This window comes from Alligator mississippiensis, chromosome 13 (genome assembly GCF_030867095.1).
Source record: "Alligator mississippiensis isolate rAllMis1 chromosome 13, rAllMis1, whole genome shotgun sequence".
Taxonomy (NCBI): Eukaryota; Metazoa; Chordata; order Crocodylia; family Alligatoridae; genus Alligator; species Alligator mississippiensis.
This window is the reverse complement of record NC_081836.1, coordinates 45761200-45968391: the sequence shown is the minus strand read 5'-3', so window position 1 is coordinate 45968391 and position 207192 is coordinate 45761200. Positions and strand designations below refer to the sequence as shown.

Below are 207192 nucleotides of genomic sequence, written 5' to 3'. Positions count from 1 at the left end.
TCTGCATGTGAGTGGCATATGTAGCAGCTGTACTTTCAATAACACTTAGAGAGAAGGAAGGCTGTCAGTCACAAAATTCTCTACTTGCTTACCCCTGTGTTTCCCTTGGTAAACTATTGACTAATTTTCAATACAATGGCAGATGAGTTGATCAGCCGATTCATAAATCCTTCGTAAAATTGCCAAAGTGCTTAAGTTCCACTTTCAAAACTGGCTTAGGTCCAGAATCTGGAAGGAATTTAGGCACCTAATTCCCCTCCTATGGAACACTTGAATAGAGAAATATTCAGTGTAGGAAGGACTGAAACTTGGGTCTTTGCCTTCTAAATAGAGTGCCCTAACCACAAAGTTATATGCCAGGGGTAGGCAACATTTTTTGGCCAGAGTGCCGAAAAAACCCACAATATCTACCTTGGAAGGTGCTGGAGTGTCAACATGCCAGAGCTCGAAGCAGCTGTTTGCAGCCTCCCGGCTGCAGCTGGCCCATGGAGCCCGGTCTGAGCCTCCTAGCTGCCTGCTGGGAGCATCCTGGGCTCTGTGGCTGGCAGCAGCTGCTTAGAGCCTGGGCTGGCCGTGGTGTGCTGAGCCAAATGGCCTTGCGTGTCATGCTCAGCATACGTGCCGGGGGTTGCTGACCCCTGTTATATGCTATAGAATAGTGGTCACTTTTTCTCTCTTGGTTTCCCTTGAATCAATATACATAATACTATAGAAAGTTACAATGATGTATATTTCATACATATAATATATTCATATATTTAGCTATATTCATATTCTTGTATGATTGTATAAAAAGTGGGGTATGTCCCGTCCTTGTCCTCTTCCTCCGGCTGGGTTTTGCGCGGGGTCCAAACCATCACACATGTTCAGGGAACTCTCACTGGATTAAGCCTTACCAGGTACATAGATAGAAGAAAGCCTAATTTGTGAATCCTAACAGGGCTTGGGCACGAGATAGGCGCTGAGCTTCTCAGCATTAATATTAAGGTTCTTCAGAAGCAGACCTTTAACTGCCGCAGGAACTTACTACTGGAAACTTATGTAGATCGAATGCATAACTCCAGGATGTGGTTGATGCTAAGCGAGGCTATGGCTGTGTCCCCTCAGTATGTTGATAGTGGGTGTTGCGCCAAGGCACATGACACCCACGCTGCACATGCTGCCTCCCAAAACACAAGTAGTATGGCTGTGAGCATGCATCAATACTTTTTTATAACAGGCAGAGTATCTTGGAGAGTGCTCTGTGCTGTTTCAATGATGATGACACTTTCAGTTGAGGAGCTAATGTGTACAGAGCAGGCCTGGCATGCCTCAAGATAGTGCCAGGAAGTGCCGTACTACTGAGGTACAGATATAGCTATAGGTATAGCCCCTTACATGTTACTCAAATGGTACTCCCTAGCACTTTTGGCAGCATCATGTAAATCAGTGCAAGTAACACCCACACCAAAACCCAACTCTCCCTATCCTCTAATGGCGCTTCATAGAGCCTGCACTAACTTAACAAACCTGTTCTGGAACACGTCATGCTAATAGTTGACTCTGCTCTCACTTGAACTGGTATAAATCAGGGGTAATTAGTGGAGCCAGTGCAACTACCTTGGTCTTAAACTGGTGTAAGGGAGAGGAGACCCTGAGTGCATCTACACGACTTGCTATGTTACCTTAGCAACAAGCTACAGTGACGTAGCTCATCACTATAGCGACATAACATCTGTGGGCACTCACCATGACACTGCCACTACTGTGAAGAAGCACCAAGTAACTGCTGCTACTGCACAGTAGGGTTGGAAACAATCTGTGCGCCGCTGGGACTGCACAGTGAGGGCGCATGTGTAGACGCACCCACTGTTCACTTATTTGCCTGGTACTTTCTGTTGGTTCTGCTTCCACTCCTCACATTACTCAGACAAGCTTTGATGCCTAGTTTGGTTAATTATGTTTGAGCACTTCTGTTAAGATGCACAGAGGCCCTAGGGCATAGTCATCAAAGAATTTCAAATGTATTAGATGATGATGATCCTGTGATTCAATTCATGCTTGGGAAAATATATTGTGTGACGATTGGCCCTCTGAACTAAAAGCGCTTGCAGCTGCCTGAATTCGGAGATGACATACTAGGATTCAGGGGGAGCTGCTCTCCAGAGGATTGCTCAAGGCAGTTAAGTTTGAGTGGAGATTTGGGGTCAGAAGTTGAGAAACTTCTCCTGGAACTGCGTGCTCTTGTATTACATGGTTATGCTCTTCTGTCCTCACCCTGCTTCAGAACAGCACTCTGTTGTTAGTGCTCTCCCCTGTTGCTTAGTATAATGTACCTGGGAAGTGGTTTCTGAGTTGTGCAGAACACAAACACAGGTGCCACTTGTGTTAACAATTAAAAATGAGATAGCGAGATACGCTTCTTTTCCTTCTGGTGTCGGGCATTATCAGAAATGCCTCGCCCCTGCTTCTGTTATCAAAATCAGCTCAGAACAGTTGAAAATGAGCAATCATTTCTGCCCTCAGCCCTGCCCTCTGCTGTTCAGGTTAGATTTGTGATCATTTTTAGGGGTTTTCATGAATGACCATAGACAATATCCAGTGTGAATTCACTGTGGGAATACACAACCCAATACAACTACAACTTTTTGGAAATGTTATTTAGCATGCATAAAGTGAGGTAAAAGTGTTAGATGCTGTACAAACATAGAGGAGAAACAGAGGGTGCCTCTCTCAAAGAGTTTCTAATTTAAAACCAAAACCAGGGTCTATGTCAAACTGGTGCTGGACTCAGTGCTCTGTAGCAGATATTGTTAGCAATATTAGGTACATATGAACAAAACCTACAGATCAATGCTTTCCTAGGGGTGATAATGAAACACAGAGGGTTTTTTTTTTTTTAATTTATTCATTAAAACACAATTACTTGGTCCTTTGAAAAGCTCCTGTAGAGATGTTAACAAATCATCAAGGATAGATCATGCGCTTGAAGCTTCCCAATCTATCATTTTTGTTGCGTACATGAAATACAGCATGTGCAGATAACCAGCAGGCCAGGCTGTTTGTACTTTATCTGGGGATTATGTGATGACCCAAAGGACTTATTAATAAAGAAAGACTTATTTCCTTTCCAGATTTGGCATTCACAAAACCTTCTCACCCTCTCTTCTGTAACAAATGGAAGGATTAAAGAATCTAAAGTTCGGGAGTTTCTTCTTCACTGGGGGGAGGAGGGGGTCTTCTTCTGAAGCCAATATTAAAACTTCCGCTGGCTTCAGTTATGTAGGAACAGGCCTTGGGATTTCCACTTACGTGATCTACACAGACTTAGCAAGGGAAAAACAGAGCTTTGTATTCCACCTCTGGTAATTAAGTGCTTAGTTGTTGTAAGGCAACGTGATATACATTTCAAAGCCTGGGGGGTGCAGGTGATGAGATACACCTGCAGAAAGCCTCTTGGCACAGGTCCTTCTGGGACTGCTGGTTGTTTGCCAGTTATTAGCTCAACAGCTTGACCATACAATACTTTTGCTGTTTTCCCAGCTGGAGCAGTAACAGATGTGCTCCTGAGTGCCACATCACGGGTTTGGAGCAAAACCAGGAATTCTGAGCTAAAATTCTCTTCTCCTTCTTGCTGGCTTACAAATGCTTCTGTAGTTCTACTGCATGCAACACACTTTCCTCATAATGCTCAGTTATTTCTCATGTCCCATTAAAACAACAGTAAAACAACACGGGGGTCACCTCAACAGTGATAATCTCTGGGTTTATTATGACAGTGTCCACCTGTCATAATAGGACTTTCACTGGGCAGAGCACTTTTTATTCTCATAAGTGGTAGCAGAGTAAAGGCAGCAAAATAAAAAGCCCAAGAGGATGCCATGATTACATATAATACTCACCAGCTACTGCATAACAACGTAGCTGTTCAGCAAGCATGCACACCCACGGACTTGATTCTAATAAGTGACAAAAAAACACCTTGTGCACAGAGCGTGAGTTCTGATTTTGATATTAATAAGCAAGATGCTCATAAGCAGTGGAAAATGTCTGTAGTACAATACTTTTGGCATTTGGTTTGAGGGTGTTGATGCTAATATGTGGCTGATTCTATTAAGAGAGAGTCTAACAACTGGCAGATATTGTGTACACTATTGCACAACACTAGCACCAGATAGGGTGGCCATCATAGAGGACAGTCCGGTTGTCCTCTGTCCTCTATTGATATGAAACCGGACACCTTTATGTCCTCTATTTTGCTCTTGAAGAGAAAGTGTCTGGTGTCAGGTTTCATATCAATAGAGGGCAGAGGACAAGAGGACAGAGTAGCAGAAAACCAGAATGTCTTCTATGATGGTCACCCTAGCATCAGAACATATCCCTACGGAGACAGGGCTGCTTCATGCTGCTCATTCACAAGGCTCATGCTGCTGCCCAGTCTGCAGCTGCTGATCACTAATGACCTCTCTCCAGTCCTGCCGTTTGGACCAGTGCCCAGTTTGCCCACAGGACAGGCTGGCCCTGCACAGAGTGCAAGTACCAATGACTTCAAAGTGAACTATTTGTACTATGTCAGGAAAGCAGCCAGGCTGGATGCTGCAGAGAAGCACTTAACTACCATGGGGAAGTAATAGGAAAGAGCTGATAGCATAGTTACAAGTGCTGGGACCATGCTCTTGCTGATGGCCAGCCAGCGAGGGCTCTAAGGGATATCATCGTTGAATGCTGCAGAAGAAAAATGAGCTGTTACTTTTTTTGACCTAAAGAGACATTTTTTGACCTAAAGCAATCATATAGCCCAGGAAATCTCTTTTAATTATTTAAGCTAATAGGCACAAAAAGATCGCTCAGAGAACAGAAATTAGCAGTAATTATCTCTTCCCAGTGTAAGGTGGTGTTTTAAATAGCTAATTTGGGATTCTGACTATTAGAAATAATTAAACAATATCTCTGCAAAACTATTTATTTGCAGGGAGAGTGAATTCTCAGTGTAACATTCAGGCATGAAGGATAATGCACAGATGGAAAATCAACAAAGAGGAAAGACAAAGGAGGGTCTTGGGTCTAATGCTTCTCTCACACATCATTGACTTTAGTGAAGTTTCTCCATTGAAAATGAAATGACCAAACAAACTGACTTTGTTTTATAACAGTGCCAACAAAGCATAATTTACCAAAGCATGTAACTGATGGTGGCAAGTAGTACAGCGCTCCTATACAGTATATCACAAATAGCATACAGCTCCTTCCAGTGTCACCAGCAGGTCACCGGCCAAAGACATGATGCATGGATTCACTCAAAGTTAAATTCTCCCCCACTCTTTATTTCTCAGTTGCTTCCTTTGGATTTTACCAGAGACTGTCTTTGGTAAATGCTCAACAAATTCCACCTTGAATAAATGCAAAAATAACAGAAAAAATTAGCTGAGATTTGAAGCTCCATTTCCTCTCTGTGACAATCTGTTTAAATATTGATGCTTCCTTTATGGTAAATCATAAAATAATGAGTTACTTGTAAGAGAAACGGTACCAGTCAGTCATTGACACAACTTTTTCAGGGACCAGTCCTGTCCTTTTGAATTTAAGGGGATTTTTGCAGCTGACTTCAATGGGAGGAGTGGCTCTGTAATCTGGTGAGGTTTCTTTTCAGAACACCGCATGAGACAGCACAAGCCAGAGAGCTGTTAGCCTAGAGAAGCCCAGTTCCTGCAATATTTCCTTGTATTTTATGTCTATTTGGACTTCTCTGGTGCTTTGTGCCTTCAGCGGGAGTCAATTAGAGTTAAACAAAGGCCTACTGAGAATCTACCAAAGCTGTGACTACCCCTCAAACATCAAATAGCAAATCATGGCCCTGCAGTTGCAAACCATGAGCTTGATTCACTACTTGTTTTTTCATTACTATGCTGGTCTAGCTGGTGACTGCAGTATAGGACTGGAGCAATGAAGTGGTGAATCAGGCCCTATGTTCAGATTGAGAAGTCCCAGATGGTAAATGAAAGCAAACTGCTTTGGGCCAAATATTCAACAGATTTAAATTACTATAGAAGCCAGCAGAGTTATGCCAAGATGAGAGCCAGTCCAATTTAGTTTAAATGAAATGTAACCATAGGCAGACCTTTCCTAAGCAGTGCCTGGAATCCATTTCAGGATTACATTTTAAGATTGCTTTTAAATTGATTATTTTACAAAGACTAATTAGATTATATTAGAATCTTCTTACTTACACAGAATAGTTGGATTACATTAACAATTTGATTACTTCATATCGCAGAAAGTAGGTGGATTAGGTTGCCAAAAAATGAATGGCTTATGTTAGAAATCTGAGTCCATTTTAAAAAGAATCAGACATTGAAACTGCTCAAACTACAGTCTAAAAATGCAAACTTTTCTAAAAATGCAAACTTTTTCTGGTTACGATTTGAAATCTGATACTGTTTACAGTTATTTCTCCCCCCAAATTGGATTATGTTTAAAAGCTCCAGTTCATTTGCTTTTCTTTCAGGCTAGATTTCGGGATAGTCTCTCTAGTAAAAAAACCCGCAACTCGGCTAAAAATTGAAATGTAATTCAAAGGAGTCTGGACAGCACACTGTTAGAGTTTGTGGTATATGATAATCATAAATACTGTTCTGAAAGTGAGGGGAACCAAGGAGAACTCAAGTTCTCCTCTACTCAGAAGACTTGCCTACACAGGGGTTATTCCAGAAAAGCTCGTTTTGATGAACTATTTCTGATTAACTTGATATGTGAATGCTTTTATTGCAGAACTAGAATATCTTATTCTGAATTAATGTAATCCTCTTTGACTGACTCCTCTTTGGCTACAAGCACACATCATATTTATCCAGGGATAAACTATTTTATCCTGCAATGAAGTACAACTGTGCAGTTGTCCATGTCCATTGTTTTGGGATAAAGCCTAAAAAGTTTCCTGGATAAGAAGTAGTAAAGGTTTATCCTGGAATATTGTGGATAAACAGTTATCCTGGATTTCATCATTGAATCAAAAGTAAAAGTAATGCTGCATTCAGCTGCTTACTAAGCCCTGATTAGAAGGGTGATATATGTACAAGTCAATCCCAGGATATTTTTCTTCCAGGAAAAACAAAGGCACAATTTATCCAGGGATAAAAGCAATATCTGTTAGGCCTCTGTGAAAATATCACCTTAGGTACGTGGATGGCTGATTTACAACCCAAAGCCTATTTATAAACTTGATCTGTGCAAATTCAGCGTATATCAATAGTAATTAAGAGCTTGTATTCTCCTTGTGATGCTCTATTGTACACAGTAGACTCATTGGCCTTGATGATACTCAGCTGGTGAAAGTGAGTACAGTTCTACTGAATCCAGTGCAAATCACTAGCTGAGGATGTGGCCTACCAATTACAGTATTAGGTCACTCCATTATCCTAACCTTCTTTTCTCTGTTTGTTGAGGTATAAAAAAACATTTCTAGAAATAATTTTAATGCACTTATAATTTGGATTTATATTTAATCTGTAAAATCACAGTATTCTGCTAAAAATAATCAGATTAAATTTACATTAATATATACATCTTAATTAGGAGTTGAACTTTTATCACAAATTCAGTAACCACCACTCCTCCATCAGGCTCTCTTGAATACTCCAACACCAACATTTCCTTTTTATACAATATGATCAATATCCAGAATGGTAAAATTCAAACCATCGTATATAAGAAACCCATGGGCCAACATACCTATCTACATAGAACCAGAAATCACCCTAAACACAAGCTGTAATATACAGCCAAGCCCTCTGATACCACTGAAGAGACTACATCGCAAACCTCAAAAGGGCTTTCACCCAACGAGGACACTCCTCCCGAGAGATAGATCTTATTTGTGAAAGAGCCACTTGGATACCATGTGAAGAATTGTTGCAGTACAAAAGAAAATCCCGAGGAATCACACACCACTGGTTATGACATACCATCCTTCCCTCGAACATATATGGATAATCCTCAAACAATTGCAACCCATACTAGAAGAAGACGCAATTCTTAAAGAGATTTCCAGAACCATCCACCTTAGCCTTTAAAAAAGCACCGAATCTCGCCAACCTCATAGATTCATAGATATTACGGGCTGGAAGGGATCTCACAAGATCATCACGTCCAGCTCCCTGCACTAGGCAGGAAAGACAACTGGGGTTAGGTGACATCAGCAAGGTGACCGTCCAGTCTTTTCATTACCAGAAGCAAATTTCCTATGGCCCAAAGCACACCAAATGGATCCAGACCATGCTGGGATAAGAAATGTAAAACCTGCCAACACATCTCCACCACTCCCACAATAACTACACCCCACAACAGAGCCATCACCATTCCTGTATCCTAGACCTGCACCTCCACAAATGTAATACAGGAGATCCTCGCTGTTCATGGGGGATATGTTCTTAAGATCCCTGTGAATGGCGAAATCTGTGAATAAGGCACTGCGCTCATGAATACTGTCTGCATTCATGAACACAGTGTCCCCGGCAGCTGGGGGTCGGGGCATGACTGTGCTGGCGATGGCAGGAGTGTGGTGGCAGTGGGAGCGCAGCGGCAGTGGTGGGAGCCCAGTGATGGCGGCAGGAGCCCGGTGGTGGTAAGCACGGAGCTCCCAAGGAGCTCCTGTAAGTGTATTTAAGGTGTGAGTTCGGCATTCGTGAATATTTGAAACTGCAAATGCTGAACCTGTGAATAACAAGGGTTTCCTGTATCTCTCATCTGGTGCACTAAATGCCCAGATAGAAAATACATAGGGGAAACCAAACTACTGCATACCAGAATGACCACACACCATAAATCTATCAAAGACAAGAATACCCAATTACTGTGGATGCACACTTTTCACAAGATAACCACTCTTTCTCCAGTCTCTCAGTTCTAATCCTCAAAGGAAATTTACAGAACACCTTTCATAGACAAGCCTATGAACTTCACTTCATAAATCTATTAGATAAAAAAATTCATAAACTAAATAGGCATTGGATTTATGGTACATTACAACCTGCCTGCCATCTGATAACACCAGGTAACTTGTCCACATTTTACCAGCTACATTTGATCTGAGCCTTCAAAAGTCCAAGAAGCGATCTATCACCAGTTCAACATTCCCCCTACCTCCCCCACTTTCTGTCTCACACCTATTATCTTCCACCCTTCCGATCCTCACTTCCAGGCTTCTATTCTACCCAGGACAGCACACAATTCACCAGCAGACTCTCCATATGCTTGAAGAAGGGTGCTTGTGCCCAAAAGCTTACAAAGAACATTTTTTTCAACTATTTAGTTGGTCTAATAAAAGATATCACATTTACCCAAAGAACCCTGTCTGCCTTAGGAGAAGAATGGAGTTCAGTTCCATCTCCCCTCCCCACAAGAGCAGTTCCCTCAAAACCTGAGAAGGATTTCCCTCTGTGGAGATAGCAGACTTGATCTTCACCTGGGATAAATCAATACAATTCCATTAAGTTCCGCAGAGCAATGTTGATTTATGCCAGCTAAAGATCTAGTCACCTGATTCAAAATTACATTTAAAACTCAATTAGAAGTTAGTGGGGTAACAGGAGAGAAAGAGAATATTTTCTGTTTTTCTAAAAGATAACCAGGTTGTATTCTTGACCTCTAGTTTTGATCAGAGCATATTTAATTTCAGAAGGCAAGCTTCTTAATTTTTTTAATGAAAAAATGAAACATTTTGTTTTTTGGATCATGTAGTTACTCTTAGGTTCAACACTAGGAGGTACTTGCCTTTCGTGGATACTTGTAGGGAGCAGTAACTTTTTTAACATGCTCTTGCAGCTCAAGAGTTAATTTTTCTGGATCATGGGATGTATAATTAGGAGACAGAACAATAAAAGCTTTTACCACCTGCAAGACAGAATCAGATTTAAGAAACAACTAATATTCATTAACATGTACTATGTTTAAAATGTAATTTTCCATATATTAATGTTTCTTCCAAGCCAGAAAGTGTGGGATTATTGGGCTAGGTCACATATACAGATGTGAGGCATGTTTTTCAAAATGAGGGAAGGCCACTTTTGTAAAATATCCTATTAGAGTCAATGGGTCAAAGTCTGCTCTTTTATACTGTGAAACTCACTGGGATTCACTAAAATCACTGTGGTTACCCAGTTCATATGAGGACATTGTTAATGTACTTATTTGTAAAAAGCAGAAAACATAAAACCAGTCACTTTCCCCAGTACTAAGGATCTGACACCCAAAGAACTTCACAGGCTTAGAACCTAACTCCATTTGAAGTCAATGAAATAGGTGCCTGACTTGCTTGGACGTTTTTGAAGATCCCAGTAGATATCTATCTGCATGTTTATGTGCCTAAACATCTCTGCAGTCCTGACTTATAGTGTTCCTAGGTTTCCTTGATGACTATAGTTTATTTCTAAATTAGCATACACACTAGATGTTTTTGGATAACCACTAATATTAATCTTATTACCTCTCCTCTGATAGGATCTGGGCTGCTGACAACAGCTGATTCTGCCACTGCTGGGTGCTCCATCAGTGCATGTTCGACTTCAAATGGTCCAATACGGTACCTAGAAGAGTAAATAAGAGCTTGGTATTTACAACAGAGGCAGGTGAAAAACACATAGTTTGGTTTTGTTGCCAAATCAGAAGATAGGGGGGAAAAATTCAATTCCAGTTGCAACTCAATAGAGTTTTTTTATTTTTGGGGGGAGGGAGGAGGGCAGACTTTGAACATTTCATATGATCCAAAAAACAAAATGTTTAATTTTTTATTGGATCAAATGCCATTTATTGTTTTCAGGCAATTTAACCCTTTTAAACTATTTTTCCTTTTTCTTAAACTGTGTTTAAGTTGAAGCCTCCAGGGCAATGAAAAATGCCATTTGATAGTGAAAAATCAAAACTTCTAATTTCTTAAATGCCGACATAAAATGCTTACCTTGGCAAAGGTTGACTCAAAACACTTGTCCTTTCAAGTGATTATTTTCCTCATTTTTTCTCACCCAAATTCATGAATTATTTGAATCCTCCTGATGCTGATGTTTTTGATGAATTTACTGTTACCAGCCCTAGTTACCAAGTTATCAATGCATGACCTAATTATCAATGCATGACAGCTTAGCTTTACCATTTACAATGCAAGGGCAGCCTATAATTTTAACAGAAATATAGACCACCACCTACAGCCTCTCCCACGGCAGAGATGAGGGCATTTACCTGGTATTCCTGTGGTCTTTCTAAGCCCCAAATTATCTGGAACTGCTCAAACCTTTGGCTCCAGCAAGGCCAGCTGCCTGCATTCCCCCAGTCCAGTGGTTCTCAACCTCTTTTGTACCAGGACCCATTTGTAAACACCAATGGCCAGTCCTGACCCAGTGCCCTTCACTCCTGACCCACTGCTCACCACCCACAGGCCACAGTCCTCCAGTGTGTGGGGCAGGAGGGGTATGTGTAGGGCATGGGGGGCATGTGGGAGGCATGGGGGGCCCCAAGCAGCCTGCAAGGGAAAACCCACCATTTCCCACAATTTTCTCCTTCAAAGGAGAATACATTTTTAAAGTTTGTCGATCCATTTTTAAAGTTTGTTCACAACTTTTTCATGTGTTCTTGTGACCATAGGCAGAGGGAGAAAAAAATATTTTGGGGGGCTGAGCACGTGCCTCCCCCCCCCCCCCAGTATGTAAGTCTGTGGGGGAAAGGGTGCGGGGAGGTGAAAGAGCCATGGGGTGGGAGCAGATCGAGGCTCCAGCGGTGAGGGAGGAAGTGGTGCACAGGCAGGGGCTGGGGTGAATGGGGTCCTGGCCGGGCCGGGTCATGGGACAATTGGAGCCTGGGTGGCTCATCCAGGGGTGCAGGGGGGGTCCTGATGCTGTGCACACCCCGGTGGAGGCCCAGGGGTCACATCCCCCTTGATCTGTGCACGGGGCAGAGACGACTGCCACTGCACGCTGGGCTTTGCTCCTTGCTGCCGCTGCTGCTGCCTCGAGAGCTGCGCGATGCCGAGTGCGTCCCACCACTGGGCAGGCAGGAAGTGTGGCACAGCCCAGCATCAGCATGCACATGGCATAGCACAGCTCTCAAGGCGGCAGCAGCAGCAGCAGCAGCAGCAGCAGCAGGGAGCAAAGCCCAGCATGCAGCAGCAGCTGCCTCTGCCCTGCACACAGATCATAGGGGCACGTGCCCTCCGGACCTCTGCCAGGGAGCCCCTGGTGGCCCTGGATGAGCCACCCAGGCTCCGACTGTCCCACCACCTGCCCCAGCCAGGGCCCTGTTCACCCCAGCCCCTGCCCATGCCCCTGCCCCTGCTCCTACCTGTGCCCCACTCCCTCCCCCAATGCTGGGGCCTTGATCTGCCCCCTCCCAGCCCCTTCCCCTTCACAGAATAGACTGATACTTGCCTGTGGTGCTTTGCAGCCAGTGATCCACAACCAGGGCTATGATCCTGGCTGCGTATGCGCCCCTCCCCACCCCTGCTGCAGCTGCCCAGAGCCTGCAGCCAGGTTCCTGCTGATCTGCATTTGGGGGAGCTGAGCCCCCTTAGCCCTGGCCTTCTGCCACCTATGCTTGTGACTCACATTTGGGTTGTGACCCACAGGTTGAGGATCGCTGCCCTAGTCAGCTTCTATAGCAAAGCCATCTGTGTTATGGCCTCCATGGCTGGCCTGGGCCTTTAGCCTGCCTCCTCCTTGCTGTACTACACACAATCTCTCCTTGGCCCTGTCTGCATTCTGGCAATTAGAGGCTTCTCTTTCTCTCCCTCTTTCTCTTCTTTTTCCTAGATAGAGGGATCAGTCCCACTGCTGACACCATGTGGTATAACGGAGACAGACACACAGTCACAGTGTTGGTTGTAATCTTGCTCCTTTCCACGGACTGCCCAAACTTATTACAAGCCCCTTAGTACAGCCTGTCTAGTGGGTGTGGAGGACCAGGATTTTGTGATGACTCCACTCAGGACAGCTTAGCATTACTACTTACATAGCATAGCAGAGGTGGCCTATAATTTTAATAGAAATATGCAAATCCCATAAGGTACTTACCCAGAAGACAGGATGATATCATCAGCTCTTCCAACAAACCAGATGTAGCCATCTTCATCCTTAAAGCCCCTGTCCCCAGTGATATAGAAATCCCCACGCTCTGTGGCAGCAGTTTTCTCTGGATCACCCTGATGATATCAAAGCAATAGCTTTCAAATGGCAATAAACCTTTAAAATGCAACCAGATGTTGTTGAAGTCAATGGAAAAACCCACAAGGCACTTCAGTGGTGGATAGAAAAGGCCTTCAGTACAGTACAATTTGAAGCTGCTGCTTTACCAGAGAAGGGCTCTCCTAGGATGCAGCCAGGAAAGATTTCATGAGGACTCATTCACCTCTCAGGTGTTTTACACTTTTTAAAAGTTGTTCTATCTGTTCTTATTCTGACCCTTTTCAAGTCTAGCACAATCTGCCTCGTGAATGCATCCTTCTTTTTCTGAGCTCTGTTGCCTCTGCCTGTGCAAATGATTGACCTTGAACTGCAAATGTACTGGCACTCACTCCTAGCATGTGTCCAAGCTGGGGCTGTGAACCAGAGTGATTTTGTCTTTGCCATCTGCCCACAGCAGCCTTTTGCAAGCTCCTTTTTTGCTCCAGCTGGGCACCCACAGGCCTTTATAGGCTGCTGTTTATAGTCTATTCCATTTCAGGCCTTGCTCTTTCAGAAAGGTTACATGAGGCAAGTCAGGAGAGGGATGTCTCATAGACAAAAACACCAGCTTCTCACAGCCCAAGCTATATCTTTGTACACTTCCTACACTTTTTCTCACTTTCAGCAGGTGAAATATGGCATGTATATTTTTGTGGACACACCTACTGTCTGCACCTTTGAAAAGTTATTGTGTAAATCAACCTACTTGGATAGCATATTGAGCAAGTCAAATTGGAAGATTGGGGGCGAATGAGAAGATGGAGAGAGAGACCTATTTGCTTCATGAAACCTTTCAAATTATAATGTACCATTAAAAGTACTTAACTATGGACCAGAGTCAGTGTTACTGGGTGCATCTACATGAGACATTTACTGCAGAACAGACTAATTAGCTGCATGGTAAACATTGCGCATCTACATGTGCGCCCGTTAGGCTGGAGTAAACTAACTTACTCCACAGCAGGATAGTATTTGTAAATACAAGTGCTATTCCACTGCAGAGTAAAAAACTCCACAGCAGCGCATGTGTAGACACTGCCCCACAGTGTTCCCTCTAAGCTGCGTGGCGTACATGGCCATGCAGGTGCACCTGGCAGTGTGGCATGACTGTACCTGCATGGCTGTGCATGCTACACAACTTACAGGGAGCACTGCTGCCCTGGCTGGCTGGGCATGAGGATGTTTCAGTGCAGGAGCTGCCTGCCAGCTAACTTCACACTGAAGCATGCTTGTTCCCCAGCCAGCCCCTCTGTGGCACTAAACTGGGGCGAGCAGCCCCAGGCTGGTAGGCTGACCCCTGGGGCTCCCTGCCAGCTGGGGCTGCTCTGATCTGGCTCAATGTGCCATGATCCCAGGTGCATATGCAAATGTGCACCCAGGAACAATAAGCTCCAGTGCAATAAGCACAGGAATTTATTGCAACAAATTAATATGCACATGTAGACAATGCCTGCTGACACCTGTTTTAGTTAGTACCCCCTGATCCCTCAGCCCGTATTTATCTCAGGAAGGACAGGTGATGTATAACTTCAATCTGATTTATAACGTTCCTTAAGGTATCTCAGGGATGAAGAAGGCCTTACTCCTATGGAGCCCTTTGAGTTGAGGCTGCAGTAAGGATGAGCTGAATCAGTGCATCCCTGATCAGAACACCAGCATAGGGTTCTGTCTGTGCTTTTACTTGCTCCTTCCTAACTTGGGAGGAATGGCAGATTATTGCGGCTAAACTGGTTCTGGGATCTAAACTAGGTTACCTAATGACTTTTGATACTTTCTGGCATTGCTTCTCCCATGGGTATACTTTTTATTGCAGACAGCAGCAGAAAGCTTGTGGCATGAGATATTTTCCATGGAAGGACTAAGACTGGAAGGGACCTCCTGGGTCATTGGCCCCAGACCCCTACAATAACAGACACCCATGTCATAAATTCCATCATATCTGCTTCAAACTTTATCGTAAAAGTAGCAGGTTTTTGGCTTCACTAGTCCCATGTTTCAAAACCTCTTTCCTGTAATAGTTGAAGATCTTCTCCTAGCTTCCAGCTTACACTTACTGGTCACCAGTTTATACCCAGTTGTTCTTGGGCTAACCTTAGCTAAAAGGGCTCTTATCTCTTTCTGGTATGTATGTCTTGTTATATTTATAGATAGCAATAATCTGTCTGTCAGTGAACCCACCTCCTTTATTCTCTTTCCTATAGTGGTCTCTCTGTTCCCCTGATTGTCCTGGTTGCCCTTCTCTGCACTTATTCCAGTTTGAGATATAGACCCTTATACACATATAACTTTAAAAGTGATCAACGTATTTAAGATGTTGCCTCAAAATGTGATAAATAGGATGCTCACCACATATCTAGAGAAAAGACAAAACGGCCTTGTAGGTTTGATTCTGAGAGCAATGTCTCCTTCTTCCCCAGGCGGTAGAGAGTTGCAGTTTTCATCTATTATCTAGAATGAAAGAAAACCTTCCCTGGATGATTCTGTGTCATTCTGTTAAGCTGAGCTGGTTCAGAATGACATTTTGGAAACAATCTAGAGCTGTATGACAACTTTATCTAGTTTCAGATTGGAAGCGTTAAGAAGTGTTTCTCAATTGATGAAGATACCTGAACATCATAAGGTGGAACTGGCTTTCCTATAGCGCCAGGTTTAATTTTCACCCCTCTGCCACTGCAACATACCAGGACCTGTAAAATACAATGGTGGTTGTGTGAGCAATAAGAGTGCCCAGTGTGTAATTTAGCTTTACTAGTGATATTTTTGCAGAAATATTAATTTAATGTGTGTGATTTTTCTCACCATGGGCCTGCTCTTCTGTTGGGGGTATATTAGTGTGTTGCAAAGTCAAAGGAATTGCACTGACATTCATCAGCTGAGGAGCTGGCTCAGTGGAATGGATCCCAATTAAAGCCATTGATTGACCCTGATTTACACTTTGCATGAGTTTAGCTCCATTGGCTTCAAAGATGCTTTATAGCAGGGCAACAAAAGAATGTCCTCCATGGCTGATCTTTACACTTGGCTACATTATAATCTCTACATAGGATTGATGAGGCCACAAGCTTGGAATCAGGGGGCTTGGGTCTCTCTTCATTCACACCTGAGAAAACCCTGAAGTGACTTCTCTGATGCGTTGGGGGGGGGGGGGGGGGCGGAGTCCCATTTGGTCCTTCCAAAAGGTCAAGAGGAGCACAGTACAATACTGCACAGCATTGCAATAAGGAGAAATCTAATGCAGTGATTCAGCTAGAGCATGGCTGAGTTGGAATGGTTAGCAAACCGGCAGAGTAAAAAAGCAGGAGCAAGTTCAGAACTAGGCCCCTGGAACCGCCACCTACCTGATCTGAGAGGTAGGGTTTTTTCCCACAGAAAACTGGCTGGGGCTTAATTCAAATTTAAGGCCAAATAATTCAGATTTGGGCACCTAAATCCATACGTTGATAAACAGTTCCCCATTTGCAGAGATGCTGAGTATCCATAGCTCCAAATGAAGTCATTTTGAAAAGCAGGAGCTCAGTACCTTTGAAAAACAGGCCACCTCTGTATACAAGTGCCTAAATATGAAGGTATTCAGTCATGCTAGGTATCTCTATCTTAAAATCTGGAGTCTGGTCTCTGGAAAAACCAAGGTACCTACCACAGGGTTTGTATAGCTTCCCTTATCAATTGGAAGTAACATTAAGTTTGTTTTGTGTGTGAACATACTGTTTCAGTCTGGCCATATCCTTCATAGATGTCCAGTCCTGTTTTGCTTTTCCACTGCTCCATCACTTCAGGGTTGTTTGGCTCCCCTGCACTCACGCAGTGCTCCAGGCTCATGAATTTGTAGCTTAGGAAGTATTTAAAAATGGTATTAGAATCACTAGAATTCATTACTAAAAAACAGGAGTGGAGTTTGAGTCTGGACTTCACTTATTGCAATTGTAACAGATCAAGCGTTTAATGGGTTTCAACTAGGGCTGTGCGAAGCTTTGGGTGGTGATTTGATTTGGAGGAGATTCGGGCCGATTTCGGTGGCTGAATCTCTGAATCCAAATCAAATCAGGGGACCAATTTAAAGATCTGAATCAATTCAAAGCTCTCCCAATCTTCAGAAAAGATTGGGAGATCTTTGATTATTCGGGCAGTCCCGGGTGGCTGCAGCAGGGAGCTACAGCTGACTCTGAGCTGGTAAGTACTAGGGGCAGGAGTGGGAGCTGGGGGAGGGGAACATGGGGGGATCCCAAATCGAATCGGGACAGTGATTCGAATCACCAGATCAAATCACTATGCCCTGAATCGGACAAATCCAAAGCGAATACTAGCTGCTTCGCACAGGCTTAGTTTCAACTACAATTCCATCCTTTGAAACAGTCCCATTTGGTCCTTCCAAAAGGTCAAGAGGAGCACAGTACAATACTGCACAGCATTGCAATAAGGAGAAATCTAATGCAGTGATTCAGCTAGAGCATGGCTGAGTTGGAATGGTTAGCAAACCGGTCAGAAATACCTTGCCAAATCATGCTGTATCAGCATGCGGTAGAGAGTTGGTGTGCCGCACAAAGTGGTTATAGGAAATCTTGAAAGACTCTAAGGGCATAAACAAAGAAGAGTTACTTACCCCTTAACATCTTAGGGCAGAGGTCATCTTTTTGTTATGTCTAGACAGTGCCTTGTGTAGCAGGTCCCTATTTTATGACCAGGGCCTACACTCCAGCACAATAATACCATATTTACTCAAATCTAAAACAAGGCTTTTTTTCCTAAATCAGCATGGGGGGAAAGCCCCTCATCTCAGATTTGCATACAAGGGGGGAGAGGGGAGTGGCTGCCATGGCTCTGACTGGTCCTGAGCTTGGGTTGAGGCCAGAGTGAACTCCACAGTAGCTTCCTGCCCCCCCACTCTGCTTGCCCTCTGCACTTCTGCCCCACCCCACCCCCTTCCCTCTCTTACTCTCAGGTGCAGCTCAGCTCTGGCTTGGGCTAGATTCCCTCCTGGGTATGGAGCACATGGAGACTCCTTCCCCTGCCTGGCCAATCAGCAGTGCAGACATTTCTGCATGGCTGGGCAAGGGATGAGTTTCCTCCTGCTGTGCTCTGAGAGGGAAAAGAGTCCAGCAGCATCTGATAGTAAGTTGGGGGCCAGGGAGGAGGAGGGAAAAGGCAGAGGCAGAGACTGGGGAGCCAGGGGAGGAAGAGGTAGTAGGAGAGGGAGCAGAGCCCAGGGAGAGTGAGAGGGAGGGAAGGGAAGAGGCTGTGGGGAGCTAGAGGTGGAGGGCGCAGGTGGCAGGGGGAGCAGGAAGGCTGCAAGAGGAAGAAGTGGGGACAAGGAAGCCACTTGATTTCCCCAGCTACTGCAGTGGGGGAGGGGGCAAACTCAAGAAACACCCGATACTTAGATTCTATACCTGGAAAACCATCACAACTTTTCTCTATATATAATCTAATTATTGGAAGGGGGTCATCTTAAATTCAGGGTCATCTTAAATTTGAGTACATATGGCAAATAAATTAATGAATAAAAAAACAACTTCATTAAAGAAGGGAAGATGCAGGGTAGAATGACGCCAATGTCCGGTTTTATGTGGCCAATTAGAGCTCCCTGACTGTTTCCCCTGTGTCTCATAATTATTTAAGCAGATTCTATCCTATAGAGACAATAAAAAAGAATAACGTTTAGCATTTATATATGGCACTATGCCCTCTTTCTCATGATCTGAGTAAAAAGTGTCATTAGTCTCATTATACAGAGAGCAAAACTCTGGTGAAGTGACTTGCAGAAGATTGCACATCAGGTCACTAGCAGAGCTGCTGATCGCAAGTCTACTGCCCTTTCAGCAAGACAATACTGCCTCCTGTTCAGTGATATGTAGATTTTATTCTATTCTACATGTTACTATCTGCTTTGCATAAGTTAGTTTGATTAAAAATACATTATGGTATTTGATTCTTACGTTCAAGATACTTTTTGCTTCAAACTGCAGCATGCCATGTGCAAAGACACAGGATCCCTGAATCCATGGGGAAAAGAAAGCGCTATAGGCACATTTTGCCCAACCTGTATCAGACAGACCCCATATTACACTGGAGGGACTTGCACACAGCCAATGCCTGGTAATAATGAGAGAAAAAAACTCATAGTATAGCAAAGTAAATTCAGAAGTGCAATTAAGTGGGGCTGATCAAATAATTTAATGCACATTAACATAATACTCTTTTTCTATTTATGATAGAGTTGTGTCCATCATTAACTGTTCACTGAGTAACTTATACTAACATTTTGCAGCCTGTGGTAGATTTGCTCTCTATTCAAATGACCTACTCACATTTTTAATATATATGTTATGGGATGTGACCTAAATCACATGGTTTTGTTTTTGCTTGTTCATTGGAGGACAAATACTGTATTTACTGGATTTGGAGATTTGGTCCCCCCCATTCAACATGGAAAAGAAAAAGGCCCTTGTCTTAGATTTGAGTATGGGGGGATAATGTCTGGGCTGCCCCTAAGCCTGGGGTTGGAGTCAGAGCTGTATTTGCTGCACCCACCACCTGCCCCCACAGCCTCTGCTTCCCTGTTATTGCCCCTTGCCCCCCACACCAACATTTATTTTCTCTCTGCAGCTCCAGTTTTGGCTGAGGTCTTGCTTTGACCCAGGGTAGGGAGCAGAGATGACCATGGCAGGGTGCAGTGCCTAGGGCGAATCAGCCTGTGCGGGGCTTGGACACGGCAGTAGCAGCGGTGGCAGCAGTGAGGGGGAACAAGGGGTGGCATGTAGCTGGGCTTGAAGCTGGCCCGGTTCTGCGGTTCCCCCAAAGTGTGGGGCCTGGGGCAGTTGTCCCGATTCGCCTCCCCCAGGGATGGCCATGGTAGGGAGCATGGAGCACAAAGCACGTGTTGCTTCCAGCCCCAGCCTGGCCATGCAGCAGCGTGTTCTGTGCTCCCTGCCCCAGGCCAGGGCAGGGTCCCAGCTGGAGCCAGAGCTGGAGGGGGAAGGTAAGTGACTGTAGGGGGAGGAGAAGTGGTAGCAGGGAAGCAGCAGTTGAGTGGGGCAGGTGGCAGAGGGTAGGCAGCTGCCAGGGGGTGTAGGCACCATGGGGAGTAGCAGGTGAGAGGAGGGCAAGTGGCAGAGGGGGAAGGTGGGTGAGGTGCAAGTTGTGGGGCAGGTGGCAGGGAGAGCAAGTATCAAGGGCCAGGTGGCAGGGGGTCCAGGCATCATGAGGACAGACATGGGATATACAGGCACCAGAGTGGGGGATAAGCATCAGGGGTGGATAGACAGCAAGGGGCAGGGGTCAGGCCACTTGACTCCCTTGGTATCTGCCCCCCCCCCCCCCCAACCTGCCACTATGCCTGTGCGAAGCAGCTAGTATTCACTTTGGATTCAGCCGATTCAGGGGACAGTGATTCGATTCATGATTTGAATCACCGTTCTGAACCTCCAAATCACCCAGACCCATCCCCTGCCTGCTCTCCCAGCCTGGCAATGGCTGCCCCACCTGGCCCATCTCCCGGCACTCTGAAAAAAAAAAGCCCGGACTCAGCAGGTGCTGCTGGGTGGGGGGGCGATCCCCGCTGCCCCCCACTGCCCCCCACTTCATGGGGGGCTCTGCATGAGCCCCCACCCCCCACTGTCCCAGCCTCACCATGGCTGTCCCGCCCACCTCAGCTCCAGCCCTTTAAGAACCCCCCCCCAAGAAAACCCCCTGGACTCACCATTCCTGCCAGTGCGGGGGGGAGGGATCCCTGTGGCCCCCTGCTGCCCCATGCCACTTGAGGGGCTCTATACAAGTCCTCTGAAGCCCCAAGGCCACTGCAGGAGCTGGTGAGTCCCAGGGCTTTTCTTATTTTGTTTTTTTTCTTAAGGGGCCAGAGCTGGGGTGGGCGGGGCAGCCATGAGGGAATGTGAGGGCCCCAGAGCTGCAGCTTCCATGTGGCCTCCAGCTGGCCTAGGCATTAGGAGAGATTAATGTTGACTTGATGTTACACAGCTTGATTTGGTAATCTCGAAATATTTTTTTTTCAACTGAAGTTGTCAAAATGAAACATGTCGATATTTCCAAACTGAAATTTTGCAAAACTCCATTCCACAAGAACTTTATTTATCTTAACTTTCCAGTCTATTTCAAGATAAGGACAAACATGACGATACTAGACTTTCACATGGGAAAGAAATGCTATTGTTTTATCAGCTCTACAAATAACCCATCTCTGATATGAATTTTTAAATAAATGATAATTTATTCAGTGCCTTGCACACATTCATTTTGTGGCTAGGGCTTACAAGAGCAAAAAAGACTTAGAAGTAATTACCTTCCAACTGTTGTCAGTCCAATACCAAAACTGCTGTAGGAATGTTCTACCATTTTGGGGTAGCCAGTAGTTCCACTAGTAAAGTAGATAATCATAGGTTCATGATGCTTTGTTTTAACAGGGGCATGATCCTCAGGAGCAGCTCTTCAAAATAAAGAAGACAAGATGTTCATTCGAGAGTGGCTAAAGTTGTTCAAGAAAGGAAGCATCAATCCTTCACTCTCTGGTGCAGGCATTCCATCTTTGTCTCTTCCCAAATTAAGCTGCCTACTGTCTTACTCTTACAGGCTAGTGGCAACTAAGATTTCCGGCCTTGGAAACGCACAAACCTCCCTTTATGATAGGTGGGTCTGCAACATGGCTGACTGAAATTAGTGGAAAACACCAGTTGGTTTGAGTAGGCCCTGGGCGTGTATCTAAATGGAGAATTCGGGTCATTGTCTTACTTTCAGGTGAATTGTCCTGGGTTGGAACCATCACTGTTTCTTCCTCACTTTCTGCGTATTTAAAGCTGCACCATTTTTAAACACTTCTTTCCCAACCTCATGAATCTTTTATACTTGTATTTAATTGCATCCAGAGCAGCTGAATTGTCGGGAAAGAGCTGGTTCCAAAGAACATCTGCATTCCGTGAGGCAAGTGGAGTCTGAAAGTGCTTGCTGCACAAGATCTTTGCCATTCACTCTCAATTATATCAGGATTTTCCATATTATGTATAACTAAGGAGGGGGAGGTCCAGCTGATATATAACATCTGAATTTGCATTTGGATTATTGGCATTGCTCACCTGAATAGGTCATTGAAGTTCAGCCACCCATCGCTGTTGCCTTCAGAGACTAATACCTTGGTTTTCAGAAATTGGCACTTGGACACAACCGAGTCCACTGCAGGTGCCAACATATCATTGGTAATGATGCATTTTGCCTCAGAAGACTGAAGCCTATAGAAGATGTCATTAGCTCTTAGCTGGATTGTTGCTGGAATAAATACAATTCCTGGAGGTGCAACAAATGGAAATTTACAATTAGCTGGACATTTAAAAATGTTGCCCAGATTCTATCCAGTGGAAGTCCAGTGACTTCAATAGGGTGATGCCAATTGACATTAGCTGGAATTGGCCTTTCAGACTCCCACCCTTCTCTGCTATTGCATATCTCAGTCTTTAAGAATCAACCCATATGCCACAGCCTCTTCAAGTCTATTACTAGGGTACCTTCTCCCCTTAATTAAAGGAACGTTAAATCAGTCTAACATGAAGCATCATTCTGAAACATAAATCCCAACACACACCTTCACCCTAGACTCTTCCCTTTTTACCTTTGCAAAAAAATCTCCTGATAGGCACACTGGTTTGTTGTTGCCACCACTAAGGTGACCCTTCCTGTCTGACAACCCCTCCCATGGCCCCATGCAACTTGTATGTCATTTAGCTGGTCTGTGCCTCAACTTCTTCCTATGTGGGATGGACTTCACCTTTTTCTGCTCACCTGGACCAAACCTGGTAATAGGACAGTGATGCCATTTTGAAGGTACCCCCATCAATGTTCTTGAGACCTCTCTATCTTGTGGGCTTGAAAATGCAAGGGGTGAGGGGTAGGGTCTCCTTGAGAATAGCCAGAGATAAGGTGTAGATGTACCCAGATAGGATTCAGATGATCTAGGTCCAATTCAGATCTCTGCTATCCTCCTATGTGATCTTGGGCAGGTATAGATTCTCAAAGGCATTTAGAGGGTGGTTTATCAATGGCCTTAGGAGTTGCAGTATATAACTCAAAGATGCACAGGCACCAAGTGACATTCACAGCCCAACGCTGGGTGCAGAGGTTCCCTGAACAAGGCATGGGGAGGGTTATGTATCTAAGGATGGGATTGACCAAAGCCAGCACACTGAGCAGGGAAATAAGCTAGCCAATAAGAAAGGCTCGGGGGGAAGTGTCAAGTTCTGTCTGTGTCTAGGAGGTGTCTTAGCACAGCGTGTAAAGCTAAATATGTGCATAAGTCTTTGAAGTCTCAAGGTAATAGACTGCAATCTCCTCACACTACCACATATTGTGCAGTGTTTAATTTCATGAGGCCATAAACTTGTCTGGATCCCTGATGTTATTCCTGCAATATAAATAATGAAGTCAGCTCTTTATTACTAAATATACTGACCGGTTCTTATACAGCCCACAGTTATCAACCACCATTCCGGTATCCGGGGCAAAATCACTATAAGTCTATCTCCCTTTTTCAGACCACATGCAGCAGAGAGTACATTGGCTGTTTTCCTGGACAGGAGTCCCAGCTCCTCGAAGCTCCATTTTACCTCATCTCCTTTCCCACTTACCCACCATAGGGCTGGGTTGAAGGAAGATCTTCTGCCATCCTGGTGAACACAGGACATGAAGTAAAGCTCTAAATACTACAACAAGTAACAGCAATACAAATACACATGTGCTTATCTTAAAACCCAGGAGCAGTCTCATTAATACACTGTGCCAGGTTGTGCACAGTGATGCCATGTTGCCCTAGGAAATGTGCAGCTTCATGCCAGCTTGTATGGCAGGGTTCTGTCTCTGTCTCATTTTGCCACAGATCACAATCCTGCCTATGGGGAAAGATCAGTGGAACACATAAGTACAGTAACTGCTTTCTTTAAACATAGCCTAGAACATATGATAAAGATAATGGGTTGGAGGATTATAATTTTACTACAATAGTGCTTGGAGCTTCAGTACTTGGCACAGCTATGGAATGAGCCTAAACTTCTCTTATTACTAAACACAAATTGATCAACATGTAAAACATTGTTTCAGATGCTGAAAATTTAATGAAGAATATAATTATTCTTTGAACCACTGACCAGTATGACCAATATGAATAGATGAAGATGTAGAGAGGGCCCAATCATGAGCTCCCTATGATAAGACCATTGAAGTCTGTATAATTAGGTTCAGTAAGAGTACAAATAAGTTCTAACCACAAATTCCATGCTGTTATCCCCACTTTTATCTAAAAATGGCTCTCATTCATTCATTCATTCATTCATTCATTTTAACTCTTTGCTATTAAACATTTTCAAACCTGTGTATGAAGAGCTATACACAAACACACATATATATATGCAGAAGTTTATACATACACACATAGCTATTTAGAAATATGTGGTTGTGTATATATCTGTAGCTATGTACATAAACTCATGCACACATCATTGGTTGGCACCTTATGGCAGCAAATGCTCTTAATGTCTTGATTACTCACTGAAATTCTTGAAACTACAAATCAGTAATTATGGAAGTATCAACCCTTAGGGAAGATGATCATATTTTTAGCTCAGTATCTCTGAAATGATATACACAGGAGACAAAAAGGAAAGCATCTCAGAACAGAGGAGACAAAGTGGCTTACCTTTTCTAGTTGGGTCCATTTGTCTAGAACATCATGTGCAAAGTTAAAGTACTCTGGCACTTCGTAGACATCGAGGAGTTCAGGATCTGAGACATTTAGAGGAGCACATCTTCTATAGTGTTTGCTGAAGAGTCTGCAGGATGCCTTGGGCATCCAAACAAACTTAAAATTTGGGAATTTAAGTAAAAGCCTCATGGCACAAAAAGATGTCTTTGCATTAGTTGAGATAGACAATTCAATAGATATTCTTTGTAAGGCCTTTCACCTGCAATGACATTAGTTAAACATTACGCTAAATGTTTGGGAGATAAAGAAATATGAATAGATCTAGGTATAAAAAGCAGGTATAAAATCTATGTTCGCATCCTGATCTTTGCTTCTCTTGAGCTCATAATAAAACTAGGAGCAGAACTGGCTTCAGCATCTATACTACTTATCACCAGGGATCCTAGTTTTCTCTGATTTAAAACAAATCCCCAATTTTTGTTTTTAAAAAAGTAGCCCAAAATCCAAATTTTTCCATGATTAAAATGAAACACCACCATATTGGTGGTGTTTCATTTTAATCATGGAAAAATGTGGATTGCGGGTTACTTTTTTTAAACTGAAAATTGGGGATTTTTTTTAAATCAGAGAAAACCTGGATCCCTGCTTATCACACAACCAAATCTGACCCTGGAAAACAGCCTGGCCGAGCAGGCTGGATGAGCCAGTGGAGAACCCCTTATCACTGTTCCATATTCGGGGTTGGTTTTGCTCTGTGATATCTGTGCCTTTCCTATGTGAATACAATGATGGATGCATTTGTATAAGGAAGGGTGATTCAAAGGGCCACCAATGAAGCTGCTCTGGAGCATCAGTGCTCAGAGAGATCTTACAGAACAGGGCACCACGGTGCAGAGAAGTGAGTATCCCAGAACCTTTCCCTGTAGACTAGAACTGTACCAAGTTCCTTCTTCTCCAGGCAGTTTCTTAACAACCGGACAGGCAGGGGCAAGATATGTCCAAAAAATGTACAAATTGTTATGGAAAACAAGCACATGAAACAAACCATCTTGCTTACTCAGGGGATTTAGTTTTAAAAAGCATGCCATTGTATACAACATGATGCCTGGATGCTCGACTTTCCTCTGCAGTCAGAATTGGCTGTGAGGGAAGGAGCTTAGATACTGAGCTCAGTTCTGCTCCTAGTTTTTGTATGGACTCTAATGAGATAGGATCAGGACATAAACCTGGATTTTATATTTGGTTTAAACCCCTCTCCTTGCCTTATATTCAAACAGTCCCTCATCTGAAGGTTATTCTCTCTCTTTTTCCAGGAGTACAAGGAATCAATCAAAGAACTGGTGTTCTGCTGCTGTCAAAAGAAATTCAACCCCAGTCTAAGTCTGGAACCAGAGTTTACATGTGAGTTCTACACTGGACAAACCAGCTTCTTTTCCAAACTGTAGCTTCTCTAAATGACCCTTGCAACCCACCTCTTATAGATTATTTTTTATAGATAATTTTATAGATAATAGATTATTTTTTATAGATTTCCCATTTGGTAAAATGGAATTGCCATTTGAAAAAAAAATGCATTGAAATGATTTAGGCTCCAGGGAGGTATTAGTACAATAACCTGTTTTAATGTCTCACAGTTACCCTTAGTAATTTTAAAAGTCTTCTAAAGAAATAGAAACAGAAACAGTTAACTCACCTAATGGCTCCTCCAGTTTTAGTCTGACTTTATTCTAAGTGGAATTGGCAAGTCACTCGTCACATTCCCCTGGCTGGATCGTAACTCACCGTGGAGAAGGGAAAGTCAGTAAAAGAGCCACTTGCAGACTTACAGGACCAAATACAAACTTAAACTATAAGAATGAAGGAGTTCAGTACGTACAAGTAAATATTAACTTCCAAGCTGATAGGTACATCCATTTTACATGCCAGAATACAGTTTGTTATAACTACTGTTTTAAATAGGTAAGCCAACACTTTTAGCAGTGGCTCTAAAAGAGACGATAATTTTTTTCCATATATTTTGTGCTTCCCTACTTATGTGGGTGCCAAACCCTGAGAATTACCCTTGGTAATACTGGTAGCATGTTTAGAATTAAGCGTGGACTTTTGAGGTTTGGTCTGGTGGTAGGGATTCTATGAGCCAAACCTAAAGTGGCTTTGGCTTCATTGACCTCAAGTGGGTTGTACTATCGCAGCACGTTATTCTGTATGATTGCCTATTTCTATTTCTAAATGGTTTTCACTCAGTACAAAAGCTAAGCCTTAATCCCATGGATTCCATATCACAAACATTACATCAAAGATGTTTTTTGTGCACATTAATACTCCTCTATAAATGTACAAAACAATTGCTTAAAAACATCTCTGCTTGATTTTGTCACTGGGAATAATCTTCTTTGCCTGTCCTTGAAGGGGGAAACCTGACCTGCAGTGCTTTTAGCCCACTATCAAAGAAGAGGGTATTGAATCTCACCAGCAGTAGCAGAAATAGGGAGGGCAGCAGGGCAGCAGCCCTGGGTGCTGAATGAGAGGGGGTACCGGTAGCATTCTGCAGCATTTCCCCTACTGCATGACACAGCCTGATAGCATCTCTGTCCAGGGCAATGATATTGCTAGTTCCACCTCTGCTCATCAATAAACCCAGTCTCCTTTTTTCACTCAGTTGGGAACAGTACAAGTTTCAACCATTTGTGCTGACAAGGTTATTTGGGTGAATCTGATATCTTTTATTAGACCAACTTAAATAGTTGGAAAAAAAAATGTAAGCAAGCTTTCGGGTTTAAAAACCCTTTGTCAGGCTGAGGAAGTTTCAGCAGTTGGTGTGTGCTCTTCCCGGATGGAATGAAAAGTAAAGAAGCCAGGCTGGGCTGGTATGCATATAAGATAGGTAGTCAGTGAAGATGTAAATTGAGTCGTCAGTGGGTGAGAGAATTTTTTTTTCCAACTATTTAATTTGGTTTAATAAAAGATATCAGATTCGCCCGAAGAACCTTGTCTGCCTATGTCCTTAGACCAACATGGCTACAATCTACACCCCTGAATCATTTGTGGTGTCCCTTATCCCAGCGATGCATGAAGTTCTCCAGGTGAAGAAGGAAATTCAGCCACCTTCCACATCTGAGAAAGAAGCCAAAGAGAGTGGTTATTGTGTGGATATCTTTAAGAGTGTTATCTCTAAGTTGTTACATTGGCCTGGGTATTGCAGGAGGGAACAGCAGAACTGTAGGCAGGGTACTGCTCCCAAATAATCAAGCTTTATCATTCTATAAACTTAACTCCTTAATCTTTTGAGAACAACAGAATAATTTCAAGACACAATTTCAGGTTAATATATTTTTAAAAAACGTTCATTTTTAAAATCCTGTTTTGGTAGAGGACTCTAAATATATATTTTTCCTAACCAGAAGTATAATTAACTATGGTATTAAGGATTATGTAATAATACAGTCAAATGCCTTATAAAAGACAACCACACATATTATGAATCTATCCTATCCCAAACCAAAAAGTCTCCAAGAAGTTTGGTTTCTCCCCAAAGTGTTCAGGGCATCTATTCTAACCTGATTTGTATATAATACAGAGAAAATGGGATAATTACTGTCTGAACCTATGTTTTAAAGCCTCGGAGAGTTGCCTTTCTCCCCTCAACTGTCTTTGCATGATATGCTGATAGGATTCACATCTCAGAGACACATGGAAAAAAACAGTGCAATCTTTCTATGAAGGTTAGTGCATCCCTGCAATAGTCATGAGGAATGTTCTTTTGTTTTTAGAAACAATCCCATTCACACTCAGTGGTTTTGGTTCAGACTATTGATTCACAGTAAATAATATTTAAAGAAAAACTACACGTGAAACAAGTATTTTCATTTATTACCTTATTCTATTTAAACTTGTGCCAAATTTGGGGCTGCTTGATCCCAGCTGACTTCCCACCTATGGCGGGGGGGCTGGACCCAATGATCTCACGAGGTCCTTTCCAGCCCCTAATGTCTATGAAACCTATGAAATTAAAGGCCAGACGGGAGGAAAGTGGATACAGGTCCGTACTGTATGAGAACATTTTATTTTTTTCAGAAGGAAAAATTCACTCTCATTCTCATGATTCTGAAAGAAAGTTGAGTTGCCTTTGGTGGATGGATAGCCCTTGATTCTACCTGCTTGTAGGTGTTATTGTGTATTACTGATGTGATCCCAAAGGGAACTGATGGGACTCAGCAGTGAGACTTTGACCTAAGGTTCTTTTTTAACTCCTGAATTAACGACCCATACAGCCTTGAATGTTTGGGACAAGAGTTGTTTTAAACATTAACACTGGACAAAAGGTGCAGTGCAATGCAGTTCATAGAAGGGCAAGTGACCAGGAAGGAGGCTCCTGTGCTCTAATGAGGAACAAATTAGACATGTTACTTGACTTTGTACCTTCAGCCCAGTCATCTGAAAAACTGGGTGAGAGAGCAAGAGCAAAATGGAAAACCAGATGCTGCCTCCTCTGTGGTAAGTTGGACAAGCAGTAAGGGCTGAGGAATTTCTTTCAAGCTTGGAGAAATAAAAAAGGCTTATATTAACAATCTAGATTCGAGTTAGAGAACCAAATGAATGTAGTTGTGATTGTGCAATCTCCCTTCCGTCACTGGAAGTTTTCAAGTATGTGTTGGAAAAACATTCATCTAGGATAGTTTGGACAAGGACACTCCTGCCATGAGCAGGGCGTAGGGCTGGATGACCTCCTGAAGGCCTGTCCAATTTCAATGAGTCTGTGAATCCTGATCCCAAGGAAACAATGCCTCCAATGGAGTAAAATACCACATTAAAGTTTTTGCTTACTTACACCTGGATTTTAGTTCTTAATTTTAGGCAACAAAACTGGAAAAAAGAAGGCTATACAGCAGCTGAACTGAAGAAGCAGGAATAAAACCACAAGAGTTCTGAATGTCACTTCTTCAATTATTTGACAGCGCTCTTTTGTAGAAGCATGGCTAAGTGCATGATGTCGAAAATGGCTTAAAAAGATAAGTGATTGCATTTGGTATCCAAAATGTTCTATCACTAAGAGGAGCCATTTCTGATTTTACATTATTCCAGTTCTCTCTGGTGCCAATACTGAATGATTAGATAACTGGAGAAATGCGAAAGTGGAGGGATAAGTAAATGATAGAATAAAATATTAGGCGGGAACCAGCTTAGTTCAGGAATTGAAGTTTCACCTTCCCAGCTCTGGAAGGAGTTAGGAGGACATAAGTTATTTAAGAAAATAATCTTTACGTTTTGAATATATGCCCTGATTAAGCAAACTAATCTTCAGGAGCACTTTGACATGAGGTAGAGGAGAATGTATCCTGCCATCCTGCAATTAATACATTATCCCTCTGGGAATAAGGTTGTTCTAAAAATTATCTGTCAGAAGGCAAGGTGGTCTGTTAGAGGATCCATGAACAAGTGGTACCTTGGGTTTTAATTGGAGATGTGTGAACCCTTCAGGGTTTGGTGCATGGAAGGAGCCTCTGTGGGTTTGCTTGGAAGCGTTTACTATGGACAGCCGCTTTCACAGGAACCTGTCACCCTCATCCTAGTGCTGAGAACTTATCCAGATCAAACTCTTGATGCAATTTCATAGGTATATAGATGTATTAATACAAGTTTCCCTCACTTGATGTGGGTTCTGTACGTGCAAATTTGCTCTTACGCAATGACCCTTTTTATACCAAAAATTCATTATATGCAAAGTAAATTTACTCTTATGCTATTGGTGTGGTGGAAGCTTGCAGTCAGCTGCTTTGTGCGGTGATTGTGGGAGTATCACGCACCAAAATATAGTCTCCTGTGTGGATCTGTGCTCCTCACTCTTTGTCTGCAACACGTGTTTCTGTAGTTGCCATCCCCATTATGGCATCTAAGTGTCCTGCTAGCTCAGGGGCAGGCAATTATTTTGGGCAGAGGGCTGCTTACTGAGTTTCGGCAGCCATCAAGGGCCACATGACAGGCAGCCCAGGACAGATTAATATTAATTTTCTAAATTTTTTAGGGGTCCCGCAGGCTGGATAGAATGGTGTGGCGGGCTGCATCTGGCCCCCGGGCCGCGTTTTGCCCACCCCCATGCTAGCTTATGTCTTACCCTTCTCTTCTATTGGTAAATATCAAAATTATCTTGTAAAAGTGGTAGAAATGGGTCTGGGGGTCAGTACAATCGAGGTCTTGGAACGTATCCCTATTTGCTACATTATGCAAATTTGAGTTATGCGCTGTTTTCCAGGAACACATGTACAGCATAAAGCAAGGGAAACCTGTATATTCATAGCATCAAAGGGGTGTTGCATTACATTCTAGCCACTTGCTCCTGCATTGGCCCTACAAGCTCATGTTTGAATAAACCATAATTTATGTTTAGCCAAAACATATCTTTTAGAAAGGCCCGCAAACTGGGGTTGAAAGCATTAAATGTTGGGGAACGAACCAGTTCCTTTGCTAGTGTGTGATGTCAGTTAATCGCCCTCTTTATTAAAATATTGTGTCTATATTCTCATTTGAATTTGTAGAGCTTCAGCTTCCAGATTTCGTCTTTGTCGAAGCAGCTTAGTAGCTGATACTACCTTGCTGTGAAGGCATTGATACGCTGCAATCAAGTAACTTTTTAATTTCCTTTATGATAAACTAAGTGCACTGAGCATATTATGTCTCTTATTGAAAAATAGTGAGAGGTCTCAAATAATTTATGTGGTTGCAGCTTATTATGGCTGCTTCAGTGGGCAAGGGACAGCTCTGAGTATGCAGGCACAAAGGGTGGGCTTTTCAGAGACCCTAGGAATTGAAAAAGCAATGGCCATTTCTGACTGTTGTAGCAGTTAGCTAATAAGGGGGAGTCATCAACTATCAGTGCAGGTGACATCAGCCAGGAAGGTTGTATAAAACAAGAGTACAGAGATTTACAAGATGCTGAACAAGGTGGAGGAAATGAGAGAAGGTGGAATAATTCAAAAAGGAGACTTTGGAGTGGTAGGAAGAGAAAGGGAAGCAAGAATCCAGGAAGGAATGATTGGTTATGTTGAGCGTGGCAGACAGATCAAGGAGAATAAGAGCCCTTAAATGTGACCAAAGGGACATGACTTAACCTCAGAAACTGGATTAAGAAACTGGATTTCCAGCTGGGTACAAAAAGGAGTTTGAAGCATTGGGCACAGGAAATGCATCCAGTGATCTCAGGGGCCAAAAAGGTGGCCATTTTGGAGGAATAATATGTTTGACAGAAAATCCTTCAGATCCAGATAACTGAACAGCATCTGAGACATTGAAATACATTTGAAAATCAAGGCACTGCCATAAAGAGGTAGAAAGTAAACACTTTATTAAACTTTTTTCATTCTTTTCAGTACAAAACTTTATTTAATTTGCGTAGAAAAGTGTTTAGTCTCAGCAAATATTTATTTCTCATTGGTTGAAATAGTCACATTCCAAATCTCTTTTCATAATCACAATCAAAGTGACACTCCTGGGTGAGAGAGAGACACCTGCAGAAGCTTTTCTTTCAGCTCCAGAGAAGCTAGTGTCCCTCCACAATGTCTTGCTATTTAACAAGCAGATGAGGACAGCTGATTGCTAGAGACATTGTGTGAATTAATGAAAGTCATGTGCCAGGAAATTAAACTTCTTGAGTGGTCTGAATAAAATAGCTGATGATAGAGTTAAGGACTGGTACAACATGCTTGGGACTTGGCATATAGCACATGCTACTGTAATATCCTGCACACTAAAACCCCTTTATAGAAGCCCGTGGCCAGTAATTAATTGGAGCTGGAGCCACAGTCACTCAGGTGCAAGAAGGAGTTTGTAAGACTCTCCCAGGTAAGTGTGTGTGGGTGGGGAGCATGGTGTGGGAGGGACAGGTGGAAGGGGGCAGACACAGGCATGGCGGGGAGGCAAAGCATAGGGATTAAGGAGGGGGGTCTGATTGTCTCTAAAAGAGACTCTGATTGTGCAGTAGCCCATGACTACTGTACAGTAGTGTCACATGGCAGAAAGCACGATGTGATGCTACTGTGCAGTAGTCTTGGGCTACTGTGCAGTCAGCGTCATGAAGCGATGTTACTGCACAGTCGTTTAGTACTTGTTCATACAAGTACTAAATGACTGCACAGTAATGACTATGCAGTAGTGTCTCATGGTACAAGAAGGAGTTTGTAAGGGTCTCCCAGGTAAGTGTGTGTGGGCGGGGAGCACGGTGTGGGAGGGACAGATGGAAGGGGCAGACACAGGCATGGGGTGGAGGCAAAGCGTAGGGGTTAAGGAAGGGGTTTAAGGAGGACATGGCCTCTGTGTTGGGTAATTGTTGGAACAGCTGGATCAGGTGGCTTGACTCCGCAGCTACGTAAACATTAAAGATGATGATGTATTGGTGCCAACAGAGTAAGACCATTCCAGTTTCAGGGAATGGGAGTAGGCTGACACAAGAGCTCCACTGTAATGTCAGTTTATAACTTGGATAAGATAAAATATGTTGTCTTCTAAAGTACATCTCCTTTTCTGCAACCTGCAAGCAGGCAGCAAATATTAACAATGATTTCTCTATCAGTCTCTACTGTCCAGAATCAAAATAGGCAAAGCCAAATCCTGGATTTGAGCCAGATAAACTGTGGGAAGGCTGGCTCTGGAACAGAACTTTGCAACTGTTTCCTCTCCTTATAGGGCTTCAGAGTAATAAAACCACAGAATGAGATACCCTTAAGCAACCAGGCCTGAACCTTGCATTTGGGTTCTGTAATCTTCAATGCTCATAACATCAGAAAAACTTATTAAAAAAACAGAAATTGTAACAGAGAGGCTTGCTGGTGTCAATTGAATGAGAGAGGCTGCATTACACTCCACACCAACATTACATCTGTCTCCACTCATTATTTCTTAATTCATTCCTCTTGATTTTCCCAGTGATTGTCTTTGGCAGCTGTTTGACAAATTCCATCTAATAAAAAACACCAAACAAGTTAGTATGCCCTCCCCTATTTGAATTTTTGCAAACAGTAGCTCTGCCACATGTGGAAGAAGTAGAGGACACTTTGCCTAAAAACTCCCAAGATCAGGCACTAATTAAAGGAGTGCTAATACCTTTTACTCAAAGTCTTGGGGAAAACTTGAGGTGGGTTGTCTTTAACTTGTGGAGTTGCCTTTAACTGGTTTACTACAATCAGGCAAACATCCTCTGATGCTTGAGTGAATAAAGGATAAAATCTAAGTTCAGGATTTGGGTTTAAGATACAAGAGGGCACATCTACACATACAGATAATCTGGGAGCAGTTTACCTTCAAGTAAACTACTCAAGAGTAAACTCTCCCAGGCACGTATCACATGCAGGGACGCAGGAGCAGATTTGTTGCTCCTAGCAGCAGACTGCTCCCATTCCCTGCAGCCTTGCAACTGGGCTCTGCAGCAGCCAGGGGCAGCTCTAGGCTCCCTTGAGTGCTAGCTGAGGGGCCAGGAGACAGCTCTCTTCTGGTGGGGGCTGGGACATTGCTCCCTGCTCCTGGGAGCTGCCTGCTGCTGGTGTGGGCTCCTCCGCTGGAGCCTGGGCAGGGACAATGTCCCCCTGCCCACGCAGCAGGGAGCTCCCAGCCCCTGCTCTGTGATCATGGGGCTGGGGCTGGGAGATCCTTATCTCTCAGTGCCAGCTCCATGGTTGTAGGGCCAGTGCTTGGAAATCCTTATCTTAAATCCTTAAATCCTTATCTCTTAGCCGAACCCCACAGTTATTTCCCAGTGTCAGCTCTGCAGTCACAGGACCAGCACTGGGAGATCCTTATCTCCTAGCTCAAGTCCCATGGTTGTTGGGCCTGGGCTGGGAGATCTTTATTCTTACCCCTTTACCCTTACAAGGATCTCCCAGCCAGGGTCCTGTGACTGTGGAGCAAGGGCTGGGAGCTCCCTGCTGCTGGGCCAACACCCGCCTTTGCTACTGGAGCAATCTCCCACCCGTGGCTGCGCAGTTGACCGGGAGCACATTTGTTCCTGGTCAGATGTCTCCACGTGTGCTACTGCGCAGTTACCAATCATGAGTAAATTTGCTACTTGCATTTGCAGATAGCAAATTTACTCATGATTAGAGCCAATTACTGCGCAGTAAGCATCTGCACATGTAGATGCGGATGCTTACTGCACAGTAATTAGCTCTACTTTGCAGTGAAGTGTTTCGTATAGATGCACCCAGCGAGGATCTAGCAAGAATGTTTCACTGGGCCAAAAAATATTTTTAAAGGTACAAATATACATTGGTGCAAAGTTTTATTAAAACCAAAAAACAAGCAAAAAAACAAACCCCAAACAAGAAGACTCTAAAGTAAATGAGATTTAGGAAAAAGTTTCCCTCAATTAGTGGCCTCTCTATATTTTTATCTCCCTCTCTTTGATGGGGGAAGAACTCTTTGGGCTGCTAAGGAATTTTCAGGGAAATTTCAGCAGGCTTTCAGTAGGAGAGGGGGCCCTGGTATGTAAGTTATTACTTAGGACTACTTGCCTTTCTGGGATATTTGTATGGAGCAGTTACTTTCTTGACATGCTCCTGCAACTCAAAGGTTAAGCTTTCCAGATCACATGATGTAAATGCTGGTGACAAGACCACAAAAGCTTTCACTACCTACAAGGTTAAAAAAAAAAAAAGAAAAAAGAAAAGTAGAACAAAACTCACATCGTCCATTAGGGTTTTGTTACATTTATGTTCCCAATCAGCAGTGTCACTATGGGCACATTTACATGTTCCTTAATAAAGTACTAACTAAATGTGCAGTAACTACAGTTACTGTGCAGTAGCTCTGGTGCATGATTTTTTTGTGTGATGGTTACTGTACTGTAGCCTAATAACACTGTGCAGTAGCTTATTAGCATGGTTTTTGACCAGCATGCTACTGTGTAGTATTATTAGGCTACCACACAGTAAACGCCTTGTGTAGATGCACCTTGCCAGTACATGCATTGACAGTGGCATGGAGAAACTCAGAGATTTCTGAAATGGAGTTCCAGCTTGTGCCCACCTTTTCTACTGGTGGGTAAGGTGGTGGGAGGAGCAAGGCATGTCTCCTCTGCCTTTCACTGCAGTGAAGGATTCAGAAGGGTACCACTACTGTTAGGGTGTTTGCAAGGTGTCCTTTGGCTTGGGCTACACCCAGTTTCTGTATTGGTATAACTGTGCATTATTATTGTACCAGTATTACCCCCTTCTGCAGGCACAGCTGCATTGCCATTGACACCCGTTTAACTCCTTCTCTATACAAGAACAGCTATGGCAGTATAAGCACATTCTGCTCTTAACACTGTGCCCACATGAAAGGGGTTGTACCACTTCAACTGCACTAATCTAGCAAGAGCAGTACAATTTGTGCATATGAATGAGGACTTAAGAGCATGAAAGTCTGTTGAGGAGATGCCAGATGTTGCCCTTTGGGAGAGGGTCTGGGAAAGGATTAAAAATAAGATTAAAGGGATGTCCTCAGTAAAGGAACACTCTCTTTGATGCAATATTCATATGATAGCTGCAGTTTTTTACAATCAATTGCAGTTGCTATAGATGTGGATTTCTCCTGCTGTTATGAACCTCATTACCTCTCCTCTGAGGGGATCTGGGCTGCTGACAACAGCTGATTCTGCCACTGCTGGGTGCTCTATTAGTGCACTTTCAACTTCGAATGGTCCAATCCGATACCTAGGAGAGGAAAATTAAGTGTTTAATGTTATACGTTTGGAAACTAACCTGACACTAAAATGACCTTTAACTGCTTTTTATCTTACCATCTCTGTTATAGCTGTCTAATGACTCCTCTGGATATAAGAGCCATGTTATGCTATATGCTGTACAGTCTCAAAACATCTTGTTTCAGTATGTTTAAAACAAAAAGTCTCATATTTTCTATTTGAAATGACTTTTTGGTTAGGATTTTACGCTACTTTTATTGGAAGAGAGAGTTCCCAGGTGGAGGAGCTCAAAACCTAAATAGACAGGAGAAAGAACAGGGAGGGAACAATGATGTGCCCCAGCAAGTGAGTAGAAGAGTTGAGACTAGAACTTGGATTCCCTGTCCAAGGGTCTATCCAGAGAGCCCTCCTGCCAGAATGAAATGATTACATTAATCTGAAGAGAGCTGTTTTTTAAATAAACCTCCATCCCTTAAGAAACTCATCATGATTTCTTCCGTTATAGTTTGACAGAATTAGAAAGGAAACTTGCACACCCAGGAAAAAAAAAAACCAACCCTGAAGAAATGATGACATCATCCTTTCTTCCAATAAACCAAAAATATCCATCTTTATCCATAGTTCCTCTGTCCCCGGTGATGTAAAAACTCCCACGTTCTGTTGCAGCAGTTTTCTCTGGGTTGTCCTGATAACATTTCACAAATCGCAGTTAAAAATCTCAATGGTATTTTTACTGTAGATATTGTGATTGTGCATGCAGTATTAAAATGGTTGAAATGTTTTTGCCATTTCATTGAAAATTACTTTTCAGTGGCTGTGTCTGCATGAGACTCTGACTGCTCAGTAGCCTGTGACTATTGAGCAGTAGTGTTGCATGGTAGAAACTGTGACACAATGCTACTAGTAGTCTTGGGCTACTGCACAGTCAGCATCACAAAAATGCCACTTGTCTGCACTACTGCGCAGTAATGCGGTTATTTCGTAGTTATTTAGTACTTGTTTATACAGGCGACCCTTGCCATTTGTGGGGAATACGTTCTTATATCCCCTGTGAATGGCAAAACCCAGGAATAAGGCACTGCATTCATGAATGCCATCTGCGTTCATAAATGTAGTGCCCCCAGCAGCTGGGGAAGGAGGGGGGGCATGGCTGCTCTGGCTGCGGTGGGAGCATGGCGGTGGTGGCAGGAGCGTGGCGGCAGCAGTGAGAGCCCAGTGGCAGCAAATGTGGAGCTCCCAGGGAGCTCCTTTAAGTGTATTTAAGATGCGGGTTCGGCATTTGTGAATATTTGAAACTGTGCATGCCGAACCTGCGAACAGTGAGGGTTTCTTGTACAAGTACTAAATGACTGTGTAGTAATGACTGAGCAGTCAACATCTTGTATAGACATGGCCATTAAGAAATAGCCTTCAGTTTTATTTATTTTTTAATTAAAAGCTCAAATTTGAGACAAAACATGTTTTTTGACCCCAAAAGATTTGTTTTTTACTTTTCAAAGGGAACGCTGACATGTGCAATTAATGCAAAGCAATAAACTCCTGCACATATAGGGCCCCAAAGGAAAAAAACAGTCAGTTATTCATACACCTTTATCTCAGACTTGTTGATCCTCTGGTTTGACCTGTAGATTTATATCAGAATGGAGATTTATTATGACTCAACTAATGCACACTACATCTGGTGTACACAATATTAGAAGGATCCTCAGTGCAGATTTGAGATCCCGGTTTTAAGATGTCCTGAACCAAAGACCTCCAAATCTTGGGATGATTAAAATCTGTATCTAGATTTTTTAACTTGATTTCAGTCTCTAATTTGTAGAGAGACCTTTCAGGTTCTTTTTACCTGGACAGACTGTTAGTACAGTACATGATGCAGAGCAAACACAAAAGCTGAGGAAATTGTGGCACCTTTGTGTCAGCTGTGGAATGATAAAGCTATGGGGAAAAAATGGATTCCTTACTATATATTTAGAGAAAAGACCAAGTGGCCTTGTGGGTTTGATTCTGATGGCAATTTCTCCTTCTTGTCCTGGAGGCATAATAAGACCATTTTCATCTATGATCTAGAATAAGAACATATATTTTAGTCCAGAAACAATATCAATGACAAGAATATCCTATAACTTAAACTGACAGAAGGCAGTAAATTATCTTAACAAACCTGAACATCAAAAAGGGGTGCTGCCTTTCCCATTGATCCAGCTTTAATCTTCATCCCTTTGGAAACTGAACAGATTACTCCCTGTTAAAAACAAACAAGCAAATAAACAAGCTCCTAAAGCCAAGATCATTATGTAAAAACGAGCTTTGGATCAGGCCTTAAATGAATTTTCCAATTCAATTCCAGAGGCAAGCAAAACACCTGTTGATAAGGGAAGAATTTTACAATTGGGAAATGGGGAGCAAGACCTATCTGTAAGGTCATATACAACATTTGTGATATAACCTATAAAAGAATCCAGGTATCCAGATTGCCAGTCCTGTGCTTTAACACAAGACAGATTTCCTTGCCTATCATTTTCTGTTAGGTGATATTTAAGGAAACATTAAAGCACAAAGAACTCAACCTTTTCATGGGCACTCCAAGAAGGCTAGCTGTTTTTAAATCATCAACTTATAGAGATCACTGCATTTTAAAAGATATATCATGAAAGAACAGACAACTTTTTTGACAAAGCATAGGAAAGCAATTAAAAACATTAAAAGTAGTTAACCAACTATTAATTGGGTTAAACGTACTGTTTCTGTCTGTCCGTATATTTCATGGATATTCAGACCCGTCTTGCTTTTCCACTGTTCCATCACTTCTGGGTTGAGCGGCTCCCCTCCACTCAGACAGTGTGTCAGACTCATGAACTTGTAACTTAACAGGTATTTGAAAAACATGAGAGTCACTTAAAGGCCATGGAAGCCAAGGGGACAGGGATTAGCTTCCTGTGGTCACTGGTGATAAGCACAGCAATTACATATCTTGCAAGCATTAATATACAATGCTGGAGAGCTCTTTACGCTTCCTTGGAGTATAGAAATCAAAGGAAGAAATTTTCATCATGTTGGCCCTAACAATGGAAGGGTGTATGCCTTTGCTAAGCTTTGTGAACATCAGAAGTCTCAGTGAAATTAATGGGATTTAAGCATGCACCTAAAGTTAAAGAATGGCTTTGTGGAACACAGATTGGATTACACAAAAGTACACAGTTAAACATTTAACACTTTGCTGAATTGAGTTCATGGCCTGCAGAATCTCAGCAGCAGTCAAATATAGAGGAGACATAACTTTCACAAAAAGACATGGACAGGTGATTGAACACCTTGATTTTGTACATTGATTTTTTTAGGAATAATTCTCCATTATTGAGTGATGTTACCCTAGTTTGTAGAGTTTCATTGTCTGCCAGTTTTTTCACTGGTGTATTGCTGATTATACTGTTGCAAATATGTTGTTTATTCAGACCCTAAATTAGCTTTAGATCAAGCTGATATAATTTACAAGGCAATGGAGGAGAAAAAAATGCTTGGTAGCACAAGTAGCAACTATTTAGAATGTGAGAAAGCAAGATAAAATTGGTGTGGGGTTGGTAAGTTGGGCTCCTGAGGCAAGCGTATACACACACTTAGTTACACTAACATTACCATTCCATGATAAAAGTACATTTCTAAGGTATGAGAAATGAAACCCATTAGTAACTGAGGGCACCTGTACACACCATGGGGTTTAATCCTCATTAAATTAAATAGGTTTATAAAATTTAAACTTGTTTATTTTGGAGCATCACATCAGTGTTTGCATACACTAGGTTTTCAACCAAATTAAGCTTTGGAACGTTGCACCAGTGTTTGCACACAGTTGGTTTTCAAATGAATTAAGCCTGGTGCTTGGCCGGCACCACAGGAGAGTGGGAAGGTCCAGCACTGCCCCCTTGGCCCAGGGCCCCTCACCTGTTCCCTGACACACAGCTGTGGGAACTCAGAGCCAGCAAATAGCACAAGTTTACTTATGGCCCTTACTAGTATTTCTAGCAGTATTAGCAGCATTGGGTTGCATTTTCAGGAGTTTTCAGAAGCTTGCCTATATCACCATTGAATCTGGATGTATGTCTATGGACTCACATACACATTTTCTTTACTTTACTCCACCTTACACCCTCTTAGTCTTCATGTCTTCATGTTTTGTAATGAAGCTGTACAAATCCCACATTACTTATTACTGTCTTTTCATTAGTGGTGGCTTGAACAGCTAAAACTTGAGCATTTTGTGCCAAGTAGTAAGAGCTCTACTTACATTAATAACTCATTGGGTAAATATAGCTGGTAAATCAATTAACAATGTACCTGGAAAGATCATGCTGCACCAGCATGCGGAACAAAGTTGGAGCACCAAAGAAAGTGGTAATGGGAAATCTGGAGATAGTCTAGTGGATTAAAACAACAAGACAAACCATGTGACCTTCAGAAAAAAATACATTGTGCACTGAGCTCAAAGAAAGTGCAAAGTGTAATTCTTCCTTCTCTTAGAAAAAGTCATCCTCTCTCTCCTTAGGTGAGCAGTGCTCTTCAAACCTCACATTGGCCAGTATGGAGAAAGTTCTCTCTCTTGTTCCAATTTACCTAAACTACTGATATTATCTCATGCAGCCTTTAAATCAACAGGGCCATACTTAGCCAGAAGGACACCAGTCAATATTGCTTTTGGAAAGCAATTTTGTATTCATGCAATGGCCAGCTGTGACGAGATAAATAATGACATCAGGACTGGTTCTTAGTACGTAGGGTAAAGGATTTCAGTTTAGGCACTAGAAAATGAATGTGAAAGTCCTACAGCATCTCAAACACAATGAATTACATATACCTAACAGGATCTGAGTGTTTAATTAAGGACTGGATATGTGATCTATTTCATGCATGGGGAAACCATTTTTCCTTACATTTAGGATAGTTGTTGGTTCAATCTGTGGGAGACTGTGTGCAAAGACACATGATCCCAATGCCCATGGATCAAGAACAGACCCCAGTGTAGCCACTATCCAACCTGTATCTGCTGTGCACCATATTAGGTCTGATGGAGTTGTATCCAGCCAGTATCTGAGATGACAGAGAAAGAGCAATTATGATAAAATTGTATTTTATAGACAAAGGCAATAGAAAGCAATAATTTTAACTAAAGCATAGCCGTAGACACTGGGAATTAATAAAGAGACTGCCTTGTAGTGAACTTGTTTAGTTAATCATCTCAGGTTTAAAATACATTTACATCCTGAGTTTTTTTGTAGGAATAACTAACATAGGATTAGGATGGCAGGTGAGAGGAGGCACGGGTTCTATGGAAGAGGCCATCTGTTAAATTCCCAAGGGCTGAGGTCAGAGGCAACCCTGTGGAGCTCATTTTCCCTGGCTCAGTCCTAAGGATCTCTGCAGCCCCAAATAGCATGGCAAGTATAGGAACTGTGCTGCTAGAGTGCTCCCAGTTGCTGGCTGTCATCAGAGCCCCTCTAAAGAAAGGTTAGAAACTATTAATTAATTAAAGTTGTAGAGTGGGACCAAGACTGAAGCTGAACTTTGTTCATACCTAACACTTCTTACCTATTATGTATCTCAGTTCCATTGGTCACCCAGGCTCATGCTTTACACTTCACTTTCACCTCTTGTTTGGCCCCGTGTTATAAAGCCACCAGAGTTACCATCCATACCTTTCACTGATAACAGGTCTGAAACCAAGACTGCCCTGGGTATGTTCGGTCATCTTTGGAGAACCTGTGGTTCCACTGGTGAAGAAGATCATCATTGGATCTTGCATCTTTGTCTTAACACAGATGTGGTCAGCAGGTTGTGTCCTTCAAAATACAGAATATAATAGTGAATTAAATGGTTACGGTTACAATCTACTGAGGTTCTAAAAATGTAAATGCGGATTACGTGTTGCAAGTGCCCTCTTCCACATCCCAAATAAAGTTGGTTGGATAGAATTTCTTAATAAATGGGGAAATAATGATTTTTCTTTCAGATGGTTTGGCTCCTAGTGATCTAATTTCTCATCCGGAATGATATTCTTCTACCAAAGGAGGAAGAACAAGAGGATATCATGGATGTTTCCCTTAGGAACCAAGAATGAATGAATGGATCAATGGATGGATGGATTTATTTCACCATTCAAAACTTAATCTAAATTGAAAGCAGACATTCACTGAGATATAAATATTAGGTCATCTTTTTAAAAAGATCTTTTGTGGATTTCTTGGGCTCATTTAGGAATATAAATACCAAGCTACTTTGAAAAACACGCTTGTTATAGTATATTTGATCAAATGAAAATTTGAAAGTGCATATTTCAAGAAATTCTACCATACAATTTTCAATTTAGCTTCCAAAAGGAAGAGGTCTGGATACATTCAGAGGAGTCAGCAATGGGCAATTACTCTATAGAAACCTTTAACCAAATTCACCAAAAAATAACAAAGGGTTACACCCTGCTTTTATTGCATGTGCAAAACTCCCATTAAGTAAGGATAGGATGGGACCCACCTGAAAAGAGACCAGCATCATAAGTTGATTTGCAAACTTCCACCAAAAAGTTGCCAAACACTCTGTGTCTAATGGATATAAGGTACTTGGCAGAAGAAAGCTTCATTTCATGTCCTATTACCACACTAGAGCTAATGCAGACTCACTTGTACAATTCATTGAAGTTCACCCATCCATTCCTGCTGCCTTCTGATACTATTAACTTAGTTTTCAGAAACTGGCACTCGGGTGCCACAGAGTCCACTGCAGGTGCCACTTTGTCACTGGTAATGATGCACTTGGCTTTAGATGCCTGCAGTCTATATAAAATGTCTCTGGCTGTTAATTGGGATGTCCCTGGTATAAGGACGATTCCTGGAAAAGCAATAATGTTAGCTTTTAAGAGGAAATGTTTAATTTGATCTTTTTCTACTTAAAAACACAGTCAATTATTTTAAAACTTAGATCGGGAGTGAATTTAGCCAAACATTTCTGGGCAAAACAGTACAGTAGTTCATTAGTTGATATATTAAAAGAGGTTTATTGACCTGTTCGTATACAAGCCACATTTACCAGCCACCATTCTGGTATCCGGGGCAAAATCACTATAAGTCTGTCTCCCTTTTGCAGACCACACACTTCCATGAGCATATTGGCCACTTTCCTGGATCGGAATCCCAGCTCCTCAAAGCTCCACCTCTCTTCGCCCCCTCTTCCATTTATCCACCAGAAAGCTGGGTTTGAAACTGGTCTCTTTCCATCCTACAGAACAACATAAGGGTTTAAACATTGATGCATATGAATCTGTGAGCTGCATAGCTGAGATGTATCACCAGAGCTTGGGTGACCGTATGGGAGAATGGGAAATCTGGGATGCTCCCCTCCCCCTTCCTGAGTCAAGAGTACTGCTGCAGGCAGAGGTGGGGATGGGGTGGCATGGTGCGCCAGGCAGGTGGGCAGCAGCAGTCCCTGCCTGGTGTGCTATGCTACTCTACAGCACTCTGATTCCCCGTCAGACAGTGCCTTGCACCTCTATATTTCCAGGATGTTCATTTTAATTCTCACAAGCCTGCTGGGACTGGGTTTCAACATCCAGGACTGTTCTGGTTAAACTGGGACATATGGTAACCCTATCCAGATCCCCTGAGGTCACTGGAAAGAGTCTTGTTGCAGATTTCTCATGCTTTCAATTTGGCATTTTTATTTCTGCTACTTTTCTTTTTTTGAGCCCTAGACATTTAATAGCTCGGCCGTAGTCTCAAGGTTTGTTTGGACCCTCTTTCACTTGGGCTCAACATTAATACCTTCACATGGTCTTGCCTAACTTTCCAGTGTAAATTGTCTTTGGCAACTGATTTTAAAAAAAAATGAATAGCAAACATTTATTCAAAAAGGAAGAAGAAATCTAATTTGCACAACAGAAGGGATTCTACCTTTTCCATCTGAGACCATTTGTCCAGCACATCACTTGCAAAATTAAAGTATTCCGGTGCTTCCTGTTCATGTCTCTTGCTAGGTTCATAATGTGAAAATATCTCTGAGGCAAGCAGCTTGTGGTCTTTATGGAAAGGTCTACAATATGATTTGGGAATCCATAAAGCTTTGTGCGTTCGTAATTTCAGCAAAATCTTCATGGCAGAAGAGGATTTAGCAAAATGTTTTAACTCACCAAAGAAAATCAGTGGAATCCTGCAACACAGATAATAAAGAGGATAGTTGTTATTCTGAAAGTCGCCTGACAACCAAGAGAGAAAAAGATCCAATTTTGAACTGGTGTATTATTAGGGTGACCATTTAAGAGAATGGGGAATCTGGGATCATGCCACCACCTGCTCCTTCCCCTCTCCCCCTGTAAGTCAGTGGTGCTGCAGGCAGATGTGGGAGTGGGGCAGGGTGGCGTGGTGTGCCAGGCAAGTGGATAGTAGCAGTGTGTGCCTGGTGCCCCGGGCCTCTCTTCGCTGTGCCACCTCCCTGTTGGACTGCACCTGGTGTTCCTGCATTTCCAGAACACTCATTTTAATTCTCACCAGCTGGCCAGGACTGACTTTCCTAGAAAAGGACTGCAGTCTCTTGGTTCAGATAACTTTACATCAGGGGTTGGCAATTATTTGGCCCCATGGGCCACATACGCAGTTCTGGGGACCTGCTGCAGGCCAGTCAGCAGCCCCTCCCTTACCCCTCCGCAACAGCCTGGGGCCCGCATGCCACCATCAACAGCATATAGCTCCAACCTCAAGCCTGCCCTGCCCTGCCCTTTAGACAGCCCAGGTGGCGGCGGTGGCTCCTACCAACAGGGATCTTTGCACACAGCCCTCACCCCACCCCACCCCATGCCCACTCTGGACTTGGCCCAGTGGAGCAGACCAGCTCTGGACCAGCCAAAACCTACACGCGCAGCCCCAACTCACCCTGCCCTGCCCTGCTCCAGACTGACCACCCATGCTAAGCAGTGGCAGCAGCTAAGCAGAAGCTGCTGCTGGTTCCAGGGGAAAAGCACCCCCGCCACCCCACTGCTGAGCCTGCGCCTGGGCTGCCCTGTTGCTCCTCTCTGCCACCATTGCTGCTGCCTCTGGTCTGCCCAGCGGGGCAGTGATGGCAGCGCAGAGGAACTGCAGGGCAGCTCAGGTGTGGGCTCTGGGAGGCTGCAGCAAGACGGGCCCAACAGCAGTGAAGGGGGCTTCTTTCCCCCCGTGTTGTGCAGAAGCTTCTGCATAGCTGCTGCTGCTGCTGCTGCCACTGCTCAGTGTGGGCAGGTGAGTCTGGAGCAGGCACAAGGTGGGCCATGTCGGGGCTGTGTGTGCAGGTCCCTGCCAGTACCACCAGGCTGGGGCCAGTGGTGGTAGTACCTGGAAGGAGCCACTGCCATCTGGGTTGCCTACAAAGGCAATCCAGCTGTGGAGCTGCCCCAGCCCCACTGCATGCCAGGGGGTGGCAGGATTTGCCATAGGCTAGATGGTGCCTAGGCCAGGCAGGAGCAAGGGACCTGGCACAGGCCAGACAAAGTGCTTGTGGGCTATATTTTGTCCACCCCTGCTTAACTTCCTTGTGGGCACCAAAAATACTGCCAGGGGTGACCCTGAGCAGATCATGAATAACTACAGGGTTCTGGGTATAAGGGTGAAGGGGACAGGGGAAGGTGGGGCACAGGTTGTGTTCTCTTCAATCTTTCCAGTCAAGGGGAAGGGCCCCGGCAGGAGTGGCTGCATCTGGCAGATAGATGCATAGCTGCGCAGCTGATTCGGCTTCTTCAACCATAGGATGTTGTTCCTAGAAGGATTGCTAGCAAGAGACGGGATCCACCTGATGAAGAGAAGGAAGAGCATCTTTGCAGATAGGCTTCCTAACTTAGTGAGGAGGGCTTTAAACTAGGTTCACTGGGGGACAAAGCCCTGGGGTAAGTGGGGAAGTGGGTGACCTGAACGAAGCAGAAGCAGGAGGAAGCCTCATTTTTCCTGAGAAAGTAGGGTAATTGGCCAGTCACCTCAGGTGTCTGTACACAAATGCACGGAGCCTGGGAAACAAGCAGGAAGAATTGGAAGTCCTCACATAGTTAAGGAACTATGATGTGATTGGAATAACAGAGATTTGTGGGATAGCTTTCATGACTGGAGCACTGTCATGGATGGGTACAAACTGTTCAGGAAGGACGGGCAGGGGAGAAGAGGAGGAGGGGTTTTGGTGTATGTAAAAGAGCTGTATGATTGCTCAGAGCTCCAGTATGACACCGGAGATAGGCCTTGACAGTCTCTGGGTTAAGGTTTGAACGGAGAGCAAAAAAATGTGATGCACATTTGATGTTGTGGTGGGTGTCTGCTATAAACCACCAGAACAGGAGGATGAAGTGGATGAGTCTTTCTTTAGACAAGTAGCAGAAGTTTCCAGATCACTTGCCCTGGTTCTTGTGGGGGACTTGAATCACCCTGACATCTTCTGGGAGGACAATGCAGCAGTATACAGGCAAGCCAGGATGTTTCTGGAGAGTGTTGGGGACAACTCCCTGGTGCAAGTGCTGGAGCGGCCAACTAGGGGTGTTGCTCTTCTTGATCTGTTGTTCATAAACAGGAAAGTATTGGTGGGGGATGTAGAAGTAGATGGCAACTTGGGCAGCAGTGACCACGAGATGGTCAAGTTCAGGATCCTGATAAAAGGAAGAAAGGTGAGCAGCAGAGTATGGACCCTGGACTTCAGAAAAGCAGACTTTGACTCCCTCAGCGAACTGATGGGCAGAATCCCCTGGGAGACCAGTCTGAGGGGGAAAGGAGCCCAGGAGAGTTGGTTGTATTTTAAAGAAACCTTACTGAGGGCACAGGAACAAACTATCCCGATATGCAGGAAGAATAGCAAATGTGGCAAGCGGACAGCTTGGCTTAGCAGCGAACCCTTCAGTGAGCTTAAACACAAAAAGGAAGCTTAGAAGAAGTGGACGCTTGGACAAACAACTTGGGAGGAGTACAAAAATATTGCTCGGGCATGCAGGGATGAAGTCAGGAAGGCCAAAGTGCAATTGGAGTTGCAGGTAGCAAGGGACATGAAAGGTAACAAGAAGTGTTTCTACAAGTATGTTAGCAACAAAAAGAAGGTCAGAGACAGTGTGGGTCCCTTACTGAATGGGGGAGGCAACCTAGTGACAGGTGATGAGAAAAGGCTGAAGTACTCAATGCCTTTTTGACCTCTCTCTTCACAGGCAAGGTCAGTTCTCAGAGTACTGCACTGAGCAGCTTTCAGTGGTGAAAGAGCAGGTTAGATACTATTTAGAGAAGCTGGACATGTACAAGTCCATGGGACCAGATGCAATCCAACTGAGGGTGCTGAGTGGGTTGGCTGATGTGATTGCAGAGCCACTGGCCATTATCTCTGAAAACTTGTGGTGACTGGGGAAGGTTTCGGATGATTGGGAAAGGGCAAATACAGTGTCCTTTTTTAAGAAAGGGAAGAAGGAGGATCCAGGAAACTACAGACCAGTCAGCCTCTCCTGAGTCCCTGGAAAAATAACGGAGCAAGTCCTCAAAGAATCAATTTCTAAGCACTTGGAGAATTAGGAACAGTCAGCATGGATTCACCATGGGCAAGGTATGCCTGACCAACATGATTGCCTTCTATGAAGATAACTGGCTCTGCGGACGTGGGGAAAGTAGCAGATCTGATATACCTTGACTTTAGCAAGGCTTTTGATACGGTCTCCCACAGCATTCTTGCAAGCAAGCTAAGGAAGTATGCACTGGATGAATGGACTGTAAGGTGAATAAAAAGCTGGCTGGATTGTTGGACTCAACAGGTAGTAATCAATGGCTCAATATCTATCTGGCAGCCAGTATCAAGTGGAGTGCCCCAGGGGTCTGTCCTGGGGTTGGTTTTGTTCAACATCTTCATTAACAATCTGGAAATTGGAATGGATTGCACCCTAAACAAGTCCACAGATAACACCAAGCTTGGGGGAGGGGGAGATATAGTAGGTACACTGGAGAGAAGGTCTAGGATTCAGACTGATCTAGAAAAATTGGTGGATTGGGCCAAAAGAAATCTCATGAGATTCAGTAAAGACAAGTGCAAAATCCTGCACTCAGAATGGAAGAATCCCATGCACTGCTACAGCCCAGAGACTGACTGCCTAAGCAGAAGTTCTGCAAAAAAGGACCTAGGATTTACAGTGGACAGTAAGGTGGATATGAGTCAGCAGTGTGCCCTCGTTGCCAAGAAGGCTAACGGCATAGTGGGTTGCTTTGGTAGGAGTGTTGTCAGCAGATCGAAGGACATAAGTATTCCCCTCTATTCAGCACTGGTGAGGCTACATCTGGAGTAGTGTGTCTGGTTTTGGGCCCCCCACTATAGAAAGGATATGGACAAGTTGGAGGGAGTCCAGCGGAGAGCAATGAAAATGGTTCGGGGACTGGGGCACATGACTTATGAGGATAGGCTGAGGAACTGGGTTTATTTAATCTGCAGAAGAGAAGACTGAGAGGGGATTTGATAGCAGCCTTTAACTACTTGAAGCGGGGTTCCAGAGAAGATGGAGCTAGACTGTTCTCAGTGGTGACAGATGACAGAACAAGGAGCAATGGGCTCAAGTTGCACCAAGGGAAGTTTAGCTTGGATATGAGGAAAAACTTTGTCACCTGGAGGGTGGTGAGGACTGGAACAGGTTACCTAGAGAGGAGGTGGAATCTCCATCCTTGGAGGTTTTTAAGGCCTGGCTTAAAGGCCTGGGCTAATTTTCTATGATTCTACATTTCTTTTTCATTCAACTCGCTTTCCCATCTACACACACCATGTGAAATCCGTTGGAGTCCATTTAAACTCTTCCTTGCCATCTGTGATGTCTCTCTTTTTTTAGTATTACCAGAAACATGGAGATTCTGTTTTCCTAGATTTTGTCTATTTATTTGCTCTCATTGAGTGTTTAGAGAGTGCTGCAAATGTACATGGAGTATCAGCAGGCACAACAGAATAAAACACGGTCCCTGTGCTGAAGACTTGACAGTCAGAACAGAAGTGAATAGAGATCCATTAGAATCCTAAAAGTGTCGCTTAGGACTGTTGGTTTATTATCCTTTTTCATCCTCCTAGGAGCTACGCTTTAGCCAGACACAGTTATCTGGTTCAGCACAGTGGTAACTGTGTGACATTCTAGGGTTTGTGACATATATGAGGTTAAACTCAATGACCTAATGGTCCATTTTGGAATTGTCTACAAATTAAATGTATAGCTATGTTCCTTAACAAGTTTGTTCCATGGGTAACTTCACTGAAGTCTGCCCTTTATCCCTTGTTCTTTACCAGTTTTCTAATTAGCTCCACATTTACCCCTTTCCCTCTTTCTTAGGTTAATTTAACTCTTTATCAAATGTCTGATGTAAAAAAGTCTAAAACCCTCTAATATCTTACTATCAGATATGCTAGGAATTTCTCCTGCCATAGTAGTTATATTTTCAAAGTACACCAGTTAGGTGATTGAGTTGGGCACTGCACTGCCCAACTCTGTGCCAGTTTCTTTTTGGCAAAACCAAGTCATATTCAGTCATTATCCTTAAGATACTTTCCAAGAGTTCCTCCAAATGAATGAAGCTTTCCACAGTGCCTTGTAGTTTCTAGTCCCTTGAGGCCTTCAAGAATTTACCTACAATCTTGCAGCTCTCAAGAATCTCACTTGAATTAAATTGATGGTGTGGGATTCACCACTTTTCTCTTAAAACTCCTGCATGTTTATTAGACCTGGGCTGTTTGTACACGCCACAGAGGTTTAGTTCAGTTTAATTCTCCCTAAATGGAAGCAGTGGGTTGTTAAAAACCCCGCTTCAATTTAAACTGAAGTAAACCCCTGTGGTGTGTACACAAGGGTTGGGCCTGATTCTTATCTGCCTCTCTGGCAGTCAGGGGGAGGGGAGGGGGAGCTGCCACCAGGCTGAGTGGTCCCTGAGCTGTGCAGGGGGCTGGTGCTTCTCTCTGTGGCGGTGGCAGCGCCCCCCAGGTGGCACCTGCCTGCAGTCACCTAGCCTGGTCGGTCCTGGGCAGCACCGCAGCAACAGAGGGAAGCGCCAGCCACCCTCACAGCCATGGAGGAAAGCACTGTCCCACCCACCCAGCTCGGGCAGGCAGCCAGGCTTCAGGGACAAAAATAAAAAGATCAGTCTCACTGTTTTTTTTTCTTCAGTGGAGCCTGCCTTCACGGGCTGCCTGCACAGCCCATGAGCTACATGGGGCCCCGTGCTTCCCTTTGCACCTGCACGGTATCAAACGAAAACACCTTGGACATGTTTTATTTTGCTGTGTCCTGAAGTCATTTCATGTGCAATATACTGCTGACAGTGTAAGCAGCAGCGCTGTTCACGCACAATACGCTGCTGACAGTGGAAACAGCAATGCCATTAAAGCAGTGCAAAAGGGCATTTAAGCCACTTTAAAGGCCAATTTTGTGCTGTGTACAAGTAGCCCTGATGCTTTGTTCCACACCATCTCCTCCTTTTATAACAGATACTGCTCTCCATACACTATTTTCTCTAGGACCCCCTGAAAGATTCAACTCAGGTTTGTCAGACCTTTATTCTCAAAGGCAAAATAACTAATTTAACAGCTGGGTTCTTTCCTTATTCCCCAGTAGGATCTATCTCAACGATATTAAAACGGTGTATCAGGAGACTGCAGTTAAAGTTCCTAAGCCTCTAACACATTAATCTGTCCAGTGATGCTTGACAGCAGGGAAGAAATCTTGTGAGCCTGACTCAAGATAGACCTTCACCCCATTAGACTTAATTAACTTTTAAGAAGGCAATGAGATCTAGTCAGAAGTATTACTATCATTCCCAATAAATAAATATTGACATTTTCAGGGAATAAATCAGTTGTTTTACCCTTGATTTGCACAGCAGAGTGGTTCTCACTCGACTCGAGGGAGGCCCCTCCATAACATTTGTAAATTGAGTCAGGGGTGTACATGGTAGGCGTGTTGGTCTGAGACAAAAAGACATACAAAAAACTAGAACTCTTGGTTCCAAAATGATACCTTTTATTAGACCAATTGGAAAATGGCAAGAAAATTGCCCTTTTCTGCAAGCTTTTGGGAATCAAAGTCCCTTTGTCAGGCTCTGGGAAAAGTGTAGATGGTACAAGATGGTAAAAAGTCCCCATAGGTCAGAAATAAACTTCATTTTTGCACAGAGGGAGCTGAAGATAGAAGTCTGTCCCTCTGGGTCCATGAGAGTGCCTTTGTGAGCTGTGTTGAGTAGCTTTTTGATGTGTTGATCAAGTAGAATCCCTTCCCTGAAGGTGTCAGATGGTAGGTAGGGAGGTAAAAAAACTTCCTTGTTGTTCTGCAGTAAAGTTTAAAATCCAAAATCGGCTGAAATTTGGCATCTTCCATATTTCAGGGGTGTACTTGGTAGCCGTGTTGGTCTGAGACAAAAAGACATACAAAAACCTAGAAATCTTGGTTCCAAAATGATACCTTTTATTAGACCAACTGGAAAATGGCAAGAAAATTGTCCTTTTCCGATTTTGAATTTTAAACTTCATTGCAGAACAACAAGGAAGTTTTTTTGCCTCCCTACCTACCATCTGACACCTTCAGGGAAGGGATTCTACTTGATCAACAAATCAAAGAGCTACTCAACACAGCTCACAAAGACCCTGTCATGGACCCAGAGGGACAGACTTCCATCTTCAGCTCCCTCTGTGCAAAAATGAAGTTTATTTCTGACCTATGGGGACTTTTTACCATCTTGTACCATCTACACTTTTCCCAGAGCCTGACAAAGGGACTTTGATTCCCAAAAGCTTGCAGAAAAGGGCAATTTTCTTGTCATTTTCCAGTTGGTCTAATAAAAGGTATCATTTTGGAACCAAGAGTTCTAGTTTTTTGTATGTCTTTTTGAAAACTGAGTGGCATCTAATTTATAGATTACAGTGCTTATTTCCTAGTAGGGGGGGCTGGGCAGTGGGGAGATGGGATTGGTCAGGCATTAATACGACTGAGCCTGCTTTTATCTGCTTATCTCCTGACATCCAGCTTATCTCCTCACACCTCTTGACCCTTCAAAGGATCTGGCAGCACCCAGGGTGCCACAGCACTTCAGTAAAGAATCACTAGTACAGAATTTGCGTGGCCCCTCTTGGCATTGATATAATACAAGCAGATATAATGGTAATGAATGATTGTCATCTTCAGCATCAGGAGGAATGAATGTAGTACACCTCCACAAGAAATAAAACTTGGCTAATTGTCCAAAAACTTGTTGCTTTTGTAGCATTAATGTGGCTGCTTTACAGGGACCAAAACTCCAGTTTCATGTCTGGATCCAGAAGTTGTTCCCTGATGTATTCCTTCCCCAAATCAATGCTGATACACAGTATAAAACTTATTGATATGTACCTGGACTCAGTAGCACTGAGTCAAAGAAAATACATGTTGAGAAGTAGCAGGAGGAGGAAAAGGCAGATTTTGGGGTTGCAAATGTTCTCTTGCCCTTTGGGAGGGGCAAAGCTACTTGAATTTCATTTTTCCCCTAACAGTTGACTCATTCCCATGTGTGTTACTCTTATGTAATGTCAAAAACCCAGAGCAAAAATTAACATACTGGGAACTTTTCATTGCTTAGACTAAATATTTTTTGGTACTTATTTAACTACACTTGTTTAAACCTTATTTTTTATCTGAGAAATCTATCTTAAAATTAATAGTCAGGCATATAGTTTACTGAATCCAATTCCTGCTAATTGATAGTGGGACAGGACTAGTCTATGCTTTGTGCTCCTGTACCAATGATAGGATGATGATGCTATTAGCATCTCTATATAGATAGGACTGTACAAAGTTTCTCAGCATTCTAAACTTTGATTTTGATCCTTTCTCCAATTATACTTCCCAGAGTCTGTTTATGACCAGAGCTGCAAATAGCAGTTTTGGTGAGCCGTCAAGGGCCTCACATAAAATCTTTCAGAAGATCTCATTTTAATTATAATTTATAATTATTTTATCTATAATTTAAATTATCAATAAAAAAATCATATACTGAAAATCAAACATCAACTATAACACATTTTAATTTTATTTCAAAAAATATTTTCATCCTGATTTATGTTTTTTTGAGTAGTGTATATAAAGAGACTGCACAATAGCTCAAAATAGAGTCCTATTCTTGTATATTGTGTGCATTGGGAGGTAAGAGGAGGGATCTAGGTCCCAGAAGCCAATGCAGGTGTGGGGAGGGAGGGAAAGGGGGGGCAGGGGGCACGTGCAGCAGAGCTCTCCCAGGAGGTGTGCTGCTGTGCAGGTGTGTTCTGGCCCATGGCACTCCGCATGGGGCCAAGCCCTGCCCACTGCCACCTGGGGCCTGTGCCATACTCCCACATGTACCTGCCCCATGCCCACCGTCAGCACCGCCCCAGCCCCAGCCGGCATGCACAGCTTCTGAGCAGGGATGTTCTTGTTGCTGCTGCAGCTGCCCAAGTACCGTTTGGCTCTCCCTACCTCCAGCAGCTGCTCCTTCTGCCCCTGTTGTGCTGCTCCAGGAAGCAGGGGAACTGAAGCCAGGTGGCTCCTGACCCAGTTTGTGGGGCTCCAGCTCTGGCTCCTCATTGCCTTCCACCCACTCAGCTGCCTGTAGGTGGCTGCTCATCACTCTGAGTGGGTAAAGTGGATGGAAAGTAGCTAGGAGTTGGAGCTGGAGCCCAGTTCACTGGGGCAGGAGCTGTCTGGCTGCAGCTTCCCCACACCTGGAGCAGCATAACGGGGGCAGGAGGAGTTGCCGCTGGAGGCAGAAGGAGCTGAGCAGCAGCAGGAGCAGTCCTACCAGGAAGCTGTGTGTGCTGGCCAAGGCTGGGGCCAGGGCTGGGGCAGTGCCATTAGTAGGTTGGGTGCAGACAGGACCGTGGTACAGGCTGCCCCAAGTAGGAGCAGGTGGGTGTTGGTCCCATGCACGGGGCAGCCGTGGGCTGGATACAATCAATTGGTGGGTTCATATTTTGCTCACCCGTGCCTTATACACTAATTCAGAGATGCATCTCCCAATGTTTATTGATCATAATTGGCACTAGTTATTTCTTTATTAAGGGAAAATCCATTTTCCATGAAATCCACATATTTTTCAATTAATGATGATTTCAGAGAAATTTTTCATTATCAAAACTATTTATAGAATATGACAGAAAAAATAAAATGCAAAATGTATCCATTTTCAACTCAACACAACAGAGAACTTCAGAAATGTATTTTTTTCAATATGTGTCTCATTTTTGACATACTGCAACTATATGTTAGTAGCTACTTTCTAATCTATAGGTAGAGATATCTATATAAACTATGTATTGCGATGGTGAAAAACGCACAAATTACTGAAGAGAAGAAAAGATACTGAAAAGAATTTCCTAGAAAAATATGTCAAAGTATTGGAATTTGGAATTTCGCAGGTGAACCAAATTTTTCTCTAATTAAATTATAGCAGAAAATAAAGTTAATAAAACAACCCAAGTTCAAGGAAAAGAAATATCTCACTCAGTAATGTGTGATGCTTTGAAGCGCTGGATAAGCCAATTCCCTTTTTGTTAAGAGTGAAGTTGAGGACACAGGCAAACAAGCATGTTTCACCGACCTGTGTTTTGTGATGGCCAACAGGCTGGACAGTGAAGCTCTGAGAGAACACTGAAGAGCTGCACACGGTAGATCTTCTTTGGTTTTTTCAGCTTTCAGGGTGTCTATGTCCACAGAAATGGTCCTGTTGCTCTTAGCTTTTATTTGACGCTATATATACATATATATGCTATGCCACTCACTGTTTTAGTCAGTATAGTTTACTCTGATGCGACATAGTGTAGAATAAAGGAGGCAATGCAACATTTATCTCCTGTGCAGGGGTTTATATTTTGTAATTATTTACACCGGGACTTTGCACTTTAACCTCCAGCACTGTGTCTCTTCCCCATTTCTGCAAATTAAAGACTTCACAATCTAATGAATTTAACAAGGGCTATAAAGTTCACAGGACACAGTGCTATTTCTGCCTAATAACATGCCCACCCAGTGTTGCAACAAGAGTGGGGGGGCAAGCGGAGCGACTGCCCCGGGCACTGAAGCAAAGGAGCACCAATAGGTGCTGTCCAGCCAGGGCAAGGTGTGGGACGGAGCCGCAAGCAGTTCGTTTGCAGGGGTGCAGGGATGGGGGAAGGGTGGCTCCCACCACTGCATGCACTCTCAGGCAAGCATGGCAGGGGGGTTTGCCCCCCAGATCTGTGCACAGGGCAAGGGCAGGCTGCCGCTGTGAGCTTTGCCCCGGATGCCAGACTTCATTGCTACAGCACTGTGCCCACCAGCACAGCTGGTTGGGATTTTTTGGACCAAACTTATTTTGTTAAAAAAAAGCCAATTAATCAAACTTAGCCATTTGCCAAATGAAAACAAATCTGCTTTTGGTTCAAAATGCCTTCTGAAATTTAAATTAGTTATAATAAAAGAATAAAAAACCATTAAAAATGAAAGAGAAACATTCTGAACATGTGTCAACGGAACCAGACCAACATTTTTCTTCAGATTGTTGGTCTGTGAATATTTTTGAGCTATTGAATCTGTATTTCTACTTGGGTCAGAAAACCTTAAAATGTTCTCAGGAAAGGAAATGTATTTAGTACATATTTTGTACTCACAGGTCTTCCTGTACACGCTTGAAATTCTCCTTTATTTCCCCCTCATACATTCCTAAACCCAGCTTTCCTTTTCTTAGTCATATCCTCTCTTTTCCAAAATGTTTTGATCCAAAGCCATCTAAATCAATGGCCTCCTGTTTTTACAACCTTGGGTGAACTATCACACAGTCAATATGCAAGTACCATAAAATTTTATTTTCTCTTCCACTGGTAGCTAACAGTCTCATCCATTCTATTAACAGTTTTTGTTCATGATGGAGAGCAAAACATGGCTTGATTGATGATGATGGATGTGAAAGAAGCAGTTGCTCTTGAACATCCAGACCATGCTATGCTCTTCCCCACTCTTTGTTTCTCAGTACCTTCCTCTGGATTTTCCCAGCAACAGTCTTTGGCAGCTCTTGAACAAACTCCACCTAAGTAGTGACAATTAGCACATTTAGGGTGTGTCTACACATTGCTTTATGGCAACATTGCTATGGCACCATGTTTTAGTACTTCCTCTTGGAAGTACTAAAGCATAGTGCAGTACAGGTGGTTACTGCACCGCACAAATGGTTCACAGGTAGATTTTGCTGCTATGTTGCTGCAGTGGTGCAGTATACCTAGGGAGCACACCCCTATGGCAACATAGCTGGCGATCACGTTTAGTATGCCATATGGTGACTTAACATGTCACCATGTCACTGTAGGGTGATGTATAGATGCACCCTAAGGGTAGATCCTTTGTAAGTTATGGATACAGCTTCCTGTAGAACCAGGTGGGAAATACAATGCCAACTTAAGACGTCTTGTAGTTAGTAAAGGATGCAGAACTGTGGTGAGTGCACAACCCCCAGTTAACTTGGGAATGAGAATTTCTGTTGAGTTACTCTACAATACTGAGCCTAAATCCTTCTGACACTGAAGTCAATAGGTGTTTGCCACTGACTTGGGCTGGGAATTTGAATGCGGACCAATGGAGCGGGCATCCAAATACCGTTAGAAGTTAATGGGAGTAGAGTGCCTAACTGTCAGTGTTCAATGACTTCAGGACTGGGCCCTGTGTAATGAACTGTGTTTACCATTCATTCCCTTTGGTCCTTGCTGAGGGAAATCTGTATGTAGGATCACCCAGGTGGGGCCTGCCAGCTGGTCATTTTACTGAAATGTGTTCAGAGCCTTCTGAAGACATTAGTGTCAGGAAAGGAATTGGTGCAATTAGCCCTAGATATGGCCTAATTCCTGAAAAACTTAGAAAAGCTATATGGTTCTGTGCTTTGAATGTACCTCTTTTATCAAGTGGAGATTGTGGGAGGAAGAGTGCACTTGCCTTTCTGGGATACTTGTAGGGAGCAGTAACCTTTTTCACATGCTCCTGTAGTTCATGAACTAATTTTTCTGGGTCATGAGATAAAAAAGCAGGCGCCAGGACAATGAAGGCTTTTACCACCTGTGTAATAAAAGTTAGGAGACTGTTAGCTTGCAAACACTGGAAGCAATGTCCTTATTTGACATTCATCAATCAATCCTAGTGTCAAGGCTGAAAACAGGGATATAAGAAAGCCCAAACCCAAATATTCTTCATGAAATTAAACATCAAAGTCTACAGTAATACAATTAACTAAATGGTCTAATTTTCAGAGGTTCAGAGTTCCCAGTGGCTGTAGTTACTCCTGTTTTAAGCAATTTGTTTTGAAAAGGAAAAAAGAAAATGTGAATTCCAATTTAAAAAACAAAATTACACAACCCCCCAACCCTAAATTTGTTCCATTTGAACTCTGCAAAATGGAATTATTTTGAAATTCTAGTTTTTAAAAAAAATGAAATTGTTCTTTCTGTTTTCTAACCTGCTTTAATAGCAGCATCTGCAAAGCTATTCCAAGATTCTTCTCAACATCTGCAACTCATCCCAAATATCCCTACTGTGTACAACAGGAACTCAGTGTTCAGACAGGAGTGTAAATAGTTCTTAATCTACTCTTTACCTCTCCTCTGATGGGATCTGGGCTGCTGACAACAGCTGATTCTGAGACTGCTGGGTGTTCTATCAGGGCACTTTCTACTTCAAATGGTCCAATACGATACCTAGGGGAAGGTAGGCATGGAAGTACTCAGGAAATCTATATCTATTCAGAAATTTTATAAAATTGCATTTTGTGATAATATAGAAGGGATCTGTAAGGGAACCTGCAAACCCAATAGCTATGGACCTACCCAGAAGAATTAATGATATCATCGGACCTTCCAACAAACCAAAAGTATCCTTCTTCATCCATAATCCCTCTGTCCCCAGTGATATAATAGTTCCCTCGTACTGTAGAGGCAGTTTTCTCTGGGTTATCCTGACAACAATAAAACAATATTTCACAAACCATAGCTGATCTTTAATGAAGCATAATAATGCATCTATCTTGCTCCAGTGCAGACATAAAAAATGATCAGGCTGTTACTTTTATATATTTCCAAGACCAGTGTACCCCACACACTATTATAGCTCTATTTCTTTTTAAAACCATACTTATTAGGGGGGAAAAATGTGTGTGGATATATATGTATATTAGAGAATAAAAATATGCAAACACTACCACACCCCTGATCATTGCAAATTATGAAAAGCTACATTATTTACTAATGCAGACTTCCAACGTGGCTTTGTGACAGCTAAGGCCACAGCAATGACCTCTACCACTAGACCCAAAGAAATCATCCCATTAGGCACATCTACCTGTGATAGATAACCCTTGGAGTAGGATAATGACACAGACTTGACAAGCCTGTTACTTTACTAGCCTACAAAGTATTCACATTTGTATGGTAACATGTATGCCACAACCTTTCAAAAGACTACATGATTATATACAATTGATGTCTCTACTGTTATTTTTATAATATTATTCAGCTATAACGAAGTCACACACACACACTTCTCAGGTGGCATGACCTACTGTGCAGAGGGCTGCAGAAAGACAAAAAGACACACATAGGCAGTGCCTATCTGCAACATATAACCTATATTCTTCAACACACCATAGATTTCATAGATTTCATAGACATTAGGGCTGGAAGGGACCTCGGAAGATCATCGAGTCCAGCCCCCTGCCCAAAGGACAGGAAGTCAGCTGGGGTCATAGGATCCCAGCAAGATAAGCATCCAGTTTCATCTTGAAGGTGTTCAATGTAGGCACTTGAACCACCTCCGGTGGCAGGCTGTTCCAGACCTTGGGGGCTCGGACAGTAAAGAAATTCTTCCTTTTGTCCAGCCTGAAACGATCTTGAAGTAGTCTCTGACCATTTGACCTCGTTATCCCTTGGGGCGCTCTGGTGAACAAATGTTCCCCCAGATACTGGCGGTCACCCCTGATAAACTTGTAGGTGGCCATCAGATCACTCCTGAGCCTGCGTTTTTCCAGGCTAAAGAGCCCCAGGGCTCTCAGCCTGTCATCGTAGGGTCTGCTTCCCCGACCTCTGATCATGCGCGTGGCTCTTCTCTGGACTCTCTCAAGCTTCTCCACATCCTTTTTGAATCGTGGAGCCCAAAACTGGACGCAGTACTCCAGCTGCGGCCTCACTAAGGCCGAGTACAGGGGGAGAATGACGTCCTGGGATTTGCTTGAGAAGCATCTATGGATGCAAGCCAGCATTTTGGTCGCTTTACTAGCCGCCGCATCGCATTGCAGGCTCATGTTCATCTTGTGGTCAATGATGACCCCCAAGTCTCTTTCTTGCATAGTGCTAGCCAACATAGCACTGCCGAGCCTATAAAGATGCTGCGGGTTTTTCTTCCCAAGGTGGAGAACCTTGCATTTATCGGCGTGGAACACCATCAGATTCTCGTCCGCCCACTTGCTGAGCCTGTCCAGGTCAGCCTGGATCACCCGCCTGTCTTCTGGTGTGGATGTTTTGCCCCAAAGTTTGGTGTCATCGGCGAACTTGGTCAGTCCGCTTCTGACTCCAGTGTCCACATCATTAATGAAGATGTTGAACAGTATGGGTCCAAGGACAGAGCCCTGGGGGACCTCACTGGTCACAGGACACCACGATGAGTGACTTCCATCAATTACTACCCTCTGGGTCCGACCCCAGAGCCAATTTTCCAGCCAGTGGATCGTGGAGGACCCAAGGCGACAATTGGCCAGTTTCTCCAAGAGGCGATCATGGGACACCAGATCGAAGGCTTTTTTGAAGTCAAGATATATGACATCAATCTCCTCTCCCTTGTCCAGGTGATAGGTCACCTGGTCGTAGAAGGAAATGAGATTGGTCAAGCAAGACCTACCCGCAACAAACCCATGCTGGCTATCCCTTAAGATGTTGGTGTCGGCCAGTCCATTAAGGATGGCCTCTTTAATAAACTTTTCTAAGATCTTCCCCGGGATAGAAGTCAGGCTGATGGGCCTATAGTTAGCCGGATCCACTTTCCTCCCTTTCTTGAAGATAGGCACCACATTGGCCTTCTTCCAGTCTTCGGGCACTACACCAGAGCACCAAGAGTTTTCAAAGATCCATGCTAGAGGCTGGGCTATGATGCTCGCCAGCTCCTTGAGTACCCTGGGGTGAAGATTGTCAGAGCCGGCTGACTTGAAGGTATCCAACTTCTCAAGATGTTCCTTCAGAAAGTCAGCATTTATGGAGGGCAGGGGATCAGCCTCACCCAGACTTCCTGGACTTCCTAGCCCTGTAGCGGGCATGGGCATCCCATGGGGCTGATGAAAGACCGACGCAAAGTACCTATTTAATAGGTTGGCTTTTTCCTGGGCGTCAGTTGTCAGTTGCCCCATCTGGTTCAGCAGGGGTCCAATGTTGCCCCTGCTTTTCCTCCGGCTCCCCACATATCTGAAAAAGGACTTTTTATTGTCCTTGATGCTCAAAGCTAGCTGGAGTTCAGTTGCAGCCTTGGCTTTCCTGGTCTGCTCCCTACAGGACCGGACCAGTGCAGAATAATCCTCCTTGGAGGTGACTCCCATCCTCCATCCTTTGTAGGCCTTTCTTTTTAGCCTCAGGAGGTCTGCTAGGTCCCTGGAGAGCCAGGGGGGCTGCTGTGCCCTCTTGCTGCCTTTCCTCTGAGATGGAATAGACTTAGTTTGTGCATTGAGGATTGCTCCCTTGAGGAGCAACCACTCTTCTTGAACTCCCCTCTCCCTGTGGTCACAGTCCCTTAGGGCCTCACTGACAAGCCTCCTGAGCTTGTCAAAGTCGGCTTTCCTGAAGTCAAGGACTTCTGAGTTGCTGACTTACTTGCCAGCTTTTCGGCGGATGGTGAAGGTGATCAGCTCGTGGTTGCTGTCACCCAGCTTCCCATCGATCACTAGGTTGCCGACTAGGTCATCCCCAGTAGCCAGTACCAGGTCGAGCACCGCTTTGCCTCTCGCTGGCCTATAGACTTCTTGAGTCAGGTAGAGGTCATCCACGCATGAGAGGAAGCTCTGCGACTGCTCAGATTTTGCTGAGCGATCCTCCCACGAGATGTCCGGGTAATTGAAGTCACCCATGACAACCATGGTCCTGGAGCAAGCTGCCTCAGCTAGTTCCTGGGCAAACTCCTGGTCAAGCTCAGGACTTTGGGTGGGAGGTCTGTAGTAGACTCCCACCATTGTGTCCCCTGTGCCGTGTTCCCCACGGATTTTAACCCAGAGGGTCTCCAGTCGTCCACCCTGGTCGCCAATATCGGCTTGCTGGGACGTGTAGCTTTCCTTAACTTAGAGAGCTACACCCCCGCCCCTTTTCTCTACACAATCCCTCAGGGTACAGGGTATAGCCATCTATACCCACGGTCCAGTCATGGGTGGAGTGCCACCAGGTCTCCGTGATCCCTATGACATCGTAATTGTTTGCACTGAGCAGGAGAAAGAGTTCCTCCTGCTTATTCCCCAAGCTCCTGGCATTAGTGTACAGGCAGGAAAGTGCCCCCTGGGGGGCTCCTTCCTTGCCCACAGATTTTACCAGGGCTGGGGCTGGGGTGGGCTCCCTTGAGTGCCGTGATCCGCTGGCTTTGCAAGGATTGCTCAGCGGGCCAGCAGTGGCGGTAGTCCCCCCGTCCCCCAACGGGCTTAGTTTAAAGCCCGGTGGAGCAGGTCAGCCAGTCTGGCTGAGAAGAGCCTCCTCCCTAGGGGAGAGAGGTGGAGGCCATCTCTTCCCAGCAGCTCGCTGCCTCTCTCGCCAAAGAGCGGGCTGTGGTCATGAAAGCCAAAGTCTTCCCGATGACACCAGCGCTGCAGTCTTTGGTTGACCACATAGATCTTCCTGTCCCTCCTCGGCCCATAGCCTGAGACTGGGAGGATCGATGAGAACACCACCTGTGCCCCCAGACCCTTAAGCCCCGCTCCCAAATCCCTGTAGCGCCTCATGACCTGGCTGGGAGTGCTCCGAGCAGTGTCATTGGTGCCCACATGAATAAGGAGCATGGGATAGTGGTCTGTGGGTTTAAGGAGCTTTGGGATCCTCTCCGCAATGTCCCGGATGCGGGCCCCTGGGAAGCAGCAGACTTGCCGGGCTAAGGGGTTGGGGTGGCAGACTGGCCCCTCAGTCCCCCTCAGGAGGGAGTCTCCCACAACAAACACCTTACATTTTGTAAGCCATGTAGACTTGTTAAGGGTCACATCATGACTTTCCACATGAGTCTCCCACCATGCCCTTCCCTTGGGAAGACTAGCCTTGTGTAGTAACTAGCCATGACTAGTCATGTGAAACTATATACAGCAGAAAACCCTTCATGGCACTGCTTCCCATGGAGGGTGGAACAAGTGGGATGGGGCAAAGCACTGAACATGAAGACTGACATAGTTGAGGAAGGTATGATGAAGCAGGAGCAGATCTGGCTCCATCCTTAGCTGGATTTCACTAATGAACTGCTCCATGTGTACAAATTGTCTCAAACCTTAGTATGCAAAAAAGCCTTCTTACTAAGTACTGAGAGAAAAGACAAAAGGGCCTTGTCGGTTTGATGCGGATGGCAATATCACCTTCTTCTCCTGGAGGCAGAACTTCACCCTGCTCATCTACAATCTGTTGGAAGAAAAAATGTGTATTGTTTTGACTGACTCAATGTAATTTCTTTAAAAGTCACAAGCATGATATTAGAGTGTAACAACACTACATAACATTTCTTTACTCTTTTACTTTCATATTTTAATGTGAACCCAGCCTTGAAAGTATATCAACGTACCTGAACATCGTAAGGTGGAGATGCCTGTCCCATAGAGCCAGATTTAATTTTCATTCCTTTCTTATTGGCACATATTGTTACCTGTGTAATACATTGTCAAACATTACATCAGTATGATACACTATGATACATTATCTTTTATTAGTGCTTTTATTAGTGTTTTGGTAGGTATTACTCTAGCTGCCAATGTTCAGAGGTGATGAGGTTTGGTGGCCAAATTTAAATCCCCTCTTCTTTTTATTGGTATGAAGAGAAAACAAGGTTGCCAATTGAGATACAATTATTGTGCTTCCCTACAGCCAGAGTAGGGAGGAGAGAGTGAGTTAAGTATCAAGAAGCATTACCCAATGCCCTCACATTTCAGTGTACCTCTCTTGGTTTCCCCTACTGATTATGCTTCTCTCCTGGCTGTCTCTATGTATGGCTCTGTGTATGTCTTCTTTATCAATCCCTTGCTGTCGAGGATGATTGTCTTCCAAGATTGTCTTATATGTGTGTCCGAAGATGGCTGATGAGGCCTATTTAGGAATGACAGACTCTACTGCAGCTCGAACATGTGTTTTTATGTGGGGTGGGTGGCACTGGATTCTCAATTTGGTTCCTGAAATGCTGTTTCTGCCACTCCTGCTTTTTCATCTGCTGTTGTTGCCATGAGGTTTAAAGTATTGAGATCCCTGAAACAGACTCTTCCGCTATTTGGGGTGGTGATGGTCTCCCAGGAGTTGACATCAATGTTGCATTTTTTACAGTTGTCCTTGAGGTCGTCCCTGAAGTGCTTTTTTCCACCCTCCTCTTGAGTGTACACCTTGGCTGAGCTGGGAGAATAAAAGTTGCTTTGGGGGTCTGGAGTTGGACATCCAGATGACATGGCTGGCCCAACAAAGTTGATGTTGGATGTTTATTGCCTCAATACTTGTGGTGTTTGCTTGCAGGAGGACACTAGCATTGGTGCATCTGACTTCCCACTTGATTCAGAGGATCTTCCACAGGAAACGTTGATGGTACTTCTCCAACAACTTTAGACGTCTCCTGTACATGATCTATGCCTCAGCTCCATACAGCAAGGTGAGCATCATGACCACTTGATAAACCATGAGCTTGGTTTTGGATCTGATGTTATGGTCTTTGAATACTCATTTCTTCAGGTGTCCAATGGCTGTACTTGAACACTGGAAGCACTGTTGGTTTTCTTTGTCAATGTCAGCCATCTGTGAGAGCCTTTTGTGGATCTGGATTACCGGAGCTGGGGACTATTCATTAGGAGCTTGGTGGTGGAGGACCTTAACCTTCTGCATATTAAGCATCAGTCCCATTTTCTTGTATGCCTTGGTAAAGATGTCAATGATTGCCTGAAGGTCTGCTTTCAAATGAGTGCACACTACAGCATTATCAGCGTACTGGAGTTCAATGATTGAGGTTGGGGTGATCTTGGTTTTGGGTTGGAGTCAGCTGAGGTTAAACAGCTTACCACTCATTCAGTAGTTTATCTCCACTTCAGCTGGAAACTTGTTGGTGGTCAGATGTAACATCACAGCAAGGAATATTAAGAAAAGTTGGAGTGATGATGCATCTTTGCTTAACTCCCATTTTAACCTCAAAGGGATCTGTGATAGATCCATTACTGAGAATCACCACTCACATGCTGTCATGGACAGACAGAGAATGGTTACAAATTTCAGTGGGCATCTGTACTTCAGAAGGATCCTCCACAACGCTTCTCAGCTGACAGAGTCAAAAGCTTTTGTGAGATCAAAGAAGGCCATGTGGAGAGGCTTATGTGGTTCCCAGCATTTCTCCTGCAGCTGGCGAGCTGTGAAGATCATGTCAGTTGTGGCTCTTGATGCCCTAAACTCACACTGATATTCCAGGAGGAGCTCTTCAGCAAGTGGAAGGAGACGGTTCAGGATGGTTCTTGCAATGATCTTTCCTGTGGTGGACAGCAAGATGGTCCCTCTGTAGTTTCCAGAGTCAGATTTGTCTCCTTCCTTGAAGATTATCACAATCATGGTATCCCTGAGATTGTCTGGGATTTTCTTATTGATCCAGATCCTTAAAATGAGGGTATGAAGCTGTGATGTAAGCTCCTTTTCCCCTTGCTTGAAGATTTCCACAGTGATTACATCCACTTCAGACTGTGTGGCATGTGTGGCTGTGTGGGTGTGCCTAGCAGCATGGCATGAGTGTGCCTGTGTGGCCGTGCATGCCACTCAGCTTAGAGGGAATGCTGCTTCTTGTTCTTAATCTGCTTGTTGGCTTTCCTTACCTAATCAAGGTTTGAAGTGATTCTGAGATCATCTGTGACTGGGTGTTGCGGGATGGAGTTGAGAACACTCTTGTCAACAACAGTGCCTCGATTGAGAAAGTCTTCAAAATGCTCCTGCCAATGGGCATTGATGGCTCCTCTTTCTTTGATCAGGTCTTTTCCAACCTTAGGTCTCAAAGGGGTTGGTCCCTGAGTGCTTGGACTGTAGATGGCTTCTGTGGCACTGAAGAAACTGTGCATGGATGTCAGCGAGATGTTGAATTTCCTTAGCCTTATCTTCCCACCATTTGTTCTTCATATCACAGGTCCTTCTTTGGACCTCTGCCTTGACCTGTTGGAGATTCAATTTCTTTTGCTTGGAGCTGATGTCATTTTGCCAAGCACAAAAGGCTTTGTACTTGATCAATCAAATATTGGATCTCCTGGTCATTCTCGTCAAACCAGTCTTGATGTTTTCTGGTAGAGAATCCAAATATCTTTTCACAGGCACTGATGATGGTGGCACTGAGGGCACTCCACATACTGTTGACATTCTTCCATTATTCTTGAGTTCTTCAACATTGATCTTCTGTCAGCATTGCTTCTGCTGTAGCCATTGTTTGAGAGCCAGTTTGAGTGCCATAACCAAGATGAGTTGGTGATCAGTCCAGCAATCATCAGCTCCTAGCATAGCTTGGGTGATGCAGACATCTTTGCAATCCTGGGCATGGACAATGACATAGTTAATTAGATGCCAATGCTTAGATTGTGGGTACTGCCATGATGTCTTGTACCTGTTTTTCTGGTAGACCAGGATGTTGGTGATGGTGAATTCATGTTCTGTGCATTTGGTCAAGAGGAGGATGTTACTGGAGTTGACCTTTCCTACTCCTTCCTTGCAAATGGTTTTGTTCCAGAAGTTAGAGTTCCTTTCAACTCTGGTGTTGAAATCAATAAGAAAAAGTCTGTCTCTCTCCAGAACATTAGAAAGGACTTGGTCAAGGTTGGCGTAGAGTTCCTGCTTGGTTTCAGCGGTGGTGTCAAGAGTTGGGGCATATGTGCTAACAGTGGCATACTGTCTCCCTGCCAGTTTAAGGTGGAGAGTTGTGAGGTGCTCATTAATTCCAATAGGAAACTTACTGAGTTGGTTTATGAGTTCACTCTTAATGGCAAAACCAACTCTGTGAAGTGGTGTTTTCCTTCCTGTTTACCCTTCCAGAAGAAGTTATAGCTGCCTCCATGTTCCTTGAGCTGCCCATCTCCCGCTCACTGGGTCTCACTCAGCACAGCTACATCAATGTTGTGTTACCTGGCTTCTCAGGCCATGATTGCAGTAGGGTACTCTGGATGTTCGCTGTTAGGATTGTTCTTGAAGGTCCTGATGTTCCAGGGCCTGAAAATGATGTGCATCTTTGCTGCTATTTTTGACTGCAGTAAAGGTGATGCTACTGGACAAGGCTATCCAGTCAGGAAGAAATACAGAGTACTGTATTAGACAGGCTATGTTAAAAGCACCTTTTCTAGCCCCCTCCCCATGTGGGGTGGGCAGAGCAGATCCTGAAGAGGGCTGCTCTGTCACAGTTACAGCTGCTGAATTGCACTCCTCTTTTGCTAGATCACCTTCTTGTAACTGCCACCTTTGTGCCAGTTCATGACTAGGAGCTTCCAGACCTCACAATCCTTCTGCCACTTCCATTAGCTGGTTGCCAAAGGACTTGAGGAATGTGCTTGAAAACCTGTTTTCATGGAAGACACCTGTACATTACTTCTTTTATTGTGGAGAAACTGCTGCACATCAACTTCCACATGGCTCTTGGCAGAACGGGATCTTGATCCAATGGCAAGGAGACCAAGACAACTGGGGATCTTGTTCCACTGCCGCCATCATTCACCTTTGCAGCCACTGAGATTCTATTTTTCTTCCGCCTGCTCTGTAATTGAAGACTTGTAGACCCATGCCTGGGAGTTGGGCAGGCCCCCCAAACTGGATGTGATGTGTCATTGATTTCACTGAATTATTTTGTGCACATTCTGAAAGTGAAATTTAAAGAAGGCCTGAATCTGTCCTTGGTATTTTTATTATATTCAGTCACAAATATTTATACAGACATCTTAGGAGGGAGCTGGTTTTATGTTTTCCCTCGCAATCCTAGCATGGCAAAAGCACTTTCATAAGTATGTATTGGTACTTTCTCTTTCTAGAAGAGATGATCTAGTTCAACCACAAGTTATTTGATTTGAGGGAAGAATCATTAGGTAACATTCTCTTGCATGCATTATGCAGAAAGTCAGACTTTATAATCACAAGAGCTCCCTTAGGTCTTAAAAATGTATTAATCTAGTTGTTATAAGGATCATATAAAAAGAATACCTAATCAATTTGTAGCTTCCTTAAAAATCTTGACCAAAATGAATTGTCACCTTTGCCATTGGTTTGCCAAGTGCATTGTGCCCTGTTTATGCCTTCATCCTGCTACACTTGAGAGGTTACCATGACTGCTGCGTGATGAAAGAATGAGAACAAACATACTGTTTCAGTCTGGCCATAACCTTCATAGATATCCAGGCCTGTTTGAGTTTTCCACTGCTCCATCACTTCTGGGTTGAGTGGCTCTCCTCCGGACACACAGTGTTTCAGACTCTTGAACTTGTAACTTGAGAAGCACAGAAAATAATCAGAATCAATAACCAGTTTCACAGAATTGGCAATTGTGTTGAGTTAGGAAACTCCTTGGACTTTCCAGGGGTCCCATGTGTCTAAAAACCTCCTTTACTCATTGAAAATGTAAATAATTGTTCTGCTGCACAAAACCGCAGTTAGGCTCCTAAATCAACCTTAAGTCCTAACCACATTTCCAGTGGAGGCAAGGTGAAGTATCTACTTGCATCAGTGAGAGTAGGAGGAGGATTTCCAGTAAGAAAAATGTTTATGGAACTACAGAAGAGGAGCAGCAGGTGTTTTCTTGGAAGAGCTAAATCAAGACCATTGAAGAGGTCTCAGCCACCTTTTGTCACTCAACAAGTGGGGGAGGGTTTTATGGCTGTGCCCACTAATACCAATATCTCATGCCTTTATGTGATGTATTATATACCAAACCACATGTGGCATCCAGACATGATAATATGAATGTGATAGAAACAAAGGGGAAATTTATGGAGGCTGCCAGTGGAAATGCAGAGCCTGAATTCACTTTCAAGATGGGAGTGAATTTGGCAGGACTAAAAACATACGTAAGACTCTTTTTTCCTCTTACAAGATTTCAAGATACCAGAATCTGATCTGAGCAAATCCTGGACCCCTCTGTGCCAGATACTCACGCAGAACACATCCTTGGAGATGAACGTTCCTAGAAAACAACAGGACACTGGGTGCTGCTTGCAAGTGAATATCAGTTTGTGAGTGGTTCATTTAACTGCTCACTTTACTTTGATGAATTATGGGATCAGCTCTGCTTCATACCCGGTTTACTCTCTAGGCTGCCTAAAATTTGGCCTTGCCTTGCCCAGAGCTACCCCTAGGCCTTGAAACTCTTTCCCAAACTGGCTTGGTTCATCCTTACTGTCTTTACAAAGATTCACACCCTGAAAGCCTCTTAAATAGGGGTTTTCACTGGTTCTAGGGTTGCAGGCACATTTTTTTCTTGTTAGACCATTCCATTAACAGGATTTCAATTAAAATAGCATATTACAATACAACAACACAAAAAGGCAAACAACTAGGCTGGATGGATCACTGAAACCGCACCTCCCTGTGTCACTGTTAGTAATAAGCAAATACATGATACCTGGTAAGGCCATGCTGCACAAGCATGCGGTAGGCAGTTGGAGCTGTGCAGAAGGTGGTGATGGGATATCTCGAAAGAGTCTAGAAAAATGGAAATTGAAACGTTATGATGTTGAATGGCAGGTGTGACTTGGGGCCTGCTCCTGAGAATGTGTGAGGGAGTAATATTTAAGTGCTTGCAGGGCCTGGCCTTTAGAGAACTCTGCTTTAGTCACGTTCTTCCAGGGGCCATTCAGGGTTTTGCATTGAGCCCATCATTGCAGTGCCCAAAACGTAAAGCCAGTGAAGTATATTCACACTGGTGCCAGTGACTCCAATAAACAGGATGAATTTGGCCCATTTATTTCCGGAAGGAAAGATATTGATTCATCATCGGCTGTATTGGACAGTTCTGTTCCCCACACAAATTGCAAGCATCTGCCCTCACATAATCACGTGGAAATTAATGGTCACACTGAATACCTAGTGTTTTTTACTGTTAAAGCTACTTTTTATTTCCCAGGGCTATTCTGTTTCAGAGTCAAATATAAGTGGCAGGAGCAAGTCAGGAGAAGCCCGGCACTGGGGAAGACTGATGAATTAGATCAATTACCTGGTTCTCTGTTACAAGAGGAGAGAAATGAGCCTGTCAGCCTCTGACTGACGACTCAGGGTGACTGAGCACATCCCCATGCCAGACTGGGAGGAGAATGGGATTGTTGGACACTGGCTAGCCATAGGAGGCACTTAAGAGGGGGTTTAGTTATTTTGAGGGGGTGGAAAGTGCTGTGCCTATTGCCACGGACAAAGGAGAGGGTCAGTTTGTACCAGATTCTGTTTGTCTGGGTCTATTTTGCTTACAGAAAATAGAAATAAAATCCACAGTGTGGACTTATTCTTACATCTGCAACAGTTGATGGTTCAAATTGTGGCATGTTGTGTATAAAGACACACGATCCATTTGCCCATGGAGCAAAAACACTGCCCCAGGCTGCCTTTACCCAGGCTGTATCTGAGGTGTTCCAGAATATGTCAGAGGGGGTCAGATTCATCCAGCACCTGATAATGCAAAAACCAAAAACACAGACTGTCACATACATCAGGAGAGCCTGGAATGCACGTTAGAGGGTAATAAGGAGAAGGGCTGGAGCCTTGCCCTGAAGATGAGGTATCACCAGGCAGATCTCATTAAAAAGCACAAAGTCCATGAGGATGAAACTGAATTGTAAAGATCCCTCTTCTTCTTGTGGTCCGTTCCTTTTTGTTTTCTCTCTCTCAAACATCTGGGATTCTGAAGAACTCTACTTATAATAGTGACCTTCAGACACAACATTTAGATCCAGAGCTGAACGTACGACATGAGGATATTCCTTCCTCCCTCCCTCCCTCCCTCCCTTCCCTGTCAAATCATAGTCATAGAGAAGTAGGGCTGGAAGGGACCTTGGGGGGTTATTTAGTTCAACCCCCTGCCTGAGGCAGGTTCACCCCTATCAAAACCATCCCATACAAATCTACAATCATTGTCTAAACCATTACTAAAGCTACACAATCAACACTATCACACATTCTTTCTCTAGGAAACCAAAGGAACTATTGTGTGATTATCAGGCAGGTTGAAATGCAAAATACACTGGGAAACCTCTAATCCAAAGCCTACTGAAGTTGGTAGAAGTCTTTCTATTAATATTTGGATCAGGGTCCAGCACACAACATTCACATCAAGGTGTCATAGGTCCATTATCAGCTATGTCTGATACCAAGTCCATTTGAGATTCAACCCCAGTGTTTCTGCTCAGCTGCTTTATAATTTCCCCATGCTTGATCTTCATCACGAATATCCATTCTTTTAGGTCACAGATAGAGCCTGGTTTTCAGAGGTGCTGAGCACTGCCAGATTTCATTGACTTCATTCGGACTTGAGCACATGCCACATTTCTGAAAATGGTATCACAGCACATAATCATGATTTCTTTTTGGATCATCCAGTGTGCGTGTCATCTTTAATTCCAATTAAAAAGGATCCCCGGTAATGCAGTAATTATATGCAGAGAAGGATGAAATAATGGGGCCAAACAGTCAGCTTTGTTCCATCTGCTACTTAGCTCTGCTGTGTCTGCTTCTCTCTCAGAGGCCTGAGGGAGGGTACGGTGATACCAGAAAGGTTGCCTATATCTATCCCAAACATGGACTTGGGCCAATAAATGATATTACCCACAAGAACTCTTGCTTCTCCATGAGCAGAGGTGCCATTTTGCACCCACATTTTTTTGTTTTTGCTTTTATTTTTAAAGAAATGTCTCCCTCGTTTTGAAGCTAAACTCAAGGGGAAAGATCTTTAACTACATGAGGAGTAGTTAATAAGGAGAATGGAGCTACACTGTTCTCAGCGGTGACAGATGACAGTACAAGGAACAATAGGTTTCAAGTTGAAGCAAGACAAGTTTAGGTTGGAAATTAGGTAAAAGTTTCTCACTAGGAAGGTGGTGAAGCACTGCTAAGGGTTACATAAAGAGGTGATGGAATCTCCATCCTTGGAGGTTTTTATGGCCCAGGTCGACAAAGCCCTGGCTGGAATGATCTAGTAGGGGATGGTCCTGCTTTGAGTGTGGGGTTGGACTAGGTGACCTCCTAAGGTCCCTTCCAATCCTAATTTTCTATGATTCTATGATTCTATTGTCAGTTGGTATAAGCCATAGCAGATCTTCAACTGAGCTACAACAATTCACTATAGAGGAAGCTCTGGCTCAGGAAGCTTTATGTGGTATTGAAAAACTGAGCTTCATCCTGTTTTTCTCTAAGTAAACTAGTTTGATTACCCTTCTTTGTGGGTGACCAGCCATAATGCTGCTGATGGGAATTACAATCTGCTACAACAAAAGGCTTTTAATAACCACAATTTTAAAGTAGTAAAAAATATATTCTACACCACTAAAATATCTAAGGCTTTTATTGCCGTGGCCCCCTTTGCATTCAGCCAGTGACCTTGACACTGACCTAGAATATTAGGAGCTGTGATGAGTTTTACCTGCCACTGGCTGCAAATCCTATGCCATAACTGCTGTGGGAGTGTTCGGCCATTTTTGGAGCTCCTGTGCTTCCACTTGTAAAGTAGATGAACATGGGGTCTTGACTCTTCGTCTTGACACAGTTATGGTCAGCAGATGCCACCCTTCAGAGCACAGAATATATAACAATGACTATATGCATTTTTCCCCATGCAGGCAAACTATATTTCCTAAAATTCAATGCACAAGAGAGAAACACGGTGTTTAAATTAACCGTTCACACAACAAAACAGTGGCACAAGTTACTCCATAGAAGGGTCTTAGAATTCCCTGGTTGCACAAGATAAACGGTGGCACCAGGTATTGTATAAAACTCTTAGACTAACAAGACAGATAAACCTCAGGATTCTGGTATTCACTGGAGCTCTGTCTCACCAGGCATGAATTCATGCAATCAAAGATGTGAACTGCTGCCCCGCATCTTAGTTATTTTTCTATAATTATTTACTAAGAGCTGTCCAGTTTTTAACTGCAGAACAAAAGCAAAAACAAATGGCAGCTCCGCAGAATTTGTATTCTATGACTCGAATCCAAAGTCCAAGGAAATCAATGGGTATCTTTCCTTTGACTTCAGTGGGTGTTACATTGGGCCGTAAATGACAGTCTCAACAAGGTTATGAGGCATTTCAGTTGACTTATAATCATGGTGAGAAACTCCTGCTCAGCAGTCACCACTGAAGGAATAATGCCCTTTTAGGAGGTGGTGACCTGATCAGTCAGAAGAATCAGAGGAGGGTTTGGTCTATATGAGCCAGGAGAAAGGTGTTTGGGAAGGGATAAGAGAGGGAAATTAGTGGAGCACAGAAGTTAATTTTGTTGATAAAATAGGATTGTACAGTAATGGTCAAAGAGGCAATGATAGACATATAGGCCAGGAGAGAGCTCTTCAGAGACGTGAAGGCATGCCAAGGAATTAATGGTTTTGCCATGACTCTCAGGAGGTAGTGAAGAAATGCAAAACTCAAGTACATCTCCATGTTGGAATTAGATTTTAAAATGAAGGCTTTCCCCATTAGTTTAGAAACAGGGTGTCATTGACACATCTTGTTCTTTTTTCCTCTATTGCTAAAGCAGCTGATACCCACTTGAGGAGTTCTTTGAAGTTCAGCCACCCATCCCTGCAGGCTCTGGACACAATTAGCTTGGTTTTCAGAAACTGGCAGTTAGATATGATAGAATCCACTGCAGCTCCCAGCATATCGCTGGTAATGATGCACTTGGCTTGAGAAGCCTTGAGTCTATAGAAAATGTCTTTGGCTGTTAATTGGGATGCCCCTGGAATAAAGACAATTCCTAGAAAAGAGCAACAAGGTTATTTTTTTAAAATTATAGATGAATGTTTAAAATGTTTATGAGACATGGCCAGGCTTCAGAGTCCAGAGACCTTCTCTCAAGAAGCACAAGCAAACATCATATTTAAGGTAGGCACAGCCCCCATTAAGAGTAAATACACCATTTTAGGTTAGAGAGTTAGATGAGTCCAAAATGAGAATTCTCACTCAGGATCTCAAGTATCCCAACACATTCTATGCTTGGCCCAGAGGTTCAGTTTAGCCCGTTTTTAAATACCTGGACCAGTCACGAGATCTGTATCTGCAATGTTCAGCATCTTCTGCAGTCAATGGTAAGGCCATCATTGATTTATTTGGGCTTCTGAATCAGCTCCTTGTTTGAGTAAGTTTCACATTCATTTAAGTGAAGAACTAATATATTTGCCTTGTGATTATAAGTCTAAGGGCAAATACTGTAACATCCCTCCCATTTACTTTAACTTAGTTTGGCTTATCTTAGCTCAGTTTACACGTCCACCATGATCTGCAAGACTCCTTGAACTAACACATATTGAATTCTGTACTAATTTCATAATGCAAACAAATGCGGGTTCACAAAGCATACACAGTGGGTGCATCTACATGTGCATTAATGCACCTTTTCTAGTGTGCATTAAATTTAGTACCTCCAATACGAGGCAGTAGATTAACGTGCATTAGGTTGCGCTAATGCACAGTAGTTCATTTGCACATTTTTAATGATGCTTAATGCACACCAGATGTTTTTATTGTGCATTAGCATAATGTCACCGTTTTTTACATGATGCCTTAATGCACAGTAAAATAGTCTACTGCACATTAAAGTGCACATGTAGACAAGCCCAGTGAGATCTGAATCAAGGTGGCTAGAAGAGGAAAGATAGTTTATTACATTTCCTTACCGCTTTCAACCTGAGGAGCATAATGTGCTTGACCTACATTAATAAATTAAGCCCTACTGCACCTAATACATGGCATACATAAAAGCACCCTCAGACCACCTACATCCCAGTGCCATTTGTAGCTCACAAAAATCTTAGACATTAGACTGACTTGATCATGCCCCTGTTAATGCTGAATTATTGCTTACTTGATATTTTTGAGTAAACACTGTGTCTAGCCTAAGTTCACCAAAACTATAAAAGGACAAATTCTTCCTTCAGAATTTGCAATGCTGTGGGAGCATAACAGTGGCATACTATACTAAACTATTAAACTAGCTGGACATATGATACATTAGTATATTATATAATGAATTATAATGTAATTGGCCAAGTCTGTCCTGTAATGAATTCAATGCAGTTTCATGGTTGTAGCTCAGGACATTATATTGTATTTTCTCACATAGAGCATGCCCCCAAATCAAATATAAACCTTGTTTTTGAAAAGCAGAATGAAGAAAAAAAGATCTTTCTTGAAAATACTGGTAAGTAGCAGTAAGGACTTGAGGAGCAGCATAGCGGAGGATGTCCACAGCCAGCAGCTAGGGAGCCCCAGGTACAGCACCACACCATTATTTTTACTTTCCCTGGCAAAGGCAGAAAGGTATGACCGTATTTCTTGTTTACAATGCACACCCCAATTTCCAGTAGCTGAATTTTGGGAAAAGGTGTGGTATATACAAGAAAATACGGCATTTTGTTTTCTATTTGTACAGCATCTAGTAACTATGGGTCTTGGTCAACAACTGGGTTGCTCAGTGTTACTGTAATATAAACGAATACATAATTAAGCAGAGATGCTCAGCAACTCTTTCATTTACACATTGCATTCAGGTTAATGTTGTGATTTTTCATGTATCTTTAATTTATTTTCCTTCCTGCACCAAATTTAGTAGCATTTTACCACTTTTTTACCAACCTGTTCGCATACAAGCCACGTTCAGCAGCCACCACTCAGGTATCCGAGGTAGAATCATCAGAACCCTGTCTCCTTTCTTCAAACCACATGGGCCAATGAGCACATTTGCTGCTTTCCTGGACAAAAATCCTAGCTCCTCAAAGCTCCACTTCACCTCCTCTCCGTCGTCATTTATCCACCAAAATGCTGCATTTGCTGGTTTCCTCCCATCCTAGTAGACAACTCAAGAAGTTAAAAGAAGGCTGATACTAAATGGTTTATTGTAACACAAAGGTCCAATTCTGACCACTTTAGGCATACCTAGGAATATGTTAGGGAGAGTTAGTCTAATCCCTGGGAGCATATGATCTGCTTGGTATTCTGTTTCAGGAGCTTTATGGCATTTTATTGGTCTCAGATAAATGTACCTTCACTTCCCCGTTATATCTAATGTAAGGTAAGGCTACTAGACTGTACCAGCAGTAGTTAGGAGACAATCTAGGTGAAATCAGCTCTTTCTGCTGCTCTGACTCAGAGTGGGGGACCAGCCCTAAGCAGAATGGATGATTTCTATACTACCTTGGTACACACCTTATCCTGAGCTGTGTGCATTTCAACCAGACCCCAGCATCAGGTCCTTGTTGCTAAACAACTGAAGGTTTGTCTATACCACAACATTAATGTTCTGGGAAGCATGATGCTGAACATGCTTCATCTATGTAGGTCCATTAACACACGCCAGAGCAGGAAGTTCACAATGGTTCTGCCTTGAGTTTGTCTGCACTGTCTGTTCTTAAGCCCGTAGTCTACAGTAAGCAGGCCTGAAAGCAGGAGCTGGGGATTAGCCTTCAGAAGCTGCATCAGTGAGCTTCTGGCTCTGGAGCCACTCAATAGACTTGGGAGATACATAGCTCATACTGTACAGAATACAAAGATTTCTGAGAAAGAGAGAAACATATTAACAGGTTCTTCAGCTGGTGCAAACAAGTACTGTTTCACTGAAGTCGATTTTAACCTTCTTGGCATGGGGTTCAATATCTATGGGGTGGCAGAAATGTACCTTTTCCATTTGAGACCATTTGTCCAGGATATCACTTGGAAAGTTGAAGTATTCTGGCAGCTCCTTTTCGCACCGGTTTATAGCTTCATAGTGTGCAATAATCTGAGATGCAAGAAGCTGGTGATGGTTATGGAATAATCTATAAGGCTGTTTGACAGCCCACAGGGACTGGAGCAATCGCAATTTAGATAAATGATTCATGATGCTGGTTTACAGGACGGTATGAAAACTTATGGTGACCACTCATCTGCAATACAAGAATATAAATGAAAAAAAAAATAAATACAAAAAAGTCAAATATTGCAATTGTCTAATAGACGCTGTTGAATAAGTTTCTGCAACTTCGTAATATAAACTACAGACAATCTGTACTCTACTTGCCTTTTTATTGTTAAACCAAAACATTTTATCTTAAATGTTATGCAACTGTAAATAGTTACTGTAGCTTTTTTCATTACCATCTTTAATCATCACCATTTTCAGTTAGGGAGTTTATCTCAAATGTATAACCAAAAATATTACTTTCAAGTCCATCTCAGTGGATCTGATTCTCTATTCTCATGAGTTTTATACTAATGTAAATTCATTGATTTCAGTGCAGGAGAGGCAAATCAGACCTAATCTCACTAATTTTAGTTAAGATTTAGTTTATGGAAATGTGCTATTAACTTTCTACAGGCCGATCACCTGGAAAGTGTATTAACAAAACTAAAAATTGACACCACGTTGGCCTAAAATGGTCGTTAGAACATTGCTGTGTCCTAAACGTGCACTAGATGGCGATTGACCACCAGGCTCTGACAAGAATACTGATGGATCGTTTTATCCTTTTGGTTGAATTATATTTTTTGTTAGTGGCTAAAGAGCTGATATCTCATTCCACTTCAGAACTCACTGTAACAGGAATATAAAAAGGCTTTTGTAGTGCCTTTTTAAAGTTTACCCATTATTTCCTTTTAAGGCTTTTTCAGATGCCTTTATTTTTCACACAGGTAAGACACTACATGCCATAAAGAGGTACACAGCATGAATGAAACAATCAAAGACAGAAAATGCAATTCCAAAGACATCCACTCTCCTTTCAGCTCAGACACAGTGTAAAACTTCACAAAGGTACAAACTGTCAGGTGTATTTTATATAACATTATTTTTAAAGTCATTTAAGTCACCCTTTCTATCTCCATCTCTTTTGATCAAGATGAGTAAGGCACAGGAACAGACCAGATAGACAGAATGGATGATGATGTGTTTTTTAAACTTGGGCTGTGTTGTACATGGCAAATTTGCCATGCTCCAAAGTCCTCAAGTATATTGTGCTACTCCAGACAGCTTGCTTCCTAAATCATGTCACATTTGCATGGTATAGTACATGTACTAATTAGCATGGGGCAGGCTAATTGGCATGACTGCATCTAGATAAGACGCTAGCTGCACAGTAGTCTAATAACACTGCGCAGTAGTGTGCTGGGCAAAAAATGTGCTAATACGCTACTGGGCAGTAGCATTAGGCTACTGTGCAGTTAACTTCCCAAAAAACCTGTGTACCAGCGCTACTGCATATTAGCACGAGTTACTGTGCATTGATTTAGTACTTGGTTATCGAACTACTTAACTTAATGCGCGGTAGTTACAACGCATTAATGAACGTGTAGACGCACCCAGTGTCACTCAGCAGCACTTATTTATCTTCAGGGAATGACTCATGGACACTCACCCATGACCAGTTTTTAGTCACTGGATCTCATGCTGATAGTGCTCTTTTACTTGGATACCTCTTCTCCCTTCCTCAGCCTGCAAATGTAATTATAAAAAGGTGATTGGATCCCTTCGCCACCTCTGGTTAAGCTGCATGTGCCACGCTCTTTTATTCTCCTCCCACGAGATATGGCTTCCATTTTCCATTAAAAGGAATTTCTTAAATATCAACATACATGGGGCAATGGAGGGAAATGGAAAGAGTTTGTCCACAAATGTCTGAGCTCACATCCCCCTAAGATTACTAGGACATGAACAGCCATTGGGAAAAAGGCTGAACAATTACATATACCTCAAATTAACTCACAGCTAATGTTTGAGGTCTGCAGAAATCGGTATTTCCATGCTACTCCAAAGATGTAAAGCTATCACTGAGTCTAATTCATTCTAATTAGGAATGTGCAGAAGCAGTGACCTGCTTTGTTGATTGTACAAACTGATGCTTACACCTCTAACATTTCAGTTTTCTGTATACATCATCAAGGAGACTCTTCTCTGTATGTGCCTCAGTAGCCCTGTGTCCCAAACTATTCCTTTAAAGCTAACTTCCTCCTCTGACTTGGAGGTCAACAGCCCTTTCTAATATACTGTACATTCAGTGATAAGGGGTCTCCGTGAAGGATTCAAGTTGAATATTATTTGTTTCAGCAGCAGACAGGGAAAAAAACCAACTGTTTGAACAAATGACCTTGTCATCCTAGCTTTATTACCCAGGGAGCTCAAGCTGCATTTTGAGATAAGTGTTGAAAGGACACGTTCATCTCAGATAGCCCTTGCTGGTCCTTTCCAATTCTTCTGAACATGCAGTTTCCCCTTCCCAGGGTATCACCACTAAGGGAACTTTAGAAAGGAGATGATTGCAAGGAGAAGGACAACCCTGACCCAACCAAAATCAAAACACCTCCTGTCTTTCTAGCTTTTGCCAAATACTCTGACAAAAAACGTACTGCACTTGGTTTTGTGATGGTATTTTATAGGGTCATATCCTGGCAACAGATTGAACACACAACTTCCAATAATTTCATTATGAGCCCTGTGTGCAAAGTTAGAAAATGTAGTCCATGATGTATTATGAGTCTGATCCAAAGTTCACTGAAATCAGAAAGATTGCATTGACTTCAGTGGCCTTCAAATTAGAGCCTATTACAATAATGCATAAAAAAAGATTACAATGTATAATCTAATACATTACAATGTGTAATCTAACCCATGGAGTATACAGAAAACCCAAGCACATCTGTTGCAGCATTTATAGGTAAATTATAGTCTTTTTCTTTGTAGATGGGTAATTGCCTTTTGCTTCCTATCTTTTAACCAGCTCTCAGTCCAGAGAAGAACCTTCCCTTTAATCCCATGGCAGTGCAGTTTTTAAAAAAAAGCCTCTATTGAAGGACCATGTTGAAAGCTTTTTGAAAGGCCAAACATATTATGTGCTTGTTAAGACCCTCGAAGAACTCCAGCAGGCTGGTGAGGCAGGCTTTCCCTTTACAAAACCCATGTTGATTCTTCCTCAGCAGATCATATTTTGTCCATGTGACAGCTGATTTTATTCTTTATTATAGATTGTACCAACTTGCCAGGGATGAAGGTGAAACTTACTGGTCTTTAGTTCCTAGGATCACTTCTGGAGCTCCTTTTTAAGATGGGTGTTATGTTGGCAACCTGCCAGTCCTCTGGCATGGAGGCTATTTGGAATGATAGGTTATCTACTATTGCCAACAGTTCTGCAATTGCACTTTTGAGTTCCTTCAGAACTCGTGGGTGAATGCCATCCAGTCCTGGTGACCGATTAGTATTTAATTTTATCAGAGTAAAGGCCAATGAACAAAAAAAAAGGTTCAGTGGGATAGCAACCTTCCCCCGCCCCTGCCCCTGCCCCTGCCCCCTGAAATACATAGTGCCTGCTTGGTCCCTTCTGCAGAAGTTGTACCAGTGGACTCCATGTCCATGACAAAGAATTCTACTCAATACTGTTTAAGGGAAAGATGCAAGGATTGTGCAAAGATCTTTACTCTAAAGTCACAGATTAGCCAATGTTTAAGGAACTAACCTATTTGTTAGTCCTGCAATGTTGCATGGCCTGCAAACTTGAACAGCAACAGCTTGATCTTTCTCTAAAGTGGTCTTCAACATTTTTTCATTTGCAGACCCCTAAACCTTTCTTGAATGAAGGTGCAGACCCCTTTGAATTGTAAGTGTGGGTATTCACATAACTTTCACTGATCTAGTCATCTTTCACGGACCCCTTAAACATAATCTGCCGATCCCAGAGGTCTGAGGATTATAGGTTGAAAACCACTACTTTTAAGATATTGTTCACCCTGTTCTAAAAATGAGTAGCTATAGCACTCTCCAAGTTTGCAGTCACACTAAGGACTGATAGTGTGCTTGACACCTGAAAAGCACTGCCTAGGCTTACCTAACCACTACAGGCTATATTTTGATGCTCTTTTTCAAATTTCACTGAAGTCAATGGCCAAATTAACTGACCTCCATGGAACAAGAATTTTACCTACTGAGCTGTATCATGCTTGGAATATAAACACAAAATTTATTTAAAATGGAGACTTAGGACCCATTAGACAAGGAACTGCAGAAATACATATTAGAAAAGACCTACATTATTCAGTTCTCCCACTAACTTCAAAGGGCATTGGAGCAGAGCCCCAGTAAGCAATCCCAACAAAATGACAGGTGACCAAGTGCTAACTTTTTAAGAAGAGTCATTTATGTTCCTTTAACTTCATGAACATTAGAATTACAATGGGGCCACCCACGGCCTCTCAACCTCTATCGTGTACAACATTTCTGCCATTAGTTATGTTCTTAAACAACTAGAGATTCATTGTTAACCAACCACTCAGATGACTGGCCAAGCTGTATTCCGTATTTCCTCCTTCTCTCTACAGGTATTATCCTCTGTTTACAAAACTAATGAGATCCCTTCCTCGTACTTGCACAGGATTATTTTCCCAAGCATACTTGCAAAAAAAGATCTAGCATTTAACCGCTCTAACTTTTCAGTGGAGAAGTGAAGTCAGTTCCATTTATGGAAGACTTTATCATTAATGTTATCACGTGGGAACTAGCTACTTGGTCTGTTGATAAGGTTAGGGCTATTTTAACAGCAAACATTCAGCTCTCAGTCCTTTCTTCTTGCTTGCTGCCTGTGAAACAGTTGTACAAGATGAGGATGCATTGGCTTTCCATTCTTTTGTTATTGATTCTCTCGAGCCTTCCAGCACAGAGTGACATAGGCCCAAATGAAACAAAGCCAAAGAAAGCCAAACTCCCCCAAATCAAGGAGGAGAACAATGTTCTAGTGCTGAAAAAGAGCAACTTTAACAAGGCACTGAAGGAAATTAAATATCTACTGGTGGACTTCTGTAAGTATTACCTCAAGCCTTCTGTTATATTTATTGGCTCCAAGGATCATGACTGTTGCTCATGGCATTATGTTATGCTTGCCTAACTGTTACCTTGCCCTCTACCTGATCTTTTCCAATTGTTGGCTTTGTCCAAATGCAGGATTTTGTGCTAACCTCCCTTGGGTTAGCCTAAGGGCAGGCCTGTCTCTGCAATTCTGTTTCTGGATTGCCTTGTCTAATGGAATTGTGAGGTCTTTAGCTGTCCCAGTCATACAATAATACGAGTTCCAAGATGCAAGTGTGAGGGCTGGAGACCCAGCCCTGCACAGCACTGACTCAATGTCCTCTGCTTCCATTGCCTCCCTCCACTTGTGCAAGATCATATTTAGAAGCCGTCATATGTGCACACACAAAACAAGAGGCTGTTTTCTTGGCCCTGAAGAGCTGATGTGTTGCATTAATTGCTCTTGGATTTTCTTAAGTGCTTCAGTTCTTTGTGTAACAAACACACTGTGTGGCAACTTCTTCAGAAAGAGTGCCATATGGCTTTCAGTTATTGAAAATGGTCAAACAGTTTGCCCTCAGACTCTATATTTACAGTACGTTGAGCTGTGGGAGCTCTTTCCCTGGAATTAGCATCCAGGTAGATGGGATTTACTGTTGTGGCCACAAACCATGTGAAGCAAATAGAAAACTATGACTGGATTATTTTATTAAAAAAGCATGGAAGGAAGCCCAGCTGCGTATCCAGCGATGGGTGAAAAGGACACCAGCCCTGGACACCCAGGGGGAGCGCAAGAACAGAAACTGCCATGACTGCTGCAGCCGGCATGGCCCCTGCCACCACCCACACTGCTACTCCTGCCCGAGGCACAGACCCCAAGGCCCTTTGGCTCCCAGTAGAGGAGGGCTTGGCCAAGTTTGCTTGGCCTTGCTGCTCTTCACTGCACCCCTCCAGGCTGCTCTGTGCCCCTAACACTTTCTACAACTCTCACAAAGCTCTGACCCTTGCACCTGGGCTTTGGGGTGGGAACAGGAATGGCAGACCCACCCCCCACTTTCTATATGATAAAAAGGAATATTAACTGCTTAGTAAATGCTTCCATGTATTCGAGTGGGGGAGGTGATATAAACCTTTGCCTGGCACTGCACTACCTGATGTTTTACAGCCAAAGCATCTGCACGGTTTCACCCGTTTAAGAAAGATATTGAAAGCTGCCAGATGGAAAGCCAGTGCTGGACCATACCAACTTTTCTAGCATAGATGTTCAGCTATAAATCCTTGTTGAGAAGCCATGCAAATAAAAACAGCCAGTATGATCATTGATCAGGGAGGGAAAAGCCTCTGATTCCAGGGCTGGTGGCAAAATATTCTGATCAAAGAACATCAGGTGCATTCAAAGACTGCTAGAACCACTGCCATAAACTCAACCTGATCTTTTTTTGTGTGGTTCATTAGCAAGCAAGTGCTACTACAGGATGGATTAAGCAGTGTCCTGAGAAAAACACGGAATTCTGTGTTCCTGGTATGAAAATATCACACTCCCGTCAGACAGGCATTTTAACTGTAGCACATTTTCCTTGTAAAAGGACATGGCAAATAGTGATGATATAAACAATGATGATATTGGCTTTGCACTGAAATGGCCCTAAATGGAGGGGGGTGTTCCAGTCATTTCCACACATGCCAGCTCCTTAGTGTCCCTACTGAGCAAGCCAGCTAAATACATGCAGAATTTCAAGTAGACGAGTAATTTCATTAACTTAATTCGTATTACACCTGTGCTCTGTTGCATCAGAACTGGTTGCTCAGCGTGTTGCAGGAATGAGGCCAAAATGCAGAGGGACTGCACAGTAAGCACCGTAAAGTAAGCACAAGGGGAGGAGGGAGGTGTAACCATAAAGAGAAGAGACTCCTATATGTGATTGCTATATCACTGGAAGATGAGGCCGAATTCCCAGCAGAGCCAGCTCTGCCAAAGAAGCTAAAAAGGAGAATACTTAAATTAATTATGGGTGTGATTAAAGTCTATGGTTGTCATGGAGTTTTCATGGGGTCTGCTTAGGACAGCACAAGCCCCATGGCTGGATTGGTTCCCATGGCTTAACCTTGGGTTGCTACTTTATCGACTGCAGCGTAATCGCCATGTGTAGTAAACAAATATGCTCAGGTCTTTGTGCAGACTTTCCAAGCAAGTTTGAAATCAACCTTAACCTTCAATGACACGAGTGTCTCTCAGTTAGAGTTAGTCTGTAGGTGTCTTGAGAGACAGGACAGCATTTAAGTTTCATGCCTCATCACCCAGAACTTGAAGGAGAGTTAAAAACCAAATCAATCCCCACATTTTATGGAGATGTAAATCATGGATTTTTTTTGGCTCGCTGATCAAACTGAGAAACTAAAATAAACATTTGTTTGGGACTAACCCAAAGTGAAAATTGTTTGAATTTCTCAGAAAAAGTAACCGCACTGATAACTTATTTTTGTCTGGAACAAAACATTTCATTTTGGGTGTTAGTGCTTTAACTTTAAAAAAAACCTCACAACATTTTGAATAAAATGGAAATTGGACTGTTTCAAAAGAAAACGTGTAAATAAAACTGACTTTGCTGATTTTTTAAATTTTGACTGAAATGATCTAAATTCAACCTGATTTTTTAAAGAGTTTTAGCCCCCCTCGCCCCCTGCACATTATCTTGGGTGAATAAACTATCTAATGAAATAAATGTACTCGGTTCTGCTTTTAGCTTTATATAGGGCAGAGCCAAAGCACCAGGTTAAATGCCTTGGGACTCCAGAGTGTAACAACCAAATTTTCATTACTATTCATAGGTCTAGCTAGAAAGCAACAACTTTGTTCTGTGAAACATGTTGAGGTTTCAGAACTTGTTTCCATCCAGAGAGACCAAAACAGAGACCTTTTGAAATTTTTCATGGAAAAAGAAGTGAGCAAGAAAATACCCCCAAATAGCCAACAGTCCATCTGCTAGGGAACTCTCCTTGGATGTAGGACACCCAAGTTCAAGTCCCTGCTTTGAACTAAACAGAGTGAGGCCTTGACCTTCATCTTCCTTATTACAGGAGAGTGCCATAATGGCTTGGCTATAAAATCAGGCTCTCTTTCAGTCCTTCCCCTGTAAGCCATTTGACAATGCATGCTTAAATATTCATTAGGAAATTAAATAATCATGGAACATTCATTTTGGGATGTGGGCGACCCAAGCTTCAAATTCCCAGCCAGCTGTAATTATTTGCATTATAACAACATGTATAAGCCTCACCTAAGACTGGGGTCTAATTGAGCTAGGAACCTTACACGCACATACACACTAAGTACACCCCGTGTCCAGAGAGGATCCATCTGAACCAGACCTAGATACAGAATATAAATGAAGAGTTCGAGAAAGGAAGGAAAGAAAGGAAGGAGTATCACCTCCATTTTACAAGAACTGAGGTAAAGTGACTTGCTGCAAGTTAGGAAGTCTGTGGGACAACCAAGAATTACTTTTGGAAACCCTGAGTCATCAGAAGACTATCTCTTCTTGGGTTCATCTCTAGTTATACAGCAGGGGAGAGAGGATGAGAATTTATGTCATATTTTCTAAAACTGGGCTTTTGTTTGGCTTCCATCCTTTATCAAGAGGTGTTTGAGCTCCAAACTTTGATCCCAAACTACCTGTGAAGATATTATCCAGTTGTAGGGTTTGCTTTTGGCTTATCTTTATTTCCCTCTTCCACCTCTTTCCCTGCTTGGTATCACTACCTACTTACCAGCCCAACAGGATTCAGCACAGCAGTCCTGTTTTCATGCTTCCTCTCCAGTGACTTTGCAGCAGCTTTCAGCTCAGCACTGACTGTGTCCAGTGTCTGTTTTCTTTTAAAATTAAAAACCCCCATAAAGCTTCTGACTTTACCTTGTAGTGCTGGGGCAACTGAGCGAACTATGCAAATAAATCAAAGTCCTTGCCGAGCACAGAGCAATGACCCAAACACTCAGGTCCTTTTGGGCCCCTCCGCTTCTCAGCACTCTTTGGAAAAGGTTGTGCTCCTCAATAAGAAAATGAGGGAAGGGGTGACATTAAGAGGACAGAGTAAACAGAACTTGGAGCCTTTCTTTACCTTTTGTAAAAGAGCAGAATTAATTTTAACGGAGAACGGAAAATATAATAATACCTTAGATACTGCAATATTTTACGCTACCTCTTACCCTAAAATACTAGTGCCTAAAACACATTTGTCTAAGCTACCTTGCTTATGTGCCTTGTGCACATAACTTGTATGGTAACACACTTTTGAGGCATTAATTCACCCATGCCTTGGACTCAACCTGGCACTCGGCTTGATAAAGAGGTAGATATCATACCCATAATGCTCATATTGGAGTAGGAGTCAGAAATTACAACTAGTAATGCTACTGCACTCAGCAAGGCCATGCACTCAGGACAATACCACCAAATGGCTCCTGGCCACGTTCGTGTCACTTTCCCCTCTGGATTACAGCTTTGACAAAGAAGGACGTTGTGATTAATATTTAACTCTACAAACCTTTCAGGATTTTGGACTCAGTCATTTTCTGTGCAAGATTGCCAACCTTTGGTAACTATAGGGAAAAACCACCAGGATATATACATAAGCTGTGCAGGTGTTTTCAGGTTTCACTGCTGTTTTGCATTCTGAGAGTATTCCCCTTTCTAAAAGTCCCTACATGGCACAAAGTGAGGACCCAGACACTTAGCGCCAGTGCAATTTTTGTTTGTTTGTTTTTTAAATGAACTTGGTGAGATGGGGCAGCTGGTAGAAACCCTGCAATCTATGCATGTGACTGACAATCCAGACTGGACATAGCTGTATTTTAGCAGGAACCCTGGGGACTGCTGCCATTCTTTTAGGCATCCATATACCACTTCTAGTTTTTGGGGTGCAAAAATGGAAAATAGTTGCATTAGACATGCTGCTGTTCTGAACTTGTGAAAAAAGTCTGTTCTGCCTTCACCCCACCATTTCCAGTCCTGATCCTGTGCCCATTGCTTTATTTAAGTTATGTTTCCCCAAACCCTTAAATATATGCTGTATTGCTGAATGTTCCCAGAGAACTGCAGCCAAACCCAACTGCCATCAGGGTATAAAACCACCTCTCCTAACCAAAGCAGCATAGCTGGAGACTGAAGACTCACAGAGACTTTTAACATGGAGTGGCAGTCCTGGCTGGTCTGAGGACTGCAAGGATGTACATTATTTGGAGCATGGTGGGACACTTTACAGTCACTACAGAGTCCATTGGATAAAAGAAAGTTACTCCAAATGCCTTCTGTCTGGCACATTCCCTGGACCCTAAATCCTGTTGACAGGAAAAAGTGTAAGTTCCTCTCATTCCTTAAAATTTGGATGATGATAATTAACAGAGCAAATGCCATATACCATATTTTCCAATAATACCAATAGTAACCAAATTATTTCTCTTTCTAAATATAAGGGACGTCAATAGTATCTCACAAGTGCCTCAAGTAACTGTTGGCATGTGATGACTTTGTAAAAGCAACCAATGTAATGACAGGGTTGTAGAGATACCAGAGGACACTACCCAACATCACAGGAGGGAAGAAATGCATGCAGAAAGAGAAGCTCCAAACATATGACTATATTAGACACACTAGCCTGAATTTGCTGCAGGGAATAAAAACATGTATTAATATCACAGCCCTCTCTTCCCATGGAAATATCTTCAGCAAATTGTTCATCAAAAATCAAATCAAATCAATCAAAAGCATTGAATTTTGAATCAATATGTAAATCAGTAGATCAACATCCAATGGAGCATAAGTAATGAAAGTGGATAGCACAGTAGCGCTTACAACCAAACTGTTTGGGGCATATGTATGCAAGAAGAATAAGAAGAACATATACATCTTATGCTGGGATTTTTAAAGGAGCCTATGAGATTTGGGAGGTCAGTGGAAATGGGGTCCCTAACTATTTTAAGCTCTTGTGCAATTCCCAGGCTTACTCCTCTGGGCCAGATCTTCTGAAAATGGGTATTGAAATCACATCATCCAATATACAAGCCAAAAGAGAACAAGCCGAAGAAATGGGTTTGGGCCAGTAAAATAGATAACTAGACACTCTAGTTGTCCTTGGCAGAAAGAAGTCATTATTTGCATGTGCCATTCATGCATGTGTTAGGGATACAACTGGAATGTATCAACGTTGGATGCTCGGGATATGGTAGAATGAATTTCCAGGATTTCAACTAATCCTTTGCAATGGCATTGTGCCTTTTAGTGAAGGATCTTAAGAACATCACAAATATTAATGACAACGCCTCACAACACTCATGTGAGTGAGATTATATTAGTCCACTTTAAAAGTATAGCAATTGGCACAGGAGATAATGGAACACATTTTGCACCACTGCAGTCCATGGAAGCCTTTCCACTGACCTTAGTTGCTCTAAATATTTGCTTGAGGGCTCACAAAAAGAGTAGGCAGGACTAAAAACCAGTCCAAGGCATTAAGCACAAAACTGTCCTTCCCTTCAAGAATTTTCTGCAGACAAAATTATAGGTCTGCAGAGAAACTGTAAATGCAGCCTATGCACAGAAAATGAAAAGTGAAATCCTGTCCAGACCATACTAGAAAATATGAGCTAGGACACTGGCATTTATGCTTCTCCAGTAATCACCAGAATTATCAATACACAGTAGAATGAAACTGGAGGCAGATGACAAGATGGAAGATGAAGACTATTGTCGTGTTTCCATGGGGATGCCTTCAAGAAATGCTCCAGGACCACTAAACACATGATTTTGGTAGTGGTTAATGTCATCTCTAATTTTTCACATGTGATACTGTTATGCAATACTGTTATGTGCAAGTAGGATATTCTCGCAGTACTCAGGGGCTAGGGAAAGACATTCAAAAAGCCTGAGCCTGAATTGTTTAAAACAGTTTATGTGTAATGCCTATCTCTAGCTAGGGTCTCTGGTTTCAATTCCCAATTCTATCATATAATTTCTGTGTGCCTTTGGACACAATATGCTCTGTTTCTTTATGACAGAGGTATTTCTCTCACCCATGTTTAGGTTGCGACCGCTTCAGCACAGGGTCTATGTCTCACTGGGCATGTCGACATGTGCGCTTTAATGTGCAGTAGCCTATTTTACTGCACATTAAAGTGTCATGTCAAAAACCATGCTAATATGCTAATATACAGTAAAAAGAAGCTATTACACATTAAGCATCGCTCAAAAAAGTGTGCGCTTTCGCTACTGCACATTACAGCTGCTTAATGCACAATTATTTAGTACCTCACATTAGTACCATGCTCAAGAAAAAGTGGCAATGGTTCCCTGGTTCACAAAAGTGGTTAGAAAATTACAAGCTCTTTGGAGGCAAAGTGGGAATGCCAGAATAAAAAAGAACTGATGGAAAGTTGAAGGGGACTATAATCACTCAAGATATTCGGTAGATAAGCATGTGATGGATGCTCTCACCTGGTTTTCAAGTAATCAAGGGAACAACATTTGTACTTGATGAAGAAGGAACTTCTAAATGTGTATGTCTGTGTGACCAGGCTACCTGCAGGCTGGATCTCTCCTGATCTTTTTGAATGCTCTCCCTTGTCAGATCTCATGATGTTACAGGATTTCTCTGGGTGGAACAATGTGATTCTTCCACTCTATGACTGGGCTGTGGGCTATAGTATCCAGGTGCTAACTGTGATAATCTCAGCAGGCCTGAGCTCTAATCAGTCACAGCAGTTCTGCTCTATGGGAGTAATGATCAGTGGTGCTCGGGGGTGGTATTTCTTTGGAACCAAAGTATTTCAGAGAAAACAGATCTTAAAAGAAGCAGGTTATGTGCATTTCAACCCCATTCAGGTTCATAATATCCTGGAAGTGTGAGAAAGACCCTAAACTTCTTCCAATATTCTTGTGGCACCTGTACATGTCTGTGCCAAAGCTCACTGACAGGTCATTGTGCCCCCTCAGTACATGGCCCATTTAACTGATAAGTGACCCTGTGATCTCCTGGTTTCTGTGATTGCCAAGCAGCTGTGCAACTTCAGCATGTGCTTGCAAGGAAGGCGCTATCCTGGAACAGGCCATTATCTTGGGAAATTGCTTATCTAGAGTCACTGTATGGTTCTGCTGCTTGTTTCCCCAACAGCTTCCTATTAAAAATGGCCAAAATGTTCAGATAGAAATTTAAAAAAACTTGTGGAAACAATACAATAAGTTTCTCTCATCAACCTGGCCGCAAACACAATACTCACAAAATTATTATGTCTCAGTATGTTTACATTACATAGCAACTTTATGTGCACCACAGCCTGCGTTACTAAAACGTAATACATACTGTTGTCCCCATTTTAAGTAAAAATAGACTACAAGCACTCAATGAACACTGCCTTACAGAACAATTTTGTGAATACTGTCTGTGGCCTGGCTGATGAGAGCTGTCTAACTATTATGACAGGGGCATCATTTATTGTGCCAAGAGGTCATGTTTTCTGTTAGATACCCTGGTTTTCCAGAGCAGACGCCTGGAACATAACAACTGTGCCATCATGGCCTGGATTAAAATTTTTATATAAAAAACTTAATCTGGAGAGCAAATATATTACTACATTTGTGGGTGGGTGGGTGGGTGGTGGTGGGGAAATTGATAAAACTAATTATATAATTAGAAAAAAAGAAAAGCATATTGGAATCCTTTTGCAAACCCCAAATAAACCTATTTGCTGAAGCAGTCATTTTACAGGTGATTAGATTGCAATCAAACCCCATTTGCTTTATTTAAGAAATTATTTTCCTTTCACGACACTTGTAACTGAGTAACCAATGTGTAGGCACAAACTGTTATTGTCTTCTAACAAGAATTTGAAGCTTCTCTGAGGCCAGGGTAACACCTCCAGAGTATAAACTAAGAAAAGTTTACACGAGAAAGCACTTGGTAGAGTCTATCAGATTAATGTTTTGAGAAAATGAGGTTGTAACAGCTGCATTTTTTGGACTAAGTCAGCATTTTAACAAAGCAGATGGACAAACTCTGAAGTTAATGCCAAAGCTCTGATTAACTTAAGTAGAACATGGCTTCTGCCAAATATCTTGTATAGTAACTCAGAAGGAGTTTACTTTCTTTTTTTGATCCTTAGCATTGAGTGAGGTTTTGGAAAACTAGGGGTCAAAGGCATGTGAAATGCACTTCCACACGCTTCAAAAGAGGATGGAGCTAGACTGTTCTCAGTGGTGGCAGATGACAGAACAAGGAGCAATGGGCTCAAGTTGCAGCAAGGGAATTTTAGGTTAGATATTAGGAAGAATTTTCTTACTAGTAGGGAAGTAAAACACAGTAACAGGTTATTCAGAGAGGTGGTGCAATCTCCATCCTTGGAGGTTTTTAAGTCCTGGCTAAACATATGCTTGGCTGAGATGATCTAGTTGGGGCTGGTCCTGCTTTGAGCAAGGGGTTGGACTAGATGCCCTCCTGAGGTCCTTCCAACTCTAATTTTCTATGATTTGTATAACACAACCTAGACTCACTCCTTCCTTGTTGTGCAGTCAGATGAATGATGTCACAGAGACTCATGGTCTGGAACAGGCCATTATCTTGGGCCATTATCTTGGGATATCATTATCTTATCAGCTCTCACTCATATGAGAGTCAAGAGTCCTATTGTTTTCCATGAATTTGATGCATGTGCTGGATGTTAAACACATCCTTAACATTTTGAATATATATTTGAATTATATTTACTAAGTTAATGTAATCGTAGGTGAGTAATAACATGGAACGCAGATCCCATTAGGTTACATAAAGAAAAGTCATCCGATGTTCAAATGATATAAATTGGCAATGGACCATTCTTGCAAGGCTTTCCAAGCTGGCCTCCTTCCTCTGCTGATATAGAAGAGGCTAGGTCAAAAAAACTAATCTGAAAACGAGTTTGCTGGGTACTACTATTCATCCTCTTGATTGCACTGGTTGGATGGGGGAAATGATTGATGGTAGGGACTCAGAATGAGGATGATGATGAATTATGCAGGGAAATGTAACTGATCATTGAATTAGATTAAAAGTTTTATCTACCATTCATTTATGAGAATGCTAATGGAGATGATCACTCACTTTTTGGTACAATTATTTAAGGCAGTGTCTTGATTAGGTAGTCTGTAGAGATTTGTATTTGTTTGTATTTCTATGGAAGTAGAAAAGACATAAGATAAAAGAAGTCACACTGTTGGATTTATGATGCATAAATAACCAAGACTATCTGGAGTTTTTTTCATCTTTCCCCGTTTGAAAGGTATATTGATAAAGCTCAAATGCTGCTGTCAGGGATTGAAAGAAAAAGTTTCAAGTCTTCACTCCTTTCTCTCTGTTAAATAGTAAAGCCAGCTAAATGAGGTGATAAGATATCTCAGCTTTATCAGCAGAAAGTTAAACTAACTTGCTTTTAAAGCCACGTTGCAAAATCATATAGCTCTTGGCTCTTTATCTGTTATTTGCCTTTGAATTCAGAGCAGCTAGGTACCACTCGTTTCTTTATACTGTCCCTTCTTTGTAATAATACAACCTATACCTGCACCTATACCTAGACTCGTAGTCCCTCCACTGCTCCAAAGCACGTGGACATCAACCATTTGACCTAAAGGAAAAGCTGTCTGTGTGGTGACCTATAGACATTTGTTCATTCTAAACTGCAAGCAGTGGTACAGAGCAGAGGTTCCCAAACATTTTTTTTATTGCGTGCCCCCTTCCAGATTTACCAGCTGCCAGTATACTCCTACCAGCATACGTCTGATATTTTAATGCTTTTAATGCCAATTATTATTATAATGAAAATTAAATCCACCCTTACACAATTTCTCCTGTGATAGAGGATTATGTGCACGTGCTCTCTTGCTCCATCTCTCCCTCTCACGTGCACATGCATTCATGTACCCCCGCCCCCCAGCAAAATCAGTATCTGCGATGCGGAAATCTTCTACAGTGGAAGCTGCTCTGTATTCAGCCATTTTCAGCCTAAATCAGCTATATTACCTAAGTGCCTTAATATGCAGCAAGAAAGCCTATCCTAAAGATCCCAATTTTAAAAATCAAGCCCTGAATACTCAATCGTAGCTCACCCCATTATGTATTTTTCTCCACAAAATCAACCTTCCAATGTAGTTTTTTCCTGTTTTTTTGGGGGGGGTGGACACACACCTGGACATAAACACACATCTCTTTAAACATGCTGAGGTGTATGCATCTGAATGAACAAAAAAGACCAAATATGCATCTTCTGTTTTAAGATCATTATGTGAAATAGTTTCTACCCCTCCTTGTGTATCCTCAGTAAACTTATTTAACCCTTCAAAATATCACTGGGCTTGATGACTTGCATTTTAAACTTGGTGCCATAGACTGAATGATTCCCTCCCTTTCAGACATTCATTTATCGGGACCATCTCAGAGCTTGGCAGAAGAATTTGCTGAAGCTGCGAGGCAGCTTAAAAAAGAGATCCCTAATGTCAGATTTGGAAAAGTTGATGTCTCAGACCAGAAAGATCTGAAGAAAGAATTCAATATCCAAGAATTTCCAACTGTGAAATTTTTTGTGAATGGCGACAGGAAAAATCCCATCGATTGTAAAGGTAAAGTGTTTTTGGTACTAATAAAGGAGCCTGATATCTGTTATATGATGGGTGGTAAAGAACCATTGGATGTCTGAGTGGACAGAATAATAAAGAACATATGAGAGATTACATGGATTCTGTCTTTAACGTTATATGTATACCTGTATCTGCATATCAGTATTTCTGCACATAGGAATTTAATGCAAAATAAATTGGATTTGAGCTCACCTCACTCTTTTCTGCCAAATGCTCCTCTCTGATTCATAATTTACATAGTGAACTAAATTCTCTGCTGATATAACTTTAAATCCAGTGAGCAGCTATGCCTTCTACAATAAACTTGAGTACAGAGTTAGCCAGCAGAGAATTTGACTCAGATTACGCTTTTAATCTGAGTATTTAGTAATTAATCTGAGCCTGTGTAATACCCCTAAAAATCCACAACAAATTCCACACATTGTGTGAGTACATCTTATGGAGTAAAGATTATACATTATGGTTTGGAGAGGATTCTTTTATTGATTTTAAATTGTTAATCTGTTGGGTTGTCTAGATACAATAGATGAAAGAAGAAAAGTTGCAACTGGCACATTAGCCACTAGAGGGAGCTCTCATCTGGCCCAGAAATTCAATGGGATAATTTTAAAGTATATATTAATCTATTAAATAAAGACTACAGTGTTTGATCTGTGTCCCTCTGCATTCAGAATAAGACCGAGCTGCACAATCCTAAAATTCCAGACTTGAAGAGTTTTTGCTCCATTACCAATATGTGCAAGTAATAATCTTTGTCTAAAAAGATGTTCTCCTGAAGATGAGGTGAGTGGCCTGGGCAAGTGTGTGTTCTTGCAGTTGGAAAGAAACAGATTGGCCAAGTGCTTTTACAAATGGGAGCCTAAAAGTTCAGCTCCCAAGGCTAGAGGCACACAGTCTAATTTCAGAGCTTCTATACATCAGCCGCTGCCTGGGATGTCGGTGCTTCTCCTGTATTCTCATTTTATCCCTTCTTGTCCATCAGCTCTAGCATTTTTTACTGCTCTTCAGTCTGCCCTACTTGCATAAACAACAGAGACTACACAAACATCAACTGAGGGCAAAATCTGGCCTACTGAATTCTGGTTACAGATGTTAAGAACGCATCTAAAGTCTTCACTGCAGGGTAGGGCTGGTCAGAAAGCATCTTTTACACTTCTAAAATCATTTCCTCTGCATGTTATTGAGAGACAGTGAACACTGAGTGACCCAATAACATGCGTAGAGTCTCTATTTGGAGCAGGTCTGCTGATTAGGTATGGTGTGTTAATGAGTAGCAATGAATTGATTATCTATTGTTAACTCTTGTGAAATATGCAGTGACACAAAGATATCTGATAAAAAAATTGGCAAATCATTCACGGCACACACAATGATTAAAAATGCATTCTGTTGATTGGTAAGCCATTCGCTCAGGATGAGCAGAATGCTTGAAGTCCAATACATGTTCTCCTTGAAGGGTTATAGCTTCTTACATCACTCAGACTAGCCAGCTGTAAAAGGGACTATGACTCTCCAGTGAGTTATTACATAAATACACTGGCAATGCTGTTGCAGGCAAGGTTTAAACCCTGAAAGTCCCCTGAAATATTTGATGAAAGAGAATTTTTTGAACAGTCATCCTGATGGTGCAAGAGTGTGAGACAAACCCAGTGATTTCATTAGGACCACTTACATCAGTGCAATTAGGATTTGTCTCAGAGACACAACATCAGTGATTCTCAACCATGGTGCCTTGAGATCCTTTCAAGGGTGCCCTGTAATGTTAGCACAGTTAGGTGTGCAAACATGAATCACATGGTAAACCCAGAGCTTTCAAGTAGGAATGCATCATGTTAAAAACATTCTGACCTGTTGAGGTCTTTCTCAGTTCTTTGTAACTGAAAAACTGCCATATTATTTTCCTGTAGTCAAAAACCAATTGAAAAGTAAGAGCTGGCAGTTTTGCAAGGGTTCCTCCAGTCTAAAAAGGTTGAGAACCCTTGCACTATGTGCAAAACCATATAGGGCAAACCAAGGCAAAGATTAACCTGATGCAAAATGTGCTGAGGTTTGCATTGCTTACCATATAGATGGAACGTGAGAGCTTGAACCTTCAGAGTTTGAACATTGTGTGACCACTAGATATTGCTCAGCTGCTTTGTATTTGAGGCCTCTCCAGGGCACATCAAAATCTGTCATGCCTTTAAAACAATAGCATTTTGAATCAGTCGCTGCAAAAATGTCTTCATGGTATTAAACTGAATTGAACAGTCCTGAATTTTGATCTTGCTACACTGATAAAATGCAGAGTTTCAGGCTGTGAATCTTTGATAAGCTGCTTGTAATGTACAGCAAGATCACAACACAGCATGGTGTGCAGCTCACTACTAGCCTGGTGCTGCCTTTTCATGTTCAGTCCTGATTAACCCCTTACTAGACCCCTCTGCATAAATATGTGCTGTCTTCTTAGAAAAATATTACATTCGGAAAGTCAAAATAATTTTTCCCTGCTTTAGTCCACTTTGAGCTTGCATTGCTTGCATTTTCAAGCCTTCCTCTAAAAATATAAAGGTTAGAAACCTTTTTCAAAAGTAAGCTGTAGTTTCTGCATTATCACTTGCTTCCATGATGTAAAGGTTTAAGAAAAACTCCCAGCTATCATGAGACTTCCAATAAAATCACAAGCTCACAACACTGAATTGGATACCTCAGAAAATGGAAACTTGCAGAACTAAGGGACATTCTTGATGATTTAGGCTGTAAGTCTCACGTGCAAACTGCAGAGACTTTTTAATGTGTCTCGGCACCTCTCAGATCTCTTCAGCAGTAGAGGGGGGAACAAATCTGACACCTAATTTAACTGAATAGACAGTTCAATAAGCTGTGGAATTGGTTTGAAATCATTTTGGATTAAACCACAGGTCGATATTTCTCTATAGCCTGTGGTGCCTAAGATTCTTATGTTTATTGCACGGAGCTCTGCAGAACACATTTGCCTACTTGGTTGAGAGCCCTTGCTTCAAAACATCCACAGAAATCTGTGATTAGAGCATTAACTGGCAATGTGCTCAACTCTCATTTGTAGAAAGCTCAGAAAGCAAGTGAGGACCCACATCCTTGCAGAGGATCTTCAAGGGTCAGCCACATTTCACGTCTCCACCAGTGACTTGGATCTAGATCTGAATTTTGATGACAGGAGGCATGACTCCTTTGATGACAGGAGTCCCACCTTGAGTTATCTGCCGCTCTGAAACCTTGGGCTGTCTGCTGTCCAAACCAGCTTAATCTCACTCAGAACCCTGTTGTGCTGGCACTTCTTGTCATCTTTGCTGTTTTGAAAAGGGACACTTTATTTGTAATTCTCCTTGACGGTTATTTTAATTCTTTCCTCATTCCAAAGGAGTCAGAGAGGCCTCAGCTTTTATCACATGGGTGAAAAGAAGACTAGGACCCAGCACTGTGCACATCAACAGCACTGATCAGACTGAAGCAATTATAGAGGCGGAGGAGTTGGCAGTGATTGGCTTTTTTAAGGTAATTCAGTGGGAAAGTCAAAAGCTGATTGGACCAAGGGGCATTGTCTCCAAGAACCAATTTTATGACGGGCCTAAAGTCAACCTCAGAAACTGGATCTGCAGTTTTCTAGTTTATTTTGCATGTACCATTTACACTCAGTCTGTAAGGTCCCTTCCAGCCGCTAACAACTATGAAACTATGTGCAACTACTTGGAGTTATGCAGGAAGTGTAGATGCATGAATGTACATGGACCCCAACTGCTTCAGCCAGAGCTCCTAATGGCACTGAAGCAGTTCTTGTACAGCCCAAGCTAGAGCAAAATTTGTTATGTCCTTTGAGAGCACACACCTTACTGCACAACCTGGTGGTTGCTGACTTGTGGAAAGGGAAGTGCAGGAGTCCTACTTCTCCTCAGCCCATCCCTCTTCTTTTCTGCCGATGCAGCGTATGTCATTGCTGGTGCTATCTACACAACAGATCTGGTGCTAACTATTTAAGAGATCCTCTTCTAAAGTTCTGTATTCTTGCATTTATGAAACCGTAGCATGAACAATTAGTGGCTCAGGTTTTGAGGTGCTACTGAAAAGCTGGTGTGCATTTCAGAAAGTCTGTAACCATAATTGATTGCATTGGGATACATTTTTGGTTTTCCTACTGTTGGTTTAAACAATAGCTCCATGACTTTGGAATCTGATTACTGTGAAATTTGCACTAGCTACAGATTTAGCTTGTACCGTATGAGAAAACTGCTACTGTTATTTAAGTTGCCCAGGAGACAGAACAGCTCTCCCCCATCACCTGGAGCCCAGGTCTGACACCAATGTCACCTGCCAGCCTGAGGTTGGCACCTAAGGGAACCTAGAGACCTCCCTGGCTGTTGTATGCTAACAGAGCAGGGCAGGCCTGAACTGTTGCTCTCAGGAGCAAAATTGCTCCTAATGGGTGCACACAGGCATGCACTCAAAGAAAGTTTACTGTGCAGTAAGCTTTCTGAGCATTAATTGTACATGTAGATGTGCCCACTGTGTAGGGACAAATCCTGTAATCTTCACTCAGGTGAACTCCCTGTGGTTGCTAGGACTGATTGAGAACTGCAGGATTTGGTACTAATATATTTAAGTAGTAGGCAGCATTGCAAAGTAAATGTTTAGTGTGGGATAGTGTGAGTTGCTGTTGCACATTGTACAATAGTACAGAATCTCCATCCTTTGTAATGGTAAAGGCCAATCACATTGCCACAGAGCCAATATTCCTATTTTTTCTAAGCAGCTCCTTATTCTTCAGCGTCTGTCTTGAATTCCCCTATCACTGGGCTGTCTGAGCACATTTTCGATCTTATGATGTCTAAAATGTTATTACTATAATGTGCTATAACCCAGAGCCTAACTTTTATCAATGGGGCCATTTGCTGTCCAATAACATGTTGCTGCCGCAGTGGCAGAGGAAGGGTACACATTAAAGGTAATGGGCCAGAATGTGAAAATGATCACCCTGAATACAATTTTGTTCCAAGTAGCCCTCTTGAAATCATTTGTGAAGGAAGGCACTGCTTGGTGCAGCAAAAGGCTCATAATCTGGCCCAGTTTATTAGTGTAACTGGAGTGTCTTGAACTGAGCTGATAGCAGTTAGTGCCTGCAGACTTGTTAGACTGGGATTTGTGAATGCATTTGGAGACTGAAATGACTATAGATGATCATCAGCATGAATTAGGACATGTCAGAAATATAGCAGGTGGAAGCCAATAAAACACTGTCTAAATAAATAAAGAGCTGGATTTGGCCTTCTATTAGTCACAGATTGCTTGCTGAATGTGACTGCCAGAATGTGTCAGGAGGTCTCAGCATATAAATTACTATTCATTTAGCATAAAATGCTGCTCTGATTAAATCAAAGTCTCAAGAGCTGTTGCCTTTCATTATGGTTATTTACTGTTAATTTGGGGTCGACAGCATGCTGAGTATCTGAGAGACTTAAGAGAAGACAAGGCCCCTGCCTTGAAGAACTTCCAACCAAAGTATCACACAGGCCAGTGATTCTCGGCCAGGGTACCGTGTCACCCTGGGGTGCCTTGAGATCCTTTCAAGGGTGCTTCAGGGTGCCATGAAACGTTAGCACTGTTAGGTGTGCAAACAAGATTCACAAAGTATACCCAGCGATTTTGAATAGGAATCCATAGTGTTAAAAGCATTCTGACCTGCTGTGGTCTTTTGCAACAGAAGAATTGCTCTATTATTTTTCAGTAGGCAGGGGAGGGGGCATTTTCTGAGGGGAGCCTTGAGTCTGCAAAAGATGAGACCCACTAACATAGGCGAAACAATTCAGAAACATCATGGGGTGCAACCTCCCTCAAACAGAGATCCTTCCTCTCTCATCCACTGCAAAGAAGGGACGCTTTGTATCGTTAGTCAGTAGGGGTGTGCGAAGCAGACCCTATTCAATTTGGATTCGGCCCGAATCACGGACAGTGATTCGATTAGTTGATTCGGATCACTGTCCCTGATTCAATTCGGCTGAATCCAAATCTGAAGATTCGATGCTGATTCGGAGAATTAGCGATTTGGACACAGACACAGCTTTAAAAGTTTTTTCTACATACCTTGAGGTAGCAGGTGTGGCTCATGGTAGCTGTGATGCTGGGGAGCATGAAGCGTCCCACAGGAGTGCGGGGGCCCTCCATGTGCTTGGCAGCGAACTTGGAAATGGATCAGAAGTACTTTCGATCCACTTCTGGGTCTGCAGGGGAGCGTGCTGGGCCCCCCCCCTGCACCCCCAGACTCAGAAATCAGCTACAAGGGGACGCTGGGTGCCCCCCCAGACCCAGGAGCACCAGTTGCTAAGCCAGAGGGTTCAGGGGGCCTCCCCAGCGTACTCTCCAGTGGACCTGGAAGTAGACTAGAAGTACTTCTGGTCCACTTCTGGGTCTGCTGCCAAGTGCACTGGGGACCCCTCTGCTCTCCTGTGGGACACTTTATGTTTCCCTGCATCACAGTGATCACAATAGAAAAAATATTTGAAGCTGTTTCTATGTCCAAATCTCTGAATCTTTCTGAATCTCTCCAAATCGATTCGGAGGGCTCTGATTTGATTCAGAGAGATTAAAGGGTCTTCTGATTTGATTTGGATACGGAGATTCGGCCACCAAATCGGGCTGAATTTCCGCCAAATCAAATCAGGGACTGAAGCTTCACATAGCCCTATTAGTCAGTCCCTATGGTGTCCTCTTCCCCACTAGGAGAGGCCTTTGCAAGGTCAAGATCTGCCAGGTAGGGGCAGAAGAGTAGGAGGGCCTATGTTGACAGTGGGACAGGATGGAGATGGACACCAGGGAGTGCTACATTGTCCCTGTATCTTTCCCAATGTGTGGAAAAGGTAACACAGCTCATTGTTGCTTCACACTCCCTGCAGATCTCTTCTATTCTGGAGATCTACCCTTTTGAGAGGTGAAAGCTGCCATAGCCATCTTTGGGTCTTTATTCTCTCTCCTGCACCTCATGGCCCAGGATGGGTCCTCAATCCTGCCTATGTAAGTGCAAAGAGGGATGTTTATAAACCACTGCTTTTGTGACCAGGAACTTCATGGAGGAGCAGTGGAAATTTTCTATGAGACTGCAAGAGATGTGCCAGAGCTGCCTTTTGGAGTGACGGCCACTGAAGAGGTGTTTGCTAGCTATGGCATCCGAAAGGACACTGCTGTTGTATTCAGAAAGGTAGGAGTCACACATAATGGGCTGGGATACAACAGGTTGTGATAAGAGCCCGTGGATGAGCTGGAGGCAATGAGGTAGCATATAAAGTAGAAGAATTCTCCGACAGGAATTTTTATAGTTAAGAGACTGTTGGTGTTACCTTCCTGTAGATACAGTCTGAAGCAAACAGCACCCTGTGGACAACTGAAGTCTCAGGCTGACATCACAAAACCTGGGTGGCCTTCATTCAGGCTTCTTAATCTGTTATTTAGGTACCTAAATCAACTGTGACCTGCTTTCCTGATTCACTGAGTACTGATGACTTCTGAATTCCAGTTTTGCAGATGCTTATCACTCCTGTATCACATCACTTTGGTCTAGAGGTCTTTTTTTTTCCTCCTCAAATGCTATTGAGAAGGGCTCAGCAACAAAGCTATATAGCAATAGCAGCCAAACACAGCAACCAGGCCAAGGACACTCAGAGTAAAGGCTCACGTGACATTTCTTTGTGGCTAAGTACTGAAACACTCTTACATGAAAATTTATAACATTTAGACAGTGTATTAAGAGTATTGACATAAAAGAGCAAATTGAATCTGTCAGTTTTGTCTTGAAAAGTAGCAGCAACTGTCTTCACTACTCTAGCTGTGACATTATTTTAAAAGAGTTATGAAATGTTACCTACTGTTGATAATAAAAAGCAAATTCTAGAACAATAAATTGCTTAAATGAAAAGAGTGTATTTGCTACCAGTCATTGATAATGTTTTTAAAGCTGTCCCCTTTACTTTTAACCCTTCAAGGGAAAACCGGTACATAATGAAGTGTTTGAAGACAGCAAGCAGAACAAAGTGGAACTTACCAGATTAATCAAAACCTTTACCATGGATTTGGTCATAGAGTATAATCTTGAGGTATGTGTACTTTACTGAATCAAAAAATGTGGTGGAAGAAAGCAAGCCCTGGCAGTGACCTACAGAAGGAGATTCCTTGAAAAATCATCTCTTTCATATACTGTTCTAGCCTACTAGACTTCCAGAGCCAGTAGATAGCTAAGGCATGTATATCTTTGGTCAAGAAAGTTTTCCTGAGTTATGAAAATATGTGAAAGAGTGGGAAATAGTGTAAAAAACCATCATACTTATGGTTAACTGGATTTCCAATGTACACTATTTCCCATTCTTTCACACAGAGTGACTTTTAGGGGTAGGAGCAAATATATATTTCAGCTGCTTTAGACTGCTGTTCAGGAGCACACAGCAGCTGATCTAACTGTTCCATCTTCATGATCCTGCAATGATACAAAATAAAAGCTAAATCTTCCTGAACTTTGACCCTGAATGAAAGTGGGTTAAAGCTGAAGTAGTTTTGCTACACTTGGATTGTTACAGGATTGTGCAGATGTACCAGCTCCATTGGAACAGGTCATCTCAGTATGCTTTGATACAGATTTAATTGTTATGCTTTTCTATGCACTGTGTTAAATTAGGAAAATGGCAAAGAAAGAACAACTGTAAAAATCTTTGAGAGGGGTTTGTGTGCATGTGTGCACGAGAGACTCCGCTCTCTTTCCTTGCCTGGAAGCACTGCTCAAGCCAGCAAATAAACAGAGGGACTCTTGCAATAAACAGAGCTGTAATGGATACATGACCACCTACACCAGAGCATCAAAAATCACATATATGTTGGCAATCCCTCACTGCTGAGGATGATTGTCTTCTATGATTGCTTTATCTGTGGGTCTGAAGATGGCTGATGATGAGGCTGATCTGGGATCAACAGCTTCTGCTGCAACTCAGGAACATGTTTCCATGCAGAGTAGGTGGCTCTGGATTCTTGATTCAGATCGAAACACACTGTTCCTGCCACTCCTGTTTATAGGGCTATAACCTGATAGTACAACATTTTCCTTTGGTTTTGTCAGCACAATAAATACATCCCACAATGCTGTCCTATTGACGCCTTTCCTGATGAACTGACTATGAACCTCCATCGTGAGGCATCCTATGAATTGCTAAAGCACATAGGGCAAACTTATCTGAAATGACCTCCTAACTCAACATGAATGGGTGACCAATCCCTTCTTCATCCCACTGACAATCACCACCAACCACACAACCACGTCTCCTAGGACTAGGGAGTCATTGCGCTACCAGCTTGATAAACAGTTGGAGGCAGGATCAGATATTTATAGAAGTCAAAACCTATTTTAGATTTCAGGCTAAGGAGAACTATTACTGCTGCCAACCCTTTGACTGAATTTAAATATGTTAGCCCTACCAGCCTGTGTAGATAATAGGGCTGTGCAAAGCTTTGGTCCCTGATTTAATTTGGCAGAGATTCGGCCTGATTCAATGGCTGAATCTCCAAATCCAAATTGAATCAGAGGATGCTTTAATCTCTCTGAATCGATTCGGAGAGATTCAGAAAGATTTGGAGATTCAGACATAGACACAGCTTTAAATGATTTTTCTACATAACTCTAGGTTGGAGGGGCTTATGATCACTGCGATGCTGGGGCACATGGAGTGTCCCACAGAAGTGCGGGGGACTCCCCAGCGCACTTGGCAGCAGACCCAGAAGTGGACCAGAAGCACTTCCAGTCCACTTCAGGTCTGCTGGGGAGCCCCTTGCCCCCTAACTCTGCTACTGGTGCCTCCTGGGTTTGGGGGGGCACCTGGGGTCCCCCTGTGGCTCCCTCCACATTCCTGTGGGATGCTCCGTGCGCCCCAGCATCGCAGCATTTACAAGCTGGTACCACAAGCTATGTAGAAGAAACTTTTAAAGCTGTGTCTGTGTCTGAATTGCTGATTCTCTGAGTCAGCATTGAATCTTCAGATTTGGATTCGGCCGAATCAAATCAGGGACAGTGATCTGAATCAATTAATTGAATCACTGTCCCTGATTCGGGTCAAATCCGAATCCGAATTGAATAGGGCCAGCTTCGCTCACCCCTAGGCACTCACTCTTGCTTATAGTGAGTGCCTAGCCAGCATTAATTCTCTGCCCCGTGTTATGCAGGTGGTCAGACTGGAAGATCATAATGGTTCCTTCTGGCCTTGAAATCTATGAATAATGATGAGATTTTTCCTTGAACAGGAAAAACACTTTGCAGCTGCTGATCTTGTCTCCCTTGCAGGCAATGAAAAGAAACCAAGGGTGATGAAAATGACTGAGAACTGTTGAAGGCATGCAAAGCAAAATATGCAAAACCAGAACTATGTGGCATGGCTACTGTTAATGTCTGATTCATTTTTCTGCTTACCAGGAACAGAACAGATGCTTAAGCCTTTTGTTTTCCAGACTTCTGTGAAGATTTTTGATGTCCCTGTTGAAAATCACATCCTGCTGTTCACCCCGAAGAACTCGGAGACATTCAACAAGACTTATGAAAATTATGAGTCTGCTGCTGTGGAATTTCGAGGAAAGGTGTGTTATCATAGAGCCCAATTCTGCAAATGCCAGTTCTCAGATCAATGTAAAAATGTTTGGTGTTGTTACTGGTAGGAAAATATTGCTATAGGTCTCTCTGGTAGCCTCCCAAACCACTTTATATAGTCCCAAGGACTATCAGGTGGAATCCTCAACCACAATAGTTTGGGAAAATGGAATTGGGAATAAATCCCAGTGAAGAGCGATGCTTTGAAGCAGTGGTGCTCACTTTTGGTCCTGTAGGCCAGATGAGTGGCACAGGAATGGTCTGTAAGCTGGATCAGGCCCAGTGGGACAAGACCAAGCCCCATGTGACCTTTACCTGGATCTGCATACCTGTATTAAGCCCTGTATCACCCCCCTCCATGTCAGGATCAGGGCCTGGAGCCCTGTGCTGCCCCTGCCCAGGCCCATGTGCCAGGATTGGATCTTGGGAGCCTGCACCTCCCCCACCTGACCCACCATACTGGGATCTGGCCGCCCATGCCAGGATCGGGCCCTATCGCCCTGTGACACAAAGATCAGGCACTGCACCACCCTGCACACCCAATTTAATGCACAGGACCACATTATCCACCTGGTGCCCCCCCCCCCCCCCGGGGTCCGAAAATTTGACATCAGGGGGGCAGTGCCCATGGGGAGCCCTGCAGGAGGGATGACAAGATGACAGTGGCTGGATCTGGCCAGCAGGCTGGGGGTTGAGCACCCGTGCTTTAAAGCATAAACACCTGCAGCATTCCAAGTGAACCTATCTCTGACCGTTGCTATTAAGCCTAATCTAATCTTATATCTGCGTGCATGTGCATGTGTGCATGTGCATGTGCATATGTGTATAATGTGATTTGCTAAGAGCGACTTCTTGTCAAGAAAATGTAGTAAAGCTCATTAGTCTCTGTTACCACCTGAAAGCACCATTGGGGAATTTCCATTCTGGAAATGCGGCTCTGACTCAGAGGGTTTTGCAAACAGTCTGCACAACAGTGTTACTGACACCAAAGAGGGTTTGCACGCTAGGGCTGTGTGAAGCTTCGGTCCCTGATTCGATTCGGCGGCAATTCAGCCCAATTCGGTGGCTGGATCTCCGAATTTGAATTGAATGAGAGGACCCTTTAATCTCTCTGAATCGATTTGGAGAGATTCAGACAGATTTGGTGATTCGGACATAGACACAGCTTTAAACGATTTTTCTCCATACCTCTAGGTAGCAGGGGCTCTGAACGCTGTGGTGCTGGGGCAGACGCAGTGTCCCACAGAAGCACGGGGTCCTCCCCCAGCACGCCCGGTAGCTGACCTGGAAGTGGATCAGAAGCCAGGAGGGCACTGGGGGTGGGGGGAGGCAGTGTGCTCCTTGGCAGACCCAGAAGTGGACCAGAAGGACTCCGGGTTTGCTGCTGAGCACGCTGGAGAGCCGTCCGCATTGCTGTGGGATGCTCCGTCTGCCCCAGCACTGCAGCGATCGTGAGTCGTGCCTGCTACCTCAAGGTGCATTTAAAGCTGTGCCTGTGTCCAAATCGCTGATGCACCGAATCAGGATTGGATCTTCAGATTCAGCTGAATCAAATTAGGACAGTGATCTGAATCAACGGATCGAATTACTGTCCCTGATTTGGGCCGAATCTGAATTTGAATCGAATAGGGCTCATTTTGCACAGCCCTATTGCACACACATTTTCTAGCTATCTTCACCATCTGTTATATGTGGTTGCTGCTACTGCTCCACAGACACCAAGTGCTACAGAAGTAGAGTTCATTTGGTGGTAAAAACCGCCTGCAGCCAATTCTACTATTGATAAAGACATCTGGATTATGAATATTTTAGCTGCTTTGTACTATTAAGTTATGTATTCTAGGGCTAGGGAAAGCAGTAAGTATTCAGCAGGGCTAGTAAATCTAGTTATTGTACACTGGCATGGAAGGAAGCAATATAAAGCCAAACATTACCAGGGCTTTAGCAGCACAATGTGAAATGGATACAGCCAAAAGCCAAACTTGCTTGGTTTAGGATTTTGTTAACACCTCTGAACTCAGAGCCAGGGCATGGAAAGGTTCATGAAGTGCTGGTTTGTTCCAGCTGCAGATAAACTTGGACTCTGAGACTCACCAGATCTGGGAAGTTTGTCTCTGGGTTCCAAGCTTCAAGGCTGGCCTGTAACTTTATCCTGCCTAAACCAGGGTCTGGAGGCTGAACTCCTTTAACCCTTGAAAACTCCAAACCCTTCAGATTCAGTACAAATCTCATGCTTGGCTGGAGATTTGGCAGTTTGCTTTGTTTTTCAGATCATGTTCATCTTGGTGGATACTAATGAAACCAGAAATGGGCGTGTTTTTGAGTATTTTCGCATCACTGAGGTAGATGTCCCCGCAGTGCGGATCTTAAACCTGACGAGCGATGCAAGGTACAAAATGCCTGCAGATGAGGTGACAGTGGAGAACCTAAGAAGCTTTTGCCAGAGCTATCTAGCTGGAAAAGCAAAGGTAGGCGTCTTCTTCAACATATACCAGCTTAAAACTGTTGTATATTACAAACAAAGGTAGTGTCATTTATATGCCACAGGTACTGTCCTTCTTCTTATGGCTGGTGTTTGGTAGAATCTCTTATTACATGATTTTGAGGATGATGAGAACATCTCATTCCAGTTAACTTTGACTGGCATTTAGGGTATTTTGAATATAAGGGCACTAAACTTACTGTTTCTCAATTTTTCCAGAATTTTGTGCATGGGGGATAATATTTTCTTGCTCAAATAGGGTGGTATAAAGCTTAATGGATACTAATAAAGAGCTCTGAGATTGTGGGGAGAGCTATTAAGTGCCCAGCCTGTCACCAAAGAGAGAGAGTTTGAGATCTAAGGAATAGATCCCTACCAGACTTAACATTTTATGGATCTGGTTTCTCTTCTCCATGCACAGCAGATTTTGAATGGTGCTCCAGAACTGACCCTAAAGAGTCTGCTGCTGCATGGTGCAGTAGGAAAAAAATAAGGGTCCAGCTCACATACAGTGGGGTGCAGAAGCCATGTGGAGGGGAAGGAGAGTTAAGCAATAACACGCACCCTCTGTAGCACTCTAGTTATTATCTGTCATGCAACCAGATTCCAGGTGGCAACTTCCAAATAACCTGTGCTTGGCTGCACATGGCATGAAGCAAGTGATTCCCAGTATTATAAGAAGGTACATAACATGTGGACGTGTGTCAACTAGACTCTTATTAACCTGAATGGAAATATAGCTTCTTCACATATGTGCTTTTGTTTCTGATCAGCAACATGTGTCTAGTGAGGAGATTCCAGAAGACTGGGACAAGAATCCTGTCAAGGTGCTCGTAGGGAAGAATTTCAATCAGGTTGCCTTTAATAAGACAAAGAATGTGTTTGTGATGTTCTGTGAGTATCACTCTATGTTGTTCAGAGATCAAACTGTTTTAACACGATTGATTTAATGTGAAAGTGACAGCTTGTTGATCTGCATCAAACCACATGCTGTACATTAAGGGTGCATCTACACGAGATGCTTCTCCACTGTAGCAACAAGCTATGGCAACATAGATCATTGCTATGGTGACATAGCGTCTGCGAGCATGAACTGTGATGCCAATGCTACTGCACAGGCTACGGCACAGTAGGGTCAGAAACAACCTGTGCGCTGCTGGGACCGCACAGTAACCCAATAGTCTGGGTGCAGGCGTCTTGGACAGCAGACTTGAGTTGCTCCCAGTGTGCCTGGATGGAGATGTCATCAGCAGTAGGGACTTGCTCCAGTGCACTATACAACTGGGCCTGGAACTCCTCCCACTGTCCAGGGTCCTTCAGAGCTGCGATGTTCAGCCATCTCCGGCCAGCCTTCTGGGTCTTCCGGTGTCTTGGTGATCCGGTGTTCATCACCGAGTGCGCAAGTCAGTGGTCCATCCAGCAGTCTTCAGCTTCCTTCATGGCCCTTGTGACGAGCACATCCCTCAGGTCTCTACCTCAGGCAATGATGTAGTCCAAGAGGTGCCAGTGCTCCGACCTCAGATGCCTCCACATGGTCTTAAGCTGGTCTTTCTGGTGGAAGACAGTGTTCATCATGATCAGGCCGTGTTGGGTGCATTTGGTCAGGAGCAAGATACTGTTGTCATTGGCCTTCCTCACGCCATTCTTGCTGATAGTTCCACTCCAGATTTTGTGGTCACGTCCAGCCCGGGCGTTGAAGTTGCCCAGGAGAATGACTTTGAAACCCGGTGAGCTGGGTTTCACTGACAGCAGTGATGTTGATATTATGCCTTCCAAATTCCTGAGCTACAATGGCAGTTTGTCTTTACAGGCGATTGCTCTTTGGGCTGTTGATGAGCATTCTCACATTCCAGGTTCCAAAGTTTAGCTTTTTCTTATTTTGACCACAGGAATGGTGATCCTGCTGGGTGTGGTTTCCCAGCCAGGAGAGATAGGACATCCTATTTTGGGGGCACCTTTTCTAGCCCCCTCTCCATTGGGGTGAACAGAGGGTATCCTAAAAAGGGCTGCTAAGTCGTGGATATAGCTGCCAAAGGACACGCCATAGACACAGGTACCTGACGACCATCGCACATCCGCCACCTGTGTGCAGATTCTTGGCTGGGGGCCTCCAGGTATCACAGCCCTGCTCCTACTGCCAATCTTCCGTTGCCACAGGGCTTTTGGACCTGACGGAAGCCAGCTCATGGCATATTTAGCGTGGGGACTTTGGTACGCAGACAGGTCCACATGGCCTTGGCAGTTGGTGGCTGGATTCAGTGACATGGCGAACCACAACAACTGGGGCCACTTCTCCATTGCAGCCTTCTTCCACCTTCACAGCCATTGGAGCCACAGCCTTCCTCTACCTGCGCTGCTGTTGAGGACTTCTTGGATCGTTCTTTGTCTGGAACCTCCCCCTCGACCTTACCGCCATGGGTGGCCCTACCAGGAGCATGAGTTGCAGACAGCATCGCTCTCAGGGTCGTTGGAACATGCAAGCATCTCCACCACAACAAGGTGACAATCCTTGGAGAGGATTGGCCGTATCTACATGAGCAGCAGATTGAGGACCTGTTACTGTGCAGTGTGAAGTCATTTAGTACTTGCGTAACCAAGTACTGAATGACTGTGCAGTAACCAGCATTACTGTGCAGTAGCGTCCTTGCACCATTTTTTGATGGTACTGCACAGTAGCTCATTGCTACTGTGCCGTAGTGTCATGTCGCAGTTAGTGCCCACCAACACTACTGTGCACTAGCAATTAGCTACTGAGCAGTAGCTCATTGCTACTGTGCAGGATCGTCTCATGTAGATGTGACTAAGTGACAATGTGTCAGAAGTCATACCGGATTGCTAGGGTTTTCCGACTTGCTCTGCTTCCAGGTATACATTTTGTGGCACATTCCCTGAAACAGGAATGTCTATTTTGACTTTTAATTGGATATATGAAAGACATCCTTCCACACAGCCTTCCCTGATTTACGTAAGCTAAGTCAGAAAGCAAGACAAATACATGGAGCATTGTGTATTCTATTGCCTCTCTTTCCTTGTGTATGCTGCTTTGCAGCTTCCAGAGATACGTTTTGTAAGTAGTATTTCGTTATTGAACTGATAAAAGACTTGCCTTTGACAATCTCAGTAATCCATGTCATCCTCTCTAGCAAAGTCATAGGATGGCTTGTTAGGCCCCTGTGTATTTGTTTTTATTATGAATGGGTTGATTCAGCAGTATTATGATCAGCAGTTTTAAGTACATTAAAACCCATCCAAAAATGTTTGGCCATCACTGCTGAACAATTTGTTTAGAAAAGGAAACTAGGGCAGGGTAAATGTTTGCAAATAAAATAGAGATGAACAAAACCAGAATCTGAGAACCCAGCTGCTGTGAACTTACTTGCCTTTATACTCAGCACCTTGGAGCTAAACTTATAACAGTTTTGAATTCAAGGTTGCAAGGGGCTCATTTTCAGGTTTCAATTTTGATATAGGGGAAGTCAACTGCAGCTGGAGGAAATTTTACATGATCCACTGATTTTGCAAGGGTTTTGCCATAGAGGCTTAGACAAATTCAGTTAATGTCCCTCTTTTGTTTCTGATCAGCAACTTTTTTTGCTGCTTATTCACTTTCTGGTTGTACCCAAGATCAGAAATGGAAATGCCAAAATGATAGATTTTGCCAGACTAATAACAGGGAGCTCATAGCAAAGCCATTTCTCAGCGTATTAATCAGCCTGGTTCTGCAGATCAGGGAGATTTGAAAAGTTCACATAAGGTTTGACACTGAGTGCACTGAGATTCCTGTACATCTTTAAATGCTAAGTAGAGGTGCCCTACCTACAAATTTGGATCTAGAAGTTGAACCCACCTTCTTCCCCAATATGGGGGAGGGGTGGGGGGATGTTTAGATCAGGGTGAAATCCTAGACCCACTGAAGCCAAAGAACTCCCAATGAAATAACTCTGAAGTTTGCATTTGGCTCTTTACAGAAACAAATGACAGTCACACAGTATGACCCAGACTTGGGTTTTAATTGCAAACTTCCTCCCTCTGAAATGGTGGGATGGTAAAGCATTGCAGCAGAAGTAGGACGTGGATGTGTCTGGGTGTAAGAAAGCTGCAAGGCTACTTCAACCCTGAGGGAGAAAGTTGCTGTGGTCCTCTTGCTTTTCGCTCTGTCAAACTCTAATGCACTTCACGGTGCTTTCGGATTTGCCCCGTTGTTTCTGGTTGGGGAGGGTAAACCTTGCACCTGTAGCTTTCTGCATTTCTGTGACTGTTACAGAGTAAGTTATGATACCAGATTTATGAACATCTGTTTTTCTTTTACAGATGCACCCTGGTCCCATGAGTGCAGGAAACTCCTCCCAATCTGGGATGAGCTGGCTGAGGAGTATGAAAATCACAAAGACATAATCATTGCCAAAGTAGACTTCACAGCAAATGACATCCAGTTAATTATGCTAGATCGCTATCCATTCTTTAGACTCTTTCCTGCTGGATCGGATAACCAGGTGAGAAACCTTCAGTGAGAGGGTCTCCAAATAAGTGAGAGAAGAGATCTGGTGAAGCAAGAAGACATAGGCCATGGAATGGAGTGGGCCACCTGGGCCATGGCCCGATCAACTTTTAGCATGTTAATTTATATAACCCATAAATGCGTAATTGTCATTCTGGTTAAAACTGTATAGCTATTTTTTAAATTGCATAGCTAGCTAAATTAACTTGCTAAAAGTTGGTTGGACCATAGCCTGGGTGGCCCACCTCATTCCACGACCTATGCGAGAAAAAAATTGTGGTCCTTGCCCATCCATATTTCAAACTGAGCATCCCTGACTTACTGCTGCTAGGAATCTGAGTTTAAGGGGAAAGATATTTTCTTACCACGCTCACCACACAAAAATCTGGTACTCGTACAGGCATAGAAACTTCCCAGGTCTGGATTGATGAACTTGCTATGGGTCGAGTTTTGGGTGACCCGATTCTACACCTGAGCTGCCCTGTGTTCCAGTTGTTCTGATTTTTAGAGGAAATTGCAGATCCCCTAAATTCAAAGTGAACCTACAGATATGATTTGGTACTAATCCCTGAGACTAGATTGTGCAGTGTGTGCTTGGTATAACTGATGGAAAATAACTCCAAGCTTATTCACCCCACTGCATCATTCATCCTGTTACTGGAACAGTTTGGGTTATGAAGAGATAAGTCTCACCACCTGAAGGGCCATATTCTCTGGTCTTTTAGAAAACTCTTTTCTAGGCAGGTGTACTAGATTTTTTGCATTCCCGTACCACAAACTATGCCAGCAGTGTGTTCAAACACCTCTCAATACACACTCCAAAGCTGTTGCTATTGCTGATTACCTTTAGAATATGCTACATAATAGATCAGCATGTTACATAAGGTTCTTAAACTACTCCTACAAGAAGAGACATAAGAAAGGGGAAAATATTAAAGAAATAATCTTACTGCTCTATCCATGCAGATAATCTAATTGAAGAGAAAAACATCGTTGTTGCAGCCAAAAAATTCAATTCTATGACACTGTTATAATTAAGGCATTACTCAGCTTTTCATTTTTTTTCTCCTGATGCCCCATACTTAAATTAAATTCTAAGACATTTGTACATGTCCTCATTTAATCTCTTTAAGAGCAGTTTTGCCAGCACAGCTTCTAATGAATTGAACTGGAGCCCTGCTTGTTCGTACAGTGTTCAGCCTTAATGTATATGTGCTACATCCCATTAGCCATGCTCTATGCTGCATGCATTTTTAAGATGTATTGGTTTATTAATCACACATTTTACTTTCTGAAAAATGATCAAAAAGTTGGTACCTGAGGCTGTTGCAAATAGGGATGATAACTGGGCTAGTTCCTATGGCTCCAGTCACTGGTGAAGGTTCCAGTGTCCCAGACACTGCACATATGCACAGACACATGCAGGACTTGTCCCAAAGAGTTGTCTAATCTCTGCCATCTCATTTTTGCCTTAAAATGGCATTATGGTGCCCAGTTCTTAAGCTGATAGCAATAGCATAACTATGGGGTAGGGAGAGGGGCGCCAGCCCTGAGGGCCAACTGAGAGGGGGAGACAGAATGGAAGTTTTTGCCAAGCAGGAGCAGCCCTGCACCCAGCAGCATATTGGGGAGAGAGGGGAAGGTGCAAATGGGGCACCAGGAGTGGTTCACAGAGAGCCTGCACCACAGGGCTGCTGCAACCAGTGTGTGGTGAGCCAGTCCACCTGCTACAGCACCCTGAGCCACCTGTGCCGCCAGAGCAGCAGTCACAGTAACGACAACTACTGCCAGAGTGCAGAGAGCTGGGACCACGGCAGGTGACACTCTGCAACCCTACCCTCACCCCGAACTCCTTCTTCCCGGATCATTAATGGTCTCGATAGCATCCCCGCCCTGCTCTGCCCCTTTTCTCAGGGCACCAAAGGAGCTTGCTCGGTGCCTGACTGATAGAGGATAGATGGACAGAGAGGAGAGAGAGGAACAGGGACTATATAGCACAGTGACCATAGTGACAAATACTTGTTCCTTCTATCTAATATTTCTGTGGTTTTTATCTCTCTCTCACTATGGGTGGCAACTACATATGGTGACAAAAGCATGAGTGAAAAGTGCTCGTCCCACTCTATTCAAGCCCACCCTCACCTGTGCACCTTCTTCCACACGGTGCTTTCTATTTGGGTTGGTCTCTCTCTTTCATGCTCCAGGTGACCTCCTTCCTAACTCTCCTAATAGCCTTTTTCCTCCCTCCAAGCCTGTCAGTGTGATCCCCATACCATTTTAATTTGCCAGCTAATACACCTGTCTGCACCCAACACTCTGTGACTGTTTCAGCTGTTGCTTCCTTTTCTCTTGACATTAAGGACCTTGGGCTGCAGCCATGTGCCTGGAGTGTTTGTACAGCACCAAGATGGTTGTCAACACCACTCAATAAAAGTGACAGCACTTAACAGTGCTTGATGCAATCTGACTTCCAACATGTGGATGGATATCCAGTTGACCTCTGGTATTTTGTTGGGGTCAGAGTGTTCCTCAGTCTGTATCAATATCTACTTAGGATTGTTTATTGTTAGAGAATAAAAGATATGAAGAATGGTCCTCTGGGTAAAGAGTAGCTTTCTGGCTGTTACTTTAACTTCAAAGTATGAAAGAAAACATGGTGAAATCCTTCCGACCAGAAAATTCCTTCTAATCATACCCAAAGCAGCTGCCCCACTTCTGTTATGTTCTGGGACTGGTGTAGAGACTCGTGACTGTCAGGCCCTGCTCTCTCTCGTGCTGCCTTGGAAGGCCTGTTGTGGAGCTATGAGTTAAACCTTACCTATTCAATTGGATGGATTGTGCCATGTTTTGGAATATGGGCCTGTGTAGTTCTCTTGAACTCACGTTTTCCATACAGCACTTTAACTTCAGGCAGGGAAGATTTTCCTCTTACGTAAAGCAGCATAATTCTATTTATTTCAGTAGAAGCAGGCCAATTCATATAGGCTGAAGGTCTCAAGAATTTTAAAATATGCTCAGATAACAATGGACACTTGCGTGGGTTAAGCAAATGAGTTTCTACTACATTCTGGATACAGGATACATTTAAAATCCTCTTTAGACTTCCAGAGGGCACAGGTTTTGGAAAGGCCTAAAAAATGGTGAGATAGACCCTGATGTTGGGAGAACTCTAAATCTCTCAGCATCTCAGTATTTGGCAGGACCCAGGTCTAGTGATGCAAGAGAAGGGACATTATTTGTTTGAAGGTAAGGACTTCCTTCTTTGAGGTATTTGTTATTTTCCCTTCTCACGCCTCAAGAGATCCAATTAGCTTTAGTATTAGTTAGCTCTCCTCTGACTTTCTAATCTGAACACAAAAGTCAAAGTCTATTGAACCTGCATAATTCAGGAATCCCTGTATCTGCTGTATTCTGATTTCACATGTTTTTTATGCACAAAATTAGTAATATTTTACCCTATTTTTAACTTGTTCTTTTCAGGTTGTGGTGTATGATGGGGAACATACTCTTGAGGCATTTGCAGAATTCGTAGAGGAGCGAAGCAAGCCAAAAGCAGAAGTAAGAGGAAAGGTAAAGGATTCAATGCTATGCGCTCTGAGAATGTCTCCAGTGCAATTCAAGCTGGCATTGCTCCTAAACTCCTCAGTGACTGGAAGCAATTTAGCTGTAGCAGGGTGGGATGCAGCCACTAAGTATCTATCCAGGGCTCTAAGAAGGCTTGTACTGCCCATACTGAAGCCCAGGCTGCCATGACAAGACTAGTACCAGTACCCAAGTTAGCTAGTTTAGAGAGAGCTGCAATATGAGTGTAAAGAGAGCTTCCATATGAGCTGGATTCACACAGCTTCACAGCAGTGTAGACATACCCTCTTTCATCCCTAGATTCACATCATGTCAAAGGTTCTTTTGCTTGTGCTTAAGTTAGTCTCTTAAGCAAGAAGTTAATGTATCAGGGTGAGACTTATGATAAAACATACTACATATTTGGAAGATGTCTAGATCAGCGCACACTGTTTATTTATAAGTATTTCATTACAAGAAGGATGCATAAGACTCATGAGACACATGTAGAAATCTCAGAGTCGGTAGAGCCTCCACACTTAACTTCTGCAGAGAAAAGCTGTCCATACATTTATTGGAGATGCCACTTGTTTTGCAGTAGAATCAAAGGCCTCTTTGGCCAAAGAGGATGAAACAGAGGCAGTATTAGCTACTGAAGTTGTTCAAAGAGTAGGGAAGCAATGAGATGGTGGTTGGAGAAATGTCAATGGATATATCCACCACTCAACTTAATATCTCAGAGTCTGAAGACAGGTGGATAACCGGTCAACTAATTTGGGAGAGCTGAACCTGACTTGTGGAACGATCAAGTTAGCCTTTTTTTCTTGCTGAGCCTATGTGGGCAACTGCTCTGAGGACTGGCTCCTGTGAATGTTTTCTCAGGATGCATTTGAAGTAGGTGGACAGGTCACATTCTTCTGTGCTTGCTCTAATACAGTTATATGTATTCTGTCTTTTGGTGCCTTATTTTAGTTTTAAGTATAAGGATGTTGCATCATCCAAGAGCCAGTTTGGGAAATACCATCCAAAAAGCATGCTTTGCTTTGCTAGTGGGGAAATGATCAACATTAGCCCATCTGTTCATATTTTCTATTTTCATTGAACACCATCTAAATTTGCTCAACACAGAACTGTAGGATGGAGTAGGCCTCCTGCAGTGAGTCACTACTTGATGTGCAAATCCTGTCAAAGGAATTCTCTATGTCCTGTCACTGGATGTTGTCACAAATAACAAAAGCAATTTCTTTTGAGATACCTTTGGGAAAGCCTGCACATTTTCTCCACAGAATTTCTAGATCTCCTTGTGTATTACAGTACATAGTAAAAGTGACCGATTCTCCAAGCGCTTATCAGAATTTCACAAAAACAGTATCTTATCTAAGCTCTTCCCTGGAGCCAGTGTATGGATGAAAGTTCTTCCCGCTCATTTAATAACAACTAGGGCTGTGTGAAATTTCAATGGCCGTTTCGTTTTGACACTGTTTTGACTCATTTCAATTTCGAAACAGCAAAATCAAAATGAAACAAAGGCCGTTGAAATAGCTTGAAACAAAACAAGGCTAGTCAAAATGTTTTGAAAATTGAAATGTTTCGACCATAGCACTGGGGATGGGAAGTCAGTCCAGCTGGGCTGACTTCCCATCCCCAGAGCAAGATCCAGCAGAACATTTCCTGTGCTAGAACATATGGGGGGTGGGAAGTCAGCCCAGCTGGACTGCTTCACCACCCCCCTGCGCGATCTAGCATGGGGCATGGTGAGGCAGCCCAGCTGGGCTGTCTGCCTCACCCCTGCTGGATCTTGAGCCGGGGATGGGAAGTCATCCCCACTGGGCTGCTTCCTTTCCCCCCCATGTGATCTAGCATGAGGGATGGCGAAGCAGCCCAGCTGGATTGCTCTCCCGCCCCCGCCAAATGATCTAGTGCGGGGATTGGAGAAGCAGCCCAGCTGGGCTGTCTTCCTGCCCCCCCCAACATGATCTAGTGTAGAGGATGGAGAGGCAGCCCAGCTGGGCTGCCTGCCTACCCCCTGCTGGATCTTGCGCTGGGGATGGGAAGTCAGCCCAGCTGGACTGCTTCCCTACCCCACACACGATCTAGCACAGGGGATGGAGAGGCAGCCTAGCTGGCTGCTTCCCTGCCCCCCATGTGTTCTAGTGTGGGGGATGGCAAGGCAGCCCAGCTGGGCTGCTCCCCTCCCCGCCGTGCGATGTGGTTCCCATTCCCCTGAGATGGGGTTGGGAACTCAGCCCCAGCCCCATGGCGAAACAGTTGAAACAGGGTCAAAACAGCCTTACTTTTTGACAAAGTGAAACAGTGAGGCTGTTTCAACTCAAAATTATATTCGATACAAAACACTGTTCCGTCCAGACCTTGAAACTGAAGTCAGAAAGGAACAGTGCCGTTTCGCACAGCCCTAGTAACAACAGCATTACCTCATTCACCTACAGAAGAGCTTTGCTAAAAAACTACAGTTCCCACAACATAGTTAAAAATAAATGCTATTTTGGAAAGCAAATTCTCACTGGGACAATTTCCTTTTTGTGAGTGGCTCTAATGAGAGACTTTATTGTCATATTTTTTAAAGGATCCTTCTCAAGAAATCAAAGAGGATCTTATCAAGGAAGAACTCTAACTGTGCAGTGAAGGGGAAGTTTCCATGTCATTAAATTCTAAGGATGAGTATTCTCTACTCAAGAATTTTAAAATAAATAAAACAAATAAAAAATACAATATCCCCTTTTGTTGTGCATGATTTCTCTTTTGAATTGTGACTTTACTAGTGACTTCCTATAAGTTGGTGTCAAGTCCTCTTAAAGTGATATTCCACCATGCCTTGGTAATCTCTCTGTTAGTAGCATCACCATCTTCTTCGTTTAGTGTGGCACAACAAAGAGAAGTTAGGCCCCACAGAAAAATTCTGTAGGATGCTCATTCAACTAGTTGTGTATTGAGTTAAACCAGTCCAACTCTAATCCATCCAAGAGAGGTGAATTTTGACCAAAAGAAATGTAACCAATATTCAAACAAGTCTTTGATTATCATCATAAAAATAAGCATGGGCACCCAAGAACTGAATACATAGTGGGAACATATACATGTGCGTAAACCCACCCTGGGCAGGAATCTACGTGTACGGGGATTTGGGAGCAGATATGCTGCTCCTGGCATCAGTCTATTCCTGCCCACTCTGGCCCCCTGCAGCATTCAGGGGGAGTTGTAGGCTCTGGCCACAGCTGCCTGCCCAGTCTTCACCCTGGCACCTCCCCCCACAATGTGGTAAAGATGCCTGCCCAGGCTCACTGCAGTGTCTCAGGCCACCTGCCACTGTGCTGCTGCTGGATGGACCCTGGCAGGGACATTGATGATGCACACCTGGACACCACCGCCAGTGCTGTCTGTGCAATCCTGGGCCTCCAGTCCCACTGCCTGTGTGCCTGCCCAGCCAGCCAGGTTGGGTGGCTTCATGGAGGCTACCTGGACAGCTGGCCCTGGACTCCAGCCCCACAATGCACCCTCAGCATCATGCTCACTGCAGAAAGTTCTCAGAAAAGCACTTTACTCCCCTCCACAAACACAGACCTCTCCCTCCCTCCCCAACAACAGAATGCCTTCTCCTCTCCTCCCCTTTCCTGCCTACAGAACCCCTCCAACATCCCCCTACCCACCACCACCAATAAAACACCCTTTTCCTTGTGCAGACCCTGTTCAGTGCATGCTGTGTGTGCTGTCTCAGGATGAGGGGCAATGGGGTGGTGGTGCCAATGGGGTAGAGCCTGGGGACAGGTGGCCAGCACCCCAGCCTCTGGCCATACCCCCACAGGTGCAGATGTTGTGGTGAGGCCGGTGGGCAGGGGGCTTACCCAGGTGAGACAGTGGCTGCTGCTCTGCCAGCATGGGCAGCTCTCCCTCCTGCAGCCAGTGAGCTGGGCCCGCAGGGCCCATGTGAGTCCTGACCCCACTGCAGGCAGGTCATGCTCTGGGGCTGCATGGAACTGGGGTGAGAAGTAGGGCTGGGCCCAGGCAAGGGGGCTGGGGGGCAGAAGCCAAGGTAGGGGTGCCTGGCTGGTGGAGGTACTGCTGCACCTCAGCACAGGCCCAAGTGGGGGGGGAGGGGGCATGCTGCTGGGCAGCAGGTGGTTGCCTGGGTCCAGGCAGGATTAAGGCCAAAGGCAGAGCAGTTGGCAGCATGAAGGTAATTACCAGGGCCAGGATGTTGCCCAGAACACAGTGGTCCTCCTTTGTGGCCTCCACTGCCCTGGCCACCAAAGCAGCCTGCCACTTCTGGGTCTCTAGGTGCCTTTCCTCCAGGGCCAGGAGCCTATTCCTGAGCTCCTGGTCTGCCCAGTCCCTTGCCACCTTCTGTGCATCTGTGGCAGACCAGTAGGGGGTGTTCCTGCTCTGAGCCACCCACCTCACTGCACCCAACCACCTTCCAGACTCTGAGTGCCTCCCTAGGGGCGCTTCATGTCTGTTCACCCCCTTCCTGGAGAACACCTACAAGCCTGGGGGTAATGCCGCTACCACCCAGGGTCTGGACTGATTTTGGCTCTATACCCCCTGGGGAACACAGGCCTAGCAGTCCTTGAGGAGTACTCGATCTACTGCAAGAATTTGGGGTGCTTCCCTTAGTCTGAAGCACAAATAGTGGTCTCCCTTAGTCAGCTGAACCAAGGGGACCCCAAGGCATAATCTAGACCCTCTCTCAATAAGTCTCCCATGCTAGGTATAGAGGAGAACTTTACTGGTTACAAGAAGTAGGTTTGGAATAGGGTACAGGGTAGATCAATATCAGAGAAATGCCTTAGAGCAAACAGTGGTGTGGTAGCCTTTGATCACACATCTGAGTTACTGCAAGCTATATATCTAGTTAGATCTCAAGTAGCTTACTCACAAATATCATCCAGAGGAAGGTGGAGATTCCCTCTGGAGGCAAGCAGTTCATTGACCATGAGTTTCAAGAGAGAGAGTGAGTTTCAAATGGTCCAGCTTCTTTGAGACTCCTCATCATGGCTGCTGCCCCCCCTCCTGGGCAGTCTTTAATTTATAATAGACCTTATGACCTCATTTACCTGATCCAATGAAGGCCAGCAGTTGTTGGCTGCCAGCCAATTTGAAAGGCATCACTGGTTTCCAGGTAGACTGGCAGGGTCTCTATCCCCACTACCATTCCTGATGTCATTGTTTAGAACAATAGGGAGCTTAAGCCCCCACCCAAGTGTGTGGGCCCAGTCACGTAAGCAAAGGGAGCAAGTTCTCCTCTCCCTCTGGAATGTATCAAGTTCAGGTTACAATTCAGGGTTACCTGAAGAGATGAGGCGGGGGTTTCTGCCCTCTGCAGTGACCATGGTAACCAAATTATCAGATAAATTGTAAGCCTGATAGCAGATTTTGGGGAGAAACTGAGATGGCATTCTGCCACAGCACCCCTTGCCACCTCGTGTTTGTCCTTCTCGCACTCACAGGAGGTTTCGTTTGTGCACCAGGCCTGTGAGTCCAGCAGCTTCTCTTCAGCCACCATGACCAGTTTGTCCAGCAGCCAGGTCCAGTTCTGGGCCCTGTGCTGCCAGAGCTGGCACATACGCAGGGCCCTGACCAAGACTGACAGTGACCCTGAAGGTGCATCTTGGCTGCCAACTGGTGCCTCTCCCCCATGTGCAGCTGTAGGCTGTACATAGCCATGAGAAAGAGGCTGTTTGTGAGAGTTTGCAGCATTTCTGAGATAAAATGTTTAGTACCAGGGGGCTGTGTGCTGCCTGGCTTTAGATTGGGGAATTATGCATGCATGGGTGCCCAGGGACCATGGTAAGTCAGCCAGGAAGACCCTGGCACAGGTGGCTGCCAGCCAAGCTCGGCATCTCCACCTGCTCTACAGGGGCAGGTGGGCTGCTGGGTGCTGGCCGCAGGCAGCCTGCCTCTCCCACCCCATTCTCAGACTAGGACAGACCTGGTTCCTGACATCACCTGCTGCTGTGGCTCCAGAGCTACCCCCTCCCACACATGCACCTTCTCCTCCTGCAGACTAGCCTGTCTGATGAACTGCTGCCAAGCTCATGGTGCCTGAGCTTGGCCGGGGGGGGGGGGGGGGGTGAGGGACTCCTGGCTGACTGGGACACAGAGCTGGTACAGCCAGCCCCCTGCTGTGCCACCTCCATGTCTCAAGCATGCCCCTGCTAAGAGTGTCCCAGGCAGGCCATATGAGCCAAGGGGTGCCCAACCCACCATGATCTGTTGCTTGCCTCAAGCGCATCTGAGAACCTGGCGTGGGACCCTGAGCCTTGATGGTGCAGAGGGCTAGCCCGCCCTACCCCACAACCTCTGTCACCAACTGGAGGGCTACCTATGGCTGTGTTATGCATCCCTGCCCTCCACAGCCGAGGACATCGCCACCAGCATTGATGCATTCCTCAATGCAAGAGGTCCATGCCTGCCTAGATGAAGGGGCACAGGCTGCTCAATAAAGTTTTGCACTGTCTCCTGCCTCCCTGCATGCTGTGAGGGGGAGACTCTGGGGGCCGGGGGAGTGTGGCTGGCCCAGGAGGGAAGGAGCGGGCAGGGGCAGGGGTGGCAGTGGTGGCAGGGGCTGGGAGGGTGCTCTCCCCAGTGGGGGGGCTTACCAGGTGGATGTGGCAGACATGCCTCGTGGCCTGAGTCAGTCCCCAGTGGCAGTGAGGATGCATGGCTCCTGGTGGTATACTGGGGCACAGTGCCTGACTGCCCAGTCAGGGGCCCCCTTCAGGGAAGAGCTGGAGCTGCTGAGGCTGGTGATGCAGGTGGCCTGGCCTCCCAAATGGGGCTGTGCACCCGGGGCTAGCGAGGCAGGCACTGGCCCAGGCTCCCAGAGCTGCATGATGAGGTTGGGGAGGTGGGGGAGCGAAGCTCAGCAAGACAGGCTCCTGCCACCCTGGTGTTGTGTTGCCATGGGTGCCGGGCCACAGCGAGGCTTGAGCAGGCCACCTGCGCTGGAGTAGATGGCATGGCTCTGGCTAGGATCCCAGAGTATGAAGATGTTGTCCAACTTCCACATAACGGGCGTGGACCTTCAGGCAGCCCCCAACCAGCAGTTGCCGTTGGTGATGAACCAGTGTGCCCACAAGGCTTTGACCTTTATGCGGTACTGGCATGCCAACCAGTTGTGCCCCCACTCCTGCATGTGGCCTGCTGGGCCCTCATAGGTGTACACGTTGGAGTGCCTGCTCCAAGCAAACAGGCTGAGGACCTCAGCCTTGCCCCACAGTGCCACGAGGTCCATGGTCTCCTCCTGGGACCAGTTGCAGCTGTGGGAGGCAGCATGTCCCTCTCTGGAGAAGATGCCAGCATGGCTCCCTTGATGGCTCACTGGGCCTCCATGCAACAGTCTGGGTGCCACCAGGCCTGGGCAGGTGTTTGTAGTGCCTGTTGTAGGGGTACAGTGCAAGACAGGCAGGTGCATAGTGATGCTGTGCCAAGCACCAGCAGCATGGTCTGGGCAAGCTGCCGTGGCTGGCCTGGGGCCAGTTGGAGCAGGACCCATTGCCCAGAGGCTGGCTGCAGATGGCCCAGGGTTCTGCTGGGCCTGGCAGGTGCCTGCAGCACCCAGTGCAGTGTGACGGTATGGGCCTGGCAGCTGTGTGGTGATGCAGTGCCAGGGACCAGTTGCAGGGTGTGGACAGGCTGCTGTGGCTGGCCTAGGGCCTCTGCTGGGAGGTGCAGTGGCCAGAGGCTGGCTGCAGATGGCCCACGACCCTGGTGTACTTGCAGTCTTTTAAGGGGCAAGGGCTAGGGCAGGCAAAGAGCCACCCCAGCCCTAGCACTGGAGAAGCTCCCAGCCCTGTGGCCCTGGGGCTGCAGGTAGCCCCTGGTGGTGGGGATGACTGGGAGAAAATTTGCTCCTGATCAGTGTCTAGACATGTGTTACTGTGCAGTAACTACTCAGGAGTTAATTTGCTACTTGTATTTACAGGTAGCAAATTAACTCCTGAGTACAGCAATTTACTACCTAGTAAGCATCTGCACAGGTAGATGGTGACACTAATTGAGCAGCAATTTGCTCTACTGCTTAGTAAAATGTCTCATGTAGATGCGTCCAGTGAGAATTTGGGGAAGGCTGATACTTTCCTTTACAGTATTGACTAGCTCAGGTTGAAAATAAATCCCATGTTATCATACACCTATAAAAAAAGGTTCAAGTTCCAACCACAGAGTTAATTTATTTACTTTTATTTTATCTAAATTTGATCCTTGTGCCTCCTTTGAGGTTTCATTTGGAGCTATTCTTTACTGAAAGACAAAGATTTACATAAAGAATTAGCACCATTCACACACAGCCAACATAAGGAAGAAATAGTTGAATGCAACAACTATCTTTTTATCAAAAGATGTATTTGCTTATCATATGCCAAAATTCTTTAGACTCCTTTTCTTTAAAAAGTGTGTTTCAAGCAAACAGGTTTGGGCAGGACATTTTGTACAACCTTTGAATGGGAAACAGGAATTTGACATTCAGAAAAATAGTTTTCTTTGACCATGAAGTGAACCCTGCATTTGATTTCTCAGCTCTCCAAATAAAGCTATTATTGTTCTTTGTATTAAATACAGCCAGTATATTAAAAAAATATTAAAGCAGTATTTCATATGGGGAATCCAAGTTTCAAACACTCAAACACTCAACTCTTCACTTGAGATCAGGAACTGAAAATTAGAGAAGAAAACACACAGTTACCTGCCAAACAGCATAAGATGCTGACTGACCCTAGCTTCCAGAGTTAGGAGTTGTTTGCTGTGAGAAGTGGCAGAAACCTGTCTGTTATTAAGTTTTTATTCTGCACGGGCTCATTTGTAACTTCTGGATCATTAAGCATTCTCAAGTTCATGGTTATCACCCATTCGCCTTCCAAGCAGAACCTAGTAGTAGCAATGCATGTTGTCTCAAGTGTGCAAGGAAACATATCCACAGGTCAGGGTACACCTCAAGAGGATAATTTTCTCTCTCACATGAATCCTCTTTTGCTACATCCTTATACCAGTCTTCAGGCAATGAATCTTTAGGAATCATCAAGCATCCTTTCTGCGCTTGGTTTCAGATCTGGTTGCTGTTCTTGCTACTCGGGGCAGCTGGGGCTTGTTCTTGTTGTTGGGTAGCAGGTTGAGAGGACCACAACTCTCCTCTCTGGGCACAAAGCTTTAAACCTACTAGCCCAGGAGCAATGCTCCCTCTAAGGAGTAGTGGTCCGTGAGTGCACTGCCTCGGTCCATGAGTGCACCGCCTTGGTCTAGTGTGGGATACTTACCGAAGGGGGCTGAGGGCTGGGTGCTGGAGGCTGGGGCCTGGAGGCTGGGGGCCGGAGGCTGGAGCTGGGAGCTGGAGCCGAGAGGCTGGGGCCAGGGACTGGAGGCTGGAGCCAGGGCTGGAGGCTGGAGCCGAGAGGCCGGGGACCAGAGGCTGGGGCAGGGGGCTGGAGCCAAGAGGCTGGGGGCTGGGGGCTGGAAGCTGGAGCTGGGGGCTGTGGCTGGGGGCTGGAGCCAGGGGCCAGGGGCCAGGGGCCAGAGCCGGGGGCTGGCGTGGGCTCCGCTGGCTTCGGGGAAGTGCTCCGCTCCCCCGCATCAGGGCTGGGGAGTAGAGCACTTCCCTGGAGCCAGCAGAGCCCGTGCCAGCCCTCCGCTCCAGCCTCTGTCCCTGCCTTGCTCACCTCGGGGAGGAGCTGCTGCCTGCCCCAAGTGAGGCTCCGCTGGCTCCGGGACACTGCTCCACTCCCCGGCTCTGATGCCACATGCCTCCTTGCTCTCCGAGGCGATGTGGGGGAGTGGAGCAGTGTCCTGGAGCCAGTGGAGCCTTACTTAGGGCAGGCAGCGGCTCCTTCCTGAGGTGAGGCAGGGCAGGGATGGAGGCTGGAGCAGGGGGCTGGCGCGGGCTCTGCGGGCTCCGGGGAAGTGCTACACTCCCTGGCTCTGATGCCATGTGCCTCCTCACTCCCCGATGTGAAGCGGGGGAGCAGAGCACTTCACCGGAGCCAGGCTCCTGCCCCCACCTCACCTAGGAGCTGACCTTCAGCTCTTCTCCTGGTGTGCAGCTTTGAAAAGGCTGTGCCTGGCCAGACTTTTAGTTGTGCATGGCTGCGCACACGTGCACCTTAGAGGGCACTTTGCCCAGGAGGAGGCTCCCTGTTTCTAATACCTTGGTGGGAGGCAAGTGTAGAGGATCAGGAACTTCTGCCCTGCCCTTTCAGCCCTGGGGAAAGGATGCCTTCTACCCATTAGGGTTACCATACCCAGTCCCATGACTGGAGAGAAGGATTCCTCTCGCACTTCTTTAAGCATCTTCATTATGTATGCAGTGTAAGGCTTTGTTTTGGGAGTGCTTGTTTTAAACATACACAGTGCTAGGGCAAGCGGATTGAAGATTTGAGCGGGTGTTCACCAATGATTCTCATCATCTTCACAGGATAGGACCAGCACTGAGTGCTCACGGTGGTGCTGCGTTCCTTTACGTAAACATTTGCTATTCAAGTTTAGCCTGACAAGGCCTTGCTGCTATTCCTGGGAAGACCATCACCATCTGCCAGTATTATATAATTCACTTGCATTATGGCATCTCCTAGGCCATGGTAAGAATTAATAAACCTTTTGTTTCCTCAAGTGTCTGATCCAACCTGTCAATCATATTATGGCCTTTTAGTAATGCAGGAAAACCACACAATCAGGAAAAGACTAAGAAAACCGAGTGGCTTTCTCTTTGTTGTGTGTGCAATGACACTACAAATAAAGCTGATGAAACATCTGACGTCTAATTTCCTGCTGCAGAAGGTATAAAAGGGGGAAATAAGATTGAACACATAACTTTGTTTTTTCACCTTCAGGTAAGTAAAAGCCCACTGACTGTTAATTGTTTATATAGCATAAGCCATGCCCAAGTAGTTTCTCTTTAAGACTTTGTGTTTAGGAATCATTGGTATAAAATATTAACAATATAAATGTTCGTTGCTAAGAATCAAGGAAATATTACACTGCCAGAGAAGCCAGAGACTCATAAACATTTCTCTTCCTTTTTCCCAATCAGATTTGCAATTAACTTGATATCAAATTACCAATTTTTTTGTTAATTGTAAACTTCTACTGTTAACAATTTTGTTTATTTTCCAATCTAAAAGTATCTGGAAAAGGATAGTGTCAAGGTTGCAAGGTAAGGAAGTGCTGCACTCAAAGCGGGTGCGGACTGCTGGACGGAGAACTTATCTAGGATGACAGTGAAAAGTGACATCCTCTCACTGCCTCGGTTTCTGGACCTCTAAAAAGGAAATAATGATGCTCCAGTTACATCATAAAGTAGTTTAAGATTTCTGAATGAGGCATCCAGAGTAAGAGTGAGGTATTATTTATAAACTGGGCTTTAAATTGGTTGACCAAAGACTTAAGAGAAATACAATGACTGTCTTCTACTGTCATGTCAGGTGAGTCCCTTGGTTTCTGCCAACTGAAAGTATGCTTCTAGTGCAAAAGGGTGGTGGGAGGATAAATGCATTAAAAACGGAGGCACTCAGGTACAATGGTAATGTGGGTCAAGTAAACATCTAAAATAGAGGTGGACAGATTGATGAGATTATAAACTGAACTATGGAGAAGAGATAGGAAGAATGGCACTAATATACTCATATTCTTAGTACATTTGTGCGTGTATACTACAACCAGTCATTTATCCTTCAGAAGTTTGAGGCATTCTAGAAGCCTGTTAATGAGGATATTTGCCAATTTAAAATCATAATATGGCTCCTCTTCCCTTTTTTCACATGAGTAGAACCCGATTCAAGACTGAGTGCTATCAGTGGGAAATATCCCATTCCATTTCAGAGGCTCTGGGTCAACTCCATACACAGAGCAGGTCATAATTTTCTGTGAAAAATAATCTTTTTTTTTTTTTGGTGAAAAATACAAATTTGGTGACTCAAATATTTTGTGAACTCATGTTAAACTTGCCAAATTGTTAGTTTGCAGGGGAGGAAGAGGGACATTGAAAAGTCTGCTATTTGCCCAGCTCTATTTTTATTGCACTGTTCATTGGGGGATCTAAACATGTAAGTAGAAACAGAATTTGCTAAAACTGATAACTCTGAGATAAAATTAACTCTGTAGATGTAGGAAAAAAGCGTTAAAATAATTAGCTGGTATTTTAAATTAATCAACATCAATTATGTTCACAAACTTCTTGTGTTGATTTCCTCAATTGCTCACAGAAATAAAAAATTAAACTTCCTAAAAAAAATTCTAAACCTTAATCCTCTTCTCTTTAAATTAATCTCAAATCTTCCATTTACTTCAATTGGAGCAGGATTGGGCCATTGTACAGAACGGCCATATTTTGGGACTTTTTGAGAACTTGTACCTCTCATAGCCTTCGGGGGCTGGAGAGTCTCAGAAGTTTTATAGCTGATTACTGCAATACAGATCCCAGGACAGGCAGGCCAGCGCGCAAGCCAGGTTGCAAAGTGAAGTTAAATGAATTGAAGATTTAACCTGTAATATTAACATCTCTTTATTTTCCACCATAGATAAAACTAAACATGAAGGATCTTTTTTATCTCAGCCTGCTGTTAGCTGGCCTTCAGTGTTACGTGTCTTCAGAAACAACACTATGTAAGTAAAACCAGTTCAAGATTACTTAGCATACATGTTTTGATCTTTTGTTCATACTTGACCAATCCTTTCACTTTCTGCACTTATTAGTCAAGAGTATATATACCACTTTTCCCTTCTGATTCATGCTTATCCCACATCCTAAGGTCCATTAAAAAGTCTCTCCCTTAGTGAAGCAAAATGGAGTTTTGCCATTAGCTTCAATGGGAGTAGAATTACAGCGGTGCAAACTTGAAGTGTCTACAGAAATGTCCGTAGGACACCTGGAAGTTCAGTTTGATTTTGAATAAACTGAGGGCCCAATCCTTAGAGAAGAACAGTCTTTAGCTCTCATTTATATCAGTGAGCATTTGAGTACTCAGAACCCTACAGGATTGGGCCACAGGACCCCAACATTTTGGGTACTCTTTGTTGTAGGTTTCTTAGTTTCTAGGCTATTCTTTTTATCATGGCTTGAAGACTGCTTTCCAAACATGACCCCATATGGTCTCATCTTATCACCACTGAAGTTAGTGGAAAGATCTTTACTGACTTCACTTCTCCTTCATTGCAGTTTAAACCAGTCCCTTGTGGACACAGTAAATACCTCATCAGCATCCTCTTTTTTGGGGAATTTGAATTCACCCCTCAGGCCTCTCTTTTCTAGAATCAATAATCCCAGGTCTTCCTTACCTGGCATGTTGTCTACGCAAATGGAAATCTGCACTCACAAACAATATACTGTTTGAACAAAGAGCCATTTACACAAGGACAAGCAAGGTTTCCCAGGTGCCACGCTTGAAAACCATTCCACTTTAGGAGATAGATTCAGATGTGATATAAGCACCTGCAATACCTACTACAACCAAGGATAGCTGCACGCTAAATACTGAATGAATTTGGCTTATCTTTACAGACAGTTTTATTGACACACCTATTGCACATCTGATTATCACTTGCACGTTTCTTTGATGAATCACTGCTCCCAATAGGGGCACAGAACTTGCACCAATTTCCTTGGACAGTTTGTTTAAATGAAAAAAGCTTGTGAAGCTCACAGATAAGTCAGTTCTCTGTATTTGTGCTTAAACAGCTTCAGCTCGCTGCTCAGACTGTCATAGCAATGCCACCTGTGAGGAGAACGATGGCCTTCGAAAATGCATGTGCAAAGATGGGTTCGCTGGCAATGGCTTCAATTGTTCTGATGTGGATGAATGTGCCTTTCCTGGTTTGAACGCGTGTCCAGCAGGCGCCTGTGTGAATACCTTGGGCTCATACATCTGCCAGTGCCCCAGTGGGTTCCTGCTTTCCTCAGAGGGTGGCTGTAGAGATATTGATGAATGCTCTACCCCCAACTTAAACCGCTGCCATTCATTAGCAATGTGCACTAACCACAATGGTAGCTACTCCTGCTCTTGTCCCCAGGGGTTTGCTGGAGATGGCTATTCCTGCAGTGCAAAGAACTGCACTCTCATATCCTGTGACTTTGGAGCTGACTGCTTCACAAATGATGCATCCCGCATCTGTGCTGACCCTTGTTCAAATTACAATGTCCTTGACAATTACTGGCGCAGCACCTCGTATGGGTCTGGAAGCAACTGTGATAGTAACAAAGTAGGCTGGTATCGATTTATAGGCAGGGGCGGGGAGCGCATGCCAGAAGCCTGCGTACCAACACACAGGTGCAACACTGATGCACCAATGTGGTTATATGGATCACACCCTTCCAGCAATGCCGGGATAGTCACTCGTACTGCTTGTGCCCACTGGGACAATAGTTGCTGCTACTGGTCAACTGCCATACAGATAAAGGCTTGCCCTGGTGGATATTTTGTATATAAATTTAATGGAACACCAGCCTGTTCTTTGACGTACTGCACAGGTGAGTCACTTGGAACTGTTTGGGGTTTAATCTTTTCCTTCTACAAATAAAAGAACGGTACACTTGTTAAATCTCTTTCCCTTTACCCGTCTGACCTTTTAGATCCTACCTATGTTGGCAACCCATGCTCCTGTAATGCAGATGAGGAATGTAAGCTAATAAATGGAAGCTGGGGTTGTTACTGCAGAAAGGAATCCAACGACACAGGTATGTAAACTGAACAGACTACCAAAAAGCAGAAAACCATCTTATTACCTACATAAAGATAGAGGAAAAATGATTTTTTTTCTTTACATATATGTGTACAGGCTTCAAAACTTGCCAGGATCACCTGGATGCATCTGGGTGCACAGGGTAAATTCTTGGAACCAGTGAAGTCAATGGTCAAATTCTCATTGACTTCAATGAGGCAAGGACTTCACTCATGGAGTGTGTACAGGGACAGGCTACAATAAGCCTCTTGCTCAGACCTGCATAACTTGCAAAGTGTCAGGCAGGATTCCAGGACCAGGACTTGGGGGATGCAAAATCTGCTGTTTTTCTGGGGGCTCCTTCATTACAAAAGGCGAGGAGAATACAGAGCTATGACTGTATCATTTCCCAGCAAGCAGCCTCATGACTGAAGTCAACCTGTTAAAGCTGTGGACTAACTGTCCTGACTAAATATCTCATCCTTGGCAATCCACTATGCTGTACTTCTACAATCCTACAAGTACTTCACTTTGAATTTAGGGATATATTTAAAAACATGCAGGGTGTGTCTTCATGAGACATTTGCTGTGCAGTAGACTAAATAACTGCCCAGTAAATGTCATGCATCTACATATGCACCCCTATTAGGTTGGAGTAGACTCATACAAGTAGATACAAGTACCATCCTGATGCAGAGTTTTTTACTCTGTAGCAGCGCGTGTGTAGATGCTGCCCCAGCTAGCTGGGGCATGAGGTGCTTCAGTGTGGGGGATGCCTGCTGGCTAGCCCCCTGCTGAAGTGCCCTTGTGCCCCAGCCAGCCCCTCTGCAGCATGTTGAGCTAGGGGGAGCAGCCCTGGGCTGGCAGGCTGATCCCCCAGGCCCCCTGCCAACTGGAGTTGTTCTCACCCGACTCAATCTGCTGTACTCCTGGGTGCACATGTAAACACGTGCCCAGGAGCAATAAACTCCAGTGTGGAAAGCACCAGGGTTTATTGCATCACATTAATATGCATGTGTAGACACACCCACAGATACTCAGCTTACTTCCCGTTCTACTGCACTCAGGCTTTGACAAACATTTCAGTTTGTTATTAAAAAAAACAACTAAAGTTATCAATAAGCTGGAAATGACAGAGCAAACCCTACAGAGTATAAGGGTGAGGGACCAACACAGATCCAATTAACTCCCTAGATTTTAATCATGGATTACAAGGTAACCACTGATATGCAAAGCAAGAGTTTTCCTTGATAATACCAAGCAACATCTAATCCTTTTAATGTGTTTTAAGATATCAGAAGTTTGCAACCTGAGCTAGATTGTGGTACAAGTCAAATCAAGGTGTCATTTAGTAAGTGCCAACTGGAAAACGCTGGATTCCAAAATATAATCATCTACTTGAAAGACGATAAGTGTGCTGGCTTTGAGGAGCGTAACAATAGAAGTTTGGTGTCAGTGGTGACTCCAACGCAGGCTGGAAAGTGTGGAACGCTGCTAACGGTAGGCCTCTTTTAGATGTCTCTTCTCCATAATGTACAGTATGCCTCTTATAAAGAAGACAGAAACACACCACAGCAGGGTTTGTCAACTGGGGGTACGCATACCCCTGGGGGTACTTTGAAAGGTCCCAGGGAGTGTGTGGGGGTAGGCAGGGATGGAGCACCACCACCCTGTGCTGCTACCTCACAGGAGCAGGGCTGTGGTAGGGCGAGAGCAGAACCGCACAGACGCTGTGCTACCACTGCTCTGCTGCTCACCATGACCTTGCTTGGTGTCCAGCTGCTCACCACCCCACCCCACCCCACCCCAGCTTGGTGTCTGGCTGCTTACCACCCCCCACTCTGGGGTACACTTACTAAAAAGGGGGTTGCCAGGGGTACACTTATTTAAAAAGGTTGAAAACCCCTGCATGACAGTATTTGAGTCAACAAGAGAATGCACCAGTCAGGGTCTAAAAAATGAAGAAAAGTTGGTACATTCTCTCTAATCCTTGAAACCTCAGATATTTTGATGCTCATTCCCTAAGCCTAGTAGTCAGGGCTCCATCCTGGGAGGTAGTGACTTGGATTTCTGCTGCTGCTTCTTCTTATTTATTCTTATTCTTATTAACTTGCTAAGTGACCTCTGGCAATTCACTTCACTTCTTTCTGCCTCTGCTTCTCCTCCTCTCCTTTGTTTTTCTCATTTAGATTTCAGGTAGTTTGAGGTACCAGTCTCAATGTATGTTTGTGCAACGCTTAGCACAAAGGAGCCCTGATCTATTTAAGAGCCTTGAAGCACAGCTGTGATACGATTAATTAAGATTAATAATAGAAAACCCATCATTAAAGGTTTTGAGAGATAAGGCAAGAAACAGAAGAATAAGGGGTTAAGATAATTAATTGCAAGACCTTACTGGGCATGTCTACATATGCATTTACGCCAACTTAAATTTAATGCGCAGTAAATTACTGAGCAGTAAGCAGGAATAGGCTGGTGTCTAGATGTTCAGGTAATAAGGTGCATTAACATTGTGTGCGGACTGACTTGGAACTAAACTTAGTCCCAAGTCAGTCCACACACACAGTGCTACTGCACAGTAAGGTGTCTACACTTTCATTACTGTGCTGTAATTAATTGTGCATAAATTTGATATCTGCATGATGCAGGTATCAAATTTACACTTATGTTGGAGTAAGTCACCACATTTACTGCGCGGTATAGGTATGCACTAGGGGCAGGCATGAGAAACGGGCCATATTCGATTTGCATTCAGCCCGTGATTCAATTTGTTGATTTAGATCACTGTCCCCAATTCGATTCGGCCAAATCCAAATCTGAAGATTCGATGCTGATTCAGAGAATCAGCGATTTGGCCATAGACACAGCTTTAAATGTTTTTTCTATGTACCTTGAGGCTCCAGGTGTGACTTATGAACGTTGCAATGCTGGGGTGGATGGAGCATCCGACAGGAGGGCGAGGGGGCCCCCTACGTGCTCGGCAGTGAACCCAGAAGTGGACTGGAAGTACTTCCAGATCAGTTCTGGGTCTGCAAGGGAGTGTGCTGGGGCTTCCCCTGGTGTCCCTCTGGCTTGGCGATCAGCCACAGGGGGACCCCAGGTGCCCCCCAGACCCGGGAGGCACCAGTCACTGAGCCGGAGGGGATGCAGGGGCTCCTGTGGCGTGCTCCCCGGTGGACCCAGAAGTGGACCAGAAGTGCTTCTAGTCCACTTCCAGGTCTGCTGCTGAGCATGCTGGGGAGCCCCCCGTGCTCCTGTTGGACACTCCATCTACCCCACCATCACAGCACTCACAAACCGCCTGGTACCTTGAGGTATGTAGGAAAAACATTTAAAACTGTGTCTAAGTCCAAATCTCCAAATCTTTCCAAATCTCTCCGAATCGATTCGGAGGGTTCTGATTCAAGTCGGAGAGGTTAAAGGGTCTCCTGATTCGATTCAGATTCAGAGCTTTGGCCATCAAATCAGGCGGACTCTCCGCTGAATCGAATCAGGGACCGAAGCTTTGCACAGCCCTAGTATGCACATGTAGACATGTGCCTGAACTGCTCAGTAATTTTAGTTACTGCACAGTAAATGTGCACGTGTAGATGTGCCCACCGAGAAGAATTTGTTTGCCTGTTCCTCTTCTCCCTATACTTGTAACAAGATGAAAGTTTGGAGAATGGTGAAGTCAGATGCTGTGGCATATCAATCTACAAACTGCAGAAGCTATAATGGCTTAATTTTTTCCCATAGAAAAATGCAACACATGCCACCTACAGCAACACTCTTTATCTGGCAGATGGGATTATTGTTAGAGACAATGAAATAAATATTAATTTTTACTGCTCCTACCCACTGGATATGAAACTTAGTCTTGAAACAGCCATTGAGCCTATGATAAGGTATGGGATTGTATATTAATGAGGAGATACTCATCTAGACAAATGATATTCCCATTTATGTTTGAGCTACCATGGTGGATGTTGTGTCAAGGAGAGGCACTGAAGCCATGCTCATACTCTCTATCCTGTGCAATGTTCTGGTAGTACAAGGACAATAAAAAGATGCTTCAAAGTACTGTTTAAGTATTTCTGGCTTGTGGGGTCAGGGGCAGGGGTGGGGGGATAATCACCTGTTGCTGTAAGACTGGCCAACCTAGTACAACATCAGCTGTTCCACTCCACATGGATATAGTGATATATCGCCACTGGAACTCAGTGTTGCTGGAATGAGCTATGCCCCTTGAGCTAGTCCTGGGCCAGGAGAATAGCCCAAATGGAGCCATTCCAGCTGAACCCTGTGGCTGCTCTAACTTGTTCCAAGGGTCAAAACAATCACCAGTAGCTCCTGGATTAGTGGATCTCAGTTTTGCAATGGAGTGAGTAGCAAGGATACAGTGTGCATAGTGAAAATCCAAAACTTAGTGCTAATGAAGTAAGTTTCAACTTGTCTCTTACAGTAGTAATATTTTTGAACAGCAACAAATTATTTTTCCTTGCTGGGGTAGCTGGCTGCTGCCTGGCACTGTCACTAATTACCTGATATATCCCTTATGGTCATATTATATTTTCTCTCCCCACAAAGTTGTTTTTTGGTTTAAAAAAAAAATCTTTTGTTGTTTTAGTTCCATCAATATCAGCACTGGCGGCACGGGAATGTTCACGGTGCAAATGGCTCTGTACAGGGATCAAAATTACACTTCGCCTTTTGAGGGATCAAAAGTTGTGTTATCAACAGATGACATGCTATATGTAGGTGTAATGTTTGATGATGGAGATACAACACAGTTTGTCTTGCTGATGGAGAGTTGTTATGCTACCCCTACAAAAAACGCTACTGATCTGACCAAGTATTTCATCATTCAAGACAGGTAAGGCTGATATGCAAAGAATCTTGCCTCTTTCTATCAGCATGTCAACTGACTGTGTGTAATGGACTGGACTTCATGGGGCAGGAAGCCCTTTCCAGTCCTCTTGTCCTAAGAGAGAAGAAAGTCCTTAAATCTGTGGCCTGACTAGGACAAATTTTGCCTGAGGCATTTCTCTGACGATTATTATTGTATCACTGGGGGGACAAGGAGACAACTGCTTTTGTGGAAAGAATTTCAAAATCACAGATTGTCCCCACAAAATGAATAACAGAATTTCTACTCGGGAGAAAGTTCTGTTTTCAAAAGCATCTACAGCAGTTAGAAGATGAAGTCTCACGGAAAGGCAATTTTAAAATGCTGTTACTGCCCTTTCCTCTACTACTCATATGCACCAAGCACTCCTGACCGTTTACCAGCTTCCTCCTGGTTGCCGGTCCAGCTTTGCTATAGGAACCACTCAGATCTTCATATATTCCTGTCATTGGCTTGGCTGAGGAGGAGCCACAGCCCAGCAAACATGTTACGTTATGGCAGGTGGGACAGATCACAGAGATGAGATGAAACAGGACCTGCTCAGCCCGAAGCATTTTGATGTAGTTCTCTTTCCCAACAGTCAATCTCCTTTTTGTGTAACGTCCTCCGGTGGCAGTACATTATACTTATCAAATTACCTAGTTAGTAGGTGACTGGCTTTGGGAGATGGTAACTTCCCTAAGAAAGGAAATCAGTTCCTAAATGTTTACCTTCACACAATTTAGGTTACCTGCTTACTTTAAATTAACCTGCTTTTTTTTTTTAACCTGCCAACACTTGGTAAATTTAATATATAACTCTCTTTATGAGCTATTTATAGTGTAGCATCTGAAATGCATAACAAACACTGAATGCTAAATCATCTGAAATTCAAATTATCATTATAGCATGGTTATAACAGCTTTGTTTTTTCAGGTGTCCAAACAGACAGGACTCTACTATAGCAGTAGCAGAAAATGGTGTCTCAACTCAAGGACAGTTTTCCCTTCAGATGTTTAAGTTTGTTGGGAACCATAACCTTGTTTACCTACACTGCCAAATACATCTCTGCGATGTCAGCACTGGAGCATGCAAACCCGTAAGTGCATTTATGACAATCAGAAATTGTAGTTCATTGAGGCAAGGACATTTTTCCATTATTAATAAATGCTGCATTGTAAACACCACTGAAGAGGCTCTAATTGGATTTGCTCTTTGCAGTCCTGCTCTAGAAGAAGTCATATTGGGCAGCAACAAGACCAGAGCTTCGCTTTGGAAGTGGGACCCATTGCCCGCCAAGGTAAGAGATATTGGCAACATGACAACTCTGCAGTTTTAACCAGCTCAAAGCTGCATATTCCTTTGGCTTAGTGTAAACACAGGAAGGTGCACCAGTTTAAGCCGACAAGTATGATTTTAAGTAAATTTAGCTGCTGATGCAATTTGGTGCATGGATATTTCTAAAATCAATTCAAGTTGGGCTTACAGAAGCCCAGTTTGCCCCATTAAATTCATCAGAGCAGACTAAATCAATATTAGGTTTTAAAAGAATATTTTAAAAGATATCTTCATGGAAGTGTATGGATAGACGAGCATAGAGCAAGTTACCAAGCAAGTATATTTGAATACAGACAGATTGCTCCACTGTTCCACCCAGTTCTGAATTGGGTTTTAGGATCAGGGGCAATGCATAGGGGGTGTACGTGTACCCTCTGAGCGTGGCAGTGCACCCCCTACAAAAAGGTGCTGCTGACACTATCGGTGGCACCTGCAGGCAGTCGCTGCTTGCCACCTGGTGTTGGCAGTGTCTGCAGGTGGTCTGCAATCCCTGCTGGCCACCACCACCACTGGCAGCGGCTGCAGGTGGTTGCCAACGCTTGGTTGGTGCTCGCCAGCACCATCTGCTGCCGACAGCACCGGTGGCATCTGCAGGAGCTCCCCCGCGTACCACCGCCAGGCTCCCACTGCTCCTGCTGGCACGCTCCCGCCACCAAGGGCACAAGTCATTCATGATGAGGATGATGCAGCTACTCAGATGCAGTGGTAGAAACAAATGAATATTCACAGATAGGAATGTAACATCACATAGCTACTTAGAAGAGTTAATATGAAGTGGACTGGGGATTTTTACATGTCAAGAAGAGTGCCATGGATTGCTTCTTCTGGAATATTGACTAATTATCTACCAATTGGTAATTTTTTCTTCCACTCCTGCAGGTTTTGAGTTTCTCGCAGACAGCAGTTTCTCTCTCAGCTTTGGTAAGTACCTTTCTGTACCTCACAACTGGAGAAGAAAATCTGATGGTCCAGAACTGACCTACACATCCAGTAAAAACTTAATGCAAGCAGAAAACAAAAGGAATTCTAAAAGCAGAAATGAAGCAATTCTGTCATTGTTTAGATAGCTTCTAGGTTGGCCTCTCTGCCGTGAAATTACTCCTGATTTACACCATCAAAACCAAGTAAAATCAGAAACAGCCACATCATTTTACAGCATGTTCACCATTAAAAATGCAATCATTAATCCATGAAACATTTATTGGAAAGTCAGAAATAATTGTTAGGGAGAATAGGCATGATGTGGGGATTATCTGAGATTATTAAATCTGGATACATGTTTGTTTTTCAACGGGACATACAAACTTTTAGGAGTCTTCTGATTATAAACTGTTTCCTTTTCCCAGGTTTACATGCTGCTTGGTCAGTGGTGGTACCTGGCATTATGGCTCTAGCTCTCCATGTATTTCCATAATTAAGAGGGCTATCAACTTGGTGAAGAGGTTGTATGTGTAAGAGGAATGAAGTAACATTAAGAATTCATAACAGTGCACTTTGCCTATCATTAGAAGGAGGGGGTGGGGAATATGGCAGAGATAATTATATGGTATGTGGTTTCTTCCTTTAAAAAAAAAAGCATGGATTTGTATTTTTCTTACAAGAGAAGCCATTAATTTTTGTAGCTGCAAATCTTTTGGTTTAACAAAATATACCATTTGGTAAAGCAAGCCCCTCTTAGATATACTCCATACACTTTCTCCCAAAGGATCTGAAGTGTATTCATTCCACTCCATCTATGTGCAGTCATCTCTGGGGTGGAAGACAGGAATTAACAGCTCACACCACAGTCTGTGTGCAATCCAGGGAGAAAAGTCTTGGTCAAGGCTAAAGGATATATATGGACTGTGAGGCTTACTTCCAGCTCAAAATCTGCTCTTAGTTACAACAGTACCCAGAAGTCAGTACACTGCATTGGCGTAAGTGGAAGCTGAATTTGACCAATAATTTTTATTTTCATCAGCAAAGTGATTACATTGAATTAACTAACTTAATTGAATTATTTTTCAGTAACAAAAACAAAACTGAAACAGATGTCATTACTGTTAACTGAATTGGACCAAGTAAGCCTGCGAGAACTACTATTGTCCACCTTACTTAGACCCAAGAGAGACCATTCATTTTTTAGTTTGATTTAGATTAATCCTAAATCAGATTTTTTTCTGGATACTAAATTATCAAGTGTAGTATGTGTTTAATAATTTATAGGCTGGAATATGGCCTAACTCCCACAGTTCTTCCATGGGATTCCATCTTTTCTCTCTTACTCCTTTGATAATTCCAGTCTATATTCTTAAAATCTAACTTCTGCTTGCTTTATCCACTACTTCCTAGGAAGGTGAGAGGAATTTGGTTCCTAAGTCTTAACTACTTTATGTGACAATATTAAAGAAAGAAGAACCACATCCTGCTTTCTATTGCAGCTGGGCAAACCAGTCAAGTCATTGGTATGGTGCAGTGCATCAGAAAGGCATCTGGCCCCTAGAGTGTACTGTTCTAGAAACTGATAATGTATGAATACCATGATTGGTATAATCATTGGTGGAAGCACAGTAAATGTTCATAATCATTTTAAACTTGGCTTTATGGGAAATACAATACAATGTAAATAAATCCTTCCTCTGAATTTCTGATTATGTTCATGTGTCAGATCTTACCAGTCCTGTGCACAAACAATTAGTAACGTTCATGTGCGTCTTCACTGATTCAGAGAACATCCTCCATACTTACATCCAATAGACTTGGGAGCTCATATGACTAAGTGAGCCTCATCTTTTTCACTGGGTTCATAGGAGACATCTCTTGACTGAGGTAAGGCTAAAGGTCTAAGGACACGCTGGACATTTTTGTCACAGGGAAACATTTTGAGAATGATTTTATTTATAACATTGCATGGCTAGTTGCACAATATAGGTCACTATGTGTTAACTAATGTCTCCCTCCAGAAACCTCAAAGCTGACCAGCTAGAGCCCCCACTAGCTAGATCACAGCCTCTCTTCAGGAGAGATTCACAGTCATGCTGAGCTGTATGACAGATTTGTATATCACATGTAATCCTTCTTCACAGTACTAGGTCCATCAAAGTCAATAGGACTGTCCACTAGAATAAGTGACACAAGCACTGTGCTGACTAAGATTAAGGGAAATACAGCAAGTCAACTTTGATTTGTGACATAAAATTATAATTTCATTGAAATAAAGTGTCTTACCCCTCATTGTAACTATATTTTATGTTATTTCTCTTAGCAAACACTGAATGGAACAGGCCATCACAGGCACTATATTAATATATAATCTTACCAGGTTGCCAGTACCTTCCAGAAGCAGCATACTAGGGGTAGGCTTGCAGAGCACCGGAATTGGGCATCAGTCTGGGCATCACTGTCAACTGATGGCAGATTGGTGTCCATGTTGTGCCCATCCCCCAGCTACAACAGCCTGAGTATGCACTCCCATAGCATCAGCTGTACCAGTAGCAGCCAAAAGGGCCACGGTGGATCAGACTCTGCCCTTCCCCAGTCCCCGCTCTCCAGCAGTCAGTATATCACCCTAGTTTCACACCCCTCCCCTGGGCTGCCTAGGGCATTGAATGAGTTTGCAATGCCTCTGCTGTGCAGGACCTAGCAAGAACATGGGACTGCTCATGTCATTAGACTTAAGCACATGCGCTGATGCTTTGTTAGATCAGGCCCTCAGTTGCCTGTGCATGGTTATAATTTGCAGCAGGACCTGGTCCTTATAGACCAGCCTGACTGCCTCCCCTCTTAATATACATCAGGCCTAGTTAACCCGCCCCGAGCAACTGCAGCATAAGCATAATCAGTAGTCAGCTATTTCCCCTCCCCACTCCCTTCCTGAAAAAATGATTGCAGCTTTTCTTCCAAGCTCTCCTGGGCAAGTAAACTCCATCAACAACTACATCCAGTAAATAATAAATATTAATCAAGTATTTAAGATGGAACCTTAATGGAAAGCATTTTCACAAGCACAGCTGGCAAGAGTCCCCTTGAATAAATTCTGATTGCTTGCCAAGTACAACACAGGTAGAATCGTAATTAGTCAGCGAAGACAAGAACTCATATGTGCAAACATCACAGCTGAAGCTTATGCCTTTATTAAGTGGCTGCTTGGAAAACTGCTACAATTTGGGAATTCTACCTAATTTCCCTGCAATGCCATATTCTGAACAGGTGTTGGTAATCTCTTAAACCTCCCCTACCCACCACCCCCATACACACATACCTAACAGACATGACTCCAATACTGATTGAGGGAATTAATGTCTCTATGCAAATATTCTTCCCCATGGTCATCTTGTATGGGTCTCCAGCAAGCAATTCCTTAATTTTGTAATATAGGAAACATTAGTTCCTTTATTCTGGCTTCCACAAACAGATTTTGAGGATTCATGTTCCTTAATTGCTTCTTTAGTTTGAGATGCAAGGATTTCTGCTACTTAAAACTGCAGGTTTCTTTAAAGCCCCTACAATTCAGATTATCAGCATTTTATGCAAGCTCTTTTTTAATTCAAAACCTTTTCTGAACACACATTTGTCAGGAAAATAAGGAGAGTAGAGCTGCAACTGACACCTGGCTTCATTTACTACTAGGAAATAGGCCAACCTGCCAAACATTTTCTTGCTGCATACCCACATATTCTAGTGCTGATTTTCCCCACATACATGTTTCCCTTGCTGTTTTGCGCAGGTAGATGTATGGGAAGAAATCCCTGCTCTCTTGAGGCCAATGGAAGTTTTGCCATTGATTGCAATGGACCCAGAAATCACCCACAAACTTCCCTTTTCAGTGGTGGTTATCCCTTAACCAGAGTCTGCCTACTACAGCTTTATAGGGCCTGTGAAACCATGGTGGTTACATCTGGGAATGCTCAGTTTTTGCGGATGGCACTTACAATCTGTCACAAAATGTAGCATTTAACCATCATTCCACTCACTGCAAACAAATATATTACTGGTCCAAACCACTTGCATCATCCTCCTTAATCTACTACATGCTTTGAAACAAGAGATCTCAAAGTTTGGCATTTTTATTCTTCATGTGATTTACATGCTCTTCCCTATATTTCATTGGCTTCACTATCCAGATGGCATTCATGGCACTGCTCATAAATGAATCTGCAGACAAAATGCCTCCAGCTATAAACTCCTACAAACCTTACAGCTCACCTGAAGATTTCAGAGGCTGATGATCGGATTGACATGGAATTATGAGGCACTTGGTATAAAACAAGGAAGTCAGTTTGCACTAAAAGAATCACTGGCAAGAACATGTGGTAATTAGAGACAGGTTAATAATATAAATAGTATCTGGACATTCATTTGAATAAAAACATGAATTTGCTTTTGACCCCATCTTTTATGGCCCCACTTATCAATTGCTTTTAGAAATCAGAGGGTTGTTTTTGGTTTACAAGAGTGATTTTAGAATGACTGTCAAAACCATGATTATAGATAAGTGTTCATGCTTGTTCAAATATTCACATTTATAGTAATTTAGCCAAGTTTCTCCTCCCACATAGGAATGTTATAATTAGCCAATGAGGGACTGGAAACAACACTCAGTGACTTTGATACCTGCTGACATCAAATGAACAGTGGATAATAGACCCAAGGGAACTGGCCCACACGGTGGGTGCTCTGCACATGAAGAAGTTAGAAAGTGTTTGTATACAATGTTTGTCAAAATTTCAAACAATCAGATTTGTAAACCCATTTGTATGTTGGCAGACAACAGGAACAAAAATAGGGCATACATTCACTGAATTAATTGTTCATTGAAAACTGCTCCATTAGTTTCACTGGTAATGGTAAAAACCATCTTTGACTGCTCTGGCAATGCCACCTGCTGGTAAAGTGATGGAACATCTCATTTTGTATGTTTATTGCTTTGCAAGTTTTGCCTACCTTTGGTTAAAGAATTAGGCATCACAAGCAAGGACATGCCATAAGTTTAGGGGCACCACCAAAGAGGGCAGTATTCCCTTTTTGGGAACAGTAAATGGAACAGATAGAAGATTCCACTGATCATAAAGCCAACAATTTATTCTTACGCAAAAAAAGATCAGATCAAATGAACACCCACTGGGTTCTCCTCTACCCATTTTAAGCAAGGCATTGGGTTCAAGGAATTGCAGATGTTCTCCAAAAACATCAGGGCATACTTGCATACATACTTGTACGAAAATCAAGATACTCAGTTTGTCAGCACAAGCAATAAAGCTGTTTGGAAGATGGGATTTTTGTTCTGCTGAAATTCTGACAGATCTAACTTAGCTTCTATTTGGAACAGCAACAAAAAACTCAGGGTGTCAAAAACCTTGCAAAATGGATGTTTCAACTTGGAAAATATTCAATATTTTCTTCACAAATGGTTCAAGATGCCAGAATGAAATTTTTCATTTCAAGTAAACATTTCAAAATGTAGTGTTTTGTTTAGAAATAGAACTGTTCATTTTAATTACTTATTATTGAAGCTAACATTTTCAAATGGAAATGTTTCCTAACATTTTTCAAATTTGAAGAAGCCACATTTTTCACTGTACAGGATGTGCCCCACCATCTCTAGAGCTAACAACTGAACTCATGTGAACAAATCCTCTTTCAATTCCCATTAGAGCAGGCCCAGTATCTGTAGACAGAAATTTCAAACACAGCATCACTATATACACCATTAAAAGAGAGGGAGAGAGACTGCAATTTAAGCAGATATCTAAATATAGGTATGACATAGCAGTTTGAATTCATAGTGTTTACAGGGCTAAACAGAGTTCAGTCACTAATACTGAATCTGTGTCCTGACAGAATAGGTTCAGGATAAGGATGACAGCCCAAAGTGGCTTTGAGCCACCAAAAAGTCTGACAAAGAACCAGACGAACATGGACAAATTCTCCTTTGCATCCCTCTACATCTGCAGTTGGCTCATAATAGCTGGCTTTCTCTCTTGATTCTGAGATTTCCTTAGCATTCCCTATTGTTTCACTTGAGCTCCTAAAATGTGCCCTTCCCAGATTCTGCCCATTTTTTCCCTTCTCTCTCTTGGCTGCCAGTTGTCCACTCTGACACTTCCCTGGCTGTGCTTGCTGCTTCTTCAGCTCTTACAGCTCTCCTATGAATCAGTCTTAGCATCACCCTCTCCCCTACTGAAGTTTATTTAGTGCTCCTGGGAAGACCGTGCGCCTGTGCTTACAAGATACTTTTTGGAGAATCAAGTACATCCTACTGGCTCGTCTTTCAGGATAATTAAGTAAATTCTGAGCGGTAGAACTTTAATGATCAATGGAGATTGTTGTGTAAGACAGCTCTGGGTGTATGAGGGAAATTGAGTCCAATTGGTGAAAGAAATAACTATTGATTTCAGTTTCCCCACAGTTCTGAACCACACTGACACACCAAGTGAGAATTTGTCCTCAAATGGAAGACTTGATTGATTGAGGTGTTCTATCAATGTGTCCAATGTGAAGGCTAGGGCTTCACTTACCCTTAACTGTCATTTTAATATCACACTCAAAGACATTTTAATACAATAGTCTGCTAAGAGGACAGCTTTGCAGCTGTTCTAGGATCAGTACAACTCAAAGAGTATTTGAAGAAATATCTGCTTAGCCATGCATTCAAAATATCGACTGAATGAAAAGCATAAAGCAAGCAAATAATTTGTAAATTAGATTTGTAAAATTCATCAAATGTTACTAAATTGATGTACTCGTTATTTTTGTTGTTTGCATCTTGGACAATAAAACATATTCTGTCCTGTTGATTGTCATGGATTAGTGTTTAGGTTGCAAATCTAAAGCTGACATTTAACTTCAGCCCTACTCCCACCTTCATTTCCTTCTCAGATCTCCCTGTTTCCTCTCCCCATGCCCACAAACACACACGTCAATGGAATTTAAAATACATGGAAGCATATGTATTAGTCAGATTTTAAGAGATCTATAATTAGTGACCAAAAAGAGCATGGGAATTTTGAAACCCTCTAAAAATAACATTTAAGAAAAATCATCGAAAAGTGGCAGATGGGATAATGTTGTGAGGGATGAACTATGAACAGCCTGCCTAAACCAGGAGAGAAATGCCATGTATCCAAAGTGCCGCCTTTGCAAAGTTACTTGTAACATGTTCTTTTCCCAATGAAATGTCATTTGCAGACCCGTGTGCAAAATACCATCCCAATCTAGCACCATGGAGAGTTCATCTCTAGGCAAGTTTTCCCTCATCCCCCCACGCGCTTAGTAATGCTATTTAAAACATAACTCGACTAACATGGGCATATAGGAAAAAGGAAGAGTTGTGACCTTCCTAGGCAACTTCTGAAAAGCAACATTTTCCATGTTTAGGGGATATCCCACTAAAATTTCTCGCTCAAAACATAGTTCGAGGGATTAAATATAAGCATTTGCATTTGTGCCACCTATCTATACAAGTATAACTTAGCCTAACAGCTCATGAGAGGAATATAGAATTAACATATAATTTGCTATCTGCTGATGATGACTAGCATTTCTGCATTCTTGCATGTAGTATTTGTACTGAACAAAGCATGCATGTTGTTGTAACAGAGATGGGAATCAACGGACTGTGAAACTGTTTGTTCTTTCTGAATGGAATGACAGAACTGCCATTGTTTTCCCCAAGCACTCTAATCTCTTTTCACACTGTTCCTTTTTTGTACTTTCATCCCCTAACTCACAGGTGCCTCATTAAACCTAAGGGTGGTTAAAGTTCACTCTTCTTGAGGCCACCTTTTATTTCCAAATGTATCTTTTTTTCTATGTTATCTAGAGATGGATGTCTCAGTGTTTAAATATTCCAAGAGATGCCCCTAAAATGAAATCTAGTTGCAGTTTTCAGAAATTAAACCCTTAGATGAATATATTATGGATCTAAATTGCCATACTTAGGCCCCCTGAAAGTCAGAGTCAAATTTAATACCCTTGGAAGGCTCATAAGACAATTCTAGAGCTCCTCTCTCCAAGTTTTCTGTTCATTGATATCAGACCACAGCATACTTGGGGTAATTCAGGGTACAATAGGCTAGAAAGATGCTCTTGGAATACATCTTCAAATTTAGGGTTCCTGACATAAAAATAATGGTTTTATTTGCATGGGGACTAAATCTTTGGGTTGTTCTATGGTTCCAGCAGCAAAAGTTGAGCTCTGATGTTTGTTCTTTCCCAGCCTATTGACTAATTTCTAGTTGTGATTTTTCTTCAGGGATTTCCACCAGTGAAAGGACTGGAAGCTTACAGCCAGATGCTGTATTCATGCAACTATGCTGATTTATACCAGCTGAGGATTTGACTTCTGAATGGGGATTGTCTGAGTTGTGGGTCCATTTGTTCATGCATGAGATTTGATGGAAATGCTTTTGGGTCACATGTACTTGTGACAGCATTGGCTCCACCTTCCCCAAAATCTTCAAATGCATTTTTTGGCCAAAGCATCAAGGTTTCTGCTCCTTTTTTCACCTACATGGAGGAGGCTTACGCAGCTCTTTAGTTGAGTTGTGTCACGTAAGTGCTTTTGTGGGAGCCAGAGTCTGCATCTTCCTGCACGAATCAGCTTTTTCTACAAACACCACTAATTACCTCTTCTTCATTTCTGAATATCTCAAAAATTAACTATATTTAGCCAACTGAATATAACATTAGGAGCAAGATAACATTTCAGAGAAGAGAGGAACCAGTCAGCATCTCTTTTGGGAGAACCCAGCATTCCTCAGAGCTGAATGTTAACAACCCACTTGCTTGTAGTGACGAGAGAATAAATAGGTTTGATTAACTCTGCATCACTCTTCCAGCTTATGGGTTTCCAATATGCGTCATGGGACAAGACAATTTGAAAGGCACAAGTTCCATGAACGCAGTTTCTTTTGCTGAAGCTTCTTTTCTAAATCAAGTGTGGCTGGTGAAAATAAAATGGATTGTGTCATTCAACATTGTCATGTTTTTTACCCCCTCCCCGTGCCATGAAAAAGTAGCTCCTCCCTCATGAGGAATAGTGAAGAACTTCATTAGGGAAAAGGTATGGGAGATTTGCGAAGTGAATGGTCTCCGCGGAGCAGGTGGCAGAGAAAAGCCAAGTCACTGGGTGAAGAGAGATCCTGGAAGGAAGACAGAACCAGCTGGCTTTGGGACACCGAGAACTATCACTGACAATAAGGCCCCAAAAAGCATGCACTTGAGTCAGATAAGAGGAAGTTAAGGATTTTGGTGCACTGGGAAAGGAAGCTGGGAAAGAACTTGTATGTCCTGCTCAGGTCTGGCTCAGCTACACCTAGTATGGGATCTGGGTGGGGAAGGAAGACAGCTTCAAGGCAAATCCTGTGCCCAGCTGAATCATGTGCTTAACCAAGTGTTTCAAAGCTACTCTAAATTAGACCAGTGGGGAATGGCCAGAAGACATAAGCCCTTCATGAGACCTGTGAGGGCCTCTAGCTCCAAGAACAACACAAAGTTAAATCTGCTGTTTGGACTCAATTGCTCTTGCAGTCCATGGCCCTCACTATGGATTCCAAGGTAAATCAGATTTTGCCTTTTTACCCTGCCTGCCAACAGCTAACATTGACCTCATGCAGATTATGCCTCTCCTGAACCATACTCCTCAAACCCTCCCCCAAGCCTGATGTGATGCACGGGCTTTTCAGAGACGGGCTGATCTGGCTCTTGGGATTGCTTCCCCAGAGAACAGATGGTCAGCCTCCAACTTTTACATGAAAGGTCACTTCAGCATTGGGAGTCCCCTCACCATGGTGCATCTAGGACTTCTAGGGAATCATAAGCTTTCACTTTGTGAATGCCAGGCTTTAGTGAAACAATTTGTGTGCAATGTTACTGTTACACACAAAAGCATTGGGTAAGGGAGATTCTCCCAGCTCATCCAAAAAACACCAGCAATAATAAAGAAGCACTTCCCTGAAATTCCTCCAATTGCAGGAACCATGCCGCATGCCTTGTGGATGTGTTACGCCTTTTTGTGCTAGAACATTTCCCTTCCCTGCTCCTCTTCCTCCCCCCCTCCCTCCACCCCCACGTGTGTGTGAGTTTCTATATTGCCAAGAAACAGATAAACTGCAGGCAAGAGATTAGTAAATCTCATTACTGCCCTTGCTGTCTTTCAGGCTATGACAGGTAAAGCAGGTATGACAGATTTCAGAGTCTTTTAATTCCTCCATCCATGTTTTATACACAGAAGTGAGAGAACATTTCTCATTCACATTTCAAATGCCACCTGAAAGCAAGTCCAAGTAAGTCTGGAGTGGTGGAGTAGAATAATTATCCACTTTCACTCAGTGATTATCAATGTTCCCAATTAAAGATATGAAAAACTGCAGGACCTAGCAATTACACCTGAACCTGTGCGTGAAAAAGGCATCTTATCAATTTTGTTGGAACAACTAGGTTAATTAGGAGGGGAAAAAAGTAATACCTGTAGTCAATATAACTATGCCACAAAAGCCCTATTTGGGCGTATACTAGGAAAAGGGCCCTTTTTGTCTGCACAGCACATTTCCTTTAGAAAACTGGCATAAATTACACTGGACAGTACAAGCCATGTGTTGAGAAGGAGAGTTTGCTGGGAAAGTCATGCTGGCAAACCATTCCTAATGTAGATAAGAACATACATCTCAGAAAAGTATTCTTCTTTTAGGGTAAAATTGTGCCCCAATCATGCTCCTCAGCACTAAGGAAATGAGTGTACAGGATTGTATTCCACATCACTTCATGCATGGACTATATAAAGTCCTAGACAGGTGGCTTGAATAATATCTCAATGGCCTGCTGTGGTCCCCTCCCCAATTTCTTCCACATATACTGCCACTAGTTGGAGAAAGCATCTAAAGGCTGTCCAGAAAAGGAGTGCTCACTGGTGATATTTCCAGCTTCAAGTTGTCTTATTTAAAAAAAAAAGCATTTATTCTTAAAGGCTACGTTTCCTTTTTGTTCTCTGTTTCCCACCACTTTGCAAGCTCCTATCTCAAGTTAGTCATCTCCTGTGTTACCACCCCCAGGTTCTCAATATAGCATTACATCTCCAAGCAAGAGAATCTACACATCCCCTACAGAAATAAGAGCTCAAGAACCACATCCAAGAAAGGAGAGTTTCTAAAAATTGCAGTTCTGCCTTTAATGAATAAAGGGTATGCCTTCATCTTGTATCAATGTGTATTTATTATGTAATATTAGTAATATAGAATAGCTACTGGATATGTAAACAAGGAATGCAATCTCCTTTTACTTATAGCTATGTGTATCAGGAGTATTGAATAAATCAATTGAGCTGCTTCACAAACAGCAGAGGAGAATCAGAACAAAGATTTCTCTCCCAAAGAAGACACTAGCTAATTAACAGCTGAAGTTTTAGCCCCACCGATCAGATCCTCAGTGGGTTTATGGACAGAGTACTTGAGAACTGTGGGAGTCCTAATTACTCCTCCCATGAGACAGTTCCTTAGATCTCATGCCACCCTGATTTCTGAAACAAGCCCTTAGCCAACAGGGTCCTTAGGTTGGCAGTTTGGCTAACCAGATCCCTGGCAGGAGAGATCCCGAACTAAGCCACTTGTTAAACAAATCCTGCACTTAAAGACAAAAGAAAGGAATTGCGTTGGTAAATGAGCAGCGTGGAAATGACCGGGTAGAACTTCCCTTGTGCCAGTCACCCTGCTACAGTAAATACGATGCGTCCCCAGCCTGCCGCACCCCAGAATAATAAGCAGAAACTGGCAAAAGTTCCTGATAGGGCAATGAAGCCATTACTGTAACAACTAAAGATGAGAACTGCTCTGTCGTCAAGGGGAAAACTTGAAGAGAACTGCGGAATTTGTTAAATGTCATGGGACCGAGCGCAGTGACCCTCAGCGTTACAGACAGCATGGCAGTGACTCAGAGGATTACTTGATCAGAAGCAAGAGCTGCACTTTCAAATAAGCAATCCCTTCTCTATTCACTTTCTTCAAGGCCAATTGCTTCAGAGGCCTTATACCTGACCCCACATGCATAAGGCCATTCTGTTTGGTTTCTGAATAATTTCCCCTTTGTCTCAGCAAAAAGGAAGAGAGAGGCTAGTCCAAGCTTCTCTCATAAAAAAAGAAAGAGAGCAAGGTACAGCACTGAGCTGTGATCATGGGATGCAGAATAAAGGTGTTTCCATGGCAACAGAGGGATAGTGCTTTCCAGGTTTAGGTAAGCACGTGAAATTTTCATGACACTGCTCAAAACAAAGGGCCTGCATTTTACCTTGAATTGTGTGTAGTCCCAATGATTGTTGGGTGCGAGTTAAGACAGGATTTGGCCTTAAGAAAATCACTGGACCATGGCAGAAGGCAAAATGTTTCCTCAGAGGATAACTGAGTAAACATCTCTATTACACATTTGTGCTACTGAAATATGCTGTGACTCCATAAATTCAGCAGGTGTCAGGAAAACCCATATCAAAATTGTTGACTCCTTAATTTAGTGGTTCTCAACATTTTTAGACTCAAGGCAATCCTCATTAGACTCAAGGCACCTCCTGAAAAACACTAGCTCTTAGCTTTCACTCACTTTTTGGCTATGGAGAAATAATAACACAATTCAAAAAGGATGTGGAGAAGCTTGAGAGAGTCCAGAGAAGAGCCACGCGCATGATCAGAGGTCAGGGAAGCAGACCCTACGATGACAGGCTGAGAGCCATGGGGCTCTTTAGCCTGGAAAAGTGCAGGCTCAGGGGTGATCTGATGGCCACCTACAAGTTTATCAGGGGTGACCACCAGTATCTGGGGGAACGTTTGTTCACCAGAGCGCCCCAAGGGATGACAACTAGGTTGAATGGTCACAAACTACTACAAGACCGTTTCAGGCTGGACATAAGGAAGAATTTCTTCACTGTCCGAGCCCCCAAGGTTTGGAACAGCCTGCCACCGGAGGTGGTTCAAGCGCCTACATTGAACACCTTCAAGAGCAAACTGGATGCCTATCTTGCTGGGATCCTATGACCCCAGCTGACTTCCTGCCCTTTGGGAAGGGGGCTGGACTCGATGATCTTCCGAGGTCCCTTCCAGCCCTAATGTCTATGAAATCTATGGAATAAAGCGCTTCCTCTGTTGCAAAGAACTCAGAAAGCCCACACCAAGTCAGAATGATTTTGATACTGTGGATTCATATTTGAAATCTCTGGGTTTATCTTGTAAATTATGTATGCATACCTAATAGTGCTAATATTATGCAGCCCCCTATGGCACCTGTAAAAGGATCTCATGGCACCCCAGGATGCCACAGCACCCTGCTTGGGAGTCACTGTCTTAAGAAGATGCCTTTTGCTGTAAGGGAATACTTACTATACAAAAACAGTAGGTTATATTTGCATTAGACATATTATATATGTGGGCCCCAGGGTCCAATTAGCCTGGCTAATTAGCTACAGGGCCATATTTCATCTCCAATGCTGACCAGAAAAGGCAAGGACACTTCAAGTCATGAAACAGCATTCAATATTTCAAGACAGGAATGGAGTCAGGCTTGTGAGCAACTACAGACATCTAGGCATGATTCCTGAATAAATAAACCTTACTTCTTTGTTTTAAAACACATATAGGCTGTCATGAGCCCAGCACAGGCCATGAACCTATGTTGGGCTCATGACACTTGTTTGTCTAGCATTTATATACAAGCTATGCATTTTTGGTCCATATGGGCTGCAGAGTCACGAACACAACTCATTCCCTTCTGCATTTAGGAGGCAGACTATAACTACATCTGTTGATTGTCACCCACAGTTCCTGTTACTTCTTAAGTGACTTCTGGTTACCAAGCACCAGTGTAACAGGCAGGGAAAGAAACATCACATGACCCAGCACAGTCACTGATCAGATGTGTATCACTGCTGCTCTCTAATCTAATACATATAGGGGGCCCTATTTTCATGTTAATATATAATAAAAGCACAAGGAAAATTGCACCGCTTTTATGAGCTTAGATGAAAAAAAAGATAGTCTTGTATATGTAAGTCAAAATGTAAAGAAGCTGTTAGCATAAAGAAGGAACCACATGAACTCTACAAGTTGGCAGAAGATTTAGTGAGAGGTAGGGCTGCCAATTTACAGAAATCTTCTCCTGGGGCATGCAGGCTACAGCAGTTATCATTTCTGAAGAGTCTGTGGGTGTGATATTACCATGATATTAAGGGGAAGTGTCATTTTGGAGCAGAGAAATAAAATGCACAAAATTATATGCGACTATTGAGGCTTGCGGATGGCAAATGTCACAAATATTTAACACAAGTAAGTTTGGGAGAAGTAATCGTAGTTCTAATGTTCAAATGCTGATGCCAAAAAACAGGAAGATACCAGTTTCTCACCTTTTGAGGCTTGCATCAGTATTTGTGTGGCCATATTAGTCCTTCAGAGAAAGATGAACATAGGAGATAACATGACACTCTCTACTGGAACAATCTAACCTTATGGGCCCAGAAGACCTGGTTTGGGTTTTGGTAGCTGTTATTAAGTATCCCACTACAATTTTAGGGCCAGATTTTATTCTACGTGTGGCGCAGTTCCAGACCAACCAGGATAGATGCCACATGCAGCCCGGATCCCAGAGAAGGCAGGCACCATGTGTGGCATGTGTCCTGTGCCCTGCATGTGCCAGGTAGGTCAACTCAGACCCAGGGGCAGAACTGGGGGCCAGATGATGGGGCTCCATGGGACGGATCCGGTCCACAGGCTGTATCTTTGACCCCACTGGCCTAACACCATGGGTCCCTAATACTGGCTGAAGCCACTAAATGCTACTGTGATACAAAGAAGCTGCAGAGTGAAAGGGAAAGGGCCAGAGGTGTAACAGCTGCAGTTGTGGCTATTTTTGTGCCTCCCTCCCTGCCACTTCCCCAGTGATACTACTAGAAAGGATGCTTTGCGGGGAACCAGGGAACATTTTGGGGAATATCAGTGTACATACTTTGGGAAAATATCCCACGATGCCAGAGAGGGCTTATCTGAGTTGCCAAAAGTTTTCAATAGCAATGGTTGAAAGTCAAATTTGTGGATATTTGACACAAATCATTTGCTGAGTAGCACAGGCCTAGAAGCAGTGAAAGCAGAGACTAAGAAATGAAAAAAAGGAGACTCCTCAGCCAAAGCAGCCCAAGCCTTGGAGACAAACCAGAGTTCAGTCAGGGACTGGTGGAGGAACTGGTGACTCCTTCTGCATCCAAAAAGGGCCAGATCACCCTAGCTTTCAGGTATACTGCAGCATGACAACAAAATGTTTCACTACTCTCCCTATCATTACTAGAGGCATTCAGACTCTTACATACAAAAAAAAGGTAGGGCGGAGAAGTGTCCCTTTCTGACTTAATTTACACTGCTCCTACTGCTTAGGAAAGAAAAGCTGACCCTAGAGAAGTCACCCTCAGAACAGTGGGGAGTCACATAAGCACACCATACAAATGGGAGATGAAATGAGTGAGTTTGCAGAGGGGAGCACATTTGTGGCAAATTTAGACATAACCGGTTCTGAGCTGTCTCTTAAATACTGCTCAGGTTAACTGATAAGCATTTGACATACTGCGGCAAGCACCCTGCACAGCTAAAGGGAGGAGGACAACATCACATGCTGGGGTAGGAAAAAATAATGGTGCCTCTAAGACGGTGACTTTAAATGAGGGAGAACTCATTCAAGTAGGAAGTCCAGGGAATCGGGTGGAGCATTTTATTTGGTAGCTTAAGGAAAGAGCAGAGGGATAAGAATCAGGCTGTCCTGGGTCCTCACTCCATCTCTCACACATGCAGTACATTGCCTTGGAGAAAGTACTGCAGCCCACTGCCTAATTCTCCTAATTAACTGCCTAAGTTTCCCCCTCTGAGAAATGAGGATACTGGCACCTATGAAACTGCTTCCCTGGGGCAATCACAACAGTAATACAATTAACAGTCAGCTAAATGTTTGCAGATTTAATGCACCATTCCACCAGGGCTCAAGATTTTGGGCATCACCTTTGTATACTCCCTGCTGAGCTGAGCGGTCTGAGCTCAGTGCAGCTAGGAACCTGGGCTGGTCAGACCCGTGCCGCAGCCCGAGAGCAGAGCTTAACACTCAACCTTTTGCCATTGTCTCTAATGCACTGTACCCAAAGGTAAATGGACAACATATTCAAGAAAATTACCAGCATCAGTTTCTGTTAAACTGCTTGAGTTGAGGAAGGACAGAGCCTGCTAGAGAGAACATTACTCCACCCTCTGGTCCAAGGTCGGTAAAAATACAGTATGACAGGCTTGCTTCAGTCATTAGATAAAGACACAACTATCCAGACATGCCTCCAGTAACCTGAGGGGACAGGAGTGAACTAGTTGTAGGCAAATTGATACCATCACTAATAGGTTTGAATCATCCTCATTTACTACTCAGAGAGCTGCTTTCTGACACAAAATTAACTCCTGTGAGGCCTGCAATGATATGGATTAAGCTGTAATAAGCAACCTTATCAGAAACAGCCTCATTCTTCCCCAAATGATGAGGACATTCCTGGACATACAGAGGACTCTGTTTTTTCCTGCTGTGTCCCCTCAGATGCTAATCCCACAATTTAATAGATAATTAGTGCTTGGGGAGGTATCACTTTTTATTTATAAATGGGTCCTGACAGGTCCTGTGCTCTAATTAGGAACATTTTTATATCTGTCTTGGGATGGGGACCTCCTAATCTAGCAGGTTAATACACTATCAGACCTTTCTAAATCAAGATCTTCCTTTCCTTTATTCAAATCTCAGTGCCCCAGGGGATTTTCTGTTACCAGCCTGTTAACAGTGGTCTGGATCAAAATAATGTGTTATCAGCAGCCAGATGGTCTGGCAGGAGGATTTCTATTAACATGCCTTGCAGCTTCTGTGGAGCGAGGATTTCAGTTACACGTCGCAGCTGCAGGAGAGGATGTCACGGCATTGGCTAGGACATGCTCCAGGTGGGGTACGGGTTAGGTAATGGTGAGTCACGTGGCAAAAACACAGAGCCAACAACATCCAAGTCACACCTGGCAAACTAACTCTAATGCTTCTGCTGATCTCCAGGCCAGGCTGTGCCTGGCTACACTGAGCTAGTCAGGCTGAGGACGGCTGTTGAACAGACCCATTCTCCTACCCCCATCTTGCACAAGGGAGCACAAATGCAGACCTCTTGCTGCCTGGAACACAAGGGCCCCTTTGTCCATGCTTTTCTTTGGAGCAGGGCTAAGGCAAGACCACATTTAACATTAACTGCCATTAAAAAGTAATATATACATTTAGCACAGCGATATAGGGTGTAAAGGCACATATGTATGTAATATCATATCTAGCAGGTTAGCTATAGCTGAAATACAGAGCTTGGAGTTCATACCTCACCACCATGACACCCTTCCAAAACCCTCAGATCCTGCCAGATTGGCTACTGGGCTTCTACAAGCTCAGGGAAAGGGGCATCAGTACCACCATGACTCCCTTCCCATTCGGTCACTAATTTAGCATGATGAATCCAGGACTGCACCCTTGCAATCTCCACTATAAAGGGAGACTAGAACCACTACAGCATGTTGCCAGTGAGCACAAACTCACAAGTGGCTGGACACAGTGGTGGTACTTCTGACTATCCATGCATCCAGGAAGAGAACTGATGCAAAAGCCAAGCAGTTACCCAATCACACCCCACTATCTACAGGCTTCCTGTCTAAACTGCCTTGGTTCAAAGCCTGAGCAAACAGGTGGCCCATTCTCCTCTGCTGCTTCACCACGTCCCTGACTGGGGCAGCTCAGCACAGCCTTTCCCACTTTCCATTTGCAGCCAGACTGCCTCTGGCAAGTCATGTTTTCAAACAAGACAACTTGGCAGTGCTAAAGGAATTTTTCATAAGGGTCTTGAAAACGGTTCCAAATAAGAGAACAGCTTTTTGGGAGAATATGCTGTGCTCGCAGAATTTTATCACGTAACTTTCTATCTACGTGTTTCTGGAAGAAAACATGAACACCAAATTTTACAGGAGGGAGAAAGATTTAGGGAACGGAAGCAACACAGAACAGGTGCAAGATTCAGACAGGAACGTTACTTAACCGAGAGAGGTGATGAAATCACCATCCTTGAAGGTTTGAGAGCAGGCTAAGCAAACAATTCTTGAAAGCAGAACTCATGTCATGTCTATGAGTTACACCACAGGGGGATGAAAACTGCAGGGGTGGTTTTGACCCCACTGTGGCTTAACACACATATGTGACATGAGTTTTGCTTTCAAGAATTTGGGGTGCAGTTCCCCCCCAAACCCTTGCACTGATCTTCTTGAAACTTGGCAGGCTTAATGCTGTCAGCAGAGGCACCACCCCTCAAGTTTCATCCAAATCAGACACAAAACAACAAAGTTATTGATCCTTCATTGATTCCCCATTATACCCTATGGCCGGATCTCCAAGGCGGCTCCAAAGCTGCGGAGCCGCTTCAGCTGGATCAAAGCAGGAACCCAGTCTGGAGCTCTGGATCGGATTTCTGGCATCTGAAGCCAGATCGAATCGGTGCCTACTCACACAGGCCTAGCATGCAGGTGCACGTGCACCCCCTGTGATCGGCCGTGCACCCCCTGGAAATGCCAGCTGCGAAACCAGCAGAAGTGGACTTCCAGTTGTGCTGCTGGTATTTCAGGCTCGGCGACTGGCTGCTGGCTTCGCCCCCCTACCTCCCCTGGTCGGTGATTTGATGCCCCTGCAGACTCAGGAGGCCAGTCGCCCATGATGCTGGGAAAGGGGAGGAGATGCCCTCAGTAAGGGCCTGCACAGCTTGATTGAAGATCTGAAGGGGAACCTGAAACTATGTTTGCAGCAAAGCTGGTGATTGGTATGCTCTTCTCTTGCTGTGGGCACGCTAATAAGATGATGCACATTAATGTCTTCAGTTTCAAGCATTTCATGTTTTCATCAGCAATATCTGCTTTGCCACACAGTGGAAGCAGAAGCCACAAAATGTGCACTGGAAAATCAAGGGCATGAAAGTAAACATTAATATTACAAGTACAGCATCCATTGATCTTGATCCCCATCCTGTCTACACAGCTCAGCCGAGTGCATTTATGTGGGAAGGCTCAACGAGAGAGTATGGCAGTAGCCTGAGTGCCATGAAGCTGTAGCTCATTTTTATGTCACTTTAAGTTAGTGAGGAGAAGGATCAGCTGTAAAGGAGTCAGTCAGGGACAGAATAGTGGTTATAAACATTCACTCACTCTTGTTTGCAACAATCTTTTGGAAGTGTGAAACTACTGTGTTTCCTTACTTCCACTTCTTGTATATCGCAGGTGACATTGGCTTGGCGCCCACTGATGTTGTCAGTCTTCTCATCCCACGGCTGGTCCCCTTCAAAACTAACACGGTTTTGGAAAAAAAAGCAAAACAAAAGAAAGGAGAAGATAAAGCTAGTGCAGACTCAAGTGCTTATCTTGAGCTCAGGACTCCAGTATTTTAGGTTATTGTCAGGATGTTTCACAATGCTATGACAACATGCATTCCCTTTTGATTTCAACATTCCCACTTACGTGCTATTCAATGGTTTATTTTCTTGTGTATCCTGAATTTAAGGAGCCATCAGTATAGCTTTCCCCTTTATGTATAGTTTTCTCATTTGAAAAGTTACTGATATTTTACTTCTTTATTTCAGTAGGGAAATATTTTGAAGCAGCTGCACAATTTTCCATGTAAATATTATGTCACAAGGCACTGATGCCATGTGGGAAGATGGTCTTTAAATTTTCCTATTGGCTGTTATGAAGTGATGATGCAAATGCTGTGATGGATTTGATCCTTCACTAGCATAAGAAAGAAGCGCAAACATTCTAGGCCTCATCTGACCCATCTAGAGCTGGATTTGCATCCAGTTTTTATATAATCATCACAAAACATGGCCCATTTTGTGCATATTTTTTTTCAGAATAGGAAATAAAGTGGAGGAGGAATTGGATCAGTTAAACTATAATCCACATTATTTCTGCTATTATCACCTGGGTATAAAGTGGAAAAAGAGTCCTTCAGCTCCAAAACAAACTATTGGTTTTGGATTGCAACACCAGAATAAGCCATACACTTCAGTCTCACTTAATTTGAATATTCTTTATTGCAACTTCCTGGAAGATGGTGGTGCTCTTTTAAATTACAATTGTAAAACTAAAACTTGGACCAGTCCCCAAACTCATGTTCAAATCTGGCCGCAAGACTCTGCACTACATTTCCAAGTGTAGGCTGTAGTTGTATGATTTTAGGATATTAAAGAAACAATTACTCTTCAATAAAGCATTTTGCTGAAGTCTGATCTCTTAACTCCAGATATAAATTCCACTTTCATTTCCTGTGGTTTCAAAGACTGCTGCTTTCAGATGACCTTCTGGAGAATGCTAGGACATTATGAGGAGAGCTGATCTGAACATTTTGGGTTAAATGAAAATTTGGCTGAAATGCACTGTTCCATCAGAACCAAGGAGTTTAGAGGAAAATTTTTGTTAGGGGTAGAGAGAAAGAGGGAGACTATCTCCATTGCTTAGGGAGTGAGGTGGTGCTTGTGATATGAGAAACCCAAGCTGAACCCTTTGTTCTGTCTGATACAGAGAGTGATCTGGGTAAAAATTGCTCTAAAAATCAGACAGAGCAAGCACTTGAATTTGGGTCACCAAGGCCAGTGCTGTAACCCTCTCCTTGCTCCCATACAAAGCTTTGATTTCAGCCTGAAGACTTACATTCACAACTCCATATTTGCAGAAAAGTTGGACAGATTTTCCTTTTGTTTCAATGGGGAACGAAAATAAATTTCAAAATCTAAGAAGCTGCTGAAATAGAATTGTCATCCTTCCATCCGCTTGAATCCTGATGCTGGTGCCACATAGCAGGGAACCTGGACACATCTTTGTTCTCCACAGATTTCCTGAGAGGTGCTCTTCTACCATGGAAATGTAACTAGCTCTATGATATCATGTTGTAGTATCAAATTCAACCTTTCATAGTCCTCCTTTTACAGCCATGCCCTATTCCAAAGCCACAGGGAAACTGCAAATTCGCTAAGCTTTTGCAAAATATTTCTTTAGGTTCCACAGATACTTTCAAAATAGGTATGAGTCAGAAGATAAAATTATGAGCTAAACCCACAGAACTTGGCTCTCATCAAGTTGTTCTACCAGAAAGGGCAGTGAATATAATTTTACTTATTGGCATTTTTGCACTGCAGTCTTCCCCTGACTCCAACCATGCTGTTTGATTTGTCAAGAAGTAAAATAACATTGAATCAAAAACATCTGAGGTGCCAACGTGACGTTCTCTCCGTGATCCATGGTCTTGTGACCAAGAAACTGGGCTGGGACTTCCAAAACCTGGGTTAGTTCCTGGCTTTGCCACCAGGTCCTATGACCTTAAGAAAGGAATTAAAATCTCCCATGTTTCTTCTCCACAAAGCAAGGAAAGCTATCATTTCCTCACACCCTTCAGATGCTGGCTGTGTAGACTGTAAATTCTTTGGGACCATTTTACTCTGTATACACACAACAGCCCACACAGCAGGGCTCCTAGAGCTCCAGGCATTAGCACAATACAGATAAATAGTAACATGCCATCTGACCGGTTTCCTTTCCTGTTCCCCACCAGGTGGGAAGATTCAGTTAATCTGAGCAGCCTGTATGCAAGCATTGGTGAAAGGGTGTCACATTGCTAACCCAAAACCAAAACACTTTATTTAAGCATTATGGTAACTCAAGTGGCCACCCATCCTTTGTAAGCATCCCGACCTCTGTGTTTTTGTATGAAGCTGTGCAGGGAGAAGTCATCTTTAAGATAAGTTGATGGAACTCCCTTGAGACTAGTCAGAACCCCTCCCCAGGATCCATCATGCATTCAGTTTTATAATTATCCTTCAAAATAAGGAATGGCTTAACATTGTTGATTAAAAGCTTTTCAAGTCCCTAGCATGCCTGTTAGTGCGCGCTGTAATCCTGCAGTATACAACCCAGTGATTGATTGAAACAAACCTTTCCCCCTTTTACTCTGCAGCTATTTCCTCCGGTATTTTGATCCTGGCAAGAAGTATGACATTATTGATTTGCTCTGCACTGCTCAGTCTGGAGCCTCATCTGCAAAAGCATTATTCTTTATTGCTTCAATAATTTCACCAAATGCAGAAAACTCCACTGTATTTTTTTTACTTAGTGTTTAGTGATTCTTTAAATTTTTTATGTGCTCTGAAGCGGAATCTCAGCCGTTTGCAGAAATGCACTGGAAGGTCACCAGGAACTCAGATTTCTAGAGGCCCAGGACTTTTTTCCCTTTCCAATCCAATAGGTCTCCTACCCCTCCTTTAAGGGCTTGAACTTGCCTAGTGTATGCACGCACCATGTTGCACCTGTAAGCATCAGGTTTAAAAATGATTGAGCAGGTCTGGGACCGCACGTGACAATCAATCTCACATGAATGAGAGCTCCACTCTACACTGACCTCGTGCGTCTCCTCTCAATAGCTAAGCATTATGCTAGCTTGGGAGTATGCCTAATGCCTGAGTGAGACCCTCACCTGGTGCAAAAAATCAATGTAACAGCTGTTGAAGATCTGGCCAAGTGCCTCTGTAGGTATATCCATTTTCCACACCACTCCACCCTTATTCCTTCTGCACATTTGCAATTAATATGCTGGATCAGTAGTCATCAGCCCCCTGGTGTCACTAGTTCTTTCCAGGGGTGCTGTGATGTTGGTGCTGCCATGGCCAAGTTAAAATGTTCCATGTGCCACACACTCCTCCCAGAAACAGTGGTGTAGCTGGGACTGTCTGGTACCCCTCAGCTTCCAGGAGGAGTAGGTGAGGGTGGGCTGGGAAGGGTGATGGCGAGAGAGTGCTCTGGCCACAGCTCTTTTTACTGCTCATCTGGAGGGTCAGGCTGGGCTGTGCGGACCAGCTCTTTGCACTGCTCAGCCAGAGGAGTCCTGCGGGGCTGCAGCAGTCCTTTACATTGCCTGGCTAGAGAAGCTGGGTGTGGGGACAGGGAGACTACCCACTTTCCCCCCTTTCCTCCTTCTGCCACATCCCAGGGGCACAGGGGAGTTTAGCCCAAGGCATAATCCTCATTTATTATGCCTATGCTCCTGCCTGCCTTAGGTCTAATCAAAAAAGCAAAACCCAGGCAGGAGCATACAGCAGCACCCTGGTTGAGGACCATCCAGGTAAGCAGAGGCTTATTTCAGTGTGCCACCAAATTCAGAAGAGCTGTGGAGAGTGCCTTGACTGAAGAGGGTGAGAACTGCTGTGCGAGGTGCAGAGTAGACTAGAATGCAGAGGTCCAGGCCCAGGAAGGCAAGAACTGCACCTGGTGTCCAGCTTTCTTGAAGTCTTTGACTATGTAGAGAACCTGTCCAGAGCACAACTTGTAAATTCTGCTTGCGACGAGGAACTGCGTGTTTGTCAGGTTACAAACTCCATTTTCAACATGGGGCTTTATTGCCTTCTGTGTTTACTGTATTAAGATAAAAGCCCAAGAAGGTGGTAGGAGAAGGGCACGATGTTTTGATGAGCATCTTTGGACAAGGAGATGGCTAGTAGGGCTGTGCAAAGCTTCAGTCCCTGATTCGATTTGGTGTAGATTTCAGGAAAAAGCCATGGCCTGATTTGGTGGCTGAATCTCCAAATCTGAATTGAATCAGAGGGTCCTTTAATCTCTACGAATCAAATCGGAACCCTCCAAATCGATTTGGAGAGATTCAGAGATTCGGACATAGAGACAGCTTTAAATGCTTTTTCTACATACCTCTAGGTAGCAGGGGCTCACGAGTGCTGCAATGCTTGGGCACACGGAGTGTCCCACAGAAGCACGGGGGGCTCCCCAGTGCACTCAGCAGCACACTTGGAAGTGGACCAGAAGCACTTTTGGGTCTGCTGGGGAGTGCGTGGGGGCCCCCTGCGCTCCCCCCACCTTGGTGACTCGTGCCTCCTGGTCTGGGGGGGCACCCGGGGCCCCCCTGCAGCTGACTGCCACACTGGGGAGGCAGGGGGAGGGACCCAGTGCGCTCCCCAGCAGACCCAGAAGTGGACTGGAAGTACTTCCAGTCCACTTATGGGTTTGCCACCGAGCACATGGAAGGCCCCCCGCCCTCCTGTGGGATGCTCCATGCTCCCCAGCATCACAGCAATCATGAGCCACGCCTGGTACCTCAAGGTATGTAGAAAAAACTTTTAAAGTAGCATCTATGTCCAAATCGCTGATTCTCCAAATCAGCATCAAATCTTCAGATTTGGATTCAGCTGAATTGAATCAGGGACAGTGATCCGAATCAACGAATCAAATCACTGTCCCTGATTTGGGCTGAATCTGAATCGAATAGGGCCCACTTCACACACCCCTAATGGCTAGTTTCTGGGACAAGCTGGTTTTTCGAGTCTGAACCTCAGAAGCAGGGAGGGGGGTAAATAAGGACTAGACTGTTGTGAAAGGGTAAGATCACTTAAAGCTGATCAGGGTCTTGTCCAAAAGGCACTAGAAGTTACAAAACAAAGAGTCTCACCAGCCATTTGAAAAGATGTTTGACCAGAAGATGACAGAGAAGACAGGCTGCCAAAAACAAAGACAATCATTTTATGATTCAGAGGAGATGCCACAGGGAGAAGAGTAAGGATCTTGGACTCAGAGGACTGTGACCTAAACTCAAAAGGCATGCAGAAATAGTGAGGAAACTCAGCCAGAGAAATGTGTACTGGTGCTTGTTATTGTGTCTACACCCAGCTTATTTCTTCTGCTAGCTAAATTAGTGAGAGATTAATTTTAGGACCCCTTACAAAGTCAGTGGGTCTGTTTGCTTCAACTGTCCTGTTTCTGATCGTGTGAACTGTAAACCTAGCAGGGCCACAAGGCTGGAGATCTGGGAATGGGTTTGCTTAAGTTACTGGAGTGCCTAGGTGAGCTGGCAATAATCCCAAGGCTGTCAGGCTGCTGGACAATAGGGCCCGTTTCCAGGAAGGGGTAACAAACATAGTCTGCCACTCTTTACAAATTGTGCAAGAGAAGCTAAAGCAAGACAGTGTTGCAGCCTACCCAGACCATGGGAAGCTTAAGAACACACAAGCACAGTGTTGTGGGATACACGAGTGTCTAGCTAGGAGAACTGCAGCAGGAGGACCCTATGACAATCTTATGTGGTTTCTACTTATAGTTGAAGGCTTATCACTTTAAAGTCCATCAGTTCACTATATAAAGGAGGTTCAAGGCCAAAATAATTAAGGATAAGACTGAAACTCTCCAATTCTTATCAGAGATATTAACAAGCTGTGATCTTTCCATTATGTTGCATTTCTAAACTTTCAGGCTGCTAAAATATGTGCAGAGTTGTTAGCAGCCTGAAAAGGTCAAGCTTAGTCCGTCTCCACTACAGTTTGCAATGGGCATTAGAAATACACCATTTATTTTCATTCTAGAGATTTAAGAAATTTGGACATTATAATTAATAAAAAACATAGCTGCAAATGGAAAAAAGAGATAGCTGGTAACTCCTATTCTGTGGCTTTAAATTCTTTTTCAGTGATCTTCAGAAGAACAACGAACATTTTCTACATCTGAGGAATTATACTCAAGCCTCAAATATTCAGCGAAGAATGAATCCCTATACTAAAATTTCATGCATACACAACATCTGCCCAGAAGCCATTTGGACCTCTGGATTTTTACTTGGTTTATAACCTGAGGGATTAAGGACTCCATAAAATACTTCAGACAAGTTGCCAGCTCAGTTAAATTGAAAGTTTCATTGGGTTTTTTTTTTTAATATTCACTGTAAAGACATACTTCAGAGGTTTTCTGAGGACATTCTGAGTGAAAGACCCAAAGCATACTCTGGAATATTGTTTTATGACACTTCAGAGGTTTGTAGGACTAAAACAGTGTGAAGCAGCTTTCCACACAGGGCATAAAAAGCAGAGGTAAGAGTCTTGTAAAATGTATAACACTGAATTTCTTAAACTTCATTATAAATCTATTACATTTCACATATTTTTCATGCTTTTTTTCAAAGAGCCAGAATGTCTTGGGATAACTGCACAGACATCTGTGTCAGTGATCCACCACAGCAGGATTTGAATGAACTGTCACCCTGTATTGCCCACTTGTCAAGGAATTAGGCAGAACATAGTTCTAAAATGCTCATTAGGGACTTGTCTGACACTGGTCCCTGTAGTGCCATGCAAGACAACTCCTTTCCCAGTGCAAAAGAAACTAAAGCATCCCTTTTGCAAAGTAGATAGGAAATCCATCTTGCAGTCCTCAAGCAAGCAAGCAAGTCTCCCATTAATGTGAATGGGTTTCATCCCTTACAGCAACGGTTCTCAACATTATTGGACTTGAGTCACATCTGGATAGACTTGAGGGAAAATGCCAGGTCTTAGTTTTCACTTTTTTTTTTCTTATAGAAAAATACAGCAGTGTTTTTGTTGCAAAGAACTCAGAAAAAACACAACTAAGGATTTTTATTTGAAATCTCTGGCTGGATCCAGATGTGGAGGTATGTACATTTCCTTGGGGATAAATAGAAGTGGTGCAATATGTGCTGCTGCTACTTGTCCCTGGGGAGCGCCTGTGCATGTGTACTCTGGCATGGAGCCTGTTGCCCCAGGTGGGGCAAGGGAGGCTGGAGCCAGCTGGGGGGGTCCCAGGGCTCCAACAGTGGCAATCCATCAGCAGAGAGCCTGGCCGGCAGCTAGAGCATGGGTCCAACTGGCCAGGCTCCAGTTTTGGGTGGTGTACGCTGCTGCCAAGTGTGCCACCCTATTTTCCACTGTGGGTTTTTTGACACCAGGATCTCCTGGTGTCAACCCCAACCCTGTACTGCAAATTAGCAGTACAGGGAATGCCTGAATGTGTGGTATGTGCAGTGCCTATGTGTCATATGTGCAGTGCCACAGATGGGTCAGCAGCACTGCATACCACATATGCACACTCATCTGGATGTGCCTTCTGGGTTTATCTTGTGCATGATGTTTGTAACCCTAACAGTGCTAACATTGTGTAGCATCCCACAGCACCCTTGAAAGGATCTCAAGGCACCTCAAGGTGCCATGGCACCCTGGTTGAGAATCACTGCTTTATAGGATAGCATTCCATTTATCTGCAACCAAGCTAGTGCATGGCATCAGTTAATGAATGTGTACAATCTGCCTCCTTTGCCCCCTGCTCCCCCAAAAAAACCAAGTTAAGAATGAATAAACATGATAGGGCCTTACTTTCTACCAGCCAAAACTGGCATAGCTCAACTGAAGTTAGCAGAATTCTGCCAACTTACACTGCCTGCTAGAGAATCTGATCCAAAACTACACCAAGCCACAATGGCTTTAAAATTGTGGTTCTAAGTCTACTGCTTTGGTTGTGATTTTGTTGTCCTTATTTTAAAGACTTTTCAATAGTTCTAATCTGCACATCTGTTCAGTTTAACAACAGGGCAATTAGAGAGGCAATTTCTAAGGACACTTTTAGCATTTAAGACTGACATGTTTTTGCAGGTGACAGCTGTTAAGCCACACTGCCAAGTGTAGCAGCAAGCTTCATGCCTCACACAGAACAGTTCCAGGAAACAACAAAATGCACCAAAAGTTATTATGGTAAAGTAGAGACTTCTTCAAAAGATAAACAAAATGTCAGACAAGTGCAGCACAATTTCATTTTTATAATTATGTTTTTAGTGACAAGTTTTTGTAATATAGAGAAAAGATGTGCAAGCACCTGTATCCTCACCCTTCCTAGGGATAGCTGGAAACAAATATTTCCAGACATATTTGTTACATAAAAGACCTTTCAAAAAGGTAGGATTTTTCTTTGGCTCAATCCAGATCCATCAAGTGGTGGATCTGAATTGGTCTTAAATCTTTTTTTTCATAGAATCACAGAAAACAAAGGTTGGAAGAGACATCAGGAGGTCATCCCATTCAGTAAGGGACCCACACTTTCCCTGATCCTCCTCTTGTTACTGATGTACTTGTAGAAACTCTTCTTGTTATCCTTCACATCTCTTGCTAACTGCAACTCCAATTGCACTTTGGCCTTCCTGACTTCATCCTTGCATGCCCGAGCAATGCTCTTATACTCCTCCCTAGTTGTTTGTCCAAGTTTCCACTTCTTATAAGCTTCCTTTTTGTGATTTAGCTTACTGAAGAGTTCCCTGCTAAGCCAAGCTGGTCTTCTGCCACCCTGTGCATCAGGATGGTTTGTTCCTGCACTCTCAGGAAGGCTTCTTTCAAGTACAGCCAGCTCTCTTGGACTCCTCTCCCTCTCCAACTGGCCTCCCAGGGGATCCTGCCCATGACAACTGACCAGAAAATGAATATGAGCCACCAGTGTGACCAAGTCACCAACAGAGCAGATGTGTCGCCAGCAGATCCAGAGAAGTACTCCTCCCCCTCTATTCAGCATTGGTGAGGCCACAGCTGGAGTACTGCATCTAGTTTTGGGCACCACACTTCAAGACGGATGTGGACAAGTTCAAAAGGGTGCAGAGAAGGGCCACCTTCATGATCAAGGGCCTGGGGGACAGGCCCTATGAGGAGAGACTTCAGGATCTGGGACTGTTGAGCCTGAGCAAAAGGAGGCTGAGAGGCAACTGGATAGCTGCCTACAAATATGCCAAGGGAGAACACCAGGACCTAGGTGAACAGCTTTTCAGAAAAGCCCTCCCCCCAAGATGTGGACCAATGGACACAAGCTAATCAAGGAAATGTTTCAGCTGGACCTAAAGAAAAACTTATTTTCTGCATGGGTAACTAGAATCTGGAACACACTTCCAGCAGAGCTGGTGCAGCTGGCATCTCTGGCGGTCCTTAGGAGGAGGCTGAACAAATACCTCCTTGATCTTGTTTGAGCCCAATTACCTTCTTCCCACGGTAGGGGACTGGATTTGATGATCTTATAGGTCGCTTCCGGTCCTTCTAGTCTATGATTCTGTAATTCTATCAGTGCCACAAGCGAGACAGAGTCAGCTTTTCTGAAGTCCAGGGTCCTTACTCTGCTGATCTCCTTCCTTCCTTCCTTCAGGATCCTGAACTCAATCATTTCATGGTCGCTGTTGCCCCAGTTGCCAATCTACTACTACATTCCCCACCAGTTCTTCCCTGTTTGTGGGCAGCAGGTCAAGAAGAACATGCCCCCTAGTTGGCCACTCCAGCACTTGCACCAGGAAGTTGTCCCCACTCTCCAAAACTTCTTGGATCTCTTGCACACTGCTACTTTGTCCTCCCAGCAGATGTCAGGATGATTGAAGTCCCCCATGAGAATCAGAGCTTGTGATCAGAAAACTCCACTAGCTGTTTGAAGAAAGCCTCATCTACCACATCCTCTTGGTTTGGTGACCTATAGCAGACCCCCACCATGACATCTCCCCTTGTATGGCTGGTGTAGATACAGAACAGCAACTATAATTTTACATTTAGGTGGTTGAGCCAGAAAATTGCTTCAGGAGCAGCAGAGTGTAATCACTGTGATACCTCCTTCATATATGTGGATGGGGCACTGAGTTGTTATATGTTCCACGAACTGTTCTGGGTGACCAGTCACACACTGGAGAGTTTTTAATTTTCCATTTGTGCATCAAATATCCGCACCTCCCATAGTTTGTGCAGATACACTTTAGAGTTGCCCACAAGCATTGTGGGAGATCAAAGCCAGGGACCTTCTGTGTTGGATCTATCACAAGATGTTTATTTGCAGCTTCCTGAGAACTCCATTTGGTTTTCCAAGGTTCATTAGCATTGAAGTCACATTGTTAAAGGTTAAGTGCATGGATCCAGAAGGGCTTGTGTGACTTTAGGCAGTGGTGAGAGGCATTGTTGAGGTTCTGATGGATGGGGAGATGGTTATTTCCCTTAAATCTCTGGACTTCCCATAGAGTTGCTGCCTCATGACGAATGGATGGAGGAGCGATATGTGACAGCGGAGACAGCCAAAGTATTAGGGTTGACTTGAGGGTTCCAGTGATGCACCACATTGCAGAGTTCAGTTGGATGCCAACAAGTCGAGTGTGACTGCTTCTGGTCCATACCAGTGGACAGTACTTGGCTACAGAATATTTAAGGGCCAGCATTTAAGTACCATTTTGGCCCCATTTGTATTTTTATTCTACAATTTAATGCAGGTCTTGTTTAAAGCAAGATGCAAAGTTGTTATGGGATATAGATCCTCATGCTTCTGTCAACCACTGACTTTTAGGGCATTAGAAAGGTACCCCTGTGATCAAACTCCATTATTACTGTCTGTCCTCAGGATTCTCACCTCCTTTGGTGATCCTAGTGCTCTTCTCTGCTGAAGACAGTGTTTCAGATGGCGCCGGTTGGATGTAGTATGGAACATCCAGTTTCTTACATGCACCCACAAGTTCCTTGTGCCGTTTCACTTTTGATAAACAGGAATTAGACCAGAGAGAATAGCCCTGGCTATTGCAATGCAGCCTCAGCTGCTGTGTAAATCAGCATTGACGTTTAGTTAGTGCATGCCAGTTGAGGAATCAGTCCTCAGTTCTCTAAAGATTGTCTCTTTAAAGCAGTCATGTACTTCAGCCTTCCTTAGTTCCATGTAAGTGAAGTACCAGTGGGGGCTGGCGCCCAGAGCAGCCAGCAGGGTTGCAAGTCACAACCTTTCTAAACTCCTATTTTCTCCTGAAGGCTATTCATACCCTCCAAGTCCGAAGACTGAACACTGTGGTTACGGATGTTACTAGCAAGCATTTTATTGGAAAAGCTGATTAGGAAGAACAAGAAGTTATACCCCAATTTTTGTACCTCTTCAGCTCATTTGTTCTTCTTCAATCACAATGTCTGGCTCTCAAATCTAGGTTTACCCATCTCCCTGCCCTGTGCCCTTCTACATGTACTTCCAATTTACTTACATTCCTGTCCATCTGAATGGATTCTCCCATGCACTCAGTCTTGCTAACCCTGATCTATTCAGGCAGTTTGTGAATAGTGAATCCTGCATCTGTGTGCAGTTGGGTTAAATGACTCAGGTGGTCCCTGCCAATCTTATGATGGTGCAAGCCAAAAATGTTCCTAGCTTAGAGCACAGCCCAGTTCCTCATTCAGACTACAACACCATTCAGTGATCCATGCAGGACATGACCTCCAGTACTGCATAGCAAATAAACTGGAATATGCAAAGAAAAGTTAGATGCAGCCATGTTAGAAGCAAAAGCTTTTAAGCACTATTTCAAAGCGTCCTTTATTGAAACAAGGCTCAAGGTAAGGGCCATAAAGCATTAGCCTTATAGATTCCTTCTGCATTGTGCTCAGGTCTGAACCCCTTCAGCAGATTTACCATGCTGTTCACCACAGTGCAGTTCAGGTTTGCCATTTAACATCAAGAACAAGCTGAGTCACATGCCTATAGTGAGCAGAGAAAACTTGCCAAGCGATTTCAAGAGATCTGCCCCTAGGAAATCATTAGTACTTGTCACTTGCTCAGCAAGTGAGGTAGTACATTTCCACTAGTATATTGGAAATTTGGGCTTATCTATTAAAGCATAGGGATGGTGATTTAAGCAAGCTTCCTAAATTATTATGTCAAAGTCTATCTGATTGTGAATCTGTCGTCAATGGAAATTCTCAATGTGTGCCAAGCTAAGCAAGCTGACTTGTTTGCTGGATTGGCATTTGCAATGAGGCTTCAAGAGAGACTGATTTTCAGGAGTACTGAGCACGAACAGCTTCCATCAACTTCAACTTGTTATTGTAGGTACTTAGCACCTCCTTAAACATCAGGCCCTAGACCTTGAGTGCTTGTTCCAACTTGCTTCAGAAAGTTGCAAAGCCTGTGTTATTAACTTGTTCAGCTGAGATAAAAATAAACCAGGTCTGGAAGCAATATTGATATGTCCAGTATATTCAAATCCAATATGGATATATCTACCCACAAGTCAAAATAGTCCATTCTTTGTGAAACTCTAAACTTGGATCAAATATAGAAGTTTTCAGAGCATAACTATCATTGTTTTGCATGCATGGCCATTTCTCCACTGAGGTTAGACAAGGTTTGCAGATGCCTGTTTTAAATTTAAAGTTAGGTCTCTGGCTTGCCAAGCAGGATTTTCAAGGTCCTCACAGTTATGAGACTATTATGAACATACATAAGGGCTTATGTGATGTGGCACAAGTGTCCTACCCAGTTGGTTCTTCATAGATTTCGTAGATTTTTAGGGTTGAAAGGGACCTCAGTAGATCATCGAGTCCGACCCCCTGCCCTGGGCAGGAAAGAGTACTGGGGTCAGATGACCCCATCCAGGTGCTTGTCCAGTCTCCTCTTAAAGACCTCCAGGGCAGGGGAGAGCACCGCCTCCCTTGGAAGCCCATTCCAGATTCTGGTAACCCTTACCATGACAGTGAAGAAGTTCTTCCTGATATCTAATCAAATCTGCTTTCCGTCAATTTGTGGCTGTTGTTTCTAGTACCACAAGGGGCGCCCTGGTAAGCAGAATGTCTCCTTTTCCTTGCTGTCCCCCCACGATGAATTTGTAGACGGCCAAAAAATCACCTCTCAGTCTTTTCTTGCGGAGGCTGAAGAGATCCAGGTCCCTCAATCTCTCTCCTTACCTGCAGGCCCCTAACCATATGAGTGGCCCCCCTCTGGACCCTCTCAAGGTTTTCCACATCCTTCTTGAAGTGCAGTGCCCAAAACTGAACACAATACTCCAGCTGCGGCCTTACCAATGACGCATAGAGGGGAAGTATCACTTCCCTAGACCTGTTTGTGATGCACCTGCTAATTCTTGTAAGCTGAGGTAACTCCCTGACTTTCAATAAGCATTCTAGACAAATGCCTTGTACTCTTATCATTCCTACTCTTCAACAGAGCACATCCACCAACTGTTACACCTTATGTTGTGAGCCACACAAATACTGATCAGTGTTAGTGCAAGCTTGGAATTTGGAGCAGTCACACCACTCATCTAGAAACCTTCTCTGACTGGCCCCCACCTGCACAGCTGTCACTTGTCACTAGTGGCCTGGCGAGCAGGGGCAAGACTGAGAGCTGTAGCTGTGAGTTGCCAGTAGAGAGCCGGTGAGCCAGGACAGGCTTCTATTCCTGCTCTACTGGTGGGTGTGTGAGATCCTCGGAAACTGGAGGGCTTCAACTTGGGCAGCAAATCTGTGGGGACTGGTCGTGCCTTAATGGAATAGGAGCTGGGTAGTACAGATCAGACCTAATATTGCCCTGGAGTGGTGTAACTGAGCTGCATAACTAATACTTAAAACCAGTTTAAGATGCTCATGTGCAGACAATCCAGGGCTGAAGAGCTGTAGGAGCCACTCAAAAATACTGTGTAACAAAGCTATGAGTCCACCATTTATTATTCCATTTGCATCAGCCAAAATGAAGCAGCCTATTGATGTGCTTGCTCAAATGAGAAATAGAGGAGAGCTGTTTTGCACTTTAATAAAAAAAAAAAAGAACACCAACTCAGGCGTTGATTTTATAATATGAATATGTGGACAGGATGACGGAGTGGGCACTCTCCTTTCTAACCCTTTGGGGGGTCTTGGATGAGAGGATGCCAGTATAAGAAGCCTTAGGAGAAGTTTCAATACAAATAACATTAAAAGTTATTTGTATAGCCATTAAAATCCATCTTTGCTAAAAAGCAGAATTTGGTCCAAAGAGCAGAGAGAATAGAGAGGTATTCTTGGGCATTCTTTGCATTTAATTTTTTTAAAAATGACAAAATTATTTTGGTTATTGAAGTCCAAACCCAAGTACAATTTTTTTTGCATCTGCTTAAAATGTATGTAGCACATGCCTGATTATTAAACTACAATCAGGTGGCACTGCATGGGACGCAAAGGATGACTTTCTTCATAACTTTGTGAATAAATATAAGCACAAATTGTACAGGCCAATTCTCCCACCTTAAAAAAAAAACAAAATAAAAAAAGAAAGGAAAAGAAAGTAGTTTTATTTTGGAGATTAGTGATGATGAATCATATGGCAGCTGTAGGCTGAAATATATTTCGAGAGAGCTTGAGGTGATATTTATATTTAAATGCAATAGTTCAAAATGTATGGAAACTAATAGAAAAGGACCTGGGGGTTACAGTGGACAATAACCTGAATATGAGCCAGCAGTGTACTCTTGTTGCCAAAAAGGCTAACAGCATAGTGGGCTGCATTGGTAGTAGGTCCAGGGAAGTAATGATTCCCTGCTATTTAGCACTGGTGAGGCCATATCTGAAGTCCTGTGTTCAGTTTTGGGCCCCCCACTACAGAAAGGATGTGGACAAATTGGAGCGAGTCCAGCAACAAAAATGGTGAGGGGCTGGGGGACATGACTTACGAGGAAAGACTGAAGGAACTGGGCTTATTTAGTCTAAAGAAAAGAAGAGAAGACTGCAGGGAAATTTAATAGCAGCCTTCAACTACCTGAAGCGGGGTTCAAAACAGGATGGAGCTGGACTGTTAATGGTGGCAGATGACAGAACAACAAACAAACAGCAAAGTCTCAAGTTGCAGCAAGGGAAGTTTAGGTTAGATATTAGGAAGATTTTTTTCACTAGGAGGGTAGTAAAGCACTGGAACAGGTTATCCAGAGAGATGGTGGAATCTCCATCCTTGGAGGTTTTAAGACCTGGCTGGACAAAGCCTTGGCTGGGATGATCTAGTTGGGGCTGGTCCTGCTTTGAATAGGGGCTTGGGCTAGATGACTTCCTGAGGTCCCTTCCAACCCTCATTTTCTATGATTCTAATGGAAAGCAAAAAAAAAAAATCTGGTAAAAGACATAAGAACATTACAATGTTATGCTTAGTACTTAAACATGTGAATGCTAAAAGGTGCCAAACACTTGTCGAGCAAGCATAGATACAATTCCCTCTAGAGTCAGGAGGAGTGTATCAGCTCCATGGACAATTGGATCAGACAATGTGATACTGATGGAAACTGCTGGTGCTCAGCACTGTTCAGGACTGGCCCTTCATAGGTCAGTCTAAATGTAACAACCATGAAGACATCCTGGTTAACTTTGCAGAAGCAAATGGCTTTTTCATGTGCCTCCTAATACTGGTAAGGTATTAGCAGTAAGGAACTCTGCCTATTACTTCAATGAGAAACCCAAGCATGCCCTCCAGCTGCAAGGCACCAGGGACCAGGGACACTGCATGGTATCACATATGTGCTGTAATACCTAGAGTACAATGAAGTCAATTAGGGATAAATGCAGCACCTTCATCACAGAATTTGTTTTTTGTGTGAATATACAAATTAAATCCTTGGGGTAAATTTTCAGTATGATCATCAGGGATTTAGCTGCGTGACTCATTAGCATGATTAGAAATCACTTGGATAGAGCCCTGAATGCATCATGCTCAGTGGAAAATTTTCACTATTATTTAGTTGCATCATCTCAAACCTTTGCTGACTTTATAGCTCAAAATTCAGTCTAAACTGATCCTAGTGCTTTTGTCCTGTTCTTGCTTTGTCTTAGTACATCAACCATATACATCCATATTTCCCTTTTTATATTAATCTTTCCAACACCCATATTTTTCAATGGGAAAGGATCTTAATACTCCTTACAGATAAAGGTCTGGATAAAATATTCCTGTGAACCAAGTGTTACTTAGTTTGTGCCTGATCACTCAGTCTGAAGGTCCAGATCAGAGAGGCATATGAGCTGTTCCATTTATTTGGATGGGACAACACTTTAAATGACAACACTTTAAAATAGCAGCATTGTTCATTATTTCACAGCTGATAAAAACACACCAGAAAGAAAAGGGAAGATCATATGAACATGTATGGAGAACAGAGCTGCCTTTCCAGAAGGCTTTGGTTTGCGAGCAGAGCTTGGGAAAGAACAACTAACATTTTCCTACCTAGGCAGAGAGCCCTTGTTTATGACGTAGCACATAACCTACTTACGACGCAGAAACTTGAAAAGAATGCAAAGAGCAATGTCTCTAAAGCATCTTGGCATTAAGAGCTCTCTTGTGAGATATTGTTGCTCGCTCATTAACCTCCAAACCAAACTAGAGGGTGAGATAATCTATTTTGAAAAAATAGCCTACTGAGAAGCACACTGCATATATCAATATGGAACAGAAAACAAAACAAAACAAAAAGTTTATGTCAATAGAGCAGCACACACCAATACTAACTGATAATTAAGAGAGATGAGCAATTAAGTCTAACATTAAGTCCTGGTCACATGATTGAAAAGATACAGCACAGTAATTAATAGCTAACTGCAGCACTGTTCAAAACAGTCACAAGGGAACTCCAGAATCCCTGTGATGCCAGCAGAATTCAAATGATCACTCATAGAGACACAGGGCAATCACAGCATCTCCAGAAGCACCTGGCAGCTGGGCAGAGGACATAAAATAGGGCTTGGATAGCATGTAGGGGTAAAATAAGAACACTGAAAGCCCTGAGTCTCTTGGCTTTTAGTCAGTTTGCTGCCTGATTTTGTGCAGTTTCTTATTGGTCTCACTTATGTTTTAACCAGATCTGAACACTTTGATATGAGACCCATTTTTCCTGTTCATTGATTTTAATACTAAATAAAAACTGAAGAGAATAATTTACAAGTGCTGTAGAGAGATGTCATTTGAGCCAGCTTGCCAGGCAGCCAAACTCCAAGCAACAGTGGAGATATTACAAATCACAACAAAGCAGCCAGTGTTTGGCATACGACTGAAATCCATTTTAATTAGCCTCTTCAGATCTTATGTCAGTCGCTAATGCCAATTGATTACGATATGTGCCAGAAGCCATTAGTTCTATGAAAATACAATATTGCACTTGGACAGTAGCAAGAACCCTAAAAGTCACTTCAACTGTTTTGTCAAGGTTAGAAAAATCCCAGCTGAGCCACCAAAAGATGATAACTTGCTAAAACATCAGCTGAACAGGGAGGTTTTGTGCCACTGCAAAAAAATCATCATAGGCTTGAATGAATACTAGAATGACTGAGCTGGGTCTGCTTGAATACAAATCTGCCTTTCTGTTCTGTACCAATGTACTGACCTCCGCCTACTGCTCTGGATATGTTTTACAGTCTGTTTGAAATGGCCATTTGGGAAGTCAGGGCCAATAGTAAATCTTTACAGTGTAGTTCTGCTCTGGAAAAAAAGTAACTATAGGAAAATCTCTTTTTACTCCACAGATCCACTCCTCTTGTGTGGTTAGAATTTTACCTGCACACTTTCACAAAGCAGACAGTTTTGCCATTGATAATGCCACAAAAGTAGCAGAGCTAAGAAACAGTGAACTGGATTCTCTTCTGGCTTGTGCCCATAAAAACCTGCTAAATAATTTCTCCAAGTAGACGCTGAGTCAGTAAAGAGTGGCAGAGAGTGGGTCTCCAATCCCACACCAAGTCCACCAAAAGATGGGGCACCAACGAGTTCTGTTTGCAAGCGGACCGGTTGTCATTTGAACTCAGCAATAGAGCATCTTTACATCCGCTCCGTGTGGGTGGGTGGGTGGGTGGGAGGTATTTTAATTAGAGCGGCTCTCGGGAGCTACTCTAATTAAAACACCCGCAGTGTCTCGTATTCAGTGCCCGGTGTTTCAAAATGGCAGCAGGGGTGCTTTAGTGCTTGTTCAATGAGCTTTAGTTAAAGTGCCCCCGCTGCCATTTTGAAAAGGGGGACACCGAATACATGTGACACCGAGGCTGCTAGTGTGCTCCACCAATTACAGCATGTTGGATCAGGCACTGGGCACATGTATAGGTGCCCTAATCCACATGCTCCAGGGTAGGGGTAGGAGAGCGTTTTAATTAGACCAGCTCTTGGGAGCCTCTCTAATTAAAACACCTGCAGCATCTTGTGTATTCAGCATCCTGTGTTTCAAAATGGTGGTGGGGCTCATGAAACAAGCTGTAGTAAAGCTCCCCACCTCCATTTTGAAGTGCAGGGACGTTGAATACATGAGATGCTGCAACGCACTGGAGCTTGCTGATGGGAACACTCCAGCAGACTCAATTACTCAAGTCTGCTCTGGTGCATTTTAATCAGAACAGATTGGAGCTTGTGTAAAAGTACCCAAGAGGCGGCGCACATAAATCCTTATAGTGTTTAACAAGGCACTGAAGAGCAGAACACAACTGACCTTGTCACACAGCAAGTCTGCATGGAACATCGCCCCTTGTGATAAATATTGTCTTAGTTATTTAATCCAAGGTCTATTCAAAGCAGTGGAACGCCTGACCTTAGCAGGCTTTGGATTGATCCCTGGAAGTCTGCAAATGTATCAGATATGGCTTCCTTCACTTGGGTTGCCAGTATATAGTGACCTCACTTCCCCTGGGAAAGTTCAGCTCCCTTGATGTGACCATGTACTGCAGACTGGTTCTTACAATACCCAATGCTGTGCCACTAATACCTGCTATTTTTACACTATTTGTCAGAGGAATTTTAGATAGCAGTGCAGGCCTACATATACACCTTGCCAGTTATTGTAACCTACCCAAAAATGGCTTCTCAGTTCTGTAGGAGAAATGGATTTCTCTTTATGTTTAAATTTGAGAATGGGTCAAATTCCTCCCTTTTGTGGAAAGCTAAAGTCAATGTAGCTAAACCAGGAATGAGTTTGCCTCTGTATAACCATCACATGGTAAACCAGGCCTCAAGGTCCTAGAATTGGCTCCATAAATATTGATCAGAAATTGATAGGTGTTGTTCTTCCCCTCCTTTCTAACTTGAGTCTTCAGTATTTTTTCCACCCCCTCTTGCTCACTCTCCCATTTGTTTCTATGGACGGTATTGCAGGTCACTGGACCACAAGAGATTCAAAAGTGTAATGTGCAAGTGACGTTGAATAGTCTGCCAGATAAAACACCCCAAACAGTAAAAATGGGATTCGGATGAAATGTGGCAGCTTAGAATCATAGAAAATTAGGGTTGGAAAGGACTTCACGAGATCATTAAGTCCAACCCCCTGCTCAAAGTAGAACCATCCCCAACTAGATCATCCCAGCCAAGGCTTTGTCTAACCAGATCTTAAAAACCTCCAAGGATGGAGACTGCGCAGCCTCTCTGGGTAGCCTGTTCCAGTGCTTTACTACCCTGTGTATGCGAGTTTCCCTAATATCTAACCTAAACTTCCCTTGCTGCACTTTGAAATGATTGCTCTTCTTTCTGTCATCTGCCACTACTGAGAAGAGTCTAGCTCTACCCTCTTGGAACCACCCTTCATATCACTGAAGGCTGATATTAAGTTCCTACAGAATAAGTTGTGATGGTAATAAAAAATGGTCCCATGGAAGTGGGCAGTGCAGATGCTGTGCTGAAAGTGAACCCCTAACAAAATGGTTTAGTTCCCAGCAGGCCAAAAGCACTGCATGTCCCACTTGGCAGAGGGGGAAATCTGGACAAAAGCGCACACGGCAGCCAGGGATTTATCAATAGACTGTAGTTTGCTTGCTCCAAATGCTGCTTTTGCACATTCAAGAGATCACGCTTCCCTTTTTTATTGGATCTTACTCTGCAGCTTTCCAAAGTCTTTCACTTGAAGAGGGACAGATTTTGTGAACCTTTGCCAGAAGATGATTAATGCTGTCATTCATGAGAAACTCTTGAAGCAGCAGGCTTGAGGTATGCTCAACATGACAAGGGTGTGGGGCTTGAGCTTCTACAGCAAAGTAGAATGAAACAGAAGGGAAAGCCATGGAAATTGAGCTGCTCCATTTGATTTAGTAAGTTTTGATCACAGGTTGTTGACAAGGAGCAGCCTGTTATTAAAGCAATCACTGGTACCAGCTAAACAGGCATTAAAATAAACCAGTTAACAACTGCCTCCCAAAGTGTCACATTCAACTAAGCCAAGTATTTATCCAATTGCCAACACGTACATGTGTCATTTAACAATGCTTCTGCCTCCTCAAGATTGTTTAATGAAGTTTGACATACTGCTGGACTGTTACATTGTTACAAGCTAGAAAATGCTGGAGACTGATATCTTAGACTTGGGCCACATCCAGACGAATGAGCACGTGCCTGTTGTGGCGTCTCAAAGCAGTTTGAGATGGTGCAGGAGGCACGCTACGAATGAAAAATTGTTTTCCACACTGCATATTTGCAGCACAGACTCTAAGTTTGATACTGGGAAATCACAGAGTTGAAAAAACCCCAACCACACCAGAAAAAAGCGGTGCAGGGAGCGCTCCTGGAGACAGGACAGGCTGGCAGGAGCCACTGCTGCAGGGGGCAACTGCCACACTGCAGTCCTGCCCTGTGCCCACACCAATGCAGGGACATGTGGCCCCAGCCTGAGGGTCTTCTGGTCCCAGGAACCACTTGCAGGGTGTGATGGGCTGGGGTGAGGGGTGGAGGTAGTAGGAGAGAGAGAGAGAGAGAGATATTGGAAATGGGAGAGCAGTCTGGGTAGGAGAGGCTTAGAGCCCCCCCGCCCCCTAGAGCAGTCTGTGCAGAGAGAGGCTGGCCTGGAAGGGAAGGGGCTTGCCCAGCCTAGTCCCTGAGTCCCAGTCAAGGGCTCCCCAGGAAGAGCATGGGGTTGCTGGGTTCTGGGAAGAGGTGCAGGGAGCAGAACAGGAAGGACTGGCACTGCTCAGAGACAAAAGTAATGGGTGGTGCAGCTGCAGCTGGACTCATGTCCTGGTGCTGGGATGGAGCTGCTGCCAGGAAGGAGCTAGTGGGGGCAGGCAGAGATCATGGGTCAGGAGTGAGGGGCAAGCGCATGCGCAGGGGCAGGGCACTGGTATCCCAGTGTTGCTCAGTCCCCAACATCCTGGTGAGAAAAGGGGGCAGGGGCAACTCTAATTTTTCTATGATAAAAAAAAGCAAACACCAAAGTGTACAGATATTTAAAACTCATTTTATTATGAAGATGGAGGCACTGGTAGGCTTCCAAATTGCTTTAAAAGTGTAAATATATCAATATAACATTGCCCAACTGATCTCTCTCTATATAGTGGTGTTTTGTTTTAATCATGGAAGAATGCAGATTTCAGGTATTTTAATGAGAGTTTGGTTTTTTTAAATCAGAGAATTTGCAGTTTTTAAACAGGGAACACCAGGATTCCTGCTGGTGAAGCAAGTGGCAGGACCTGGGCAGAGAAGCCTGTCCAGGGCCAGCACTGGGGATCTAGCTGGAAGATGGACAAGGTAGCTGACCTCCTGGCCATATAGGGCCAGGAGGACATGCTTTAACAGTTCAAAGTGGGCCATCACAATGAATACATCTTCCAGGCAATAGCTGCCCAGATGGCAGAGTGCGGGCACCAGAAGATGTGACAGCAGTGCTGCATGAAGGCCCACTGTGCAGCCAGGACCCACTGGCAGCATCTCAGAGGTGCAGGAGGCTCTGCTGCAGTGCCCATACCACAGCCCAGGGAGCTGTGCAGTCCCCGTCCAGGTCTGGCAGGCACATAGCCATGGTGCTGCAGGTCCAAGGGGGCAGATACTGTTGCAGGTGGCAGCAGGTCACAGCCAGGCAGCAACCCCCACTGCCAGACTGCTGCAGTGGGTAGTGGGTGCAAAGTCCACTCTAGGTTAGGGCTGCTGCAGCAGGCCAGATGGCACAAGGGGCTAGTGTCCTCAGGTACCAACTGGCTGGGCTTCAGAAGTTCCTGTCTATTTGTAACACTCATACCATGGGCCCTATGACCCACCTGGCTAACTAGTAACCCCATGTGGGGCTAATGAGTGAGTGGTACAACTAAATTCTTGAGACAACTAAGGAAAAAAAGAGAATAGGAGTGTCGTGTGGGCCAAAGGATCAAAACATGAAAATAAGTGCGCCTGAGGGGGACACTGAGCAGAGCCCCCTGGGCCACACCCACCGGTCCTCAAAGGCAACCAAGGAGCTGGTGGACACCCCCCCACTGGTGCTCTGCCCGGAAATGTGTATGGACAAATGAGAGGAAAGTGGCCTTACAGTCTGCAGGCATCTTCCTGGCCAGAACCTCCTTCCTGGTCAAGTACAGGGCCCACTTGGCCAGGGCCAGGAAGAGGTTGACCAGGAGGTCCCAGGACTTGGTGGGGCCATGGATGGGGTGACCAAAAACAAAAAGGTGGGGGGTGAAATCCAACCAGAATCTCAGGAGGAGGTTCTGGAGGTGGAGGTGGAGGGACTGCAGCCTGGTGCACTCAAGGGTCATGCACGCCAGGGTCTCCCTCTGCCCACAGAAGGGGCAGAAGACTGGGGTGTCCATGAAGCTTGCCACATACACACCCATGGCGATGGCTCCATGGAGGAGCCATCAGCTGAGGTCCCCAGTGGCTCATGGGATGAGGGTGGAGTGCAGACTCAGCCACTGGGGTGCCCCAGCCACGCCCCTGCCAAGCAGGTCCTGCCACTTGATGTCTGGCTGGGACATGAGTGTGGCATAATGGATCATGCGGCACACAAGCGTGTAGAGGTGGTGGTGATGGACGGTGGAAAAGTGGGCTAGTCTGGTGTCCTCCAGCTGACTTAGGTGGTGGAGCGGGGAGCGCTGCAAGGCCAGGTGAGGCACCGTCCCCCCCAGAAGCTCCTGATGGCAAGTAGCCTTGAGCTTACCAGGGCAGCTTTTTATACTGCAGCCTCTAGCTCCCCCTGGCTGAAGATCCAGGAGGAGCTGGGCAGGGTCAGTTTGCCCCAAGTGGCACAATTTCCCCACACCAAAGTGCACATTCAGGCACATGTGGCGAGGCACAAATTTGTGTTGCTGCTATTTGTGTTGCCACAATCACATGTGCCTGCATGTGTGGACATGCCCTTGGGGCATGGGTGAGCATGGATGATTGGTTCCCCAGGGACAAGTAGCTTGCACCACCACACAAGTTAACCTGAGTGGGGTAGGGGTGGCTGGGGCCAGCACTGTGGGTGGCCCAGCTCCGCTTTTGAGTGCACATGCTGCCTGTGCGTGTGCTGCTCTGTTTTCTTTTCTGTGTGTTTTTGACCCCTGGATATCCAGAGGTCAAAAAAACCCATGGAAAAAAAAAACCAAAATGGAGCAGTGCACACACGGGCAGCACTCCCTTGCAGTGCAGAGAACATCTAAATATGTGGTATGTCGCACCACGGACGTATTTGTGGCACCACATACCACACGGCCATGCTCGTCTGGACGTGGCCTTAGTGTTCATAAAACTTCTTTCCTCAACGCAACTGCATCCAGAAGCCAGTTTTAGCTACTGCGATGGTAGCCTGAGGGAGTGAATGAGGGTGTCCAATCTCTGGTTTGTTTCCTCCTGCAAAACCAGAACTACTACTATCTCAGGTAAAATCCTCCATTTTCCTCTAGATGGTGGACCCAATGAAAATAATCTGCTTTTCCCTACAAGGACCAGCCATAGAGTTACTCCTATATGTAATAGAAGAGAGAAGCTATCTTGAGGACTTTTTCCAGCATTTATGCTAGCTGAAACAATGACTATATCAAATGAAAAATTCCTGGGGGGGCTTCCCCTGACACAAACCCATACCTTTGTTATCTATAGTCACACAACCCTGACCTGCGACCTGGAAGAGGGCATCAGCTGGAAGTTAGGGTGCCATTAATTTCCAGAAATTGGGCTTTACTGGAGGACAAGGTTGAAGTAGTTGGTTGTTTCCCTGTTCTGCTCCCCTCCAGGTCAGTGTATAGGGCAGGCATCCTACAATGCCTGAGCTCTCTTCTTATCCAACTTTTATGGGACCTCAGAATTATCTTGAGCAAGGCCTATAAATATCTCCTAACAGTGCATAAAGTTAAGCATACAGGTCTACATTTGCAGGATCAGGGCCTCTGTGACTTGAATATTCACTGAACTATTGATGCAATTCAGAACGCTGAGAACATTTGAAGCTGCTCTTAATTTCTGCTGGCATTTTATGAAAATACAAGCTATAACAGAACAAGAGCAAAGCAGAATCATTGGTTTCTGTGGAAACTTAGTGGCATTGCAATATATAACCAAATCTATGTTCCCACTAAATCAAATATACCACAATTTAGATTGGCATTTAATACAGATACTGTAGCCCAAAGGAATAATAAATTAAACTAATTAAGTTTAATAATTCAAGAGAACCTGATATACTTGATTGCTACATACAAGCTAATTATCCCCCCCACTCCTTTGTACAAACACACCATAAATAAAGCTTATTCAGGATATTTTGAATGTAAAATGCAGTAAGAAAGAACATTTGCAATTGTCTTTCTAGGGCAGAGTAACACAAAATGCCAGATCCTTAGTGTGTGTAATTTGCTATACTGGCATTGACTTCAGTAGAGCGATATAAATTTACACTAGCTAAGGATCTGGCCTTTTGGGTTGTTCCAGATGAGTGTGGCTGTGTGGTACATGGCACTGCAGACACATCTGTGGCACCACATACCAAATGTTCAGTTGTTCTCCATGCTGCAATGCAGCAGTGCAGAGGGTTTTTTTGACTCCTGGATATCCAGGGGTCAAAAAAAAACCCTCAGAGAAAAAAAGAAGAGCAGTGCTTCATTGGCAATGTGTGCTACTCAAAAGTGGAGCCAGAACTCCTGGAGCTGTGCCACGGCTGCCAGCCAGGCTCCATGCAGCAGAATCACAGCGGTGCAAAGTGTACCACTGCTAGTTGTCCCCGGGGAACCAAATGTCCACGCCACATGTGGATGCGGCCTCAGGTCATAAAAAGGGATTTTTCCAATACACCATATTATTACCATGGCAATGGTTCAATTAAATTACCCAAGTTCATAGCTACAAAGTCAATAATTACTAAGACTCCAATCAACCTCAATGAGATTTATGGCTTTTTAAGGGCTATCGGTAGGGACCTAGCAAATACATGATTTCAGATTTCACGGAAATCGTGCAATTGGAAGTGTCCCATGACACAGTGAAAAAGAGCGGGGAACTGGCTATGTTCAAAAAGCTGTCTCCTAAAAGGGTGGGGGGTGGGAGAAGGGAGCAAAGAGGGGAAAGAAGGCAGACTGCCCATCTCTTGAAGTGATAGGGGGTTAGGAGGAGAGAGAGGAGGGAAAAGTTCCCGTCTCTGTCTCCAGAAGGGGAGCGAGGAGCAAGAAAAAGCTGCCAAAAACCTCCTTCTCCGGAGGGGGCAGGCAAGATGACAGCCAGAGCAGAGCAAAACTGTTTGTTTACTCCGTAATTAATTGCCCTCCACCCCTTGAAGAGGGTGATAATTACTGAAGTAACAAGCCAAGCAGCTGCAGGTAGGGCTTTCAATCAATGCCCGGGAGGGGTGGGACTTGCAGCACCCCTCAGGCCGAGGTGTGGGGGGCTCACTTTGCTCCACCTTCAAAATGGCAACCCTGGCTGTGATATGGCCATGAAATTGGGGGTCTCGGCCATGTTACAGCCACGTAATCAGCTGCTGGGGCCCATGACTTTGGTAGGTCCCTAGATACAGGAGCAGGCCTTCGCTCTGGTTAACTGTTGCACACACTCACAAGGGAACAAATGTTTACTTACATATGTAGCTAAGCCCAGTGGGAGAAAAACCATCACAGAATCTGCATCAATTCCTCCTACAGACTGCTGCTTTCCTTGGCTTGTATTCCTCTGCTAGGCAGGAGTGTGACCAATGTGCTCATAGAGCCGGGGTCGGATTAACCCTTTAGTGGGCCCTAGGCAAACAAACTCGTGGGCCCCTACTTAATACCGTATATTTATATTACTTTTTTCACCCAATAATTATAATATGTAAAATAAGCACAACTGGGCCCCTTCTTCACTTAGACAAACTAGGCACATGCCTAGGGCCCTGTGAGTTAATCCGGCCCTTCTCAGACCCATCAACATGAGAGAATCAGATTTTCTACAACCGTGTCCTCCAAGTCCTGCGCACCACTACAGCTCAGTGTTGCAGCTTCATGGGGCTCTTGTAGCATGCTCAGGACTGTACTCGGCACTGAAACCAAGCACATCACTATGACAGAGGAACTTAGGGACAGCGCCGTGGAAGACCCCAGACTACAAGGAGACATTGAAGCAAAATCTCTGCATAGCACATGTGGAGAACAGGGGCCAATATTTTAGCTGCAAAGTAGTTGCTTGGACAAGTCTATGATGCCCTCTTAGTTGTGAGGAAACTGAATTCCTACCCTGACCTGTTATGCAATTTCTAAAAGATGAGACAAAGACTGAAGCTTTTTGGAGGAGTGGATTAGGAGGTCTGAATGTCACCTATTACTAACCACACAGGGCTATTTATGCCACTGCAGATACTCAGTCCCCTGTTACTCCAACAAACTCTAGTAAGCATCTTAATACAAATACACTGATTTTACTGCTACTGTATTTACCCTCTCCCCACTTTTCGTTCGATCTACCAGATGTGACTTAGATTATAAGCTATTTAAGATAGAAACTTGTAGATCAACATATTTTTGTGCAGCCTCCAGGGCACCATGGTTGCATTCTGGAAGGCAGTTATTAGGCAGAACTATTCAGGAATTTTCTTACATAAATTTTGCTGGAAAACATCAGTTCAGTGATAATTTTTTCTCTCCCTAGGAATGTGATACTTTTGATGACACATTTTGCCAGAAAAAGTTCCTCAGCTGTTTGTTGGAGCAGAGGCTTAAATTTGGTCTTTTATATCTCAGGTGAGCCCTACCCACTGGGCTGTCATACACACTCATTTACTGTTCATCACAAAGTCCTACGAGGTTTGTTTCATCCTGAGGTTGGATAGAAAATATCCTAAATTATCTCAGGAAAGGAAAGAGTTCCTGCCCACACTGGGTGCTAACATAAAGCAAGAAATAATGACCGTTCAAAGCTATTACTATGTTTTTGAAAGGTTCAGAAATGGTCAAATACATGTAGCAGAGATAGTAAGCCAAATGAAATTAAGAGTAAACCTCATTAAAAGAGTGTTGATTAGAAGCTGTATATGTTTGCTTTTTTCATTTCAGCTCCAACTAAGGGAATATTTTGCACTAGATAAGCTTTGCAGTGTGACTCGCTCATACCATGTACAATGATTGCACAGTGCACAACAAAATTTAGATTTTTACAGTGGCTAAGTGCAGACATTCAAATAGCCCGAGGCAGAATTGGTCCGATCTACATGGGTTGTCTCTAAGCTGTGTAGATGGGATCGGGAGCGAAGGGAACATATGTTTATCCTTTGGTGAGGGGAGGCAGGCAGATGCCTGCGCTGGCTGAGGCCAGACAGTGTGGGGGCTCCCATATGCCTCACAGCATGCTGGAGCTTGCTGAGGGCAGCCAAGCACAGCCAAGCGAGTGGCTGCTGCCACACGCCCTCAATCCCCTGCTGGGAGGAACCAGCACAGAATCTCTCCCAGTCCGTCCCTCGTGTCCCGCCCCGATGCACACGTGCACCAGCCACCCACTGCCAGCCGCAGAGGAGAAGGAAGGGGGGGGATAAGCAGAGGCCCCTGCCAGGCCCAGCCAGAACAGCTTGGAGGATGGGCACACAGTGGAGGATGCCATGCCTCTACCCTCACCCCATCTAACTGCCTGACAGCTGCAGGTAGGAGCCATGGCTCAGACTGGGTTGTCTGCCACACTGGGAGCAGGTGAGATGGGGGAGGTGGAAAAAACAGAGAATCCCACTCTGGCCCCCCCAAGCTTGCTAGATCGGGGGGGCCAGACTGAATCTGGTCAGAGGAGCGGGGGGTCCAGTCCTCCCACCTAACCCCAGCTCCTGGGGCAGTGGACAGTCCTGTGGCTGTGAGCCACAGCTCCTGGCTGCAGCTGTCAGGAGCCTTGGGGGGGGAACAGAGCCACCTGCTTCATGCCCCCCCACCACTGGGCTGGCTCGGGGCTGGGGCTGAAAAGTGGGAGGCTTTGCTTCCCCACCCTCCCACCCCTAGTTCCCAGCCTGGCTGAAAGCTGCAGCCAAGAGCCATGGCTCGGGGCTGCGCAGCTGTCTACCGCACCAGGAACCAGGGACGGGGGAGCAGAGCCCCCACCACTGGAGCTGGCCTGCTTCCCCACAAGCCAGCACGCTGGGGATACCCATGTGGCAGAGGGCTCCATTCCCCCAACCCTCTCCTGTGTGCAGCTGTCAGATGGTTGGGTGGGGGAGGGGAAAAACAGCACCCTCTCATAGTTGCATGGCCCCCCCAGCTGTGCTAGCTCACTGTGGGGTCTCCACTTCCCCTCCTCTCCCCCGCCATTGACAGCTGGCAGGGGGGCAGGGCCGTGGAGAGAAGCCATGCTGGCCATGAAGGCCAGGCAGCAGGGAAGTGGGGAAGCCCCTGCTGTGCACCCCCACTCCAGCTGTGCCAGCTGGGGGGTGAGAAGGGGTCTGAGGGGTCTGGGGCAGGGGTCTCTGCTCCCCACTCTCTCCCCAGCCCAGCTGACAACTGTAGGCAGGACACAGGGCTGGGGAGCAGGGGCTTTGCTTTCTCATCTGTGTGACAGCTTGTGGGGCAGGGCTGGCTTAGTGCTCAGCTGGATTATATGAGTGCAGGCCAAGACCAGCCTGCCTGGGAGGGGATCTGGGATAGAAGTTCGATACAGTGGTTTAGTCTAAACTGATAAAATCTGATACTACATTCATCCAGGTCTACCTTAGACTGGTTTCAAAATGGTGGAACTCGGTCTTTGTGCACTGAACTTCTGTTCTGTTACAAGTTTAGACTAGTTTCCAATCACCTAAACTGGAAAAAGTGTAATGTCTGTACCTGGCCACTGTCTCTTTTCTTTATTAAAAGAAGTGTACCACTGACTTTATTAAGTCACAAGCTGCATCTACTTATTTTCCTCCCAACAACTCTGATTTATTACTTTTGATTTATTACAGTTCCTGGCTGCAGCTGTCAGGAGCCTTGGTGGGAACAGATCCCTGCCACCCACCCAGTCGCTGACTAGTCACTGGGGGACACTTGGCACCATTAGTTTAGTACCTGTATTTACAGGTATTAGCTAACTGTACAGTAAACTAATTTACTGCACAGTAGTTTATTAGTATGGTTACTTGGTGATGCTTTACTGTGCAGTAGATTAGTCTACTGCACAGTAAAGCATCTTGTGTAGACAAATTCCTTGTCAATAAAAAGATTTTCATACAGGGTTTTAATTACATCACCTGAAGCAGATTCTTCCTTCATTATTTATTGCACTGCTTTTTCTTTGTGCTGGTGGTAAGGTTTCATATATGTGTGTACACCGAGAGAGCGTACCACATCGTCGTGTGATTGCCCCTTATCCTGTTTCTACAGAGGCGTCCCCTCCCCCATTACAGAAGACTATACATGTAGACAGAACATTCAAACATGCAAGTCTATAGATGTATGAACATATGCTCACAATATTTATGCTTCTCAGAAGTTTCACAGTGGGGACAAAAGCCTTATTTTCTCCAAAAGACATAAAAAAACTAGAACTCTTTGTTCCAAAATGATACCTTTTATTAGACCAACTGGAAAATGGCAAGAAAATTGTCCTTTTCTGCAAGCTTTCGGGAGCAAAGTCCCTTTATCAGGCTCTGGGAAAAGTGTAGATGGTACAAGATGGTAAAAAGTACCCATAGGTAGGAAATAAATTTCATTTTCACACAGAGGGAGCTGAAGATGGAAGTCTGTCCCTCTGGGTCCATGAGTGTCTTTGTGAGCTGTGTTGAGTAGCTCTTTGATGTGTTATTTTCTCCAAAACATTAACTTGGCTCCTCTGTTTCTAGTCCTTTCTTTCTCCGAATGCCTTCAACACACTAAGAAGTTTGGCTGCACTGAGACCATCATGTATCATAGGGACCAATATTGCTTACCTGTTTTCTGTGATCCCCCATTACTGCTTATTTTACACTTCTTGGACAAGCACCATCTTTTTGTTCTGTGCTTGTACAGCACCTAGCACAATAGGGTCCTGGCCCAGGCAGGAATCCTAGGTATGACAGTAATACAAGTTGCAAAATAATGCTGTTAGAGGTACTGTGTCTGAATAAAAATCTTGAAAAAAAATAGTATAAGAGACTGGGGAAAGTTAGGTTTCGTGTATTTTTAGAATTTTAATTCTACGTATATATTTGTCATGGATATGTCGTGGGGCACAGAGTTACATATCGATCTGGGTAAATATAATGCTAAACATTTGTGTTAATTACCCTTGAAACATAAGTAGGAACCAGATTTGTTGGCAGCAGCATCCATAAAAAAGTCAATCTCCAAGTTCTGTGTTAAAATATTCATGCAGGTGTATGATTGTGAGCTCTTGTGATCAGGAGAAGAAACAGAACTTTGGGATTTAATTGAATAATCAAAATTCAACAGCACAACTTGAGTTCCAGATCATGATCAATCCACATAGTTTAAACTTTCAAAGATATCCCCTGAATAAGTTCAAGGAGTCTATGTGAGAGAAAGTCATGATCACATAATGGATGTTTTGTGAACTGAAAGAGGCTAAATATGTTATCTGGTGCCAATTTCCTTGCCTACATATTATAAAATGTGCACATAGGGCTATTCAGTGCCTTTAAGGAATACCCACATCAGTAACAGCTTGCAGAACAGCACCATAATTTTATTTCCTACTCTTGTATTTCTTTCATGTAGTTCTTGTGTGTGTAGCTCCTTGTTTTCTTAGCCATTTTTATTCAGATAGACTGTTCAACTAGAGTATTTCCTAATTACATAACAAGTGTAAATTCCAATAATTACAAATCCACAGCATGACATCCTTTCATCTGTGTTATGCTTTTTCTGACTTCAACAAGATTTTTAAAAAAGATAATGAATGTATTTGTATTTCTCTTAAGTAGCATTTATCAGCACAATGAAAATATTTAACTGTGTAATGAAAAGAGAAGCAGTTCTGGTAATCTGCCTACATCCAGGGACAATGTTGACTCTCTTTAAGTTTCACTGAAAGTAAGAGTTCATGATATTAGTTTTCATATACTGTAGGGGCACCAAGGCTCCCAACCATGGATGAGGACCCTCATTATGGTACATACTGTACAAGCACAGAACAAAAAGGTGGTTCTGTGGTTTTTTTTAAATGTATAATCTAGAACTGTAGTCACAATCATTGAAAGTTGTGCAGGATAGGGTGGTTTAGAAAGGGATGATCCTGCCTTGGAGTAGATGACCTCCTGAGGTCCCTTCTAGTCCTGTTTTTTATTCCTATGATTTAGCACCAAATCTTTGATTTTGTAGGAGGTGCACCACCACACTCAACAACATGCACCCCCTACATGTCGCCCCTGCCTGTTACTTTTTTCATACTATACATTAACTATAAAACCGGAGTGCAACTTAGACTGTGGCAACTGAGGCTGCTGCCACATTCACATCAGTTGAAGAGCATTGCATAGGGGGCACTGACTCGGGTACCCTGTCTGCAGAGAAAGAATACAGGCAGGAAGAACATCTCCTGTAATAATAATAATAATAATAATAATAATAATAATAATCTTCCTGCTGCCCCATTTCCACCCCCCGACTCTCCATACACATTTGAAAGCTACTGCAACCTATACCTGACAGCAACAAATGCCTTCTCCAGAAGTACGCATATACAGAGTTGTGATACCGGAGAGAGAGGAAACCCAGGAAGCTGCCAGTTTTCCCTATGTTTAATATGTTAGTATTATTCTTTTCCTTGATTACTAGTTTTAAACACATTTTATTCCTGAAATAACCTCACAGTATCACACTGACATTCTACTTACTTACCCACCATGCAATTTGACTTTTGCTGCTGGAAGTGGGTCAGGTATCTCAGAGGAAAGCTTTTCTTTTCTATGGGGAATTTCTCTGCAGCTGTTTAAATTCACAGTGGGATTAAGTTACCCTGATTTGCCCTAGTGGATTGTATGGTAACAGAAACTTGCTTTAGCAGTTTATGCCTTGCTATTGGTTTCTCACAAACACTTGCATTTTGAACAGCAGGTCAATAGAAAGGAAAGTCTTCAAAAATATGCCTTTTCCTCAGAGAATCATAAGCTACAGCAACAAGACCCCTCTACTTACACCTGCTAAGCATTCATCACAAAAATACCATAGTCTAATTCACAACAATAATTCATACAGCATTTCCCCAGCAAGCAAAATTAAAATAGAAAGCTTTCTTAAGATATTGCAAGTGTATGGAATTCTGTGCGCCTTTGAATATCCTCAATAAGTGCATGTCAGTGTGGTAATTTGTGTCTCTGATGCATGCTGTTGTAGGGCTGTCCACTAATGCAGAGAAGTCTGCTACAAAGGAGGGCCATAACCCTATTTCATTTTTGCTACCATTATGAGATTTTTGTCAAAAACAGTACTCACTTCATTTGCATTCACTGGAGGAAAACAATTCTTCATTTTTATTTAAAATTGAATTGAGGCAACTTGTAAAACAACAAGCTTGGGGTATGGAAATACAGAGCAGGGAGATGAGCAAGGATAAGAACTGCCTAAGTTAATTATACAAAAAGTTGATAAGAACAGAACTAAAGGCACTCAGTGCATGTGAGCTCTCTCTCTGTGGGTCTTAGTAATGAATCCTACAAAAGATATAAATAAAGTTGTTGTCCCCCTACATCTTTCCTCAGACACTGTCAAAGACTACAGTGTACAAATTGGACTGCAGAGAATTCAAGTGTAATGTGTACTATCAAAAGGATATGGTAAAGTAAGAAAGATGTCAAGCAAGGAGAGTGATGAGGGAAAGAGAAAAAAAGTTACCATTGCATTAAGTTATCAAAAGACAATGAGGTGGAAAACAGTAAATGAAAAAGTAACCAAGTTAGGAATAGAGTCAGAGGTCAGTTGCAGACCTTTGCAACTTGAAGAGAATTTACTTGAAGAACTAGAGCTGAACACCAGAGATTATCTATTTTCCTTAGTAACGGTGCAATCAATGGAGCATCTAGGCAAAGAGAGTAAATCACATCAGAACTGAAGCACAAAACATGTTGCAAAGTTTGTGCTTTATGTCAGAACTGAAGGGGTTTTTTTTTAGGGCTGTCAATTAATTGCTGTTAACATGTGTGATTAATGTGTCAATTGGTTTTCCCATTAATTTTTTTAACATGTTAATCGCACGTGAAGTTTTGGAGCCCATACCTGGGCTCTGTTCTGTCTCCATCATTGCTGCCTTTGGGCCACCCAGTGGGGCAGCGCTGGTAGTGCAGACGTGCTGCAGGACAGCCTGGGCATGGGCTCCAGGGCCGCTGCAGCAGGAAGACGGGGGGGTAGGCATGCACCGAGACCCAGACCCAGCACACACGTGGCCAGGAACAAAGCCCAGCTGTGTGTAGAACAGCTCCCATATGGAGGGGAAGGGGTAGAGGGAGAGGGAAGGGGCATTGGGGGGTAGCTCAAGTCCCCCATGATGAGGGAGGGAGTGGGGCAGGAGTGAATGGGGTCCCAGGGCCGAGGTGGGTCATGGAGCTGTGGTAGGCTTATCCTGCGGCGCAAGGGGGACACAGCTCCCCGCTGCTACATGCACCCCAGGGAGGCATGGAGGGCATGTGCCCCCCAGATTTGTGCGTAGGGCAGAGGCAGGCTGCCACTGTGGGCTGGAGCTCTGCACCCTGCTGCCTTTGTCCCAGGAATCATGTGCTGGCTGCACCGTGCGTCCCCTGCCTGCCCGGCAGTGGGAGGCACAACATGGCATCGTGCAGCTCCTGGGGCAAAAGCAGCATGGCGCAGAGTCCCAGCCCACAGTGGCCAGCCCGCCTCCATGCTGTGCACAAATCCAGGGGGCACATGCCTCCCCTGGGGGATGCACACAATGGCAGGGAGTCACCCGCCCCCTCCCGCCCCCCCGTACCTCTGGATGAGCCGCCTGTGGCTCCATACCACAATCTGCCTGGTCCCTGCCCCACTCCCTCCCTCACTTTGGTCTGCCCCTCCTACCTCTTAGCTTCCCCTCCACAGACTTACCTGCTGGGCACTGATCTACATGCAGCTGGGCTGAATATCATAGGGTTACCATATTTTCAGTTTAAAAAAAGAGGACACCTGTGGGGCTGGGGGTGGTAATCTGATGGTGGGGGGGTAGTGATATGCCTGCGCTCTGCCTCTGCCACTCACTCCCAAGCCACAGCATGCCCCCAGCCCTGCTGCTGCCCCTCACTCATGACCCACAGTACTCTGCGTCCTACCAGGGCATGCGGAGATCCCCCCTTTCCAGGTTCCAAATCCCACACACGCACCCACAGCCCCCCATGCCTCCACAAATTCCCCTCCACACACACATACCCCACACCCACCATAACCATACAAAGTACCTGCATAATTTTGAGTGGTTTTGCGCATAATTTTGAGGTTTTAGCTGTGCGATTAAAATCACAATTAATTGCAACTAATTTTTTAATGCCACAACTAATCCCTACCAATTTTTTTAATCGTCTGACAACCCTACTTTTTTTTTAACCAAGGAGCTTTTGTATAAGTGGTGTTCTTTTAAAAGCAATTGCTGAAGGAACTGGTATATGAAAATACAAAAGGGAAGAGATGCTTTTCTCCCCAGAATCCTGCTTTCAGGAAAGAAAAAGGAGAGGGTGGGGGGCTGCTATTCAGAACAGAACATGGCCCCATAGTTATCCAGCTTTTAAAAGCAGTGGTTCTCCAGACCACAGGGTAACAGTGGATGCCAACAATGCAGAGTGGCCCACAAGATATTTTGAGAGTTGACAGTAGCTTGTTGGTCCAAATACTTGAGGATCCACCATTTTAAAAGCATCCCTGTTGATTTCTATACTGTGCTCTGTTCTTGAATCCCCCAAAACATGAATTGATGTTACAAAAGGGCTCGTTATAAGAGTTGCTGTAAAAAGAGAGATTTTGATCAAGATTCTGGGAAGTTAAGGTAGCAGAAGCATTTCTATGCACTGAGGAATTACAGACCAAGTTCTGCTCACTTAGACCAGCACAGACAATCAAAGAGCTACGCTCTGGCATGTGTTACTCCTCCCCACCCCCTGGGCTGTTCCTTCCCTCATTTAGAGAGAATGAGTGTTGTAATTGGTTCAGAAACTGCCCTTTTTTATTCAGCAAGGTTTCTTTGGTAATATCTTTTATATAAGACCAATGGTGTAGCTGTGAGAGGTGAGAGAAGCTTTTGGGCACAAAGCGCCTTCCTCAAGTCAGGGAAAGAAGCAAGAACAGCCTAAGCTAAATGCCAGACGTAACAATGGCTTGTGTGCAACTCTTCTGTGTACATGCAAACAGCCATTTACAAAGGTTTACAGCTCATCTAACCTCTCTTCCAACTATACAGCTGTTCCAATAAAAGATTTTACCAAGGAAACCTTGCTTCTTTTATATTCCATGTGCTGTTGTGACTACAACACTTCTACTCTATCTTTTATTTAGTAATCCCAAGGCAATAATCATTGAATGGAAAAGCTACCAGAGCATTACAATGTATGGCACAGCAAGGTCATGAAGGATGATGCCTGTCACCATTTTGAAGAATATTAAATCTCATTGACACTGTCACTTTGAGACCAACTGGGAACAAATGAGCTCTCACAAATGAAGCAGGTAAAAAAATAAAAATAAAGAAGAAGTCAGCATAAATTCATGGTACCTTGTTTATGCAACTCAAGAGAAACAATGGATGATATTCCAGAAGCAACCTTCAGAAATTACTCAGGGCTCAAAGTGGAAAAAGACTCATCCAGTGACCTCTCTCCAAGTATCTCTGCTGAACAGCAGCTCCTGCCTGGGCTTCCTGTCTTTGAAGCTCAGTCACAGAGATCCCGAGATCTCAAAAGCTATGCCACTGACCAAGTGGCCCCCTGACTGTGAAACTCCCCACTCTGGGGCCAATCTGGAACTCAGTTTGGTGTGGTCCTGTTTTTAACCCACATTCCACATTAGAGAAAACTGAATTACATTATGGTAGAAATAGGATTTATAGAATTTCACTGCATTTAACTGTAAGTCAGCCATAGCAAACCGTTCCTCAAAGGACATCCTGGCTTGTGAATGAAACTATCCACATTTAACGTGTGCTTGAGCAACTATTCACACATGCAAGTTAAAAGCAAAATCTTCATCTTTTAGTCTACCTATCATAGGAAACAAAATGGCAGCAAAATAGCACTGTGAGCAAAAACACCCATAGACAGGGCCGCGTTGTATAAAAACAGAACAGCTGAGCATTGCACACACTAAGGGATACCCAGATTCTCTCTGCTGATATATCAGACTCCAAGCTTTTTGGTACGTAAAGCAAAGATAAACTAAGATTACAGATTTGCCACCAAGAATCCTGTGTGAGCTACTGCTCATCATCCATCCAGCTCAGGATCAAGAGTTTATCACAGATGATAATCTTCTGGAGGACATATGTAAGAATGGAATCTATTCACCTGTTAGAGAGCCTAAGTGAAACTTGTGCATTTAAGATATATAAACTAGGTGGACAGAAAGAGACACAAAGAATATTAGTTACCCCAAGCTCATTGGTCACTGAATAGTCTTTCATAGGTTAGCAGGGATAACTAACCATATGTTAATTAGACATAGTTTTCTGTCCTCTTAGTGACTAGAACATAATGAATCAAAGGCACCCAGGTGTGTAGGGGCTTGATTTACCTTCACTGCCATCTGAAGGCCACTGTCATTCTGTTTCCCCACACTGCAAGTATTTAGCTTAGCCTATTTGCTAAACAAAGAAGTCCTTTCACCAGGATCCACCTGCAGTAATAATTAGAGTCCTCCAGATTAAATGGAGGTATCTTTACTGGGTGACAGCCTCCATTTTGCAAGGTCCATCTTAATTTTTCATTCTCCAGGGCATGTGCTGCTTCAGCGAGTCCCTTCTCTGGTAGCTTCCTTTTGGTTTCAGAGCATATCCACACCAGCTCTATGCACCAAATCAAGTCTGTTCCACCCTGCTACAGTGGGCTTCAGCCACAGAAACCCCAGACAGCAACTATCTGTTCCAAACTCAGCCTTTCCTACTCCAGTGTGTTCATGAGGCCACTTCTTATATTTATTTCTTGAGCCTTTCCCCTAAGCTCTTCATCTCAGCCCACCTAGGATCCATTTCAACCCCCCGCCCCATCTGTTAAACCTCAGTCACTAATACGTCTCTTTTCCCTTCAGCAACAGCCATCACTCCCAAAGCTGCTCTCATTCTACTGCTTGGAGGAAAGCTCTTTTATATCTCCACTTTCTATCCAGAATGCTCTGCATCAAGCCTACAATCACATCCTCCCTCCAAGAGGCTAGAACTGGCCAGAGTTCTGAAATATTAACAGAAGTGCTGGGCCTGGGATTGTCTTTAAGAGCCAGCACACTCTATTAATCCAATTCCAAATAATTGGGAAGCATAACTAACAAAACAATCTGCTGCTTTTGGATGTTGAAGATTCCTCATGCTAACAGACCATGCTGGAAAATAACATGGAGTTGCTTATTCAGCAGCAAAGCACTGAGAGTAGTAGTTAGTAGTTTTTGCTAATATGATCATCAGGATAATTATTAGTAAAGTTGGCTCTTGAATTATCATTAAGCCCAGAGACAATATGCCCTTTAAATGAATGTGCTGTATTATGCTTCTTAGAGCCACTGAACAAAATATGACTCTTCTGTAAGCACACTCATAAACATGCTAACGTGTTTCTCAGTAGGAAAGCAATAATACTTGTGTAAGGTATAGTTCTGAGAACCATTACTAAAAAATCCTGTAGCAGTTAGAGTGTCATTTCATTGATTGCAGACATTTCTATAGCCCATCTCTCCCTAGCTGCTATTTAGCCAAGTTCAGTTCCTTCAATATTTCCTCAAGCCTTCCCTTTCAGACCCTTAATTGCTTTTGTTACCTTTCTCTGACTGAATTCCTTCCAATCTGCTGATACTTCTTCAGGAGCCCAGGAAAGTCAGCAAGTAAAAGGAATTTAGAAAGAAGCAACAAAACTTAGTAAGGTCCTTACTGGAAACAGATGTAGAGGGCTGAATTACATGAGGAGATCTTTTGGTCTGCTTGCAGGACCTAACCTGTGTCTTTTTTCTCCTCTCTTCCCATTTCAGCTTGCCAGAAGCACTGCTGCTCACATATGCTGTTTTACCTTTCTCTCAATGATCCCCTTGCTATTACATTTGAACTGAATGAATGAGCCACATTCCCAAAATCAGAAAGTGAAGGGGAAAAAACCCTTAATACACCTACAAATCTTAAGTTTCAGCATGCTCCTTCTTCCTCAAGAGCCTAGAAAAGGAGATCGGCTCTATAATATAACTCTGGGATTGTCTCTTTTCAGCTACTTATAAGCTACTGATGGACCCATATGATGCAGTTTTGCTGACCTATACTGCCAAAGGAGAGGTCATCTCCTTTATCCCATTTCTGAGGTCTGGAATAACAGAACTTTGCCCTTGAAAATTCTGGAAAGAAAGGTTGCGTTCAGACAAGCGCAGCTGCGCAGTACGTGGTGCCACAAACACATCTGCAGCACCGCATACCACACATTTAGATGTTCTCCATGCTGTAAAGGTGTGCCTCCTATGCGTTTGCTGTTTTATTTTTTTTTCTGGAGCAGCACATGGACAGGCAGCACACACTGCTCAAAAGCAGAGCTGGGCTGCCCAGAGCCAAGCTCTGGCTGCCGGCCAGGCTCCTAGCAGCAGATTCACCACTGCTGCAGCCCTGGGAGGCCCCCAGGATCCCAAGTAAGTCCAGTGCTGGCCCCAGCCTCCCCTACCCCACCTGGGGTAACTTGCTGCATGCCAAAGTGTGCGTGGCATGCGTGTTCCCCATGGACAAGTAGCGGTGGTGTAAGGTGCATCACCACTACTTGCTCCCAGGGAACCAAATGTCCACACTCATCTGGACGCAGCCAAAGAGTCTAAACTCTTATTTCCTCTTTACTTCACTGCATTGAAGTACAGTATAGCCTCCACCAGGTAAAGATACTGGACCAAATTAAAAACACTGAAATGGATGGAGGCACACCATGGATTGATTTACCCCAGAAAGTCAGATTGTCATATCTGTCATATCCTTGTTCACATCTGTGAGCTGTTCCTCATCCAAGGACCCCACTACTGGAATTCACTGGGACAACCCAATGGGACTCACACTCAGGCCCGGGGCATTTGGCTTTCAACATGAACAAATGATTGTTTCTTTGAACTAATTCAGACTTTTGAGAAACCGTTCCTGGTTTGTACTGATGTGTCGTGCCCTTCACTCTTTCCGATCAGTGGGACATTCAGCAGTAAGCAATTTCCTTGATTTCTGTCGATACTTTCAAGAGTAGGAAAGAACTTCACTCATTTTTGAGTGCCACTCAGATGAAGATAAAAAGCTTGTGAGAGTGCCAATTATATAACCTGACTGAGCTGCCTTGTCAGTCAAGAGTTTGGCAGGATGTACTCTGTCTTCCTAGGATGGAAATTTTGCTGTTATGCAAGTGGTTTGATTCGGTGAGTCCACTGTTTTATGCATGTGGATGTTGTGATCATTGAGATGTAACAAATGAACAGGAGGCTGCTCAAAATCAACCTTGCAATGGGACTTTACTGCACTGAATATCCATGTTCTCTACCTAGTATGGACTCAGATGTGTTAAGCCACTGAAGGGCTATATTGCTGCCCACTATACCAGACATCATTCTCTCATGGTTTCCTTGTGGCGGCCCTTTTGTGTTTACTGTGGGCTCCCATGGATAGAAGTGGTTGACATTCTTAACAACAAGGGGCTTTTTTGGTCAAAGACTGGTCACAGAAGTGTCAGCAATATTTGTTATCATTCTCCCCAAGATTTTTCTCAAAAACGGACTTGAAACCATCATCAAAACAGTCATCCAAATGCTTCATTTTCTGAAAACTGAGGGCAGTAAACCAAACATATAGACAAGGATGCAGATAACATTTAAGATACGTATTTAATAGATTCATAAATTGTGAGGCCAGAAGGGACCTTAGAAGATCATCGGGTCCAGCCTCCTGCACCAAGCAGGAAAGATAACTGGGGGTCAGGTGACCCCAGCAAGGTGACCGTCTAGTCTCCCCTTGCAGATTTCCAGGGTAGGTGATCGCACCACCTCTGGAGGGGAGCTTATTTCAAAGTCTGGACACCCTGATTGTGAAAAAGTCTTTCTAATGTTGAGCCTGAATTGATGTTCCAGGATTTTGTGGCCATTACTCCTACTTTTCCTTTCGGGTGCCCTGGTGAACAGTTGCTCACCGAGCCCTTGATGTACACCCCTAGTGTAGCGGTAAGCTGCTACCAGATCAGTTTTCTTTTCTTCAGGCTGAAGAGTCCCAGATCCCTCAGCCTTTCCTTGTATGGCTGGTCATGTAAGACTCTGATCTTAGGGGTCTCTCTTCTTTGGACTCTCTCAAGCTTGTCCATGTCCTTGTTAAAGTGTGGTGCCCAGAACTGAACACAATACTCCAGCTGCGGTCTCACCAGTGCTGAGCAGAGCAGAAGAATCACCTCCTTGGTTTTGCTGGAGGTGCATCAATTGATGCATGCCAGAGTATTACAGGAAACCCTTGCTATTCACGGGTTCGGCATTTGTGGTTTTAAATATTTGCGAATGTTGAACCCGCATTTTAAATACACTTTATACACTTACAGGAGCTCCTCAGGAGCTTTGCGGTTGCTGCCACAGCTGCCATGACTGCCAGGCTCCCATCAGAGCTGCAGGAGCCATGCTCCCTCCCAACCGCCAGGGGCACTGCATTCATGAACGCAGACTGCATTCCCCCGCGAATGGCAAGGGCCACCTGTATTTGCCCTACTGGCTACAGCATCGCACTGTTGGCTCATATTCATACTGTGGTCTATTATTACCCCCAAGTCCCATTCATTCATGGTGCTGGTCAGTTTGGTGCTGCCAAGCCTGTAGGTGTATTGGGAGTTGCTCATCCCGAGGTGGAGCACTTTACATTTCTCAACATTGAATTTCATCAGGTTCTGATCCGCCCAACTTGCTAGCCTGTCTAGGTCCACCTGTATCTGTAGCTTATCTTCAAGTGTAACCATACTTCCCCATGTCATCTGCAAACTTGGCCAGTGAGCTCTTCACCCCCACGTCCAAATCATTAATAAAGATGTTGAAAAGTACTGGACTGAGCACTGACTCCTGTGGCAAACCGCTGCCCACTTCTTACCAGGATGACACAGATCTGTTCAGTACAACTCGCTGGGTCCTATCCTGCAGCCAGTTTCTCACCCCCCTTACTGTCTTGGAGTTAAGCCCACAATCCTCCAATTTTCTCACGAGTTCATCACAGGATACTAGATCAAAGTAGAAGTCATTGGAAGTCAAGGTATACAATGTCAACCTGCTTTCTCATGTCCAGGTAGCAAGTTACCTGGTCACAGAAGTAGATGATATTGGTAAGGCAAGACCTGCCTGCAATGAAGCCATGCTGGCTGTTTTTCCTGAAAACCTGGATTAACAATTTTCAGGGAAGAAGTAAAGAAGGCCCCTGCCATTATCCAGCAGCTGGCAGAGGCACAGATAGACACTCCCAACATCATGCTGGCTCTAGTGGTTCCTTCAACAGCTGATGCCTGACCGGGGTGCACTTTGTGCTCTGCCGGCACTACTTCTCACTGGAGCTGCATGGAGCTGCCAGAGGCTCCCGAGCTTGTATGTGCTCTGGAAGCTCTGTGGTGTAGGCTACTAGCTCCCACTAAGACTTCTGTCAGCAGAAGCAGGTAAGGGTAAAGCATGCTTTAGAGAGTAAGATAACTATGGCTGGGAAAATCCATTTGTTATGTACATGAACATAGGGCTTCTGGCTACAACTGGCATAGCATATTTACTATTACTTAAGTCATGGCTTCATGGGAAAATGGAAAGAAACAATTATGAACTTATGTCAGTTAGGTTCAGGACTTAAAAAAAATCTAGACATAGGAACTTGTGTTTGTAGCCAAGACTTTGAGCACCATTTATTACCTACAACATTTCTGGTTCTGATGGTTGTAATGGGCTTTCTATTCAGACCTTTACAAGTGTCCTGTTAATAGCCTTTTTTCTTATAGCCTCTTGTCCAGGGGTGGGCGATTATTTTGGCTGGAGGGCTGCTTAATGAGTTTTTATGAGCTGTCAAGAATCACAAGAGTAATCCCACCCCTTGACAGGGGCCTTACCCTGTGGGTACCATCTTGGGACTGAAGGTCCCACCCCTAATCCCAGGACTTTGACACCAGAATTCCCTCCCCTTGCCCCCCAGAAGTCCTCCTTTGTGTGTGGGGAGCCGGGGAGGCGGGAAGGGGGATTGCCATCTTGGAACCAGAAAAAAACCCAAATCATATACTAAAAGTCAAACATCTACTATAACATATTTTAACTGTATTTCAAAAAACATTTTTGTTCTGATTTGTGTTTACATATGGTATATAAAGATGATTGCATAATAGCTGAAAAACAAAGTCTTAACTCTTGTATACTGTGTGTGGGGGAATGTTAGAGGGGTGTGGTTGGGGGGTGGATGTGTGTGTATGGTGGGGTGTGCATGTGGGAGAGAGTTGGCGGGGATATGGCTATGTGTAGGGTATGTAGCAGAGTGTGTGTATATGTGGGGGGGCTGTGGGGGTAGGGTGTGGGTGTGTGGGGTTTGTGGGGTGGGAGGGAGGGTGGGGGCTGTAGGGACCCTCCACACACACACACTCCCCCACATGGCACACAGCCCCTGCCACCACCAGCAGCATCAGCAGCAGGCGGCAGGCCCTGCTTGTGGCCCAGGCAGGTGCTGCCACCCAATGGCGCACAACTCTGGCCCTCCTCTATCATGTGGGGATCACTATAGTGCATGTGTAGCTCCTGGCATTTGTGTGGCACTGTGGGGAAACCCTGCGCAATGGAGCTGGTGGCTTGGCCCCACTTTTGCCATCAAGTGCAGATCATGGGACACTGCTGGAAATGGAGGGGAGCCCTGCCCCCTGCTTCCCAGTGGAGTCCCAGCAGCTGCATATGGTGGCAGAGAGCAGGGCCAGGCTGTTGGCTCCATCACATGGGGCTTGCCCCCAGTGGTGTGTGAGTGCTGGGAGCTGCCCATACACTGCAGGATGCCCCGTGTGATAGAGGTGAGCCAGCCTGGCTCCACTCCTTGCCACCACATGCAGCTCCCAGAAGTGGCCAGAGCCACACACTGCTGAGTGGCAGCACTTGCATGGGCCACAAGCACCCTGAGGGCCCACTGGCAGTGGGGGCTGTGTACCATGGGGTGGAGTGTGTGGAGGGGTCCCTACACCCCATACCCCCTCTCACAGCCCACAAATGCCACACACCCACACCATGCCTACCCAAGCTCCACACTCCCACTGACTCAGCCCCATCCTCTGTGCTCCTATCCAGCAGGAACCACCTCTCTCCACCCCTGTTACTTCCCTACTTGCTGTATGAAGCTTATGCTGCAGCAGGGACAGGAGGAGGAGCTGCTGGAGGCTGGGGAAGCTGAGCAGGTCCTCCGGCAGCTCCAGCAGTGGCAGCAGCAGCCCCACCCGGAAGCTGTTCGTGCTGCCTGGGCCGGGCCCTTCCATGCATTAATGTAGGAGCAAGGCATGTGGGCTGGGTGGGGTACAATTAATTGGTGGGTGCCTGCAGGCTGTATGAAATTGCCTGGCAGGCCATATTTTGCTTGCCCCTGCTCTTGTCTCGTTAGACTATTTAACTAATAGTCTAACTAGTAGTCTATCTGAGATCTAGGGCAGTTGTGTACGAAAACATGGCATTTCCACGTACCAGCAGGCTCTTCTTTTTGATAATCCCTCCAATTGATTGTGCATGCACACACATTCAAATATGCACACAAGTGCATGTGCGTACACACACACACACACACACACACACACACACACGTGCACATTTGGGTTGTGAAGGGAAGCACATTTTCCCCCTGTGAAATTCAGTAGTCAGAGATATCTCTCTGCTGAAAGTAGAGGAAAATTGAAGGTACTTTACAACCCACTTCAGAAGATGCTATTTGTTAGTGACTTCCATTCTATTCATCGTATGAAATTTAAGCAATCCAGTGGTATGTAATGATGTTAACAACTGGGCCCATTTTCTGACAACTTGCATATAAGTACAGAATTGTCTCTCATTATCACTGTTTTGAATTATGGTAGTATAAAGAGAACCTGACAAAATCAAAGTATACCACTCCCCCCAAAAATCCTACCAGCCCAACAGATGAGACGCAAAGGGCAGTGTGGGGAGGGCGGGGGGAGGAAGCATTATTTTTGTTGCGCAGAGGAGAAATGGAGCTACAGAAAAGTAAAACGACTTCACACAGGTATTTGGTGGCAGATTCAGACCCCCTCAGCTCCACCCCGTGCCCCTATCATCCTCTCTCAGTCAGCCTTCAAGGGCCTGCCTTTGTAACACAACATTCCCAAATATCCACTGCTTTCCCCATATCTCTTTCTCTCCTGGGAAAGGGCCTCTTTTCTATCCCCTCTAATTAGAACATTAAAATGCAGACACCATTTTCTGCCAAAGAGGTCCTTTCTCAGGCAACATACCAAGTATTTTTGCAGCCCTTGATGATGTGACTGACTGGACATGGTCTTCCCTTTGTTGAATATTTATACATAATATCTTTTATATTTACCTGGAAAAATTTATATGGAATTGCAGTAGCTGTAGTAGCCATTACCACCTCATCAAAAAAGTTCCCTTATAATGAAGAATAGAACAACACACTCCCTCCCAAATTGTCAAGGAAAATAAAAAATTCAGAGCCCTAGCTTTTCTTACATCATCCCAACAACAAATCTAGTGTGAAATTGTATGTAATTTCCCCAGATATTCATTTTGCAAGTGAAATGTATAGAAAAGAAATCTTGTTGAAAATGAAATGGATAGGCAGAGCAAGAACTGGAAAAATTAATAAGACTAGTGGGACCTGAGAAGAAATGCTCTTTCTTTCTTTTGTGTGTGCATTTGTACAAGGTTGAGTGTGTATAACTCTAAACACATCTGTAAACCTAAGGCCAGTGTTGTTTCAGAAATGAAGGAATGAGAAAAAAATTAAAGACTCAACCAGTAACAACAAAAAAATAAATCCAGGACCCACTGATGTCAATGGTAAAATGATTTCAGTAGGGGCAGGTTTTTGCCCACATAGTGGGACCAAACTTATCGATGGCGCAAGGAAGTAGCAAATTTGAACATCCTTGAACTCCACTTTCCAGTGACAGTTTCCTTAATACTGGTTCATCAACACTGCAAAAGAATCCCCCAAATGTATCAGATCAGGCAACAAGCCTGCTTTCCTGCTATGGTGATGCCAACCTTAAATATTAGAAATGCGTGAGACTGATTTGAAAATCATGAGATTTAAAGAAGTGAGACATTTAGGGTTCTCATTCGCCTTCTTGTTTCTGAACTCTTAGGACGCCTATACATATACTCTGGAGTGGGAGTGGGGTGCATTTTTCAACGAGCTTTAGTTAAAGTGCACCCACTGTTTTGAAATGCAAGATGCCGTATACATGAAACGCTGCAGCACGTGGGAGAGTTGTGATTAGCGTTGCAATCAGAACACAACAAAACATTTGTAAAAGTGCCCTTAGTGTGCTCTACAGACATGTTTTCACCCTCTTTTCTGCAACTCTGGGCACATTTACACATGAGATTAATTCAGCGAATGAACTCTGGGTAGTTTGTGCCAAAGCATATTGCTCCCAGGCACAGTGTCTGGGACCATAGCATGTTGAGCCAGGGCAGGGCAGCCCCAGATGGCAGGGGTCCTAGGAGCCAGCCTGCTAGCCTGGGGCTGCTCTATCCTGGCTCAGCATGCTGTGGAGGGGCTGGCTGGGCCCAGTACTGAAGCACTCTTGTGCCCCAGCCAGCTGGGTCAGCGTCTACACGTGTGTTGTGGTGGAGTAAATAACTCCACCACAGGGTAGTACTTGTGTTGGGCAGTACTATCCTATGGCAGAGTTAATTACTTTACTCTAGCCTAATAACACCACTCTTGTAGACGGTGATGCTTTACTGAGGAGCTAATTAGTCAGCTCTGCAGTAAACATCTCATGAAAACAAGCCCTGTGAGAGCAAGAAGCTTACTTTTTCTGGCAAGTTAAAAGTGAAACTCTCATTTAGTCATATGTTGCTGTAGGCATCGATCTTCAAAGTTGTTCCATGTGAATAGCTCTCAGCATCCACTCAGCAATCCACCGGCTTTAGTGGAAATGTACCTCCAGAGGCATGTGATCGGACTTGGACAAAACTGTTGTTTTGAAGTCTTTTGGGTTTCTTGCTAAACACCAAAGAGAAGTCCCTATGGTAAATAATAAAAACCCTGTTATTGTTAGATACAGGTTATGGCAGAATGCCACCCCAAAAACTCTGCTACGTGACAATTTGGTTAACATGGTGACTGCAAAGGGCAGACTCCTCTGCCCCCTCTCTCAGGTGACCCTGAGTTGTACCTGAGCTGGACACATTCCTGAGGGAGGGGGGAAACCTGCTCCCTCTGCCTACGTGACTGGCATCACATACCTGGGTGAGGGGCTTAACGCTCCCTATTGCTCTAAGCAATGCCAGCCTGACTGGGAGGGGGCTAGAGACCCTGCCAGTCTACCCGGCAACCAGTGATGCATTTCAAATTGGTTGGCTGGCAGCCAACAATTGCTGGCTTCCACTGGACCAGGTAAACGAGGTCATAAGGTCTATATAAGTTAAGGACTGCCCAGGAGGAAGGGGCAGCAGCCATGATGAAAACTCAGAGAGAAGAGCTGGACCATCTGAAACTTGCTCTTTCTTGAAACTCATGATCAGTGAACTGCCTGCCTCCAGAGGGAATCTCCACCTGCCTCTGGATGATACTCATGAGTAAGATACCTGAGATCTAACTAGATATATAGCTTGCAGTAACTCAGATGCGTGATCAAAGGCTACCCAGCCACCCTGTTTGATCTGTGGGATTTATCTGACATTGCTCTGCCCTGTACCCTATTCCAAATCTACTCCTTGTAACCAGTAAAGTTCCCCTTTGTACCTAGCATGGGAGACTTATTGGGAGGGGAGCCAGATTATGCCTTGGGGTCCCCTTGGTTCGGCTGACTAAGGTCGACCACTATTTGTGCTTCAGACTAAGGGAAGTACCCCAAATTCTTGAAGTGGGTTCAGTAACCTCAAGGGCTACTAGCCCTGTATTTCCCAGGGGGCACAGAGCCAGGATCACTCCAGACCCTGGGTGGTGGTGTCGTTTCCCCCAGGCTAGTGGCTGTGCTCCAGGAAGGGGGTCAGCCAGACGTGAAGCACCCCCAGGGAGGCACTTGGAGCCTGGAAGGTGGTCAGACAGAGTGAGGTGGGTGGCTCAGTGCAGGAGCACCCCCTACTGGCCCGCCACAGAGGTAACAGAGTTTAACATGAGTTCAGTTCTGTTCTCTTAGTGTTCATGGTAGAACTGCCATTGACCTCATCGGGAGCAGATGTAAGCCAGCGCTCCATGCTTTTGAAAATTGCTCCCAGAACACAGTTCATATTTCAGAAAGATAGTTTAATGTCATGAAATTGAGATCTGGGTTTGATTTCTAGCTTATCATAGGCTGCATTTCCATGTTTGGTTTATAATGAATTAAAGGGAGTGGGAGAAAAATATTTTATTCCTGTTCAAATTTCACCTTTAATTATCCATCATATTATCTGTCCATCACAGTCTTTGTTCTTGTTGGAGGGCCATGTCTTCTCTTTTCCTTCTAAGGATTTGTCTGCTTTAGGAATTTGTATGCAGTATGCAAAAGTTTCAAAGCTACTTTGCATTTACTGTGCACTAAGAGCATCCACACAGGGCTTTACTGCAGAGTATTTGTACACTATAAATCCATGTCCAAGCTTAATGCATGCTATCTTGAAAGTGGTAAGGTACTAATATGGTCCCTGTCACTGTAGCAACTGTGCACCTCATACTCCTTCATGTTTTTATCTGTAAAACCTTTTCCCCATGCCAAGATAAGCAAATACTGCTATCTCAGATACATAGATGTGGGACTGAGGTGATGGTCTAAATACTCCAAGGTATTTTGGTGCCTAAATTCCATTTATTTGGGCCTAAGTGACTTGTGATCCACTCACATTTAATTTTTGTGGTAGAGCAAGACTTTAACCCCCAACCCAGACTGGTTGTTATTCCTCTTTCTGTCCCTCTGCTTGTGTTTCTTGTATTAATAGAATGTCACACGGAGGGACACCAAATTCAGTTTCTTAGGTGCTCTTACTGTCATATAAATCATTCTTTCTACTTTTGTAGTTACTTTTTGCTTGCTCAGCCTGACAGTAAAGATTAGATTTCAGCAGAGAAGATCATTATATTCAACTGGATGATTTTTTTTAAATGGACAAGCTGCCAGGGATCATTTAGATCCACTAATCCATCACCAAATGCCTGCATTATTTAGCTTTATTCTCTAGCATGGCAGTGTATTGAAACCTCATGCTAAGCCTGAGTGTGAACATTCTTGAACTAAACTAGTAGCCATACTTACTAGAGTTCCCCAGGGGTTGGTCCTGGGCCTGGTTTTGTTCAATATTTTCATCAATGACCTGGAAGATGGGATAAAGTGCACCCTCAGCAAGTTGCAGATGACACCAAGCTGGGGGGAGTATTAGATACACTGGAGGGTAGGATTAGGATTTAGAGAGACCTCGGCAAATTGGAGGACTGGACCAAAAGAAATCTCATGAGGTTCAGTAAGGACATGTGGAAACTCCTGCACTTAAAACAGAAGAATCCCATGCATCAGTGCAAGCTGGAGACTGACTGGCTAAGCAGCAGCTCTGCAGAAAAGGACCTGGAGGTTACAGCAGACAATAAGCTGAATATGAGGCAACAGTGTGCCCTTGTTGCGAAGAAGGCTAATGGCATCCTGGGCTTCATTACTAGGAGTGTTGCCAGCAGATCAAGGAAAGTGATTATTCCCCTTTATTTGGCACTGTTACCAGGTCCTCAGTATTGTGCCCAGTTTTGGGCCCCCCACTACAGAAGGGATGTGGACAAGTAGGAGAGTCCAGTGGAGGGCATTGAAAATGGTTTGGGGGCTGGGGCACATGACTTATGAAGAGTGGCTGAAGGAACCAGGCTTATTTAGTTTGGAGAAGAAAAGACTTGGGGGAGCTGGGGGGAGATTTAATAGCAGCCTTCAACTATATGAAGGGTGATTCCAAAGAGGATGGACCTAGACTGTTCTCACTGGTGGCAGATGAAAGAACATGAAGCAATGGTCAAGTTGCAGCAAGGGAAGTTTAGGTTAGATATTAGGAAAAACTTTCGTAGTAGGAGGGTAGTAAAGCACTGGAACAGGTTACCCAGAGAGACTGTGGACTCTCCATCCTTGGAGGTGTTCAAAACCCAGGTAGACAAAACCCTGGCTGGGATGATTTAACTGGGGATGGTCCTGCTTTCAGCAGGGGGTTGGACTAGATGACTTCCTGAGGTCACTTCCAACCCTCATTTTCTATGATTCTATGATTGTTCTAAGGAGGAGCTACTTGAATGAGTGAAGATTCGCAGGACGAGCCTTCTTGAATGAGCCTTCCGCTCGATGAACTTTTTCTGTAATTAGCTCTGGCCCTCTTTTAATTCTCTACCTGTTACTACCATGCAAAGGATACAAGCCACCTGCTACAGGGATTAATAGAATGCCACTATAAAAATAATTCACTTCTGGTAGGGTATAAATCATGGCATATAGAAACCCTAGACTATAGCCAGAATGAAATGTGCGGTGGTCAGTGCCCAGTGGCCTTTTTTTTGGCTATTTATGTTTCATTAGCTTGTGGATCAAAACAGTTTTAGGAGCGAATTCCTCCTGGATGAGACCCAAGGTCATTTCCATAGCTGCAGGGTTATAAAATGCTCTAATGTCAAACCATTGGCTGAGCATGTTGGGTGCCTTGTTCATGCTAACTGAATATTGCTTTCTTTTGGAGCAATGTTAGGTTGGAGTTAGCTATACTGTAGGCTCTCTGTTAAATAATGGCGATTATGTTCTTTTTCACTCATTGCAGAAAAAGAATTATGGCCCCTCGTTTAGAACTCATTTCTAAACTGTGATATTCTGTAATTGAAAGTGGCTGAAGCTAATTTGATAACCTGGTTCTGAACACAGTCAACTAACTACTTTCCCTTTGTCCTTTAAACAGTAATGGCCTTGTCGGAAAACTCTTATGTGCTACTTTTAAGAGGGCAATTATGATGGAGGTTGAAAGCTATTGTTCGTTGACAGGCTATAATTTCAAGCACTACCTTCAGGTTTTCAGCAAAGGCAACTGCATGCCAATAAGCTCAAAGGTCCTACAGCCAAATTCTGCCTCAGAAATGCCTGTCCACCTCCTAATGACATTTGTGATAGCAAAGAGAGCACGCAGAAGGCAGAAGGCAACATGAAAAATAATGTATGATATATTTATCTAGCACAAAATGTTATTCACACAGTTCTACAATGAACAGATAGAAAAGAGAAGACTGATACGTCACAGCCTATGTCTGCATCAAAACCAGCCTCAATCGGATGTGACTGACTATTGACCCTCGCTGATATTAGGGGACATCAACTGCTTGCAATCTACTGCTCCTCTCCATCACTCAAAGACCCAGATCAGTTCCATCTGTTGTGAGGCTGTCCTAAGGGTCAGAGCGATTATTGAAAACAGTTATAATAAATGCTAGTAATTATGGGCGCTCACCTTCCTTTATGCGTATGCTAATTGCTCATTTCCTATCCTAAGATTCACAAATAGATGTTCAAATGCATGCAGTCAAAAGATTGGTGGCTAGATTGATAACCCCAACAGGAATAGCTTAAGAGGTATTAGATATGTGTCACTAACAATCCCTTTGCAAAATACGACACTCTCTTGACTAGGGTGGGCTGAAGGACTGACCCAGATACAGCAAAATACAATCCAGCACTCAGGTAGGAAGCTTTGTTTTTTTAAAAGAACCCAACAAAACAATAGAAAAACTGTTCTCTCATCTCTAT

General features: G+C 44.0%; 5 protein-coding genes and 1 long non-coding RNA gene across 18 annotated transcripts; 3 read left to right on the top strand and 3 right to left on the bottom strand.

The window, feature by feature from the left end:
• Positions 1-4928: 4928 nt before the first annotated feature.
• On the bottom strand, positions 4929-26684 carry LOC102564848 (acyl-coenzyme A synthetase ACSM3, mitochondrial). 4 transcript variants are annotated; one of them, XM_006273691.3, is made up of 14 exons: positions 26567-26684; positions 24868-25132; positions 23629-23842; positions 22262-22469; positions 21475-21618; positions 19115-19271; positions 17671-17750; positions 16887-17010; positions 15788-15868; positions 15528-15629; positions 13032-13159; positions 10460-10559; positions 9748-9867; positions 4929-5369 (listed from the first exon to the last, which is right to left on the bottom strand). In XM_006273691.3, the coding sequence occupies exons 2-14, from the start codon at positions 25060-25062 to the stop codon at positions 5283-5285; spliced, it is 1740 nt and encodes a 579-aa protein (XP_006273753.1). In that variant the 5' UTR covers positions 25063-25132; positions 26567-26684; the 3' UTR covers positions 4929-5282. The 4 variants fall into 4 exon arrangements, with proteins under 4 accessions (XP_006273753.1, XP_019350199.1, XP_019350200.1 ...); XM_019494654.2 differs by lacking the exon at positions 26567-26684 and having other exon boundaries at positions 23629-24064; positions 24868-24958; XM_019494655.2 differs by lacking the exon at positions 26567-26684 and having other exon boundaries at positions 23804-24064; positions 24868-24958.
• On the top strand, positions 25467-43203 carry LOC109284906 (uncharacterized). Its single transcript, XR_002092523.1, has 3 exons — positions 25467-25771; positions 26187-26274; positions 42546-43203. It is a non-coding gene; the product is annotated as an uncharacterized LOC109284906 (long non-coding RNA).
• On the bottom strand, positions 33319-55207 carry LOC102568110 (acyl-coenzyme A synthetase ACSM4, mitochondrial-like). Of its 3 annotated transcripts, none has more exons than XM_019494650.2 (14): positions 55123-55207; positions 44476-44731; positions 43591-43804; positions 43210-43417; positions 42232-42375; positions 41470-41626; positions 40877-40956; positions 39284-39407; positions 38706-38786; positions 38506-38607; positions 37099-37226; positions 36452-36551; positions 35370-35489; positions 33319-33823 (listed from the first exon to the last, which is right to left on the bottom strand). In XM_019494650.2, exons 2-14 carry the CDS (start codon positions 44674-44676, stop codon positions 33737-33739), a joined length of 1746 nt encoding a protein of 581 aa, XP_019350195.1. In that variant the 5' UTR covers positions 44677-44731; positions 55123-55207; the 3' UTR covers positions 33319-33736. The 3 variants fall into 3 exon arrangements, with proteins under 3 accessions (XP_019350195.1, XP_019350197.1, XP_019350196.1); XM_019494652.2 differs by lacking the exon at positions 55123-55207 and adding an exon at positions 55026-55091; XM_019494651.2 differs by lacking the exon at positions 55123-55207 and adding an exon at positions 51388-51487.
• LOC102568342 (acyl-coenzyme A synthetase ACSM4, mitochondrial) lies at positions 51520-85641 on the bottom strand. 3 transcript variants are annotated; one of them, XM_019494653.2, is made up of 16 exons: positions 85489-85639; positions 78308-78384; positions 76594-76840; positions 75555-75765; positions 73470-73677; positions 72345-72488; positions 70222-70378; positions 69342-69421; positions 68087-68210; positions 63315-63395; positions 63053-63154; positions 58367-58494; positions 58138-58237; positions 57483-57602; positions 55123-56586; positions 51520-51928 (listed from the first exon to the last, which is right to left on the bottom strand). In XM_019494653.2, exons 3-15 carry the CDS (start codon positions 76792-76794, stop codon positions 56500-56502), a joined length of 1743 nt encoding a protein of 580 aa, XP_019350198.1. In that variant the 5' UTR covers positions 76795-76840; positions 78308-78384; positions 85489-85639; the 3' UTR covers positions 51520-51928; positions 55123-56499. The 3 variants fall into 3 exon arrangements, with proteins under 3 accessions (XP_019350198.1, XP_014466260.1, XP_006273768.1); XM_014610774.3 differs by lacking the exon at positions 78308-78384 and having other exon boundaries at positions 58394-58494; positions 85489-85641; XM_006273706.4 differs by lacking the exon at positions 78308-78384.
• Positions 77631-117272, top strand: PDILT (protein disulfide isomerase like, testis expressed). Of its 6 annotated transcripts, XM_019494662.2 has the most exons (12): positions 93281-93356; positions 94046-94157; positions 94357-94497; positions 96754-96887; positions 100441-100578; positions 101360-101470; positions 103860-103985; positions 106266-106463; positions 107251-107371; positions 110789-110970; positions 114456-114545; positions 117121-117272. In XM_019494662.2, exons 3-12 carry the CDS (start codon positions 94464-94466, stop codon positions 117166-117168), a joined length of 1182 nt encoding a protein of 393 aa, XP_019350207.1. In that variant the 5' UTR covers positions 93281-93356; positions 94046-94157; positions 94357-94463; the 3' UTR covers positions 117169-117272. The 6 variants fall into 6 exon arrangements, with proteins under 6 accessions (XP_019350204.1, XP_019350202.1, XP_019350203.1 ...); XM_019494659.2 differs by lacking the exons at positions 94046-94157; positions 94357-94497 and adding an exon at positions 77631-77706 and having other exon boundaries at positions 93150-93356; XM_019494657.2 differs by lacking the exons at positions 94046-94157; positions 94357-94497 and adding an exon at positions 81503-81734 and having other exon boundaries at positions 93150-93356.
• Positions 117273-121509: 4237 nt separating this feature from the next.
• UMOD (uromodulin) lies at positions 121510-136463 on the top strand. The gene is made up of 10 exons (XM_019494642.2): positions 121510-121647; positions 127055-127139; positions 128212-129000; positions 129103-129207; positions 130483-130691; positions 132930-133078; positions 133801-134046; positions 134995-135157; positions 135280-135358; positions 136276-136463. The coding sequence occupies exons 1-10, from the start codon at positions 121510-121512 to the stop codon at positions 136461-136463; spliced, it is 2151 nt and encodes a 716-aa protein (XP_019350187.2).
• Positions 136464-207192: the final 70729 nt, after the last annotated feature.

What these genes read in the sequence shown, in the direction of transcription:
- PDILT (XM_019494657.2), top strand. Translation starts at nt 81,536, where the DNA reads ATGAGGATGCATTGGCTTTCCATTCTTTTGTTATTGATTCTCTCGAGC. An exon ending in ATATCTACTGGTGGACTTCT is followed by an intron (nt 81,735 to 93,149) that starts GTAAGTATTACC and finishes CCTCCCTTTCAG; the next exon opens with ACATTCATTTATCGGGACCA. An exon ending in CTGCTGTTGTATTCAGAAAG is followed by an intron (nt 100,579 to 101,359) that starts GTAGGAGTCACA and finishes TAACCCTTCAAG; the next exon opens with GGAAAACCGGTACATAATGA.
- LOC102564848 (XM_006273691.3), bottom strand. Translation starts at nt 25,062, where the DNA reads ATGAGGCTTTTACTTAAATTCCCAAATTTTAAGTTTGTTTGGATGCCC. An exon ending in AACTTCAATGACCTATTCAG is followed by an intron (nt 21,619 to 22,261) that starts GTGAGCAATGCC and finishes TTTATTTTGAAG; the next exon opens with AGCTGCTCCTGAGGATCATG. An exon ending in CCTACAAGTATCCACGAAAG is followed by an intron (nt 5,370 to 9,747) that starts GCAAGTACCTCC and finishes CATTTATTCAAG; the next exon opens with GTGGAATTTGTTGAGCATTT.
- LOC102568342 (XM_019494653.2), bottom strand. Translation starts at nt 76,794, where the DNA reads ATGAATCATTTATCTAAATTGCGATTGCTCCAGTCCCTGTGGGCTGTC. An exon ending in GATATCATTAATTCTTCTGG is followed by an intron (nt 58,238 to 58,366) that starts GTAGGTCCATAG and finishes ACCTTCCCCTAG; the next exon opens with GTATCGTATTGGACCATTTG. An exon ending in CAGATCCCATCAGAGGAGAG is followed by an intron (nt 57,603 to 58,137) that starts GTAAAGAGTAGA and finishes TTTATTACACAG; the next exon opens with GTGGTAAAAGCCTTCATTGT.
- UMOD (XM_019494642.2), top strand. Translation starts at nt 121,510, where the DNA reads ATGGCTCTGGCTAGGATCCCAGAGTATGAAGATGTTGTCCAACTTCCA. An exon ending in GTCTTCAGAAACAACACTAT is followed by an intron (nt 127,140 to 128,211) that starts GTAAGTAAAACC and finishes GTGCTTAAACAG; the next exon opens with CTTCAGCTCGCTGCTCAGAC. An exon ending in TTCTTTGACGTACTGCACAG is followed by an intron (nt 129,001 to 129,102) that starts GTGAGTCACTTG and finishes CTGACCTTTTAG; the next exon opens with ATCCTACCTATGTTGGCAAC.
- LOC102568110 (XM_019494650.2), bottom strand. Translation starts at nt 44,676, where the DNA reads ATGAAGATTTTGCTGAAATTACGAACGCACAAAGCTTTATGGATTCCC. An exon ending in GTGCAGCATGATCTTTCCAG is followed by an intron (nt 39,408 to 40,876) that starts GTACATTGTTAA and finishes ATACCTGTTAAG; the next exon opens with TTACAAGTTCATGAGTCTGA. An exon ending in CAGATCCCCTCAGAGGAGAG is followed by an intron (nt 35,490 to 36,451) that starts GTAATGAGGTTC and finishes TTAACCTTGTAG; the next exon opens with GTAGTGAAAGCTTTTGTGGT.